The sequence below is a fragment of the Equus asinus genome, chromosome 19, assembly GCF_041296235.1.
Source record: "Equus asinus isolate D_3611 breed Donkey chromosome 19, EquAss-T2T_v2, whole genome shotgun sequence".
In the NCBI taxonomy this organism is placed as follows: Eukaryota; Metazoa; Chordata; class Mammalia; order Perissodactyla; family Equidae; genus Equus; species Equus asinus.
Window position 1 is genome coordinate 875449 of NC_091808.1, and position 243793 is coordinate 1119241.

At 53.9% G+C, this 243793-nt stretch overlaps 9 protein-coding genes and 1 long non-coding RNA gene across 27 annotated transcripts; 3 read left to right on the forward strand and 7 right to left on the reverse strand.

The window, feature by feature from the left end:
- Window positions 1–13250: 13250 nt before the first annotated feature.
- On the reverse strand, window positions 13251–17457 carry RTP5 (receptor transporter protein 5 (putative)). Its single transcript, XM_014862647.3, has 2 exons — window positions 16963–17457; window positions 13251–15075 (listed from the first exon to the last, which is right to left on the reverse strand). The coding sequence occupies exons 1-2, from the start codon at window positions 17181–17183 to the stop codon at window positions 13545–13547; spliced, it is 1752 nt and encodes a 583-aa protein (XP_014718133.3). The 5' UTR covers window positions 17184–17457; the 3' UTR covers window positions 13251–13544.
- Window positions 17458–28334: 10877 nt separating this feature from the next.
- Window positions 28335–47367, forward strand: PDCD1 (programmed cell death 1). Of its 5 annotated transcripts, none has more exons than XM_044751530.2 (5): window positions 28335–28489; window positions 36417–36776; window positions 37134–37295; window positions 38696–38727; window positions 47046–47367. In XM_044751530.2, exons 1-5 carry the CDS (start codon window positions 28414–28416, stop codon window positions 47163–47165), a joined length of 750 nt encoding a protein of 249 aa, XP_044607465.1. In that variant the 5' UTR covers window positions 28335–28413; the 3' UTR covers window positions 47166–47367. The 5 variants fall into 5 exon arrangements, with proteins under 5 accessions (XP_044607465.1, XP_014718130.1, XP_014718131.1 ...); XM_014862644.3 differs by lacking the exon at window positions 47046–47367 and adding an exon at window positions 38977–40204; XM_014862645.3 differs by lacking the exon at window positions 47046–47367 and adding an exon at window positions 38980–40204.
- Window positions 47368–50796: 3429 nt separating this feature from the next.
- Window positions 50797–57174, reverse strand: NEU4 (neuraminidase 4). Of its 3 annotated transcripts, XM_070489160.1 has the most exons (5): window positions 56733–56796; window positions 54411–54515; window positions 53930–54124; window positions 53514–53769; window positions 50797–52705 (listed from the first exon to the last, which is right to left on the reverse strand). In XM_070489160.1, the coding sequence occupies exons 3-5, from the start codon at window positions 54119–54121 to the stop codon at window positions 51726–51728; spliced, it is 1428 nt and encodes a 475-aa protein (XP_070345261.1). In that variant the 5' UTR covers window positions 54122–54124; window positions 54411–54515; window positions 56733–56796; the 3' UTR covers window positions 50797–51725. The 3 variants fall into 3 exon arrangements, with proteins under 3 accessions (XP_070345261.1, XP_044607480.2, XP_070345262.1); XM_044751545.2 differs by lacking the exon at window positions 54411–54515 and having other exon boundaries at window positions 56733–57174; XM_070489161.1 differs by lacking the exon at window positions 56733–56796 and having other exon boundaries at window positions 54411–56714.
- A 777-nt stretch (window positions 57175–57951) lies between these two features.
- On the reverse strand, window positions 57952–76408 carry GAL3ST2 (galactose-3-O-sulfotransferase 2). Its single transcript, XM_070489165.1, has 4 exons — window positions 76015–76408; window positions 63487–63570; window positions 61666–61936; window positions 57952–60957 (listed from the first exon to the last, which is right to left on the reverse strand). Exons 1-4 carry the CDS (start codon window positions 76041–76043, stop codon window positions 60139–60141), a joined length of 1203 nt encoding a protein of 400 aa, XP_070345266.1. The 5' UTR covers window positions 76044–76408; the 3' UTR covers window positions 57952–60138.
- Window positions 76409–76681: 273 nt separating this feature from the next.
- D2HGDH (D-2-hydroxyglutarate dehydrogenase) lies at window positions 76682–114172 on the reverse strand. Of its 6 annotated transcripts, none has more exons than XM_044751523.2 (10): window positions 114056–114172; window positions 110506–110873; window positions 101899–101956; window positions 100394–100524; window positions 99537–99730; window positions 97820–97988; window positions 97094–97237; window positions 94611–94753; window positions 92570–92735; window positions 76682–85232 (listed from the first exon to the last, which is right to left on the reverse strand). In XM_044751523.2, the coding sequence occupies exons 2-10, from the start codon at window positions 110861–110863 to the stop codon at window positions 84973–84975; spliced, it is 1623 nt and encodes a 540-aa protein (XP_044607458.1). In that variant the 5' UTR covers window positions 110864–110873; window positions 114056–114172; the 3' UTR covers window positions 76682–84972. The 6 variants fall into 6 exon arrangements, with proteins under 6 accessions (XP_044607458.1, XP_070345265.1, XP_014718125.1 ...); XM_070489164.1 differs by having other exon boundaries at window positions 92634–92735; window positions 100385–100524; window positions 114056–114170; XM_014862639.3 differs by having other exon boundaries at window positions 100385–100524; window positions 114056–114164.
- A 2466-nt stretch (window positions 114173–116638) lies between these two features.
- Window positions 116639–140594, reverse strand: ING5 (inhibitor of growth family member 5). 2 transcript variants are annotated; one of them, XR_006515946.2, is made up of 9 exons: window positions 140464–140594; window positions 138118–138189; window positions 135047–135213; window positions 133434–133545; window positions 133175–133268; window positions 122952–123087; window positions 122707–122768; window positions 120492–120613; window positions 120058–120184 (listed from the first exon to the last, which is right to left on the reverse strand). XR_006515946.2 is itself a non-coding variant. In XM_044751526.2 (8 exons), exons 1-8 carry the CDS (start codon window positions 140498–140500, stop codon window positions 120142–120144), a joined length of 723 nt encoding a protein of 240 aa, XP_044607461.1. In that variant the 5' UTR covers window positions 140501–140593; the 3' UTR covers window positions 116639–120141. The 2 variants fall into 2 exon arrangements, 1 of the variants encoding a protein (XP_044607461.1); XM_044751526.2 differs by lacking the exon at window positions 120492–120613 and having other exon boundaries at window positions 116639–120184; window positions 140464–140593.
- A 2992-nt stretch (window positions 140595–143586) lies between these two features.
- LOC139041021 (uncharacterized) lies at window positions 143587–151262 on the reverse strand. 2 transcript variants are annotated; one of them, XR_011495465.1, is made up of 4 exons: window positions 150993–151262; window positions 148084–148232; window positions 146899–147053; window positions 143587–143839 (listed from the first exon to the last, which is right to left on the reverse strand). It is a non-coding gene; the product is annotated as an uncharacterized lncRNA (long non-coding RNA). The 2 variants fall into 2 exon arrangements; XR_011495467.1 differs by having other exon boundaries at window positions 143589–143839; window positions 150853–151207.
- Window positions 151263–151470: 208 nt separating this feature from the next.
- On the forward strand, window positions 151471–163358 carry DTYMK (deoxythymidylate kinase). The gene is made up of 5 exons (XM_014862637.3): window positions 151471–151665; window positions 152730–152838; window positions 156390–156480; window positions 158860–159057; window positions 162882–163358. The coding sequence occupies exons 1-5, from the start codon at window positions 151536–151538 to the stop codon at window positions 162990–162992; spliced, it is 639 nt and encodes a 212-aa protein (XP_014718123.1). The 5' UTR covers window positions 151471–151535; the 3' UTR covers window positions 162993–163358.
- Window positions 163359–166713: 3355 nt separating this feature from the next.
- ATG4B (autophagy related 4B cysteine peptidase) lies at window positions 166714–193878 on the reverse strand. Its single transcript, XM_014862633.3, has 13 exons — window positions 193503–193878; window positions 185887–185988; window positions 185676–185747; window positions 183658–183756; window positions 183153–183254; window positions 182415–182487; window positions 179366–179445; window positions 173839–174032; window positions 173135–173213; window positions 172653–172798; window positions 170987–171043; window positions 170363–170456; window positions 166714–168424 (listed from the first exon to the last, which is right to left on the reverse strand). The coding sequence occupies exons 1-13, from the start codon at window positions 193876–193878 to the stop codon at window positions 168351–168353; spliced, it is 1548 nt and encodes a 515-aa protein (XP_014718119.1). The 3' UTR covers window positions 166714–168350.
- Window positions 193879–193992: 114 nt separating this feature from the next.
- THAP4 (THAP domain containing 4) lies at window positions 193993–239074 on the forward strand. Of its 5 annotated transcripts, none has more exons than XM_044751544.2 (6): window positions 193993–194258; window positions 196532–197691; window positions 228591–228750; window positions 230779–230888; window positions 231791–231894; window positions 238822–239074. In XM_044751544.2, exons 1-6 carry the CDS (start codon window positions 194182–194184, stop codon window positions 238939–238941), a joined length of 1731 nt encoding a protein of 576 aa, XP_044607479.1. In that variant the 5' UTR covers window positions 193993–194181; the 3' UTR covers window positions 238942–239074. The 5 variants fall into 5 exon arrangements, with proteins under 5 accessions (XP_044607479.1, XP_014718120.1, XP_014718121.2 ...); XM_014862634.3 differs by lacking the exon at window positions 193993–194258 and adding an exon at window positions 194315–194867; XM_070489167.1 differs by lacking the exons at window positions 193993–194258; window positions 196532–197691 and adding exons at window positions 217889–218001; window positions 218313–218599.
- Window positions 239075–243793: the final 4719 nt, after the last annotated feature.

Below are 243793 nucleotides of genomic sequence, written 5' to 3' on the forward strand. Positions count from 1 at the left end.
TGGACGGGCAGGAGGGCAGAGCACACAGCAGAGGCCAGGCCACCGGAGGACTTGGGGCCTGTCTCAGCTACCAATGGGGACCAGGACTCAGCTGGTGCCATCCCAACTCCACAGCCCATGTGCTCACTTGAGCATGCCCTGCGGTAATCCACTGTGTCCCGTCCTTGGTGACACAGACACTGCCGGTTTGGGGGCTGGTATCCAGCTTGTGGCCCCTCTGGAATCTTGCATCATCTCTCCAGGCTTAACTGCTTACTGGTTTTGGGCTCTGTTTTGTTTTGACCGTCCAATCAAGTTGGCCCGGAGAGGGAATGAGCGCAGCTTCACTGGCTGTGGGCGGCTCTCCAGGGAGTTAACCAGAGAAAAAAATGGTGATGCCGATAGCCAAGTGGTGTTCTGTGCCCAACGCAGACTCTTCATGGGGCATTTCCAGAGCTCACCACTCGGACTGGGGAAAGGCCCGGAACCTGCACAGAGCATGGCTGTGGGGCTTGCCAAATGAACGAGTGGAGAAAAGCCAGACGCCCCTTTAGACCGACCATAAACACAAGTTCCCTTGGTCCTCTGCCCCGGGGTGTGTGTCATCGCCCGTGACTCAGGAGATTCCATTGATAAACACCCTGAGGAACTAATAGCCCTAAAAATAGCTGGAGAATAGAAGTCACTCGCTAATACTCGCAAAGCCCCAGGCTGCCGGAGGGTAATTTTACCTGACGACATACTTAGTACATTGTTACCGTCAACACCAATAAACTGAGGCCCTGGGTCAGACAGTTTGGGGTGAAAGGGCACATTCAGGCAGCAGTCCCATTGTGAGGCTATGCAGAACCTTCCAGAACAGCCACACCCTCCTTGCTGCCTGTCACGATCTCATTATTCTCCAATGACCCATTCGCCATCCCAGTAACGGCAGAAGCCAAAATCGCATGAACACCAGGCAATTTGCAGACCACAGCTTTGCCGTCTTTATCATCCATCTCTCCTGGGGCAAAGCTGAGCTGGACTCCGAGGTTGGAAGGCGCTCAGCGAGGAGGAGAGAATGGGAAGAAGACAGGCTGGCCTCGCAGGAGGTGAGCAGGGCCCCAGCCCCAAGGGCCGCACAAGCAGCCAGGACTGAGCCCCAAGCCCTCCCCTCACACCAGGCCCTCTTGTAATTTGCCATGGGTGGAGAGGGTGTTTCTGAAATCTCAGCTCCGGGGGCTGAATTAGCTATTCCTTCTCTTAGGGAGGAGGAAACTGAGACACAGAGAAATGAGGACGTGCCTCAGACCATTGCTCTCTCATGGGACCTGGAGTAGGTAAGGGAGCGGCAAGTGAAGGAGGAAGGGTAGGGATGCGGCCGCGGGGTCCCTGGGCGCTGCCCGGACACAGGGACAGAGCCCTGAGAGCAAGACAGAGCTCTCCCCTCGCCCGGGGCCATTTCTGCCCTTTGTGCCGGGCACAAAAGCCTGTTCACACCAGGTCTGTGCCGTGCGCCTCCCGTGGGTCACTGAGCGCCAGCCACACTAGTTCTCCTGCGGAGAGAGGCGTGATAAATCAATGGCAAGCAATAGGATATATTAGAGTATACGAGGCAGCCGTGTGGTATAAAACTAATTCGGCCTGACCTTGTGTTTCCCAAAAGGGCCTGAATGGCAGTTGAGCATGCATTGTACATCCACTTCAACTATTTACTATGCCTCAAAGACAAGAACAGTGCCCTCTAAAACAAAGAAAGACATAACTTCCCCCACATCAGCCTTTCCTTAAGGATGAGCCTCTCTCCCCAGACTAGGAATTGATTGCTGACCTGCTGTGACCACCCAGCTCGAGACCACAGACCTGCTAACCGCTGTGTCCATCAATTTCTGTGTGAATCGCTGTGCTGACAGGGCAACCTCATGACTGTTGTGAAAGGGACATTCCAATCATATGTGACACATCCTCTTTGAGGGTATATAACCACCCTATACGCCCCCACCTCTGTGGAGCGCTCCGTTCCTTTGTGGAAGAAGTCTGCCAGCTGTATGGTGCTCAAGTCTGGCTTATAATCCACTCCCCCCAATTTTGATTTATAGACTGGTTATGGATTATTTGCATCAACAGGCGCCTTGCCGGACTGAGATTACGGGTACCTGTGATCCATCTACTGGGCTTGCTGACGCTTCTCTACAACAGTCTTGCTGCTCAGGTCTGATGTTTATTTTCAAACAACAGGATGATGCCAGCTTGCTAGTTCGTTTCTGTCCTGCTGAATGGTTGAATGGTTTTCCATACCTCGCACCAAATTTTGGCAAATTGAATATGGTTGACTAGAACGATATACCTCTGAATATTAAAAGTAACTCTGAAGTTGTGGCTCCTTGTTTTTCATAACTGAGACAGTGTTGGGAAGTTAGGACAACACACCCTGGAGGCAAACTGCCCAGATGACCACTCAGGGCTGCGTGGCCGGGGCCTCTCCTCAGCCCACTGTGCCTTGGTTTCCTCATCAGTAAGAAGAACAGAGGACCACAACCCCTTATTCAGATGTACTTGGGACTCAGAATATCTCCACTTCTGGAAGGTACCACAGAGCACATCCCAGAAGTTCCCTAACACCTGTCATCAGGCATCCCAGTGTTTCTGATGGGAAAACGCATGGGAGGTTCCTCCCGCTGGTACATGAGAATGTCTTGCTGCCAAGGGAGCTACAAAAAAAGCTTCCAGTTTTCAGGACAATTTGGACTTGGGAGTTACAGAAGAGGGCCTGGGGAGCTGTGGTGGGGAAAAGCAGGGCAGCCGGCTCACATCCCGAGGCGCCGGCCTATGGCTCTCTGCAGCGCAGGCCTCGGGCGACGCGGGTCATCGCAGGCGGTACCCATGACAGTTCGCGGGAGAGCAGAGCTGGCGGCACCCGCTGCTCCCTGTGGAGGCCTGTCTGGTGTTGGGGTCTGAGTTCCACTCCAAGGTGCAGAAAGGAAAACTCAATCAAGAACAGAGCAGCTTAAATGTGGACAGCGTCCCTAGACATCGCCGGCTGTGTCCTGTCTCCTTTTTTTCAGTGCGTCTTTTCAAAATGAGAGCCTTTCCCTGCCTAGTCAAAATTAAATTACCATACTTGACAATACGTAAAGATTCCTTCACATCAGCCAAGATTGAGCCCATCTTCAAAGGTCCCCAGTTGCCCAAAAGTTCCTGTGACAACAGGTTTGTCCGAACAAGACCATGCAGGGAACCTGGTGACGTCCCGGACTGACTCGAGGAGACTGCTGTCCCGCGGATGCCCCGCTTCTGACCTGGGGGTGCTGCCTTGTGCTGTGTTTGCTCCTCTATCCTCTCTCGTTCCTTAAGAATGGAAATTCACTCTGAAGGCTGGACATGTTCAAGATGGACACTGGGCTGGGCCACCTCTCACAGAGGACCCGCACGTGGGCTCCGCCGTGAGGCCGGGTGTGATGTCTGTGCAGATCCACCGGCCTCCCTCTCTCTCTGAAACCAGACGAGTATCCGGGTCCCCACAGGCCCTCATCTGACGGTCTCAACACAGATTCTATCCTTGGCCTCATCAATCTTCTCAACAGGGATTGACAAGGATGGTTTTCTAATGCTGTCACTCCTCCCTCATTATCAGCCAACATTCCTTTTTAAAGTGGGTCTTTCCTCACAACCAGAGTGCCCTGGTTCTGCCGACATTCGGTGCCTAGCAGGAAGCAGGAAGCAGGATAATGCTTAAATGTTCCCTTTGGCCAACAATATTCAACAGGAAGAGCTGGTTTAATGTCCGACTTTCTCTCGTGTGAGAGCGATTATGGAATAGTGGATTTACACAGGTCAGATGTAGTCAGTCAACCCTGAGCAACATTCTTTTTGATGCTCAAATTGTCACAGATTTGACCAGTGGGACCTTTTTCAAATTGGCCTGTTGTCTTTTTGACAGAACTCCATTAATCCTTGAAAGCTCTCTTGCTGTCTGGAACAACAAACTGTTCTGAGCTCATTGTGTGCTCATTATGCGCAGAAGAGAAAATGAATAAACAAACTGTGGTATATTTGATAGTAAAATAATATTCAGAAATAAAAAGTAGCAAACTGCTGATACATGCGACCATGTGGCTGAGCCTCAGACCCCAGCCTGCACACCCGCCAGGCTAGAGAACCATCCTTGGTTTTCTCTGCTCAGGCTCCTCCCCACCTTCACACATGGTGTTATCTCTCTCCAGTCATCATTGTCCCACATCAGCCACCAATCCTACTGTCCCCATATTCATTTTCCCTCCTCTCCCCTGGTCTGTTGCCCACCAACACCCCTGCCCGGATCCCAGCCCATGGTGAACAGTTGTAGGGTCCCCTTGTCCTGGGATGGAAATGCCCAGCAGGGATGGGTCCTGGTTGCCAGCCAGGCGGTGGGATTTCAGGGGGCAGACAGGAGGCCATGTCAGAGCACAGTGCAGGGCACTTTTGGGGGGCACTCTTGGGGCCAAGTGGAAGACGTGAGGCAGGCAGGACTGGGCAGAGAGAGAAGTGGGGCTGTGGTCAGTCCCCTCAGGGACCCAGCAAGCCCTGTGAACAGGGCCCTGCAGACGCATCCAGGTGAGCAAAGGGCCGGGGGCCTTTCCTCCTGAGCAAAGGGCAAAATCCAGCCCAGGGCAGTTGTCTGAGAGGGATGACGGCAGAGGGACAGCCCTGGAGAACGGGTCCTCAAAGGGGACCTGGGAGCACAGCCTGGCAGTCACTACAGTCCCTTCACCATCGCTAGAGTAGAAGGCAGGCATGGTCTCAGGAAGGGCATGCATAGAGGAAGAAGGCAGAAGCAATATAAAGATGCACCCATTCCGCATGGTTCCATCCAGGTGACATCCTGGAAACGATAAATCTGAATCCAGTCCAGGACTAAACTGAGGGCCATAAATAGACTTTTCTCGACCCAGGAAAGACAAAAATTTGTTGCAGAATTCAGTGTTTTGTGAGATGCTAGTTGTTCTGGGCTAGCTGATCTGTACTGCAGTGGGCAGAATAGTACCACTCCCCACCCCCGCGCCTGCCATAGATATCCAGGTCCTGATCCCCAGACCCTGTGAGTATGTGACCTTCATAGCAAAGCGACCTCACAGATGTGATTAAGTTACAGATCTTGCAATGGAGGATTACCCTGGGTTATCCAGGTGGGCCCGATGTCATCACAAGTGTCCTTATAAGAGGGAGGGAGGTCACAGAGAGATATGTGCACTCCCGTGTTTATTGCAGCATCATCCACAACAGCCAAGACAGAGAAACAATCTAAGTGTCTGTAGACGGATGAAAGGATAAAGAAAGATATATATATAATGTAACACTATTCAGCCTTGAGTAAGAAGGAAATCCTGCCATTTGCAACAACAAGGATGGACTTTGAAGGTATTATGCTAAGTGAAATAAGCCAGACGCAGAAAGATAAATTCTGTGTGATCTCACTTATATGTGTAATCTGAAAAAAACTAATTGATAGAAACAGCAAGGCGAACGGTGGTTGCAGGGGCTGGGGGAGGGGAAACAGGGAGATGCTGGTCAGTGGGTACAAACTTCCAGTAGAAGAGGAATGAGTTCTGGGCGTGTAAGGTACAGCACGGTGACTATAGTTAATTGTTAATACTGTAACGTGTGCTTGCAAGTTACTAAGAGAATAAATCTTAAATGTTATCTTCACACACAAAAAAATGGTAACTATGTGAGATGATGGAGGTGTTACCTAACCTTATCATGGAATCATTTTGCAACAACACATGTATCAAATCAGTACACTGTACCCCTTGAACTACACAATGTTATGTGTCAACTCTATCTCACTAACACTGGGGAAAAGGAGGGAGGCAGAAGGGTGGGAGTCAGGGAAGATACAGGACAGAAGCAGAGACTGGAGGGGCCCTGAGCCAAGGGGTGCAGCAGAACCTCGCAGCTGGAAAAGGCACGAAAAGGATTCTCGCTGGAGGTCCCGAAGGAACCCCGCTGACACCCTGGTTTAGCCAGTGAGCCCATTTCACACCTCGTGCTCCAGAACCGGAGACAATAAATGTGCTCTTTTAAACCGCCACGTTTGTGGTGATTTGTTATAGTGGCATAAAAACTAAAACCTATAACAACTGGTGCACTTCATCTGTACTGTCCCCTAGGTGGGGAAACGAGTTAAAATCCACCAGATGGAGAGAATTTAAATAATGCGGCTGTGTAAAAAGAGAAGAAAAAATGGCCTTGAGAGAGCAAAGAAAGTGGAAACGAATTCTGCCACCCTTCTAGGCTCAGATCTGAAACAGGAACCAGAGAAAATAAACTGGATCTGCGAAATGTCACTCAGAAGATGGCCAACATGTGGCTGAGTGGGGAGGCTGTGCTGCTAGCTGCAGAGGTCTGGATGCTGATAACAGACACCAAAGTAGCCATGGGGACAGGAGGAGGCGCCGCTGGCCATGATTCTGGGATGTCCCTGTCTCTGGAAGATGCTCCATGGCCAGTGTGTTTGTGCTCAGTAAAGCCCATTTGTTACACACAAGCTGGCATGGCTCATAATTCAGGGGGAATAGAAGCAGAAGCACATTTGCAGAAAACCCATCAACACAAGCAACTCTTCTTGTGCACAGAGGGAAGAAAACACAATGGCCATTTTTCATAGTTCCGTGAGTGTGACAGCCAAGCCTCATGAGACGTGCTCACCCCAAGGATTAAGTCTGACTCCCGCCTTCGCCAACAACAGCAAACCTTGTATTTCTTCCCTACAAACTCACCACAGTTTTCCTTTTTTCATCTGAAATGCAAGACTCAGGCCAAGTTGGCCAGGAGCTCCCTGGATTCCTCAATGCCACTGTGCTGGCCTTCTTCTCTTTTCTCCACCGTGCAGATCTGCCGTCTCCACCCAGCCTCACCCCCAAGAGGAGATCTGATAGACTTATTCACGATGAGACATCAGGACAAGATGCTGTGGAAGAACACAAAAGCTGGGGCTTGAACTGTATCCGGCGCCCACTGGAGTTAAGAGATGAATCGACAGTGTAGGGCCTTGTGGTTCCCAGAGCCAGATGTGCAAGGCTGCTGTGGAGCAGCCCCCACGAACACACAGGGCCACTTCCTGTGTGCAGACCACAGAAAAGAGCTCCATTCCCCACCCCCACCCCCCAGCCCCCGGGAGCTTTCTCAAGTCAATTCCAGTTCAGAGGTGCCCTGACTTCTGATTCATGGGGTTGTCAGGGGTATCACACAGGAGCAAGCGCATGAGAGAGAGAACCCCCAGGTGTGAATGCCCCCAGGTATGAATGCCCCCAGGAGAGCCAGCAGGTGTGAATGCCCCCAGGGGAACCAGCAGGTGTGAATGCCCCCGCCCCTGGGGCAACTGGATCTGTGGAACCAGGAGTCAGAACACAGTGTGGACAAGATAATGGACCGGTGACCTAAGTTAGGACCTTCTGGGAGTATCTGGTCATTGAGTGAGTCACTGCTCTTCACAGGATACCTGGGAAGGCTTGATTTCTGTTACCTGCCCCGGGTACAGGTTTATCTCATCTCTCTGAGGTCTCTTCATTAAAGATCAGCCTGCGGGAAGCCACCAGCACAGCTCCTCCATGGCCTGCGGCCCCTTCTGCCCCAGGACGCCTGTCACGGACAAGCTCCACCTGCAGCTGTGAGCAGGTCAAATCCTCAAACTCCAGGTGCATGATTGCCTGCTCCACACCCAGGCTGTGCTGCTCACAGCACAGCTTTCAAAGCTGGAGAGGCCTCCGTGAAACACGCTCCGTGATCCAGTTCCTCCCAAAGCCGAGGGGGCTGCAGGAGGGAGCGCACGGAGGCGTCGTCTGCCTTCCTCTCCTGAGCTCTTTAATCAGCGGCATCTGGCGGGGTACGCTGGCCACAACACCTTGCACTCAGGGAGGGGCTGGTTGGTCTGCGTGTCCTGCAACATGCACTGCCTGTTCCCTGGTTTACAGCAATTCCAGGTTTGAATTCTGTTGTCGGTGCCCCAGCAAGTGGTAGTGTTTACTGTCCAATGCTCGGAGCAAGCGTGTCCTCTCTGCCCTGTTCCCACCTGCAGGCCCTTGGTTACCAGGTAGGACACTTCCACTTCTGGCCATGGCAGAGTGACCGGTACTAGACGTGCCCTCCTGCCACAAACAGCTATAAAATTGGACAGATACAGGGACAACTGTTTTCAGGCGTTGCATGGCAGGCAGAGCTGACTGTGAGCCACAGGCCATGTCAGCTGGCTTTCTACCTGGGGACGTTTCCCCGACCCTGGAGGTGGGGCCCAAGGTGAATCCTGATCTCTCTGAGACGCGGACACAGACCAGCGTCCAGGGTTGCAGTTGCTCCCAGAATCTGAGGGGCCACTGAGCATCCTTGTCTGAGGCTGCCTTCCACAGAGGCAGAGCAAGAGGCCTGAGGCCCAGCGAAGAGCAGAGAAGGGAGATGCTGCGTTCCGCCCCCCCTCCACCCCGATCCAAGTGGGGTCCTCCAGGGCATCACAAGCACAAGCTGAGACCCCAGAAGGCCAGGCCTTAGGAATGAGAGGAAAGGCCACAACGGGACCAAATGGAACGAAAATGGACCCAAAGCAACAGACCAGGCCTCCATACCTGCCTGCCACAGGCAAACTCAAGGGCCTGACAGAAGTTGCTCCTCAGTCCTCAATCCCGGCTGCCGCCAGGGCAGCACCAATGAGGCATACACCAGGGCACTCTGCCGGGCCCTCTAGGTACACTTCTCACACAAATCTTAGAGCAAAAGAGCAGACGTGGGAAGAAGGAAGGAAGCAGAAGAAGTGGCCGTACTCAAGACAAGAAAGACAGGTCAGGAGAAGCAGCCCCAGAGATGCCCCGTGGGCTCCAGACGAACACGTCAACGCAGCCACTGTCAACAGCGCCAGGGCCCCGAGGATGTCGTGGGGAATCTCAGTAGGGACAGAAACTCTATCAAACAACCTGATGGAAAGTCCAGAACGAGAGAACACAGTGTCTGAAAGGAGCGATTCACTGGAGGGTCTCAAGAGCAGAAAAAAGTCTCGTGAGCAAGGAGATGAATAGGAACTATCCAGCCCAGAGAAGAGGAAGACAAAACGAAAGAGGAGCAGAGCCTCAGGGCTACCTGGGCGGACATGTCAGCTGATTGTCGCACGTGGAACCCCAGAGACAAAGGAGAGGGAGCAAATGGGCAGAGAAAAAACTGCTTGACGAGGCGGAGCCGTCCCCAAGCAGCCCGACAGTGACTGAGCCTCATGTCTGACAGCTCCCTGCCTGATCCCGCCCCTCCCCTCCTTTCTCAGGTGCTGCCTCCAATAAAGTACTCGCGCTCCCAGCTCCATCTCAGCGTCTGCTTCCCAGAGAACCCATCCCGTGGCACCCAATTTCTCACAGTTAGAGAGTGTACAGCAGGCATAGAAGTGAAACACGTAACAACAGCACCAAGGACGGCGGTTACGGGAATGACAGTGTCACCAGATCCCTGCATTGTTGTGAAGTGGCCAATAGACTGCCGTAACTAACGATGCACGTTGTAATACCTAGAATAGCTTCCAAGATTAAATGACACAGAGAGGCCGAGCTAACGGGCCCACAGAGAAATTAAAATGAATACCAAAAAGATTCAGTTAACCTAAGAAAAACAAGCGTCGAGGAACAGAGACTCAAAAAAACAGGACAGTTGAAGAGCAGAGGCTGAGATGAGACCATCAGAGGACAGACCGGAAGGGGGCACCCTAGGAGACCACCGTGCGGCGGGTTATATGTAAGGTAGACAGAGGGACACCCGAACAAAAGGCAGACACTGTCAAACCGAGAAAGACCCCCAAGACCCGGCTATGCTTAAAAGAGGTTAAATGTTGAAAGGATAGGAAAAGCTATTCCATGCAACCCTGTGCATGAGAAGGGTGCCCTGGAATACAGATACCAGACCGTCGGCATGGCAGGAGACACAGAGGGGCCACCCATCAGGACAAAGGAGTCAGCAAGACAGAAAAACCCTAAATACTTGTGACCCCAGTAGCAGAGGTTCAGAATAAGAAGTGAGAACAGAACAAAGGGAACAAGACAGACCCACGTTCCCAGCTGGCGGTTTCACATGCCTCTCTCAGCAGCCGGCAGGACCAGGAGACGAAAGCCAGGAAGGATGGAGAAGATTTAGAACACTGTTGGCCCACTGGACCTCACTAACATCGCAGAGCGTTTCATCCAAAAACTGCAGAAGACACAGCATTTTCAAGGGTTCAGGGAACATTTACCAAGACCTGAGACATTCCAAAAGTGAAGGTAAACAGGTGGCCAGCAAGCCCATGGAAGGATGCTCGCCATCACGGGTCATGAAGGACACGCAGATTAAAGCCACATTGAGATGTCACCACACGTCCATTAGGTCACACTGAGGTGCCGCCACACATCTGTTAGGTCACAATGCAGTGACAAGACCCACTGGAGGCACAGAAATAGAACCATCTTGTCGTCAGAAGCACTGGCCAGATGCAGAGTCTCATAACAGAGTAATAAACTCTGCTTACTAAATAGCCATGTTTCAAATGCAGCTCAATAAGGGAAAATGAAACAGCGTCTCTCAGTCAGGCTGCAATGGTGTCCCGCCTGGACCAGGCTCCAGCCCTGTCACACGCATGGCCATCCCCTCGGCTCCTGCCCCAGGGCCCCCAGCCCAGGGTTCACACAGCCTCAGGGGAGGGGACCGTGCTCCACCCTGCACATCCCCCATCCCTGAGGCTGCACAGAGGAGGGGGAGGATGGACCAGCCAATGAGAGAGGAGCCCTGCCTAGGATCGTGGGATCGCCATTCTAACTTCTTCCATCTACTTCCCTGTTTTCCTCTTTCTCTATAGTCAGCATGTCATTTTCGGGAGTTTCTGGTGTTTACAAGCAACATCCTCTGGCTTTCCCCGGGTGCAGCCATGTGGGTCCTGGGTATCATGGGGAAGCGAAAAATCCCACACAGCTGGGGCTGGCTGACTGCAGGGCCGACGTCTGGGGGCGTCGGACAGGCTCCGCTGTTTGTTGAATGAATCTGTTACTAGTTATTTTGAGCTTTAAAGACAATACACAAAATCCCATTTTGTCATTGTCCAGCGGTAAAGATACTGCAGGATGAGGCGGAGAAGAAACTATTCAATGAGATTTAACTACTCGTGAAAACTAACGCTGCTGCTGCTGCTGATGGGTGGGGTCTGCAGGGTTTTAATGAAACCGTCTGATCAAACAGGAACAGCAGCAGGGCCGTCGCAGGGCTGCGCGACAGCCAGCGGCCACACGGGGGCGGCGCCGGACAGCGCGGGGCGGGGGTCGGGAGGGACCGCAGGGGCCGGGATCCGCTGCGGGGGCGGGCGGCATCTCGGGGCAGCCCCCTCCTGTCCCCGGCCCGCGGGGGGTGGGGCGGACCGGCCTCGCTGCCGCTCAATCAGAAAGGGCTCCAGGCTGCGGGGGTCGGGGGAGGGGCCCATATGGAGGGTCCTGGGGGCCGGGTCCCTGCAGGGGGCGGGGCGGGCTCCATCCAGAAGGTGCTGGGGGCCGGATCCCTGCCGGCTGGAGAGGGCTTGCAGGGTTCCCGACCCCGCCCCCAGGAATGGGTTCCGTAGCCAGGGGCCCCGCGACCTCGGCAGGGTCCGGAGAGAAGCCATGTCTGAGTGTGGGGCGCTGCTGCCCCCGCCCTCCCTCCCAAGACCGATTGCAGGGAGCGGGGAGCTCACCGGCCCAGGGGACCGTGACGGTGACCGGGTGCAGCCGCGGGAGAGCCTGCCCTCTGATCTGACACACCCCTCACCAGGGAGACCACCAAGTTAGGTCTTCACACGGTGTAGACAGGACGCTGAGGGTGGGAGATGGGTCCTGTCCCAAGAGGGAGGGTCTGGCCCAGTGTAGACGGGTCCCTGGAGAGTCTGGGTTTAGGTCTTCCCTGGGGCCCATGGTGTGAGTGAGGGCACTGCCCAGGCTGGCTGAGGTCTCCAGGCTGTGTGCCCTGGAGGCTTGGCCTTCATGTAGGATGGAACCTTCTGGATCCTGGTGTCTGTTTGGTCCCGGTGGGCAGGCATGCGGGGCTGGGTCATGAGTCCTGGTGCTGACATTTGAAGCCCCATCTCCACCTCCTCGATCCCACCAGCAGAGTCCCTGTGCCTTCCCACACACCCGTAGGAGCCAGGTCAGGCTGAGGGTGGAATCTTCCAGAAACGCCCTGGCCCGGCTGGACAGAGAGCCCTGGAGAAAGGTTTCCATACACCCACCCCTCCCCCCAGGGCAAGGCTTCCCCAAACCCTCTCCCCCAGCCCCGGTCACCCCGTCTCAGACCCAGGGTCTCTCCAGACAACTCCCAGCCTCCCGGGGGCCCCGGGGGCCAGGCCCTACCTGGAGAGGAGGGCTGGGTGACCCGACAGCTGTGCCCACTGTCCTGCCCCCACCTGGCTGGACCCACATGGCCCAATACCCCCTGCCCCCTGGAAATGGACACTGCAGTCTTTTGAGATTGAAATCCGAAGTTTGATTATGAGGGGCACAAGGGTTTTCTGACAGAAACACGGACCACATTTCTTAAGCCGGAACAGTGCTGTACTTGTCAATGGTCACAACAGCTGTGAACACAATCTGCCCACTGCTGGGTGGCCTCCCGCCCCCTCCCACTGCTCCTTCCCCTGTGGCTGGGCCTGCCTTCTTATCTCTGGGGTTTGACATCTTCAGTAAAGATGAATGTTGGGGGCTGGCCTCACGGCTGAGTGGTTAAGTTCATGGGCTCCACTTCGGTGGCCCTGGGTTTCACTGGTTCAGATCCTGGGCGCAGACATGGCACCGCTCATTAGGCCATGCTGAGGCGGTGTCCCACATACCACAACTAGAAGGACCTACAACTAGAATATACAACTATGTACTGGGGGGGCTTTGGGAAGAAGAAGGAAGAAAAAAGAAGATTGGCAACAGATGTTAGCTCAGGTGCCAATCTTTAAAAAAAAAAAAAAAGATGGATGTTGGGAGGGAGGGCAGGAGGGAGGGGAGAGGCTTAAAAATCTTTTTCCAGAGTGGGCGAGGAGCATGGCAAGTGACCCGTCCTGGAAAATCCCCAGAGTCCACACGGCAGGGGTGTTGATTCGAGCCACAGTGGCACAGGTTGTCCTGAGCCTCCTGTCCCATCACCACAGCCAGGAGTCAGAAGGCACCCAGGGGAAGAAGTGCCGGGCATGAGGGGCCCATGGACCACAGGGGAGAGCTGAACCAAGGGACCACCCACCAGGCCCTCCCACCTCGCGACCTTCTCTTAGGAGGCGGCTCCAGCTCAGCCCGAGAGCACCATGTGGCTTTTTTCCTTTTAACTTTTATTTTATTGGAGTGTAACACAATACAGAAAGCGCCCGGACACACAGACAGTTGGGTGAACAGTCACAGCGTGAATGTCCACGGAACCACCACTCACGTCAGGAGCAGGACACGGAAGCAGGTGGCGGAGGAGAGGGCCGGGGCGCCGACACCCAGAGGCCTCAGCTCTGGCAGGCGGGGGACTTGCTGGCAGGGGCAGGGGGGCACTTCACTCTGTCGCTTGGGCGGCCCTGCAGGAGGGGGCGACGTGGGGACCTCGAAGGGAGGCGTCACGCTTCACATTCGTGGCTGGAAGTTGTCAGGGCTGAACTTATACAGGTACATGATCCAGAGGATGCAGACGGTCATGGAAGCCCAGATCCAGACTTCTTCGTAGGGATCAAAACGTGGACGGCAGCAGCTGTCTCCACAGCAGAAGTCCTCATCCTCACTGGACCCAGAGCCGTACTTGCCGAGCCGGGGCCGTGGCAGCCTCCTGCGCTTGGAGTAGCCCCGGGCGGCAAGGCCATTGCTTTGGGGGCCACTAGCCATGTAGCCGTGGCTTATGCGTTCTATGATCCTGAAGACTGAGAAGGGAACGGTGATGGAGCCCCGGCTAATGGAGACAGGGACACGGGCAGTGGTCACCATGAGGGGCTCACGAGCAGCGGTGATGGGGCCCTTGTCACCATCTTCCTTCCCTTCACCCTTGGGGATGTCAGCGGAAGAACCCTTGCCTTTGCCCAGGTCAGTAAAGATGAAGGGGAAGCTGACGCAGCCATCAATGTCGCTGAAGGGGGCTTCACTTCGGACGATGTCGATCAAGGACAGGGGGAAGGTGATGGAGCCTTCTCCATCATCCATGAGGCCAAAGATGTAGGACACCAGCCGTGAGTTATTTTCAGCAGCGGTGGGGCCCTCGCTGCCAGACACGGGGCCCTGGCCCTCGTCGACACCAACAGGGCTGGAGAGGCGGCCCCGGCCTTTGAAAATGAACCCTTTGAGCTCGAAGGGCTTGATGCTGCTGATGAGGAGGCCTCTTCCGTGGAAGACGGGGCCCCTCATGTTCACCGGGATGCCTCTGCCCTTGGGCGTGGCTGCGGACGGGGCGGGCAGGTAGATGGAGCCCTTGCCAATGATGAGCGGCCCTCTGGGGTCGGCCGCAGCCGGGGAGCCCTCTCCGGGGCGAACACGGCCCTTGGCATCAGTGACAGGCCCCTTGTCCCTGCCCACACCCACCAGGGAGAAGGGGACAGTGACGATGTCGTCATCCTCCCTGAAGAAGTTGCTGCTCTCGGAGAGGGGGTTCCTGATGAAGTCGGACACGGAGAGGGGGATGCTGATGGAGTTGGGAGTGTAGCCCCGGGAGCGGTCCACCACAGGGCCACTGCTCAGCGTGAGCAGCTGCTTCCCAGAGGCAATGGCAGCTGTGTTGCTGCTGGTGAACAAGGTGTACCTGCCCTTGATGGTGCTGGGGCTCTTGACCTCGGGCCCCCAGGCAGGGTCTGGGGGCTTCTGGAAGAAGCAGACCCCCAGGTCGCAGGCCTCGCAGCGCTCGCCGAAGCAGATCTCGGGGCACTGGTCAGAGCTGAGGCCCTCCCGGTAGCACTCCTGCAGGATGAACAGGACCAGCTTGCTGAGGAAGAGCCTGACGTTCAGGAGGCTCACGTGGCAGTCTCCCTGCGTGCCCGGCGGGCACAGCCTGCACCGCTGGCCCCAGATACGCATCTTCACCAGCCCCAGCCGGCTGTCCTCGTCCCACCACATGTGGAAGAGGATGTGCACGTGGGCCGAGGACCAGCCCCACTGGCAGCGGCCACACTGGAGCCTGCGGAGGAGAGAGGCAGCAGTGAGCGGAAGGGGAGGGGGCCGCCCTCCTGATTCCCCGGGCCCAGCACGGCTCCATAACCCCAAGCGCCCGTCCGCCAAGGGACGGATACTGGTGCACACCCTACCTGCAACCCGTAAGCTGAAAAGCAAGCGCCTTTTCATCAGTTTGGTGCCAAAACCCACTTGGTGGCGGAGCCTGGACTGACACACTTAAGGGGTCCCTCTGTGCTTGCTGCTGCAGCCGCTGCTTTTCTGTCCCTTTGTGACTCTGGGCATAATTGCCCTGAGGAAATGTCACCAAGAGCCAAAGGTAGGCCCATGGATACCAGTAGGGGGAGGAAGAGCTACGGAGAGGATGTCGGGGGCTTGGACAGAGGAGCCCCACCCAAGGGACAGAAGGTGACAGGGGAGATGAAGTCGGGGGCTCCCTGTTGTGCAAGGCTGGGTGATGGGGAGATCTCGGGGGACAGAGAAGCAGTGAGGGGCCAGAGAGTCCACGATGACGGGGTGTGTGCATGTTGGCTTTGAACATGTGAGCGAGAAAGCCACATCCCCAGACAGAAGAGGAGCCGTGTGCCGGGTCCCTGAGGCTGAAGGTGCTGGTGTCCCCTGGGCGCCACCACTGGGCCCTCTCTCCAAGGCAAGTGACCACTCTGCACATGCACAGGTGCGTGGGGACCCGCACGCCTGGGAGGTGTCATCGAGTGTTTCCCCACGAAGCACCTCAGCCGTCAGTGGAACTTTCCCAGACGGTGGGATTGTCCTGGCTGCGCCCGGCCAGCAGCCAGCAGCCACAAGTGGCCGGGGAGCGCCTGACACGGGCAGCGCCCCGAGGAACGGGACCTCCAGCTTTATGGACATTCAGTCAAGGAGCGCTTGCCCAGGTGCATGTGGCCGGCGGCTGCTGTGTTGGAGAGCGCGGGTCTGTACCAGGTGACCAGCCACCAGCTGGTGTTTCTGTCTGTGAAAACTGAAAACCAGCTGAACATTGTGTGTGGCCCTCATCTCACCATCGCGGGCGCAGTGACATCTTTGAAGATGCTTCTCGGACACACCAAGGGCTGTTACCTCTGACCGCCTGAGAAGGCCAGGCCTCCACTGCACACCTGGTCCCAGGGATTTCGGACACAGACACCTGTGCCATCCGTGTCCAAGGGCAGCTGCCAGCGGAGTCCCTCACAGTGACCTGTCTGTGAGGCACCTCCCCCCCACAGCACCCCTCCCTGCTGGTCCCGGGGACTGGGGACGCTTGGCTGGGTGGCCCCCTGCAGCTCAGGCCTGTCCCCCCTGCATTGACACCGGCTGTCGTCATGACGACGAAGAGCAAGTCTCACGTAGTGACCCGTGGCCCCCCACTTGCCTGCAGCCCGGGCTGGGGACCACTTCCCCTCCTCTGGGGCCCTGCCCACTCTGTGCACCCCTCAGCTTCCCCTTCCCTCCGGCCCCTCTACAGCGCAGGGCTGGTGGTGACCGCAGGCACCTGCCCATCACCTGTTCCCGTCAGCCCTGCCATGGAAACCAGGAGATGTCGCAGCAAGCAAAGCGTCCGTGCGTGGGTGGCCGCGTCCCCCCTCCCCACCATGGCAGGGCCCCCACTGGGCTCAGGGTGGCCGGCACCACGGGCAGGATCTCAGCTCGCCGGGCTGAAAGGGCCTGAACAGATGCGCCCCCTTCACCCCCACTTCCCAGGAGGGAGAAGGAGCCCCAGCTCACCCACCTGTTGGGCCTAAGCCCAGGCCGACACAGGCACCCCCACTCTGCCCCCCAAGCACCGGGCCACACCCAGCCTGGCCTGGGCACTCGGGGCCAACCTAGGGCCAGCACTCAAGCAGCCTTCAGCCCCCAGCCCTCCCAGGACCCCGAAGGAGGCCCCCCACAGCCGCACCTCGAAAGCCCTCGCAGCCGGTACTGGAAACCACTGCTGTCCATGTGCCCCGAGGCCAGGTTCTCCTCAGGCAGCAGCTCCCAGGTGTCCTGGGGTTTCCTCTTGGCCATCAGCTGGGCTAAGGTGCTGGCCCACACGTCCGCCCCGTCCATGCTGGCGCTGGGCTCCGCAGTGCGGTCTGGCAGCTGCGCCGGCTCCAGGCTCCCAGGAAGCTCCCGCATCCCGTGCCGCCAGCCAATCGCTGCCTTGACAACCGTGCAGTCTCCATGACAACCGGGCTTGTCTCGCAGAAACGAGAAACAGGCCTTTTTTCGTATCCTTCTGAATGTTTTTTATTACGCAAGCAATAGGTTTTCATTTTAGGATGAGAAACAAACAGATAAATAAAAAGGAAAAAAATACAATAGATGAAATCACCCATAATCATCTTTGGCCTGCTGTCATCCATGCACTGTTCCACACACACGTATGTATAAATGTTCGTATTTATTTTTCAGAAATAGGAAACCATGTGCACATCTTATCCTATAGCCACTATTTTTTTACTGCACAGCGTGTCATGGACAGTGTTCCATCCTCACCCCTGTGACGACTGATATTCTCAGGTCTACGGCCGAGCCATCATCTGCTGGCCCTGCCTCTGTCCTTGACCTGCCCGCTGCTAATTCTTTGCCATTACAAACATGGCCGTGAGGGACTTTATTGAACATATACCATTGCAAATTTTTCTTTTGAGGAAGACTAGCCCTAAGCTAACATCTGCCACCAATCCTCCTCTTTTTGCTGAGGAATACTAGCCCTGAGCTAACATCTATGCCCGTCTTCCTCTATTTCGTATGTGGGACGCTTGCCACAGCATGGCTTGCCAAACGATGCCATGTCCGCATCCGGGATCCGAACCGCGAACCCCAGGCCACCAAAGCGGAGTGTACGAACTTAACAGCTGCGCCACCAGGCAGGCCCCTGTACCATTGCAAATTTGCCCGTGGTTTCTGGGGAGGGGTGGTTTCCAAACTTTTTATTGGCTAGAAATGTGCAACGTTTATGTAAAATGCCTAAAACATAACGCACAGCTTCACAAATTATCCTGCGGTCTTAGTTCAGCACCTGAAGGCATCCAGCCCCCCCGCAAAGCCCTCCACATGCCCCTCCCCAGCCTCAGCAGCTCCCCCCGCCCAGCTGGGGACCCCATCCACCCGTGACGCTCCCCCAAACACGATCATGTCGTTTTACTGCTTTGAGCTTTGCGTGGAAGGAATCCTGTGCCCCATGTTTTGTGCATGTGACTTCTCTCACCTTCTCGTTTTCTTGTTTGCGAGCTTCCACCACGAGGGCACATGTGGCAGCAGTGTCTCGGGGGCAACGAGAAGAAGTGGAGCGAGGAAAGAACCGGCCACTAGTCCAGCAGAGTAGGGAGGGGCCGAGCCCAGGGGGGAGGATGCAAACGGGAGACTAAGGAGAAAACCTATGGGCAGCCGTCGTCCTCAGGACAGGGGCCACATGGAGGCGTGGATCTTGCCCCTCCTATTAAAGCCCCAGGTTGCCGGATATGGTGGGCAGCGCGTCCTGTCCGATGGGCAGTGCGGCTCGGGGACCCTGACCCAGGAGCTCGCCAGCTGGCAGGCCCAGGGAGCAGGTTTCTCTGCGTGCTGTTGACAGGCAGTCGAGTAGGATGGGAGCCATGAAGCGCCCGTCAGTGTTAACGAGACAAACAGGCTCTGACCCAGCGAGACCAAGACCACCTTGGCTCCCGACACCCCTGCAGGAAGCTCAGTGCCCACAGCTGCCTGGCGGCCGCAGGGCCTCATCCCTCAGTACCTGTGTCCCTAACGGCTCTGGAGGTGCTGGGAAAGGAAGCTGTCCCCAGGTGATCACAGAGTCCGTCCCAGGAGAAAGGGGGGCCCAGCCAAGGAACGCCACCTCCCCTGATAGGGGCCCCCGCAACGTCTGCACGTCTGGGGCCAGTGGGGCCTCCACCACCCGACCCTGGGCAGATGGAAGAGCTCAAAGCCCCGCTTGGCCACGTAGAAGGCCGGCGCACTGTGTCCCCCAGCTGACGGACATGGCACGTGGTGGACAACTCATCTCCAGGTTCTAGAACCACCGCTTCCACCCCTCTGGGAACCAACTCTTCTGGGCCTTTGCTGCAGCCGCTCGTGCACCAAGTGGCCCTTTATTCAGCTCCTCAAGTCACCCCCTCGGAGCCGAGCCGCCATCCGCCCTGGCTGTTCTTTTTCTCTCTTTTCCTGCCTATTGGCGGGTTGATTCTTGCATCACTCCGTGCTGGTCCTTCTGCGACTTTCGATGCTACTCTGTTTCGACTCTTGCGTTGGGGGCCCTGCAATTCCAACGTGCAAGCTCGGCACCATCATCGTCTGAGGTGGATCAGCAGCTTCAGGACAGAACGGACGCCCGTCGCCTGTCTGAGCTCCTGGTGGAACTCCAATCGAATGAGGGCTCACCTCCCACTGCATCCTCCGCGTCCCTGTGACTCTGTCCCTCTAACCTGCATAGCAGCAATTTCTTCTCATTTTTCTACCAGTTCACTACTTTCTTCCTCGTCTTTTGTCTTGTCTACAGCCAATCAAGTGAAGTGAGTTGTTATTATCTTACTTCTCATTTCTGAAACTTCTTATTGCCTCTCTTTCGACTATGTGACATCTTTCTGCCTTGCAGCTAAGCATGACAAGGAGATACAAGAGGAAATTATTGGGCTGTGCTTCTGGGAAGGTTCCATAGTACGGACCAGATAGCTGGAGAAAGTCTCACTTTTCCCATTCTACTTTCACCTTCTTCTGTTCATCAGTGCAGAGATGATGGCTGGCACCCCTGCAGCCATCTTAGACGATGAGGTAACCTTGCTGATGGAAGCCATGTGCTGAGGAAGCAGAAAGGCAAGACCCTGGACCCTTGATGAAAATTGGAGTCACTGTACTACTTCTGGGTTGCCTGCCTCTGGATTTCTTGTTCAAGGGAGAAAGAAACTAGCTGCCACTGTATCTTAGGGCACTGTTTTCTGGGAGTTTTCTGTTGTCACCCAAACCGATCGTAGCAATTATAACTGATACTCTGGTGCAGTGCCTAAGGTCCTGGGTTTTGCTGGTTGGTCCTGGGCCGTTGTGTGTATGTGGTACCCACATGGTCCTGGTCACGTGCCCGGGCAGGAGTCTGAGGGGATGGCCGGAGCCCTGTCTCTCCACACGGCCCCTCCAGGCCCGGGGACCCTGGTGCTTCCACACCATGCTGGGTGCAGGAACTGTGCTCTGTGGGGCCACACCTCAGCCCTGCCTGCTAGGCCCCCCCCAACAGCCTCCTCCTCTGAGCTTAGGGGAGAGTCTGGGACTCACGCCTGACTACCACCACCTGAGAGTAATCTGCTGGGTGGCAATGCTGACCCTTACGACATGGAGGGGCTGGTCACCTGACTCTCCTCGCTCCAGGAACTTCCTTAAACCTACCCCAGAAGACTGTTCCAGAGGCCAGGCTGGGGGACCCCAGAGCGTCGGCCCCCACATGCCTCTATGCACCTGTCTGTTTTTCTGTCCCCCAAACCCTCAAACCAGGCCCCCCGCAAAAACTACTTACAAGGTTGGCTACGAAGTCAGTCGGCCATACCATCCCGCTCTTTACCAGTGATGGACGGGGCGCTCCATCGATTTCTGAGATGTGCCATGTGACCCTGAAGCTGTGTGTACAGCTGTGTGAATGTCCTGCCTGGAGGCAGAGGTGGGAGAAGGCGCCCTCAGACCATGCGGGTGGACACTGGTCCATCTAAGGACAGGCTCTAAGAACAAGCCTTGGAAGCAATTCCTTCTGCCCCTGCTCCACCCTCTGCCTCTGCCTTCTGCCCTCTGCCCTCTGGCCTCCACCCTCTGCCCTCTGCTCTGTGACCAGCCTCCCTGAGGCATCAGTGACTCCAGAACGGCTTGGGATGGGGATGGAGAAACCAGGACCACGTCTGGACTGTCGCCCCACCTGACGGAGACGCTCATGCCCCCCTCTCCCCGTGGACATGCTCTCTCTTCTTGGCCCTTTTCTCCACACTCTCCTCCCCACTCCCAACTTCGGAGCTCAGCTCCTGGGGGGCAGCTGGAAGGCAGGGGCAGCCCTCAGCCCTGGGAGCCCCCGGTGGAGCCTCTGAAAGCAGATCTTCCCGCAGCCCAGGGGAGCCACGAGGACAGTCTCCTGTGGGTGACAATGCTCAGAGCACCTGTCCCCCTCGTGGCCTGAGAGTGGCCTGGGCGGGGTCCCCCCCGAAGCCGCTCACTGCGGTGCTGGACCAGAGAAGTGCCAGCTTTGGGACGGGGCGGGTGGCAGAGGCAGGACAGCACAGCCAGGAAGCAGTCAAAGCTGGAGGCCCAGCCAGGGGCGGGGGTGTGTTGCAGAGTCCAATGCGAGGCCAGCTGGCTGGCGGTGGCTTTGCTTTGTCAACAGGACCCCACCTTGTGTGTCTGAGAAAAACAGAGTTGAGAGACAGACAGACAGACAAGGGGAGAAACTAGACAGAAACGATGGAGCTCAGTGTGCCCTGGGCTCGCCCCTGCCATCCTCAGCACAGGTCTGGAACACAGGCCACCTCCCACGACCCCGGGCCCTGCAGCCCACCGGCGGGCCCATCCCCAACACGCAATCCAGGTGTGTGTCAGTGGGCAGCAGGCGGGTGGGGGTCCTGGGTTCGACCCCTGGCGCAGCAGCATCTAGTTGGCGGCCCCTGTCCAGCCGGTCCTGTTCCTGAAGGCCCTTCCCAACATCCCAGAAGTTCCTCACTCCGGCATCCAGCCCAGCTGCTGCCCGGCGAGGGGCTGGTCACTCCCACCCAGCCCTGGTGTGGAGGGGTCGCCCTGGAAGGAGCAGCGAGAGCCCCCAGAAACCGCCCTCCAAGGCCAAAGGGGAGGACATGGAGGCAGGTCCAGCGGGCCCGTCTCATAAAAGCACAGCCAGCAGGCGGCCGGCGGACACTCACCCAGTGAGCGGGCGGGCTGCACGCCCAGGGCACAGGCGACCCACCCGCACCCACAGCGAGGACTCGGCCCTCCAGAGGGCAGCACCGTCCTGCGCTCACACCTGCGGGCTGCACGTCCACCCCAGGCCCATCTGGCTCCTGAGCTGGTAGGGCTGCACCTGGCCACCTAGGCAACCGCCCGGCCAGCAGGCGGCCCGAAGGATGCCCCTGTAAGAGGCAGGGGAGTGTTCACACACACACAACAGCCACACACGTGCACACACAATACATATGTACACACCCACACACACACGTCCACACACATACACACACAATACACGCTCACACACAATACACACATCCACACACGCACACACAATACACACATACACAAGCCTACACACACAATACACACACACCTATACATGCATACACACTCACACGTGCACACACATACACATGAGCACGCACATACATGCAAACATACACGCACGTGAACACATACCCATAGACACACACCACACACGTATACATGAACACATGCATATAAATGCACACACATCTTGCACACGAACACACATCCACACACCTACACACACACACACGAAGACAACACATAAACACACATACACACATATCCACACAGACACACATTTGGAAATTTAAAATATCAATTCCTCTGTAAACTCCAACGGCATTCCAGAAAGTTTAGAAACTAAGGGAGAAGAAACCTCCTGGGTCCCCCCCAGCTCCACACACGGCCCGGCTCCCTGCATCCCCCGGGATAACACAGGGTGGAAATCTTTCCCACAAATTGTTTCAGTTTAGTTCTTAACTGGGCAGACAGATCAGGCGCTCTTTTGTAACTTCTGGGAAATGCTTCAAAAACAGTGTAGAACAGAAAGTTTTTATTTGCAAACACTATTAACCATTTCCTGTTCAACCTCAGAAAGGCTGTGAATTGGAGCCTCCCTGCCGGCCGCAGCGCCCTGGGTCAGAGGTCAGACCGCCCCTCCTGGCCTCCTGGGGCAGTTTCAGGGATGATCTCTGGGCTTCCTGTGCCTCCTCGTGCCTGGAGCTTGGGGACCCCCCTCCCCACTTTGCACCCGCCCTCCCACCACGCCCTGCGTGTCACCTTTGGGCAGGTGGGCAGCACCTGGGAAACTCAGCTCCTCCTCTCAAACCAGGAGGCTGGGAGGACGCGTGGGGACCTGCTCGTGGGGACCTGCTCCAGGCCCCTGAGAACCAGACCCCCTCCAGGGAGGGTCAGGGGCCGCCTCACAGAGGACCTTCGGGGCCCCTCTGCCTCCTGGTTTTTCTTCAGTTGGTCCAGCAGGAAGCAGATGGGAAGGCAGACCTAGCAGACAGAGAAGAGCACACCGCAAGACAGACACACGGATGCCACAGCAGCAACCCCCAGCCAGGAGGGCCCGCAGCTGCCGTTCACACAGGCGCCGCATGCCAGTGTCCCCGCAGCTCGCTCACACCCGCCAAAACCTGAGCTCCCCCACAGACAGCAGCCAGGCAGACCGTGCCGTCACTCAGACCCCGCCTGAGACACACACACGACAAGTGTCCACGGGTCGCGCTGTGTGGAGGCCGTCCCACAGCCACACGCGGATCACGCCCTGTATGTGCACGTGGAGGCAACAGAGCACGGGAGCAGCGAGAGCGTGCCACCCTGACGGAGCACCGTGCATCACCCAGCGCGGGACACGGGGGCCGTCACCATGCTGAAGTGGGGCCGCACTGAACACACACACACACACACATGCACGAGTAACTAACGAGCAGGGCCCGCAGGTCGCACCCACATCAGCCACGTGGGCATCAGGTCCCCTGGCAGCTGAGCAGAACGCTGTCTGAGAGCAACGGGGCACAGTGCACGGTGCCATGGGAACATCTCACAACAGCAGAGACAGCTCCCACATCAGTGACAAGATACGACACCCTCTATGTCCCTCCCCCCAGTGTGTGATGGGGACAGTGTGTGGTGGGGACAGTGTGTGGTGGGGACAGTGTGTGTGGTGGAGACAGTGTGTGGTGGGGACAGTGTGTGTGGTGGGGACAGTGTGTGATGAGGACAGTGTGTGGTGGAGACAGTGTGTGGTGGGGACAGTGTGTGTGGTGGGGACAGTGTGTGATGAGGACAGTGTGTGGTGGAGACAGTGTGTGATGGGGACAGTGTGTGTGGTGGGGACAGTGTGTGGTGGGGACAGTGTGTGGTGGGGACAGTGTGTGGTGGGGACAGTGTGTGTGGTGGAGACAGTGTGTGGTGGGGACAGTGTGTGTGGTGGGGACAGTGTGTGATGAGGACAGTGTGTGGTGGAGACAGTGTGTGGTGGGGACAGTGTGTGTGGTGGGGACAGTGTGTGATGAGGACAGTGTGTGGTGGGGACAGTGTGTGGTGGGGACAGTGTGTGGTGGAGACAGTGTGTGGTGGGGACAGTGTGTGGTGGGGACAGTGTGTGGTGGGGACAGTGTGTGTGGTGGAGACAGTGTGTGGTGGGGACAGTGTGTGTGGTGGGGACAGTGTGTGATGAGGACAGTGTGTGGTGGAGACAGTGTGTGGTGGGGACAGTGTGTGTGGTGGGGACAGTGTGTGATGAGGACAGTGTGTGGTGGAGACAGTGTGTGATGGGGACAGTGTGTGTGGTGGGGACAGTGTGTGTGGGGACAGTGTGTGTGTGGGGACAGTGTGTGATGGGGACAGTGTGTGTGTGGGGACAGTGTGTGGTGGGGACAGTGTGTGGTGGGGACAGTGTGTGTGTGGGGACAGTGTGTGGTGGGGACAGTGTGTGATGGGGACAGTGTGTGTGTGGGGACAGTGTGTGTGGTGGGGACAGTGTGTGGTGGGGACAGTGTGTGTGGTGGAGACAGTGTGTGATGGGGACAGTGTGTGATGGGGACAGTGTGTGGTGGGGACAGTGTGTGGTGGGGACAGTGTGTGGTGGGGACAGTGTGTGGTGGGGACAGTGTGTGTGGTGGAGACAGTGTGTGATGGGGACAGTGTGTGTGTGGGGACAGTGTGTGTGGTGGGGACAGTGTGTGTGGTGGGGACAGTGTGTGGTGGGGACAGTGTGTGGTGGGGACAGTGTGTGTGTGGGGACAGTGTGTGGTGGGGACAGTGTGTGATGGGGACAGTGTGTGGTGGGGACAGTGTGTGGTGGGGACAGTGTGTGTGGTGGGGACAGTGTGTGTGGTGGGGACAGTGTGTGGTGGGGACAGTGTGTGGTGGGGACAGTGTGTGGTGGGGACAGTGTGTGTGTGGGGACAGTGTGTGGTGGGGACAGTGTGTGATGGGGACAGTGTGTGGTGGGGACAGTGTGTGGTGGGGACAGTGTGTGATGGGGACAGTGTGTGGTGGGGACAGTGTGTGATGGGGACAGTGTGTGGTGGGGACAGTGTGTGGTGGGGACAGTGTGTGATGGGGACAGTGTGTGTGTGGGGACAGTGTGTGGTGGGGACAGTGTGTGTGGTGGAGACAGTGTGTGATGGGGACAGTGTGTGTGTGGGGACAGTGTGTGGTGGGGACAGTGTGTGGTGGGGACAGTGTGTGTGTGGGGACAGTGTGTGGTGGGGACAGTGTGTGATGGGGACAGTGTGTGGTGGGGACAGTGTGTGGTGGGGACAGTGTGTGTGGTGGGGACAGTGTGTGTGATGGGGACAGTGTGTGTGTGGGGACAGTGTGTGTGGTGGGGACAGTGTGTGTGGTGGAGACAGTGTGTGGTGGGGACAGTGTGTGTGGTGGGGACAGTGTGTGGTGGGGACAGTGTGTGGTGGGGACAGTGTGTGATGGGGACAGTGTGTGGTGGGGACAGTGTGTGGTGGGGACAGTGTGTGTGTGGGGACAGTGTGTGGTGGGGACAGTGTGTGATGGGGACAGTGTGTGTGTGGGGACAGTGTGTGGTGGGGACAGTGTGTGTGGTGGGGACAGTGTGTGGTGGGGACAGTGTGTGGTGGGGACAGTGTGTGGTGGGGACAGTGTGTGTGTGGGGACAGTGTGTGGTGGGGACAGTGTGTGATGGGGACAGTGTGTGGTGGGGACAGTGTGTGGTGGGGACAGTGTGTGATGGGTACAGTGTGTGGTGGGGACAGTGTGTGGTGGGGACAGTGTGTGTGTGGGGACAGTGTGTGGTGGAGACAGTGTGTGGTGGGGACAGTGTATGTGGTGGGGACAGTGTGTGATGGGGACAGTGTGTGGTGGGGACAGTGTGTGTGGTGGGGACAGTGTGTGATGGGGACAGTGTGTGTGATGGGGACAGTGTGTGGTGGGGACAGTGTGTGGTGGGGACCCCTCCGCTCCCCCTCCTGTGGTGACCTCTCCCTGGGCTCTGGCCCCTTGAGCCTGTGGTCCTGCCCCCCAGGGCGGGGTGTGAGGCTCCCTGTCCTGTGTCCCTCCTCCCTGCCTCCACAGCCCTGTGCGCCCTCATCTACACCGGTAACTCCCCTGCAGGCCCCGACCCCCCCAGGGCCCAAGCGCCCCTTTCAGCCTGCGAGTCTCAGCCGCCCACCCAGCTCTGGCCCCAAGGGGTGTCAGTGGAATAATGGGGAAGGGGATGGGGGGAGGGGAGACCTGGAAGGGGGGATGGGAGGAAGGGAGGACTGTGAAGGGGGCAGGACAAGAGGGACGGAGGAGCAGGGAGGGACAGGGCACCCAGCTGGAGGGAGGCACACAACCCGTCCTGGACTGTCTCCTGCAGCCCCTCTGTGGATGCGTGTCCGAGCTCTTGCAGGCAGAGCTGCAGGGGGCGCCAGGGCGGTGAGGAGACCCCCTGGAGTCTGACCGCCTCTCCCATCCCAGAGCCCCCCACACGCCCCACGGTCCCCTCCAGCCCCAGTCCTCAGGGGACAGACTGTTCCCCAGCGCAGAGCCTCAGGGTCCCACCATGAGTGTCCAGTTGCTGCCCAATGGACACGGGTCAGCCTCAAGTTCAGAGCCGCCCTGAAGTGCTGGGCGCCGGGGCCGGTTCCTGGCAGGGTCTGTGCCTTGCTGGACACCTGGCGTCCCGCCACCCAACATGACCCATCTCCCCAGCCCCAGGCTGAGCCCCCCACCCACCTCCAGAGTGCCAGTCCTCCAAGGGGAGGCCACAGGGGTGGGTGTGCCTGTCCATGTGGGGCGTCCACATGGGTGGGCCCTGGTCACATTCTCTCTCCCAGACCAGCCTCCTTAGCCAGCCGGCCAGCTTCCGGGGGCAGGGAGGGGGCGCGGACCCCAAACCAAGCCTTCTCTGCACCCCCAGAGCCCACCTGGCCGGCGAGATGCCCTCCCACGCTCCCGCCACCCACACGGCCTCGAGTGGCTGAGGCTCTGGGAGTGGCCCTTTGTTCGCAAACGCGCTTCCTCCGCTCCGCGCCTCGCCTGCCAACGCGGCTTTGATGTTCTTTTTCCACCGTTTCAGATTCTTTAATGTGTTCCCTTCTCAGCCGAGCCGGAGCGTCTCGAGCCGGGGCTGCAGCGCCAGCTGCCAGGCGGTTTCTGTCTGGTTATTTTAAGCCAATGAGCCCCACGCGGGGCATCACTAATATCAGCAGTTTCATTTTTCCTGTTTTCCATTCATTATAAGATGCTTAGAGCAAAATGCGATGACATAACAGAATCGTGTCACAGACATCCAGGGCTGTGCGGCCAGGCCAGGGCCCTGGAGACCCAGGACCACCCTCCCCCGTCCTGGGCGTGTGCTGGGGGCGGGACACAGGTTAAGCCCCCAGCACTGGAGCTGTCAGGAGGCTGCTGACAGTGGCAAGATCTGGAAAGCCGGCCGTGCTGAGCCCGGCACGAGACCCCCTGAAAGCTGGCCCCAGAAGCACCTGACATCCTTCAGCACGAGGCCAGCAAGGGGCAAAGGAAGACCACCACGGGGGAGGGGAAGGGTCTCCCGTGCGCCTGGGGCTCAGGCAGAGGGAGGCCGCCCACCTTGCAGCCCAGGAGGCAGGGGCCAGGCAGTGAGCCCCTGGGAGGGTCAGTCCGTGCTAAGCACTGCCCAGTGGCCAGAAGGGAGGGTGGGGGGCAGCCAAGGCCTGGCCAGGCACTTGCTGGCTCCGCCAGAGCCCAGAGAGTGCGACCCACCTCCTGAGGGCAGAGGATGGCTGGGGGAGGGGAGGGGGGAGAGGGCCCTGTACCCCTCCACCCTCCCATCCCCCAACAATGAATAAGAGACAAGAATTTCCCCATGGAGACCCCCACACACACCTCCTCTATCTGCCTCTGTCTCTATGTCTCCCTCCCCTCTCCCTCCCTCTCTCTCCCCCCCCCCCCCCCCCCCCGTTTCCCCCATCTCCTCTCCCTCCCATCTCCCTCTCTCTCCCCCTCTCTCTCAACCCCCCCCCCCCCCCCCCCCCCCCCCCCCCCCGCCCACATGGAGGAGGAGGAAGAGGGGGCGGGGGCTCGGGGCGTGTCCCTGCCACTTGACCCGGGAGAGTTTCCTTTCCGCTCTGTCACCTCTGCCTGAGCAGTGGAGGAGGAGGAGGAGGAGGTCGCAGGCCCAGCGGGCTGGCGCTCGGGCATGGGGACCCTGCGGGCACCCTGGCCGTTCGTCTGGGTCCTGCTGCAGCTGGGCTGGCTGCCGGCTTGGCTCCTAGGTATGTGGGTCAGGGTCGGGTGGCATGGGGTCAGGGCTTGGGAAAGACTTCCAGCCCTCAGTTCCTGGCTGGTGTGGAGGGGGCTGTGGTGGGGCCAGGCCTCCGAGGCCCAGCACTGCCCCTGCCCGGGCGCTGTGTGGCTTTGGATAGGTGAAATGCCCTCTCGGGGCCTGACTGCTCACCTGTTGGGGAGTCCCATCCTTGGTCGTAAGCAAGCAGTGCTCCGATCTGTTCCAGCTCTTCCTCAGACTCCCGCGGAACAGGTGAGCCAGTGCTCTCTCTGTGGGATGACACGGCTGGGCTGGCCAGAGCCCCAAACCACGGCCCAGCTGCCACACTTGTGTTTTCCCTCAGAACCAGCCCCACACGGGCTGACCAGCTCTGAGAGGTCACAAGCTGGACACCTGGAGCCAGTTCTCCAGTTATATCCACAGTGTAGCCGTTCCAGGAAAGACTGTCTGCCCCTCACCCGCTCATGGGTCTGGGATGCTCCTCACCGGGGTCCCGGGATGAGATTCGAAGCTGCAGAGCGCTGGGCATGGCCCAGTGTCATGGCTCTGGGGGGGGGGGGGCGGGGTCCGTGGCCCCGAGCCCCCTGTATGGGCCGTCCATTGGACAGGCCCATGGTCAATGTCTGATGGTCAGGGAGGGGGCCCCTCCTGCTGGTGGCCCTCACCCTCGGCCGCTGCATCTGGCCAGCACCACAGAGAGGGGAACGCCAGGGCCGGTGGATCCCCCATGCCTGGCCCAGGGCCTGTCCTGTCTGAACCTCACTGGGCTCCCGGCAGGGGGTGTGACGGTCCCTGGAAGGACCAAGATGAGGTGGGGGTACACTGACACCCCACTGGGGCTGCCCATCCTGGTGTCCCTCAGACATCTCTGCTCCTCCTGGCCTTCTCAGTGACAGCGGGGACACCCGGGGGCCTGCATCCCTCCTCAGCATGGCCTCTTGCTTCACGGAGCCCCACGGGCCATTCTCGGGACCTAGAGAGGAAACAGGGCTGGGGTCAGTGGCCCAAGGGCCTGCTAGCAAAGGTGCCCCGCAGGGTGCCTTGCAGGGGAGCCCATACACCAGGGTAGAGGGGTGCCTGTCATCCCAGGAGGAGAAACCAAGGCTTGAAGGGGGCCGTGACTCACCCCAGGTGGCCCTCTCCCCACCAGGGCCCCTTCCAAACCAGGGACAGATGAGAATAAGGTCTGTAGCAGACTCTCCAGTTTTGGATGCACTGGCTTGTGTCTCAAGAGAGATTTTCAAATTCAGGGTACCTAAGTTTCCCCATCTGTAACGGGGCACCAGCGGTGCCTCAGCACAGAGCGCTTTGCCTCACCAATGTCACTTGCCAGGGTCGTCCTCCTGCTATTCCACCCAGCCTCGGGCCCTCCAGGCTGCAGGGGACCTTTTGTTCCATGACACATCTTTTTTCCTTCCTAAAGTATTCACTGTATTTATTATTTTGTTCTTTCCCGTGGATAATCATCCCCCCTTTACATACCTGTTCTTCTTGCATTTTATGAGATAACTCAAACCCAACAGTGCCCCGACCCCTGTCCTAGCAATGACAGTAGATAAGAACACAGGCTTTGAAACGAGACGGCTTTCAGTTCAAATTGAAGTCTTCGTTGACGAACTGTGCAATCTTTAGCAAGTCACCTAACCTCTCTGAGCAATGGTGTTCTGCAATTTGAGGATAATAATGCCTGCCTGATGGGGTCATGAGAATTAGATCATTTACGAAAACTGTCTGGCCCAGCCCATGACTCATTTTTTTGAAGTCAGATTTGTTTCATTTTTTTTTAACTTACAATTTTGAGAAATATTTGAAACATACAGAAAAGTGACCAAAACACAGCAGTGAGCTCCCTTCACCGGAATCCCAATGGATACCACTGGCACTCTTGCCTTCTGCATTAGTTTGCTGGAGCTGCTGTGACAGATACTACACGCCAGGCGGCTTACACGACAGAAAGTTAGTGTCTCCCGGTCTGGAGGCTGGAAGCGGAGATCGCAGTGTCGGCCAGGCTGGTTCCTCCGAGCCGGTGAGGGAGAACTGCTCCAGGCCTCTGCCAGCTGCTAGGGATGTGCCAGCATCCTTGGCATCCGTGGCTGTAGACGCATCACCCCGTCTCTGCTCCATCGTCACACACTGTGCATGTCTATCAAATGTCCCTCCTTAGAAGGACACCAGGCTTGCTGGGTTGGGGACCCCGACTCCAGCACCCCTCTTAACACACTCCATCTACAGCAACCCTATTGCTACAAACAGGAAGGTCACGTTCTGAGGTTCTAGGGGTTAGGACTTCAACATGTGAACCGGGGGGCCCGGTTCGGCCCACAGCACTTTCCGTCTCTCCAGTTCATGAGATTCCAGCTGATCCACTTGCTCGCTGGTTGCAGACATCTCTCCTAAGGCTCCAGATGTCCTCCTCCCGGGACAGTAGCTCCGAGGCAGGCCTGGAGTCCAGATGCTCCCGCATCCCCAACCAGCCCTCTGGCTGAGCGTCTGTGTCTGACGGGAGCCAAGTCTAGGACAGCCAGCTTATCCGGACGTCACTGTCCTCAGCCTCCTCCGACCTAGAGCAAGCCAGCACTGTCTCTGTCTCAGCTGTTCCTGGCATTCTTTTTGTTTTTTTGTTTGTTTGTTTGTTTTTTCTTAAAGATTGGCACCCGGGCTAACAACTGTTGCCAATCTTTTTTTTTTTTTTCCTGCTTTATCTCCCCAAACTCCCCCCGTACATAGTTGTCTATCTTAGTTGCACGTCCCTCTAGTTGTGGGATGTGGGACGCTGCCTCAACGTGGCCTGACGAGCGGTGCCATGTCCACGCCCAGGATCTGAACCCTGGGCCGCCGCAGTGGAGCGTGAGAACTTAACCACTCAGCCACGGAGCCGGCCCCGCTCTTTGTTTTTAATCAAATCTCAATTTTATTCTAGATATGGAAAGCCTTAGAATTAGGAATATTTTTTATTGAGATGTAATTGACATATTATGTTAGTTTCAGGTGTACAACATGATTCCGTATTTGTATACAGTGCAAAATGGTCACCACAAGTCCGGTTAGCAGCCATCACCATACACAGCCACAAAGGTTTTTTTCCATACAGTGAGAACTTCAAGATGCAGTCTCCCAGCTACTTTCAAATACGCAGTGCAGTGTTACTGACTGTAGTCGCCATGCGGGACACGACATCCCCACTTACTCACACGACTTATTCATGGTATAACTGGACGTCTGTACCTTTCGACCCCCTTCACCCAGTTCACCCACCCACCCCCCGCCCTCTGGCAACCCCTTATCTGTTCTCTATACCCGTGAGGTCGGTTTTTATTTTGGTTTAGGTTTTGGGTTTGGGGGTTTCTTTAGGATTCTACATGTAAGTGAGATCATACGGTACTTGTCTTTCTCTGTCTGGCTTATTTCATTTAGCAAAATGGCCTCAAGGTCCATGCACATTGTCACAAATGGCAGGATTTCCTTCTTTTTTATGGCTGAATAGTATCCCATTGTGTGTGTGTGTGTGTATATATATATATATATATATATATATATATACTACAATTTCTTTATCCATTCACCCATGGATGTGCACTTAGACTGTTTCTGTATCTTGGCTATTGTGAATAATGCTGCAGTGAACACGGGAGTGCAGATATCTTTTTGAATTAGTGCTTTCATTTTCTTCAGACACCCAGAAGTGGAATAGCTGGATCACCTGGTCGTGCTAGTTTTAATTATCTGAGGAAGCTGCATACTGTTTCCTGTAGTGGCAGCACCAATTTCCATTCCCGCCAACAGTGCGCAAGGGTTCCCTTTTCTCCACATCCTCGCCAACACTTGCAGCTCTTGTCTTTTCGATAATAGCCGTTCTAAGAGTGTGTGGGGAGACCTCACTCTGGTTTTGATTTACGTTTTCCTGATGATTAGCGATGTTGAGCATCTTTTCACACACTTGTTGGCCGTCCATGTGTCTTCTTTAGAAAAATGCCTATTCAGATCATCTGCCCATTTGTTTAATCAGGTTGTTTGGTTTTTTTACTTTTAAGTCATGTGAGCTCTTTATATAGTTTGGATGTTAACCCCTTATCTGATATGTGGTTTGCAAAGATCTTCTCCCATTCCATAGGTTGCCTTTTCATTTTGTTGATGGTTTCTTTTGCTGTGTGGAGGCTTTTTCGGTTGATGTTATCCCACGTGCTGATTTTTGTTTTGTTGCTGGCCCTGGCGTTCTGGAAGGGTCCAGGCTAGGGGTACAGGCACTCACCACCCGGGTGTGTCTGACATTTGCTCGTGGAAGATCACGGATGTGTTGGTCTTCTTGGGGTACCTTTGGGGGTGTCATGACAGGGATGTTCCCTCTGGGCCCACAGACAAGGGGGTGAAGTCTCCCCTTTTCCTATGAGACGAACAAGAGACCCGTGGGGGTCACTGGGGACCCATAGTCCACCAGGCGATATTCTCAGCACCCACAGGTGGGCCTTGCCCAAATCGGGTGTTGGGTGGTGGTTGTGAAACGTGTTGTCTACAAGGCCGCCTCTGAGCCAGGCCGGGTCTCCATGAAAGCCAGGCTGGTGCCCCCTCGATGCTCACAGCCCGTCCCAGGCCACGGGCTCTGCCCTGAGGGAGTCTGCCTCCTGACCTTGCAGGGCACAGAGCTCTCTCCTCAGCCCTCTCTCCAAACAGAAAAGAGGGCCTGACACCCCATTATCAAGTACAAAGTAAAAAGACAGCAATTAAATTATTACACAAACAATGTAAGAAAAGATTCACAGATATTCATTCTGTACGGGTACAGCAGGACCCCAGTCCACTGTACTCAAAGGAGCTCTGCTATCGGCGCCGCGCCAGGAAGGCTCTGGTTGACTCAAAGGTCAGCGCCACCCTGAACCACCGTCACAGCACCCCTCTGCCTGTCCCGCCTGCTCCCAGAAAGCAGAGAGCCGTGTGCCCCAGTGAGGTCTGGCCTTGTCCTCTGGTCGGCGTCCCCACGGTGCTCCTGGCTCCTGTTCTGTGCCCCGTGTGGGCTCCCCCCACCCCGAGCTTCCCGGTGGCCCTGGCGGTAAGAGGGGCTTCTGTTTGGAGGCCTTGGCGGTCCACCAGGCGGCGGCATGGATTCCCAGAGGGGGTGGGAGAGCGACCTGGGGGCGGCGCCACCCAGACTGGGAAGTCCTGGGGGTATTGGTGAGGGGCACCTGGGTTTCTGGTCCCGACGCAGTGGGAGACTGGGAGGCGCCGGGCGGGCGATTCACAGAGCAGGGCGGGCCGACGGAACCAGCACCTCGGGTCTGGCGCTCCGAGGCCACAGCACGACTTGGCCATACTCAAGTCCGGGCAGTCCGTCACGGACAGGATGCTTTCTTTAAGTAGACTGTGAGCTTCTTGAATAAATGATAAAGAGATGCATGTCAGTGCTGCCAAGGGAAGTTCCCATGCGGCAGGCTTGGGGTGTGGGGTGAGAACACACAATTGCCAAGAGTGAAAAGGGCTTCCCAGGGGCCCCGTGGTGTTTGTCTCACCCTTGGGGAGCAGAAATGTGTGGACGCCCGGGCCCCACAGGGCAGCGGGCCTGGCTGAGAGGGGAGGACCCCACCTGTACCGGCCAACTCCCCAGTCCAAGCTGGGCCCCTTCTGGGCTCCTTGGCCTCCCTGACAGCTCCTGCCCTCCTGGCCAGTGGGACAGACCCTCTGAAGAGCCACAGAGACACGTGGGCTGCCACCCACCCTGCAGAGACCCCACCTACAAGGTCCCAGGGACCCCCAGCATGGGGGGTCCTCCTGGCCGCGGCTCACGTGAGGCACCATCCTCACGTCCAGCTGGCACCCGGCGGGTCTGCAGTGCCGACAGCCGCAGTACTGGCCATGGGCCAGGCCTGATCGCTGGTCGATGGCCAGGGGAGGTGGCAGAGCAGCAGAAATGGCCGGAGGTCCAGGCTGGCTGGGTCCAGCCTCTCCAAGCCTCAGCGTCCTAGGTATAAATGGGCGCAGGGAGGGCAGACCGCCCCGCATGTCCCTGAACTGGCCGTGGAAACATAAGGATGCTGGGACACCTCAGGACACACCCCCATCTCACCCCCTCAAGGCCTACCTGCCCTTTCTAAATATCTGATTTCTCCCCATGCAAGGCGCCCCACGGGAATGGGCAGAAGGAGTCCTCCTGGTCACACGTGCCCTGATGGGGCCCACTCGGGGGGTCCCTGTGCCCTCTGGGCTGCAGGGGCACTGGGGCCTGCACCGTCCTCTTCCTCCTGGGAGCCGCGAGTGCTCAGTGAGCAGGTCATTACAACAGCCTCAGGCCGGTCTGTCTCCGAAGTAGAGGGACTGTAGCCAGGGACCACAGCCTCGGGTCTGTCCCATAGCTCGCAGCTCGTAGCTCGTGTGTGAGGGACCACCCCCAGCAAATACCATCGCTCGGGATGGAGCTGAGTAAAACAATGAGTGTGAAGCCGGGAAGAACAGACATGAGATCAGAAATGAGAACAGAAGTGAAGAACAGACATGAATGACGTGAGGGTACCAGCCCCACAGGCTCCTCCCAGGACCGACATCCCAGGGTTAGGAGCAGGATTTGGGAATCCTGTGGTGTGCGACGTGTTGGGTGGGCGGGGGGAACGACTGCATTGGGCAGTATCTCGGGTCTGGTGGGCCCTTCCCTGGCAAGGAGGCTGCAGCTGAGGCCCGAGGAGCGAGGCAGAGAGCTGGGCAGAGAGGCCCCTGAGTCGCGGGCCGGTCACACGGCAGGGGGCCGAGGGGAGCTGGCTGCAGGCTTGGGGTTTGGTCTGGACAGAGCCGCTTGCTCCCTCCGAGCCTCAGTTTCCCCATGTCTAAATGAGGGATCATGGCACAGCCTTCCGTGGGAGCCGCCACAGGAGGGGAAGGTCCAGCTCGTGTGGGTCTGGCCATGGCTCCCACCCCGGGACCCCTGCGTCACCGTCAGAGTCCACCTCGACTTGACGTGGGGTGCTGCAGCATGTCGCCAGGGCCTCCACAGGAGGCATTCCTTCCCCTGAGTGCCAGCAAGTCAAGTATGAGCGTGCAAGGGCATGCTCATTCATGCGTGTGTGAACGTGAGTGTGAATGTGTTCCTGTGTTTCTAGGTGTGTGTGTGCACGGGTGTGAGTGTTGACGTGAGAGGCAGGCCCTTGGTGGGAAGAGCTGCAGGCCTCTGTAACATTGTGGGGCGTACCCCCAACAGGGCCCTGGCGCTCAGAGCCCCGCATCATCGGGGCCTTGCCTTCTGTGCAGACCAGAGGCGATGGCCCAGCTTGCCTCTGAGCTCCAGTCCCCAGAGTCTTGGCAGAAGACATGGAGGCCCCCACACTGCCCAGGGTAGCGGCACCCACTTGGGGGTCCTCGTGGGCTGGGACCCAGGTCCCAACCCTGAACTTGTTCTGAGATGGGGGCAAAGCCTGGACCCTGAACCTGCAAGGGGCTGGGCTCTCCTGGGAAGCGCCCTACTCATCCAGCCCAGCCCCCCATTTACCCTCCCCTTCCACCCAAGCAGGGCAGACAGGACCAGGCAGGCCCCCAGAGGGATCAGGGCTCAAGGATAGCAGAACGTGGGGGATAGGGCTGCAAGACAGGCAACCTGGAGTCACCGAGGGAGGGAGAGGAGGCCCCTACAACCACCTCTCGGGGAGAAACGGGGCCCAGGGGTCCCAGCCGGAATGCACCCCAGGCCTCAGGTCTCAGTACAGTCAAAGGACAAAGTCCCACCAGGGAGTCACCTGGTGACAGGTGAGCGCTCCATCCCTGGGGGCATGCAAGGAGAAGCTGTGAGGCTCCATGGCAGAGGTGCTGCAGAGGGGTTCCAGTGTGGGCTGGGCCTTCCAGAACCTTCCTACCAGGATGTGGGAAAGTGGGAAGGGAGGGTCTGGGTGGGCTGTCCCCACGCCCCTTCCTCACTGGCCGCTGGTTCTCTGTCCACCTCTTAGACTCCCCGGACAGGCCCTGGAGGCCCCTCACCTTCTCCCCGGCCCGGCTCATGGTGCCCGAGGGAGCGAATGCCACCTTCACCTGCAGCTTCTCCAACACGTCCGAGCACTTCGTGCTCAACTGGTACCGCATGAGCCCCAGCAACCAGACAGACAAGCTGGCCGCCTTCCCCGAGGACAGCAGCCAGCCCGGCCGGGGCGGGCGCTTCCGGGTCACACGCCTGCCCAACGGGCGAGACTTCCACATGAGCGTCCTCGCTGCCCGGCGCAATGACAGTGGCATCTACCTCTGCGGGGCCATCTCCCTGCCCCCCAAGACGCAGATCAACGAGAGCCCTCGTGCAGAGCTCACGGTGACAGGTGACCCGCGGGCAGGGGCGGCCAGCCGGAACAGCCTCGGCCTCAGGGTGCAGTGGGCAGGGACTTGCCAGGCTCCACCCCATGGCTCTGTCCCACCCCCGGGACACAGGGACCGATGGCTGGGACCTCTGTGACTAGAGGCACCCCCAGGCCCATGTGTCCTGAGGGAGGGGCAGTGGGGGCGCCTCTCGGGGGCACCTGTGCCCCGATGCGCTACCGAGGCGCAGGCCTGGGTGAGACGGGTGCCCACAGATCTAGGTGTGAGGCCCCTCGGGACGTGGAGAGGGCAGGGCAGGGCTCTGGGTCCCTGTCCCCGAGGAGTCCTGTCCCTGAGTCTCTGTCCTTGGGCCCCTCCAGAGAGAATCCCAGAGCCGCCCACAGAGCACCCCAGCCCCCCGCCCAGTCCCGCGGGCCAGTTACAGGGCCTGGTCGTGGGCATCACGAGCCTCCTGGTCGGCGTTCTGCTGGTGCTGCTGCTGGCCTGTGTCCTGACCACCACCTTCCCCAGGGCCGCTCGAGGTAACGCCCCCGCCACCATCCCCGGTCTGACCCCCCTGCCCTCCCCAGGGAGGCCTCCCCAGGGAGGGGCTGGACTGGGCCTCCCAGGGTCCGGGGTCCCCTCAGAGACGGTGGCCGTGTCCCCTCCCCGGAGCCTGCTCTCAGGAGGGGTCTGAGGGGAGGTGCAAGTGTGGAAGTCAGTTCTCTAGGTGGCACAGAAAGGAACAGCCCCCCAAAGGCTGAGCAACCTGTTCTGGCTGCGCTGAGGCCACCCCAAACCTCAGGCTGCAGGATGCTGAAACAGACAGCCGGCCGCCTGTGGTCACAGTCACAGCCACCAGGGCAATGTGTGACGTCCCACTCTAACCGCCGGGGGGATGCTGTGGGTGCCCCACTCCCCACACACACATCCTGACCACCTGGGGGGACGCTGTGAATGTCCCACCCCACACACACACATCCTAACCACCTAGGGGGATGCTGTGGACGTCCCAAGCCCACACACACACCTTGACCGAATGTGGTCCCAGGCAGCGGGTCTCACTCAATCTCTCTGACAATGGAGGGATGTCTCTGGGGCTGGAAGGAGAGGACAGAGTTGATTCTCTTGGAGCCACTGCCCCAACAGGACCCAGCCCAGGGCTCAGCCCCCTCCCAGGCCCTGCGCACCAGCGGCTCCAGGTCATGCTCTCCCAGGACAGGCCCCTGTTGGTGGGGGGAGGGGGCCAGAGAACAGGAGGCTCCACAGGGACCTGAAATCGACCTTGGGCAGCTGCCGGCCTCCAGCATCTCCCCCTGGGCAGGTCGGGGAAAGCAGCACTGAGCGGTGGGCCATTCCTGACCTGCTGCAGCCAGGCTCCTTTGGGACTCCATGTCTCAAGGGCTTCACGTTTCCCTCCTTGACACATTTTTGAGAACGTGCTGTGTGCCCCATGTGCTGGCCCCTGGTGGAGACACACATGGCATTTCTGTGCAGCATCAGTTGGAGAAACACGGGCCGTAACATCATTGATTATGGTTCTGTGTGCCTCGCTGCGCCAGCCGGCAGTTGGGGGGGTGGGGGGCTGGCACCCTGCATGGAGCGCTAGGCTGGGCCCAAGGTTGCAACCAGAGATATCAGGAGCCTGTGGCAGGAGCACTCAGACTGGAAGCCAGCGGTCCTCCATGGCCATGCGCCCGGACAGCTCACCATCCAGACGGGACCTTTGGAAGAAGGGTGGGGGCCTGGGTTGTTGCACGGGAAGTGGGGTTGGCCGGACCGTCAGGGTGGACAAGGAGGACGCTCAGCCACCCAGGACAGATGGCATGGTGCCCTGCCCAGGGCTGGCTGGCCCCCCCAAGCCCCTGGGGACAGGGACCCCCACTGAGCCCCTCTTTCCCCCCACCCCGGGGTCCCTGACTCCAAGCGCGCTTCTCCGCAGGGGCCTGTGGCAGGAGCGGGGACGAGCCCCTGGTGAGTTTGATTCCCTTTGCTGCGACCGCGAGGAAACACAGAGAGCCCTGGGGGCGGGCGGGGGCCACTCTGCCCCGGGGGGAGCAGCCGCACACGACCCCAGCCGTGTCACCGTGTTTGAACTTGGGGACACGGGCCCCAAGAAGGGTGGTGTGGGCCCTGCCCCTGCTCTGTGTGTGCACGCGTGTGTGTGCGCGCCCGAGCATCAGCCACTCGGAGGCTGCTGACTCCCCTCCCTCTCTCCCTAAGAAGGAGGGCCCCTCTGCCCCACCCACGTTCTCCGTGGACTACGGCGAGCTGGACTTCCAGTGGCGAGAGAAGACCCCGGAGCCCCCCGCCCCCTGCGTCCCGGAACAGACTGAGTACGCCACCATTGTCTTCCCGGGCAGGCCGGGTTCACAGGGCCGCAGGGCTTCCGCCGATGACCCCCAGGGGCCCCGGCCTCTGAGGCCCGAGGACGGACACTGCTCTTGGCCCCTCTGACAGGCGTCCTCTGCCGGCCGGAGTCCTTCAGACCCTGCGCCAAGAGCCAAGGGTGGCGCCCTCCCTGGAGGAGATGCAGGGGAGAGGGGCTGCCCGGTGCCGAGCCCTGTCTGGGGACCACTCCCTGCGGCTGGCTCTCACTTCAGTGCTCGTGATGACCTGGCAGGGGGTTCCACGGTCCCATGTGGGCAATGGAAGGAGAGCCTCCCAGGACCCCAGGCCCTGTCCTGGACTGCGCTGGCCAGAGCTCTGTGCCCCCTGCACACATCCTTCCTCGGGGAGCATGGGGGCCGGTGCTGTGGCCAGGATGGGGGTCTCCATGGCCCCCGCTGACTCCTGGGGGAGGCTGGTGCCTGGACACGGGGGCGCCAGGCTCCTGGCTGGAGACTGTGCCTTGGGGCGGCCCGTGAGGCAAGGCCGTAGCGAAGAGACCCAGCACACACCTTGAGGGGCTCGCAGACACGCAAGGGGCTGGCGCTCCTCCAGGGGCCCTCACGTTCCCCCAGGCCTGGACAAGAGCTCCTGGCAGTGGTGGGCGGGGCAGAGGCAGGCTGCCCGAGGGCCAACCTCTGCACGCACCCCGTCCACCCTCACGCGTTCCCGGGAAATGGGGCAATGAAGGGCGCAGGCCGAGCTGCAGTCCTCCCAGCTGAGGCCATCCTGGGGGGCCCCAGGAGTCGCCCTATTTATCCTCCTCGGGGATTCCCCTTCTTCTTGGTGCCCATTCACGGTGCTATTTAAAGAAGCCTTGCTGGGCTCTCGCCTGGGGTGTGGGGGGGTAGGTGTCTCCTCAGCCAGACACCTCCGGCCAGACCCACCGCTCCTCGCCCAGCCCGCACACTGCACATCGGCCGTCCAGGGCAGGGCGGCCTGTGGGCACGGGCGTCGGGGACTCAGGGGCACATGCTCCCTCGGGTTCCACACACACTTCAGAGCCCCTGAGCTGAGGGGACTTGGTTCTATTTTATTATAATTAAATAATGACAAAGCTCCCAGAAAGGCCTGAGTTCTCTCCTGCTCACAGTTGTGGGGGGAGACGGGAGGGAGCGCCAGTCTCTGCTGGCCAGGGCTGCGGGCGCTGGGCTGAAGATGGAGGAGGCAGCCAGCCTGGTCCTCAGCAGGCCTGGCCCTCCCCTCACTGTCCCAGAAACACACAGGCCCCAAGTCCTTCAACTCTCTGCCCCCCACGCTCACACCCACAGCCTCGGGGGCGCTAGATCCCTCTGACTTCTGGGGCCGTACAGCACCACTCCCGAGAGGCCCTTCCTCCCGGGCTCCATGCCCCAGGGTCCCACGGCACCTGCCGCCTGACCACTCAGCCCAGCACAGGGTGTCTCCTGAGTGGTTGTGCCTGTATCTGCCCTGTTCCACCCTCTACATGCCCCCATACCAGGGAGTCCCTCCCGGGCAGTGCTAGGGGGACAGGCCAGGCTGGTCAGTGGGCTGCACCACCCTGTGGGTGAGTAGGGGTCAGGGTGCCACAGACAGACTGCAGCATCTTTGGGGAAACACAGTCCCCTCCCATATGCAAAGGGGTGTTTGTTCTGTCCTCCAGGAGGGGATCCACCACCACCACAGTGTCCTTGGCCCTTGGCCCTAAGTACAGTGACAGACACCCCCAACCTTGCCCCTGCCAGTCAGCCCCGTCCAGACCTTCGGGCACCCCGACCAGCTCCCAGCCCTGCAACCTCCCATCGTGTGCTCGCCGCCCTGGGGTCCTGTCCCCGGGTGGGGCAGGAGGCAGAATCACAACATCCAGGACACTCGAGGAAGCAGTTCACTGTGGAGACACCCTACACGGTCAGGCATTAACGGGAACACCGCCGGAACCTTTGCAGATGACGCGGTTTGCGTGCCTGGAAAACCCAGTAGGTTCTGTGGAAAAACTGCCACAGCAATAGGAAAATCTCATCAAGTAGCAGATACAGAATTAACATTCAGAAATGAGTGGCTTTCATATATTCAAACAATAACCAGTCAGAAGAAAAAGTGAGAGAGAATATTCCGTCTGCAACAGCAACAGGGAAGATAAAACACTCAAGGCACGAATGTAGTGAGAACCGTGGGGACTCGACGGAGGAGAGCTGGGGTGCAGTGTGGGCTGAGCACACGGCGTCCTCGGTCAGGATGACACGGCACCCTCGAGACGTCAGCTCTTCCTGGGTTAACGTGTAAGTTTAACATGATCCCAATAAGAACCCACATTTCTGTAACTGTAAAGTTCATACGGAAAGACAAACCAGCAAGAAACAGCCAAGAAAACCATGAAAAGAAAGTGAAAGAAGACCAGCTTTATCAGATCTAAAACTAATTGTAATTAAAACAGAGGTGTTAGCTCACGAAAAGAAGGAACAGAGAGCTCCAGTCGATGGGGGAAGAGAGACTTTTTAACAAATGGCGTTGGGGCAGCATAGCGGCTCAGAAGAGAGACCAGGCCTACGCCATGAGCAACAGACGTAGGTGTACTCAAGAAACCCCACAAGATCCTGAAGAAAACAAGGGCAGATTCCTTCCCCCCAAAGGAATAGGAAGCGTCACTGCTCAAAATCAGGGCGCGGTTACAGAGGAGACTGACACAGTCAGCTCTATGAACAGGAGAAAATGAGCAAAAATCATCAAAGTAAACCAGGGGGGTTGGGGGAAGCATTTGCAATACCACCCGAGAGGCTAAAGACAGAAAGAGCTAAAAATATGGGAAAAGGAAGGTCAAAGGTACAAGGGAGAAGTGAGCAGATGTGAGCAGACAGTTCAGGCACATGCACGCGCTAAATACACACGTATCCCTCACAAGGGAAAGGATGTTCTGTTTTACTCATAATAAGAAAAACGCAGGTTACAACAGCACCAGGCAACCGGCGAGACTCGGAGCTGGACGCCACCCGGCTGGAGGACGTGGGGAAGCGGGCCCCTCGAGCACTACGAGTGGAAATGCAAACTGGAGAAGTGGAGGTGATCTAGCAGTTAGGGAAGCGTTTTGCCCTTTGACCCATGAACCCCACCTGTGAAATACCTCCCAGGGGTGACTGGCAAAAACGTGAGCTGACAGAAGCACGTGGGGTTCACCATGCTGGGTCTTGGGGCTAAGCCGGCAGTTGGCAGCTGGAGCAGGAGGGGCCTGGCTCAGACACGGGGTGGACTTGGCTCCTTGGACAGACACCTGTGCGGTCAGCGTGGGGCGTGTGCAGAGCGGATGGAGAGATCTCGCTGCCCCCAAAGGAAAGGAACCAGGCTGGGGCCCTGTCCAAAGACAAGGGAGCAATTTGAACATCGAAAATACCAAAAGTAAAAGTAAAAATCTAATGGATTACCACGCTTTGAGAATGTTTAAAAGAGCAAGAGTTCACATTGACACAAAAAAAAAAAAGACAAAAGAGCGAGCCGTGAGGAGGGAAGGAAGCGGTCGCCTGTCGAGCTGCCGGCCGTCCGAGCTGGCGGTGCAGGGCCACTCGCTGGTGGCAACGCGGCTCAGATAAGAAGTGAGAGGGACGCAGTCAGCACTTTGCATTCTGCCTTCCCGTAAGGCGGCCCCTGCAGCGGGCCGCCACTCATTTTTTCCATTCCCCTGCTCTGCCCCCATCGCATGTGTCACCAGCCCTAGCCTGAGCGTCTCACCCACTGCCACCCACACCCGCTCCAGCGGGTCCGTCCCTAGCATCTGAGCATCTCACGAAGCCGGTGTCAGGAGGGTCTGGGCGTGGCTGAGTCTCAGCCTGGGGCCTGGGCTTTCCGAATGAGGCCTGAGACCGGGGTGGGCAAGGAACCCAGAGCAGGATGTAGAATGGCTGCTCAGAAGCCTGGGGCCCACCAGTCTCCCCGTCCTGCCCCCTGAGCCCATTCTTGCAACCACTCTGGCCGGGACACACCCTCCTACCACCTGTGCCCTCAGTGGCCTGGTTTGCAGTGCTGGGGGCAGGGACTGGACGCCTCGGCTTAAAAACCCAAGGTCCTGTGGGACAGTTAGGACGGGAGTCTGCGCCCAGCCAGGAAATCCAAGGTCAGGGCCTGTGAGTGGAGTAGGGGCTGAGGCCCAGGTCTCCCCCAGGAGAGAGAAATGGATCTCAAAGAGAGCCCGCCCTGGGGTTACAGAGGCTGGGCTGGTGTTTGAGGCCTGGGGGGCTGAGGTGTGGGTCCTGCGGGAGAGCCTGGTGTGGGGGGCTCCCCACAGCCCTCGGCTCCCACTGTGTGGGGTGCCCTGGGCTCCCCACATGTCAGGGGTACCTCCCAGAGCCCCTCAAGCAGAGGGATGCACAGCCTCCCCTTTTCGTCTCTTCCCTCTGTTGTGTGATTTCCATCCCATTAGTTCTGCTCTTTATCATTCCCTGCCTTCAACTTTCTTTGGGCACAATTTGCTGTCCTTTTTCTAACGTCGTGAGCTCAATGATGTTGGCCTTCGGTCCATTTCCTGCTATCCCAGTGCCAGAGTCCCGCCCCGGCTGAGTCCAGGTTCCTGAGGGATGGACGGCGTCGGCGCAATGAGGGGAAAATAAAGAGGACGTGAGACTTGGGTTGGTGTTAGCAAGTCCGACTTTACTGTGCACAAGTGTCGTTTATATATTTTTCAGGATTAGTACAGAAATAGTTCTACAAATATTCTCAGAGAGATAAGGAAGTAAAAAAAGAGCACAAGAATATTTATTAGCATTCTATTCTATAGAGCATAAGGTTAATGGTAGTCTTCTCCGCAATTAACTAGTGTTTGTTGTCTCTAAGCTAAAAGAGATAGGTACCTAGGCATCTGTTGTAATTCATGGTAAAGTTAAATCAAAGAGAGAAGGTCCAGGCCTCCAGACAGGACAGCAGTCCGTCTGGTTACATCCTGGTGGAGCCATCCCTGCCTCCCTCAATCATTTAGGCCATTAGTGTAGATGGTTAATGGGAAAAAAAGGCGACTCCAGGGTATCTTATCCCCAGGGCTATCTGCATTCTCAGCGGGCAGTTAAACATCTTTACATTTTCGCGCCCATTAGGGGGTGAAAGCATTCCTTTGTCTTTTAGATTGTAGAGCTAACAGTCCCTTAAGCACACTGCCGGAGAAAGTATCATTTTGTTAGTAAAGTAAAGGGCTGAAAAGCTAAGCTAAACTATATATCTTCAAGAATGAAAAACAGAAATAAGTATAGACATAACCTTGCTAGAAAGCATGCATATAATTCAGAAAATATCAGGGGTGTCGGTCGGCCATTCTTCACCGAGGGGCATCCCTGCACCCCTCGGCCCTTCTTCTCATCAATTGTTTATTATTTATTGCTTTTAGGAGAAAACCTCTATAACATTTTAACAGAAAGCAGAAGATCAAGAATAATATATAGATACTTCTTGATCATCCAATTAACCAGCAAACTTAGAAGGACGATGCATATATATATTTAGACAAAGAACTGGAGGAAGAAGGAAACATTAACCAGATGGAGACCATAAACCTAACTCGACATCTTATCTGGGCAGGATTCCTTTCTGATTGTCTCAAATGGGACTGTGTGCTCCTCCATTAATTAACTGAAAAATATCTTGAAAGTTACCTGCAGGTGGTCACATTCTCTTACTATATCTAATTTTCCCGGGAGGTAGTGCCTCCCAAGCAGCCACCCAAAGGAGTGAAAACTAGAGGTTAAGAAAGGAAAAGGAATGAAGGGCAATTAGAAGCAGCACAGGTTTCAGAACTATGTGAGGGGCCGGCCAGTTATTCTTCACCAAGGGGCGACCCTGCACCCCTAGGCATTAATCGGCTGGACCCTGTCAAACAGCCGATCAAATGATGTAGCCACGGCTCCCGGCATCCCAGCTTTAGCTTCATCCCGCTAGTTTTACGTAGTGTTCGTATAATTAATTTCAAAATCCTTCCTAATTTCCACTGTGGCTTCTTCTTTGAAGCATGAGTTATCCAGAATTCTGTTTCTCAATTTTCAAACATATGAAGTTTTTTGATTATCTTCTGTTTTTGTTTCTAGCTCAATTTCACCACAATTTTCAATCCTTTGAGGTCTGTGAGGCTTGACTTTATGACCCAACATAATGTTGATGTTTATGTCTGAGTGCATGTGAAAGGACTGTACATTCCGCATTGTTTTGGGCGGTGTGCTTCATGTGCCAATATGGTCAAGCTTGTCCGGCACGTTGGCCAGATCTTGGGGGTCCCAGCTGATTTGGTTTTTGTCTGCCAGCTCCATCAGTTGCTGGGAGAGTTGTGTCTAAAACTTTCTCCTACAATTGTGGAGGATCTGTTTCCCCCCATAGATCTGTCCATTGTTGTCTCATATTTTGAGGCATAATATTAGACACAAATTTAAAATTTTTAGAATTTTCTGTTGAATCAATGTCTCCCTTTATTCCCTGTGGTGTTTTCTCCTGAAGATCTCTGCCTGACAGAAAGAAAGCTCCCCCAGCTTCCTACGAGTATATTTCCTCACAGTCAATGGTCCCTCTCCTTAACTCTCAAGCTTCGGTGTGACTGCGTCTCATACACTACAGCGTCAGTGGAATATAGTTGGGTTTTGACGGGGTTTGTTGTTGTTTTGGTTTGGTTTGGTTTTTGCCAACATGGCCATTTTTGTCTCTTAACTGAAACATTTGTCAACTTACATTAACGCAATTCCAACGTGTTGGGGTTTAAATCATCTGCCTTAATATTTACTTTCCATTTATCTTACGAATTCTACGTATATTTTCTCTCCTTTCTTGCCTTTTTGGAATTGATCATTTTCTATTTTTCTGTCTGTCATCTCTACCAGTCTGTACAATTCTGTATTCTTCTAGCGCACACACTGGAGATGACACGTGTCCCCTTGGCTGGTATAAACTGGTACTTTTACCTTTTCTCAGACAACACAGGGACCTCAGAAGACTGTCGTCCCATTACCTCCCTCTCCACTCCGGTGCTTTCATTTTACGTGTTTCAAGTGCTTGTATGGTTGAGACCCCACGAGATTTGGGGTTTTGTGCAGCGAACCTTCACTCAGATTGACCCCCCTTTATTCCTGCCAGTGCCCTTCACCTGACGCTCCACCCACAATCATCTTCTTTCCACTTAGTGTCCTTTCATATTTCCTTGAGCGTGAGTCTGCTGGTGACAAATTAGGTCATTTTTATTTATTTGAAAATGTCATTATTTTACCTTCATTCTTGAAGGATATGCTTCAGTGCATCTTGAAGAAATCGTTCCATTGTCTGGTTTCCATCGTTTTGGTCTTGAAGTCAACTTTAACCTAAATATTGCTTCTTTCAAGGTCATCCATTGCTCCGACCAATTTTAAGATTCCTCCCTATCTTTGGTTCCATTGGTCTTACTAAGATGTGGTTTTCCTTTTATTTTTTCTGCTTGGAGTTCATAGGTGACCTCAGGCATCCCGGTGCCCAAACTCCCCACACCCTGGTGTGGCTGCCACCCTCAGCTCTACCGAGGAGCGCTGTGGGGCCCCAGCACAGTCATGCAAACCATCTTGCTGCAAAAGCATCACTTGGCTCCAGCCCACCAACCTGGATGAGGGGAAGGGGCTCTAATGAGTTCCGTGGCCACACAGCTTCGACGCTGAGGTTGGAGCCTCGGACTCTGACTGCGCACCTCACGTTCATTCTCCGTCTTCATACGTGTCGGTTGAACCTCTCTGTTTAACGCGGGCATCCCAGAAGAGCTCCTGCCAGCCTCCCATAGGACCTGCTCTGTGTGGGCAGTCCTCCCTCCCTCCCATCTTCCAAACAATTCTTGATAAATGGCTCAGAGTCTGAAGACTAATGAAGACAACAACCCCACCTCATTCTGCATCTATTGACGATGTTGTCCTTGGTGCTGTCCTGAGCTGCTCACAACCCAAAGCCTAGGTTTTTCTTTTCTGTTACAGATGCTACCTGATAAGGACCCCGCCTCCCCCGGTATGGCGAGTTGCCACAGAGTGAGACCTAACAGAACTGTGTTTCCTGGAGAGGAGGAGGAAATTAGCGGACGTGAAGAGGAAGGTTAAGGCCCCACTGTTGGTCCATGAAGCTCACACTCACCTTCTCTGTGAGTCTACACCCAGGACAAGTGCAATCAAAAGCTCACAGTCTTACAGGAAATGCTCAAAAGGCCATCATTCACCCATCAAATTAGAAAAAAGTAAAAAGGTAGATAATGTGGAATGCTGCAAAAAAAATAAAAATAAAATTGCCTTCCCATATGTGACTAATAGGCTGTGAATTGCTACTCCTTTTGAGAAAATAATCTGTTACGATCCATTAAAATAAAAATTACAGAGCTCATCACTCGATCGCCCCACTTTTGGGAAGCCACCCTGCAGAAATCAAAGCTCAGTCTGTAAGGACAATGCTCCAAGATGTACACTGTGGCTGTTCGCAGTGGCCATAGTAACAATCCTAAGACCAGCACGGACCTGGATGTCCCTCAATAAGAAACTGTTGGATTGATCAGGGTCTGTCGATGCTGTAGGATGCATCAGGCAGTCACGCAGGAAGAACGAGTTAGGACGTGAGTCTCGAAAGACGCTCATGTTGTTCGTTGGGCTCCTTGGGAAACAGACCCCGGGACAGAGGTTTGCAGGCGGGAGGCCTTGGGAGCAAGGCCTGAGGGATGGAGGGAAACAGCCAAGGGTCATTAGCAGACAGCACTGGGGGGATGAGCCCTGTCTGAAGGGCGACAGGGCCTGGCCAAGCCCCCTCTCACATGGGACAGCCAGCTGTGGAATCATGACAATGCAGCCACTTTACTTTGGTAAAAGGGAGCTGTATCCATATGTATCTCCGCCCATATTCTGCTTCTGCGAGCATCAGCAAAGATGCGGGATGTTCTCACCTCAAGGGAGCAGAACGGATGGGTGAGCCTCAGGCTTCACGAGTTACAGACATGTTTGTGTCCACGGTGATTATTTAACCACACGGAGGGGAACATTTACGAGAATGGATATGGGAACATCAAACAGATCACAAGCTGGTTTCTTGAGACCCAAACGGTGAGACCATCGGGAAGTCGCTGAGCCTCAATTTCCACAACTGGAAAATGGAAATAATATCCACCTCCCAGGGGCTGGGACTCTATTAAAGGAATAAAACATAGAAAGCATGTAGCACTTGGGAAACCTATAAATGTTTGCTCACACACAAAAATGGAGCAGAAAATTAAAACAGACAGAGACACAGAGACACAGAGACAGAGGCAGAGAATGGGGGGAGAGAATAACTCCCAGCCAACTAAACACAAGAAAGAGAAAATCAGCAGATTGGAAGAAAAGTCAAGAGAAACCAACCAGAATGAAGCACAGAGAGGATGCTGGAAGATGCACAGAAGAGAGCAAGAAGCATACAGTGAGGAGGCAGAGTTTGGGGACTCACGTCCCAGGAAGACAGGAAGAGGAATCAGGATGCTACAACTCCCAGTGCCGGCTCGGTGCTCTGGCCCGAGCGCAGCCTGATCCCGCCTGGGGACAGCCCGCAGGAGTGTGGCAGGGCCCAGGGAACCGTCCAGGGCTGATCTGGCCCAACAAGTTCCAAGTGGAGGAAGGAAGGAAGAGGCTGGGAGAGGGTAGGGCCACCTCAGAGGGGCCACAGGGGGCTCAGAGCAGCCCGGGGGTGAGGCAGCGGCTGGAGGAGGGGAGCTGGGGTGTCTGGTGTCAGAGGAGCAGCTCCTGTAGGGGGGAGGCTAGGGCACACCATGAGGATCCGTGACCCCAGAGCCTGGGCACTGCCCAAGGTCTCCCAGGACCAGGGAAGCCACGGGCAGAGGCCCCAGCAAAGTTGACCTCTGAAAGCCCGCAGCTGGGTCCAGGCCCAGAGAGTTGGGGCAGGGTGTCCCAGGCACGGCTGACCCCAACTCCAGCAAGCACCAGATGTCTGAGCCCCTCGAGGACCAACCAGAGCAGGTGCAAGTGGGGGTGGGGGAGGAGGGTTCCAGGAGGGGACCCAAGCTGCCCTGAGCCCAGGAACTCTTACTCCCTCCTTCCCTGCCTGCAGGGGTCATACCAGGGGAGACCCTGCCTGGGGCCCTCAGCAGCTGCCTGAGACCACAAGGAGTCAGGGGGGCCCCGGACCCCTCCCCAAAGAGTCCATGCCATTGGCATGGGCCTACCTGAGGAGGGCCAGCTCTGGACACTCCGTAGACCTGACCCCAAGCCTGCCCCACAGGGGGTGCTCAGCTGAGGGATGTCCAGGGACCCTCCCCAGCCAGCAGGGAGCAGGGGGGCAAGGAGAAGCCCACCCAGAGATGTTGCTTGGGAGCAGGAGGCTGGCAATGTCCCTGCTGTGCCAGCCAGTACAGTGGGCCAGGACTCGAGCCCACGTCCATCTGACACCAGGCCTATCCCTTCTGGCCATGCCACACTTCCAGGCAATGACAGCCAGGAACCCCCCTGGGGACAATGCGCCTTGGGGACAGAGCCCACCCTCCCTCAGGTGGGAAAGCAGCGGTTTTGCTCAGGGACAACATCCAGGAGCTGCCTTGAGGTGCTTGTGGGTGGCCCGACAGATAGACGGACAGATGGCGAGTGGAGCAAGGTGTATCAGTTCCCAAAGTCCACAAACCGGGCGGCTTGAACACCAGGGGTTAATTCTCTCCCAGTTCTGGAGGCCGGAAGTCAGACATCACCATGTCATAGGGCCACACTCCCTCCCGAGCTCCAGGGGAGGGTCCTTCCCGCCTCTTCAGCTTCAGGAGCTCCAGGTGTCCCTTGGCTGTGGCCGCATCACTCCAGTCCCTGCCTCCGTCCCCACAGGGCCTTTTCTGTCTCTTATAAGGACTCTCTCATTGGACTTAGGACCCACCCACATTCAGGATGATCTCACCTCAACCCTTATCTTAATTACATCTGCAAAGACCTATTTCCAAATAAGTCACAATCAGGCTCTGGGTGGGCGTGAATTTGGGGGACATCGCTCACGCAGCGCAGGAGTGAGCAAGGGGACGCCGGCTGCACACACCTCTGCCTTCTGTACCTCTGGAAAGCTCCCCCACCCATCTCTGCTGGTTTCTCTGTTAGATTTGAAAACTGAAAAGCGGCCCGAGCTATTGCCCCAAGGCCCCAGGTAGGGGCTGTCCTGGCGGGGGCGGAGGTCACCGTGAGGTGGGTGGCCCCTGGGTGAACGCAGGCACACCCAAGGCTCTGAGGGACCCCAGATCTGGCTCCCCATCCCACCACTGCCTGGAACCCAGCAGTAACCCGCAAAAGGCTGTGAGCCCTGCAGAGGGCAGCTGAGAATGAAGGGGAGCACCCACAGTTCTTCCCTGCTCCCTTGGGGACTGGCCAGCCTGAGTTCCCTGGGGAGCTGTGGATCCTCGGTAGCTCAGAGGCCTCCTGGACGCCCCCACCCTTTGGGAAGGCAATGTAAGGAGGTCATGCTCTCCCGAATCCAGCCTAAGGAGGTGACTGAAACCGGGGTCACCCAGGGACACCCCAAAGATGCTCATCAAGCATGACTCATAACTGGGAAGACTGACCAGCACCAGAAGGTCACCCAGCAGGGGTCTGGTGAAGAAACTACATCACGGCACACTCGGGAGCCACTAAGCAGAGCTGACCGGGAGTGTGACAAAGAACTCGCTTGTGCTGAAATGCACTTGTATCTTTTTAAAAGAAGAAAAGAAGAAAAAGACGCCAGAGAAAAACATCAAAAGGATAATTGTAGCTGTGGTGGGGAGATTTTTATTTTTTCTTTAGTTTCCTACATTTCCCAAATTTTCTACAAGGAGTATATCTTATTTTTATAACCAGAAATGAAGACTTTAAAAAGGAGAAGAAATAAAAAGATGCTTCCATGTGGGCTGGTCATGGGAGGCGACTCCAGCTCTGCCCAGTGGGGGAGGGGCAGCTGCTTTGACACCTGCCAGAGGCGCAGAGTGGGCAGGGCAGCCATCAGCACAGCCCACACGGATCCGGGGGCTGCCGGAGAGAGGAGATCCGCTGCCCCTGTCCTTATTCTGCCCCCAGCCACTGGGGAGTGTGGCTAAGGGGGGGGCAGATCCCACAATGAAACTGGGGGGGGGGGCGGGGATGGTCAGAGCAGTGGGCTAGGGCACCGAGTACCCTCTCCCGGGCTTCAACATGGAAAGAACTTAAGAGAAACATCCCTGGACATAAATGCACCACCCCCTGATTTCTCGTTCATAAGCCAGAAAGCAGTCCGCCAAGCAAGATTAAAGAGAAAAACACTATGGAAGATGAAGCACCTCATGCTAATCTGGGGGTCCTGGTGCCCCACAAGGAGAGCTGCCTATGTCACCCGGCTCAGCTGCACCTCCACGGCCCACCTCCTGCCCCCACGGGGCTCAGAGTCCACCTCCCTCAGACTTCGGCTGCGCCAGCCCGGCTTGTTTGAAACTATTAGAACAGAACTTTTGTCTAATTCGACAGGGTCCTTCACAAAGACTCACTGTCGTCCCCACGACTCTTCAGGGAGCAGCCAAAGAGCAAAGGCGCCTCTCGAAGCCAGTGCCCCAGAGCTCTGTTCAGGCCGGGGGTCATGCTACATCCCCCTCCACCGCCCCCACCTCCCCGGCCCCTGACAGCGCCCGCAGCCTAGGCCTGCCCGAGGGCCCTTCAGGAGGGCCGGCAGTGCCCCCGAGGTTTGCCCCCAGGGCTGGGCAGCTCGGGGCTGGCCAGCACGTTCTCCAGGATCTCGGGCAGGGAGAACATGCAGAAGGAGATCTCCTCATAGGAGACCCTGGCCCCACTTTCATACAGACAGGCGAAGGCCGGGGCTCCCTGGGGGGTGGGCCCAATGGACGCCAGGTCAGAGTAGCCACTGGGGCCCTCATAGATCACCCAAGGCTCCGTCCAGCTGTGGGGGTCCAGGGGGGACCGGCTCAGGCGGATGCCCATATGGAGCCGAGCCCTGCGCCCCACCGGGTGGGAGTACAGCAGCCATGTGGGGCTCTGAGACAAAGTGGCAGGGGGCCCAGGGAGCTTCAAGGCCCCCCTGTTCCCACTGAGCCCAGGCCCTGGGCCAGGCTCCCCAGGGCTGTCCCCACATCCCTCTGTCCCACCCAGTCCCTCGCCCCCTGGGGTGTCTCCAGCGCCCTCCTCTAGGAGTTCCTGGACTCCAGGACTGAGGCGTGGAGGGTGGGGGGGGTTTCTGGCACCCACTGACCATCCCTCATCCCAGGGCTGGCTAAAGGGCGGGGCCGGGAAGCCCACAATGCTGCCCTGGCAGCCCCGGGCAGTCTCAGCCAGGGTGGGCACCAGCTCCCCGGGCAGGAAGGAGGTGCCCTCATCTGTACTGAGCGCCTGCACACGGCTGCCCAGGGGGCTCCGGGCATTACAGTAGAGGATGCCGCTGGCCTGCTCCCCGTCTACCACAGCCAACTGGCACTCGCCCGAGCGCAGGTTGGGCACGACGCCTCCGTGGTGCCAGGTGCGGCCATGGTCATCGCTGTAGAAGGCAAAGGAGTGGGGGCTGGTCCTGCAGATCTTGCCAAAGCACTCTCGCCGGTCCACACGGTAGGTGTAGGCCGGCACCAGCAGGCGGCCTGAGCGCAGCTGGATGCCATGTCCCGGGCCAACAGCGAAGGTGGCCCAGTCTGCGGAGAGGAGGGGCTGCTGGTTACCCCAGGAGGGAGACAGCCACAGCCACAGCCAGGGCCGGGCAGCGCCACCCTGGGGGGTGGGCAGGATGGATGGCAGGCCAGTGTCTGGGAGTAGGACAGCTTGTGAGCAAGCCACTGGCTGACATGCCTCCACCCTCCACTCCTCCCAGGCTAAACTAGCCTCTCTCAGCAAGAGGGGGGAGCCCAGGCAGGCCACTTGGCCAGGTCCTCAGCATGTGAGCCCGTGGACAGTCCCCAAACGCAGGCGGACAGCCACCGACAGTGCCCAGTGTGAGCGATGCCCAGACAGAGGGGCAGCCAGGGTGGAGGGGGTGTGAGGACCTTCAGGGTGGGTTCCACACTAGCAGATAGCTCTTTTCACCATTCTGTATGTCCTGTCCAGGTCTCAGAGTCTGCGGCTAGCCAGGGTGGGGGTGACCCCTGAGGGCAATGGGTGACCCGGCCACCAGGGAGAGGGCAGCGGAGTGGAGAGAAAGCTCTGGGGTCAGACCACCTGGCTGCCCCCCCCTCCCCCCCACGCGCGGTGAGAAGGAGGAGAAGAAAGTGGTAAAGGAGGCCAGCGAGGCCTCGGGGTTTGGAGGCCGAGAGACCTCAGTGCTCAGAGACAAGCTCAGGAAGATGAAAGAGCTCCTGCTCCTGCCTGTGGGCGGGGCTGAGGGTTCCGGGACCCGCAGCCGCAAAGGTGTCGGTGACCCTTAGGCTGCAGGCGTGGCCCGGAGATCCCCCCAGCCAGACCCCTCCTCACAGTGCGGACCCCCGCCACCCGCGTACGCCGGCCTACCCTGCTCGGCGCCGCCCACCGCCTCCGCCGTGAGGTCCCGCGCGCCGCCCCAGCTGCGCCCCGCGTCCCGGCTGGTCACGCAGCAGAGGCGCGCGGCGTTGGTGCCCGCGGCGATCTGCGCGGCCTCGGAGGTGCGGCCGCGCACGGCGATGAAGAAAAGGAAGACAGTGGCCGTGCGCGCGTCATGCACCGGGCACGGGTTCATGGAGCGGTGCTCCTCCAGGGCCGCCGTCCCCAACACGCGCGCGGCGTCCCACTGCCCGAAGGGGGGGAGGGAACGGCCTCAGTTTACCCGCCCTCCCCGCCCTCCTTGAGGCGCCCCACTGCCCAGAGGGAGGGGAGGGGAGGAGAGGGCGGGGGCGGCCTCAGTTTACCCTTCCGCAGGGTCCGCCCGGCACCCCCGCGGCGCCGCTCACCCGCACGGAGCCCCCGGCCAGCCGGCCAGTCCTCTGCACCAGGCGGTGGGCGTGCGCGTCGTCGGGGCTGAGCCGCTGCTCCGCGAAGGCCAGCAGGATGGGCCCGGGGGGCACGGACAGCAGCGCAGGCACACGGTACGTCAGGCCGGTCCTCTCCCTCTGGAAGAGCACGGTCCGCGCCGGCACCCCCATGCTCTGCGGGCCGCAGGGCCAGCGGTCAGCAGGTCAGCGGGCCCGGGGAGTCCGCGCCCTCCAGCCCCGCGCTCCCCCAGCCCCTCCTTTGCGTGGACATCAGGACGCCCCCGGCGCCCTGTGCCCACCTCGGAGACCGCCCTCACCCTGCCCTCCCCCCAGGCCCCGGCTGCGGCTCCCCACACGTCTCCCTCCCCCACAGCTCCGGTCCGCGCTGAGGGCAAGGTTTGAACTTGAACAGCAGAGGTGCCCCGAGCCCGACCCACAGCCACAGAAGGAGGATGCTTGCCGTCGGGTCTGAGCCCTCAGCAGCTGGGCGCCACAGGAGAGAAGCCAGTCTTCGGGGGAGGGTGTGACCGGCGGCGAGGAGGCCGATGGGCTTTCTGGAGGGGGCCTGGGCAGACAAGTTCCAGACACCAGGGGAATCCCGGTGGGAGGGAGCATCCATGGGTCAGCAAGGATAAAGGCGGCCCTCGCACGCATCCTGGCCTCCTCTCCCACAGCCCAAGCCCCGGCTGCTCCTGCCCCTGGGCCCCAGGAAGCACCCTCCCTAAACCTGGGCTGGGCCCCCTCTGGGACAGGCCAGGGCTCCTGCGGGGTGAGGCGTTTGTGATCGGACCCCTGCTTGCTATAGCTCATCCCCTCCCATGTCCTCACTCATCCCCTCCACCTGCAGGGCCCGGAGTGTGGCCTGGAACAGCCCTTCCGGGGACAGCCCTACTCCCAGGAGTATCCTCCTGAGAGAGGCTAGTAAGAGCCCGGCCTGGGGGTGGGGGTGCTTTTGGAGGGCACCTGGGGTATGCAATCCAGAGGACCCTGTGCTCCCCCAGACCTGCCCAGGGGGCCTCTTCCTCTGATTTGCAGAGGACAAAGCTGGGCTGGCCTGGCCCCCAGGGAGGGAATGAGCGAGTATGCTCAGCCCAGCACTGCAGTGGTCCGGGGACTGTAGACAGGAAAAGGAGGTGGTGCACATGCAGGACTTGGAGCAGCCAGGGCCCAGGGGCCAGGCAGGCGGAAGTAATAGAACACAGCACTGAGGGAGGGAGGGAGAGACAGCAAGACGCCCAGCGGCCGTCAGGTGTCACGCTGTGCATAGCACAGGTGGTGCACATCTGAGGACACAGTCGGGGCGGAGGGCGGGCTGAACACACACCTAAACCAGAGTGGCCTCACTCAGGTGCTGGGGAGGGTGTGCAGGCTCAGCCTCACGGCTGAGGTCCCAGAACAGACACCTCTGCCACGTTCCCCCTGCGCCCAGGACCACCAGCTCCTGCAAGGCGCTCTCTGTCGGGCAGCATGCCAGCCCCGCCCCACCACCCACTACGCCCAGCAGACCCCCTGCCTAACCCTGGTCCACCCCAAAACTGCCGCCTCTGGGCTTTGAGAGCAGCTCCCTGTGCCCTGGAAGCCCCTGCCCCCCACCCCGTCTGCATCAAAGGGCAGCTGTGCCCAAGCAGGAAGCAGGTGCGGATGCCACATGTCCCTCCAGGCTGAATGGACACAAGGGGGACATTCTCTCCATTTGGCTCACTCCCCAGGGCCTGGGACCACCGGGAGCTGGTGTCAGCAGGAGCAGGTGGCCCAGGCCCACTGTGGGCCTGGGGACACAGCAGGAGTCATGGAGGCTCCAGAGACCAGCTGGTCACTCTGCTCACTGCACAGAGCGGGACAAGGCTGCCAGGAACTCAGAGTACCCACACGCGGGCTGGGCCCAGGTTTCTACAGAGCCTCCCCTCCCATGGAGGCCCCTCAATCCACGAGGAGGAACAGGGCCTCCGGGGCGGCCAGTGCTGCCCACTGTGGCCAATTCAGGAGGTTCTGGGGGTTTGGCTTGACCAGGTGGCTGTGTCCCAATGTTAATTGGAGCCAGCATCTTTAAGCCTCAGAGCCCATCCACCCGCCCCAACGGGGCCCTCCTTAAAGATGTTGAATCACAGAAGGGGAAACTGAGGCCCAGCGAGGCGATGGGACCTCCAAGAGAACCTGGTCCCTGGCCCTGGACCCCAAGCAAGTTGCTGGGGGTCATTCTGCCTGGGCAGAGGCTTGGCCCAGACGTCCTGCCTGGAGCACTCAGCCAGCCCAGTCATCCACCCCACGCTCTCCCTGGTCAGCACATCTTTTGTCCTTCGGACCCATTGGTGCTGAGCAGGCGCAGCCTGCTGCAGGGCAGTAACATGCATGCACGTGAAGAGCAGAGGCCCTTTGCAACAAGTCAGGCACAGCAGCCCCCCGGCTCTGTCACTTCAGGGTGGGTCTCCAGTCTAACCCAACTGTCCTACGCCCTGTCCTGGGCAAGGACTCAGTTACATAACCTTCTGTCTGGCGGGGTGTCACCTACTGGCCCATCTGATTTTGCGGGCCGGGGCTGAGTCCCCGGCTTTGGGCCCCAACACCCAGTCTGCATCCATCCCATCCTCTAAATCTACCCCCGGGGCCCTGCAGGGTTGCACCCGCCACTCAGGCCAGGAAATTGTCCCATGGAGGGGATCCCTATGGAAGCACTGGCTGGAGGACTCCCGGGGTCCGTGCACCCACCGCCCTCAGCCTAAAGACGGGAGCCAGGTCCAGACCCCCAAGGGCCAGGGTACAGGTGAGCAGGGAGGGGACTCACCGGGCACTTCGGGGTGGCCGCAGAGCTGGCTGTGGGGCGGCTGCGGGAGGGAGCGCCTGCCTCTCTGACCCAGTGAATGGGACAGAGACAAGGGCCCACTCTGTGGGAGGAGCTGGGAGCTGGCATCGTGCCAGGGCCGCGTCAGGGCCCAGGACCCTCCCGCTAGCTTCGGCTTCAGTGCAGGAGAGCAGTCGCAAGGGGTGCAGATGAACATGGTGGTAGGCGGCAGTATCAGGACAGGCCGCACACGGCTTCTCTCTGCTGGTCCACTCACTCTACCCTGGGGTGCTTGGGACCTGGGGCTCACTCCTCAACAAGGCTGTGCTGGGGGCAGGCTGCTGCTAGGTGCCAAAGCTGACCTTCACGGGGGACACCGATGTCACTGCCCCAGGCCTCCTCCAGAGTCACCTCCCATGAGAACCTACGTGAGTGCTCAGACTCGCCAGGATGCTCCGAGACCCTTTATGCCTCTGCGTAGGTGCCTGCCTGCCCCTCCCTCAGCCTCCGGGATCCTTGCCCCTTTGGACCTCACTGGGCTCCAGTCCCATGTTTGTGCTCGGGAGCCCGGCTCAGAGAGGGTGGGCCAGCACCCCACCCCCGCCTCCCACCAGCTGCCTCCCCAGGGCTCCTGCCAGGCGGCCCCATTCACCCTCACTCACTCCCCTCCTGCTGTCTCTGAGGGGTGACCACTGCCCAGGCCGGTCCTCTGGGGAGGCTACAGCATCCCGGTGCTGTCAGTAACAAGGGCTCTCCAGGGGGCCCACCTCCTCAGGGGCTCCCTGGGCCCCTCCCTCCCATGTTACGGGACATCAGAGAGGAGAGGGGTGGGGCCCAGTTCCGCACCTGCACCTGCAGGGTCATCCCCACATGTGACTCCTGACCACTCGCACACCCAGCAGAGCGCAGCCCCAGGAGGGGCCAGCGGGGGATGCAGCACTCAATCTACTGAGGTGGCTCCGGTGGTACACAGCACTTCTGCCCACCCCTGGGGCAGCCCGGACGCCCCCAGCCGGCAGCCTGTGCCCAGATAAAAGCCCAGGGGCCTGTCTTGAACAAAAGGAGAAGTCGGGTGCCCCGGAACAGTTACCTCAATCTCTCCGCCTTGCGGGAGCCCCACTCAAACCCATCTCCCCCCCGGATCCCCCAAGTGGGCTTCCAAGCCCTTCGCCTGTGCAAATCCCCCCTGCGTCCGGACAGGGGCGACTAACAGGGTGCCAACCAGGGCCCCGGAAGGAGCTGGCCCCCTCACAGGCCTCGCTCCCTCTGCTCACGGGGTTAATGTTTTAGTTAGATGTCAGCTTTCTCAAACAAGGAGATTTCACATAAAAACCTGTATTCCCAGCTTCTTTTGAAACATCAGAGGGTCTGCCTCCTGGGTTCCCCCCACAGCCATGGCATCACTGGCTGGGTCGAGCATACCTCTCCTGGTCACCCACCCTGACCCCGGATCACAGAGGCCTGGAAATGCCCGTCGGGAAAGGAGTTTCAGCCAGACTCTGAACCCCTGGCTTTTATTGGCTACGTGGGGGCTTCAGCAGGGTAAATGTTCCCTTTGGATGGAGAACCTGAACACAGTGTCGCCGAAGCTCTCTATTACCGCGTGCACTGTACATTGTAATAAATACCCCCATGTTCCCCTCCCAAAAGGCAGCACCAGCCTACATTCCTGCCAACCTCAAAGGTTGATGCCACTGAACTGCCAACGCCACTCATGTTCTTGAGTTCGGCGCCACAGAGGGTGGGTCGGTGCCTGTGGACCTGACGCTGTGGTCTGAGCCTCTCTCTCCATCTCCTGAGACCAGTCTCCGTTTCTAGGAGCAGCTGCGTCTTCTCCTTATCCTGGACTCGCACGCTCGCCCTGTTAGCTGCGGCGCAGTCTAGTTTCCTTTGGGGGCTGGAGGAGCCTGCCTGATGCTCAGGGCACTGAATTTGACTCTTGTCTTTCCTCAGATCGGGACAGTTTTCCCATTCCTCGCTTGCCTGTAGGGTCTCATCAGTCGCCCTGGCTCTCCTGTCGGGACTCCTTCCTGGGCCTGATTTCCCTTCCCGCCCGCCCTCAGGGTCTCCCGCTGCGTCGTCCTGGGGGTTGTGGATGGTGATCCTCCGTACTGTCTCCTGGCTGACCCCACCTCTGTGCAGTGTCCATCCTATTCGTCACGGTCTCTATTCCATTTTTTGGAAGTCATTTTTTTTCATCAAATATTCTCTTTTATTCTCAAATTCACTGCACCATGTCCTCTACTCTCACTAAAATCGTTCTTCTCAATGTTCCCTCCACTACTGGTGTGCAAGGGAGCTGCCGCCTGCTCTGCTTGTCTCGGAGTCCCCTCCTTCTCTGAAATGCGGGCTCCCCTGAAAGGTGTGGACATGCCTGGACACAGGAGCACTCCGCAAGTGCCCGGGCCCAGCCGACGGGCTGAGGATCCTGACGGGAAGGAAGGGGACTCCCAGAGCCGGGCAGACAGGCCAGGCTGAGCTGTGACAGTGGCTCTGCTTCCTGGGTGCTCTAGGCGGCCGCTTTTCAAAGGGCACATGGCACCTGACACGGTGAGTGCATGCCACTCTCACCCCGACTCAGCCAGGGGTCACGTCCTGCCAGGCAGGGTGTCCTCAGTCCCTCCCCATGAATGACAAAGAGGGGCGCCTGGAAGCTGCCCTCCTCTGAGACTGCATCCAACGTGGTCTCCATGGCAACCAAGGGTGCAGCAGCTGCCCGAGCCTCTGGCAGGCTTTCCCTTCACTGGACACTCAGGGGGACTAAAGGGAACTTGGCCTGTGCTCTGGCTAAACCGTGGGTCTCATAAGGAGTCGGAACATCTCTCACTCTAAACCCATTGGGAATAAGCATCCCAAGTCAAATGTCCCAGACCCCGCCCCCTCGTCCCGGCTCCCGGGGCCCGTCTTCGAAGCACTGCCCATGGGTCTGTGTCTCAGTGACCAGTGCCGTGTCCCCGTGGCCGGCAAACATCAGGGAGCCACTCCGAGCTCCTTCAGGGACCCGGCCCTGCTGCCCAAGGCCCTCCAGATTCCCTGGGCTTGTGTTCTTCCGCTGGGCAGTGTGTCCACACGTGTGCTTTCTGTGGGGAGGGTGTGGACGTGTCATTAAATGTCACTCCCTTTCCTCCCTTGTAGGACTCTTCCAGGTGATGAACAGGCTCACGTCCTCGAGGAGGCATGCCTCTGGTCCCAGATTTGGGCCTTCACCAAGCAGGTTGCCTGCAGGTGGACAGAGCGGGTGGGTCTCTTCACAGGCGTCTTCACCCTCAAGAGCAGTGGTCTGGCACAGCCTGGGTCCCCGGGTGCCCCAGGAGCCCCTCTCCCAGCCTGAGGCTATGCCCATGGCCTCCCAGGGATGACAGGAGATGGGCTGGTGTCAAACAGGGACCCTCTCCCTGGTGCCAACGCTCTATGGCCCCCAGAGGGGTATGCTCTTGGGGGGCTTTTCTGGGAACTGCAGGGCGTACAAGTGGGCCGTGTACTGGAGCTCGGGGATGACCATCCTCAGACACATCTGCAGCGTCTCATTGTCCAGGCCCTGCCGGAGGTTGTAGCCCAGGATGTCGGCCTTGCCCGCCTGATAGGGGCGCAGCCGGGGGTCCGTGATCTGCGAGTCGTTCTTGGGCTCGCCGTCCTGCAGGCACAGGGCCGTGAGCTCGCGCCGCCGCGCCCGCAGCAGGGCCACCTCGGAGCGCAGCTGCCGCGGGCCCAGCTCCGCGCCCACCCTGAACCAGAAGGTGCGGTTGAAGTGCTGGTAGAGGCGCCAGTCCAGGGCGCACCAGCGTTTCACGCGCTCCTGGCTCTCGGGCGTCAGGCTGGTGATGCTGCGCTGGCTGCGTGAGTTGAGCCTGAAGGACACGACGTCGTCCAGCCGCCAGCGCAGCAGGTGCCGCAGCAGCACCATGGACTCGTCGAAGTACTCGGCAATGAGCACCAGCTGGAAGCGCTGCTCCACATCCGCCAGGCGAGCGCGCACATAGCTCTCCTCAGCCGGTGCGTTGTTGTCGAAGCCCAGGTCGAACCACATGTTGTTCCTGGCATAGACGTTCTGCAGACCGAGGCTCTCGTTGTAGTAAGCCCAGGGCGAGGCCAGAAAGACGTTCAGGCTCTTCGCGCCCTGGAAGGCGGGGACGTGGTTCTTGTAATAGATGAAGGAGGACTCCAGCTGGAAGATGGGGTTTCTGAGGATGGAAAAGTAGAAAGTGCCCTTGGGCATAACCTTCTGCACCTGTTTGGAGACAGAACAAGAAAGGCTGCTGACTCTCCGGGCTCTTTCTGGCACCCAGGAGGCAGTGGTCTCTTCTCCCCTGCACTCCACAGCACACCTGAAACTGCCCACTGCTCTCTGCTCCATCACCTCTCCCACTTGGCCTCCCTGCCTGCAGTCCAAGCCACCTTGCTCCCCTGCCCGCCACTCTCCACCGGCATCCAGAATGATCCTAAAACACCTGAGCCAGGTTATGCCCGTCCTCCCCCAACTCTCTCCCCCTGGCTAAGCTTTGGAAGGTCGAGGAAGCCCCCTGAAAGGGGTGACCACTAAGCTGAGACGTAAATGACCAGAGAAAGAGTGCAAAGAGCATCCCCACCAAAGGGGACAGCATGAGCAAAGGTCCTGGGGCGGGAAGCGCTGGACAGGTTGGGAACCAAGAAGAGGCTGGAGAAGAAGAGGGAGAGGGCAGCAGACCAGGAGGTGCCTTTGTCTGATTCCAAAAGCAACAGCAGACGACCGGCAGCCTGGAGAGGCAGTGTGGCCCATGCTGTCTGCACTGGGCCTCACCCAGCCCCCGTGCATGGCTCCTGCCAGGTCCCTGCACACACACCCAGGACCCCTCCCGGCCCATGGTCACACCACAAAGTCACAAAGTGCATTGCAGGCCTGGGGCTGAGTCCTGCCCCCATGCCCTGAGGAGGGCGCACCCCACCCCCACAGTCGCACCTCCGGCAGGTTAAACCTCAGGTGGTTGCACATGATGTTGAAGCGCTGCTGCAGGCCGGGGCCGTCCTGCTCAACCCCCTCCACGTAGCGCGCCAGGAAGAGCCAGGGGTAGCCAAGGTGGAAGCTGGAGCCAGTGGGCAGCGCCACCGACAGGTTGTGCGTCTCTGCGAAGCGGAAGAGGATGTTGAACACCGTGCTGCTGGCCGTCTTGTGCGTCTTGAGGAACATGACGTTGGTGACGGGTGGCCCCTTGGCCTCACCTGAGAGCAGGCTGGGAGGAGAACAAGGTTGCCATCAGCGAGGGAGCCCCCTGAGCCCCTAATCAACACCCCTAACCCTGAGAGACCCTAACCCAGCAACCCCCAACCCATTCCCCAACCACATGACCCCCAACCCAGCAGCCCCCCAAAACCACATGACCCCCAACCACACGGCCCCCAACCCAGCAACCCTCCAACCACATGACCGCTAACCCAGCAGCCCCCCAAACTGCATGACCCCCAACCACATGACCCCCAACCCAGCAACCCTCCAACCACATGACCCCCAACCCAGCAACCCTCCAACCACATGACCCCAACCCAGCAACCCTCCAACCACATGACCCCAACCCAGTGACCCCCTAACCTGCTCTCCCAACTGCAAGACCCCAAACCTAACAAACCACCACCGGTACCCCCGACCTGGAGACATCCCAACCCAACAACCCTACCACTCACTCCCCCAAACTGCATGACCCCCAAGCCAGCGACTCCCCAGCCTGGAGACCCGCAAACCATCTCCCATGACCATGCTCCCTCCAATCCAAGATCCCCCAACCCTCACTCCCCGTACCTGAAAACACCCCACCCTGTGCTCACCCAACCTAGAGACCCCCAATCCTGCTGCCCTGGAGCTACCCACTGGCACAGACACAACTGCTCCATAAGTGGCTGCACCATCTGCCCCCCACGTACCACAGGCTGGGCCCCCAACCTCCTGTCTGGCTCCCAGGGCACCTGGCATGGCTCTGGCCTTATGACCTGGGCCACATGTCTGGCATTTCTTGGCTGACCCTTCATGCTAGGACTGTCCAGCCTGACCACAGGGCCAGAGTGGACACTGGTGCCCACTCCTGTGATCTCATGATGATGCCCACCCAGCCTCAGACTCAAACCAGGAGCAGCAGGCACCACCGCCCCCGCCCCCCCCCCCCCCCGCCACAGCGCAGGGCCCTAATGCAGGGGAGGGGCCCTGGGTGTTGAGTAACAGGATCCAGAGGCCTGCACTGGCCCTGGGGACAATGGGGGGCCTGGTAAAGAGTCTCAGGGGGCTTTGTCACGCCCCCCTCTGCTGTGGAGATCCCATCGGGGGCAGCGGGGCCAGGGGGAAGTGGCCTGGGGCCACAAGAGGGGGCTGAAGCACTGGGCCTGGGTGGCCATCCATGTGGACCCCAGGTTTCACAGAGGACGTACCACTGGCAGGCAGGGGAGCAGGGGTCCTGACCTCCCCAGACACACCCTGGGCCCCAGCCCGGCCTCCCAGCACCCGGTTGCCCTCTGTACCCAATAGCTGTGCTCAAGACAGCCCCTGCTTGGGCCCAGAGCCCTCCCCAGAGGCCTGGGCAGCTCATTGCCCATGGGAGACACTGAGAGGGCCCCCACAAGGAAGGACCCACTCCTTCTCTTACAGAGGGGAAACTGAGGCCCAGTGGAGAGGCAGGACCAGCCATGGTCACCAGGTAGTGTTGGGTGCCACCCAGAGGTGGGCAGGCTAGGGTCCCAGGCACGGCTCTGAGAGGGGGCAGCACCCAGACTGGGGGATGCCCAATGCAGCACTCACCGTGTGTGCAGTCTAATGTCCACGTGCAGGAAGGTGGCCAGCAGGAATAGGGTCAGGGCCAGGAGGAGGATGGCCCAGAAGCACCTGTGGGCATAGGGAGCCTATCAGCCCCCGAGTCAGGGGCACGGGAGGGGCCAGCACCACCCACTCCCACCACTCCACCTCCCCATCATCCACATAAAGCTCATATTGAACACCTCTGTGTACCGGCCCATGGGGGCCCTGGGGTCCAGGATGAGACCCAGGACAGGTAGCAATCATCTGACTCCACCCCTACAGGGCCCCCCTGCTGCACCCTCCACTGCTCAGATGCCAGAAGAAGCCAGAGGCAGACTCATTCCCTTGCGGTGGGAGGGCAAGGGGGTGAGCTGACGGGCTGGAGGCCAGAGCAGGTCAGAAAACCCCCAACCCTGAGCAAGGCACCCCGGGAGGCTGTGGCTCCCCAGAGACCCCTGAGCCCACACTCCTGAGGGGCACATCATGGGAGAGGGGTGAGAGGTAGGACATCCTGGCATTCTCCCCCTGGGGGAGGGGAGGGTCCCACAAGAAGAGACCCTCCGAGGGCCTGCCTGGTTGTCAGGAACTCGGCAGGTGGGGTGCTGGCTGTGGTCCTTGGCCTGGGATGCCTAAGGGAGATGCTGTGACCAGATCAGGGAGGAGACAGGGCTCGGACAAGGGATGCCCCATGGAGTCAGGCGAGAGCCCCCACGCCTGGCAATCCCCTGGAAAAGGGAGATGCAGGGCCCCCCACCTCCAGCCTTCCATGAGCTGAGGCACTCACATTCAGGCAAGGCCCCATGGAAGGCTCTGGATGACAAATGGACAGGCCATGAGGGGCCTCCCTGCCCCTCCCCACCCCAGGACCACCTCAGACTACAGGGGGTGGGGGGCCCAGGAGAGGGAGAGGAAACCCCAGAGCGTGTCTCTGTCCATGTCACCCACATGCAGGCCACCCAAATTCACATCCCCACCCTGGGCTTGCCCATGTTTCAGTGGGGCATCTGAAGGCATCACAGTCGCCAAGATCCAGACCGTGGCTCCCCATCTGCCCCCCAAACCCACTCCCTTCCCCCTCAGCAGCTCCTCTCTGCCCTGTCGGACCCCTCTGGCCCCCACCCAAAGCGAGCATTCAGGGAACCACCGGTCCTTGCCCCCGACGCGGCTGCTGCTGCTACTCCTCTGCTTTGGGGAGGTGACTGACAGGGTTTCTTCATAAACAATCTCAAAATTTAACATAGTCCCAAAAGGAGAATTTTTAACTAATAAGTCAATTCTAAAGTTCAGACGGAAGCAAATCACACAGTAACAGACAGGAAAATTCTGAAGGATATTGGAGAGGAGCGCCGGGTCTGCCGGGTCTGCCAGATCCTAGAAGGTCCAGAAGACCAGTCTCTGAAGCTACTTGTATTAGCGCAGGACAGGACGAGCCGGGAGGAGGGGCAAGCAATGGCAAAGGAGGCTTTCCAGGGTAGGAGGGGCAGATTTCCCCCTCACCCCACTGATCAGAATGAATTCCATTTGGATCAGAGACTTAAACGAGGCGGCACAGCGTGCCCAGGGCTGTCAGCTCTGTCGCTCGTGTTCCCGTTGGTGCCACCTCTCAGAACCTCCGAGTTAAAATGCCAGCGAGGATGTGTCCAGGAATCTATCCTGTAGTCACTGTGTGTCCTTATCTCGGCACCCGATATGCTCTACTGCAGAGTCCCCTGGGCAAAGGGAGGTCACGTGCCTTGCCGGAGGCCACGCGCTTGGACATGGGGAAGACGCCTGTGGTCCAGAGCTGCATTAACCAGCAGGCCACACTGTCCCCACCCACACAGCGTTCACTGCAGCCAGTCAGGGAATACACAGAAGCCAAAGAAATGCATGGCTTTCCTTCCACATGGGGCAGCGCAGGGAAGTCACGAGGCTGGGGTTCCAGGTGGAAGACCCAGCAGTGATCGAGAGCAGAGCCACATCCAGCAGAACACGTCCAGCGAAAAGACCCAGGTCAGGACGGAGCAGTGCCATGGTGGGGCGGGAAAACCGGGCTGATGCCAGAAACCCTGAGGGTTTGCCCCGGGAAGGGAAACGGGGTGTTGGCTCAGATTTGGAGACAGGACTTTGGTATGACGCCGCCTTCCCGTGGGAAACGCCATGCCTGGATACCCAGGGTCTGTTTTCTCTTTAATCAGATTGTCAGCGCTGGAGCTATCAACACAATTTTGGCATTTTCGTTATGGAGGTCCTGTGCTTACGTTGTGTTTATTTCAATCTGCTAGTTTTTGTTGCCATTATAATGGAATATTTATCCACATTCTGTTTCTTGGTGCCTATTGCTAGAGCAGAACATTTTTTCCAGTGTACATTGTATCCAGTCACTTTACCACGTGGCCCATCACCTGTTCACTCTAGAATTCTGGCGCCCCTTGGTCTTGGCCACGTCCCTGCTGTCTGGGAGGAGAGGGTGCCCGGGCTCGTCATGTACACTTCCCGACCCAGGCCTGGAACCAGCACATCTCCATCAAGCCCTGGGTCCTATTGGTAGGAAATGGTCTTTAGGGACCATGATCTGGGGGCTGGGGGTGCTCACGGCTCTGGGAAGGTCGTGGTTTCTGGGCCTTCTCATGGGACAGAGCTAGGAACCACACACACAGATGCAGGAGCCCTCGTGAGTTCACACCAACCTGTGCAGCCCCAGCTCCAGCCCACAGCTTTTTAGGTGACCCTCTTCCTTCTCCATGTCATCTCCTTTCTTCCACAGGAGTGTGGTCTCAAAGATACAGGGGATGGTGGAATTCGAGTACCCCATAATTACTCATTTGTTTCACACAAACTTCAGAGTTAAGCCTTTTTCTGGCATGTGCTGTCCCCTCTCTCCACCACTTTCAGCTTCTCCTACATCTGCATTTCCAGACCATACAGACACTCTGTAAGCTGTCCCACTCTCACCTCCCCTTCATTCTCCATGTAATTCTCTCCTGAACGGCAGCCCCCATCCCCTCTTTATGACAACAGAGCTCCAGCTCCACCTCAGGGAGACTCGCAAGAGCCAAAGTGGGACAAGTCATGGGCCTTACTAAGCATTAGAACTACAGGACTGAAGCTCTTCACCTGGGCTTACGCCCGGGGCAGGCGCGATGGGAAAGCACGGGGGTCAGCCCGCACCAGCCAGCCAGCCTGCGCACGGACACGTTGAGATGCAGAAACAGGAGCAGCAGGTGGGACAGCAGCCAAGACAGAGGGAGACGGCAGCTGGCACGGAGTGGGGGCCCAGGGAGCAGGGCCAGTTCCAAAGGGCCCGGTCACTCGCACCAAGTGAGAAGGGAAAAGTTTTCCCAAGCCCCAAAGGGGTGAACTTTCTTGGCACAGTTGGCAGGATTTCAGAGAAACCTACCGGAGACCAACTGCAATCTACACTGAGCTGGCATTTGGTGCCAATAGGGGCCCATTGAGCCCCATCACTGCATTCTTCAGGTGACCCCAGTGAGTTCTCCCGAAACCCAGACCTCCCTATTTTAAGTCGATGGTCCAGAGTTTATATGAGCCATTTCAAGCCTTAAGGCTAAGTATCTTAAGGGGGTACCAGTACATACTCTAGGTAGGAGGAACCTAGGGGGAATTCCTGGGAAAAAGAAACCTAGGGGAAATTTCCTAGGCCAGGGGAGCCTAGGGAGAACTTGGGAGTGAATGGAGCAGACTGACCTTTTAATTGGCTTTAAATTGGAAAGAATTGTGCTTATAAATTCTGAATAAACTGCTTGATAGAGAAATGGGAATCTGAATTTATTCACCTCTGAAGAGAAGGGACACCAGCTCCTCCTGGCCAAAAGATGCTCTCAGGTGACTGAGAACCTTGTGGGTGTCAGAGGATCAATCCTTGCAATGCATAGAGCTCCCATAGGGAACTCCACCATCATTCACGTTAATTAATTACGGGCTTGTCCAGGAACGTGCATATGAGAATGGGTCCCCTCTGCACTCCAAGCCCCCACAGCAGTCTTAGACTGCTAGCGGGAGAAACTGAGGCACGTAAGACACTGTTTATAACCTTTCTTTAGGGAATAACACTCACAAGCAACACATTTCTGACCCACTACACTGTCCCTAGAAATTGTTTAGACTTTATAGTAAAACTAAACTAAAAGAAAAGTGGGAAATCGAGCTTCAAGAAGCTGACCAGTTCCCAAATGGTCAGTCTCCCCTCGGAACTCCTGCTGGCTTTGTGCTGAAACTTTCAAGTGCTTAACGAAATAGGGATAACTGTAAACAGCTGGCACAGTAACTTGGGAAAATTTAGAACTACAGTGGCCACTGTGGGGCTTCTTTTAAAGAGCCAGACAATAGAGAAATTTTTAAAGAGTCGAGCTCACCATCTTCCAGCACAATTGCTCAAAAACTAAAGGTTCAGGAAGCTGTAAATATTTACATATTTGGTCGGATGGAAATACAGGTTGCACTCCATTCTCGGCTAAGGATCCTCCCAAGCTGCTGTCAGCCTCAGGGGAACTACACTGGCCATTAGAAGTGACAAATAAAAATGGCAAGCAATAGGATATATTGGAGTATATGAGGAAGCCATTTGGTATAAACCTAATTCGGCCTGATTTTGTTTTTTCCAAAAGGGCCTGCCTGTGGCCATTGAGCATGCATTGTATATCTGCTTAGACATTTTGAGATAAAGGTGCAGCTTCCCTCCCCCTCCCAACGTTGGCATCTCCTTGAAGATTAAGCATCTTTCTTTAGGCTGGGAACTGATTGCAGCGCTCATCTGTGACCGCACAGCTTGAGGTAACAGACCTGCCAGCCTGTGGGGTTCACTGAGACAGCAGGCCTATCTGCTGTTTCCATCAATCACTGTGCTGACAGAGCAGCCTCGTGACTATTGTAAAAGGGACATTTCAATCATATGTGAAACATACTCTTTGAGGGTATATAACCATCCTGTATACCCCCACTTCTTTGGAGTGCTCTGTTCCTTTGTGGAAAGACTCTCCCGGGTTATAATCCTCAGATTTCAGCTCAGAATAAACTCATCCAAATTTTCATTTATAGATTGGTTATGGATTATTTTCGTCGACAGAAGGAATGTCTGCATTAGGTAAGATTATTTAAGAAAGTGCACTTGGAAGCAAAACCCATAGTACCTATTGGAGCACAATGCCACTGCTCCAGCACATACACGAATTAACCCATTGGGCACCTCAAAAGATCATTGTATGGGGGAAACAAGACTTTTGGAAACTCCCACTGTGGCTCATAAAGCCTATACTCACGCTATATGCCCAAAATAGAATCAAGGGAAACTATTTCATGGGTCACAAGTCCACTTTCCCCTCGTAAGGGACCCTTTGTGGTATGGCAATTGGACTTTGTTCAAATGCCACCATCTCAAGGAGAAGTATATCTTACAACAATCTGTATGTTTTCACATTGGCTTGAGGCTTTCCTCTCAGAAGAGCAACGGCTTTAGGTAAATTATTATTGGAAAGGATAATTCCTGTTTGAGGAATTCCTCCCGAGTTACACAGTGACCAGGGAACTTATTTCACCAGACAAGTAATTAAGTCTATTTGTGACATTTGGCCACTAATGCAACATTTTAACTAATAGCACAATCAAAACAATTGGCAAAGCTTTCAGAGGCCTTTAATCTCTCATGATCAAAAGCTCTTCCACTAGCGCTCCTCAGTCTTAGAGCAACACCCTTTGGTAAACATCGCCGTCCTCTTTTGAGATAACTGGACGGCTTATGCAATTAGATAAAGGGATGTATGAACCAACTTTGCTTAAAGGAGATATGTTACATTATTGTCGAGGTCTCATTGAGGCACTTAAAACAATTGAGAGGTTAGTAGCTGACTCTTTTCACAGTGAGCTCCTGGGAAGACCTTACGGATCATGGACTACAATCTGGAGATTTTTTTATTAAAAAAGACACCAGATAAAAGACTCTTTGCATCCCTGTTGGAAATGACCATACATACCAGGTACTTTTAACCAGTTCATGAGCTGCAGAATCAAAAGGCATAACTCATCGGGGCCAGCCCTGTGGCATAGTGGTTGGGTCTGGCACGTTCCACTTCCACAGCCCGGGTTCAGGGGTTCAGATCCCGGGCACCGAACTACACCACTCATCAAGCCATGCTGTGGCAGCAACCCTCATACAAAATAGAGGAAAGATGGCACAGACGTTAGCTGAGGGCAAATCTTCCTCAGGAAAAAAAAAAAAAAGGCATAGACTCATGGATTCACATTTCCTGTTTTTAATACAAAGGTTTCTCCACCTGAGTGGATTTCAGTTCCTATTTCTGATACCCAGCTTCAACTGACCTGGTGACCACTAAGCTGCTAAGCATCTTGTTACAGTAGTAAAAAGAGACATTCTTGTCATATGTGATGGATGCTCTTTGTTCCAAGACAGTACATAACCACTCTGTACAACCCACTTCTTTGGTGGGATTGTCCTCCAACCTGGGCTGTAGTCCTCAAAGTTGGCCCATAATGAACTCACTCCAATTTTGATTTACCTATTGATTATGGATTATTGGCATCGACAACTTCTAGGAGGCCATGCTGGGGTCACAGGGTCACGCACAGTGTTCCTATACTACAGTCAAGCCACTTCTGCTGAACTCACTGGACCCTCCCAGGGAAGATGGCTCATTTTCTCCTGGTACTGAGGACAAGGAAGCCCCAGTAGTTTTATAGCCCCATATAGTTGGAGTTTAACCCCTCCTGGACAAGCGTGCGTGGAACCTTAACAAGGCTGGTTTCTCCCCTCTCCATCTACTCAGGCATCACCTGTTCCACCACGTAAAACTCCCCTCTGCAAACACGGCACGTTTATGCGCCCATTACAGAGAAGTTTACTTAATTCTAGCACAAACTGACCATCTGTCTGAAATTTCTGCTTTAACATTTACAATGCCCTTTGGCCTTGAGGCAACATAGATGTGTCTTGGTTCTTCGCAGCTGCCCAACTAGGAGGACGAAGCACTGAGAGAAATGCAGGTTTCTAAAGAGACATTCGTCCTTCGCCAAAAGACCTTCTGGTCCAAACGCCTGTGGGGTAAGTAGGATGGTGGGTGTTGGAGCAGCCAGGGAAGGCATTCGCCTTGTGGGACCTGATGGTCAGCCCAGCGGGGCCGAGGCCCTTGGCTGAGCCTCGGGGCTGCGGCAGGAAGCCGCCTCCGGGGCCGCAAATGGGTAGAGTGCTCTGCTGAGATGAGGGACAGGGTGCTGAGGAGCAGCTCCCCGGCCTGCTCTATCTCGCACACGGGAGTGACTCAGCTGCTCTTTCTCTAAGGAGAGTTCAGTGGTTGCTCAACTTTAAAGGGGTGAACGGTTTGGTATGCAGAATGCATGTCAGTAAAGCTGTTTAAGAAAATAAAAATAAATTTTAAAAATATTTTTAAAGAATTCAGCTGCTAAAAAAAAATAACAATTTGAAAGCCAATAATTGTGGAAACAAATAATTAAATAGAGCTGAAAATGATAAGCCCCGTGACATACTTCCGAGTGCTCTCAGCTGAAGGGGCTTCCGACAACCCCCGGGAGCTTGCTGCTCAGACCAAGGGTCCTCTGTGGCTCCCTTTTCTTATCAAAATTTGGATAAATTCCAAAATTCCAGAAAACCTCACACTTCCTGCATCTGGAACCCTGGGGAATGTGGTGGGGGTGGGGGCTGCTGCCCTTCTAGAGAACGTCTGAGAGGTTCATTTCCCACATTGCCAGCCATCTGACCACAGCTCTGGGTCAGACCTTGCTGTCAGGGATCACAAAGTGCAGGTCCCAGCAAGTGGCACCAGCAGCAGCCCACAGCAGAGAGGCCCGGGGGCCAATCGGTCTGCCAGGTGTGGTGTTGGTCCAGTTCCGGTGAGGGCCAGTTGGGAGAGCGCCAGGGCCCCCGAGGCCAGGGCCCTGGGGAGCAGCCGGCTGACAGGCGAGTGCCTCCAGGTGGGGCCATTCCCAGGCCGTTCAGGGAATGTTCCTGGGCATCTGGGTAAGAACCAATAAAAGATCTAAAATTCTGGATAACAAAGTCTTAAGACATCCTACCTGCAGCTCAGGGAACTTGTGGTTTTGATAATCTTGTTTACTGTGAGTGAGATCCACGAGGGTTTTCATGGAAATTGGTTTTTAGATCCAGGATCCCACATGTCCCTGCAGTTCTGTTTAACCAGCTCGTTAGATATGAACATTCACCTCCGTGGGGCAGTAGAGGCCACAGAACCAGATGTCGGGCCATCAATCAGTGGTCGGCCAATTTTAGCCAGAATCTAGAAAAACAATCGTGAGCCTCATCTCAGCTTACAAAACCCAGCACTACAGGTTGAAAGTTCTAGGAGGCCTTGGGCCACACCTGATCATCCGCCCTGCCCTCTCTCTCCCCTGGGTCGTCCCGTCACCTGAGGAAAGCAGAATGCCCTGGAAAGGGCCACAGCCCCCCACACGGTGGTCAAGCGTTACAAAGCCTTCCACTTGTCCTCTGGGTTTTTTCAGAACCAATTCTCCCTCAGCTGATCCAGGGCCCCAGCCCAGGGCTCATGTGTAGGATCCGGAGTCATCAGATAAAGCCACGCCCCAAGGCGGTCACTGCTGTCTGTCCATCCATCTCCCTTCACCTGGGCTTAAGCCCCAAGTGTGCCGTAGGGCATGGGGACAAGCTGAGGGGGTGGGTGCAGTGGGAGCCTTTAATTAGCTGGGGCTGAGGACAAGACTGAGCAGTTACTCAGGGCTCCCTCCCCACAGACAAGTATTTGGCTGGAAAGGCTGAATCCTCAGGAAACCAGGAACCCCCCAGGCCCCTCAGCTCAGCGCTCTGAGAGATCAGCAAGGAGCCAGCCTCCAATGACCCACAGACAGATCAGCACGAGGCAGGGGGCAGCTCCCGGCGCTGAAGACCTCGTCCAGCGCCAGGGTGGGTGGAAGCCGTAGGCCAGCAAGTCTGGAGCACAGAGCCCCATAAAGGCCAAACCGTCCATCCAAACTCAACACCCCAAGTGATAGCAGGAAGGAGTGTGGGCCACCCACCCCTAGGGCTTCTTCTAGAAAAAGGAAAGAAGGCCAGATTGTCCCTGCCTGCAGGATGTGACACAGAGATGCCGTCCCCACAACCTCTCCCCACCTGCCACCCTCCCATCAAGATGCCAGTCCATTTCCAAGATGCTGGCCAGTTTGTCACCTCGGGTGACCACAAAGTCTGCTGGATGCCAGTGCACCCTCCGCTGCAATGGGGCTATGGGGCAAGGGGACCATGTGGCTGGTCCCTCCACTGGCCCTATAGGTGCCAGCATCCTGGACTTGAGACCTGAAGCTCTCAGTGTTGGCTCCTGCCTCAGTAGCCCAAGGAAGGTGCCACTCGTGCCCCCAGTACAGCTGAGAAAGTTCTACTGCCAAATGGGTGAGTCAGATCCTCTAGGGCCAGGCTGGAGCAGGAGGAGGAGGGTGGGCAGGGCATTCAACTCCTGGTCTCCCCTGAGCCCCAGGTTCCCTCCCCAGCACATGGGGCCACCTCGGAGCCCCAGGTGAGCCCCCAGGAGAGGCGGCATCAGGGCCCCCTTCCCCAGACCCTGCAGACCACAGCCTCCCATCCTGCCACTCAGCCCTGCCTCAACTGGGTCAACGTGAGGGTGGTGGGGTCACGCCCTGCCCTCTGGACCCCTGCAGTGTGTGCGACCACCAGGCAAAGGGAGGGTCGGTGGTCACTGCTTTTGCCGCAGAGGCCGAACATGAGGCTGGTGTCCTGACGCCTCCTCTCTCCTGGTGGGGCTGCTCCCGGCAAGAACCAGTGGCCCATGATGCTGGGAAAATGTGAGACAACTGGCAAAGTACTTTCAATTTGGCCCTCCCAGAAGGTTCCGTGGCTCTGAGAGCTGCCCCGGGGCAGATCAAGCCTGGTGCTCACAGAGACGTGCCAAGGCCAGGAGGCTAGGAACCAAGCCACTCCCAGGGCCAGAGTCAGGAAGAATGTGACCATAGGATCTTCAGACTTCCGCCTTCCTCAGTGCTGGGCAACATCCTCCTCCCGCCCTACGACAGGCCCTCAAGGCCAGGGCAGTCAGCCACAGCGGTCAGGATGGCTACGTCTCAGAGCTGCAGAGTCACCTGCCACACATAGTGCCTTCCGGAAGGCGTGGACCTGAGCCCATCCCGTGGGTGGCAGGAGCTTCTCTCTGAGCGTCTCTTTCAGCTGGTGTGTCTCTCCGTTGGTTCCTTGGCTAATGGACTAGGAAACCGCGAGGGCTGCTGTCCCCCATCAGACAGGCTCCTGAACAGCCCCCTCCCCCTGGCACAAGCCCCCCTCCCCCAGACCTGCACCAGCAAGCGGCCACACCCGGCGGGCGCCCCATCTCAGCCGGCCCACTCTGTAGACACCCGTCCAGTGCTCAGTCAGGGTGACACGCACAGACAGGCCAGCGTACTGGCCGTGTGGGGACAGACTGTCAGGCTCCAGGGTGCATTTCGGGCACAAACCAGGCTTTTCCCGAGAGCACTGGTGACTCCTGACAGCAGGAGTCACCCCGACCAAACGAGGGGCGGGGCAGGACAAGTGTCCTGGCTGCCGGGCATCAATCATCCCCAGCCAGGCCCGTGGCTCTGAGCCAGGAGGAACCGATCTGACTCTCCCTCGGGCCCTCTTTCCCACCCTCCCCATTCACCCACATGTGGCCACCACAGTCAGGCACCAGCAGACCATTGCCAGGTCCCCCTTGCCCTGTCCCCTGCCTTCCCATACTGCCCACCCACTGTTCCTCCACCCCTGGAGCTGGTCCCAGAGCCTAGAGCCAGAGTCACACAGCCACCACCACCCCCAGGTCACACAGCCCCTCACCAGCATGACTCCCCAGGGTCACACAGCACCCCCGGGTCACACAGCCCCTCATGAACACAACTACCCAGGGCTCACCACTCCAGGTTATGTTTGTGCCCCAGAAACAGAGCCGAGCCTCAAACAACCAGAGGCAGGTTTTCAGCAAACCCTGAGCAAGCCTTCCAAGGCCAGGACTTGGGGACACCTGGGTGCCCATTCCAAAAGCCTCTGTACAGTCAATGACTCCATGGCCTTGGGTGGGATCCCCGGCAGTGACAGGAGCCTGGCAGGGATGCCCCAAAAATCAGGGGTGACCTTGACCCTCACAGCAGCTGAGGAGGGGTTTGTGCCTTAATCCATCACAAGCCAGGAGCCTGTCAAGACTCCACAACCCACTGGGCCAGGAAGTCTGCTCTCAGCTCCCTGCAGCCCCTCCCACGGCCCAGAGCCCCAGACTCTCCCTGCCCAAGGTTGACCCCCTGCCCCTGGATGTGGCTGCTTCTGCCTGTCAACAAACCAAGAGTGCGGCAAGCGAGATGAGCTCCAAATGTTTGCACAATTCAAGGAAAATAAACAAGAAGCTCTGGACAGTAGTGCTGTTTGGGGTTGTGGGGACAGTGATTCAACAAGGCTGAAGGGACTCAGGGAGCCCCTTCCTTCAAGGGCTTTGAGCTAAACCCATGAGCCTGGGATGTGCAGAACGGCCGCTGCCCTGGTCTTGTGTCAGAGCGGCCATCTGTGGGACCAGCCGCGGCAAACCTGTTCCCTGTCCCGCCCAGCTCCCCCAGGGCCCCTCAGCTGCCATGTGCACAGGGGGCCAAGGGCAGCCAGAGGGACCCGGGCTTGGCCCCCAACTAATAGAGTGACCCTCCCCGCAGGCTTTGTGCCTCCTCACAGTGTGGTGTCAACCTCCACATCCCCAGGGAGGGGGACACCTAGGACCCTCCCCCTCTTGGTCAGTCCTCACCTGAGAAAGGGGAGTGGTGTCTTCAAAGAGGTTGGTCATGCTAAGCTTGGAGCCCACAGGGAGGGTGGGGATGGGCGAGAGGAGGGCACTCAGCGGCACTGGGATCTCCCAGAAGCACTCGGGGGCAGCCAGAGGAGTGAAATGCAAATCTTTTCCAGACCATACCACCTCCCTCCAAACCTAGACGGAGAGGAAAACTCTGCGGCCCTGTTCGTACAGGGGAAACAGCACCATTTGTTCCCAGAGCTGGCAGGGATGGGGCGCCCAGACCCCGTGAGGGGGAACTCGCTCTGGAAGCTCAGGACTCCCCTCTCACCCAAGCGACTGCCCTAAAATGCACACGTGGGCAACTGGCCCCGAAAAGTGTCAGGGGCTCAGCGAGGGACTGACTGACACAGGGAAGCACCGGAGGGGCCCAGCCACATGAAAGTGACCGCAGCCCGGAGGCCAGGAGGTCCCAGAGCCCCAGTAGCCACTCACTTGGCCTTCAGCCAGGACACTAAATCATCGTCTCCTCATCCCTAGGCCTTGCATCTCTCCAGAGGCTCAGACCCAGGCCCAGGCTGGGGAAGGACAGGGAGGGGTCCTTGCTATCTGAAATGAAGCCCAAGGAGGGTGATTCAAGGGAGTAATCATGAGAAAAACCCCCAAATCCAGTGACTTCTTTTGCAAGACAAACAAGACAGCTCGTTTCTGCCAGGTTCTCAGACTATCAAGGACTAAAGAAGTGTTTTGTTTCCTGCACTGACCTAGCCGCCTGGCTTACCTCTGCGTGCCGCCCAGCGTGAACAGCATGCTGGCAGGTCCAGGTCAGGCCCACTGCCCACTGCAGTCGCTGCCAGCTCGCGGCCCCTGGACACAGGCACCAGCTGGGTGCTGCGCTGCACAGAGTCTGAACCTGACTCCCAGAGCAGGTCACCTGTAGCTCAGGTGTGAAGCCACACCCTCCACCCTCACCCCTGTCAGAGGGCTTAACGTTTGAGTCTCAGGAAAAACCTGGCTTTCCCTGGGCCCTGGCTGGCGCTGGCACAGAGTCTGGGCTTCTCCACAGGCCTCCCGTCCCGGGTCGCGGCTGGAAGATCAGCCACGGTGGAGGGCTGGCCCCACCGGGCTCCCACCTGCTCACCTGCCCACCCCCAGGGGTCAGTGGGCCCAGGGTGGGCTCAGAGGGAGCTGGGGGCACCATTGAGGGCCCCTGGATCCAGAATTCAGGACCAGACGCAATTCTTCGTGTGTGAAATGACAGTTGAGCGTCAGTAGACAGCTTTGAGGATGAATAAGGGAATTATGAGACCAAATTTAAGAGCTTTTCTCCTCTCTCTTCTTGAAAGCTGGCTTTATACAATGAGAAAATTTAACTGTTTTTTACATCTGGGGCTGGGAAAGAACTTTCAAAAGAGGACACCGCAATAGAAAATAAAAATATTAGTAGATTTGACCACATGAAAATTCGTTTCTTTCTTCAGGAAATAAATATTCAAAGACAAATGCAGACTGGGAGAAATATTAGCAGCATTTTGACCAAGGGTTAAGTCCAAGAGAAAAAGACAAATATCCACATAGCACAATAGGGGGTACACATGGAGGCCTCCCCACACCAGGGCGGCCCTGGTTATCAGCGAGCCAGGAGCAGGCCAGCACCTCCCCACACACACTTGGACATTGCTGTGGCCGAGCACCAATGGTGTGTGCTTAGGCTGGGCCCATGGGCCGCCCTCCCACCAGGCCCCCTCTCTGTGCCACTCTGAGCCCTTTGGCGGCCCCACTGCCCTGGCCAGTGACTGGCACAGAGGGTGCAATAGAAATAAGGGGGATGGGCTGAGGGGCTTGGAGGAGAGAGGTGCTGTGGGAGGAGGCAGGCTCCGGACATCCCCATGCCCTTTCGGATGTAGGGGCATCTCACCCAGTGTGCGCGTTGCATCACACTCTCCCCAGGAGCTCCCAGGGGCCACGGCTTGGAGGGCAGGGGGTCCACCTCCCAGGACAATCCTCCACTAAAAGGGCGGAAGGAGGACGAGACCCCGCCTCTTGTCCCGGGGAGGTTCTGGGAGGGGCTTTGCTTTGGGGGAGTGGGAGCCAAGCACCATGCCTTTCACTTCTGTGACGGCCGGAGGGTGTTGAAAAGAGAAAAGGCGAACACGGCCAGAGAACGGCAGGAAGCAGTCCACAGACGGTACCCTCCCTCGCCAACAATCCAGGAAGCAGACCCAAATGAGGTGCCTAGACTACTGCACAGTTGAACTGTCTGCATTGTTGCTGTATTCGTCAGCAATTCCCCCACCAACGCTGCATCACAAACCACCCTGATCCTCGGTGGCTCAACAGCAAGCATGTGTCCTCATGCTTGAGGGCCGGGGGGCTGTGCCTCTGCTGACGTTCTACTTCAGTCCCTAGAAGCCATCCAGGTATGCTCCTTCCATGGAGAATCTCAGGGAGACTGAGACCACATCTCATGCTCTCTGCATTGCCGCCCCTCATATCTCACCGGCTAGTGAAGCCACATGGCCGAGCCCAAGGTCAAGGGGGAGGGCATCGGTCCACCACAAAGCCACGGCCACACGGGTGGATTGCTCTCCCACAAGGAGCCTTTCACAGGGGAGGGTATGCAAGTCCTTGTGGAACATTTCAGACACTCACTGATGTAACAGCACACAGTGTGGCCATTCCAAGAGGCCGTTGGGCCTGAGGTGCTGGCTTAGCCCTCAGACCCAGCCATGTGATATGTACTGGATGGAGACAGGGAGCGGCGACAGTGACCCTCCAGCACCCCTGGGAAGGGTTCCCACTGAGGGAGGGGCGTGGCCACAGACCCCGGGCAGTCTGTAGGCACTCCTCCCCTCTGGTCCCAGGGTCCCCCCACTATCCCGTCCTGGCCACAGTGTCCTGCTCTCTCACCCTTCTCAGTCCTCTCTCCACAGCAGGGAGCCCCAGGGGAAGGTTTGCACTGGTCATTGGGTCCAAAGGACACCTGGTCCTCCCAGCTACAAGAGCTGAGGGTTCCTCTGCTTTCTCTGGGTCGCCCCTCCCTGGGCAGGGATGCAGGTGTCTGTGCAGCTCCTCAGGGAGCCAGGGTGGAGCAGATAAGCCAGGGAAACAGCCATCATTACATTACGGCCGAGAAGTGCCATTCCTCTAAATCATCAGGGAGCACATGGGGCATGGGGCTCCCCTGTCAGGGAAAGGAGTATTCTGAATGACCAACCAAGAGTGGCCAAGTGTCCATCCATTTACAGACAGAAAGGAGCCCCCAGTGAGGGCCAGGACCCTCCAGCATGGGGGATGCCTCAGGACAGAAGTGCCAAGACCCCACTCCCCCTCCTGCTGGGGCCGTCAGATTACTTTCCTCCAAATTTATTGTTTGCTATAACCTTCACCCTAACCCAACGCTCCAGCATAGTCAGCAGCCGCATCTCACAAGATCAAGTTCTCAGGCCCTTTGACACCTGGTGATGGGGCCCAGGAGAAATAGTTGCTGTGCTGAGACCCCGAGAAGCCCCAGAGTTCCAACCTGAGGCCAGGGAATCACAGGACCACCTGCCCTGGACACTTAAGTGGGGGCCTGGCTCCGAGTCCTGGGGTATTGGCACAGATGGTGACAGGGGGCTGGGGTCAGGGCCGTGGGGCCTGTGGAGAAAGCCAAGAGCTGTAAGCCCGGTCCAGGAGCGAGGCCTGGCAGGAAGCCACAGCTGCCGCCATTAGCACGTGGTGTCCAAAGCCACCAGCCCCCAGAGGACCCTGCAGGAGCCGCCAACAGAAGAGAGAAGTGGTGAGAGGGCCTAGCCTCAGGGCTGGGAGGCTGGAGAGGAAGAGGCAGCTAAGGAGACTCAGGAGGAGGTGGGAAGGAGGAGGTGGGAGGAGAATGGGAGGATCTTAGGGGGCTTGGCTGCCAAGGGCAGCTGACAGTTGAGGAGGAAGAGGACCAAGGACTGACCACAAGGTCAGTGGGGGATGGGGAAGCCGGCAAAGGGAGGAGGGAGGTGGTGGGGGATGAGGCAGAACACACGACTCCTGACTGCTCAGTCCAGGGTTGGGGGGGCTCCAGGAGAGGAGACACGAGCGAGCACATCAGTGCCCATGGGAGCTGCCCGGACAGGGGCCCTAGGGACGCAGGGCAGAGAGGGGACACCGCCAGGGTGCAACGCGGTCCCCACAGCTGCGGGAGCTGAGCCAGCCCTGGGGACAGCGGGGACTCGGCCCTCCTTTCTCCGGAGCAAATTGGCACCCCCATGGCAACTGGAGCTAGGGAGCAGCCAGTCCTCAGTGGCCATGTGCAGCCTTGTCTGTACCAGCAAGTACTCAGCCGTCTTGGCGGCCTTGGTCCACCTCCCACCCACCTGCCTGCTGGAGGCTGTGAACACAGAAGACTGGAGGAGAAACGGGCCCTCGTTGTCCTGCTGACAACCGTGAGCTGAGCCAGGTCCCTTCACCTCAGCCCCTCTCCACACACTCACATCCCTCCTCATGTGAGTTGGGGTCTCGGGAGCCATACCGGCCCCTTCACATCCCTCCACCCCCTCACTGTCATCAAGAGTCTATCCTGGACCCCCTGAACCCTACCTCCTCCCCCTCCCACCCCTGGCTAGGGGGTCTCGGGCAGGCTCTTGATGTCCCTCCTCTGACCCTCCGAGGCCCACGGGTGGGATGAGGGTGGGACAGCACCTTGGGCAGCCTGTGCTCCAGAACAGTGAGAGGACAGGGGCTTCTTGTTCAGTCCCACAGGGGTTCCCACATGGGGTAGATGTCTCCCTGGAACCCACAGGAGCCTGTGCCTTCTGCCCTGTAGCTGGTGACCCTGCAGGCAGGACCAGGGTGGCCGCCCAGCAGCCAGAAGAGATGGCCAGCCTAGGAGGGAGGCCCACTGCCACTGCCTGCAACGCCACAGGCCCCTGGCATCTATCCTGAGAAGGGGCCTGGATGGAGGACAGCAGTGTCACCCACCAAAGACCACCCCAGGGGAGGCCGGGGGGCAGCATGGACACAGGCTCCCAGAGATGCTCAGGCCTGGCCTCACTGGCATCAGAGACCCTCAGCCAGGAAGCCGCAGCCCCCTCCCCACTCGCCTAGGGTGCCCCGCGGCCTCCACCCCTGCTTACCTCCGCCTGCAACCCCAGGTCATGGTGCGGACGGCAGGCAGTGGGCAGCTCTCCACCTGGACATTCCCTGCACCCTCCGCATTCCTCCCTCTGGGAGTCATGAGGGGCCGCCTGCTCCACCTTTGGAGGGAATGCTCCCTTCCTGCCCAGCCCCCAAAACATCCAGTACTGTCACCAGGAGTGTCTGGGAGTCCCCTCTCCCATCTCAGCACTTACAGATGATGGAGCCCAGGGGCACCGTGCTCTCAAGTTAGGGTCCCAGCTCCCCAGACCTGGGCAGGAAGAATGGGCTGAAGTGGGGGGCCCAGGGTCCCTTCCCTGCACCCCACTGCTCAGAGGAGGGCTGGGGGAGCAGAACGGGACAAAGCAACGTGACAGATGCAGTGGCAGCCCCCAACCCCAGACAGGGCCCAGGTGGGCTCAGGGCCAGAGAGAGGGGGCCACCTGTGACCCATGGGTCCAGACCCGGAGCCCCAAGAGACCAAGGTCTGGGGGGCTCCAGATCACTCACCAGCAGACCCAAGGGGCAGACGGAACACCAGGAAGATGTGAGCCAAATCTGGGGTCAGGCACGGCACAGCCATACCCTGAGGGCCCGAGGTCACCTCCATGCCTGCCAGCTTCAGGCCCACACCACCCCACCCTGGGGGCCACCTCGCATAAGGGAGTTTACCGTTTACCACGTGCTGACTGAGCTCTGCCTCCCCCAGACCAGCCCTGCTCACACTTGTGGCTCCTGTGCCAGACATGTGGCCTGGGTCCCATGGGGATGGCCGGCCTCTGGGCCAGACCCAGGCGGGAGGGGAAGCCAGGGAGGCCACGTGTTCCCTTGGCACTGCCCAGCACCCCAGGATGCGGCCGGCGCCACTGGGAAAGCAGAGGAGATGAGGGTCAGATCTCCTCTGGGTTCACATCCAGGTCTGGGTGCAGGAGGCTCCTGTCCCTGGGGCTTAGGGGAGAGGAGTTCTGCCCCAACCTGGAGGGCAGGGGGGCCGTGGGCAAGGGGCTGGCAGGGCCCTCGGGCAGGAGGGCCTCAGTCCAGAGATTCAAGGTCACATCCTGTTCGCCAGGCCCGGGCTCAGGGGAGCGAGCGCCAGGACCTCTGCCAGCTGGTCACCCAGCAGCGTCCACAGAGGGCCCCACAGGTGGCACCCCCCTGGGCCTTGGCTTTGCACCGGGCACGGGAACTTCCCCCACAAGGCCTGAGTCAGGAGCGGGGCCAGTCCCCAGGGCTGGGCACTGCCGCCCAAGCATCTCCTGCCCCAGCTCTGCTTCTAGGCCAGAGGGAGCCGAGTATACAAGTGGCCTGGCTAAACGGGTGCCACCCCTCCTTCCAGTCACACTCAGACCCATCTGCAACCCATCTCTCTCACTGTCCCAAGGGCCCATGGCCACAGAACCCAGAAGGCAGCTCTGGGCACTGCACACTCTGCCCGGAAACAAAGGGATGTCATCTGATATCTGGGCCACTGTCCCAGCTATTTGCACACCTCTGGACCAGGGCCAGCAGGGAGGAGAGGCAGGCCCAGGGCTCGGGGCACAAGAAACGGGCTTTGTCCTGCTGACATTCCTGACCCCCGGCTTCCTTTCTCCTTACGTGATGTTTTGCGTGCGTGGCCTTGAGGATCTGGACAGTGCAGAATTCATGTGCTCGGCTTTGACGTGCACTCCACCAGATTCCGTGATGTCCCATGGCTGCTAGGAACGTGTTCCCCGAAGGCAGGAGGCCACGCTGCCCGCAGCCCGAGGACCTGTGGTGCCGTCCAGACAGTCTAGGTCCTCGCAGCTTTCAGCCTGCGTCAACCTCCAGATTCGGAGAGGCCTGTCGTCTACCCAGACATGACAGGGTTTTCTCAGATTTTCCTGCCGGCTCCAACAGGTGTTTCTGGAAGTGTGAAATTTCAGGAAATCTTGTCTCTGTGAATGCACATTTTATCATCATGAACACGGGTTTGCGCCAGCAGGCTTCCTGCCCCATGCTCCACTTTGCCTGGATGTGCTGTGCTTCACGGATTCAAAGTCACCATCAACTTCAAGACGACAGAAGAAAAGTTGGGGGGGTGTCAGGAGGCCCCTGCCCCCCAGGTCGCATAATCAAGAAGTGAGCCATCACATATGCAAAGGGAAAGCAGAGAAAACAGTATGTCCCACCCTCAGCACTGTGAGCTCCAGGAACAAATGCCCAGCAGGAGGCTGGTGGGAGTGAGAAGCACCCCATCTTCATGGTGTCCACTGTCCTCGAGATCACACCAATGGAAATGCTGGCACCTATCTCCCACATCCAGTCACTGTCACTTCCTTGACCAGGCCGCTGGCTGTGGCAGCCCCAACCACCAGCCTCAAACCTGGCTTCCAGAGGGTCAGAGGCTGACCACCAGGAGCCATCTGCTGACCTCGGAAAGATGGAAAACGGGCAGAGACGAGCTGTCTAGGGCCTCGGGCAGCTCCACCATGCCGCATGTCAGGCATCCATAGCATAGTATCTGTCCTGTGCCGTGGACACCTCAGGGCTGCCCATGGGTGCCCGGCCAGGGACAGTGGAATAGTGGCCATGGCTATGGGGACAGAGCCAGCTCTCGGGGCCAGTGAGGCAGGAGGAGGCGATGGGAGCTCCAAGGCAGCCCCACAGCCAGGAGCAGCCCTGGGCATCAGGTCCAGTCAGGCCCCAAAACCAGGCGAGGCCACAAGTAGCTAGCAACCCATGGGGAGGAGTGCACTGGTTTTAAATTGTGAGAGAGAGCAGGAGGGGGTAGTTGGGGACAGAGAGGAGGCGGGCCACTCAGCCCAGTGAGGCAGTCTCAAGTGTCCTGAGATGCCCCAGCCCCTGGGCCAGCATGGGGGGCTTGAAATTGGCCCCTGACCCCTACCCTGAAATTGTAGTGGGGCCAAGACATCCCCCAAGGAGGACTTCTATCCATCCATAGCCGGAGGACCCTGGCTGAGCAGGTGGCCTCAGAGGCCAGCCATGGGCAGCAAGGGCAGGGGCCAATTGCCCCTTAGAGCAGACTGCTTGGGCTGTGACTCTCCTGGGTAACAGAGGAGGGGACCATGGATGCACCTCGCGAAGGGCTGTGCCCATGCCAGCCTCACCCGTCCAGCCTCACAGCAGCCAGCTCCCCTGGGATCTCTGAGTCAGCTGTCGCCTGCTTTGTTCAGGTTTTTAAAAGTGCACATATGCTTGACAAAATAAAAGAACCAAAAAGCATCCAAAAAATACAGAAAATAACATCTTCCTACCTCAACTCAACCTTCAGGTGCCATCCCCAAAGTGACCCCAGCTACGGTCTAGAGACACAGAACATTCTGTGCCTAACCGGCTTCCGGGAGTCGAAGTCCTTTCTCAGCAGCAGGTGGTAAGCTGCCCCCTGGCCCCTCTTCTTGCTGTCCCTCTGTCCAGGGGTCTGAGAGGAACATCCGCCTCCTTTTCTAACAAGCACACAGCCGGCCCTGACCCAGCCAGTGACTGACGCCACCTGCAGACAGCATTCCGTGCATATCCTGGGGACACGTGTGCCTGCGTGCGCCTGTGTGTACCGTGTGTGTACACATGTGTGCCCATGTGTGCGTGTGTACTGTGGGTGTATGTGCGAGGTGGATTCTATACGGCACGCCCCAGGAGCAAACTGCAAGGCCAACAGTGCGCCACTTCACATTTTGACATTTTGGGGGCCACCTCATCCTCCAGGGAAACACAGGCTCCTCCTGCCACTTGCTGCCTATGACCCCCAGGCACTGGGCCACCTTCTCGAAGCCCCACCCCTACTCCAGCAGAAAATGCCTCAAAGTTTTAAGGCTTTTAATATCTCGTGTGTTATTTTAATTCTGCAAAATAAACTCACTTAACCATAAAGCTATTATTGAAAGTCATCTTGCAACTACAAAGCCCCCTCGTTTCACATCACAAACATGAACGGACCCGCCTCTGACAAGTTAGGAGACCCACGTGAGACCAAGCCTCACAGGTCCACGGAGGCTGGGCTCCCGGCTACAGTGGGACGGGGACGGGGGACATAGCAGGGGACCAGGGGACATGGTGGTCGTCAGGAACCAGGTCTGGGGACAGGGACGGCCACCCCTGACAGGTGGTGAGGCCTGGGGCCACCGTGGGCCCCTGACGTTCTGTGCTTAGGGAACATGGCAGTTCACCATTGGCTTTTACAAGATTATTATGGGGGCTTGCACTGCATGGGGCACCCAGCGTCAGGACCACCCACGCCCCCTCTCAGGGCTGTGGCCAACAAGGCGGAACCCCCTGGGCCACAGCAAAGCGGGGTGCGGCCTGGTCTATTTCTGAGTGAGCAGAACTGTTCGCCCGCCCGACCTGCTCAAGATGTGCCAGCAAGAGGCCCTGCTCCTGACCTGCAAAGAGACGGACAGTGCCCGCCAAGAGGCCAGGCAGAGCGGCCAGGAGGAATCCTGCCCGAGAGCCATGTGTCACCCAGCTCCACAGAGCTGGCTCCTGGCCCCTCTGACCAGGTGACTGGGCCACCCCACCTGCTGCTGGCTCCATCGGATGGAGGCCTTCTGAGCCCACAGTAGCGCTGAGGGCCCATCCCAATGAGCAAAACCAAGATCGGACCAGGGTCCTGCCTGCCCCTCCCACTGACCCCAACAGGCCCCAACAGGCCCCCTCAGGCCCGGGCAGGCAGCGTCTTGTAGGGATTCAGGATGCCCTTGGGGTCCAGGAGGGCCTTGAGCTGTTGCATGAGCTGCAGGGCTGCAGGCGGCTTGCTGTAGCTGAGGACATCCTTCTTCTTGAAGCCCAGGCCGTGCTCGGCGCTGACGCTGCCCCGCTGCCCAGCCGTCCACTCGTACACGTAGGGCTCCAGGGCACCCAGCAGCGACGCACTGAAGGCCTCGGCCGTCACATTGAGATGCAGGTTGCCATCGCCTGGAGGGACAGGGACCCGTGGGTCAGGTTGAGCAATTTGTAAATACAAAATCAATCTTAAATAAAAAGTATAGTCACAGCAATGTCAAACTCAATGAACACGTTGAACAGCATATTATGCACAGGAAAGAGATGAATGAAGATAAAGTAAACAAAATAATCCAAATGCAACACAGTCAGAGACGTGGACAACGGGAAAGAGGCACGGAGACCACCTGAGCCTGGCGGAAGTTCCAGAAAGAGAGAAGAAAGGGGAGAGAGGAGAAACAATATTTGAAGAGATAACAGCAGAGCAACTTATAAAACCAAAGTCCACAGACTCCGGGCGGCACCCGCAAATGCTGGCCTAGACAGACCAGAGTGAGACCAAAGAGCCTGAAGACAAAGGGAAGATGGGAAAGGAAGCAAGAAAGAAGAGAGAGATTCCCTTCAAGGGACCAGCACTTGCACCAACAGCCAACTTTGCAACAACAGAAGTCAGAGGGCAGCAGAATGACGGCCTCGCTGCAGAGGAAAGAACTGTCAACCCAGAATTGCTGAAATTCATTGGGGGACAAAAACACTTTAAGAACCAAATCGGGGCCAGCCAGGTGGCGTAGTGGTTAAGTTCGTGAGCTCTGCTTTGGTGGCCCGGGATTGGCAGGTTTGGATCCTGGGCATGGACCTACACACCGCTCATTAGGCCATGATGCGGTGGCTTCCCACATACAAAGTAGAGGAAGACTGGTACAGATGTCAGCTCAGCGACAATCTCCCTCACCAAAAAAAAAAGAGCAAAATTAATGCACTTTAAGGCAAAGTTACCTACTCTCCCACACTAGAGGAAGATCTAAAGGCTGAGGTTCAGGCAGAGGCTGAGGCACCAGGCAGAAGAAGGACTAGAGGAGTGGGTGGGTCTAGGCAAATGTGATCGCATGGAATAACAGCAACACTGCTATCCAGGGTTAAAACAAGAGAGCACTGGAACATACTCCAAACGAAAGTGCATGAACCAGGAGGGGAGGGTGCCAGTCAAAGCTACAGGGTCGTCAGGTCCTGCCCCACATACCAGTCAGGGCCCTGCAGAGACAGAACCAACAGGACATGTACAGATACATATAGAAATAGGGAGAGGGAGAAGTGGGGAGAGAGAAAAAGAGAGAGGGACAGGGACAGAGAAGTCATGGAGGGAGACTGATTTTAAGGAGTTGGCTCACACTATGGGGCTGGCAAGTTTAAAATCTGCAGGGTACACCAGCAGGGTGGAGACCCAGGAAAGAGCTGATATTGCAGCTTGAGTCCATCCAGAGTCAGAATTCCCTCTTTCTCTGGGGAACTCAATCTTTTTTCTCTTAAGGCCTTCAACTGATTGGGTTAGGCCACTCGCACATGAAGGGTCACCTGCTTTACTCAAAGTCCACTGATTTAAATGTTCATCACATCTGAAAGCACACCTTCATGTTGGTGGGAATGCAAACTGGCACAGCCACTATGGAAAACAATATGAAGTTTCCTCAAAATTTTTTAACAATATTTTTAAAAATTAAAAATAGAACTACCATCGACCCCACTTCTGGGTACTTACCTGAAGGAGATGAAGTCACTATCTCATAGAGATATCTGCACCCTTCTATTCACTGCAGGATTACACACAATAACCAAGACGTGGAAACAACCTAGGTGTCCGTCAACAGATGAATGGATACACGAAATGTGATATATATCACATTTGTGTGTGTGTGTGTATATGTATATATACACATATATATGTACACATATATACACACATATATATTTGTATATACAAATACAATGGAATCTTATTCAGCTACAAAAAGGAAGAAAATCCTGCCACATTTGACGACACGGATGGACCTTGAGGGCATTATGCTCAGTGAAATAAGTCAGACAGAAAAAAGACTAGTATGATCTCATTTGTATGTGGAATCTAAAGAAGCTGAACTCATAGAAACAGAGAGTAGATTGGTGGTTGCTAGGGGCTTGGGAGTAAAGGAAATGAGGAGACAGTGATCAAAGGGCACAAACTTCCAGTTATAAGAGGAGTAAGTTCTGGGGATTTAATGTACAGCATGGTGACTGTAGTTAACAATATTGTATTGTATACTTGAAAGTTGCTAAGAGAGTAGATCTTAAATGTTCTCACCATAAAAACAACAAAATGGTAATCATGTGAGGTGAAGGATGTGTTAACTACCCTTATTGTAATAACCATTTCGCAACATATATGCGTATCAAGTCATCACATTGTACACCTTAAATTTACACATTGTCATATGTCAATTATATCTCAATAAAAGTGACGGGGATAAAAACCATAACTTCACAGCAACATCTAGACTGGTGTTTGATCAAACATCTGGGCACATAGCCTAGAGAAGGAGACACATAAAATCAACCATCACACATTGTTCAGGAGGAGGAGAATGATACTGATTAACTTCAAACCCTGATAAGCGAAGAATGCATGCTACAATTCTAGGGGTCCACCAAAAGAACAGCCATAGCATGTACAATTCTCTAATTAGCAAATGAAAAAAACGTAAATGAGAAATAATACCAACCAGAAGAAGGTAATAGAAAAAAAGAAACAGGGGAAATCAGAGACAAATACATGGTCCCAGGAGGATGAAAGAAACAAATCCAAGGAATTGAGTAATTACAGCAGATGTGAATGAGGAGAGTGGACACGCCACCCCAAAACAGGCCACCATGGAGGATTATTTTGAGCTGAAGGCACCTGGAGAAGAGGCAAATGGAAGAAAAGCTCTCTGCCCTGCCCCTCTTCTCCTGAGAGCAGAACACAAATTTGTGTCCATCCCCTCCCTACCCGGAAGGACAGAGATCATCACCAGGCACACCTCTGCACCCTGAGGGGCCTGGGCACCCAGGAAGAAGCCACATCATGGGCCCGCTCATCCGTTCGTCTCCCCACTTATTCATTCACCTTACCACAGTTCACCCCAAGAAGCCCAGTCTCTCCCTTTCTCTGCAACCTCTACAGATGTTCCCTCCTTTGCTGAGATGCTCCATACACCCAAGTTCCAACACCCCTTTGCCTTACTGATCCTTGTGCATGGATGATGCACGGATGGATGGACTGGCTTGGTTTCTTCTTGCAAATCTGTTTTATCAGTCTAATTTACAGGGCCCCAGCCAAGAACCTAGGAGGGTAGAGGAAAAAGTCGAGCTTTCCCTCCCCTACTTCAAGAAACCAAATGCTCTAACTTGGAGACAACAACTGTCTTTATGAATGTCCACGGCAAACTGAATGAAGGAGAATCCCCAGCTCTATGCCGTCTCCAAGAGACAAGTCTAGATCTTAGGATAGAAAACGGTCAGAAGCAACAAGAGGAAAACAGTGTGTCAGGCAAACCCTAAATAAAAGAAAGCGTGTGTTACCATAAAGTATCAAACGCAACAGGCCACAGGGCAAAAAGCAATTGGAGAGCTAAGAAGAATGAGTCCATTGTGACGAAAGATCAGTTGACCAGAAACATATGACAGTTCTAATGTTCCAGCTTCAAAACTGATGGAGCTACAAGGAGAAACAGATCAGTGTATTGTCACAGTGAGGGAATTCTGCCACCCCCCGCAGTAATGACAGCCCAGCGGATGAAGATGGTTAAACAGCACAATGCACACATTTGATCTGCTGGATCCGTGGAAACACTGGCTCCACTAAGGGCAGAGAGCACATTCTCTTCACGTACTTATTAAACGGTCATGAAAACGGACCAGACGCCAGGTCGCTGACTGACTTTCAACAACCTGGTAAAGACCAAGCTCTCTGGCTTCCGGGCAATTAGCAACAGGTCAATAATTTCAAAAATAACTGGAAAATTCTCATATGTTTGGAAATTTAAAAATCACATTTCTGCCTAACTCGTGGGTCAAAGAAGACATGACAATGGAAATTGGCAAATATTTAGAACTGAAGGATAATGAAAGTGCTACCACACAAAATTGGGGTTCTCTTGCCCGATGCCCAGAAGCAGGCCAATTAATTACGGCATCAGCCTTTGGGAAAAGAGATCAGCTTTACTCTGCGAGATGATCTGCAGGGAGACGGGGCGTGTGCCCTCAGATCTGTCTCCCCGATTCAGGATTTGGGGTGAAATTTAAGAGGTTAGGGAGAACAGGCTGGCACTCAGAAACACTGATGGGACAGGTTTTAAGTGGTGGGTTTCAAGCCTTTATGGTAAGGTTTTAAACATTTATGACAGAGTTCTAAACATTTATGCTGAGGTGGGGAAGGAATTTGAACCCTGGATCACCCTGAATGAGGGACCCCTCGCTTCTGATGAGAGTCCGACTTCTAAGTTCCGAGTCCCAGTCCTTGGGCTCCGTAGAGAGGAGGACCTGGTTCCACAGTCATTTCAGGTCATGATTTCTTCTGCTGCTCATGCTCTGCCTACATGACTCTGAAGATTTTCTGAAAGGCGATTCTTAATCACTCTTTTGATAAATGATGGGGTCAGTTGAATTGGTCCTGGAGGGCCCATGGTTATGAAAGTACCATAAAAACTCGTGGGACCTCAACAAAAACGCACAGCATGTCTGGCTGTTGACATGAGTTGCCCGTAGTGACCTCACAAGCTGGACCAAAAACCCACGAGCTCATCTGGCTGGAGGCGCCCTCCGTCCACAACTCTGAGACCAGGGCTGAGTTAGGGCTGCTCAGAAGGGAGGCACTGAAACCAAAGGGCCGGCAGCACCAAGAGGCCAGGACACTGGAGTCCTTGCACGTGGGATCAAAGCATGAGCTGCAGAGGCGTCCACACAGCCCAAAAGCAGTGCCTGGTTTATGACAACACAGGGATTCCCGGGCCAACCGTGACCTGAGCGACAGCACTGGAGCACCTTTGAGACCATGTGTTGAGTCTGCCGAGGTGACAGAGATACTATGTAGCACAACCACCTGTGGGATCCGTGGAAGGAGAACGTGGAGGGAAATTTAAAGACTTAAAAACGAAGAAAGCCTGAAAATCAGTGAGCCAGTACTTAATTGATAAAGTTAGAAACACAACAGAATGAACCTAAAAATGGAGAAGGATTGAAAGTAGTACAAGGAATAGCAGGAAAGCATGAAATAGAAAACAACACGCAACAGGAAGTATCGACAAGGCCAACGCCAATTCTCTGGGGACATTGTAAAGTGGATAAACACTCAAAAATCTGAGCAAGAGAGAAACAGAGAAGAAACAAACTAGATCAGGAAGTAAATGGGACCTCCCCCAAATGTTGGACACCATACAAGGGAAAAAAAGAACATTAGGAACAACTTTATGCCAAGATATCTGAAATTTTAGAAGAAACAAATTCCTTGGAAAAAAACTACCAAAACCAATTCAGAAGAAAAGGAAAGCCAGAATAGTCCTGTAGCTTTTGACGAGATCAGTCTGTAGTCAAATCCTGCCCCCCAAAAAAGACAAAAAAGTCTTTATGCCCAAATATCTTCATTGGCAAATTCTGGTAAACATTCAAGGAGGTGGTAACTCCAACCTTACCCAGACTCTTCCAGAGACTAGTAAGAGGGCTGTCCCCAAACCGTTCTGTGACTACGACACCAACATCCAGCATGGACAGGAGAAACACATTTATAGGACAACATCACCCAGGAAGATACCTGAGACAGTCCTACACAGGATACAAATAAATGGGCTCAAACAGGACACAAAGGGGGTTGCGGCCAAGCTGGGCTTATCCCAGGAATACAGACTCATGTGCCTCCAGAGGGTCTGGTGTAATTGGACTCACTGACTGACTAAAGAAAAGCAAGCACCAGTCATCTGGGTCCATGCAGAGAAAGCATTCAACAAATTCCACAGCCTTCTCTCCATCTCTGACCCTGACGGTTTGTGTGTCTGTGACAGAGAAAGAGTGGAGTCAGTGCCCTGAGAGGAGAAGGCCTCCCGGCCAGCGGCCCAGGCTCTCAGGTTGCGCATTCTCACTGGCAGCCTTGGCCCGCACGCCCCGGCTCTGGGTGAAGATGGCCCTCCGTGCCCTTCCTCCACTCCTGTTCAGGCATCCACCCTGTGCATTGTGCGCCCAGCTCTCGGCTGCCCGCAACAACCCTACCACATGGTGTCCTAACCACACTGCTCCTCGCCCCGGGGTTCCCCCCCAAACGCCAGATTTGCAAGTCCCCCGGCTTTGCCCGCCAACGCTCCCATTCAGGTTGTTTGACAACTGAAGTATTAACTTTCAACGCAGTCAGCTATTAATCTCTTCCTTCATACCTCATGCCTCCTGTGTCATCTTGAAGAAATCCTTCCCCAACCTCAAGGCCATGCAGATGTTCTCTGGATTTTCTTCCAAAAAGTGTCAAGTTCCACCCTTCACAGGGAGGTCGCTAACCCACATGGAATGATACTATCTGGGAGGGCTGAGTGATCTTGTTCCTAGGATAACAGTTGCCCTGGGCACTGACAGCTCTGAAAATCCCATCCCCCCTGCCAGGCCTCCATGCCAGCCTACCGCTCTCTCTCCCGCCCCAAGTCAGAGCCCAGGGAGAGGCCAGCTCAGCCCTTGCCTGCCCCCTTCACTTTGGGGGCTCTGCTTTCAATGTGGACTCTTGATTTTTGATAATGAAAGTTACCAACTGCCATAGATCAGATATACCGGATTTACCACTTGCTCCCTAGGCTGGGCAAGTCCACTGACCTCTCTGAGCCTGTTTACAGAAGCATAACAGGAAGCAAGGGCACCACCCATGGAAACGGTGTGGAGATTAGTCCCTGCACAAGGTGTTTAGCGTGGTGCCTGGGACAGGTAGGCCCTTCCCAAACAACACTCATCACGACGTGTGACAAGAAGCCAGAAGCTATACCCCGCACCCCTGCCCCCACCTCGCCTCCCCTGCACACAGGCCTCTTAGGTGCCCTGTCCCAAAGGCTGCCAAGAATTGAGAGGAATGAAATATTTCCTTCTGGCAGATTAATAACTTACAATTCAAAGCTTGATTTTTCTGCAAAAAAAAATTTATCTGGAACTGGTGTTGAAATGCTTCCAAGTGGAGAGGTGGGGCACGGGTGAGAGCTCCTTATCAGACCCTGAAAGGGCTGACACAGCCAAGGGTGGGGCTGAGCTCAGACCCAGGGTGCAGGGTCAGCGGCCTCCCACCGCCTCCCACAGAGCTCCCAGATGCCTGAGCTCTGCCGCGGAAACAGGGGCGGTCTTCTCCAAAATCTCCGAAAGAACCATGAAGACAATCAGGATTCTCTCAACGTCCAGGTTTCCCCATCACCGTCCAAAGCATGGAGCCCTACTGCACACCCACAGACCGGCCGTCAACCCACGGTCACCCCACCACCGGCCCAGAGCCAGGCCCTGCTCACCCAGGTGGCCGTAGCCCACCACGTGCTTGGCCTTCGGGCCGAGGCGGGCGCGCAGGTCGCTCACAAGGTCGTAGAGCCGCTCCACGGGCAGGGAGATGTCATACTTGTACACACAGCCATCCCGGCTCAGCGCCTCCGTGATCCTCTCCCGCAGGGCCCACAGCATCTAGGGTTGGGGGAGAGGAGGCGAGTCACCACGTCTGATGATTGGGGGGCCAAGATGGTGACAGTGAGTGGATGGCAAGGTGTGGGGTACTGGGAAGGTCACGAGGCACAGAAATGTTCTGTGTCGTGACAGGTGCAGGGCCTCAATCCAAGAGTCAGTGCTGAACAAGGTTGCCAAACACAGCCACAGGCTTGCCCTGGACAGCACCGAGGCCCCATTCCGGAAGAGGAGGGCAATCCCGGAGGATGCAGGAGCGTGTCCTGTAACTCCAGGGGATGAGAAGCAGTGACCTCGAGAAGCACGCAGCAAAGGCAGGGTCAGGGCAGAGAGAGTGTGGGCAGCACTACAGATGGAGGGGACAGGGCCGCAGGGCCCTGCGCTGCCTGAGGGACACACAGGGAGAGACAGAGGGTGCTGCTGACTGGAACAGGACAATGGGGGGCACCTGGGGATAGGGGATGGGGCTAGTTATGAGGAACGCTGCCCTTCCAGACAAACGCATCAGTGGTTTACTTGTTTGAGTTGGTCAACTTGTCACTGTGGACATTTGAACACTTGTGACTGAGCAGAGAACACAGTGCCATGCGCACTGTCCCCCTGGGCCTTGTCCCTGCTCCTGCCCTCCACATATTCCACCATGTCAGGGAGCATCATGGTGAAATTTCTACAAGGTGAGGACTCTTCCTTTGTTTTCTAACATAACCAGAGTGCCACGATCACCTCTCAAAACATAAGAATTCCTTACTGCCACGGAATATCCAGCCAGTGTCCAGGTTTCCCCAATTCTCTGGATTTTTACAGCCCCATGGGTCACTCCAGACTCCGGCCATCAGCAGCTCCCAGTGGCCAGACCCTCCACACACACCCAGAGCCCCAGGGACCCCCAGCAGGACACCGCCCTGGATGCCCCAACCGGGTCACCTGGGCAGCCAGTCACCATGCTAGTCCCAGGACATGGAGCGAGGGCAGGTCTGAGCTTATTAATTGGAGATAAACCAGGCTGCACACGGGGTGCGCCTTGACAAACAGCCTGAAGACAGGTGATTTTTGTAACTCCTCACATGTAATATTCAATAAGCAGAAAAATTAGTTGTAAAGAAAAAGGCTTAATAATAAAGTAGAGAGAGAAAGTCAATGAGGCCGATGGTTGAGAGTCAAGGAGCCTGAGATCCCGCCCCCCACCCCACAGGAGGGCCCACATCCAGAGCCAGCCTCCAACTCCCACCACCTTCCCGCCCCCTGCTGGCCACTCTCCACGCTGCAGCCGGAGGGACCATGGGGAAGATGGGGGATGGTGACTCCCACTGCCCCAGGATCCCTTGCTGTGATGGTGACGATGGCTCCCCATAGCCCCAGGCCTTTCACCTGCCCCCTCAACCAGGATGGTGATGACCCAGGTGCCCCCTGCATGATGGTGATCATGGCTCCCCAATGCCACAGGCCCCCACTCCGTGATTGTGATATGGCTCCCACAGCCCCAGGCCCCACCCCTCATGATGGTGATGATGGCCCACACTGCCACTGGCCCCCTCCCCCTCCTTTGTCCTCAGAAGCCGAGTCATTCTCTGGTGCTACCATCAATGCCTTTCCTTCGGGAAAACATCCCACCCCGCGACCAACTCAGCTTCAGCTAACCCTCCCATGACCCCTTGCAGTTCTTTTTGCGTCTGTTTTAAAGCACTGCTGAGAATGATCTAGACTCTAAGAGTATGTTTCCAAAGAGGTTATTCTACCACAGGCAGGGACACCTGCTCATGTTCAGCCAGAACCCACACTCTCCAAGGTGCTAGATGCCAGATGGCACCTTCTGGATGCCCCCGATAAGCTGGAGTGGGTGGAAGGGAGGGAGGGAGGGGGCGCCAACAGCACACACACCTTCACTCTCCTCTGATCAGTGGCCAGGGTCCCATCTGTCACGAGGCCGAAGTCCAGCACATGCTCCAGGAAGCTGCTCAGCTTCTCAGCATCATGCCCCGCTCTGGAGCCCGAGGTCTCAATCAGTACATAGAATGGACTTTCTGGAAGGGGCAAAAAGCACACTGAGCAAAGGTAGAGGTGGTGGGGCAAGAGTCAGCGCAGCCCTGGGTCAGCACAGCTGAAATATCTCTGATGGCCCTGGTGGTGCCGAGAAGGGCCCCAGGCTGGAAGAGCAGCCGCTCTCTGCTTAGGCAGAATTTCAGACAGTTTAAAAATAGGTCTTTCCCTAAAAGAGAAACCATGCTCCCCGGAAACAGAGGAACACTCCCGGGGTGATGCCGTGAAGGCCTCACATTGGTGCCTGGATGGAACGAGGGGCGCAGAGAGAGCCGGGACTGCAAGGGGCAAACCGTGGGTGGCGGGGAGTCCGTGGGCCAAGGAGAGGCCTCCAGGCCCAAGAGAGCCCGTGATGACCACAAACGCTGCCATGCTACATGCAAAAAGTGCATGCCTTTTACCACAAGCATCTCTTTTTTGACCTCTAAAAAAATGTGCATTACTAACTTATTCAGGAAAATTTTACCCTTTTTGTTTTTGAGGCTTCTGTGAATTACTCTTTACATTTATTGAAATCAATAAATGAAAAGTCACTGAATGGCACTGCTCCTTCTTTTAGCACTATGTTAAAGTTTCTTCCAGAAAAATGCTACAAGTTCACCCTATGACAAAAAGAGTGTTTTTCAGATACCGGCATTTTTCCACGCTGAAATGGAAATTCTACTCTTAAATTTATCATAGGTCCCACAGAACACCGGGAGTTTTTAAATTTTTATTGGCTCTTTTCCCCATTATAAAAGTAAAACATGCTGGGCCAGCCCTGGTTCCCTAGTGGTTAAGTTTAGCGTGCTCCACTTCAGCAGCCCGGGTTCGGTTCCCAGGCACGGGACCTACACTGCTCTCTTAGAGGCCATGCTGTGCTGGCAGCCCACATACTAAATAATAGAGGAAGACTGCCACAGATGTGAGCTCAGGGCAAACGTTCCTCAGCAACAACAACAACAAAAAAGTAAAACATGCTTATAAAAGGAGACTTGAAAAACAAAGAAAAGCAGAAATTTTTTTAAAAGTCCCAGATCACCAAATATAGCCACCGTTAATATTTCAACATAGGTCCTTCCTCTTTGCTCTACATGGTCAAGGAGATTTACATAACTGCAAACCTGCCAGAGGACAGTGGGGTGGCCTGTCCTTTGCCTTAAACATTTCATTAAGAGTAGCTTCCTCACACGTGATGCCCAACAGCCACACAGTGCTCCACCCAGGGACCCTCCATTCCCCAGGGACCCTCCATCCCCCAGGGACCCTCCATCCCCCAGGGACCCTCCATCCGCCCAGGAATCCTCTATCTTTCCAATGGTTGCATCCTGTCTTATTTCTTTTGCACTGGACATTTGGGTGGTTTCCTGTTTTATTATTCTAAAAGTAGCACCTTAGTAACAACTTAGGGCACAAAGAGCTTTCTATATTTATGATCGTGATGGACTGAATGGTGTGTCCCCCCCAACTCCCATGGTGAAGCCCTAACCCACCCCCAACATGACTAGATTTGGAGATGGGCCTTTAGGGAGGAAATTAGGGTTAAATGAGGTCATAGACTGGGACCCAGATCTTATAGGGCTGGTGCACTGGTATGAAGAGGAAGAGACCCCAGAGATCTCTCCCTACACACACAGAGGAGAGGCCACATGAGGACATGGGGAGAAGACGGCCGTCTGCAAGCCGGAAAGCCGGCCCCCACCAGAAACCAAACCTGCCGGCACCTCCATCGTGGACTTCCAGCCTCAAGACTGTGAGAAAGAAACGTCTTTTGTTTAAGCCCCAAGTCTGTGGTGTTCTGTTAGGGCAGCCTGAGCTGAAACAAGGATCATTTCTTTAGGGTAGATCTCAGAAGTGAAAACACCAAGATCTGAACATTTTTAACCTCCAGGTTCCTAATGCCAAACTGCTTTCCAAAAAGCAGCATCAATTTATAGCCAGCAGTGACTAAAAGAGCTGGGTGTGTTGAACTTCTTATTTGCTCATTCAGAGGGAACTTGCTGAGACCCAAGGGTGAGCACAGCTTGGAATGACACTTCTCCTAGTTGAGGAGACAGGTGGGCATTTCTCATGAGTGCATTTTGGTTGTTCTGAAGACTCCAGAGCTATGGCACCCCCAACCACATTCGTCTGAACTAACTCCAGGGGCATGTTCAAAACGAATGCAAAGAGAAGTCCATGCTCATCCAATGCTGGCGACACCAGAACTACGGAGATATCAACATCCTTCTTGCCGCCTCCTACTTTATGGATGGCACTAAGGCCTGACAGCCTCTGAGCCATGCCACATGTCACATGGCACAAAAGGAGCAGTGGACACTACCCTGCCAGGTGGAGGTCAGTACCTTGCACTGGGCTGATGAGACCCAGGTGGTGCCCAACCAGCTGCATGCACTCAGCATCCATGAACTCGAACGCCGACAGGATCTCACCCAGCATCCCCTTGCAGGTGCTGAAGGTCTGCAAAACCTCGGCAAAGCCTGGACAACCTGCAACAGTGCACGGCGCCTCAGGCACATGCACAACCAAGAGGCAGTAGGGTCCCCATCATGCCGCACCCACAGCCTCGCCCACAGACCACCCAAGTCCCCCTTTAAAGCAGCAATGCCAACCCAACCCCTTACGATGCAAAGATTGGTGATCCGAGTGAGAGGGAGGGATGGTGGTTGTCCTTACGGGAGCGTATTAATTACCCCATGGTATTGAACAGAACAGTGTCCTTGATCTGACACCAAACGACACCATTTCTCTCAGAATCTTACAGAATAAGCTACTGAAATAATGAACAAAATGGGGTGAAAGATGTGGGCAAAGCCCCAGTGTTGCTACAAAATAAAGTGTGTTCCGCCCAGAGATGGGAAGGCTTGACTCCAGACCCACACTCTGTGGACACCAACAAGGCCCGGTCCTGGATTCCTTCAGAGGCAGAGGGAAGCCAGGAGAAATGGGAACAACCACCCTGTGAGGGCCCCTTCCATCCCACCTTGCACCAATGACAGGACAGCAAGGAGACCTGGCTCTGACCAGTTTCCATCAGAGAGGCGGGCACTCAGCCCTGATGGCCCACCTACCGAGGAAGGCCACGTTCACGGCCCTGGGCTTGGGCGGACACAAGATGGACACGGCAGTAATGACCCCCAGGGTGCCCTCTGACCCAATGAAGAGCTGCTTCAGGTCATAGCCCGTGTTGTCCTTCCGCAGGGAGGTCAGGCAGTTCAGGACAGTGCCATCAGCGAGCACCTGGCGAGGGAGAAGAGAAAAGAGGCATTTATGCACCCGTCGATCATCCTAATAGATGCCCCCTCCTCTACCACCACACTCAAGGGAGGCTGACCCAGCCCAGGGCACTCTGAGAAAGCCAAGCCAGTCATAAGCCCCCCACTCCACCCCAGTTTGGTCCAGGAATGCAGGTGGCCCAGGGTGGCACTGGGCCTGAAGTCACTCAATCAGGCTGAAGGAAGGAGTTGTCTTCTCTGGTTGGAGCAAAGATCCCCCCACCCCCATCCCACCCCACCACCACAATCAGGAAGCTCAGGGCCCAGATTTCAAGAGAAGCTGGCCTGAAGTAGGATGCACACCTGGGGGTGGAGCAGGGTGCACACTTGAGGAGGTGGAGCAGGGCACACCTGGGGATGGGGCAGGGCACACCTGAGTGGAGCAGGGCACACCTGGGGAGGTAGAGCTGGGGAGTAGGGCAGGGCACACCTGGGGAGGTGAGCAGGGCACATCTGGGAAGGTGGAGCAGGGCACACCTGAGGAGTGGAGCAGGGTAGACCTGGGGAGTGGAGCAGGGCACACCTGGGGTAGAGGTGCACCAAGGCCCACCCACCTCTGGACTCCTCATCCATAAAGCACCACAGTCTTGCTCTGTAAGCCTGTCTGAGTCTTGTTTGCTGGCACATTTAGTCAGAAGCTACTGACACAGCTCGTAAAATATGGGAAAGCAACTTACAATAAAAATAATCTGCAGCTGGCCAGAAAACAAAGCTACTGGAACTTAGTGATTTTGGAAGTCCAACTCGCAGTTTTGTGTTCATCCCATCCCTGGGTAAACAGGACAGAGGCTCCGCGCCGTAGAAAACCATGAAGTGTGCTACACGGGCTAGGTGAGGGTTCAGGGAAATGGACTCAACAGTCCTGGAGGGACAGCTAGCAATGGTGTCACTAAAGGCTAACAGAACCTCACTCCTTCTCTGTGCAGGAAGTTGACCTGGAAGCCCCACCGGTGGAATGTCACTGGGTCAGGGGAACCTGCTGATGGTGAAGGGTCCCAGAGCTCCTCACATGGACCAGGAGGGAGCAGACGCATCATTAGTCTCTTGGGAAGCCAGAGAGCAGCCTCCCTGAGCGGCGTGCTGTGTGCAACCCCCATATCCATGGCTGGACTGGAACAAGGCCAGGGGCTGTGACACTGGGAACCAGAATCCCCAGTATGGGACATGGCCGCACCTGTCCAGGTGGCCTCACCCACCTGCGCCACCTGGGGCCCAAGCAGGCAGTCCCCACGTGGCCACTGCACCACCCAAGTGTCCATGCAATTATCCATCCTTACACAGGAAGCATGAGACCTAAAGAGACCTGCCTGAGGGCACATGGTGTAGACCTGACAGAGTCAAGCCAGGATGGGCGCCACCCAGAGACCTCGCAAGCATGCTAATCACTGGGAAAAGGCTGGAAGAGCAGGGCCACCAGAGACTGGGACAGGGGATGTGGAGGAAGCCAGGCCAGGTGTCCCGGGAAGCAGGGCCAGCGCTCAGACACGTGGCAGTGGCAGGGCCCCCAGCTCACCACTTCCAGGCCCAGGACGGTCCCGTGCAGAGAGCCATATCGCAGAAACCGGAGGCCACCCGCGTTGGTCGCCACGTTTCCCCCGATGTGGCAGCTGCCCTTTGCGCCTAAGTCCAGGGGCATGATGAAGTCCCGCTCCTCCACGTACCGGCTCAGCTCCTCCAGGATGCACCCTGCCTGGCAAACCAGAATCCCTGCCAAGCAAGCAGAGCCACCACAGTGCTCACGGCTCAGGGTGAGCGGGAACTCACCTCAGGGTCCTGCAGGTGTAGCCACCTGGAAGTAGCAACCACTGGGAACTCAGGCCAGGGAAAAGGATCATGTTCCCCTGTCCTCCCCCAGAAGTTACCTCTATGATTAACCATGAAAAAGAAGAAAAATTGATAAGGCAAAAATAGAGAAGAGAAAAACCTCACACACATGCTTAGGAGCAGCAAAGAGGATTGCTATAAGGCAGCGATACTCAACTGGGGGCCATTCCACCCCCCATGGGACATGTGACAAGTCCGGAGACATTTCTGGTTGGGGTGCTGCTGGCACGGAGCGGATGGAGGCCATCGCCCTACAGCACACTAATGCCACCGCCACAGAGAATGATCCAGCCCCAAATGTCCTGTTCGAGAGGCAAAGACCACGACGTTGCTGGGCCCTGAGCAGAAAGCCCCTTTACACTTATTTGAACCTCACATGGCCCTAGAAAAGGGGGTCAGTATAAGCCACCTAAGTGAGAGACTAAATAATACTACAGACACGTCCAGGGGCCGGGCGCGAATAGAGCTGCTCCTTTCCCGGGCCCTGGTCCCCACCCCAGCCCCAGTGGAAGACACCGACGGGCAGCGCAGGCTCACCAGACACACCGTGGAAGCTGATGACCTGGTTCATGAGGGCAGTGGACAGGATGATCTCATCGAAGACGGGGACGCTGCCCCCCACCATGCCCGTGTTGCCCCCCTGTGGGTTCACCGCCAGGTTCCTCTCGTGACAGTACCTAGGACAAGCACAGGAGGGGCATCAGCGCCCCACACCCAGGCCCACGCCACCACCCCCGCAGAACACACTCCAGCCCACCCCTGGCTGTAAGGCGCCAAACCCAGATTCCAGTTCCCACCCCTCCTGCCACCAAGCCAGGCTGCCTTCTGTCCGCAGCCTCGAAGGGGATGCCTCCTCAGCCCCCACGTGGGATGGGGGTCTGAGAAGGCCAAACTTCTATCACAAAGCTGCACGGGGCAGTGGAGGCTGACATTTCCTAGATCACGGTGTTGTGGCGGGGGTGGGGAGTGGCTCAATACCCTCAGAGGCCGCTCGCTGCTCTAAGTACAGAGGCCGCCAGCAGTAGCCCCTTCCTGTTCACCTAAAGAAACACAACTCCCCAGGACCCTCGGGCTCCCTGCACCCCCTCACCCCATGCTTCACACCCCTTAATCCCAGCTGCATCCCCATCCCTGACCACCACCCTTCAGACATGCATCAGAATCAGCAGCAGCACCTCGTCCCAACCAGGCTCCAACTTTGCAAAGACCTCAACTGAGGGCCCCGACGGGCCAGGGTTTGGAGAACGGGCGCGTCCACCCCTGAAAGGCAGTGTTCCCACATGCGTCAAACAAACCCATCCTGGAAGGCAGCAAACCTCCAGTGATGGAGTCTGACGGGGCAGGTGCGCATGCACCCAAGTTCACCTGCCAAGGCAGTTCTGAAGCATTATTTACAACAATGTAAAACTGGAGACCACTTCAAGGGGCAACTTCGGGGGACTGATACGTTGTAGAGCATTCGTGGGGTGCATACCTTTCAGGCATTAAAAATGGGGGAGAAGAATATTAGCAGCAAGAAACGGGCACAGATATTGGCAAATGGACAAAAAAAAAGACTACAAGTCAGAGACATAATGTGGTAACATTTAAAAAACACACCCCTGCAGAAAAGATACTGAGATAACACACCCAAATGTCATTAGCGGTTATCTTTGGAGGTGAAACTATTGGTTGCTGATTGCATTTGCATTTTTTTGTTTATGGTTTTCTGTTTTCCAATTTCTCTGTAATAAACATGCTAGCGTATTGATACAAAGAATCAAAGAACACATTTCTCTGGCAAAGGTCTGCTTCCTTCCCTGACATGTACCACAAGTCTGCAGCCACTCCCCATGCGGGACTCGCCTGGGCATCTCGAGATCCTGAGATTCCAGGGCCTGGCCCTGCTCGGGAGGGCCTTGGAACGCGGCACTAGAACCTTCCCTCCTGTGTCCCCAGCCCTGTCCCTGCCGGCTTTGTGGGGTCTGCGTCTCTTGTTTCTTGTGTCTTCATGAGGAAACTCCTAGACACAGAAGCAAGGGCAGGCAGGGGTCATGGCGCCTTCCCATTACCTGAGGATGTGAGACACCTCCTCTGTCGTCCGGGGCTTCAGCAGCACCTTGCTACAGCCTGCGACAGAAAAGAGTCAGCCCATCACACAATGTAGAGGGGAGAGACCCAGCTACGCTCCAGAAAAACAATGCCCTTCACAAACACTTTCTCCTTTCTCGGTGCAGGACCCGCACAACCATGGTTATCAGTAGGCCCCAAACCTCAGGAACAAGAGCAAGGGGCTGGCCCCATGGCGCAGTGGTTAAGTTCACGTGTTCTGCTTTGGCGGCCCAGGGTTCGCTGGTTCAGATCCTGGGTGCAGACATGGCACTGCTCAGCAAGCCATGCTGTGGTAGGCATCCCACATATAGAGGAAGACAGGCACACATGTTAGCTGAGGGCCAGTCTTCCTCAGCAAAAAAAAAAAAAAAAAAAAAAAGAACAAGAGCAAGGTGTCAAAGCATCCCGTCCTGCTGGAGGGAGGTGGAGGGGCCAGCAGGCGGCAGGTTGTGGGATGGAGCTGGGCCCCTGGGAGCAGTTCCAAAGCCCTGCCAGCATCCACGGCTACCAAAGCCAGTGACGGTGAGGGTGGCTCAGATCCCGTGGTTAGGGGCGCCCGCCTGGCTTCTCCACGCCAAGTTACTGTGTATCCTTGATAATCAATACGTATCTGGTGGAAGACACTTGAGACTACGCAGACATCCTCTTGCTCCTCACGTTCACGCATGAATTTTAGCATCTGCCTGAAGTGCTCCTTAGGATCTTTGCCAAATGGTGATTTTTCGGAATTCATACATCTGCCTATGTTTCATTAGTCGACTTTCTACTGTAAGGAGCAGCTTTCCCTTCTCTCTCACGTATTTATTTATTTAATCATGTCAGTATGGGCTTGTGGGCTCTTACTCTATTCACTGGGTTACCACCTTTGCTGTCGTGATTCGGTGCCCAGACGTGGTGGGTGGGAGTCCAGCAGTATCCTAAGCACTGTCTCCCGAAGACCGTCAAGTTTCTTGCTGCCCTCTTGATTTTGTTGAAAGCACTTTAAATCGGTAAGAGGAGTCTGCAGAAAGCCAGGAGGAACGCGGAGCACATGTTCTTTTTACATCACTGACTTTTTATGGAGCTTTGAGATCGGCTGTAGCTTCTACACTACTTTTTATATTCTGAAAGCCACTTCTCATTCACTTTTCATCAAATGAGCAATGTTTGCCCAGGGGGCTGGCTGTCCGCCGTCTAGGCCTTCAGAACAGCACAGTCCAGGGACCCTGGTCACCAGCAAGGTTCCTGTTGGTTTCACTCCCTCCCTACGGGGTTCCTCAACAATATTGGTGGACACACTGTGTATCCAGCCCAGAGAATAAAAACAGACAAGATCACTCTCGTAAAGTTTAGCTTTGATGGGGGAAAGGATAATAAAATGAGACAGTCACTCCAAACGGTCCAATATATTAATAACAGGAGCCCACAAAGAGAACGAGGCACAGAGGAGAGAAATCATCAGAGACAACCCGACAAACTGCCCTGGACTGGAGAATATGGGTGTCCAGATGGAAGAGCCTGGGGACTGCCCAAGCCAGTGAAGGGACACAGGTGGACAGGGTCGGGGCGTCCCCCCACGGTTGGCAGCTTTCCCCCAACTCTGAATACCCTCACGGGGCTCTAGGCAGCGGGTCCCTGCTGGTGGACTGCCCTTAGTTCCTGCACGTTCTGTGTCCTGCCCACCGCCCGCCAGCAACACCCTCTGGTTTTTGTGACAACCAGAAAGTACAACCGCCACCCCCGACGCTGCCAGGTGCCTCAGCTCCTGGAGGAGAGCCAGTGTGCCCAGCTCACTCCCGGAACTCTGCCACCGTCACTCGTCACTCGGGAGCAGCTGCTTCCCGCGATTTCTAAGCTCCCCACCACCTTCTCATTTCAGCATCTCTGCTTCCCCTGCAGCCCTCTGAGGGCAGCTGGTTCCTCACCCTCACTCAGGGTGCCACTGAGCTCAGGGTGCGGAAGGTGCCCTCTTTGCCCCACAGCCTCTTCCAGGTGCCAGATGCCCACCACTAACACATCTCGTCCCAGCATGCACGAACCCGGTAGGTGCCCTGGCTCGCCGTCTACCAGCTCCCCCTGGTGACTGCAGGACCCACCTACAGCAGGGGCCAGCAAACCACGGCCCACACCAAATCCAACCTGCTGCTCGTTTTGTAAGTAGAGTTTTATGGAAACAGTCACACTCCCTGGCTTGTGGCTGCTTTGACACGACCACAGCAGAGGCGAGGGGCTGTGACAGAAACTGTGAGGCCGACAAGGCTGAGACATCACCATCTGGCCCTCGACAGGAGCTGGCCGACCAACAGGTGAGACCCCTGACTCCCAGGCTCAGAGGCTGCGTCTCGTCTCCCAAGGGCCTGTCATCCACCCCGAGCCAGCCTCCTAACATCCCACCCCTGGGAATCTCCAGGCCAAGGGTCTCACTCCCCAGACACCATCCACGACCTTCGGGTTTGCTCCCTCAGGACGCCCTCTGCAGTCGTCCATGGCCTCCCTGGTCCTGCCTGCCTGGCCCAGAGCCAGCGGTCTTCATGCTCACCCTGGCCTGGCATCCCCTCCCCTGGGTCACAGTTTCACACCTGCCGCTCCCCCTCTTCCCTGTCCTCATCTCAGCCAACCCATTTCCTATTTCACTCAGAACAAGCCACCCCCACCTGCTCCTGCCCCCACCCACACTGCCTTTCCTCCAGCGACTGGGCACCGGTCCCTCGAGGACAAGGCTCCAGTCCCCCAATTCTGACTGCATCGTCAATTTTCCCTCTCTACCGACCATTCCTGACAGTGCAAGCCTGCTGTAACGGCCACTCACCCTAAAACCAAAATGAAAGATAACCCTCTCTCGACCCCTGTTCCTCGAAGCCCGGCCACGGCTGCCCCCTGGACAGCACAGCACCTCCTGGTCCCTTCCCCTCCTTCGAGCCCCAGGGATGGCTCGAGTGGTGCATTCATCCCTTTCCCGCATGGCCCCCCGCAATGCCCGAGGCTGTCCTGTCTCAGCCTGTCCTGGCATCTGCTCCTGACCCAGGACCCTGCCTCCCGACCTTTCTCCCTGGCCCAGCCACTCCTGCCCTTCACTCACGGCAGACCTGCAGCCCCACACCCCCCAGGCCTGAGGGCCATCTGGACGTGTCCAAACCGAAACGGACGGCTCCTCCCAGGCCTGTTCTGCCTGTCATTTTCCTCGCCTGTTCAGGCCGCCTCCCTCACACCCTCATCAGCACATCCTGGACTCTTCCTTGCAAACACCCAGAACCCAACCACATCTCCCCTGACCGCCCCTCAAAGACTCCTGCTCTCCTCCTGGCTTCCACGACTGGGCCAGGAGAGCCTCACCCCTACACAGCAGCCAGAGTCAGCCCATGACCTTCTAGGAGCTCCCCATCGGCTGGGAGGGAAACAGGACTCACATGGCCCTGGAGGCCTTGATGACCCACCTTCGACTCTCCGAGCATCCCCCTCCCCATTCACTCCAGTGGCACAGGGGTCTCCCAGCTCCTCAAACAAGCCAGGCGTAGCCCTGCTCAGACACTTTGTACTGGCTGTTCCTGCTCCAGGAACACCCTTCCAGATGGCTTCCCCAGGCTCAGAGAAAATGGCCTGTGCTAGGGAAGCCTCGTTGGCACTCTGGGCCACCTGGCATGCAGCCCACCCCCTGTCCCTGCCACTGCCCCTCAGGTGAGCCTCCTGTCCATCTCACTCCAGGACCCCCAACCTTTCACTGGGTGCAGGCACACAGGGAGGGGCTCATAAATTTTGTGGGGCTCATCCATGAGCAAATGGTCTAATTTTTGAAGGAGGAAATGTTTAATAAGTTTCCATTTCAAATAAAAGATCAGTTTTTAAGAAAAGTTGTAAGGTCCCAATCAGCTTTTACCAGCTTATATTTTCTTTATGACTCTGAGATTAAAGTTTTAAATGATCAGAAGTTTAGACAGGCTTTCTCTCCAAAAGAAAGGCACATGACCTGAAGCCATAAAACTCTTTGAAGAAAACATAAGAAGTACGCTCTTTGACATCGGTCTTGGCAGTATCTTTTTTTTTTTTTTTTTAAATTTTGGCCCCTTTTTTTTTTTTTTTTTTTAAAGATTTTATTTTTTCCTTTTTCTCCCAAAGCCCCCCAGTACATAGTTGTATATTCTTCGTTGTGGGTCCTTCTAGTTGTAGCATGTGGGACGCTGCCTCAGCGTGGTTTGATGAGCAGTGCCATGTCCGTGCCCAGGATTCGAACCAACGAAACACTGGGCCGCCTGCAGCGGAGCGCACAGACTTAACCACTCGGCCACGGGGCCAGCCCCTTGGCAGTATCTTTTTGAATGCCATGTCTCACCAGGAAAAAGGGAAACCAAAGAAAAAATAAACAAATGGAACTACATCAGACTAAAAAGCTTCTGCACAGCAAAGGAAACCATCAACAAAACAAAAAGACAACTTAACGACTGGGAGAAGATATTTGCAAACCATACATCTATAAGGCGTTAACATCCAAAAAATATAACGAACTCATACATCTCAACAACAACAAAACAACCCAATTTAAAAATGGGCAGAGGATCTGAACAGACATTTCCCTAAGGAAGATACACCAATGGCCAACAGGCACATGACAAGATGTTCAACATCACTAATTACTAGGGAAATGCAAATCAAAACTAAATAAGATATCACCTCACACCCATCAGAATGGCTGTAATTAACAAGACAAGAGATGACAAGCGTTGGAGATGATGTGGAGAAAAGGGAATCCTCATACACGGCTGGTGCAAACTGGTGCAGCCACTCTGGAAAACAGTATGGAGATATCTTAAAAAATTAAAAATAGAAATACCATATGATCCACCTATTCCACCGCTGGGTATTTATCCAAAGAACATGAAATCAACAATTCAAAGAGACTCATGCATCACTATGTTCATCGCAGCATTATTCACAGTAGCCAAGACTTGGAAGCAACCTAAATGCCCATCAGTGGATGAACGGACAAAGAAGATGTAGTATACATACACAATGGAGTACTACTCAGCCATAAAGGAAGATGAAATGTGGCCATTTGTGACAACATGGATGGACCCTGAGGGTACTATGCTAAGTGAAATAAGTCAGAGGGAGAAAGTCAAATACCGTATGATCTCACTCACAAGTGGAAGATAAAAACAACCACCACCACCAAACACACAGACACAGAGATTAGACTGGTGGCCATATTAGACCATAGAGGGAGGGAGCGGGAGGCGAAAGGGGTGACCGGGCACATGTGTATGGTGATGGATGGTGATTAGTCTTTAGGAGATGAACATGATGTATTTTACAGAGCAATCGAAATATAATGAGGTGCACCTGAAATTTATGTAATGTTATAAAACAATATTTCAATAAAAAAAGAAAAAGAAAGCCACACAAAGGGGTATTTCAACACATATTCAACAAGTCACCTCAACAGACACCCCCTGAGCAGATGCTCTGCACTGGGTCCCGTGGATTCAGAGATGAGTGTGTGACCTCTGCCCCCCAGGACCAGTTCAACTGACCACATCTTATCAACAGAGTAATTCAGAGTGGGTTTTTCAGGAACTGAGACCCCCTCGTCCAGTTCAGGCCAGTTGAGACCACCAACCCATCAACTGGGCCTGTGCGAATGCTCAGTAAGTGAACTTTTTGATGTCAAGAAGCTAAAAACTCCACCCTCAGATCACGGCAATGCCGCCATTTTGTGAACGTGGGTCCCATGGAGAGAACGAAGCTCGACTCCGCTCCTGCAGATCATGTGTTACCTCACTTCTCCTCACCTCCAGTCATCTGTCCCCACACCTCCGACCACCCTGCCCGCTGCCCAGTAAATATCCCTGAGTCCCCATTTTCAGGGAGGCGGACCTGAGATCGATCCTCCCGCCTCCCCGCCCGGCTGCCTTGTGATTAAATCCTGTCTCTGCGGAGTCGTCGTCACAGTGATTGGCATAATCGGGCGGCAGGCAAAAATGAACCCGGTTCAGTAACGAGTGAGCCCCAGCGCTGCCCTCCTGAGCTCAGGGTGGCAGGACGCCAGGAGGGCTCCTCCGTGCCAGCACACAGACACGGGGTGGGCGACCCTGCAGCAGGGAGCTGCCACTGTGGGGCCTCCCAGGAAGGGCAGCTGACCAGAGAGAAGAGGCCGAGAAGGCAGCCAGGCCCTGCCCAGTCACAGTCTCCGCCGCTCTGGAAGCCCTGGGGACAGGAGGACCCAAGCCCTGAGCACCAAGCGTGCTGGGTTCTCACCTCTGAGGTGGGGGCCCCAGTCCCATCTTGCAGGGGTGGGAACTGAGGTCTGTCTGCCCAAGGCCACCCAGGCAGCAGCACCAATCCAGGACTGGGATCTGGCATGGCTGAGCCCAGGGTGGACACCCCACGGGAGGCTGCAGGCCCTGTGCCGGGCGGTGGGCTCTCCCCTGTGGGGGCCTTACTTAGTGGGCAGGGTGGGGCTGGAGGCCCTTCTGCTCATGGGCACTCCTGGCAGTGAAGAACAGCCATGGACTTCCAAGGTCTCCGGCTTCCTCACAGGGAAGAGCCACCTGTTACCTTGATACCGGCCCTGAAATCAGTTTCCCTACATTAAACCCAGCATATATGGGGTTAAAACCAAAACACTCCTTCTCTGCTTACTCCTTGGCTTCCTGGCTCCAAAATCCACTATCCGCCATGGAGACAAATGGCCAAGGACACCCACCTGGATTCGTCATCCAAGGAGCTACAGCCTGGTGGGGAAGCTGCTGACCAGCAAGGTCACGGCTCCCTCCTCTCTGCAGGTAGTCTCAAGGCCCAACACAGGCTGGTGGGAAAGCCCCGACCAGCAAGGCCCTATGCTCCCCCTCCCCTACCTAAAACCCCAAATAAAAACCCTTCCTTTTAGCTTTTCGGGGAGTTTGGGATTTCAGCATTAGCTGCCCTCTCTCCTTGCTCAGTGCTGTGCAGTAATAAAATTCCTCCTTTCTTCCACTACACCTGGTGTTAGAGACTGGCTTGCTGTGCAGCGGGTGAGCGAACTCAGCTCAGGTCAATCTGGTCCCACACCCAATTCCACTTGCCCCAGACTCTGCACCGTGTCCCGTGGTGGTATCTCCAGGCTGCACTCTGGTCTGGAAGCTCCCTCAGGGTTTTCCTGCAACAGCACGGCCCTCGCAGTGTCCGAGTCCCACCACAGCGCACCCCTCCCCTGCTCTCCCTCCGTCCCACATGCGCTGGGCCCAGGCCCAGCCTGAGGCCCGGCTGCCCCGTGTGTCCCGGCATTACAGGTTCAAATACGTCATTCTGCTGTAAACTGCTTGTCTTCTAGCTCTCCTGAAGATTATGGCAAGAACATCGGCTGGCTTTCCTAACTGTCTGAGTGGGTAGGCTGTATTACCTCTGAAACCCTTTCAGGAGAGCACAAAGGGCGTTACCAAATCTTTGTTCTCAAAAGGGCGTGCTGGCTTGAGGAGACTGAGACTCCCTCAGCTGGCGCAGGGACGCATGCCGGTGGGGCCGGGTGTGGTGGGAGGAGAGGGAGGTAGGGGGCGGCCAGACCAGCAGCCCTAGGGCGCTGCAGTGGGAAGAATGGGCCCCCCAAAAAGATACGCCCACATCCTCCCCCTCAGAACCTACAAATGTAGGGTCTTTACAGACGTGATTACGTTAAGGATCTTGAGATGAGATCGTCCTGGACTAGGGTGGGCCCGACATCCAACGCCAGGCGTCCTTATAAAAGGAGCGGGAGATCTGAGAGAGAGACGCACAAGGGGAGGCGGTCACGTGACGAGGGCGGCTGGAGAGATGCTGTCACAGCCAGGGGATGCCTGGAGCCCCCAGGCACTGGTAGAGGCCGGAAGGCCCCTCCCCTGGAGCCCCCAGAGCCCAGCCCCCACCTCGATCCCTGACTTCCGGCCCTGAGCACGAGAGAGAGAACTTCTGTTGTTTCAAGTCCCCCAGGAACCTGATACAGGAGCTGAGAGGAAGCTGGTAGCAAGTGACACACACACCACCCGCCCAGAGCAGCCAGGGGACTGTGCCATCTTTTAATTCGCAGACCTCGCGCGGCACCAATAACTTCTACAAAGTTTGTTCTCAGAACGCTTTAAAATCACCACAATACAGTAGTCTTCCCCTCATCCGTGGTTTCGTTTTCTGCGATTTCAGTTACCCATGGTCAACCAGTCCGAAAACATCAAATGGAAAATTCCAGAAATAAACTATGTTTTAACTTGCCCCGAGTTCTGGGTAACGCAACGAAATCAACACGCTGTCCTGCTCCGTCCCACCCAGGACGTGAATCATGCCTTGTCCAGCGGATCCACGCTGTCTAACCACTTAGTAGCTGACCGGGTCATCAGATCCACCCTTGCGGTTTCGGGTTGGGTGTAAGGTTCCCCACTCTCCGCGGTTTCAGGCATCCAGTGGGGGTCCTGGAACGCACGCCTCGTGGCTAAGGTGGGACCACCGCACAGCTTTTCTTCCGCATAAGAAAGGCGGACGTGAGAGTGGCCCCGTGCTCCTCGCCCAGGTTGGCCGCGGTCCTGCCTCTGCTCCCTGCCCCTTCTCAAGCCCACCCCCTCAGTGTGAGGCGCGAACAGACCCTTGCTCACCTCGCACGGTTCTCAGCCAGTCCACGTTGGACGCCTCCAGCTCCTCCGGGTCTGTGACGACCCTGCCGGGGGTGATGCGTTCGAAGGCGGCCAGGTCTTCCTCGGACACCACGGAGAAGGGCAGCCGCTGCACGGGGTAGCGCTCCCGGGTCAGCATCACCTCGGGGGCACGGGAGGACGAGGAGGAGCCGCCTCTGCGGACCAGAGGGCTGGTGCCCACGGCCCCCCGAGGGCTGCCCGGCCCGGGGGTCCTGGACGCCCCGGCCCATGCGCTCTGCGGCACGCAGGCCCCCAGAGTACAGGCCGCCCGCCACTGGAACAGGCACACGGGCCACCTGGGGACCAGATGGGGCACCATCGCTCTTGCCCTAAAAAGCAAACGATTGGGACTGTAACTCTGGAATACTGTTGAGCGGTGAAAAGCATCTGTCCGGACACAGAGCCGACCCGGCCCCAGTCCACATGAGGTCCAGAAGCAGACGGCGGCCTCCCCAGCAGGGAAGTGAGGAGAGGCAGGGGACACGAGGCGCCGGGAGGGTGGGTCTGCCCTGGTTCCTGACCCAGGTGTGGCCCCCCTGCAGGACTCACCCCTGGGGATCCACTGAGCTCTACACCCCTGGCTAGGGCAGTCCCTGGGCATTAGATTTTAACATTTGCAACAACCGTATCTCCCTTTCAGCCCCTCCTCCCTCAGAACAAAACCAGAATTTCAGGCGCTAAAAGGAAAGGGATGGTTGCCACTAAACTGAACACTTAAAAAGGGTCAACATGGTAACTTTTATGAATATGTTACAAGTTGAAGAAGTGCAGAATAAAAAAAAGAGAGGGTCAGGGCTGGCCTGGTGGTGTAGTGGTTAAGTTCGCACGTTCTGCTTTGGCAGCCCTGGGTTCACAGGTTCGGATCCCAGGTGCAGCCCTAGCACTGCTCATCAAGCCATGCTGTGGCAGCATCCCACATAAAATAGAGGAAGACAGGCACGGATGTTAGCTCAGTGACAATCTTCCTCGGCAAAAAGAGGAGGATTGGCAACAGATGTTAGCTCAGGGCCAATCTTCCTTACCAAAAAAAAAAAAAAAAGAGGGGAAGGGGTTCAGAATTGGGTGAAAGGGGTAAAGGGGCACATGTATATGGTGACTGCCCATGCCCAGCGCCCTATCAGGAACCCCCGTGTCAGTCCCTTTCCAGACTTCAGTCACGCCGCCCGCGAATTTGCAGCTGGACGCCCCTGTGAGACTCTGACGAGTGCGTATCGGGGGGTGCTGATGTCTGTTCTTCATTCTAAAAAAGTACGAGACCGCGCTGAACACCCCGCTTCTCTGGACGCTCCCTTCCTGCGTGGAACCTGCCTTCCCAGGTACCATCCTCACCCTGGCTCAGGTGGACCTCACCTGTCTCTCAGATCTACAGTGACAAGAGATTTTCCCATATTGAGGTATATGGGGTAACTATTCGAGTTCAAAGCCGATTCGGCTTGAGCTGGGAAACCTGACTTACGGCCCACCAGACACACATTGTACATCTGCTCGTCCAGTAAAGGCAGGACTCCCCCTCGAGATAAAGAATGCGTACGCCCCTCCTACGCCCTATGGGTGGCAACGCCCTGTTGCGAACGCACTATTGGCACCCAGATTAGTCCCCTTCCTGGCACCCTGGCCAGTTGACCTGCTAATTTGCAACTGAACGCCTCTTTGAAAATGCATCCTGGGCGTGTTTAATCCATCCTCTTTGTTCTAAAAAGATATAAGACTACCGAAACTCACGCTTCTCTGGAATGCCTTCTAAGGCCTTCCCGGGTTATAATCCTCACTCTGGCTCAGCATAAACTCACCCCAATTTTGATTTATAGGTTGGTTATAGATCATTTGCGTCGACGATAGAATGGTCAGGGGTCATTGTGCCTCAGCGCCTGGCACTCAGACAACCTGAGTCAGCCCCTGGGGCGGTGGTGTTGGCACGGGTTCACACCCGACCTGGGACCTCAGGCAAATGGACAGCCTCTCTGTGCCCGGACACGGCCCCTGCCTCACAGTCGGGTGAGAACTAAAGGCACCACGAACGGCGGCCCTCGCGGTTAGGGGGAACGCGGGGCAGGTGAGCGAGCTCAGGCCAGGACCCGGGCCCAGGACCCCCGACAGGGACCAGGAATTCTGGTTATGGATGTCAGGCCAGCCCACGAGGGACAAGGGTCAGCCGGGCGGGGACTACCAGGCCAGGAAGCACCCCCCAGGGAAGAAAAGGCTCTTCCGGGTCGACCTGAGGCTCCTCCAGGACCCGGAGGCACACCCCCAGCCTCCTCCCCCTGAGGATCCCCCCCAGGCTCAGACCCCTGAGGATCCCCCCCAGGCTCAGACCCCTGAGGAACCCCCCCATCTCAAACCCCTGAGGATCCCCCCCCATCTCAAACCCCTGAGGAAGCCCCCCAGGCTCAGACCCCTGAGGATCCCCCCCAGGCTCAGACCCCTGAGGAACCCCCCCATCTCAAACCCCTGAGGATCCCCCCCCATCTCAAACCCCTGAGGAAGCCCCCCAGGCTCAGACCCCTGAGGAACCCATCTCAATCCCTGAGGAACCCCCCATCTGAAACCCCTGAGGAACCCTCCATCTCAAACCCCTGAGGCGTCCCGAGGCTCAGACCCCTGAGGAAGGCCCCCCATCTCAAACCCCTGAGGAACCCCCCATCTCAAACCCCTGAGGAACCCCCCATCTCAAACCCCTGAGGCGTCCCTAGGCTCAGACCCCTGAGGCAGGCCTCCCATCTCAAACCCCTGAGGAATGCCCCCGGGCTCAGACCCCTCAGGAACGCCCATCTCAAACCCCTGAGGAAACCCCCCAGGCTCAGACCCCTGAGGAACCCCCCCGGGCTCAGACCCCTGAGGAACGCCCCCAGGCTCCACCCCTGAGGATCCCCCCATCTCAAACCCCTGAGGCGCCCCCAGGCTCAGACCCCTGAGGAACCCCCCATCTCAAACCCCTGAGGAACCCCCCATCTCAAACCCCTGAGGAACCCCCCATCTCAAACCCCTGAGGAACGCCCCATCTCAAACCCCTGAGGAACCCTCCATCTCAAACCCCTGAGGAATCCCCCCAGGCTCAGACCCCTGAGGAACCCCCTATCTCAAACCCCTGAGGAATCCCCCCAGGCTCAGACCCCTGAGGAACCCCCTATCTCAGACCCCTGAGGAACCCCCCCAGGCTCAGACCCCTGAGGCGCCCCGAGGCTCAGCCCCCTGAGGAACGCCCCCCAGGCTCGAACCGCCGAGGCGCCCCCAGGCTGGACCCTTTAGGAACCTCTCTGCCAGGCTCCACCCCTAAGGAACGCCCCAAGGCTCACTCTCCAGAGAACCCCCAGGCTCGACCCCGGGACGCTCGTCTCCGAGGACGCCGGGCGCGCGCAAGGCTTCCACGATCACGTGACGCCGCGCAGGGTCCAATCGAGAACTGCGCCTGCGCTCGCTGCCCCCCCAACCCGCTCGCGCCCGCCCGCCGCCCGGGACCCGCCACACCTGGCCCCTCAGCCTAGACCCCGGGGGGTTGCGCGCGCGCACTCACGTCCGCGTCCCCGTCCCAGCGGCCGCCGGGCCTCGCGCCGCCAGAGCCAGAGTGGGCGGGGAGGCGGGACTGAGCCTGCGCACCGGCGCCCCTCCGGCCCCGCCCCTGTGCCCTCCCGGCTCCGCCCCACGTCCTTCAGGCACCGCCCCCATGTCGCCTAGGCCACGCCCCTGCCACGCCCCCTGTGTCCTCCAGCCCCCTGCGTCCTAGTGCAGGGTTCATCTTCCACTGGGCGAGGACAGCGGCCTTGACCCGTGTCCGGCACCGCCCAGCAAGGGTCCCAGCTCCCACCCCTTCCCCAAGGGCCAGCCCCGGCGTGGTCTGCCCCGAGTGGCCTCAGAGGGTAACTCCCCACTCCCTTGTCCTGGGGTGTGGGCAAGGGTTCTCCGCCCCCCGCCCAGGGGTCTCTGGCTCCTCGGAGGGCTCTCTGGCTGCCCCCAGGGACTCAGGCTCCTCCAGGGGCGTCTGGTTCCCCCAGGGACTCTGGCTGCCCCTCCGGTCAAAGATCAGGCATTCCCTGCAGGTTGGGTACCCACTGCAGGCAGAACCCGGGGAGGCTCCGAAAGCCGCCTATCCCAGCAGCGGGAACGTTTTCCTGAACAAAACCCCGGCCTGGGACTCAAGTGCGGGGCCCTCACAGGGGCTGGGCCGGGTGACCCGGGCTGCAGGAAAGGAAGAGCCAGCCTCTCAGGACTGCTGCAGGTTCCGCCTGCAGCCCCGCAGCTCTAACGTGCCCTTTGGATTCTGCTCCGTGGGGCCCGTTAGGCTTTGCCCCCGGAGGCACCGAAGGAGACAGGCAGGGAGGAGGGAACCTGCTGGCCTGAGGACATCCCTGTGGCCACACCCCAGCAGCACTGGAATGCCCAGCCTCATCACTTTCCTCGGGGGTACCAGCAGCAGCGAGGAGCACCCTCCCCTCAGACATCTGAGTCCCAGCTCCATGGCACACCCCCTTTCCTGAGCTCCTGAGGCCCCCGGAACCAGCCAAATAACACCTGTTCCTGGGGTGGCTGAGTCCCAGCCCCGGAGGGGCGCTTGGCCTTCCTCAGAGCCCCTCCTCCAAACTGCCAAATCCAGAAACTCGCACTTCCTCGCTGTGCCACCCCCAGACTTAGGGTGGTAGGTGCTTCCTGCAATTATTCTGTTACCTCAGTGGTCCCTTTTTGCTTTTTCAGCTCTCCAATCCCCTAAACTGTTAAAATAACTAATGCGGTTTCTGTCTTCCTGATACAGTGCCTGGTACCCAGAGTAGGTTCACCTCCCACCCTCCGGCTCCTGCTGGTCTTCCTGAGGCATCGCCAGTACTTGCCTGGCTCACCCAATTCCGTATGTCATCAGCGGAGCAGACAGGAGGGACACTGTGTGGGATGCTGAGATAACGATTTGCTGTCTGGCCAGCAGAGAGCAGGAGAGTTCCCATGACCCTGAGGCAGCACTGAAGGTGTACCGAGCTGAACAGATGCATGGCGGCGATCCTGGCCAACTGGCATGGACAAGCCCGTGCCAGATCAGTACCTGCAGGTCACGTGCCAAGAGGGTGCTGACTGGCAACAGTGGTAACAATGCCATGTCTGGAACAGCAGCTGCAGCTGGGGTCATCCCCTACGTCTGCAATAAACTATATTGCCTAAGATCTGCCCAGGTTCTTCACAGGTAAATTAATGGGATGTGCTAAGTACACCACCACTACATCTTCCCAAGGATGTGTTTCACCTTTGGATTACTATCCTGGCAGGGAGAGGACGTTCCAGACACTTCTACCTGACGCTGCCTACCACAATGGCCCTTGCTCACAGGTCAATGTGGGCATTCTGCCAGTTATCAAGTGTGTCTATGTCAGTGTCACACTCAGGCACAGGGAAGATAACCACAGAGGGGTCTGTGTACCCACTCAGACAAAAGTTACTTATCACCTGATCACCATAGGCCCTCACTCTGACTAGTACCAGGGGCCTCTTGGATCCGGAGGAATCAGTATCCACGCCTCCTCCCAGGCAATCACCAGAACAAACGGCTGCAGCTTCCCTTGGAGCGCTTGGGGAAACAGTGCGTGTGGGGGCAGCATTACAGGCCCTTCGTCCAGAACCTCGGCCTCCCCTTCCAGCGAGGACCCCACATCTGTGAGTCGGTTTTCATCTGGAAAATGGGTGAGAGGCTGTGCCTCTCCATGGTAGTGACCAAGTTGGGCTTCTGGACCCTGACCATTAACACTCCTCAAGGAAATGTCCTAAGAACTATTTAGTTGCCAAAGGGGTCTTGACACCTCTGCATATCTTGGAGGGCAAACCTTCTGTTTCAGAGAAAGCACTTCATGCCTCTGTTAAGGGACCCGTAGCATTCTCATCTACACACACACCTTTCTTGTGAGCTTGGGGACCAACTTCTGATGCTACCACACAGCTGAGGCCTAGAGATGGCCACTGACTAAGGTGAGGCCCAGGATCCCACCCAGGCACATGGCCAGCAAAACAACTCTCTCCAGTTCACAGCGTGTCCCTCCAAAATTCAACATAGGAGAGCCTTACCCTCTGCAGAGACAGCACTGAAGTTTTATCATTTCCTGAAATGATGCATTCTCAAATGTTTATTCCAAAAAATACTTTATTTATTAAACAATATATCCATAATCTATAACATGATCCAAAAATACAGATATACATCTTTACATTATTTAATAAAAAGATTTACAATATTATCTTTCCTTTACAAAGGGAACATAGATAATAATTCCTTGAAAATAAAATGTAACATTCATGTTAAAGCTGCATCATCTTTTTGGATGAAATGTGGTAAAGGTGAACACCACAGGATACCTCCGTAGGGAGAAAGAAACCTCATGGAGTGCTCTCCTGAAGGAGAACGTTTTTCTTAGACTTCTTTTTAAAATTCCTCTCAGCACAAGTATGAAGACCAATCACTATTCACTAAAAGCTGAGGAAAACTTTCAATCTTCAATGCCCTAAGTGTCCGAATCCCGGATGGGGCAGACCCTGGCTGTGGCCAGATGGGGAAGCTGCTCTCTGGACAGCGTTATTGCTCGAGGCAGTCCCTGCCAAGGGCTGTGGGACGGTCAGGAGGCAGAGCGCAGCATGGCATGGGGACAGGGCTGACACAGAGCTGGCCGTCGTCCCCATGCATCCCAGCAAAACCCTGCCTGGGCAGGCTGGAAGCCACCTGGCTCCTATGGCGCTGGCCAGTATAAGCTTCAAGTCCAACTGCCTGGGGGCCCCAGCCTGCTCAGTGGGGACAGTCACACGGGCCTCGGCTCAGGGGTTGTGTCCCAGCCAACAGCTCTACCAGGGCAGCCAAGATGCAGGGGGCTCCGCTTAACAAATGGTTTCTATTAGCACAGCACATGCTCCCCCACAGGGAGACGAGAGGTTTCTCAAATTGCTGACCGCGAACAAGGAAAGTGATTCAGCTCTCAACAAGGTACTTCTTCCCTTACAAGCAGACCCCACAGCCATGGGGGGCCCTCTCTTTCGGCTCAGATAAGCTGCAAGAGTGACCCACTGGGCCCAGCCCAGAATGCCTCAACCCCAGGGATGGGGTTGGCTCCACAGCCGCCTCCAGGATCACATCTGGCACCTGGCAGGCAGGGACAGGGGATCTGGCCTGAATCACCCCCAGGACAAAGGCAGCCAGGCCCCGTGGAGCAATCCCCGGATGGTGCAAGCAGCATGGGCTCCTGCCACCCCCGCAGGGCTGGAGCCAGGCCAGGTGGCATGACATTCTTTCCCAACCAGCCACTGAGTCTCTCCCCAGTGTGCAGATGGTACTAGCGGTCAGGAAAGGCATTCGGTCACTCCAAACAACGATCCAGGGAGCCTTCCTGTTCTGCCCATGTTTTCTGCTTTCTCCAAAGCTATAAGCATATTACTTAGGGGACATTATTGTAACTGCAAAAGTAAACACTAGGAATAGATCACAGAAATGTAAACAACGGTCAACACATGGGGTGTGACAGTGACACGCAGGGCAACATCATTGAACTTAAAAGCTTAAGACGGAGAAGTCGGTCGTCTTCCCTGGGAAACGACCAAGGCCTCGGGAAACCAGAGACGATTGAAACTGAACCAGCCAGCAACCTCCATCCACAAACAGCGGTATCTTCCCGGGATGACAGCGGTGTGACGCGTTCAGAGATGAAGCACAAATATTAATTAGCTTCCACAGAATCCTCGCTAACCTACTGTACTTACCTAGCCTCTCCACAAAAACTGGTGAAAGAGCGTAGAAAAGAATATCTGCACAAGTTATTCCCCACAATCTTTACACACCTATGTTAACAAAAATCTAAGTTACTAAACACAGATGTGCTTCACGTTCCAGCTGTGGCTGAGACCGAAGGACGTGTGCTGGCCAGCACTCACGCGGATGCCTCCCCAGGCCCTTCTTTCTGAGCAGCAGGAAGGATTGGTTCTGAGAAGGCTCATCAGGCCTGGGGACCCACAGGGATGGCAGTGGCAGCTGCTGACCCTTCCCCTAACCACCCAGCCCAAGACTGAAAGGGTTGAGCCCGCAGTCATTTGGGAGCAAGTCCTGTCCCTCAGCTCACTCTAGAAAGGACAGCAGTTCCAATCCAGCCGGCGCAGCCTGAGACCCGCCGAGACCCGCCAAGACCCGCTGGCGCAGATTCCAGCCGGACCCCGACTGCCCTGACATTCGGCCTTCATTCGCCAAATATTAACTTACATTGTGGGGAGCAGCCCGTCTAGAACACAGCTTACAAGGTCCTTTCTGCTTCATTTCCTCTCCTTGGTGAAATATTAGAGGACAGGAGGACTATTAATACTCAGTACTAAGGCCATCAGGAGGAGGCAGGCGTATCCCTCCAGATGACCCTCCTCAGAAAGGGAACAGGGTTCCTCCTAAACTGGGAATCTCACATCTCGACTCTATCTCATGGATTTCTTTTTCTGGCACGAGGACAGAAACAGGTCTCCATTCTTCAGGAATCTTCTGACTTCTCTAGACGCATGCTGGAGGGTTTCAGAGCGTGCAAGGACACTCTCCGAAGTCACATTTTAGGTACCATCACAAATGGATCTCAACACACCAAATGTACGCTGTTTCCCCCAACCATGACCAAAAAGTCGGTTCAAAATCGGTTTGCTAGACGCTGACTAAACAGAAAGTACACTCTAGTTTCCTAGCTTCATTCCAGAACTGCTATTGTGGACAAGAAACTCACAAATCATATCACATAATTGTAGTCCCTCAGACAGGAGCTGCTGATCTGTGTGTAACATGGACAGGCTCAACCTCAGCTCTTGGCAGACTGGACTCACTTCATATACACAAACACCCACAATCTTCATGCTATTATGATAATTTCATCTTCACAGTAAAAACGTCAGGAATTCCCAGAGAAACGGAACATCAGCCCATCTGCCACGCCGTCTCTCATCGGTGCTGCTGCTGCTGGTAACCGACAGCCCGTTTGCTAATGAAGAGCCGTTTCCTCCAGAAGGTGAAACCCTCCCGGAGGGAACTGGGAGTCCAGACGGAAAGGCAGTGTGCAGCAAGGCAGAGACCTCCTCCTGCGGAGGACCCAGCCCTTCCCGGGCGAGTCACCGGCTAGGGGCAGTGCCAGGCAGGGAGGCTGCCGCGTCAGCCCCACACCCGCACGCCACACCGCGCGAGACAGATGTGCTCACAGTGGTGCTGCGGCCCTGGGGCAGACCCAGGAGACTGCGGGCGGCCACTCAAGGCTCACACCTCTAGCTGCAAAGGGATGGCAGTGTACCAGGTGGGAAGGTTCCCAGCGCCCCCGCACTCCGCACGCACGCGCCCATGGAAGTCCCTTGGGCTACTGGGTGTGACGGCCGTGCTCGGTGCCGGGGGGCTGTACAAACAGTCATGAGACAAAAGTCACCAGGGCGGGTCCCCGTAAGATCGCTTCTCTGTGCAAACAGGGCTCAGGTGGACTCTTGTTTGTCTTAGGAAATATCCAGAATTACAACTGGCCATTGAGTTATTAAATATCATTCAAAACAAGGTAGTTTTAAAATGAAGATAAAATATTGCAACATGAATGGAGGAGCATATTGACTCGCTCTTCTGGGCTGGCATCGGCCGCCTCCTCACTTCTTCTTCCTCCTTTCCTGGACGCACCGGGGACAGAACCTGGGACAAGAAAGGCACACCGATGAGCCGTTTGTGCGCAGAAGGCCCAGACCCTGCCTCCCCCAGTCTCCCAGGAGGGCTGGACACTGGTGGAGCAGTGCCAAACGAGAGACCCATAAGGACAGAGCGCACAGCTCCGTGGGGAAGGGTCTCCCACGCGAGCCGCTCTAACACGTCCGTTCTGAAGTTGACAGATGCCAGTCAATGAGCAAAATCGTTGACACACGAGCATCCTCTTGACCAGGTTAATCACTGTTCCTTGAGCGACACCAGGGTCACCAGTGATCAAAATGGAGATGACACTCACACTCAAGCAGGTGGACTGCAGGTGCTGACGGCCAGGTGTGAGTAGAGGATGGCCTGGCACGCTTAAGCAGGTGAGCAAAGGGTCCCAGCCTCCGTCCTGCACAGTCGAGTGGGCACTGGAATCTGCAGGATTGACAAGTGCTCCCTGGTGACCCTGGGCAAGCAAGTCCAACACAGGGAGCTGCTCTTGGGGACTCTTGGACCCTGGCAGCCACTAATGACACAAGGGGACATTTCCACACTGGTTTCCGCCTGAGCCGTCCTGAGCTCCCCAGGCAGGAGGCAGCTGATTTGCATATGAGTGAGCTCCCCAGGTCCAAAACCACCACTCATAGCATCCTGTCTGTGCCAGTGAGCGAGTGCTGAGCACGTCCCTGCCCTGGCCCAGCCCCAGAGAAGGCAACGCTCCCCAGGCAAACGTGCTCACAGCAGGCTCACGGCGCACAAACATATCAGTCAAAGAGCTTAAATCTTCCTGAACGGGGGAAGCCTGTGAACTTCCTGGGTCTCTAAAAGGACCACAGAGAAGCCAGGAGTCAGATGGCAGGGGTAGAGCCCGACCAGGCCTCCCAGGCTCCGTATGTCCTGCTACTAGACTCTTCCACCTGAAGTCCTGCAAACAACTCAAACCCACCACGTCCAAAACCAAACTCAAATCAAACCTCCCTGCCTCGTGCCCTGGCGCCAGCCAGCAGCACGTCCCCTCTGTCAGCGCAGGGGCCCCGTCCATCACAAGCCGAGCCTGCCCCAGCCACTGGCCTCCTCAGCCCAGCACGTCCCCTCTGTCAGCGCAGGGGCCCCGTCCATCACAAGCCGAGCCTGCCCCAGCCACTGGCCTCCTCAGCCCAGCACGTCCCCTCTGTCAGCGCAGGGGCCCCGTCCATCACAAGCCGAGCCTGCCGCAGCCACTGGCCTCCTCAGCCCAGCACGTCCCCTCTGTCAGCGCAGGGGCCCCGTCCATCACAAGCCGAGCCTGCCCCAGCCACTGGCCTCCTCAGCCCAGCACGTCCCCTCTGTCAGCGCAGGGGCCCCGTCCCATCACAAGCCGAGCCTGCCCCAGGCACTGGCCTCCTCAGCCCAGCACGTCCCCTCTGTCAGCGCAGGGGCCCCGTCCATCACAAGCCGAGCCTGCCCCAGCCACTGGCCTCCTCAGCCCAGCACGTCCCCTCTGTCAGCGCAGGGGCCCCGTCCATCACAAGCCGAGCCTGCCCCAGCCACTGGCCTCCTCAGCCCAGCACGTCCCCTCTGTCAGCGCAGGGGCCCCGTCCATCACAAGCCGAGCCTGCCCCAGCCACTGGCCTCCTCAGCCCAGCGAGCCACCCAGTTCTGCCAGCTCCGCCCAAGGCACCTCCTGCAGACCCCTCCTCAAGTCCTCGTCACCCACGCCACGGGGTGCTGTCCGGGCCTGCTGTGTGACTTCTCAGCCTCCCCCATGTGTCCCAGTGCCAAGGGGGCTGCCCACCAGGACCACACGTGGCTCCGAGACATGCGAGCAGCGCTGCGTCCACTGTCACTCACTGAAGACCCAGGATGACACAGTCCGTCCAGGGTTTCTATTGTCCCTCTGTCCACACATCAGCAAATCCATCCCTACAGGAAACCGGCTGCTACACACACGAACAAGGAGGGTAGTATTTCCAGGATCTCGCTTGAGAACATACGTCTGCTTTTACCACATTAAACAAAACCAGGTTTTCATTTCAATGAAATCTCAGGAACAATACAAAAGCTGCCGCTGCTGGCTGAACGCAAGGACCAAGCACGCAGCGGAAGTCCTGCTGCACGTCATCTCAAGCAGACAAGCCCTTTGCAGACAGCAAGCTCCGGCCTGCACCCAGGTCACAATTTCCTTAATGCTCTTCACGTTTGCTCAAAACGTGCCCAGGGGAAAGAACCCCTTGTTTCTCACTTTCATGTACCATCATCTTTACCTCACTCAAAATAATCAGAATGGCCATTCTTCAGGAGAACGGTAGAAATGTACGTATTATGCAAACGTAATGGGAGACTTGACCCTGGGTCAGAGGGCATAGGTGTCCCTCTGCCAGCTCAGCCCCAGGACCAAGACCGGTGCCATGACAGGGGACCAAGTTCCCAAGGCCACGCTCAGAGTGCCCCAGGCCACGGTGAGGAAAGTCCCACCAGGCCAGCCACATGGCCCAGTTCTGGAGGGAAGCAGCGCACTCAATACCCACGGGCCAGGGACACATACTGACCATTTTCCTTTGGGTTTCGTGGTCAGGTCCACACAGGCGAAGTGAAACCACTCGATGGGACACTGCAAGGCGAAGGGAAGAGGCACAGTCAGCACTCTGCATGCTGGGTGTGCCAGACACACAGAAAGACAGGAGCCGCCCCACCCCAACGAGAGAGCGGGCATCCCACAGGCGGATGCCGCAGCTTCTGGGTTTCCCACCATGCGTCCTGCAGCCATACCGCCTTGGCACGCCCTGACACTCACATCTGGATTGTCACAGCCTATCATCTCCCCGTAGGACACCTGGTGGCACAGGCAGTAGGTGGGCTCGTTTGGGTCCACAGGCATGTCCAGCACGTCAGAGGGATGCACGGATAGGATGGTGTCTGTGAACTCAGACCTGCGGGGAAACAACAGCAGTGAGCAACAGATGGTGGGGACGTATCGCCCCCCGCAAGGTGCCAGACAAGGACATGGAGGTGTGGAGGTGGCGAGATGGCATGAAGTTGGAAGAGTGCTCACCACATAGCATAGGGGTCCAGTCTAGGTCCCTCCATCTGGACAGGACCTGCTGCCTGGGCTCCCCACCCACGGCCCCAGACAGACCCTCCTGGGGGCCCTCTCCCGCCCAGAGCAGCACACATCACCACCCACCCACAGACAGGTGGCAACATGTGAGAACCCTGGCTGGGTCCCAGCCCAGACAGGTCCAGGCATCTGATCGGCCCTGCCTTCACCAGCTCTCCCAGTATCTGCACCTCCTCCCACGAGAAGGGCCAGCATGTCCCCATCACATGTTCACACGGCAGCTTCGCCCCATGGCACCCACCCGCTCCCCTCACCCTCCCTCAAGCTCTAAAGCTCAGGAGCCCACCACACCTACTCAGCTGCCCACCCACCAGTGGGCCCACCTCTGACCGCACGCCAGTGACACAGGCCTCTCGCACTCCTCCACCCCCACAGCACCCCCCGGGGCTCAAACCAGTGCCGGCCGGAATCCTGCCCTGCCCACACCGCCCTCCAAATCTGCTGCCGGCAGCCCTCTGCTGAGCGAGAAGGAGAGGGAGCACAACCTGCACCTGGGTTACAGGGAAAGGACTGGGGGGAATCTACTCTTAAGGATTTCAGCACTTTTCACATAAAGCTGCAAGCTGCAGACTACTATAGACACTATAACCCCGTTAGCACAGAAACAAAACCTGCCCTACACCCCTCTCCAAACCAAGAATACACACGCGTATCAAACACGTCTGTGACAGCGAGCAACGTGAGGACGGCGGCAGCGCAGGCCCCCAGCGTGAGCACAACCCCCGACCCGACCTCCGCCCCCCATGTGAGCACCGCCCACGAGGCGCTGGGCCAGTGTGCCTTCCCCTTCGCAGGTAATCCACTTCTGTCTCTGCGGACAGACAGGACTTTCTCTTTGTATCTGAAGTCCGGGAGTGTCACACAGACGTGCCCTGACCCACGTGCTTTCAACACTGCTTCAAGCAAGTCACAAGCAGTCCTTGAGGCTGGGACATGGTTCCCTGGCTTTCCATGGCCACCCAGAGTCCTCGCCCCAGCCTGACACTCTGCTTCTCACCGCCCCCCGGTCTCTGTCCTGCCCTCAGCGGCCCGGGTGCTTGCCGCGCATGCTCCCTGCAGAGCCTCCTGGGAGCCACCCACGGACACACTAGGGACACTCTCTTTGTGCTGCTCTCGCTTCTCTGCACTGACGTCACAGCTGTTCTGCGGTTCTGCCTGCAAAACTCAACCAAACTTTCGCACCTGGAGCTGCCACTTGACCTGCACCCGTCACCCCCAGTACAGTGGCACTGGCCAGACCCAAGCGGCAGCAGGAGAGGCTGGAAAAGTGGAGGGGACCATCTGGCAAGGATACCAGCCAGCCAGCAAGGAGGCTGGGGACTGCCCCTGCCTCAGCTCTCCAGTCTCACCAAGGGGCTCCGGGGTGGGAGGGCGGTGCGTGCTGCTGCTACCCCAGAAGGAAGCAGGCAGGAGGTCACGGGGAGCCCCCTCCCATGCCTGAACCCCACACTGTGCTTCCCAAGCACTTCAGGGAGCCCCCCAGCTGGAGCAGCTGCTCGGCCAAGCTTTGGGATTCCAGGGCCTGCAGGAGGAACTGCCCCTGCGTCCACACACAGGTCCTGCTGTGCCACAGCAGCCCTGGCCGGGCAGGTCCCTGGGACGGTGACAGTGCAGTCAGGCAGCCTCGGCCAGCAGGACTCCACAGATGGGCCAGGGTGATGTCTGTGAGGTCTGCGAACATGCCACTCAAGGAAGACCCTCCCTGCCTGTCTCAGGGGCACCCTTCAGAGTCCCCCAGTGGGGAAGACAGAACCTGCAGCAGGCAAGGTGCTCTGAAAACCACAGCAGTACCCAAAAGTGGGCTGTGAGGCCCAGAGCAGATGGGACAAAGCAGGCGTACAAGAGCTCCCAGCCTGCGTGACAGGCGCTCCCCGCCAGGCCTCAGTGCCACATCCTCGGAGACACACCACCCTACACCCACCTGCAGGCAGGCCAGGGTTAGAGTTCATCGGCCTTTTCCCAAGATGCTCTTTCTGACCCCAGCACTGCCCTCGCATCCCCCGGAGATGGCGTGCAGGGCACCCAAGCTCAGATGTCAGAGCCAGATTTCAAGGCAGGCCTTGGTGCCCCTCACTTCAGCCGGCCTCTCTGGCCAGTCCCGACAACAGAAAAACAGGACAGTGACAGCACTGCCACTCAGGGTGGCCGTGGAGAGGAAATGGATTCACACAGAAGCACCAGGTCCAGCCCAACTCGCCAAGGCGCTCCACAAACGTCACCACCTATGACATTCCCCTTCTTGTCTGTGGCTGCAGCCAGCCCAGCAGGAAGGCCGGGGGCGGGGCCGAGCCACTGGCCTCCTCAGCACTATCAGGCAGCGGTCAGCAGCGCACACACCATCACGGCCCAGTCGGGGGAAAGGCTGCATGCCCCGGCCATCTCCAATGCATCTGCAAAGATGGCTGCAAGACATGTGGGTCATCCCTGAGGTCTCTGAGGCAGGCCAGGTGCACAGCCCTCAGGGAGGTCCAGCCACACCAGGCAGCTGGAGTCTTGTTCCCTCCGAGAGGACCGGGGGTGAGGAAGACACGAATGAGAAGGCCTGCTCCTCCCCAGGAAAGACGAGGTGTGCCTTCAGGTCTGAGCAGGAAGGAGCAGGAAGACTCATAACTCTGCCAAACCCAACAAATTGCTAAAACCACATTTCAAAGACGCACAGCCACCGGTACTTCAAGAGCCAACACACACGGCAGCTGTGACCCCACAGTCCACTTACTGAACCTGAGGGCCATGCAGAGGCGGCAGAGCGACAGGAAGGCAGAGCGCGGATTCTGGCTGCGTCCTCGGGGAAGGGGCCTGCCTCCGACACAGCAGCCCCCCTCCAGGACTTCGCTGACTGTGGAAGCAGCACGAGCAGGAGGCGAGAGAAGAAAGCTAAACATCGCCCAAGCAGTGACCAGCCCCACAGGCAGTCTCTCAGGGAGCCAAAATGGACTCTCCCAGTTCTCAATCAAGAGCCGGAGAGGGCCTTGCCTCTCAGCCTTTGACACCAGAGGGGGACTGGGTCCGAGTGAATGGGCACCCAGCCTCCACCTGCTCACCCTGCCTGGACCAGAGAGGAGCGAACTCCTGCGGAAGAGCAGGAGCTTCACTCTCCATGGTCCTCTTATTCCTAAGGTCAGACAGATGATAAAAACAACTATGTGACGTGAAAGGGCAGGAAGACGTGACTCATAATCAAGAGAAGAGCTGGCTAACAGAAGCAGATGCATGGATGACCCAGATGTTAAAATCAGCAGGCTTTAAATAACTTTAAATAGTTATTATAAAGAAATTATGAAAAGATGGATGCAAATATGGAGACTTTTCAAATAGGAACTAAAATCTATTAAAAAAAAGGAATCAAATGAGTGTTCTAGAACAGAAAGCAATTAGATATGAAATTGACATTTATGATCTCATCCATCTGTAACTGACACAGCCTAAGTGTTCACACAACAATCAGGAACCAAATATCCACCATAAGGCAGATGCTTCCAGTCACCTCTGAAGTAGTCTCATGTCCCGGCAGCTCTACAGAACTTTGGCCTAAACGAGCACACACACAAGAGGATGCGTTCCCAGTCAGAGAGGAGGCTGAAGTCCCTGGAGCAAATGAGGGGGAGCACTGTCTAAATGCTCACTGAAGATGCACCATCAAGATTTTATGTCTTAACAGCAAAATCCAGACTCTGGGAAACTTTACAAGTCAAACGGTCTGGTGTTTCAAAAGGAAAATTGTGAGGAAAAGACAAGGATGGAGAAAAATTTATATATTAAAGAGACTTGAAGAACATACCTAAAAACTAAAAAAAGAAAAAGACTTCTACTTCTGACCATGACAGACTGACAGGTACTGAACCTGCCCTCCTACTGTGACCAACTAGAAACCTGGACAGAAGAGATAAACAACTGTCTTCACACACTGGACAGAAGGCAGCCCAGGACTACCACCCTGAGAGAAGGCACACAAAGAAGGCGAGACCATGGTCATCCGGGCTTTCTGCCTGGAGGTACTTTCCACGCTCCAGTCCGCGGAGAGGAAAACCGCACAGAGCATGTGTCTGGAGCAGAGGAGGGAAGGCTCAAAGTTCAGGGAGGGCGAGGCTGCTGGAAGTCTGCCAAGTAATCTCCTTGAGGTGTTTGTTTGTTTTAAAGATTTTATTTTTCCTTCTTCTCCCCAAAGCCCTCCAGTACACAGTTGTATATTTTAGTTGTGGGTCCTTCTAGTTGTGGCATGGGGGACGCCACCTCCACATGGCCTGATGAGCAGTGCTACGTCCGCGCCCAGGATCCGAACCCTGGGCTGCTGAAGCAGAGCGCACGAACTTAACCACTCGGCCACAGGTCCAGCCCCTCTCCTTGAGTTTTTAGCTAAAAACTAAGTTGCCTGTGCACAGGGTGAAAATCCACGAGGCCAGGCAGAGAAACTGGAGCCGTGAGCTGGACAAGTCCCAGAGCTCAGTGCAGGCTGGATGATGTTGGAGTTCCAGCCGAAAGGCAGAGGCCTTGTTAAACACCAAGGCACTCAGAAGAGAACCCAGAAGGTCACACCTTAGCAATAGCGCTTAACCCAGCCGGGAGCAAAGGCGGCCCTGACCCAGGGTTGGTAAAATCTAGCCTGCAGTTGGCTGCCTGTTTCTGTAAATACGGTTTTATTGAAACACAGCCACATCACTCATCTATGTATTTTCTGTGGATGCTTTTGATATAAAACAGCAGAGATGAGTGGTCACAACAGAGACAACATGGCCTGTGAGCCTAAAATATTTTCTGTCTGGCCCTTGAAGAAAAGTTTTCTACAAAGGTTAAAAACAAACTGACAGAGGATGCAGCTCACTCATGGGTGATTACTGACCAAAAGTTTAAAAATAAAAAAATTCAAAACCCATTAAATGAAGACAGCAAAATCCAGATACTCAACAACATAACATTCACACTATCTAGCATCCAATCAAAAATTATTAGATGTGTGAAGAAGCAAGAAAATGTGACATAATCAGGAGAAAAATCAGTCAATTAGAAATAATGTGCCAAATTCATGAAGTCATATACATTAAATATGTACGGCTTTTTGTATGTCAATCATACTTTAGCAAAGTGGTTTTTAAAAAAGAAAAAGAGAAACCTGGAAATAATATAGACAGAATCAGAAGAGAAGGTCTTTAAAAAAAGCTATTGTAAACACACACATTCAAAGATACAAAGGAAAATATGGATGTAATAAGAGAAATGGAAGAAACAAATAGAATTTCTTGAGAAGAAAATCTCTTAAATGAAAATTGACTAGAGGAGATTAAGATTAAACAAGAAACCAAGAAAGAAAAGACTTGAAGATAAAGTAATAGAAACTATCCATTGGGATTGGCCTGTGGCGTAGCAGTTAAGTTCGTGTGCTGTGCTTTGGTGGCCGGGGATCACAGGTTCAGATCCTGGGCACAGACCTAGCACTGCTCATCAAGCCATGCTATGGCGGCATCCCATATAAAACAGAGAAAGATTGGCACAGATGTTAGCTCAGTGACAATCTTCCCCACCAAAAAAGAAAAGAAACTATTCAAACAGAAGCATAGAAAGAAAAATGCTGACAAAAAAATAAGCAGAGCCTCAGGAATCTGTGGGAAAATTATCAAGCTAACATACATGTAACTGGAGTCCCATATTTTCCAAATTTGATGCAAACTGTAAACAACAGTTCCAAGAAGCTCAATGAGCTCCAAGCAGAATAAACATACAAAACCCACACCAGGACACATCACTTTAACATTTTGTTAAAAATCAAGTTGCTACATGGAAATTTTAGAAGCAGCAAAAATAAAGCCACTTACAACAGAAGAACAAAAATAAGAATTATCACTAACTTCGCATCAGAATCAGTACAAGATCAAACACAATGGGACATCTTTAGTGCTGAAAGAAAAAAAAAGTCAACCTAAAATTCTATATCCAACAAAAATATCCTTCAAAAATGGAGATGAAATAAACACATTTTCAGAGAAACAAAAACTGAGAAAATTCATCACCAACAGCAGACCTGCACTAGAAAAAATGTTAAAGAAAGTTCTTCCTTTAAAGAGAAATGAGGGGCCAGCCCAGTGGCACAGCAGTTAAGTGCGCACGTTCCGCTTCGGCAGCCTGGGGTTCGCCAGTTTGGATCCCGGGTGCGGTCATGGCACTGATTGCAGGTCATGCTGCGGCAGGCATCCCACATATAAAGTAGAGGAAGACGGGCATGGATGCTAGCTCAGAGCCAGTCTTCCTCAGCAAAAAGAGGAGGACTGGCAGCAGATGTTAGCTCAGGGCTAATCGTCCTCAATAAATAAATAAATAAAGAGAAATGATACCAGATGGAAATTTGCATCTACATAAAGAAATGAAGGGTACCTGAAATGGTAAATATATGGACTGACTATACAACTTTTTCTCAATTTTAAAATCTGTTTATGATAATCAATGGTTTAGACCTAAAATAGTAACAATAATATATTGTGAGGCTCATATCATATGTAGACGTAAAAGTTTTGACAATTGCACAAAGGACGGGAGGCAGGAAATGGAAGAATACTCATGTAGGTTCTTACATTAAACATGAAATAATATAATATTATTTGAAGTTCATTGAGGTAAGTTAAGGATACAGGGTGTAGACATTAGAACAGTCCTTAAAATAGAATCCTAAAAAAACATGTGATAGTCCAAAAGAAGACAGGAAAGGAAGACATGGGACAGACAACTAATAGCAAGATGCTAAATTTGAATCCAACCATATCACTAATTACGTTAAATCTGAATAGTTGGGGCTGGCCCCGTGGCCGAGTGGTTAAGTTCACGTGCTCCGCTTCAGCAGCCCAGGGGTTCGCCGGATCGGATCCTGGGTGCAGACATGGCACCACTCGTCAGGCCATGTTGAGGCGGCGTCCCACATGCCACAACTAGAAGGACCCACAACTGAAATATACAACTATGTACCAGGGGGCTTTGGGAGAAAAAGGAAAAATAAAATCTTTAAAAAAAAAAAATCTGAATAGTCTATTGCGGTGAAAATGCAGAGAACATCAGACTAGATAAAAAAGCAAGATCCAACTATTTGCTATTAATTTAGTTATTATTTTTAAAAACCTAAATGTGTATGCACCACCAAATAACAGAGCTTCAAAATACATGAAGTAAAAACTGACAGAACAGAAAGGAGAAACAGACAAATCCCTAACTAGAGTTGAAGATTTCAACACCCTTCTCTCGGTAATTTATAGAACAGGTGAACAGAATATCAATAAGGTGTAGAAGACTAAACGGCACTATCAACCCTGCGACCCACCTGACATTTACAGAACACCCCACCCAACAGCATGATGATACACACGCTTTTCAAGTGCATGTGGACCATCCATCAAGACACACCATAACCCCAACACAAGTCTTAATCAATCTCAGAGGATTTTAATTATAGAATGTTCTCTGATCATAGCAGAACTAAATTAGAAACTGAATTCAGAAAGTTACCTGGAAAATCCCAAATTATTTGGCAGCTGAAAAACATACTTCTAGACAAGCAATGGGTCAAAGAAAAGTCACAAAAGAAATTTTAAATATTTTGAATGGAACTGAAATAAAAACACAACATTTCAAAATGTGTGTGATGTAGCTAAAACAGTAATCAGAAGAAAATTTATAGCTTTAAATATTTATATTAAGAAAGAAATGGGCCAGCCCCGTGGCCTAGTGGTTAAGTTTGGTGCACTCCACTTTGGCAGCCTGGGTCCAGTTCCCAGGCATGGACCTACACCACTCGTCAGCAGCCATGCTGTGGCAGCATCCCACATACAAAACAGAAGAAGATTGGCACAGATGTTCACTCAGGGTGAATCTTCCTCAAGCAAAAAGAGGAAGATTGGCAACAGATGTTAGCTCAGGGCTAATCTTCCTCAGCAAAGAAAAAAAGAAGAAGAAAAAGAAGAAAGGTATGAAATAAAATGATCTAAACTATTTCTACCCTAAAGAGCTGGAAAAAGAAAAGCAAAGTAAATCCAAGTTTAGGAGTAGGGAATTATAATAAAGATAGTGAAAAACAAGTGAAACAGAAAACCAACAACCGAGAAAACACAAAAATCAATGAACCCAAACGCTAGTGCTCTGGAAAGATCAAGACAAAATAAGAGGAGACACAGATGACCAATATCAGTCTGAAAGAGTGGCTATCAGCACAGATGCTACAACAGCAGAAGGATAACAGTGTAATTCTATGAACAACTTCACATCAATAAAAATGACAACTTCCATGAAATAACAAATTCTTTGAAAGACGCATATTACCAAAACCGACTCAAGAAGAAACAGAAAGGTTGACTAGTTCCATAAGTAAAGAAATGGAATACAGCATCAAACTGTATACTCAAAATGAGAACATTTTATTGTATGTAAACTATCCTTAATAAAGTTAACTTGAAAGGTTAAAAAAAACCAGCAAGACTATAGTGTCCAGCAACGCACACATGAGGGACAAAACTATGAAGAAAGAACAGAAATAAACACTACCTGAGTTTGGATGGTGTTCATTTGGGGCAGAGCAAGGTGGTTATGATTCTGAGGGGCACATGCGAAGGCTTCTGGCAGCAGTGGTCACAGACTAGGCAATGGTTACAAGGCTGTGCCTCTTATGGTGATTCATTAAATCACAAGCTTGTTTCGTGTGAGATTCTGCATGTGTGTATTGCTTTCCAATACCAAAGCAGTATTTGGGCCTTTTTTTTGGTGAGGAAGATTGGCCCTTAGCTAACATCTGTTGCCAATCCTCTTTTTGTTTGAGGAAGACTGTCACTGAGCTAACATCAGTGCCAATCCTCCTCTATTTTGTATATGGGACGCCTGCCACAGCATGGCTTGATAAGCGGTGTGTAGGTGTCTGCCCGGGATCCGAACCCACAAACCCCAGGCTACTGAAGCAGAGTGAGTGAAGTTAACCACTATGCCACCGGGCTGGCCCCTGTTTGAGATTTTTTTTTAAGGTTAAAGTTTAAACACCAGGTTTAAGAACCAAAACTTTTCCCTTTTGTTTGTCAAGAACTACTCTTCTGGGGCTGGCCCCGTGGCCGAGTGGTTAAGTTCGTGCGCTCCGCTGCAGGCGGCCCAGTGTTTCGTTGGTTCGAATCCTGGGCGCGGACATGGCGCTGCTCATCAAACCACGCTGAGGCAGCATCCCACATGCCACAACTAGGACCCACAACGAAGAATATACAACTATGCACCGGGGGTCTTTGGGGAGAAAAAGGAAAAAACAAAGTCTTTAAAAAAAAAAAAAAGGACTACTCTTCTGAGCTTTCCCCATAACTGTCAGAGTCACATCCAGAGAAGCCACGTGGATTTTCCTACTTTCTCTGTAGTCTAAGTGTCACTTCTGTGAAGCAACACTACCATATCAGGTGGGAGAATGCTTTAAATGAAATATTCTCGAGTTCAAGTTAAACGACATGTGTATGTAATAAATGTAGTCACAATTTAATAATGAATATATCCCAAACACGTATTTACATAGAAAATGATCGACGGATACATATTCAGCTACTAAAGAGTGGCTTGGCTTCACCTGTCAATCAACATTATCACGTCACTCGAGAGGCAGGACACACAACGACGAAGAGAATGGGTTCTGGAGTCAGACTGTGTGGTGTGAACCCAGCTCTCCCGCACACTAGCCATAAACCTCGGGCAGGTTACTGTCCCTGGGAGCCCCCGATCCTAACGGGGCTCACCACAGGCGGCTGTGGGGATGGCGGACCTGACGCGTGTAGAGCGCAAAGAGCTACGACACCTGGCACGGGGTGAGCACTTCCTCGGGGTTAGCTGTTACTGCTGCTTCTAGATCCCAAATAAACACTAATGGTGTTCTTTGGGGAAAAAGAGAAAAGAAAAAGAGCTCTTACCCTCCTTTATGCTTCTTCTTCTTTGGAGTGTCTTCTTCTGAGGTCCTCCTGCCGCGACCCCGGGAGCCTCTTTTTTCTTTCTGACCTCGACCTTCTGAAGGACAATGAAGACCCCAGTTATTTTCAAGAATTTACTAAAGGAGGACAAGGTTTACCTAATGTGATAGTTACCATAATGTTCCTGATACATTTATCAGACAAAATTCTTCAAAACTCCATAGTTAACAGTACCAAAATAAAGAAAAATTAACAGACTTGCTTTTTAACCCTCGTCCTCCAGAGCTTTCAAAGTCACTGCCCTCCATCTTGTCCTTCAGATCCGCTTCGAAGCGCGCCAGGTCTGCATCGAGCCTTCGAATGTGCTTATCCACCTGAAAGGAAAGAGGCTCACAGGTCTCACTGAACACACAACGCCTCAGGGATCACAGACGCGCTGGAAGCCAACCAGGAAGCACTTTCTTGCGCTTTGAGGCCTCGATCAATAAAGCTCTGCTAACACGGGGCCCACTCTCTCCAAGTTTATGCAAGGGTCTTTTTCTTCCCACATATTTCGACACCTCAACAGAATAAATCCTAATCAGGAAAAGCCATGAAGGTAGGCAGTCGTGAGAAACAGAGTGTGAGATGCAACAGGATAAAGGGTGCGGGCATCTGATACTGAATCCTACTTTAAAAATCTGAAGAATGTAGGGGCTGGCCCTGTGGCCGAGTGGTTAAGTTCGCGCGCTCAGCTGCAAGTGGCCCAGTGTTTCGTTGGTTCGAATCCTGGGCGCGGACATGGCACTGCTCATCAAACCACGCTGAGGCAGCGTCCCACATGCCACAACTAGAAGGACCCACAACGAAGACCACACAACTATGTACTGGGGGGCTTTGGGGAGAAAAAGGGAAAAAATAAAATCTTTAAAAAAAAAAAAATCTGAAGAATGTATAGGTTTTTAAACTATTCAACTACTAAAGAGTGGCTTAGCTTCAACGGTCCAAAAAAAAAAAAGAAAACCGAAAACGACTCTAACACGTCAGGTGTAAGAAAGGGGAGGCAGGACAGCCAGAGCCACCAGCAGCAGTAACCGCTGTACTGCTCCTGAGAGGAGACCTTCCCACTGAGAAATTGCAAGGACTTCACAATGAATGGCCACAGCGGGTCCCTCTATCCAGCTGGCTCATGACCATCGACCAACGCTGTACGTCATGGTCCGCAAGGGAGGGGCGACGGTACCCCTCCATGTCTGGGAATGAACTACAATCTTCAACTTCCTTATGCATCAGAGAGAAACTTGTCTAAGGACAACTGATCAAACCTAACTATTTAGAAAACAGGCTGCTTACCCTAAAGGCACTGCACATTGGGGCACCGAAATCCCAAATATGAACATTAAGTTCTCCTTCTAGAGTGTTCTTCTTTGGATACAACTTAATTCAGGTTTTTAGGAAATTGTCCGTTTTACTGGGGGAGGCGCAGGGGGGAGTGAGCAGGTGGCAGCCTGCGAAGACGGCAGTGCTTCATGACCTCACAGGCGGTGTAGGACAATGGCTGTATGCCACCGCAGGGGCCCCAAGGGAAGCCTCCTTGAGAGGAAACTAGACAGAACAAATTCTAAGACTCTACCTAAAGTTGACAAGAGCACACACTAAAAAAATATATATAAAGACGAACAGCTCCCCCAAGCAAACAAACAAGTAGAAAGAGCCCCAGGTGAAGGACACCCGGATTTGTACTTTCTCTAGATGCCTCACCCTATCAAAGCCTGACCTCCGTCTCGGACACACCATTTCTGAGCAGTTTGGAGAGGCCAATGGCCCAGGCCCCCCTCAAACCTCCCAACCCGCCATCCCAGGCCTCCCCAGCCCCACCCCACATCCCCTCCTCACCATCTCATAGGTCTGCATGGCCAGCTGCACCTTGTCATCGCTGTACTCCTTGCACTTGCTGTAGGCGCTCTGGATCTTCTGCAGGTGCTCCACACGCTGGTCTGGAGAAAGAGTCTTCACCGTGGAGATATACTCAGCAGCCAGGATGTCGATCTCTGCTTTCTTATCTGATAGAGAAGTTGTTGAAAAGCTAGTCCTTGCATGAGATTCCACTACACGCTCACTAGACTGGCAACAAATAAAGCCTGAGAATACCAAGTTCTAGCAAAGAAGTGCCTGACACAAACTCTGAAACACTGCTGTCGGAGCACAGCGGGCACAGCCTTTCGCAAACACGATGTGATCCATGGACATGTGCATTACGGAGGTGCGCATCCATGGAGGTGTGCATCCATGGAGGAGAGCATCATGGAGGTGTGCATCCATGGAGGAGTGTATCACAGAGGTGTGCATCCATGGAGGTGTGCATTCATGAAGGAGTGTATCACAGAGGTGTGCATCGTGGACATGCGCACCATGGAGGTGTGCATCCATGGAGGAGTGTATCACAGAGGTGTGCATCACGGAGGTGCGCATCCATGGTGGTGTGCACCATGGAGGTATGCACCATGGAGATGTGCAGCATGGAGAAGTGCATCCATGGAAGAGCGCATCATGGAGGTGTGCACCATGGAGGTGTGCAGCATGGAGGTATGCATCCATGGAGGAGAGCATCATGGAGGTGTGCACCATGCAGATGTGCATCCATGGAGGAGTGCATCATGGAGGTGTGCACCATGGAGGTGTGCAGCATGGAGGTGTGCATCAAGGAGGAATGCATCATGGAGGTGTGCATCATGGAGGAGTGCATCATAGAGGTGTGCATCATGGAGGAGTGTATCATGGAGAAGTGTACGTGCGTCCATGGAGGAGTACGCCATGGAGGCATGCATCATGGAGGAGTGCATCATGGAGGTGTGCACCATAGAGGTGTGCAGCATGGAGATGTGCATCCATGTAGGAGTGCATCATAGAGATGTGCATCAAGGAGGACTGCATCATGGAAGTGTGCATCATGGAGGAGTGCATCATGCAGGAGTGCATGATGGAGGTGTGCATCATGGAGGAGTGCATGATGGAGGAGTGCATCATGGAGGAGTGCATCATGGAGGTGTGCATGGATAGAGGTGCGCATGATGGAGGTGTGCATGATGGAGGTGTGCATCCACAGACGGTGCATTCATGGAGATGTGCAGACATGATAACCAGGGCAATATGCCCAAGACAGTCCCACAGTAGGACTGCTGTGCCAGCTAGTACTCATTGTGCCCTCTTTGGCTCCCAAGAGTCCCTGTCTGAATAATAAATTATGTGCCCACTCTACCTATGACCTGGCATGCTACTACTAGGTACATCCTCTAAAGATTTACACACCAGGATACACACAGGAAAACCTTCCTAAGTGCAGATAACAGAAAACAACCCAAACATGCCATCTACAGTAAAACAGATAAATAAGCTGCAGCCCACTCATACAACAGAACGCCCAGCAACAAAAGGAACCAACTGCTGCCACACGGGACAACACGGAGTATCCCACAAAAGGTGACACTGAGTGAGACCAGGAAGACTCAGAGGAAAACATAGCGTATGATTCCACTGATACTAAGGGTGGAAACAGACACAACTTGTTACTCCACTGCTGCAGGTGGAATCTCAGGGGGCAGCCCCTTGTGGGAGTGGCGTCCGCTCAGGAGGGTCAAACAGGGCCCCCAGGCACCAGAGGCTCCATTTCTCCATCTGGGGAGAGGATCACCAGGTGATATTCGTTAAGCAATCTGTAAACATTTATGCTTATTTCTGAAGGTAAATGCTGTATTTCACAATAAGAGAAGTCTCGGCACCCTCTAGGCGGGACGCTACACCTTAGTGAAAAACCACGGCTATTCAATCTTGCAAAGCACGTGCCTGGCACAATGAATGAAAAGTCACCCCCACCCAAGGACATCATCATGGAGTGCAAAACCTTGGGGACAAAGAGAACAGCCCAAAACCTCCTAAGCAGGACGATAAAAATGACCACGAACAAAGGGTGAGGAATCCACAAGGTATCAGATTTCTCAAGAGCAAGAGTGGAGCAAGGAGACAACGCAGCAACACCTCCACATTCTGAGGGACACTGCCGGTCCGTCTGGAACTCTATACCCAGTCAAACTACTAACTGACTAGGAGGCTGGGAGAAACCTGTCTTGAGACGCACAATGTTATAAGAAGTTTACCTTCTCACGCACTCTTTCTCAGGAAGCTACTGGAGGAAAGGCTCCTCTGAAACAAGCGGGCAAATCAAGAAAGAGGACGCTTACAAGGGAGGAAACAGGGTCCTGCACCGAAGAGGAGAGGAGGGAGAGGCCAGGACAGCCCAGGGCAGCACCTGTGCTGCAGGCCTAGAAACAACCAGCCCAGACGGGACCGGCAGGACAGGGGGCTCCAGGAGAGCCATGTCCGTGGCAGCAGACACAGAACCTCAGAGAACCTGGTGCAGCAGACACAGAACTCCAAGAAAACCACAGTCATTCAGAAAAGGCCACGTAAGCACAGCATGTGGTGTGGCTCAGTTGTAAACTACCTACACAGCGGTCCCAGGGAAACACTATCACCAGTCCACATGGCCTCAAGTTCTAAGCCATACACCAGGAGATGGGGGCGTGAGCTGGCGGGGTGCAACGGGAAAAGTAAATCTTCATTTTCCGTAACAACTAGGTAGACAAAATCTAAAACTGAAGGAAAATAAAATAAGAAATAGCAGCAAAAACATGACTTTTAGAAATGGCAAGTTAAACATCAAGAGATCAGAAAGTGCTATCTATTTAAACTCGGCACACATAGTCAGAAAATAGAAAATTTTTTAAAGGAAAGAAAAGGTAACAAACGTTTTGACTGCAAGGAGGCGATGATGGCATAAAGATGGGACGTGAAGATGTGTGAGAATCCAAGGAGCTAAGCTTGATCTTAAAGTGTCAGCTCTCTCTCTAAGACACCTCCCAGTGCCCAGAGCCGGGCCGCAGCCCACCGTGCCGGCCCCCTGAGCCCACCTTCTGTCCTCTGGTCCAGCTCTCGCATCAGCTGGAAGTTCCTCTGAAGTTCGCAGGGAAGGTTCTCGATACCTGAAACACGGAGACATGTACTTCTCAGTGGCAGGACGACATCTGCCTTCCAGATTTAGACTTCCTAAAGTCTACAAATAGTAAGCCCACTTTGTCTTCTGTTCCTGTTAGGGTTTGCGGAGGAGAAGGATTAAGGGATCTTTGCTCAGGGACACATACCAAACACTGAGAATAGGCTGACACGCTTCAGAAGTGGTCAGAAGCTCAGGAAGTTAGAGGTGAACTTAGAAAGGAGCTGTGAGCACAGGCAGGGAAGATGGCCCGAGTGGCTCCTCCACAGGCATTCCCCCTGCAGATAACCCAGCACCGTGAGCAAGTCCAAACCCTAGGGTGCTGCCTGATCTTCCCTCCACCTGACTCTGAACTCCAGTGCATCAGGTAGTGCAGACCAGCACGTCTGGTAGAACTTGATGCAAGGATGGAAATGCTCTCTCTCTGAGCTGCCCGATACAGCGGGCACTGGCACATGGGCTACTGAGCACTGAAATGGGGCTAGGATGACAGAGGGGCTAAACTTAATTCTACTCAAGTTTAACTAATTTGAAGTTGAACAGACCACGCTGGACAGCACAGGTCGAGGACCCCACCCCACGCTGCTTTCCTGTCTGCACTGCCATCCTCCTAGTTCAGGCCAACCTCCCCACCCACCTACATGGCCACAACACGCCCGATTGGGCTCCTGCGTCCAGTCCTGACCGCCCTCCACTCTCCCCAGGTGCAGGCGATCATTGTAAGAGCTAATCCAACCTTACAAAGCTGCCACTTAAAGCCCCAGTGCGTCCCAGCTCACCCAGAGGGTAAGACGAACTCCCTCCACAGCCTCCAGGCTCCCCAGTCCCCGCCGCTCTGTCCCACTTAGGGCTCTGCAGGCCACTGCCCCCCGCTCACACCCCCGACTCTCTCATGACCTGCTGGCCTTTACAGATTCCGACTGCTCCATCTGAGAATAAGTTCCAGTAAAATGGGGATCGTGCTTGCTTTCCTGGCACACAGCAGGTGCTCAAGGAGGGAGAAAGCCTCCATTCCCAAGCCTTCACACCGGGGCCCTGAGCACGACAGAAGTCACATTTCTCAAACCCTCCTTATGGGGTGCACTGGACAGGTACCAGGATGAAGGGCAAGCCACAGTGCTCCCCAACAGACATGTGGGTGCAGGCCTCTGGCGACAGTGGCAGGGAGGAGCCTCTCCTCCACCGATAGCAGAACAAATGGCCAGGATGGGGCAGCCCCTTTGGGGATCCCCACAGTCTCCCACATAGCAGGGTCTCACTCCCAGCTCTCAGCAGCCTCAGGTGGGGCTCTGGGCAGCCAGGCCTGAGTGACCGTGAATACCCGCAGTGCAGCCCAGCGCTCTACAGACACCCAATCCAAGCCCACACCTAGGCCACCGCCCGGCCAGAGCCACATGGGCAGGGTTGAAAGGTGGGCTCCCCACTCTCCAGGGCCTGTGGCCCGCTTTCTCTCTGTAGAAATGCGAGAAAAAATCATCTGCTCAGGAGTTGTCAGGAGGGTCCAACCTACGCTACCTGTAGACGGAAGGAAGCCCGGAGGAGGAGCCTCAAGGATCTCCACACCTTAACCAGCCCTGCAGGTACCCAGGAGAGACAGGCACCCTGGGAGACCCTCCGCCAGCATCGCCTCCCCGTGGATTCCCAGGTCACAGCACGAACAGGCACAAAAGCCCTGAGCCCCGCTCCGCCGACCCAGAGTCTATGCAAGGTTGGGACTTGACCACCCGCGTGGGCAAATGGGAGACGGGCCAAGCGGGGCGGGGCAGGGGCGGGGCCTAGGCGAGGAGGGCGGGGCCCAACGGGGAGAGCGGGACGAGGCCAAGGCCTAAGGCTAAAGTGGGGAGGGCGGGGCAGGGTCGAAGAGAACGCCGGCCCAGCCAGGAGGGGCGTGGCTAGTCGATGATGGGGCGGGGCCTGGCGGGGAGGGGCGGGGCCTAGCCACTTGGGGAGGGTCATGGGTGGGTGGGGCCGCCAGGGAGGGCGGGGCTTGGTCGCGCCGGCCCCGCCCCACGCCGTCGGCCCCGCCCCGCCGTGACGCACCTGGAATTGGCGCGGCCACGACGGCGGGCCCCCGCGCCGCGCCCCCCGCGCGCACCACTCTCGCGGCCCCGCCCCGCGCGCGCCCCCGCCGCCCCCGCCGCCGCCGGCCGCCCCGCCTCCCCCACGAGCCCCGGGGTCCCCGCGCGAGGTTTGGCGCGCAGCGGGGCGCGGTGGGGAGGGCTGCGCGCGGGCGGCGGGCCCGGGGCGCGCGGGGGGCGCTTACTGTCCAGGTAGTGCTCCAAGTACATGGCGGTCGCCATCTTCGTCCGCGGCCGCGCTCTGGGTCTGCGCGGGCGGGCGGCGCCGCGAGGGGCGAAGGGCGGGGCCGGCGCGCTCACTATTCATGAGCCTCGCGCGCTGATTGGCCCTCCGGGGGCGGGGCGGTGGCCGGCCACGCCCTCCGGCTTCCGGTCGGCGGGTGGCGCGCGGCGCTGCGCGGGAGCTGGGCGGCGGGGGTCTGGCGGCGCTTCCGGGGAGGGCGGGGGGCCCGGTGGGGCCCAGTGCGCGCGGAATCAGGGCCCGCAGGCCCGGACGCCTTGCTTCTGCCCGTTACGCCAGGCCCTCGGCGCCACGTGGCCCCGGGGTCCGGCCGCCCGCTTCCCGCCAGAGGTCCGCGCCTATGTACGGGCGCCCTGGGTAGTTGGGGCACAGAGCGGGTACCCGCGAGGGGACGAACGTGGTCCGGGGACCCAGAGGGTCCGCGAGAGCGCGCGGATGCGCGCCGGAGACCGGGCGGCCAGCGGAGTCAGGGGTCAGCCTCTGCAGCCCTTGTGTCCTCCCTGGCCAGCGCGGGCCTCGGGGAAGGGGCTCCTCATGCCTCCGCCGGATCGGGGCACCAAGGAACAGCTGACGACCACACTGGGCGAGCCTGGGCCCCAGAACCCACCCATCCTTGACCTCGTGATTCAGGGTTGTCGGTCACACCAGTAGCACGCCCTGACCCATGGAGCAGTAGTTGCATTATTGAAGATGCATGTTTAGAGATATTCCCCGCTTCGTGAACTGTTCCTGAAACCCCAAATTTTAAAAGTGGAAACATATTCGTTGTTTTTGCCTAATTTACGTTCCTTATACAAATTCAAACTATACAGGAACTTAAGAGTTTCCCCCCATCCTCGGGGACAGGACTGTGATTGTCACGTTTGAATCCCTATCTTAGCAGTTTGGGTGCATCATTTCTGGCCCCATGTAATACTAGATGAGAAAACACATGCAGACACGCGTACGTAATTGCACACTACCCATCTTATTTATTGTTTTAAGTGGCTAAATTATTTTTTTAATTAACACTTTATTTTTTAGAGCAGTTTTAGGTTTGCAGAAAAATTGAGAAGAAAATAAGAGTTCCTATGTACTCTTTCCACACACACACACACAGTTTCCCCTATTATAAATCTTTTGCATTTGTGTAGTACTGATACTGGCTCAACACAAGGTTGACATAAGGGAAGCCATATTGTAGAAGAGAAACGGCATTGTAACCTTGAATGACCTCTGATTAACTAACCCAGACATACTTTATAGATTATATGGCCCCTCCCAGCAGCTATAAATTGATAACTTTGTTCTTGCGAGTTCCTTAGGAATGGGATGACCCCAGGCAGAGAGTCTATGCTGAAAGCCATCATCAGACAACTAAAAGATCAGAGTATAGGGTGTAGCTCTGGTCTCTGAGGCATGTCCAGTAAAACAAAAGACTATTGGGAACTAAGACCAGATGTCTACTCCCACCCGGAAATCAGATGGATGCCCCTACGCGGAGCCCAGCCTGCTATATAACTGGCCTGTAGTCTTTGTTCTATAAGATGGTTCTTTCAGACGTTAGTGGATCATTTTCCCCCTCACTAGCAAGCTGTAATAAAAAAGTCCTTTCTCTCCTACAGCCTTGCCTCTTGACTATTGGCATGTCTTGTGGCGGGCAGACAACCCCCACCCTTTGGGTGGTAACAGTACATTTATTACAATTGATGAAACAACACTGATACATTGTTATTAACTAATGCCCATAGTTTACCTTAGGGTTCACTCTGTTATACGATTCTATAGGTTTTGTGGGGTTTTTAAAGATTTTATTTTTCCTTTTTCTCCCCAAAACCCCCCAGTACATAGTTGTGTATTTTTATTTGTGGGTCCTTCTAGTTGTGGCATGTGGGATGCTGCCTCAGCATGGCCTGACCAGTGGTGCCGTGTCCGTGTCCAGAATTCGAACCAGCAAAACCCTGGGCCGCTGAAGCAGAGCGCGCGAACTCAGCCACTCAGCCACAGGGCCAGCTGCAGGATTCTATAGGTTTTGACAAATGTATAAACTCATGCATCCTCTATTGTAGTGTCACAGAGAATAGCCTCTCTGCTCTAAAAATCCCGAGCTCCATGTATTAAACCCTCTCCCCACCCCACACACGCCCTGGTAAGCACTGATGTTTTTACTGTCTACGGTTTTGCCTTTTCCAGAATGTTAAATAGTTGGAATCATACGGTATGTAGCCTTTTCCAATTGGCTTCTTTCACTTAGTAATATGCATTTTAAGTTTCCTCCATGCATTTTTGTGGCTTCATAGTTCGTTCCTTCTTAACAGTGAATAATAGTCCATTGTCTGGATGTACCACAGTTTATCCACTCACCTATTGAAGGACATCTTGGTTGCTTCCAAGTTTGGACAAATATGAATAAAGCAACTATAATCATTTGCGGATAAGTTTTTGTATGGACACAGTTTTCAATTCCTTTGGGTAAATACCAAGAAGTTCCCTTGCTGGATTGTAGTGTAAGATTACATTTACTTTTGTAAGAAACCACCAAAATGCCTTCCAAAGTGGCTGCATTCCCACCAGCAAGGAATGAGAGTTCTTGTTGCTCTACATCCTCGCCAGGATTTGTCGTCTGTGTTCTGGATTTTGGCCATCCTAAGAGGTGTGTAGAGGTATCTCTTTTTATTTCTGTTCCTCTGGTGACGTATGGTGTTGAGCACCTTTTCACGTGCATATTTGCCATCTGTATATCTTTACTGAGGTGTCTGTCCAGATCTTTTGCCCATTTTTTAATTGGGCTGTTTTCTTATTGGTGAGTCAAACTATCCACTTTTTTACTATTTAAATTTTTAAGTTAATACTCTTCATGAACATCTGGCCATGTTTTACTCAATTCTACCTCATTCTGTTTACTAGGTATATTTCCTTGTGTTGATGTACCATACTTTAACAAACTCCTTATCAATGCACAATCTTTTGATTGTTTCCAATTCTCCATTACCGTAAATAATGTTCTGGTGAACTTTTGTCCATTTAGCTGTTTGTATCTGTCTGTTCCAGTTATTTATTGCTGCATAATAAACTAACTGAAACCTTAGTGGTTTAAAAGAACCATTTTATTATAGCTCACAATTTTTATGAGTCAGGCCTTCCAGCAGGGCTCAGCTGGCTGATTCTTCTGTTCTTTGTGACACAATAGAGACCACTGGGGTGGCTGAAGGCTCTGTTCAACTGGCACCATGGACCAGAGCACCTACATGTGGCCTCTCCGGCACAGGGCTCCCAGGTCGTAGTCCTTCTTATGTGATCACTCAGGGCTTCCAGAGCATTCCAGGAGGCCTCAGTGGAAGCTGATGCAGGGTCGGTGAGCCGAGGAGTCGAAAGAAAGATTTCTTAGACTCTTAAGATCTGGCAGTAGTGCTCTTTTATTTAGAGAATAGTGTAGCATAGCATGGGGACAGGACCCATGGGCAGTCAGAGCTTCTGCTGCTGCCGCTTCTGCTGCCCCCACTGGCATGGGGACAGAGCCCATGGGCAGGCAGAGCTGGTGCGTGGGGACAGGACCCACGGGCAGTCAGAGCTCCTGCTGCTGCCCCGAGTTGAGGGTTAGGGCTAAATTTAAGGCATAGGTATGTGAGTCATCTCTTTATGAAGACAAAGGAAAGAACATGAAAAAAAGTTAAAATGGTTATCAGTGCAGGTGGGGTCTGGTCATTGGGTGATCCCATGACTTTTAGACAAGAATCAAATCGGATTAAGTAAAGGTCAGAAGCCACCACCCTAAATCAGTTACATGAGACTGCCAGACAGCAACCAACTTAAGTTCTTGCCTTCCCCATTAAGAGTTTCTAGGGATAAGGTCATCTCTCTTCTTCTTCCTGGTACAGAGAGGGAGGCACCTTTTACAGATAGAGTTTTACCTTACAAATGTAAATGTGTCCCAACAAGGGCAAGTTCCATTCCCCAGAGCCTCCTTCCCTGTCCCAGTTTATCGAAAGCAATCAGCCCAAAACAATCCTGATGCCAAAGAGACATATCCTGGGGTGGCCAATTTCAGGTCCCTACAAGGTTATCCCCCCTTCCTTCACAAGTGCAAATGTCTCAAAAGGGCAAGCAAAATTCCAGTCCTCGGAGCCTGCTTCTCATCTGCAGTTTTAAAAGTAACCAGCCTAAAAATCGTCATCATAAACCATTTTAAAATTAAGCAGCCTAAAAATCCTCATCAGAAGCTGCAAGACTCTTGTGAGCTCACCTTAGTTGTTCCAAGACATCACCTCACTACATTCTCTTGGTGAGGCAAGTCGTTCGGGGCAACACAGATTCAAAGGGAGGCAATTAGACCCCACCTGTCAACGGGAGGAGTAGCAATGGCTGTGGCCATCTTTAATTGACCATAATGTCTGGTTAGTTGTTTAGGATAAACTCTTTTTTTTTTAAGATTTTTGTTTTCCTTTTTCTCCCCAAAGCCCCCCAGTACATAGTTGTATATTCTTCGTTGTGGGTCCTTCTAGTTGTGGCATATGGGACGCTGCCTCAGCATGGTTTGATGAGCAGTGCCATGTCCGCGCCCAGGATCCGAACCAACGAAACACTGGGCCGCCTGCAGCAAAGTGCGCGAACTTAACCACTCGGCCACGGGGCCAGCCCCAAGGTTAAACTCTTAAAGATGGAATTGCTGGCTCAAAGGGTATTGCATGTTCTAAGTGCTGATACTTCTATTTATTCTTTTTTTTTTTTTTTTTTGGAAGATTAGCCCTGAGCTAACATCTGCTGCCAATCCTCCTCTTTTTGCAGAGGAAGACTGGCCCTGAGCTAACATCCATGCCCATCTTCCTCTACTTTATATGTGGGACGCCTACCACAGCATGGCTTTTGCCAAGTGCTGCCATGTCAACACCTGGGATCTGAACAGGCAAACCTGGGGCCAGCAAAGCAGAATGTGTGAACTTGACCGCTGCGCCACCAGGCCGGCCCCCTAAGTGCTGATATTTCTAAATGAATTGCTCAAGGGGAAGGTTACAACAACTGACATGCCACTGAGTATATTTCCACACTTTTGTCAACCCTAGATTTCGTCAGCCTTTTTTATTTATTTATTTATTTTTTGAGGAAGATTAGCCCTGAGCTAACTGCTGCCAATCCTCCTCTTTTTCCTGAGGAAGACTGGCCCTGAGCTAACATCCGTGCCCATCTTCCTCTACTTTATATGTGGGACGCCAATGTGGGGGACTGGTCTTGGCCACGCCAAAATATGCCTCTTTGGCATGATTATTTGAAGCTGGTTCATTTGCAGACAGGAAAGCAACTAAAAAGTAGAATTTACTTACCCTTTGTAAGCGACATTTACAGGGCAAAGGAACTCTCCATCTGTAAAGATATCTCTCTCTGGACCAGGAAGAAGGGGAGATGACCTTATCTCTAGAAACTCCTGATCAATGGGGAAGGCAAGGACTTAAATGTGCATTTCTTTATTGTGCTTGTCTGGTAACCTCCTGTAACTGGCTCCCCCCACCCTCAGCGTCTTCCTTTGTCTTTTGGCTGGATATGATATTTGGGGTGGTGGTTTCGGCCATTTTGGCGAGTTGCTCGGCTTGCCTGAGCCTCTCCCATCTATACATTGACAAATAGAAATGGCAAGCAATAAGGATATATTGGAGTACATGAGGAAGCCATTTGGTGTAAGCCTAATTCGGTCTGACTTTGCTATTTTTTCCAAAAGGGCCTGAGTGTGGCTGTTGAGCAGGCATTGTATATTCCCTATGGCAAGAACAAAGGCCCTTGAGATAAAGGTGCAACTTCCCTCCCCCTCCCAACTTTGGCATTTCTTTAAGGATTAAGCATCTTTCCTTAGGCTAGGAACCAATTGCTGTGCTCACCTGTGACCACCCAGCTTGAGACAATAGACTTGCCTCCTGCTACGCCCTCTGAGATAGCAGACCCACTACCTGCTGTGTCCATCAAGCGCTATACCACAGGGCAATCTTGTGACTATTGTGGGAGGGACATTTCAATCACATGTGAACACCCTGTTTGGGGGTATATCACCACTGTGTGCACCCCACTTCTTCGGCCCTTTCTTCCTTCGGGAAGAAAGGCCCCAGGCCATGGTCCTCATAGAGCTTTGTTTAATTTTCTCTTGCTATTCTGTCTCGTGAATTTAATTCGTTCTCCGGCCAGGCGAACCCACATTCGGTAGAGGAAATGTCCTCCTCCCTACATCTACTACAGCATGGCTTGCCAAGCGGTGCCATCTCTGCACCTGGGATCCGAACCCGTGAACCCCGGGCCGCCAAAGCAGAATGTGCGCACTTAACTGCTGAGCCACCGGGCCTGCCCACGTCAGCCTTTTTATTTTTGCTAACTTGATACAAAAAAAGAAATAACCAAAAAAAAAAAAAAAACAACCCACCTTCAGTGTTTTAATTTGTATTTCTTTGATTTTAACTGAGGCTAAAGATGTTTTCCATATTTGTTGTCGATTTGTAGTTCTTCTATCATTTTCTTTATGTCCTTTACCCGTTATCTATGGGGAAATCGGTCTTCATGCCTTTCATCTAAAAAAGACTAAAAAGGCTTTATTAAAAGAGTGGCTCTTCACATATCAGATATTGGAAACAACTTCTCCCAGAGAGTAATGTGTCTTCTTTCATTCACATACAAAAACTGACAGATTCTCTTACAGAGACCCTGTTTTAGAAACTACCAAAATGAGAGGTGACTCCCTCACTATCTCTTTTTACTACTGAATACTTTAGAACAGGGTTTCTCAACCTCAGAGCTTTTGACACCTTGGGCCCAATAACTCTTTTCATGGGGGGCTGTCCTGTGCCTTTTAGGATGTTTAACAGCATCCCTGGCCTCTCCCCACTAGATGCTGTTAGTAGCCCCACCCCAAGTTGTGACAATCCAAAAGTCCCCCAATCGAGAACCAGTGCTTTAGGGGAAGGCTAAGCTACCCTAACAAAGAAACCCAACCAAAATCCAGTGGCTTAGAACAGAGAGAATTGTATTTCTTATGTAACAGTCCCAATGTGAACAGCCCATGGGGTGAGCAGCCATGCTCCACAGGGTCACTCAGGGACCCACATTCCTTCTAGCACAGTGTCTGCCCCCAGAGGGCCTTGCCATTGTCCTCATAGTCAAGGCTGGGTTGCAAGGGGTGGGGGGAAGCAGAGGGAGAGTGTTCAATCAGGCATCTGAAGGAGCACACACCACTTCTGCTCACATTTCATTGGCAGTAACTTGGTCACCTGGCCACATCTAACTGCAAGGAGAGCTGGGAAAAGGAGTCCAGCAGGGCAATGATGCGCCCAGCAGACTCTATTCTTCCGGAAGCAGGTGAGTGCTATGGACTGAATATCCCCCTGAAATTCATAGGTTGAACCCCTAATCCCCAATGTGACTGTATTTGGACAAGTAGGTAAGAGGAAGAGACACAAGAGCTCTCTCTCTCCCCACAGCTTTGCTGAGGAAAGGCCGTGTGAGGACACAATGAGAACTGGACGATTCCAACTATATGATCATCTATTCGATGAGAAGGCAGCCGTCTGCAACCCAAAGGGAGAGTCTCACCAAACAACAACCCTCCTCTCACCTTGATCTTGGACATCCAGCCTCCAGACTGTGAGAAAAGAAGCCACTCCATCTGTGGCATTTTGTTATGGCAGCCTAGCTGAAACAGAAAGACTTTGCTGGATAGTAGCAATGTCTGACCCAAATCCTGGAGATGGAAGGTGTAACACACTAAGAAACAAGGAAACAGGAAAAGGTTTTTAGAGTCTTTTTACTTTAATGGAAAATCTCAAACACACAAAATTAGAGAGACCATAATAAACCCCATGTGCCCATCAGCCAATTTCAACAATTCTCAGCTTAATGACCTGTTTTACTTCACCTGTCTCCAAGCACACTCAACCCAGCATCCTATCATTTCCTCCATGGTGCCCGCTCATCAGAAGGCCTCCACGGTGGTGTGGAGAGATCCTACTCCCACTGCTCCAGGGCAGGCTGTGCTGAAGGTCAGGCCAGAGACTTGTCATTGTAGCAGAGCACACAAGAGACTGGACATCCAGATGTGAGGGCTCTCCTCTGCCCATGTGGGGCCACGAAGTCAGACTGGACACACAGAGATGCTGCAGTCACCCATGACCATGAAGGAGAAGCTAAGAGGATTGCTGAGATGTTGCCCCAACACTGGACGTCAGTGAGCAGCAGAAGCAGTCCTTGGCTGCCTAACTCTGGCTTGGCCTTATGTGAGATAATTAAATATCCTGATGGTTTAAGCCACAGTTAGGCTGGTATTCTGGTACTTAAAGTCATCCTGATAAAAAGAGGCATGACATGCTGGAAAAGGTGGAAGCAAAATTGCCTGTTGTATCCTTTCTTTTTTTTGAGGAAGATTAGCCCTGAGCTAACATCTGCTGCCAATCCTCCTCTTTTTACTGAGGAAGACTGGCCCTGAGCTAACATCCATGCCCATCTTCCTCTACTTTATATGTGGGACGCCTACAACAGCATGGCTTGCCAAGCAGTGCCATGTCCACACCGGGGATCTGAACCAGTGAACCCTGGGCCACCGAAGCGAAACGTGCGCACTTAACCGCTGCGCCATGGGGCCGGCCCCTGCCTGTTGTATCTTAAGAACAAACTTCACTATACTTGTGCCAGTTTAGCAATTCCTGCAATCCAAAGGGCACCCCACCCCCACCCAGCATACCAGGCCCCAGCAGCCATGTTCCCTCCAATTCCGTGGGTGACCAGGAAGGCTGAGCATCCACAAGCCAATGTACCGCACATGCATTCCTCCCTGTCTGCCTGGTGAGCCCATCCTCCAGATGTGGTCCGAGGCTGTCCTGGGCCTTGCCCAACCCTGGAGGGTTCTCTTCTGTACTCTAATCCCTTCATCCTTCGGAAGGCAAGGAGATGGACATTTTAGAACATGAGACATAGGTCAGACGAAGGGATGTTTTGCCTCCATGAGACGGTATTAAGCACCAGTCTTTGTAACCTCAAGCTTTCACTGCATTGTGCTGCAGTAACGAAGGATCCCCCAGTCTCAGTGACTCGGAATCACAATGGGTTATTTCTCGCTGGTGCTATCAGCTACAGTGGCTGTAGCTTGGCTGTGGCAGGATGTCTTTACTCTAGGATCCAGGATGAAAACAGCAGCTCTAATGTGCACATGCTGTTCTCACAGAGGGGCAGGAAGGGGATGGGTGAACCTGAGCACAGCCATGTCAGCTCTGATGACTTTACAGCAGCCTTATGGAAGGCATGTGGCCAAGCTCAACATCAAGGAAGGAAGCAAAGTGGGAACAAGAACATAGCCTATCACCCTTCCAGAACCCAAACCCAATCAGGCAAGGGTCAACCAGAAAAGATAAAGCTGCTCTAGGTATCTCGGGTCATAAGGTAATCTGGGCTTGTGCAACTGTGGAAAGAACTCGGGGAGGAATCAGGGAAACTGTTGCCAATGACCTCAGCCCAAGAGCAAAGCTGGTGGTCTCAACAGCTCTCAGGAAGCCACTGCCGCTCCCACTCCAGGAAACCCTCCCCAACATCTTGGTCTGCAGCAGGAAGCAGGCGGCTCCAGAGAGCTCCCTCCCAAACGGCCTTGAATTTCACCTCTGCTGCATTTCTGGCTGTGACTTCCTCCCCCAAAATCAACCTCCTCCAAATTTCCCGCGAGTGCCTCTCATTGGCAAACTCTGACGCCGCACCACACGGGGCCAACTCTTGGAAAAGTAGTTCCCAGCTGGGCACGGTCTGAATGTCCGTGTCCACCCCAAATTCAGCGTCAGAGTCCTGATCCCCAGTGTGACAATATCCTGGGATGGGCCCCTGGGAGGAGACCAGGTGATGAAGGCACCGATTGTAACGGGAGGAGAGGCCGAGACTCCCCAAGGGCGCAGTCCTGTTACCAAAACCGAAACAGGTTCCTTCCTGGAGAGCTAAATCAGACTCCAGACCAGAAGTTGTCATCACACAAAGTAGGATATATTTGCAGCAAATAGGAGGCCACCGGGAATCATTTCCAGAGTCCTGGCATCCCGGAACAAAGGGAAGCAGGGACCCTTCATTTCGCAGGGGGAATGAATATTCAAAAGGGAGGGGATGGGTATTCCCTTGCGCAGGCTCAGTTGGAAAACATGCCTCCACATACACTACAGGGATGGTAATAAGGCCTAAACTCCTCCCAAAGAGGAGATCTTTGTATTAAAAATGAGACAGAGGTCATAGGCTAGGCTCTTGTGGTGGGGCTAGGTCTGCTTCAGGGTGGCTGGTGACTGCAGCTCTTAAACAGTCAAAGGCTTCTGAACCCCACCTTGAGTTCCTAGAGGCAATTAGTGGGTGACAGGCCCACCTGAAAGCGCCCGCGCCCTCGACGTCCCTAGGACTAGGACAACAGCGACATCGCTGGGCGCTCCCTGGACGCCACGGCCATCTCCGACCCGACGAGCACCGCCCTCGGCTAAAGGGCTGCTGACCCCGCGGGGCCCGTACCTCAGAGTCAGACGCACAGATCCACCACTCCCCGCCCTCCCCGTGAGTCCGCACACGTCCTTGTCGGACTGGGACTCTCAGGCCGCTAGCGACGACGGCGACAATGCCAGCGCTCTCCAGGTAATCTCGAGAACCGAGCGCGGGGAGCCCGTCCCCACCCCGCCCGGGGACACAGTCGGACTGGCCCCGCGTCCACCTGCTGCCCGCGCCGCACTTCCGCCGTCGCGCGCGCTCCCAAGGACGGCGGCTCGCGCGGGACGCGGCGCGCCCGACTTCCGGCCTGGAAGAGGCTTGTGCGACCAAGGTGTCTCGTCCCGCCCCCCGGCCCCGTCCCAGCCAATCCGACCAACGCCGGAAAACACGGGTCAATCCCAGCGCGCGCCGCGGGAGCCGGCTCACTTCAGCCAATCCCGGCGCGCGCCGCGGGCGCCAGCCCACTCAGCCAATCCCTGCGCACGCCGCGGGCGCCCGCCCATTTCAGCCAGCGCCGGCCAATGGGAGCTCCGAGTGGCCCAGCAGCGCGGGCAAGCTGCAGATGTGGCGATGGCGGGCCGGCGTGGAGCGCTCATCGTGCTGGAGGGCGTGGACCGCGCCGGGAAGAGCACGCAGAGCCGCAGGCTGGTGGCCGCTCTGTGCGACGCCGGCCACCGCGCCGAGCTGCTCAGCTTCCCGGGTGTGTGGGGCGCGCGAGCCGGCCTGGCGGGCCTGGGCAGCCGCCGGGAGGAAAGGCCGGGCCGGGGAGACGAGGGGGACGGGGCCCGGAGTACCGGGGGGAACCAGGGGATTGGGGGACTGGGGCATGCAGGGGGTCAGGGGATCCAGAGGGCCGGAGGGCCGGAGGGCCAGGGACCGCGGGCGGGCTGGGAGCCCGCTTCTGGCTCCGCGCCCCCGCCGTGGCTCCTCCCGGAGGCAGAGTCTAGCCCGAGGGCAGCCGGGCTCGGCTCAGGCCCCGGTGGACTCTGACTTGGCGGAGAGGCTGCGTCCTGGAGCCTCTGTGCGCCGTGCTCTCACGTTGTCGTTCCTGGTCGTCGCCGGGCCCCGTCCCTCAGTCTTGGTGCAGCTGCGCTTTGATTGTGTGCAGCTCTCATGATGACAGTTGATGTACAATAAAATGCACGTGTCCAAAATGTACAAGTTGATGAGTTTTCACATTATTATCCACCCATGCAGCCACATTCACAATCAAGATGACGGCTGTATCTGTCACCCTCCAGTCTCCTGGTGCTGTGTTGTAATCCGTGTCTCGGCTTTTGGTTTTTGTCTTTTGGGGATAGCTGTTTGCCTTCTGAGTGGTTTTATGGCATATTTTTAATTTTTAAAGTAAAACATTGATCTTGAAAGTGCTTATAAAAATGTCCTCAATACTTCGATTATCAAGAGACAGCTTAAGCTTTACAAAACAGGGGTAGGGAAATGGGAGAAAGTGCTTTCTTGAATATTTATCATTCTAATCTTGAAGCCAACCAGTCTACAGATCTTGTAAATACTTCCTTTGAGTCAATGCTTTCTACCTGAGTTCTTTTTTCCTAAAGCATTTTTCATCCTGGTGTGTCTGCACACTGCTGCCCTTTCTCGGGGAAATTCCTTTGGCTTCAGGGGAGGGTCTGAACCTGTTTAGGGACATGGTAAAATAAAATTCAAAGTCAGGCTTGAGTCTAAGACCAGCAGTTCAGCCCAAACTGTATTCTAATTGAGATGAAGCCTGAACTCTTATTTTTCTCTTTTTTTTCTTTTTAGAAAGATCAACTGACATTGGCAAACTTCTAAGTTCTTATTTGGAAAAGAAAAACGAGATGGAGAATCATTCTGTGCACCTGCTTTTCTCTGCAAACCGCTGGGAGCAAGTGTAAAAACACTGCCCTTCTGCCACCCCTCCCCGGCCTCGTGAGGTTCAGTGAATGTGCCGACACTGATGCTGGAGACTGTGCCTGCAGGAGGGCCTTTTAATCACCAGTCCTGTGGATGGAGGGCCTGTGTTTCTGTAGTTCCCAACAAGCACTAATTAATGCTTTTTCTTCCTCCCGTCCCCTCCTTTCTTTAATTGATAGACTTTATTTTGTTGGGTAGTTTTAAGTATACAGAAAAGCTGATCCTAAAGTACAGAGTTCCCCCTACCCCGGCCCTCTCTCTTCCTCTCCCACTGTTTCCCTGTTATTTCTTTTTTTTGTTTTTATGTATTTATTGGGTTAGTCTGTTGAATTTGTTACAGTTGATGAACACTATTAGCTGAAGCTGACAGTTTATGTTGGGGTTTACCCTCTCCCTTCCCCTTTTTTCACGTCATTTTGGTAGATTGCCTCTTCAGTCAACATTTAACTGTTCATTGAGTGCTGACAGTGTAGGCTTCCAGGTGCTTTTGTTCCCATTTGCACAAGTATGTAGATAACACATATGTCACTGGAGTTCTTTTTTTTTTTGGTGAGGAAGTTTTGCCCTGAGCTAACATCTGTTGCCAGTCTTTCTCTTTTTTCCTTGAGGAAATTGTCCCTGAATTAACATCTGTGTCAGTCTTCCTCTATTTTATATGTGGGGCGCTGCCACAGCTTGGCTTGCTGAGCAGTATGTAGGTCTGCACCTGGGATCCAAACACTTGAACCCAACCACTACGCCACTGGGCCAGTCCTCATGCAAACCTTTTTTTTTTTTTTTGAGGAAGATTAGCCCTGAGCTAACATCTGCTGCCAATCCTCTTCTTTTTTCTGAGGAAGACTGGCCCTCAGCTAACATCCATGCCCATCTTCTACATTATACGTAGGATCCCTGCCACAGCATGGCTTAACAAGCAGTGCATAGGTCCCTCCCGGGATCCAAACCTGTGAACCCCAGGCCACCGAAGCAGAACGTGCGAACTTCACCACTGCACTACCGGGCCAGCCCCTCTAAACTTATTTTGAAATAATTTCAACCAAAAGAGTTGCAAGAATAGCATCAAGAATTCCCGTATGCAGGGGCTGGCCCCGTGGCCGAGTGGTTAAGTTCGTGCGCTCCGCTGCAGGCGGCCCAGTGTTTCGTTGGTTTGACTCCTGGGCGCAGACATGGCACTGCTCATCAAACCACGCTGAAGCAGCGTCCCACATGCCACAACTAGAAGGACCCACAGTGAAGAATATACAGCTATGTACCCGGGGGCTTTGGGGAGAAAAAGGAAAAAAATAAAATCTTTAAAAAAAAAAAGAATTCCCATATGCAGTGCACCAAGCTTCACTATTATTACCATCCTGCCACATGGGCTGTATCATTTGCCCACTCTGTTTTTGAAATTATAGGCCATTTATTTTATGAACTGCTGGGTTTGTCTAATGCTTCCTCACAAGTGGATTTGGGTGTGCATCTTTGGCAGGAATGCCGTGTAAGTGACGTTGGGTCCTCCTTAGGGCATTGTGCCAGCAGGAGGCAAGGGAGCCTGGCCATCACTGGGGGTTTCCCCCGGATCACGTGTGAGGGAGTGCCAGCGAGGTTCTTCCACCAAGTGACTCTCTTTCCTGTTGTAAATAGTCAAAAGGGGAAATGTACCAAACTACATAAGTATCCCCTTCCTTTTCAAGCTTTGACCTCCTACTTTAGCATTCATTCATAATCCTGCCTGAGTCCGTTAGTATGATTTCAAATGGTGGTTTTCTAGTTCCACCATTCCTTCTACGTTTATTAGTTGGCATTCTATGTAGGGAAGAGCTTTCCTGCTGCCTCCATCCATCATCACTGTGGGCTCACAAGTTCTTTTTTACTCATGGGGTCATAGGCCACTACTGTCATTTGTTTTGATGTTCAGATCGCTCCAAATTTGGCCTGTGGAAATCTCTTGAGGCTGGCTCCTGTGTCCATTTGACATGTTCCCAGGCCTCATCTTTTGAGGACTTACTTTTTGGACAAGATGTTCAGGCGTCTCATATTTTCTGCTGCTTCAGCTGGGGAACCAGCTCTTGTTTCCCTTTAGGGGAGAATGGGGTTTAGAAACCAGTGGGGAGCTAGCTGTGCTTGCTGCTAGTGGGGTGTCCCTGCTCTAGGCCCCTGCTGCAGACACACCTACGTGCACATTTCTCTTTCCTGCATCTGTCTCTGTTACCTATTTATGTATTTACACTAACACTTGTGGGTCCATGCTCACACCTGCTGTTCCGGTCCAGTACCTCTGGGCTCTTGCAGGCTCCCGGCGTCATCATTCCTGCCGTCCACGAAGAATGGTTTTAGGATTGCTGCCCCGCACTTGTGTGAAAGCCAGCATCAAGGTTGAGGCTAGTTTGCCGCTCTGTTGTCAGAACAGGCGTAGGAAGCGCTGTGTTCAAGTCTTGGGGCGGTTCCCCTTCTCTGTTCCTCTGCGGTACAGTTGGGTTCATGTGACTTGATAGAATTTTAGGGGTTTTTTTCCCATCTTTGTTGATTTAATTTTAGTTTTTGAATACATAAAACATTAAGTAGTTCTAAAAGTCAAAACCATACAAAAAGGTCACCGCCCTGCCGATCCGCCTCTGTGCAACTCCTAGTGTCCCCTCCTGAATTTTCCTGTTTTTTTTTTTTACAAAATAAGCAGATACGTATGTGTGGTCTTAACGCATCTTCTTTCTTACACCAAAGGTAACCTACCATGTGTGCTTGTACTCAGCTTTATTAACAGCATATCAGGAGACTCTCTTATATCTGCTTATAGACATCTTTCTCATTGTTTATACAATTGCATCGTTCCCTATTCTGCATGTGCCATACTTTCTCTTCCAATTTTCTGTTTGTGAGATTGGGTTGTTTTTTCAATAGTTTGCCATTACAAATAGTGCTGTGATGAAAGTTGCATCTTACTGTGGGAAGTGTGTCTTTTCCCCTGTGCTATCCTATGAGCTTCTCAAGGTCACAGGGATCAAACATCTTTTTGTTCCTCAAAGTGCAGGTGATGCTTCTTGGTAATGTCAAGCCTTTTGTCTTTGCACATCTCCATAAGATCTTGGGGCTGGGGGGCGGTGGTGGACGTGCCATCACCTAGTTGAGCTTGTCCTCAGCATCTCATCCATCCGTGTCCTTGCATTTCTGGGTCAAGGGCACTGGCACCATTGCATTGCCTCCAGGCCGCGTCCTTAGCCCAGCCTCTCCTTTCCCGGCAGGGTAGCCCCCCCGCAGCCCTGTCCAGACAGCTGAGCAAGCCTTCCTGTGGATATCCATCTTCATCAGTTGTGTTCACTGGACTTGTCTTTTTCACGTTGGGCTTTGCTGGGAGTGCCCATGTGGCATTTTCTAAAGAGAAGATCCAGAGCTTTTTGGAATAAAAATAAGGTTACAAATTGCTGTCTCGTAATCCCTTCATTGTGTCAGTTTCAGAGTTGCTGAATTGTATCGTCAGGACAATTTAAGTGTGACAGTTCAGGGCCTGTGAAGCCAAGGCCGTGGCTCAGAAGCGTTCTCTGTTTTTAGGCCATTAATCAAGGAGAAGTTGAGCCAGGGTGTCACCCTCATCGTGGACAGATACGCGTTTTCTGGTGTCGCCTACACCAGCGCCAAGGCGGTGAGTGCCTCTTTGCCCAGTGGGATGGTGCCCGGGGTGGACTCTGTTGGCACAGAGCAGCATGCATAGGTTCCATCACTGCCTCTGGGTCCTGGCGGTCACGGGGTTAATCTGGTCTTTATCGATAGGAAGAGCAAATGTTTGTATATAGATCATTTGCACAGAGGAACTGTGTGTCTTACTTGGATGATACATTTTCAGAGATGCTGCCGCAGCAGCACTTTTTCATCCAGGGTCTTGTTTTCAGGCCAGACGGCAAGAGTGTCCAGGATACTTTGTTTTTATTTTCCTGACCTCCCTGCCCCAGGTAGCTGTTGTTTCATAAGTATGATGGCAGTGACTGCACTGCCCCATTTTTCTGCTTTTTATTTAGGAATTTTCGAGCGTGTACCAGCAGAGAAAATGTAAACCATCAGCACTGTCACCTGCCTCAGCACCGTCTGTCTCTGGGACCTGCCAGACACACCAGCAGGTCCTCCATGAGCCTTTAGTGCACATCGCCCAAATCACTTTTTTTTTTTTCTCCCGAGGAATATTAGCCCTGAGCTAACATCTGCTGCCAATCCTCCTCTTTTTGCTGAGGAAGCCTGGCCCTGAGCTAACATCGTGCCCATCTTCCTCAACTTTATATGGGGGACGCCTACCACAGCATGGCGTGCCAAGCGGTGCCATGTCCACACCCGGGATCCGAACTGGCGCACCCCAGGCCGCCGAGAAACAGAACGTGCGAACTTAACTGCTGCGCCACCAGGCCGGCCCCCCAAATCACTTTTTTTTTTTTTAATAAGATTTTATTTTTTTCCTTTTTCTCCCCAAGGCCACCTGGTACATAGTTGTGTGTTCCTCGTTGTGGGTCCTTCTAGTTGTGGCATGTAGGACGCTGCCTCAGCGTGGTTTGATGAGCAGCGCCATGTCCGCGCCCAGGATTCGAACCAACGAAACACTGGGCCGCCTGCAGCGGAGTGCGTGAACTTAACCACTCGGCCATGGGGCCAGCCCCCCAAATCACTTTTTAAAAACATAATCTCATCTCAAAAAAGTTAGCTGTCCTTCATAATGTCGTCATTCAGTGCTCAGAGTTCAAAGTTCTCTCTCGAGCTGTTTGAATCGTCTTGTGTTTGTACAGTTAGGTTGAATTGGAACCCAATTAAGGTCCATACTCTTAAATCTCTTCTAGCACATTTAAGTTCCCATATCTCTTTGTTTCCTTGCATTAGAATTTTTCTTTGTTTTTTTGTTTTGCTTAAGGAAGATTGGCCCTGAGCTAACATCTGTGCCAATCTTCCTCTATTTTGTATGTGGGATGCCACCACAGCATGGCTTGATGAGCGGTGTATAGGTCCATGCCTGGCATCCAAACCAACAAACCCCAGGCCACTGAAGCAGAGTGTATGAACTTAACTACTATGACACCAGCTGGCCCCCTAGAATTTTTTTTAATTTTATTTTTGCGAGGCTACTCCAAGGAGCACTGGGCTCTCTTATCAGGAGGCAAAGGGTGTCTGGGCATCTCTTTTTTGTGATAACAGCCCTTGATGATTAATTCTTGAGTGGTGGCAAATGATAACCTTTGAGTTCTGCCCGTCCTTCACAGGCCAGCTGGAATCCATCCTAAAGGACACTTCCCCATGAAGTACTGGTCTCTCAGATCCCGGCTGTAAAAGGATAAGACAAATGACAAATGACTCATGCTGCTGAGGAGCCGACAGGCTCGTCCCTCTCACTGTTGTCCTCAGCATGTGGCTCTGAGCTCCCAGCTGGGTTCTAACCCTAAGCCTTCCGAGCTGTGTGGCCTTGGCTCACAGCCTTGCTGGGCCTACCTTTTCCTCCAGAAATGGGGACTCTTTAGAGAGTCGATGGGATGAGCAAGAGGGAACATGCAGGAGAGATCACATGGGGCATGCTCAAGGCGGTTTCCCTCCCTCTGGAAGGGGCTGACACCCGGCAGCTGTGGGTGAAGGACATGGCTAAGAGCCCTGTGCCCGTCACTGGCCCCATCTGCTCTCTGCCCCAGGCCTCCAGTGCCCAGTGGGCCTCAAGGGTCTTTGCCACATTAACTGTGCGTTCTACCTGGCCAGAGGGTGCAGAGCTGCATCAGCATGACCACCTGAGGACCCAGCTGTGGGGGACGGACCCACAGGGCCATGGCGCATTCCGTCTGTTTTTGAACATATGCACAGAGTCAAAGAAGGTGGCATGGGAAAGCAAAACATTTGAGATCTAGAAACTAAAAAGAGAGTCACTACCGTGTAAGAATTCTCACTTCTTGCTATCTCAACAAATGATAGCTCGTTTTTTTCCCTTTTTTATGAATCTTGAAACCAAAAATTAGACCCCGTTAAGCTTGCTTTCTCTGACCGTGGAGCTCTTTGTTGCCAGGATTTTTCCCTGGATTGGTGCAAGCAGCCGGATGTGGGCCTCCCGAAACCGGACCTGGTCGTGTTCCTTCAGTTACAGTTGGCAGAGGCCGCCATGCGGGGCGAGTTCGGCCGCGAGCGGTACGAGAACAGGACTTTCCAGGAGAGTGTGTCGCAGCGCTTCCACCAGCTCATGGGAGACACGACCTTGAACTGGAAGGTGAGAGTGTCATCCACTGGCACCCCGGAATTGCAGACTAGGATCCACAGGAGAGTGGCCCAGGGTCCCCTCTGCTGAACAAGACAGCAGTGTCAGCAAGGTGGCTGCCGTTTCTGCCTCGCTCTCCCGCCTACAGAGCCGCGGGGCTGCTCCCTCGGGCTCTCGGGGCCAGCAAATTCTAATCCGTGGTGAGTTTTGCAAAACATGGGAATTTGGTGCCTTGTTGGGGAGTCTGGGGAGAGTTGGACAGACAGCAGCTCCAAGGCAGCAGCCCTGCTCGTGGGGACCGCCCGCGGGTTGCTGTCCTGCTGGGCTTCAGCCATGCTGTTGTCCAAATCATGGATCCCTGAGTTGCTCCTCACTCTGCCTTCTGTTTTTATTTTAAGAGTCATTTTGTCATTGGAGTCTGTCATTCGCTGCCCTCCTCCTGCAGCTCCAGTCCCAGGGCTGTTCCCGCCCCACTCGTGGGGGCGCACCTGTCTCCACACCGACTCCCGGGCTTAGATGGTTCTGATTCTGCAGCCTGGCCCGGGCCTCTGCCCCGGATGCTTAGCCCCACGCGTGTCCCCCATGGCCGTGCTCCACCATCTCCCTGTGCTTGTCCCCTCAGCCTTGCTCCCTCTGGTCTTGCTGCCCCTCACCCAGTGCCCTGGCCCGAGCCCCAGGAGTCAGCCTCACTCCTGCCTTCTCGCAGGACGCTCCAATGTCCTCCCAGTGGACCCCAGCGCTGCCCCCTCTCCACTCCTCCCTGCACTCACCTGATCCCCACCATCGCCCTCTCTTGAGCCGACCCTGGTTGCCTGGGCCCGCCTTTGTGCAGCGTGGCCAGAGGCCCCAGAGCCTCCAGTGGAGCCTGCAGGCACCTGGTCCCGGCGGAGGGTGCTGCTTTTTTGGACTGTTAGCAACGCCCACTGCCAGCCACAGGCAGCAGCCTGGCTGCTCTGAGGGGAAGCTCGTTGGTTTGGGTTCGTGCTTTTGGCTATCACGTCCGGTGGATGCCCCTCCCTTGACCGGCCTGTCTGGGCGGCTCCCCACTTTCCGCACTGACCGCCTGCCTCCTGTGGCGCGGGGCTCCCTCTGGGCGGCTCCTCCATGGTGTGGGCTGCGCGTGGGTTTTTAAAGCAGACCCTTGACCTTTTCATCCTCTTGTTCATGTGCTCAGGTCAATGCTGAGCCCACACTGTCTGAGGGGTGAGGACAGGCACTCCCCACCTGGAGGCTGCGTCACGGTGCCTCGGCAACTCTGCCGTTCCCCTGCTGGCTGACGGTCACATCCTCACTTCTGAAGTTCTGTCCTGTTTCTCCGCTTCTCTCTCTTCCTTAGTTCTGCACGGTTTAAATCCTTGATTTTTAACACATTTTGGCGTCTGTAAGGAACAGGACGAGCATGTATAAAACGGACTGTGAAGCGGGGCAGCAGCAGACAGAAAGTCCTGTCCCCCTGCCTCCCAGCGCGGGGCCCTCCCTGCTGGCCCTGCTTCTCTTCCCTCCTTTTACCTTTCTTACAGGGCAGCTCTCCTGGTATACATTCCCAGCTTTTGTTTAGCTGAAAATTAATTTTTTTAGCATTCTTTTTCAAACTTTTTTAGTAATAACAAACTTACAGAAAAGTTGTAAGTACTGTACAAAAAACCTTCCCCAGGACTGTTTGAGAATACGTTAGTACCTAACTCCCTCACTGCCGTATCCTCACGTAACTCCCACCTACCTCTCCAAATGGGGACAGTAACACGGTCCATTCCTACTGCCTGGTCCCCAGGCCCTGCTCAGGTTGCCCCACTGGTCCCACTAGTGTCCTTTATAACAAAGGACCCAGTCCACAGTCACGCCTCTCTGGTCTCCAGCCTGTGACTTTCATGACCTTGACATTTTTGAAGATCACAACAGTTATTTTGTAGACGAGTCTCAGACTGACTTTGCTGTTTCCTCGTGATTGGATTCGAGTCCTGCATCTTTGGCAGGGTGCTATGGACTGAATGTTTGTGTCCCCCAAATTCCTGTTGAAACCCAGTCCCGACTGTGATGGGATTAGGCGGTGTGGGCCCTTTGAGAGGTGACTAGGTCATGAGGGTGGAGCCCTCGTGAATAGGACCCCGGAGAGCTCCCTCGCCCCTTCCACCACGTGAGGACACAGCGAGCAGATGGCCACCTGGGTCCCTCACCAGACCCTGAATCTGCCGATGCCTTGATCTTGGACTTCCAGCCTCCAGAAGTGTGAGGGGGAAATCCCTGCTGTTGATGAGCCCCTGGTCTGTGTCACAGCAGCCAGGACGACTGAGACACAGGGAGGGCGCAGGAGTGCTGGCTCTCCCTGCTCCTGGTAGGTGGTGTGCAGTGGCAGTGTGTCCCATTTCTGGGGACGTTCACTTTGACACTGATTGAGGTGAGCTCTGCCAGGCTTCTCCACAGTGAAGTTACTCTGCGTCCTCGGTCACTAGTAAGGATTTTGTGAGGAGGTTCTTTGAAACATGAGAATGTCTCATTGCTCATCAGACTTGGTTTATTTCCACGCTTCTGTCTATACAGGCGCATGTTTTTCTGTTTGACTCACCAGCAGTCCGTTAGGACCACCGTTCCTTGATGCCAGGCTGCCCCGCTCTGGCCCGCGGAGCCCCTGTGGGCCCTGCAGTTGGGCACTTGTTGCTCCTGGCACATTAAGATCATCTGGGCTCAGCCTGTGCTTTCTCTGCCCCACTCTGGCATCGGCCGCTTCCCCAGGTATCCCTGGTTCCCTGTTGTAGAGAAAGATAGTCGAAATCAGTATCTGGGTGCTCGTTGCTGCTGGGGTGTCGCTGCCCCAGGCCCTCAGAGGACTAGAGGTATTCATGTGTGAGTTTATACACCGTGTGCAGTAAGCCAGCCCAGAGAGCCGTCCCGTGTACGTGTCCGGGACGGTTCTGAGCGAGAGTTCTGCGGCTGGAACAGTGACTGGAGAGGGGACTTCAGGAAGGTGGCACTCATGTGGGGTCTCGGGGTCTGTAGGAAGTCATTCTCATTCTGCATATTCAGACCTCATGAAATGGTTACACTTTTCCAAATGCGTCCACACCCCAGGAGCTTTTCCAGAGTTGCTGCTGCAAAGGCTGTCTAGAAGGCTCCCGGTCCCCCCGGCTGATGCTTGGCCTGGGCCTAGAGGAACGATGGAAGAGGGCACTCCCAGGCACACCCGCACTCTCCGTCCCACCTTCCTCCCTCTGGAGAGTGGCTCCCCTCGTGGGCTGGCTCCCTCAGGGACTGCAGGGCCTTGTGCTTTGCATGTGAGGGCGCAGCACTTACCGCCTGACTGTCCTTCCCCTTGGCGAGAGGGAGACAGCCGGCTGCATCAGGACAAACCCCGTCTTCCCTGGGAGGAGAGGATTCAGACCAAGGTTGGCTTCTCTGGAGCTCGAGCCCCGAGCAGCATCCAGGCGTGGCCACAGGAGTACAGGGCTGTGGCCTGGGGCGGGCGCTGCCCTCTGCCTCCTCAGTGTGATCTGAGCTCCACGCACGGCTCGTGGAAGGAGCTGAGGTGTGGGCGCCTCGCTGACGTGTGCCCCATGGGGTCACGAGCAGGGTGAGGGTCCATTAGGAGCGAGAGTGGGTGTTTCTCCTGCATCTGGGCTGCAGCAGGAGTCTGGGGTGGCTTTGTCCCAAGGACACAAAGCAAAGCCCACCCTCCCCAGTCAAGGCCGAGGGTCAGAGACGTGAGGGGTGAAGGACCCTAGAGCTGCCCGTGCTGTGCCTTTCCAGAACCCCACCCCCCCGACTTGAGATCTCCACGTACATGGGGAACAAGGACAAACATTAACCCTCCTCTTTTTCTCCTGTCACCCCCGTGGGGACAGATGGTCGATGCTTCCCAAAGCATTGAAGATGTCCACAAGGAAATCCGCGAGCTCTCTGAGGACACCATCCAGGCCGCCGCGCAGAGGCCGCTGGGGGAGCTGTGGAAGTAGATGTATGGCGCCCACAGGACACACTGGGGGGCTGTGGCCTCCCCTGCGGGCCTGCGAGGCTCGGTGTGCGGACCGATGGTGTTCACACTGCACCATATGGGGGCTGTGCCCGAGCCAGCGACAGGCAGAGCCGCAGGTCAGCCTCTGAGCCTGCGGGGCCCCGGGAACTCCACGCGGCCCAGCAGGACGACGGAGCAGGCTCCCTCTGCCGTCTTACCCTGAAGGTACCAGGAAAGGATGGTATTCCCTGTTGAAGTTTCGTGATAACCACATCCAAGCAGTTTCATCAAGATCATTGCCATGGCGATCATCTGAAATCTTCCTGAATTTCTTACAGGCACTAATAAAAATTCATTTGAAAATGTATTGGGGTGGCCTCGCTTTCCTCAGATGGCAGCCGCGGGCCACCCTGCTGAGGGAGTGTCCTTCGGGTGGCAGGGCCCCGCGTGGGGCCTCTGGACCTTCCTCCCCGCCCTCGTCTGGGCACTGCCCCGAGTTGACCAGTCTCTGCCATGCCAGGGCGCTGAGCGCCTTGTGCGCTGGCCTCGCTGGGCCGTGTCCAAGTGATGCGACAGTCCGTCTCATCTGAACACTTGTGATCTTAGCTTTGCCGTGCTCTCTGTTAGGATCTGGAATGTCAGGAGTGTCACTTTTCGTCCTGTTGCATGGTATGTTATTCTGAGATGGAGTGGGCTATTGGCACGTCCTAGTAGAATCCTGGCAGAGGGCTGGGTAGAGCTGGCATGCAAGGCAGGGAGGGTGCTGGGCTGCCCCGCCTGGCGTCTCGACAGTGCCCCCGGCTGTAAGGGGCGGCGCTGCGGGTCTCAGGCCTTCCTCCTGTAGCCGGGAGACTGGACTCCAGGCAGAACAAGGATGTGATGTTTGTGTCAACACCAAGTTGCAGATGGTCACAAGACGGTCTGCCCCGGGCTTGGGCAGAGCCTGTGTGTGGCCTGGGGGGTCCTGTGGAGCAGCAGCGCCCGGGTCCCCGGCCCCCTGCACAGGGCAGGGTCTGTTCTTGTCTGGGTTCCACAGGCAATGCTGCCCACCTCACCCACAGTCACTCGGCAGGTGGGTGTGGGGCCAGGATGTGCCCAGGCAGCCAGGCCCTCGGTCCTAGTCCCTGGGAGGCACCTGGAGGGGGGGTCAAAGGAAACAACAGGTGAGGACGGCCGGTGGTTGTCCATGCTTGGAGTGAGTCAACAGGAGACAGTCCTGGGGTTGCGGTTCTGTTGTCTGTTCACAGAGTTCAAGGGGCTTGCTGCAGCTCTGCTGAAGGCAACAGGTTGGCCCTCAGGCGTGTCTGACTCAAGGGTTTGGTTCCACCCACCCAGACCATACAGCACACGCTTGAGGTCACAACTCAAGGACCCATGATTGAGTGACAAAAGCAAGCATCCACACGCAGTTAGACCATTTTCATGAAAACAGAGGCCCCGGGCCACCAGCACGGATGGCCTGGCAACACTCTCGCATTAACCTGCCCTTTTGATTTTTATATAACCAAGGTTACTTACTGTGTAATGAAAACGAAACAACGGGTGGACTTCTTATTTTTTTAAAGAATTTTTTTTTAAAGATGGGCACCTAGGCTAGCAGCTGTTGCCAATCTTCCTTTTTTTTTTAAGGAGTGGCACCTGGGCTAACACTGTTGCCAAGCTTTTTTTTTTTTTTCTCTGCTTTATTTCCCAAACCCCACCCCAGTACATAATTGTATATCTTAGTTGCAGGTCCTTCTAGTTGTGGGATGTGGGACGCCACCTCAATGTGGCCTGATGAGCGGTGCCATGTCCGCGCCCAGGATCCAAACCCTGGGCCGCCGCAGCTGAGTGCACGAACTTAACCACTCGGCCACGGAGCCGGCCCCTAAAGATTTTTTTATTTTGTTTTCCTTTTTCTCCCCAAAGCCCCCCGGTACATAGTTGTATATTCTTAGTTGTGGGTCCTTCTAGTTGTGGTATGCGGGACGCCGCCTCAGCGTGGCTTGATGAGTGGTACCATGTCCATGCCCAGGATTCGAACTGACGAAACACTGGACCACCTGCAGTGGAGCGCGTGAACTTAACCACTCAGCCACGGGGCCGGGCCCCGGGTGGACTTCTTAACGAGACCTGAAACCAGCAGTTTGCCTCATCTGGCTGCCACGGGCATGCCAGGCTGGTGCACAGCAAGAGGTCACGGCTGTCGGGGATGGTCAGTGTTGGCCGTGGGTCTGGGTGAGATGACCCGGGGGAGCCAGGTGGGTCCGGGCTGTGCCCTGAGCACCCAGCACAGATCAGGAAAAGGGCTGAGCGTGGACCCCTCAGCTGGAACTGTGGAGGGCCGGAGACGGGACTGGAACTTTCTGTGGCCTGGGTCAGGATGTTGGGGGAGGCAGAGACCGCAGCACAGACCACCGTCTCCGGGTGTGGCTGTTGGTTTGGAGGTCTCCCCTGGCAGGAGCTCAGGGGAGGAGAGGCCAGAGCTGAGTGGGATCCCGCAGGCAGCCGGCAGTGGGACTAGAGTGGAGGCAGAAACAGTGCAACAGGCTTCGAATTCACAGGCCATGTCCACTTCGTGAATACAGCTCGTGTTGTAAGGCATCTTGGCAGGGTTGCAGTGGCAGGCACGGCTAAGGGGGCTACACACCCTGGAGCACCTCGTCTCCACTGGCTCTTGGTCTCTTTCTAAAGAAGCCCGTTGGGCATTGTGATGGGCAGAATCACGGCCCCCAGAAGCCCACGTCCTAATCCCTGGGACCTGTGAACAGGGCACCTGCATGGCAAGGCGGCCCTGAGATGGGAGCCCGCCCTTGACGGTTGGTGAAGGCCCTGTGTTCACATGGGTCTCTAATGGAGGCAGAGGGTCCCGGTCAGAGGAGATGATGTGGCAGGAGGAGGGGCAGAGTGATTCACCCTCACTGGCTCTGAAGGTGGAGGAAGGGGCCAGGAGCAAAGAAGACAGGTGGCTTCTAGAAGCTGGAAGAGCAAGTAAATATTCTCCCCTAGAACCTCTGGCAGGAACCAGCTCTGCTGACACCTTTGGACCTCTGCCCTCCAGGATCCTGAGAAAGTCCGTTTCCAGCCACTGAGTGTGGAGATTTTTGTTATAGTGCAGAAGCTAATACAGGCATTTTCTAGAGGCCATGGTTCCTGAGCCACCTTGCCTGGGGACCAGCAGAGTGCTTCCTGCTTTTCCTGTCTGGCTCTGGTCCCCTTGCACCTAAACTGGAAGGCGGGTGGGTGGAAGGAGGCGGGGAACCAAGCAGGTCTGGGTCACTCTGACCCACCAGGACTTCCCAGGCAGGGCAAGTGGACCTTGCTCACATCCTCCTGGGTGACCCACAGTGAGGCACCAGGTGCCTGCCCGCAGCTAGCAGTCTCCACTGGCCTGGAGGGCCTGCTCTGGTAACTCAGACTAAGGCTGACACCACCCCCGGGACGCTTCCCACCACCCCGGCTGTCGAAGGGAGCGGGCGGCCGCGTGTCTTCTGAAAACCAAGCTTCATTTGTTCCCGTTGGGACCACAAGAGGCTGAGGACAAGTGGCACAGCTCACAAAGCCAGGTCAGAAGCAGCATGGGCTCCATTTGCCCACGTCTGGGGGAAACGAGCTCGCCACGTCAGTCCACCAACCCATTACTTAATCTTCCACGTACCATCAGGAGCTTAGAAAATGTCCTTCTTGTTATTATCACATCCAACTATGATTCAAGGAAAATCAGAGACACACAGACAACAAGCTTAGTTTTCTATTGAAACTGTTATTATTTGCCATTAAGAATTGCAAACTATACTACTAGGAATGAACAACATTCTCTTCAGTAAGCCTTTTTCCAAACACACAAGACAAAGCTCCCCTTTGGTCCAGTTCTCTCCCATTTCGACCATCGCACCCACAGCAGGAGCTGCAGCGGGACCCGCCTGGCCCCAGCTGGCGGCAGCATGTTGTTAATCCAGAGAGACGCAGCACTGAAGGAATGGAGGAATGGAAACCGTCCCGACCCTCCTCCTCCCGACCCCACGCTACCTACAGGATGACAGAGGAGGAGGGAGGGAAAGGGACAAAAAGAAAAAAGGGAAATAACTTATGTCAGCAACACATGGGACGGGGTGTCCTCTGCTACCTCAGCGGGCCGGGGGGACACGCACGAGTGCCGCCACCTGGGGAGGAGGGCCTGCCCGAGCTCCCACCTGCCTTGTTGATGCTTCTGGTGGGATGAAAGCCGCTCTTCCAGGGTAGCCGGCAAGCCCTCGGGGCGGTGCCCTCCAGCTGGACGGCAGGGTTAAAGGCGCAGTGCTGACAGCCGGTGCTCAGAAGGGTCTGGCTGCATCTCCAGCTAGTGCCACGAGCGGTGGGGTGCTGATCTTGCACCACAAAGCTGAGGGTTGTACCCTCCAGCCCCAAACCTGTCTGAAGCCTCGGTGACCTGGAGGGCAGTTCTGAGGAGGACAAGCGGATGGAGGAAGGCTCCAGGTGGCAGTGTGCCGTGGACCCCCGGCCTCCACCAGCCCGGCTCGCCATGCCCCCCACGCTCTGCCAGCGGCCCGAGGGGCACAGGCCAGGGCGGCTCCTCCCAGCCTCCAACCACCCTCCACCCTGGAAAGCTGGCGCATTGAGCAAGCAGCAGCACACAGGCGAGTCACGAGGCCGGAGCCCACACAGAAACTGAGACGCACAGCTCGGGCTCCACCTGCAGCTCCAGAGAGCGGGCGTGTCTGTCCTGGCCAGCGGCACGCCCGGCGGCATCTTTGATTTCCACCACGCCCCATCCCTTTGCTGTTCTCCTCAAAGCAAGAGAAACGTTGCCCTAATTCTTTCACCCCGATCTCCCCCTGAGGTAGCCCTTGATAAACCACACCGGGCAGAGGGCAGGCGGCCCCGTCCGCGGGCATCACTCCTCTCACGCCCGCCGCCCGCAGGTCTTCCAAGAGTGACTTGGGACACGCCCAACAGAAATTCATGTCTGTGTCGAGTAACTTCAAACAGGACTTTAATCCCAAAGCAAACCCAGAACTCAGAGCCCAGGAGGAAGCAGGACAGAGGCGACGCACTAACGCAGAGCTGGCAGTGTCGCAGGGAGCGCTCTCGAAGGGTGAAGGCTCTGCTCTCAGAAGCTCTGAGCTGGCTGTGCTGGGCTTTCTGCGGGCGGCTCCTCGCTCCCGTCTTGTAGCCCTGATGAGCCGAGCGTTCTGGGCTGAGCAGTCCCGCGCCTCGCGGTAAGGCCTCCAGGACAGTGCAGTCCTCCTCCGTCTGTGGGCAGAGCAGGGCAGGCTGGATGGATGAAATGCCGCAGCGCCGGGCAACCCGAGGCGTGGCGGGGCTTTTGAAGGCACCCCCAGCAAGGGCCAGTGGAGACCGTCCCCTGACTCCGGGATTTTCAAAGCGACAGGATTTCAAAGTCTTCATCTTCTGAGTCAAAGAATCTTTCCAGTCGCTCTACATCAGAGGAATCTAAAAGAAACAGGATAAAACCTCATCAGACACGTGGCGTGGGTTATTCTGGGCTGTGGGGATGAAGAGACACCTCCTACCACACCCTGCACCTGGGTCCTCCTGCCCTGGAGCTGGTCCTGCCCCTGGGCCAGACAGGCGAGTGTGCTCACTCAGGGGCAGCCTTGGTGTGGCAGGAGGCGAGCAGACTCCAAGACTGCCCAACTGAGGCCTCCAGCCTCCCAGGCGGAAGGGTCTGGGCAGGACAGAAGGAGGGTCCAGCCCTGTGATCACGGGGTCAAAAGCCTTGACTGGTGAGGGGGTGGGAGGGCAGGAAAGAGAAGCCCAGATGCTCGTTTGAAAAGAGGAGAAGGAACAGACACACCTCTCAACAAAGCACAGAGAGAAGTGACAGGGGCCAAGAGGACAAGGGCCTCCTGTCCCAAGAGGGCATGCCCCACTCCATACCACCTGGGGACTGACAGGGCATCTGTCCTGAGTTTCCAATGCTGGCATTCCAACCTTTTTATGGTTTCTATCAGGCAGCAGGCTCTGTCATTGCCCTCCTCGGTGATCTTCATGGACATGAGGCAGCGGGCTCCATCATTGCCCTCCTCTGTGATCTTCATGGACATAAGGCAGCAGGCTCCATCATCATCCTCCTTGGTGATCTTCACCAACACGGGGTGGCAGGCTCCGTCATCGCCCTCCTCGGTGATCTTCACCGACACGGGGTGGCAGGCTCCGTCATCGCCCTCCTCGGTGATCTTCATGGACATGAGGCAGCGGGCTCCATCATCGCCCTCCTCGGTGATCTTCATGGACATGAGGCAGCGGGCTCCGTCATCGCCCTCCTCGGTGATCTTCATGGACATGAGGCAGCGGGCTCCGTCATCGCCCTCCTTGGTGATTTTCATGGACATAAGGCAGCGGGCTCTGTCATCGCCCTCCTTGGTGATCTTCATGGACATAAGGCAGCGGGCTCCGTCATCACCCTCCTCAGTGATCTTCACCGACACGGGGCGGCAGGCTCCCTCATCCTCCTCCTCAGGGTTCTTCAGAGAGAAATGAGACAGAAGGCTCCATCATCGTCCTCCTCAGTGATCTTCACAGAGATATGGGGTAGCAGGCTCCATCGTCGTCCTCCTCATGGTGATCTTTACAGTGACACAGACGGAGGCATGAACTGGACATGCTCATGGCCTCACTGCTGAGTCCCATTTTTTTTTTTTAAAGATTTTATTTTTCCTTTTCTCCCCAAAGCTCCCTGGTACATAGTTGAGGAATTTTAGTTGTGGGTCCCTCTACTTGTGGCATGTGGGATGCCACCTCACGATGGCTTGATGAGAGGTGCCACATCCGTGCCCAGGATTCAAACCGGCGAAAACTTGGGCTGCCAAAGCGGAGCACATGAACCCAACCACTCGGCCACAGGGCTGGCCCGAGTCCCTGTTTTCTATGTGCCACAAGCTCAATTCACTTCGGGAGAGTTGAGCGCTTGCACGAGGGAGGCCCCAGGCCCAGAGCCAGTGAATAGTAGGAAATGGAGGCCACCTATGGCCACGGTCTTCCAGACGAGGGCTGCCTGCCATGTGCACTGTGCAGACAGCACTGCCGCGTCATAGAAAGTCTAGCGTGTTCTGGCTCCTACAGAAGCCTGGGGACCGTGTGAGGAGTACCCCCAGCTCCATGCACATGGGGTGAGGAAGAAGGGAGCAGACTGCATGCTGAGCTCAGCATGGGGGGAGGGGGAACTCAGCAGCATCCCTGGTCCCACCAACACCACCTCCAGTGACCGCCTCTGGGCTGCACCCGATCTTACAGGTGAAAGCAATTGGAACAGGACTGGGGGGGAAGCAAAAGGGGGGCACAAAAGCATCACACAGACCACACCCCGAGCAGTTCAATAGAGGACACACTGCCTATTGTGTGTCATGGCCCTGCAGCCTCTGGACTCACCTAAGGACAGGTTCAGGACATCGGGGCAGGCCAGGTGGGAAGGCTGCTGTTCCACCAGCTCAAACATGGGCAGGGCACCTCCAAGCAGCGACAGCTGTGAGCAAGACACAGCTATTAGACATGACCCATCACGGGGTACAGCCCTAGTGCACCCCCGCACTACCCCCCGCCCCCCGCCAACAAGACCACCACTGCGAGCAGAGGGAAACGCTGACGAGAAAGCAGAGGCAGCCTCCACATAAAGGCTCTTAACCCCAAGCTAAGGCAGGAACCCAACCCGGGGCTGCCCCATGGCAACCGCGTGCAGTCAGCTCTGTCCATCATGTGGAGGCAGCATGTGCTAGGCTGACGAGCACCCTTCGGGGGCCAACTCCACTCCCCACCACCCAATCCACACGAGATGGATGAGCCAGAAATTCCACTCTAAGGTTCACATGCAATGTCTGTCCCCGTGCTCACTAATCACCATCAGAACGATGCCAGACCAACAGCCAAACAAGGGCCATGGGACACTCGACAGCCGTGCACTGAGCGCTGGTGGAGGGCGAGCGTGGGAGGCAGGACCCCACGACACGGTGAGGCCAGCCTCCAGCCCCTGCCCCTGCAGACGGGGCCGATACCCACCATTGTGACTTGCTGGCACCAGTCGTTAAAGTCGTCCTCAGTCTTACAGAAAAACCCCTGAAACGAAGACAGAGGTAAGCAGGAAGCGGCGTAAGAGCACACCCAGGCCACACCTGGACGCGCTGTGTGTGCGTAGTGAGCTGAAGAGGCCAGTTTCCAGTCCCAGCGCCCCTCCAGGGCTGGCCTCTGCCATCATCACACGTCCGACTGCCCTCACTGCTCCGGCCTCTCCCGGTCTCTGCGGGCTCTGTCCACGGCTCGCCCCTTCGCCCTCTGCCCTGACTGACCCTGGTCACGCAGGTCACGTGCATTTTTAAGGCTGGGAATAAGGTAGGTTATAACTACGCGTCGGGGCAGAGCAGAGATCTGTTTTCTCCCTGTGATCCTGGGGCGGGGCCGCTGGGTCTGAGACCCGGCCTTGACCCGCCGTCTCCTGAGCAGCTCAGCAGCAAGGGCACCAGGGCCCACAGCACCCGGCACAACTCGAAAAGCGGGCCATCTACCAAGAAGCATCTAGTTGTGGGGAGCAGTGGGGACACCTGTGCTTAGCCCCGCAGTACACAAAGCTCAACGAGTTCTAACACTGGTGGGACTAGATGCCACCAGGAACAGAAACGGACACGGAAGGAAAACAGCAGCAGGAGACGGGGGGAGAGGCTTGGACGGGCGCTGTCTCCCACTCTGAAGAGTCTACGGGTCAGGGCTCTCGTGCAAGGACACACGGGACGTTCTGCTGGAAAATGAAAGGCACGTTTCTCCCGAGGAGCCAGCGTGCACTCCTCCTCCAGGCGAGGGCGGAGTCATTCCTCCGTGTCCCCGACCCCAGACAGGCACGCTCCTTGCTGCTAGTCTCCACGTGTCCACCACCTTCGTCCATGGTGCTGGCTTCCTAGTGTGACCTTATTTTCACATGAGCATCAACCACCGTAAGTTACCGAGATGTACTTCCTGTAATAAGCGTATGTCATTTCAGTTAGACAAGTGGGTTCCTATGAGAGTGGAGCCTCTGAGCTCCAGCCCACCGTCCGAGGGCCCTCCTCGGGGCCACCAAACCCAGGGTGTGACACGAGACCCATGACAGTGCAAGCAGGAGACAGCCAGTTGCAGGACCAGGTCTGCCTCCTGGAGTCCATGACTCAGCTAATTACTCCCGGAGGGATGGAATTATTTCTAGGAATTTTTGGCCTCTTTCTCTATCAAATACATTTTTAGAACAAGCAGGTTTCCATAAATCACAACAAAAACTCCAGCCTTGTAATCAAAAGAGAGCAAGGAAGCTCATTCTTAGGGACCATCTCACAGATACGTTGTCAAAAAACCCTTCCAAGAGGTGGTGCAGAGCAGTGAGCAAACTGCCATCATGTTTAAAGGAGGGGCCCCTCGTTCACACCCCTGCTCACGCGCGTGTGCTCTCACACCCACTCACGGCCTGGACCACACCAACGCTGCGTGGCTGCACAAGGCGGACAGCACAGGGGGCTGAGCAGCTAATGGATGTTGCTAACTCTTTTGTCCTCTGAACACTAATCCATGTGAACCTAACGCTTATTCCAAAATACTGAAAAGATTACAAAGGTCTGAATGCTTTCCTTCTCTATAAGAGTAGCACTAGCACAGAAGGACACCTGCGCACAAGCTCACTCGGTTGGAGGACTGGGGGACCCACCACAGCAATGGACGGGTCGAGCTCCCCGATGCTCATCCTGCTTGGAGGGTGCTGGCAGTGGAAGCTCTCGTCCGGGATAAAGCAGCTGTCAGTGAACTCCACCGCCGGCTGCGTTGTGTGGGGGTCCAGGTAGATGAGCTCCTCACCTGGGTGAGATGACAGGGAAGTCCCATTTCAGACCCACCACACCGAAATCCCCTTGACTGGATGCACTAGGTTGGGAGAGACAGCGGGTAGAAACAGGTTGGAAACCAGGCTCTCAGGAAGGGAGGTGGCACGGAAGGCCAGGCACAGGCCAGGCAGGGTCATGGCCACCCCTCATGGAGCACGCTGCTTTTCAATTGGCAGGCCTGGGTCAAGCCCACACCTCTAGTGTGAGGGGAAGTGGAGGCAGGCGGAGTTCGGGGGGGGATGCCCTAAAGACCATGCCCTCTTCCTTGGCTTCTGGCTAACTGGGACGTCACTGCAGACCAACCACTCACCAACGTAGCCGATGAAGTAGTGGGCACTGTTGGGCTTCCCTCCAATCACCCCCAGGGACTGCGGCATCATGAAGCAGCGCTGCAGGAGAGAGGGGAAAGAGCGGCTGCTGAGCACACTGCGGGCCTGCTGCCCACGTGCGAGGAAGAGGCCCACACCTCTGGGCAGGGACAGGCGTGGACATCTGAGTGCAGCAGGTGGGCGGGAAGCGGAACACCCCCAACTCCACAGGGGACTCTGAGTGACATGAGAAGACATGGTCCCAAAGAGCTCAGTCAGGAAGGAGGACAAGAAACACACGCTGTGGCTCAGGAGCACAGAACCTGCTATCACACTCAGGAAAGCTCCCTGTAGGAGGCGTGCCCAAGGAAGGCGGAAGTGGGGGGCGCTGGGAGGAGGTGTGGACAGGGGCTCACCTGGCCCACACACAGGATAGACAGGTACACAGGGCAGAAGAAATGGAGACAGGAGGTCAGTGGGACCACCGAGTCAGCAGGAGGAGCAGAGGCCACAAGGGACAGTGGGAGGGAAGAGGGAGCTCACAGGAGTGCAGGGACCAGCGGGAGGGGTGACTGGAACATTCCAGGTCCAGACCAGGAGTCCACAGGGTGGACAGAGGTCAGGAGGAAAGGGGCAAGGTGGTGACAAGTGAAGGGCTTCAGCCCCCCTACTGGTCAGCGAGAGGCTGGCCCCGCCACAGACCCACCTTCAGCGTCTCCACGTAGGCCTCGTTGATGTCCGTGAGCCCCAAGCGCAGGGGGATGAGAAGCACCAGGGGTCTCCACGGTGCTGGCCTGTTGGTGACCTCGGCTCCAGCAGGGAACCCGTTACAGTGCCGGTCAGAATCTGCAGGAAACGCGGCAGCCCCCGCACACGGAAGGCTGCTCCTGCACAACCTTCCTGAGAGAGGGAGACGTGCTTTTATGGGCTGAAGAGGGGTAGGCAGAAGTTCACCCAAAAGAAACACGTACCTGATTATTCTGTAATAGGAAAAGAGTTTAACAAAGCCAAGTGCTTGGGAAATAAAGTATAAGACCAAATCCTGCCACCCACAGAGAAACAAGAATCAGACATTTTCTACGCACGTTCAATTTGAAATTTTTTTTTTTTTAAGGAAGATTGGCCTTGAGCTAACGTCTGCGGCCAATCCTCCTGTTTTTGCTGAGGAAGACTGGCCCTGAGCTAACATCCGTGCCCATCTTCCTCTACTTTATATGTGGAACACCTACCACAGCATGGCCTGCCAAGCGGTGCCATGTCTGCACCTGGGATCCGAACCAGCAAACCCCAGGCCACTGAAGCAGAACGTGCGCACTTAACCGCTGTGCCACGGGGCTGGCCCCTCAATTTGAAATTTTTACTGTGAAATACAGCATACACACAAAACACCTTCAAGAGCAATAAGAAAACAAGCACGCAGTCACCAGTCAGCCAGAGGCAGCACTGACCAGGCCCCCAGAATTCCTGCGGCCCCTCAGCAAAGGAGAGCAACAAGGAATCACTTTTCTCCTTCCTTTTAAATGTTTAGGCAACTTATTTGTCCCCTCTACACGCAGTGGGTAACCCTTCAACAAACACGTTAGCCAGGGGGTTTAGCAGCTGCTTCCAGGGCTGAGGCAGGGAAAGCACAAGGTGAGCCTGACTCTACTTAATGCCAGAAAGGAGTGCTGGAACAACAACAAAGACAACAGGAACACGTCAAAAGACAGGGCCAGCCTGAAGGGGTGCCCACCGGCCAAATCTGGGAGAGGAAGGACCGCAAATGGATAACACTTTAAAAAAGAACCCACCAATCCACTGACTCTAAACTTTCCCAAAGTAAATAAGGAGAGGGAAGGAGGAAGAGGGCTCTTGTAGAGAAGAACACCAAGTGATAAACACAAAGGCGTGAATGCATTAGAGAAACCACCATTTCAGACCCCTACTAATAAACAGAAACCCTCAATGCACACCAATATCATCCTCAGCTCTTTCACCAACCACAGGGAAACAGAGGCCCCGCCCTAGCCAGCTGACCTAGGAAGCACTACTGACAAAAGGGTACCTCCTGGGGCCGGGCCGGTGGCGCAGCCATTAAGTGCTCACCAGTTTGTATCCCAGATGCCGACATGGCATCGCTTGGCAAGCCATGCTGTGGCAGGCGTCCCACACATAAAGTAGAGGAAGATGGGCATGGATGTTAGCTCAGGGCCAGGCTTCCTCAGCAAAAAGAGGAGGACTGGCAGCAGATGTTAGCTCAGGGCTAATCTTCCTCGCGATGCTTTGAGGACAACAGAGCCCCTGAATAGTGCTCTTGGTTAAAATGTTTAATCCAAATCGAATAGTGAGGAAACAAACAGATGGAGCGTAGGACATCCTACCAGCCCAGCATAGGTCCTTCAAAAATGCCAGTGCCATGAAAAAACAGGAAACAAAGGGAGAACTTTGTAGATGAAAGGAGACTGAAACGGCATGGTAATGATACGTAGCGCTGACTCCTTGAGCAGGAGGTCACTAGGACACAAGTGACTGTCTCTTCTGAGGCCTGTGACATGGCGGTGGAGCAGTGAGAAAGCAAATGTGCCGGAATCCCTACCCCTGGTGAACCCAGGTGGGGCTGAAGTTCTCAAAACATACAGCTGGAAAAAGAATTAGTGAAGGGGATATTTTCACTTCTTTTTATCTCTGGCTGCTTAATCTTCCCTTGACGTTGGACTTACAGTAAGAAATGCTCGTTTGGTCTTTGTCCCACTCCCAGCACAGAGTTCCCAAAACCCTTGGAATTTCCTAAGTGTTCAGAGCCAAGATGTCTTTTGTAATGTTAATGAGGTGACTTCTGGACCACTCCTAAGGATGGGGGCTGCTTGCCAGGAGAACTCACATTTTCCTTGCTGATTAGACCCTCACCAGCAGTACAGACCCCCTCGTGTCTGAGTAACACCAGACACCAAGGATCGGCTGCAGAAATGCTGGAAGCAGCGTCTGCCTGTCACTGCTGCCCTTGCGGGACTTGCCGAGTCTGTGTGTGGCCTGCTACATCAAAAGGTCCCGATGGTAAGAAAGAATGGGTTTCCTTTTGTCCCAGGCACCTATTTGCACTTTTCCGATGCTCCTTTGACATTTTTAACATATTTCAATTCTGTTTTTCTACCTATGACAATTAAACAATATCTATGCCCTCCCCGTCCCTCGTGGCCGCAGGCCTTCCTCTCAGTTCTGAACGTCTTCCAGCGGTGCTGCTGTGGCAGGAAGACGAGATGGCAGGGCCGGCTTGGATCGCCTTTCTTCTCAAGTGGCTCATTATTATTACTACTATTTGGATGCTTATAAAAGTTCCTCTTTACTTTTACGATTTGGAGATGTCACCAGGAACCAGTATATTAACACATTCTTGATAAAAGAATCTGGAAGCCTTTAGCTCTGAAGACTCCACTCTTCCTCCAGCCCACGGCCGTTTTCTCCTGTTCCTTGCCTGTCCACCCATCCCCACCTCTGGACATTCGAATTCACACAATCACCTCGACTTCCTCGCGGATGTCTCTTTCTGCCATCAGGATCTCTGCCTCCACACTCTTCTTCTCTGATTAACTTGCATTCAGTGTTCATTCATCAGTGCCATTTGTACTCACTACCAGATCATCTTTCTCAATCTGCAATTTCTCCCCGAATTCAGGGACTTCTGCCTACTGTGCTCACGCAGTTCTACATCTATCAACATTCAACTCCGACAGAGCCTGCTGGCCCTCAGAGAACGGATGCTGGGTGGGTGGACAGGGACATCCCAAGGAGCAAGGCCCGCTCTCACGCAGCACGTTGTCCGTGCAACCTGAGGGGGAGTGTTGTAAACCGGGCTTTTACCGGGGAGGGGCTCGGGCGGGGTTTCCGACACCAGCAGTCTCTCCCTATCTGACCACCCACAAGCAGCTGAGAAGGGCCCTTGCTTGGCCAGGCATTGCTTCTCCACCTTTTGCTTTGCTGAATCCGAGATTTCCCTCCCAGGCCTGGTACCTCGGGCGACTTCGAGTAGTGGCCTGGAAAAGCAGCTGGTCTGTCTTCACTGAAGCCCTCGGTGCCTCTCTCCTGAGGCTTTTGAAGCCGAAAGCAATTAGTACAGGCCACTCAGAATTACCTCCACCTCTCCTGAACATCACCACACCCTCTGCAGGCACTGTTTTCAGCCCCAGTGCCCTTGTTGGTTGTGCTCTGATGCTATTCTTCCTGAATTGGGGCATGAGACGTCCTCTACCTGTCCCTGTGATGAGCACCTATCAATTCTGACTCAGGGGAGGGGAGGATGTCAGCGAGACAGGGCCCTGATCACAGCCAGGCAGCCACACACCTCCTACTCAGGAGCCTACAAGTACAACTCAGGCCCCTCCCGAGAACCAGACCCACATCCTCCTCGGACAAGCCTCGGGTGCACATCTCGTCACAGTTCCAGAAGTGCTGCTACAGACAACTCTGAGACCCCAGAAGAGGCTGGAGCTGGCGTCACAATCGAGTCACTTCCAGGGCCCCCACCAGCACCATACCCCTCAGAGGGACGGAGGTTCTAGAAAGCAGCTTGTCCTTTGCTCCTTCCTAGCCACCCTAGTGGCAACCAGCACCTCTAGTCTGAAGCCAGGGGTTGGACAAACGCCTGCGCTAGACCTTGAGGTGGGTAAAGGATGATGGGGCAAGCGGTCTCCCCAACAATGAGGGGAGGAAAGAAATCAAGATAAAATGGAGTATTGTGCAGCCAGGTGATAAGACAGTTACAACATTTTCATGACAGGAGCGAATGCTCATGATACTCCGAGTCTGCTTTTTTTGAAACACAGAAATAACACTGGAAGGAAGTGCGTCCAAATGTCAGTACGAGCTGTCTCCAAGGGGCAAAATCAAGCAGCTTTCCCCTTCTTTGTACATTTCCTACATTTCCAATGTTCTACAAAGATTTCAGGAAACAGACTGCAGGGACAAGGCAGGAAGCAATATACATCTTTCTGTTACAGTCGCAAGTTTACCAACTCTTCAGGGAGGGGCCTTACTAGCAGACGGGGGCTCTGGCAGAGCGTGCAGAGCTACAGAAACCAGTGCTGCCCTTCCCGTAGAGGTCCCACCCCCGGCTCCCCCCACACCACGTGGACAGTGTCCCAAGGTGAAGAACAGGAATGGCAAGGAAGCAGCACCCCTGGAAGCCGACACACACGCCCTTGGCAATGCTCCACGTGTGCAAGGCCCACTTCTAAGCGTCCACGTCAACCTGCAAATCTGCATGCTTAGAAATTATGTCGCTCAAAGTGCACTTTCTTATGTAAGGTGAGATTCAAGGCAACAGCTTACATATGGAACTGCAGTAATACTGGGGTCAAGGCAGCTTTGGCAAATTCTTTGGGCAAAAGGTGCTGCTGAGCAAAGAATTTAATAAGGCATTAAACAGGGTTTTGTCAGCTTAACTACAAATAAACTGTAAAGCAAGAATTCCACACTTATTGGAGGCTATTTGCCAAACCGAGCCCTCATCTTCCTCCCGCACTTAAACTTTACCATGCCTGGATGCCTTTGGGTTCCCAGTGGATCCTTCCAGAAAGAGGAAGAGAGCTATGCTCCTGCCTCCTTTACACCTTGGCTTGAGATGGTACAGTTAAGAAGTGGTTCTTGGGGCCGGCCCAGTGGCATGGCAGTTAGTTAAGTGCGCACGTTCCACTTCAGCAGCACGGGGTTCGCCGGTTAGGAGCCTAGGTGCAAACATGGCACCACTTGGCACGCCATGCTGGGGTAGGCATCCCACACATAAAGTAGAGGAAGATGGGCACGGATGTTAGCTCAGGGCCAGTCTTCCTCAGCAAAAAGAAGAGGATTGGCAGCAGATGTTAGCTCAGGGCTACTGTTCCTCAAAAAAAAAAAAAAGAAGAAGAAGAAATGGTTCTTGTCTTTGTATTGCATTAATGCACATAAAGGGATTGAACCAAAAAACCTCCACAAATACCACTAAACCCAGTACTCTTTCACAAATTATTTGTAATAGACACAAAAACAACAAGAGTACTAAGAAACCGAGCTCTAGGGAGCATCGAGGCCCTTCCCCTTCGCCTGTCTATACTGTGAAGAATGAGAGGGCCCCTGGCCTCTGTACAGAGTCCGACCTGCTCCAAGGGACTCCCAGTCACGACCCTCCTGTGGAGGCCCCTCTGTGGGCCAGACAGGAAAGCGTGCTCAGCAGCTGCTCCCGGGTGCCGTCGGCCACGCCTCCTGCCTTCTCTCTCACTTACTGATGTCCTCCATCACCACCGTGTTGTCCATCGCTATGTGGACGGCCAAGGCGCTCCATGTGTCGAAGACAGCGAGTTTCCTAACAGAAAGGGGAGGACACGCCAATAAACCTTCACAATTCAGACATTTCACCTCCACAGGACAACCGAGGGGAACAGCCGCTGTCACCGAGCTCCCGCCGTTTCTCGGCTGAGAAAGCCCGAGGCCCAGAGACGCCCAGCACCTAGGCTGAGCTGTTTCTCCTCACCTGGAGCTCAGTGCTCCTTTCATCACCCGAGCTGCCATTTGGGGAGAGAGTCTCCACACAGGAGCCTCTCGGGCGTCACTCTCTGATCTAGCTGCACAAAGGGGCGGGAACTAGAACGTGAGCCAGGGTCTCAGACGCTGCATGCTGTGCCAACTCTGAGGCAGGCCAGCCCCACCTTCTTCCCCAGAACCGCCCCACAACAAGTGCCGAAATGACAACCAGTCTGAGTTCTCACAGGGAACCTACGGCTGAACAATGTAAACGACAGTGACGAGGAACCGTGGTCACAGAATTCAGGTTCTGAAAAGACGAGCAGACTCTGCCATCGAAAGCATAACAGGAGGCCATGTGAGCTACTCCTGGGTGCCATGGAGGTGGGCTCGCAAGACCTAGATGAAACGAGGGGCTCCCGGGGAGAGGGAGGACCTGGTGTGTCTGGGACACAGGTGGAGGGCGGGGCGTTGGGAAGACCACACAGAGCCCCTCCCAGTGGGAAGGCCCGAGCAGACGCCAGGACATCATGCGCAAGGTGCCGCCAGCCACCTCCCTCCAACTCCCTCCTGAGCTCGTGCTCGCTGAGCACCCAGTGCTGATGACACACCGACACACGAGAGACAAAGCAGGCCCTTGAGAAGCTGACAGTGCAGCGGGGGAGGCAGACAAGACAGAGTAACCACGTCAGGTAGTGAGTGCCAAGGACAACAACAAAGCAGGGGGTGGGGAGGGGTGGACTGCAGGTGCAGGAAGGCCTGATGCCAAGGGGCGTCTGGGTAGAGGCATGGGGAGCAACCCAGGCAGATGCCAGAAGAAGAGGTTCTGGGCGAAGGGCAGAGCACGTGCAAAGGCCCTGAATGGGTGTGTCTGGAGCACAAGTGCACTGTGCCAGGAGTGAATGCAGGGTAGAGCCCGCCTGGCCTGGGCCTGCAGCTTTCCCTGGAGTCAGCTGGGAAGCCCCAGGACAGTTGTGAGTGAGGAGGGATGGATGGCTGACTTATTTTACGAAGATGACTTCTGCTACTATGTCAAAAGAGATTCTAGGATGGCAAAGAGAAGGAAGACCAACGAGGAGGCAAGAGACAGGGCTTGGACCAGGGTGGGGACAGCAAGGCAAGGAGCCCTGGTCAGAGCTGGGACATATCTGGATGGGGTGTGTTAAAGGAAAGACGGGTCTAGCATCATCTGCTTTTGGCCTGAGCTCCTGCAAGGATGGTGCTGCCATTCACTGGTCAGAGCTGGGACATATGTGGATGGGGTGTGTCAAAGGAAAGAAGGGTCTAGCATCATCTGGTTTTGGCCTGAGCTCCTGCAAGGATGGTGCTGCCATTCACTGTCAGAGAAGCAGGTGGGGCGGGGAAAGGCGCGAGCTTTGGGTTTTGATTGTTAGGTTGACGTGCCCTGTGGACATCCAAAGGGCATTGTGGAGAAAGCATCTGGACGTGAGTCTGGAGTGTGGGGACAAGTCAGCCCTGGGGATGTGACTGGGAGCTGTGTGTGCAGACAACAGCTAAAGCCAGGCGATGACAGAGAGAAGAGAAGCAGCTAAAGGCCCAAGCTGAGCCCTGCAGTGCTCATGGGTGGGGTAGGAGGGGCCAGCAATGGAGGCAGAGGTGGCCAGAGGGACAGGAGGACCAGAGAGCGTGGCTGAGTGGCCCAGGGTTTCCAAAAAGAGAAGGCAAGCACCTGCACCACGGGCCGCTTGCTGGAGAGCTGAGTAAGTTGGGGACCACAACTTGGCCCTCAGACATGAAGACAGATTGATGGTGACCCCTCCAGGGCTGCTTCAGGACAGCCGTGGGGAGGAAGGCATCAGTGAGTGGTGCAAGACAGGCAAAGCACACACGCGACCACGCATGCAGACCACGCACGCAGACCATGCACACAGATCACACAAACTGACCATGCAGAGCACACACAGACCATACACACAGACCACACAAACTGACCATGCAGAGCACACAAAGACCACATACGCAGACCACACAAACTGACCATACAGACCACTCAGAGACCACACAGGCAGACCACGTATGCAGACTACACACAGACCATGCAGGCAGACCACACTTCCAAGGCACGCAGGCTGGGCCCAGGACTCTAAAGGGCACGTGGCAGCAGCTGGATAAGGAGACAGGAAGACTGGGCATGCCTGGGGCTTGGCTAGGAGTTGGACATGGAAGAAAAGGAAGCATCCTGGAGGACCGTGAGGAACCTGACAACAGCAGCTGGGTGGAGACAGCAGCCATTCATCGTGGGGAGGAGGAGCGGGCTAGGGGACGAGGGAAGAGAAGGACGGACTCAGAAACGCCGAGCGTGGGTGCCTGTGGGGGACTGCCGTGGGGACAGGGAGCAGGCAGCAGACACACGAGGCAGGATGCTGAGGGGAAGCCTTCACTGGAGACAGAGGTTTCAAGCCAGGGAGATTAGTCAGAACAGACGTGGAGGCCGAGTGCCTGTGAGGAGGGCCGTCTGCCCCCAACACACCGTTGTCATTCCAGACCAGTCTCTACTTCCCAGACTGTCAGAAACCACTGTAATGGATGGATCCACACCATAGACAAAGAACAAAGGCCCAATCCAATGGGTGTGATCCAGATGAAGGAATTCATTTTATCAGAAAACATAAATTCTGATACACAAGACCACTTGGCATGGTCACCTCTAAGGACCCTTCTGAGGGCCCTGAAAGAAAGAGTAAGAGACCCCTCATTTCCTTTAGCCACGAAGACTCAGAAGGGTTTGAACACCCACGGTATGTTCATGCTGCCCCCAAAGAAACAAGAGAGATGAGGCTTGGTACATACTTGAGAACCTGGGCGACGGTGTTGGGCCCGTACCACTGGCCAATAGACTTGCCCTCGCCAACTCCCATTTGTGCTGCAGGAAACAAATCTGATTAATGACACACATGCCCCCCGACCCGCCCAAAAGCCCTCCCCCTGCCTCTTAGAAGAGGCTGGTCCTGGTGGCATGTGGCACTGGGAACACTTTACAGGAAGCCTGGACAGGCATGCCCCACTCTGCCTCCGGCATGAACTCCTGACAGACACCAAGATGCTTCCTCCAAAAGGGACAGGTGCCAACTCAAGATCTGTCCTTCACTACGAGCCAAGATTCCAGTCCTTCAATAAGGAGCAGGATTGAGGAAATGAAATGACTCGGGTCAATTCAGAGCTATACTCTTCCTTCTACAAAGGAGAACATGATGCTCCAAAGTTGGACTGGCTTAAGACAAAGGAGCATTCAGACTCACTGATGGGGCACAGAGAGGAAGGGACCTTCAAGATCACGGAGTCTGATTTTCACAGACACTGTGACGAGCACCACACCACTGCAGGCCACGAAGTCAGCAAGGGCAGGCAAGGCCTCAGGTCCGTGCTAGCCTGGACCAACCCCAGCAGCCCACAGTGGTTACAGGCCAGAGCGACCTACAGCCTCACACCTCACAGGCCACAATACCAGAAAAGCTCTCAGAGGAACTCAACAACGTGCTACCAGTCATTCCGAACACCCAGGAGCAGGCACACTCTGCCATCTCCCACCTATCTGGTGAATGGAGTAGTAACTGTCCTTTCTGTCGATGAATGCATTGAGGACATTGAAGTAGCTGTCCGGCTGCCTCTTCCGCTGTGTCCACCTCCAATCTATTGAAGACAGGTGCAGCAGTTCAGTTTTACCAAAATAGGAGAAAGAAACCTTCACCTTTACAAAACACTCAAGACACAGATGGCATCCAAACTTTTTGAACCTTTCTAAAAGTAAAAAGCCAAATTCCCCACAATTTCAAATATACATATCCCAACTCATCAAAACAACCCCATACAGAAACCAGAAGGTGGTTTCAGTGTTTTAAAGATAATTTCTAAAAGACAAACATTTATCAGTATTCTGTAAAGTCACTTTTTTTTAATCAATGAAAACCAGTGGGTTGTTACTCAGGAAACCCTGAATCCTAATCTGTCTTGTACAGGGATTTGCTTTACACAACCCAACCCCACAGTCCTCTCTGCTTCCTAAGAACATCATGGTCCCAGCACCGCGACTCACCTCGGCCTAAGTGCCGGCACACCAGGGCTTGGGCAAAGATCATCTGTCCACAGCGCAGCATGCAGCCCCAGCCCGTGTCCGAGGTGGGGCCGGTTCCCCCTGTCAAGGTGACAAAGAGAGAAGGACTCACCAACAGACCCAGAGTCCACTGCAGGAGGCCGTGGTCCTAACATGCTCCAGCCAGCTCCACACCACAGGCGTCAGCTCCATCTTGGGTGACACACACCATTTAGGACCTGGTCCTGCCAAGGCTGCATTTGCTGGGAAATGAACTGTTCTGATTAAAAAAACCCTCAAAATGGGCAAAATATGTAAACAGGGAAGTCACAGGGAAGTAAGAATGTCCGGAAAACATAAGACACTAAGCCTCACGAGTGACCCAGGAAACGCGAGGTCAGATAAGGAGAACCACTTTGCAACCAGCAGAAAGGCAAACCTTCAGTGGCTGGGAGTGTGGGAAGGGGCCTTGCGTGCAGTACATGCAGAAACGTAATTCAGGGGAGGGCGAGCAACAACCCTCAGCACTTAAGCACACACGCCTTGGGCTCATTCACGTCCACTTGCCAGGGCACAGAAGGACTCTGACACTGAGCACTCTGGTACCGCATACATTGTGAGAGGCCCTAACATGACAGGAAATGCCCTGACATCCTAACAGTCAGCAGGGAGAGGGGGAGAGATTCAGGGGTCAGACCACATGGGTTGCAGTCCAGCTGGCTCCACTCTTTACCCACAGCATCACCTTGGAGCGTTTGGCAGCCCCTCCCCAGCATATGGGTGGACAAAGCCAAGCTCTTGGGACAGTGATGGGATCAGAGAAGGTGCCTATCTGAGGTACTCTGCACAGAGCCTGGCACAGAAACCACCACCAACGGTACCTGCCATTATCTTCCCCCACCTCCCACACAAACAAGTCATCTCTGAGGGACCAGGCAAGGAAAGAGATGCTGCCGGCATGCGGAACCGAGGTGGTCCACCTTCTTAATGGCTTCGGCAAACGACACAGGCTCCTCTAGCCGGTCCTCCTTCTGTGCGTCCAGACACCTGACCTCTGACCTGGAGGACAGCAGTGTCCCTCCCAGCACCACAGAGCACCCCTCAACTGCATCCAGGGCCGAGTAGAGCAGCCTCAGAGCAGACATGAAAGAAGACCTTGTGGGGTGAATGACCATTCCCAGGACACGTCTGACCAACACATCAGGAACTGTTAACTGTGGTGACACCAGGCTCATGTCCCTATGTTTCGGTGTTCCCGAAAGTCAAGCATTGTGGCTCTTTTACGCCCACCTCACTTCTGGAGAACAGATGAAACCACACTGAGGAAAGGGGCCAAACTGAGACCAGCCACTGAGGAGGTGCAGCCTCCTGGTCTCGAACCTCTGGTCTTGGGTTCTCTGACTGGCACGGCCAGGGCAGGAGCTGGTCCCCATACTCTGTCCATCTCCAGGGGCACAACAATGAAGAACCACTTTTAATGGAATGTATTTTAGTGTTACATGAAAATATGTCACAAACACCCTGCTCTATAGCTCTCCCCACAACTAAGTGTGGAACATACTGGAAAAGATGACGAATACAGAACAATGGCTTCCAAACATCCTGGACCTACAGTAAGAAACACTGTAACCCATGACCCAGGACAGCATATAAACAAACTAAAGCCTCTTGCAGCATCACGCGGCCTTGCTACACACAGTAACTCACTATCTCACATTCCATTCTGTTCCACATTTTTAAACACTAGTTGTGACTCATTATCCTGATTTTAGGCTCTGGTAGTAAATTGTGACACACACTTGGAAAACCACCGCCCTCAGGAGAATCGAGAGCCCTGGATTTGGAATCTGGCTCTGCCATGAACAGGGGCGAGAGTGCAGCCAGCTTACTTCGCTAGGGCTGCTGCAAGGATCACAGCTAAGTGACAGGGATCTGGCATACTGAAGTCAACGCTGTAAACCGAAGTTTCCCTCCTTCTAAACCGTGTATATTTCGTTATGTTGTGACAATGGAGTACTTACCAATGGCAGGGAAGTTCTTCCTGTATGTAAACCAAAGTCTCGACGCCACATCAGACAAGATCTCGTCCTTTTCTAGGATTGGTTAAAAGAAGAAAAGATGCATACACTCAGCCTTCAGTTTGGAGGTCAAGTGTTACAGAAAGTTATCACCACAAAATGCTTTCTGCAGACTGAGCGCTAAGAGCCCAGCAGGCTCCAACACGGCTGATACCTGTGAAAATGCTGTATTTTCTACCCAGTATCCAAACAGGCTCTGAGGTCTCTGGGAAATCTTCAAACTCAGCAAATCGGAGAGTGTCGTAGGTCAGAGTAGCTGTTGAAGCCAAAGACACGCATTGGTCAAAATTTCGTAATCCCATGGAATACTAGCAGAGATCACGCACAGCGTTTCCGCACACAGAGCCCCCCTGGAGCTCCGCATCTCAGAGCCTCCCTACCCCAGCACCTCAGCAGAACCGCCCCACAACCACCGCTGACAAAGCAAGCACCTCCCATCCGACTTCCCAGCCTCTCAGATTCCAAGCCAGAGTCCATGTCTGGCAGACAGGACTGCGAGACAAAGCAAAAGAAAAAAACAAACCAGCAACTTGATTTAAGCACTTAACTGTTTTAGATGTAAAATGTTTAAAACCTAAAGGACAAAACCAAAATAAACTGGACCCTTTATCTTTGTATGCAAGGGAGGCCAGAGACTAAACAGACGGTAGAGAAAGCTTTTGTGGCCAAAGACTACAAAAATATAAAAAATCATCCACATTCTCACACCCAGCAATGAATCTCCTTCCAGAGGTCTCTATGCAGAGATCCATAAGTGAAACCTCACTGCACCTGTAGTTTCCTCAGCTTTAGCCTTCTCAACAATGAAACCGTCATTCTACACACAGAGTTCCACCAGGGGTCACTCCACACGGACACTGAGCTCCATCAAATGTCTCAAGGTTTCACAGCGTTCTGCTGGACGTGTGTCCACACCATAACTCACTCAAGTGCCCCGCCAGGGTGCGCCAAACGTTTCCCGCATGAGCACCCTGCAGTCACCCCTGGGAAAGGCGGGGGCAGAGCGCTGGCTCTGGTGCCTGGTGGTCAGAGTTTAAGTCTCAGCTCAGGCGCTCACAGGTTGTAGGTTCCTGGGGCCCTTACGTACCCTCTCAGTGTGGAAACTCCCTGACCCATAAAATGGGGAAAAATAACAGGATGCCCTTGCAGCACGGCTGTGAAATGTGCATGAAACCATTCCCATGAGGCACTCACACAGAGGCTGGCAGACAGAAGGGCTTCAAGGTCAGCTGGTGTCATCAACATCAAGGACAAAGAACCGCAGGCTCAAAGGCAAGCCATGTTATTACCGCAAAAGGCTTAATTGGATGTGCAGCTAATTCCCAGTCACAGGACTGGGAAAGCACGCTCACTGAACTAACAAATCCGCAGCAACAGAAGGCCCTGGATTCGCTACTTAAGGAAGTCACAGGCTGCTAGGAACCCGGATGCAGCTCTGCCTTCCTTCTTTTCACCTGAAACCCGACAGGGTCAGACCAGTCCTGTGCTTCCAGAGCCAGCTCTGCTGCCCAGAGTGCCTGGGTATGACAGCAGGCCCAGGGGGCCTCGGTCCCCAGGCCTCATCAAGGGGCTCTGCTCTGATGGCGCTCACTTGTCCAAGCTTCCACACACGCTGTCAACCAAGCTGCTTTGTGATCGAGAATAAATAGTTCAAAGTCCAAGTTTATTTTTTCCTTTTTGTTTTATATAAGATTACTTGTTTCTGCACATGATTATAAAAACCAAGTTGAGGGGTCTGGCCCCATGGCTGAGTGGTTAAGGTCGCACACTCCATTTCAGCAGCCCAGGGTTTCGCCAGCTCTAATCCTGGGCGTGGACATGTCACCGCTCACCAGGCCGTGCTGAGGCAGTGTCCCACATGTCACAACTGGAAGGACCCACAACTAAAAATACATAACTATGTACCAGGAGGCTTGGGGGAGAAAAAGGAAAAATAAAATCTTTTAAAAAAACCCCAAAAAACAAGTTGGGATGAATGAAAGTTCTATCTTTTCAAGGAGCTGAAAGGTCGTAGTGTCTCTGCTAACCTCTTGAAAGCAACCTCCATATCTTCAGGAACACCGCCTTCTTCGACCTCTAGGCTTTTACCAATATGCAGACTCAAATCCACCCAGTTCACTCTCAAGGAAAAAGGACGCAGACATCACCTGTCTAATTTGAACTGACAACACCGCAGGGCCGTCCTTCTCATCCTGCTGGGATGAGATGTTTCTACTGATGTTTGCGACCTGCCAAGGCAGCAGCTTTGAACTAAAGACGTACACATTTTCCAAAACATGTACTAGAGAGCTCAGAGCGCGTTGGGCGAGGGTCTCTTCTGTGGACTGTGTCAGAGGATGTGGCACATGTCAAGGGCAGCGACACTGTATCAGTGAGTCTGCAGGATCGGTCTGGACATCGAGACACTCCTAAGATAGCCAGCTCCCATACTGAGAAAATCATGATAATGAAGGAGACAAGTAGATAAGGAAGAAAAGGAAAAAAAGCTCATGCTCAAAGGAGGGTGACAAAGGCTGGGGCAGCTTTGAAATTGAGGGGTTTTCATCACTCGAGTGGTAAAATGCAAAGCAGGCGTATTTCTTCAGTTTACTAGCAAACTTTATAGGCAACGAAGCCAACTTCAGAGAGAAGGCAGTAAGAGCTGTTCTGCCAGTCTCAGCCGCCTGACCCATCACGTGACCCTCATGCTGGGAACCTTTCTGTGCCTCAGTTTTCTCACTGGTAAAATGGGACCAGTTGTGTTTTCCTCAAGGCTCGTGTGAGGAAGAAACAAGTCAATAAACCCGTACTGGGTGGCGATCGTAAGCACGTTTCTGGGTCGGCCCTCTGGGAGTCACTGAAATGGGTGACACAAAGACGACAGTGTAGAAGGAGACATTCTCCACGTTCTGTAACCAAACTGAGGTGCAGCCCCTCACACAATAAAAACAGGAAGTTGACCCAACATGAGTTACTTCACTAAACCTGAGTCTTAGTTTAGAGTCTCTAGTTGAAACAACCAAGGTCTTTCCTCACAAGAGACAGGCCTGCATTTAGAGAGCAGGAGCTAGCCATGCACACCCCTTCCCAGGCAGGTTCAGTGGCCTTAGGCGTTTTCCCTGGAAAGTGAGCACAGAGTCCAGGGAGCAGCAGCAATTCCGAGCAGAGGAGCAGGTGCAGGGCTGGTCATCCCTGTGCAGCCAGCACCCAGGCTTGACTGGCCGTCAGTGGCTCCACACTGTCCCTCCTGTCCTTCCCAAAGCAGGAAATGCCACAGGCCGAGGCACCCTCATGGCTCCCTTGGACAGACGCACTGCGCCCTCAGCACAGGCTGAGGGGCCTGGACCAGACTGCCAAGCTCCCTGACCTTCCAGATCTTTCTTTCTACTGGAGGAAGGAGACATTTTTCTAAATCACACTCCCTTCTAAGGTTCAGCTTTCTAATTCCTATTAAGATGTGTCTTTGGAGACAGAGAGCCCACTCTCCTGCTGAATGACATGACAGCTTCTCCCAGCCTCAGTCTGCTCACCCACGAAATGGACGGAGCTGTCGGCTCTGGCAGCAGGGGAGAGCACGGGACAGATGCAAGGCTCCAGCATGGGGTGCAGCACCCAACACTGGTTCTCAGCACTCCCTCCTCCTCTTTTTCATGATTTCAGCCCTCATTACTTACAAGATGAACCCCCCCGCCAAAGAAAACACCACTTTTATTATCAATATTAATTTAGCCAAATTTGTATTAATACTGCTGTAGAACAGAAAACATTATAGGACGCCAGTTCAAAGAACATTTCAATAGAAAAACTAATACTTTTCTAGTTTAAAACTAAAATTCAGGGGCTGGCCTGATGGCATAGTCGTTAAGTTCACACACTCTGCTTCGGTGGCCTGGGGTTTGCAGGTTCAGATCCTGGGCGCGGACCTACAAACTGCTCATCAAGCCATGCTGTGGTTGTGCCCCACATACGAAACAAAGGAAGATTAGCACAGATGTTAGCTCAGGGCCAGTCTTACAAACACACACAGCCTAACTAAAATTCACACTCACTAACGTTTGCACAGATTGACCAAACCGTTTAGCCCACTCTCCAAGGTTTATCAACTCTCTGCTCTCAGACTGACCAGGTCCACTGAGGCTTGCGGCCAGCAGCCTCTGCACTGCTCCCAGAGAGGGCTCCCTCATCTTATTCCACCGCCCTCATTGTAATTTCATCATCTTTTCACGTGATATCACATCACTTATGAAGCAGTTCCCATATCTCCTGAGTTCAAAGTAGTCAAACCTCGAAAAGAATGCCAGTCTCCAGACGCCAGGTAATGATTTTAATTTGAACTAAGACAACACGCAGGAGAAGCAAGGTGGACAGGCACCGTCCACTGGAAAAAAGAGGCCCTTTCAGAAGCCCTTTCCCCACTTGGTCACGTGGGTCCCAGTCACTTGATTTCCCACGTCTTCTTCCGTGGGATGTCCCTGATTACAGTTGGAAGAGAAAGCAGAAATACTATGTAATTCCCTTAGAAAAAAATGTTTTAATATTATTGATTGGATGGACAGAAAAGTCAGGAATTGTGCTCAACGAATGTAACCAACTTCTCTCTACTTAGTACCAATCACATGGTAATTCAACCTGGGAGAACCACAAAAAATATGCACCACTAGATTCTTCCAGAGTTTACTGCAATACATCGTGTTTCAGAAATATTTTCCCAAACATTTACATTTTCTGGGAGATTAAATTTTATAAACAAAATCAAAAGAAGGGCTCTCTGCTTCCTTTAGAAAACGTTTATGTTTAAGATTGCAAATGGCTATTTTATTTAAATCCCAAATTGTTTATATGAAGATGCTGGTGGTTCAGTTCTGAATGGAAAGAAAGAGAAAAGGAAACAAGAAAAAGAAAAGAACCCAGAATGCTGGCCACATCAGAAAACTGGAAACGCTGCTTTAGCCAACACCGGGTGGAACGTCCACATTGAACCCACTGCCCCACAGCGAGCAGCCCTCTCACGCCTTTACACCTCACACTCACACACTGGGTTTGCATCATGCAGTAACCCTAAAACAAGAGCTTACAGTACAGGAGTACGCAAGTTGTTACTCAATTTCTGCTTCTGCGATTACCAACCCCGTGCCAGACATAATGCGAGGCACTGAAGAAGCCGCCTAAGACCTGGCTCTGTCCTCAAGGAATGGACAGCGTGGCTATGTAAGTGCTGGCACGTGGCGGTTCCTTAAACCGGGTGCGTGATTTGACAGCACTGAGGGCTCCATGGAGAAGACAGCCAGCCCGTGGTCTGCCTGCCACCTTCCCACCTCCACACGCAGGCAGCCCCGGGCCCCTCCTCCCTGGCCCCTTCTCTTTCCTCCCATTCAAAGCGGCCTCCCGCACACCTCTCTCTAGTCCAGGCCTACGCCCTCAGCTCCAGGCTCAGAGACCCACAGGCTCCCTGGGCATCACAACATGGATGTCTAACAGGCATCTCACAATCAACTCGGACAAAACCAAACTCCCAACAGCTCCCCACCAAGCAGGACCGCTCCAAGTCTCCCCCTCTGAATGCCCGAGCTCAGGCCACCACCTCAGCGCTATCTTCAACTCCTCCCTCCCCAGCCCCACTCCTCACCACTCCCAGACTGTGCACACCCCTGCTGTCGCTACGTTCAAACACACCCAGAATTCACCCACCTCCCCACCCTCACCTAAGCCTCCGAGGCCTCTCTGCTGGCTTACTGCAACAGCCCGCCAACCGGCCTCCTCACTTCTGCCCTTGTCTGTCTGCAGTGCATTCTCAACAGAGCAGCCAGGGCGAGGCTGCTCAACATACATTCAGTTACGTTACTCCTCTTCTCAAAACCTTCCAAAGGGTCACTATCTCATTCAGAATAAACAGACGCCCAGTCCTCACTATGATCCAACAAGGCCCACACTCTGCCTTCAGCTCAGGTGGAATTCCGTCATCCCCACCCGCTGTACCCTGGCCACATGGGCCTACCTGCTGCTCCCAGAGCAGGCCACTTGCCCTTCCTCCTGCACTGCCTTCAGGCCTTGTTCAAAACTTACCTCTGTGGTGAGACATCTCCTGGCCACAACTCCAACCCCCTCCTGCTTGGCCCACATCACTCTCCCAAGTGAGACACACCAGTGGTGTCATGTCTACAGTGTCAGCCAGGGCACAGTTGTTGTCCGTTTCGTTCACTTCCCTAGCCCCAGGGTCTAGAACAATGCCCCACACAACACTCGCACTCAATAAGGAACGTAGTTTATTAAATGGATGACCATAAAAACAACCAGGAACTGCCTAACATTTGGGCAAGGAGGGCAGAATCTGTAAGGACTCCAGGGATCTGGGAGGCTGGTCCATTAATCATCCCTAAAAGGACGTACAGCATCATGTCAGAAAGAAAACTCCCCACCACATCCTACAAATATCATATATATTCTTATCAGCATCAACAGAGGCCTTACGCCCATTCTACTCTGAAGCAGCCTTCAGGGTCCCATTAGGGGATGATCACGTGGCTACTCCTGCCTTTAACACGATGGATGACTTTCACATTTAAGGTAACACGACTAACGTTAAACTGTGCTCTCCACCTTAACCGAGCCTCTCCTATGAATGGCTGGAGGTATGCAACCAGGAATAACTTGAAAGAAAGCAGATAAGCAAATAATTCTATTCCTTCCCCCACCTGGTGCCCCCAGCAAACAGTGTCTGAGATACTTTTCCTTTTTTAAACAAACTTCACAAAAAAACACACCTGATTAAAATGTTCCTTTGGGAGTCAGGGTTACTGTTTCCTCCAGCCACCTAACACATTTAAATGACAAGACGCCACAAATCGCTGAAATGTTGGCTGTACACGTCTACCTTTATAATTTCCAAACTGAGATTTCAATAAACTTTTGTTGCAGCCGCCAGAAAAAGCAAAGCAAAGCAAAAACAATGCCATCTAGGATGACAGGTGAAATTAAACCAGATAAAAGGCTTCCTTGACAGAGGAGGGGATACTTGAAGGCAAATCACAAGGAATGAAAGAACTAAAACTGCTGTGGGATGAAAAAGAACGCCCGGGTAAAAATGCTTTCAAGGCCACTGGACAAAGATCCAAAATATCTTGCCAGCAAATTAAGGAATTGTCCCCTCTGGAGGAGCAGCATGATAGGACTGGCCAAACACCAACACCGCCCCGCCCCAAACCCACACAGGCTCTGTATTAGGACCCCAAGAAGATAAGACATGATGAGATGCGTTCTCTCTCTTCAATCACACAAAAAGAAGCCTGAATGATCTATCGGTCACTGAAATAACAATAAAAAAAAGAAACAGATGCGCGTGCTGTGTGGACTATGTTTCTCGCCTCGGGTATACAATATAACTTCCTAAGAATTAAAGTCTCCACTTCTTAACTCCCGGCGAGGGAGGCAACGCCGTCTCAAGCACCAGCTCCGCCCGGGCCCCCGGCCCCGCCCGGGCCCCTCCCTCCCCGCAGAACGCCGCGCTGCCCCTTCTCCTCCAGCGGCCTTCAGCCTGTCGCGCGGGCCGCCCGGGCGCCACCGGCGGACAGGAAAAGGCCGAGACCCGCAAACACCGGGCTGTCAGATCCGCACGGCCTCGCCCCAGCCGCCGCCCCCGCCCGCTCCGCCCGCGGGCCCCGCTCCCCCCGCGGCCGCCCCGAGCCCAGGTCACGCCAGGCGAGTCCCTGGGCGAGAGACCAGGCGAGTCCCGGCGGCCGAGGGGCCAGGCGAGAGCCACCCCCGGGGTGGCCCCCAACCCAGCCAGGCCCTCACCTGCGTCCATCTTCCCTCTCCGGCCGCCGACTGAGGGCGGCTTCGCTCCGACGTTTCCGCAGCGCGACGCGACGCGACGGGCCGCCGCCGGGGCCAATCCCGGCAGAGCGGGCGCGGGCGGGGCCGGAAGTGCGCGACGGAAGTCCGCCGGCCGCCATCTTGGCGTACGGCGGGGCCCAGCGCGGAGGGCCAGGCTCGCGCGCTCGGCTCCCGGGCGGCCGACGTGGTTCGCTCCGAGGACCGCAGCAGCGACCCATCGGGGCAGCGGAAGCAGGCGCGAGCGGGCAGTGGGGCCCCGGAGCGGGCGCGTCAGCCCGCCGTGCGCCCAGGCCCTCGGCGCGGCCATCTTGCCGTACGTACGGACCCAGCGCGCCATGTCGCCGCACGGAGCAGCCGGCCCGAAGCGCCCCCTCCCACCCGCGACGTCGCGAGCCCCGGGCTGCGCCCCGCCGGGTGCTGGGGACCCTGGGCGCGCCAAGGGCCGAGGACCCGGGGCCGGGGGCCGGCCGGGCGGGGGGCGCGCGCCGCCATCTTGCCGTACGGCGGGGCCGCGGGGCCGGCTCCCACGTCCCGCAGCCGTGTCGCCGCGCGCCCTCCCCTCGGGGCGGTCCCGCTCGGGGCTCGGCGCGGCGAGACGACGGCCGGAGCTTGGCGGTGGCGCGGCGGCCGGAGGCCCGAGATGGTGATCTGCTGCGCGGCCGCGAACTGCTCCAACCGGCAGGGCAAGGGGGAGAAACGTGCCGTCTCCTTCCACAGGTAACCGGCCCCTCCCGGCCCGCCGCCCGCGCGGCCCGGCGGCCACGCCCCCGCCCGGCCCGGCCCGGCCCGGCCCGGCCCCGCGGGGAAACTGAGGCCGCGCGGCCCGGCCCGAGGCGCGGGGGTGCACTTTGTGCGCCGGGCCTTGGGGCCGGTCCCGCTAGTGAGTCAGCGCCGGGAGCTGTGTGACCTTGGCCCGCGCCGCCGTCTCTGGGCCGGGCGCCTCGGGCCACCGCGGCCACCCCACGGCCACCCTCCACCCACCAGGCGCCCACCCTAAGGCCCCCCGTCCGCCCACTTGGAAGCCACCTTACGGCCTCCACCACCCTCTCACCCCCACTCCGCGGCCACCCTGCGCCCCATTGATTCGGGTTGGCGCCGCCAATTTCCAGAAACAGTGTATTCTGGAAAAGCTCTTCCTTAGGTCAGTTGTCCTCTTGCATCTGCTGTGACTTTTCTGCTCTTTTGATCGCGGGGGAGCCTGCCTTGATCTCTGCGATCAGGAATGTGGCCGAGCAAAGGCAACTTGTATCCTTAACACGCGCTCCAGACGCTCTGTTACTAGAAGGGTCCTGGCAGCCCCGGGGAGAAGTGGCTCTGCGCGTGGAGGTGAGTCCTGGAGACGCGCTCCGACAGCATTCTCCGGGGAGCGGGGCCGGCCCCTTCCTCAGGCGAGGCTGACCCTGCGCGCTCGTGGAAGGGGCCCCTTCCCACTTCTTCCTGGGCTCCCGCGGAAGCTGGCCCACCGCAGGCCGAGGGGTTTGCCCTCCGCCTGGCCTGGCCTGACTCCTTTCGTGAGGGCTCCTGGAATTTAGCTATTTCAGCGAGTCCTTTTCTGCGGACTTCCACACTGGAGGTCCCAGAACAGTGAACTAAAGGGGCGACTTTAAAAGCCTCGTTGCAGATACTTCCGTTTTATGGTGCAGTGTGTTATTTAAGTTTTAAAGACCTGACTGACACTGGTTATTTATAGTCTCATTGAAAGTTACAATGGTTTGTTCTTAAGTTGTTACAATTATTTCAGAGGTCAGCCACCGTGCTTTCTTGACAGTTTCTTTCAGAGCCTGTGTCCCAGAAGTTTTGTTACTGTTTTCCAAAATGAGACAAAGCTATGTAGACAGGGCCTCTCTTGGCTTTGGTATTGGTCTAATGTGGGGGCAGAGGACGGGCAAATTGGGGGAGGGGGTCTTTGGGAAATGGGCTCACAAAGCATTGCAAGTTTAGAAGGTCATGTTGCTTAGAACTTCTGAGGAGTTAATATCCACCCTGGTCTTCAGCGGCCTCAGGTGGGTTAGATGACTTTTGGTGGAGCAGAGAGCCCTCTGGAACGACCCCCCCCCCCCCCCCCCGCCCCATGTGCACAGTTCAGTCAGTTTTCTTTTCGATTTTATTTTTTCCCCTTTTCTCCCCAAAGCCCCGCAGTACGTAGATGTGTATTCCTCGTTGAGGGTCCTTCTAGTTGTGGCATGTGGGACGCTGCCTCAGCGTGGTCTGATGAGCAGTGCCATGTCCGCGCCCAGGATTCGAACTAACGAAACACTGGGCCGCCTGCAGCCGAGCGCGCGAACTTAACCACTCAGCCACGGGGCCAGCCCCTCAGTCGGTTTTCTCAATAGAGATCTTGCTGCCTTACTGAGAAGAAATGCTCACTATCTGGTTCACTATCCTCCAGGGACTGGCTTCTTTCTGAAGGGAGCAGTTTGACTTGTGGTAGTGGAAGGGCAGTAGGAGCGCACAGCTGCAGCTCTGGAGTCTGCTCTCCTCATCTCCTTGAGCCACAGCTGGGGCCAGGCTCGGTGCCGCGTGTCTAGGATGCTCTGCTGGCGACATCTGGCCTTGTTTAGGAATAGGGCAGCCAACCCTCCCGGTTTCGGCATCCAGGTCCTGCATCCCAGGCACAGCAGGAGGGTTGGTCAGCTGTGAGCTTCTAGGAACTGTTTGCAGGGCTTCCTGCAGCCTTTCCTGTTGTCCTGATGCCGTGCTGTGCTGTGTGCCCCAGCATGTGTCTCCCTGCAGGGCACTTAGCACAGCCTGGGAGGAGAGCCTCGCTCTCCTGCCTTCTCTGTAGACGGTAAGCTCCTTAAGGGTAGACAGTGGCTCTTTCACCTTTCTGTTCTAGTGATAAATTGCAAGTAAGAGGTATTCCTTAAATCTTTACTAAATGTTAAATACAGGTGTGGGTGTTTGCAGAAACACTTGTTTTGCTTTTATAGTTGATCATTTTTGGGGGAGACGTTTGATTGTTTTTGATTACTTTGTCCTTTGTCCTGCAGATTTCCCCTCAAGGACTCAAAACGTCTGATCCAGTGGTTAAAAGCTGTTCAGAGGGATAACTGGACCCCGACCAAGTATTCTTTCCTCTGTAGCGAGCATTTCACCAAAGATAGCTTCTCCAAAAGGCTGGAGGATCAACACCGCCTGCTCAAGCCCACGGCCGTGCCCTCCATCTTTCACCTGACTGAGAAGAGGGGGGCTGGAGGCCATGGCCGCACCAGGAGAAGGGACACCAGAAAGGCCTCGGGGGGCCTGAGGCGACGTACAGCTGAAGCAGGCGGGAAGGTGGCTGCTGCGGGTTCATCGTCGTCCTCAAGTGGAAACCTCATGGCCAAGCCAGAGTCCCGCAAGTTGAAGCGAGCCGCTCTGCAGGGGGAGAGCGCGCCCAGGGCTGCCCAGGAAGCCGCCAGTCAGGAGCGGGCGCAGCAGTCTCTGGAAGGGACTGCAGGAGACGGTGTGGCAGCCACAGTGACAGGCAGCCAGGCAGAAGCAAACGCATCTGCTGTAGATGCTAGCGACAAGACCACCACCTCCCCCGCCGCGGGCCTGGTAGATAAGAGTGGCATTTCCGTGGATGACTTTACCCCCCCAGGATCTGGGGCATGCAAATTTATTGGCTCACTTCATTCTTACAGTTTCTCCTCCAAGCACACTCGAGAGAGGCCGTCTGTCCCCCGAGAGCCTGTTGACCGAAAGAGGCTGAAGAGAGACGTGGAGCCCAGCTGCAGCGGGACCAGCCTGGGGCTGGACAAGGGCTTGGCCCAGAGCCCCCCGAGCTCATCACTCACGGTGACGCCTCAGAAGCCCTCCCAGAGCCCCTCTGCCCCTCCGACCGACGTCACCCCGAAGCCAGCCGCGGAAGCTGTGCAGAGCGAGCACAGTGACGCGAGCCCCATGTCCATCAACGAGGTCATCCTGTCCGCGTCCGGGGCCTGCAAACTCATCGACTCGCTGCACTCCTACTGCTTCTCCTCCCGGCAGAACAAGAGCCAGGTGTGCTGCCTGCGGGAGCAGGTGGAGAAGAAGAACGGCGAGCTGAAGACCCTGCGGCAGAGGGTCAGCCGCTCCGACAGCCAGGTGCGCAAGCTGCAGGAGAAGCTGGATGAGCTGAGGAGAGTGAGCTTCCCCTACCTGAGCAGCCTGCTGCCCCCCAGCCGAGGTCAGTACTGGAGCCGCGGGCCTCCCCCGCTACCTGCTCCTCATCAGGGGTTTCTTGCTATGTGGCCGACAGCCCCCAAGCACTTGTGTGTGCAGCATGCGCCCTGCCGTCTTGGGAGCAGGCTCTGCTAGTAGCCATTCCTCGTGGACAGGGAACCCAGGTTGGAGAGCTTACCCCACTGGCTCCAGGGCACTCGAGGGGCATCTGTGGCTGTGGGGGTTCAGCCGGTGGGAAAGGAGGCAGTTCAGGTCAGCTGGGAAGGCCAGAACTGCTCAGTGAATGGTGCCTGGATGGTTGGTTTTCCACCTGAATGGGGAAAGGCAGCTTCTGTTGCATCCCTCACACAAACGTAAATTCCAGGTGAGCTTGGACCTGAATGTAAAATAAAATAACATAGTAAACTATTAGGAAAGTTATAGGTGACTCTTAAAGTCATGGAGAGGTTCTTTCCATTCATGCTTTAATGAGTATCCTTGAAGTTAAATATTTTGAACTTTAATAGTAATTTGTGTAAAATTTTAAGCATCTGTTCAAGTAGGATACATTCTCTTTTGTAAAAGTTAAAACAGTATAGGGGCCAGCCCCATGGCCTGGTGGTTAAGTTCAGTGTGCTACGCTTCCGTGGCCCGGGTTTGGTTCCTGGGCACAGGCTACACCCCTCTTTGGCGGCAATGCTGTGGCAGCAGCCCACATACAACAAGAGCAAGATTGGCACAGATGTTAGCTCAGGGCAAATCTTCCTCAGCAAGATGAAATAGCTAAAACGGTACAGAAATATATACACTAAGAAGTGACAATTCCCATCCCTCACCCCCCTCCTGGTGTTGTTTTCTTCCCTCCCCAAAGCCCCGGTAAGTGTACATTCCAGTCGTAGGTCCTCGTTCTTCGACGTGAGCCGCTGCCCCAGCCTGGCTGCTGACGGGTGAGTGGTGTGGTTCCTCGCCCAGAACTGAACCCGGGCCCCTGAAGAGAAGCGTGCCAAACTTCACCACTAGGCCATCAGGGCTGGCTCCGCCTCCCAACCTTTATTCTTTGTTGCTAGTAAAATTTGGTGCGTAATCTCTTAGACTATTTTCTGTGCTTTCGTGTGTGTATCTTTGTACCCATACAAATAGGTTAGATATATTTTTTTATGTGTTTGTTGGCTATACTTCTGCTTTTCCCCGTTTTACTGTTTAGTCTTTGTAAACATTAGTTTCTAGATCTTATTTACGTGTTGAGGATAGTATCTTTTGCCTCTTATATACATGTACAGGGAAAACATTTCCCTACCACGTCGTTCATTTAATCTGGATCAATGCTTGTCTTCTGGGATATAAGCAACACTTCAGGTAGGAAATGACTCTGTGTGCCAGGCTGTTCAGGACCTCCTGGACCCCAGGGCAACAACCATTAGCACAACCCAAAACAAGAAACAAAACTCATGCTGTGCGTTTCCAGATGCATCCTGGGAGAAGGACAGCTCCAGCTGAGGACCACCGGTATCCTGGTCAGAGTTGTCCACTGTGTTTTCCTGTCACATTAAAGCTGTTTTTGTAGTTTCTTATTCCCAATAGTACTGTTTGGTACCTTTATCTGTTCTTCTTGGTCACACTCCCCGAGGTTTGTCCCCATTTCAGGTCTTTCCAAGCGACCAGCCCTGACTCCGTTGATCAGGTCTACGTTGTTGCTTCTGCCTCGTGAATCCTCCCCGCTTTCCACTGTCTTCGGTTTTATTGCGTCGTTGTTCTGGCTCCTGGAGGGAAGCGCTCAGCTTCTTCGTGTACAGCTGCCATATCCTGACACCTGTCCCTTCTTCTGCCCCTGTGCCCCCAGGCCATGGATTTGCCTCGTGCTGCTCTCATTGCTGTTCATTTCTAGATAAAACAGTCTGGATTCCCTCTTTAACCTGAGAGAGTTAGAAGGGTGTGGACAGTTTTAAAGTGGATGGATTGGGGGAGGGGAGCCAAGTTTTTGTAATTATTTTTTAATTTTATTGCCTTAAGGTCCAGTAATATGGTCACATAGATATCTGCTTTCTGGAATCTTTAGTGCTTTCGTTGTGGCTTCGCACACAGTCCATTGTGGTGGCTGTTTGGTTGTGGTTTGAGGAGAAGGCATCCTCCCCACTAGCTGCTTACGTTGTCCCTCAGCTGAGGCTGGATGTAGCTTACTTGTGTTTGTCAGCAGATCTAACTTCCATATCACCTGACTGTGGACTTCTAAGAGAGGGAAGGTGGGTCTCCCTGTGATCCTGGAGGTGCCCCTTTCCTCAGGTGTGTCTGTCCAGTTTTGCTTTATGTCTCAAGACCAGGTTGTTAGGTGCATAAGTGCTTCTGACTGTTATCAACACAGAAAACCCCTTTTTGTCCCTTTTAAAGTCTTATTTCTTCATCTCCTTATTTTCAACCTTATTATATCCCTTTATTTTATACCTATGTTTTAACTCAATCTGAGAGCCTTCATCTTTTTATAGAGTAACCTTTTTTTTCCTTTTTCTCCCAAAGCCCCCCAGTACATAGTTGTGTATTTAGTTGTGGGTCCTTCCAGTTGTGGCATGTGGAACGCCACCTCAGCATGGCCTGACGAGCAGTGCCATGTCTGTGCCCAGGATTCAAACTGGTGAAACCGTGGGCCACCGAAGCAGAGCGCGTGAACGCAACCACTCAACCACGGGGCGGCCCCTATAGAGTCATTTAATCCATTTACAATTGTGATTATTGATAAGTTGGAATTTGGGCCTGCATTTTATTTAATTGCTAACTTGTTAGGCTTTCTTGTTATTTTTCTATTCTTCTGGTGGATGTCTTTCAGCTTCTGAAACAGCCGTTTCAGCCTTTCTGTAAGTGCTCAGAGGTGATCGCTTCCCGTATCCTACACTCCCAGCTCCTTACCCTCCACTCCGCAGCTCGAGACTGTCTGATCTTAGTTACATATTCTTATTTTCCCCATCAAACAGCCATGATTGGATGTAAGTACACGTTTTATGCGTTACTTTATTTACCACTATTTATTGTATCCGTATGTTTCTTCCTTTTTGGAAATACTTAGTGATATTTTTGGAACTCATACAACAGTAAAATTTTGAGAGGAATCGAGTTTGAGATTCTCCTTAGATGCTGATGCCACAGAGCCAGCCCCCGACCTCTTAAAGCTGCATCTGTGTGTCTGCAGTGTCCGGGGAGGTCGGAGATGTTTAAAGCCATGGAATCGGATGGAGTTTCCTGGAGAAACTGTGTAGCTAGAGAAGGGCCGGCGCCCAGCCTGGGAGCGGGCAGTGTTGGTAGAGGTGCCGCTGAAGAGGCTCCAGGAAAGGAGACTGAAAGTGTGGAGCGTGGACTCACAGGAGCCACGAGGGGAAAGGGCTGTTGCAGAAAGGAGGGCTGCTCCTTTCTCATCAGAATGGAGAAGAGGTGGCTGGACTTGGCCACAGGGGATCACTGGTGACAGCGGTCTCCTTGGAGCAGTGGGAAGGGAGCTGCGTCTCGAGTGGGTGAGGGGGGCATGGGAGGGAGGATCAGGGACGAGGCACTTTGCTTAAGAGGTTTAGCCGTGAAGGGAGTCGGGAAACCGGATGGTAGCCAAAGGGCAACATGGCTCAAGGGAGAGTTTTGTTTCTAAGGTGGAGATAAGCGAGCAGGTGTCTGTGCTGCAGGTGGGACCAGGTGGAGAGGAAGAGCCTGAGGGCCAGGGAAGAGCGAGCTGGGCCCTGAGGAGGTGCAGGGCTGGGCTCCGCCGCCCAGGATGGGGCAGAGAGCAAGGGGACAGATGCTGCGCTGGCAGAAAGGGTGCCCTGCACCTCTGCTCCTTGTTCCCGGAGTGTGAGGGGCACTGGCTGGGAGTGGAGGGCGATGCGGAGGATTAGGTGAGTGGCACGGGGAGAGGGGAAGGGAGAGAGGCACCCTGGCTTGGTCTCCACGGCCCGCCCGGGCCCTTCCCGGATCCCTGGTCACCAGCTGCTGTCTCTCTTTGATGTCTTCCCCAGAAGGTCCGCTTTCTTGATGGTTCCCAGGGCAGGGCTGTCATGAACCTGTTCATCAGTGACGGAATCTTTGGGTCATTTTTTAGGGACTTTATGTCGCAGGGGCTCTACCATGCTTATTCAGTCCATTATCTTTACCCAATCCCTTTGTTTTGGGACAGATTCCCTGTAGCAGAGCAGCTGGGCCAGTGGCCTCAGGTGCCAGGGCTCAGAGGTTTGCCCTCTGGACAGCCGGTGCTGACGGCATTCTCACAGGGCGCAGCGCTCCATCCCTGAGCCCACTCCAACTCGGGGTGTCTTGACGTTGTAAAACCTGGGGCACTTCCGTCAGAGTCTGTCATTGGCCTTTCTGTGCCCAGTGAGGGTGAACATTCTTCCATGTCGAGTATCTCTGTCACTCCCCTGCCGTGCCGTCGCCCACCTTGCTTGCTGGGCTCCGAACCTTCCAGGTGGAGCCAGCTCGTTCACGCTCTGTCCGGTGTGATGGCACCTTCCTCAGTGTGCCCCTTGAGGACTTGCTTCAAAAATACTTGTTTTCCTCCTGTTCCTTGATTCCTTGTACACATAATCTAGAATCAATCTAGAGTTGTAAAACCATTTTATTGTGGAAAATCTTGAACACATACAAATTAAGCAGAAAAGTATAATAGCTCCCCATGTCCCTGTCAGCTTCCACGTTCATCGGTATTCTGCTATTCCTGTTTCATCTGTATTTCTGCCCACTGCCCACCTTCCACTGATTATTTTTTAATTAATAGATTGTTTCTTGGGAAAGTTTTAGTTGGACAGAAAAATTTAGCAGATAGTACAGAGCGTCTCTCCCCCGTCCCCACATTTTCCCCTGCTGCTAACATCTTGCGTGACCTCCGGTTAGTGTGGTTCATTCCTGACAGGTGAGGAGCCAATATTGATAGAGTGTTGGTAACTAAGTCCACAGTTTACGTTGACGGTCACTGTCTCACTGTCATGTAGTTGGATTTTGACAAATGCGTCATCTCGTGTACCCACCGTGGCAGTATCCTACAGAGGAGGTGGGTTGCCCTGCAAGCCCTGTGCTCCATCTGCCTCTTCATCCCTTGCGTCCTAACCCCTGGCAACCCCTGATCTTTACACTGTTTCTATGGTTTTGCCTTTTCTAGGGTGTCACAGAGTTGGCGTACATGGAAACCATGGAATAGAGTGTGAAGCCTTTTCTGGTGGGCTTCTTTCACTTAGCGGTGTCCGTATAAGGTTCCTCTCTGTCTTGTTGTGGCTTGAGAGCTCATTTCTTCTTTTTTTTTGTCTTTTTTATATTGAGTTAAAATACATGTAACAAAAAATTTACCATCTTAACTGTTTTCAAATGTAAACGTCAGTGGCATTAAATACATTCACGTTGTCAGGCTCCGTCACCACCATCCATCCCCATAACTCTTGTAAATCTGAAGCTCTGTACCTGTTAAACAATAACTCCCACTGCCCCCCTCGCCCCTCAGCCCCCAGCCTTGGCAGCCACCATTCCGCTTTCTGTCTCTATGATTTTGACTACTCTAAGCGCTTCATATGAGTGGAATTATACTGTATTTGTCTTTTTGTGACTGGCTTATTTCACTTAGCACAATGTCCTCAACGTTCATCCACGTTGTAGCATCTTGCAGAATTTCCTTCCTTTTTAAGGGTGAATATTATTCCATTGTGTGGATATACTACATTTCGTTTATCCATTCATTCATTGATGGACACTTGGGTTGCTTCCACGTTTTAGCTAATGTGAATAATGCCGCTGTGAACATGGGTGTGCAAATATCTTTTTGAGACCCTGCTTTTGCTTTTTTGTCTGTCTACTCAGAAGCGAGATTGCTGGTTCATATGGTAATTCTATGTTTAACTTTTTGAGGAACTTGCATACTGTTTTCCATTGTGGCTGCCCCATTTTCCATTCCTATCAACAGTGTACACAGGTTCCAATTTCTTTGCATCTTCACTTGTTTTCTGCTTTTTGCTAGTAGCCATCCTAATGGGTGTGAGAGGGTATCTCATTGTAGTTTTGATTTTCATTTTCCTCGTGATTAGTGATGTTGAGCATCTTTTCATGGCTTATTGGGCGTTCATATATCTTCTGTGGAGAAATGTCTATTCAGGTCCTTTGCCCATTTTTGAATTGAGTTGTTTGGTTTTTTGTTGTTGAGCTTTAGTTCTCCTCTGTATATTCCGGATATCAATCTCATCAGAAATATGATTGGCAAATATTTTCTCCCATTCTGTGGGTTGACTTTTTTACTCTGTGCATGGTGCCTTTTGATATACAAATTTTTAAGTTTCAGAAAGTCCACTGTCTATTTGTTTTTCTTTTGTTACCTGTGCCTTTGGTCTCGTATCCAAGAAATTGCTGCCAAGTTCAGTGTCGTGAAGCTTTAGTACTGTGTTTTCTTCTAAGAATTTTATTGTTTTAACTCTTACATTTAGGTCTTCGATCCATTTTGAGTTAATTTTTATATATGGTGTTAAATGTACACAGACTTGAATGAAGTTGGGTCCAACTTCGTTCTTTTGCATGTGGATGTCCAGTTTTCCCAGCACCATTTGTTGAAAAGACTTTCTTTCCCCATTGAATGGTCTTGGCACCCTTGTCAAAAATCATTGACCATATGTGTGAGGGTTTGTTTCTGGGCTCGCTATTCTGTTCCGTTGGTCCGTCTGTCCGTCTTTATGCCATTACCACACTTGATTGCTATAGCTTTGTAGTAAGTTTCAAAATCGAGTGTCAGTCCTCCAGTTTTGCTCTTCTTTTTCAGAATTGTTTTGGCTATTCTGGGTGCCTTAGGCTTCTATGTGAATTTTAGGTAGGTTTTTCTGTTTCTGCAAAAAAACATCATTGGGATTTTGTTGGGGATTGCATTGAATCTGTAAATTGCTTTGGATAATACTGACACTTTTTTTTTTATTAAGATTATGATAGTCTACAACGTTGTGAGATTTCAGTTGTACATTATGGTTAGTCGTGTTGTGGGTACACCACTTCACCCTTTGTGCCCTCCCCCCATGCCCTCCTTTCCCCTGGTAGCCACCGATCAGTTCTCTTTGTCTACATGTTTAACTTCCAGCTATGAGTGGAGTCATATAGAGTTCGTCTTTCTCTGTTTGGCTTATTTCACTCAACATAATACCCTCAAGGTCCATCCATGTTGATGCGAATGGGATGATTTTGTCCTTTTTTATGGCTGAATAGTATTCCATTGTGTATATATACCATATCTTCTTTATCCAATCATCAGCTGCTGGGCACTTAGGTTGGTTCCACATCTTGGCTATTGTAAATAATGCTGTGATGAACATAGGGGTGCATGGGGCTCTTGGAATTGCTGATTTCAGGTTCTTAGGATAGATACCCAGTAGTGGGATGGCTGGGTCATAGGGTATTTCTATTTTTAACTTTTTGAGAAATCTCCATACTGTTTTCCAATATTGACACTTTTAACAATATTAAAGCCTTCCAAAATCCATGAACACGGGATGTACTTCCATTTAATTATGTCGTCTTTAATTTCTTTCCGAGGGGCTGGCCCCGTGGCCGAGTGGTTAAGTTTGCACACTCCGCTGCAGGCGGCCCAGTGTTTCGTTGGTTCGAATCCTGGGCGCAGACATGGCACTGCTCATCAAACCACGCTGAGGCAGCGTCCCACATACCACAACTAGAAGGACCCACAGTGAAGACTATGCGGCTATGTACAGAGGGGCTTTGGGGAGAAAAAGGGGGAAAAAAAATTTCTTTCTGAAATGTTTTGTAGTTTTTATTGTGTAAGTATTTCACCTTCTTGGTTACATCCCAAGTGTTTTATTCTTTTTGATGCTGTTGTAAATGGAATTGTTTTTGTAATTTCCTTTTCAGATGGTTCATGATTTGTGTGTAGAAATGCAACTGATTTTTTTTTATAGTTGCCTGTCTTCCCTTTTTTTTTATTGAGGTCATAATAGTTTATAACATTGTGAAATTTCGGTTGTACGTTATTATTTGTCAGCCACCATATAAGTGCTCCCCTTCACCCCTGTGCCTATCCCCCAGCCCCCTTCCCCTCTGGTCACCACCAACTCTCTCTTTATCCATGTGTTAGCTTATCTTCCACACATGAGTAAAATCATACAGTTTTTCTAGTTTTTGTTTAAATCCACTATTACCTTGTTGACTTTTTGTCTAGATGATCTATCCACTGATGTGAGTGGGATGTTAAGGTCCCCTACTATTACTGTGTTGTCGTTAATATCTCCTTTTAGGTTTGTTAATACTCGCTTTATGTATGTTGGTGCTCCTGTGTCGGGTGCATACATAAGTGTTATGTCTTCTTGGTGGAGTGTGCCTTTTATCATTATATCCTGCCCCTCTTTGTCTCTAGTTGTCTTTTTTATCTTGAGGTCTACTTTGTCTGATAGAAGTATGACAACACCTGCTTTCTTTTGTTGGCCATTAGCTTGGCGTATTGTCTTCTCACCCTTCACTCTGAGCCTGTGTTTGTCTTTAGAGCTGAGATGTGTTTCCTGGAGGCAGCATATTGTTGGGTCTTGTTTTAAAATCCATCCCACCACTTGGTGTCTTTTGATTGGAGAATTCAATCCATTTACATTTAGAATCATTATTGATATATGAGGGCTTACTGCTGCCATTTTATCGCTTGTTTTCTGGTTCTTCTGCATTTCTCTTGTTTCTCATCCCATGTATTTCTGACTCCTTGTTCAGTTTGGTAGTTCTCTATGATGGTTTTCTTAGTTTGTCTTTATTTATCATTTGTGTCTCTGTTCTGATGATTTGTTTAGTGGTTGCTATGATGTTTGTATAGAAAATCTCGTAGATGACGCAGTCCGTTTTCTGATAGCCTCTTATTTCCTTAGACTAAGATAATTCCATCCCTTTCCTCTTCCCCTCCTAAGTTATTATTGTCACAACTTATTCCATCTTGTGTTGTGAGTTTGTGGTTAAAATGACAAAATTTGATATTTTCCTTTCCTTTATCTTTAATGTTATAATTGTTTGCTAACCTGTTCTGATAGAGAGCTGCAGTTCCCTGATTTTGTCTGCCTATTTATCTCCTGTCTCAAGGCTTTGTAACCCCTTTCTTTTTTTTCTTTTCAGGTATGAGGGCCTTCTTGATCATTTCATGAATGGAGGGTCTTGTGATGTTGAACTCCCTTAGCTTTTGTGTATCTGGGAAAGTTTTTATTTCTCCATCATATTTGAAGGATATTTTCATGGGGTAGAGTATTCTTGGCTTAAAGTTTTTGTCTGTCAGAATTTTGAATATATCTTTCCACTCTCTCCCGGGCTGTAAGGTTTCTGCTGAGAAATCCACTGACAACCTGATAAGGGTTCCTTTATAGGTTATTTTCTTCTGCCTTGCTGCCCTTTATTTTATTTCTTTGTCATTGACTTTTGCCAGCTTTACTACTATATGCCTTGGAGAAGGTCTTTTTACATTGGTATTATTAGGAATTCTGTTCGCCTCTTTTACTTGTATTTCCAGTTCCTTACCCAGGTTTGGGAAGTTCTCCGATGTTACTTCTTTGAACAAACTTTCTGCTCCCTTCTCCTTCTCCTTCTCTCTCTGGAGTACCTATAATCCTTATGTTGCATTTCCTAATTGAGTCGGATATTTGTCAGAGACTTTCCTCATTTCTTTTTAGTCTTAGTTCTCTCTCCTCCTCCATCTGAAGCATTTCTATATTTCTGTCCTCCAGACAGCTGATTGTCTTCTCCATAATATCAGCTCTGTCGTTCAGGGAGTCCAGATTGTTTTTATCTCATCCATTTGGTTTTTAATCTCCAACATTTCTGATTGGTTTTTCTTCATAGTTTCAATCTCTTTTGTGAAGAAGTTGCTGATTTCATTGAACTATATTTTCTTGTAACTCCTTGAGTTTTTTTATGATAGCTATTTTGAATTCTCTGTCATTTAGATTATAAATTTCTGTGCCTTCAGGATTGATTTCTGGGTGCTTGTCATTTTCCTTCTTGTGTGGAGTATTAATATTTTTTTCATACTGTTGGATGGTGTGGATTTGTGCCTCCTCATAGTGATCTGGTTGCAGATTCCACCTGCTGCCACTGGGTAGGGGGTCAAGAGCTATGTATTCTGAGCCCTCTGTGACCCCAGGTCATTCGCTCTCAGCTACTGCTTTTCTATCCTATGTGCAGGTGCTGTGGCCAACCAGCTGAGGGGAGTGCCGGTGGAGGGGAGGGGGGTGTTGCTCTTTTTTGCCTGCACAATCCTGGGGGCGTTCTCACTCTGCCCTCGCTGTCTGCTCTCCTAGAGAGCTGGCTCCTTCCACTTCCTCCGGTGGATTCAGCACCTGCACCTTAAGACGTATGGCTCTGTGTGTGTCTCAGACATCTTTTGTGTTGTGTGAATGTTCTCTGTTAGTGTATGAATGTCTTTTCATTGTATCTTAGTGGGGAGAGTCTGAGGGAAGAGCTCACTCCGCCATGATGCTGACATCACTCCTCTGAAATGTAGCTGATTTTTGTATGTTGACTTTGTATCCTGCTACTTTGCTAAATTTGTTTATTAGATCCAACAGCTTTTTTGTGGCGTCTTTAGGGTTTTCTACATATGAGATCATATCATCTGCAAACAGGGATGATTTTACTTCTTTCTTTCCATTTCGGAGGCCTTTTCTTTCTTTTTCTTGCCTAATTGCTCTGGCTAGAACTTCCAGTACTGTGTTGAATAGAAGTGGTGAGAGTTGGCATCCTTGCCTTGTTCCTGATCTTAGAGGAAGAGGCTTCAGTCTTTCAGCGAGTGCTAGGTTTGCTGTGGGCTTTTCAGATACAGCTTTTTGTTGAGGTGGTTTCCTTCTGTTCCTATTTTGTGAAGTCTTTTATCATGAAAGTGTGTTGAATTTTGTCAAATGCTTTTTCTTCATCGATTAAGATGATCATGTGGGTTTTCCCCTTTGTTTTGTTGATGTGGCATATTACATTGATCAATTTTTTTTTCTGTATGGTTTATACTTTTTTTTTTTAAAGATTTTATTGTTTTTATTTTTCCTTCTCCCCAAAGCTCCCCAGTACATTGTTTTATGTTTCAGTTGTGGGTCCTTCTAGTTGTGGCATGTGGGACGCCACCTCAGCATGGCTTGATGAGCAGTGCTGGGTCCACAGCCAGGATCCAAACCAGTGAAACCCCGGGCCACTGAAGCAGAGTGCACAAACTTAACCACTTGGCCACGGGGCCGGCCCCTGATCAATTTTTTTTCTATGTTGAACCATCCATGGATTCCAGGAGTAAATCCCACTTGGTCATGGTGCATAATTCTTTTAATACGCTGCTAAATTCAGTTTGCTGGAATTTTGATGAGGATTTTTGCATCAGTGTTTATAAGGCATATTGGTCTGTCATCCTCTTTTCTTGTAGTGTCTTTGTCTGGCTTTGGTGTCAGCATAATGCTGGCCTCAAAGAATGAGTTGGGAAGTGTTTCCTCTGCTTCAGTTTTTTGGAAAGGTATGGGAGTGATTGATATTAGTTCTTTAAATGTTTGGTAGAATTCACCAGTGAAGCCATCAGGAGTCTTTGATTACTGATTGTCACTTTAATAGTTGTAGGTCTGTTCAGATTTTCTGTTTCTTTGTGATTTAGTCTTGGTAGTTTTTGTGTTTCTCGGAATTTGTCCGTTTCATCTAGGTTATCTAATTTTTTGATGTACAGTTGTTCCAAGTACTCTTTTATAATCTTTTCTATTTTTGTGGAATTGGTATTAATGTCCCCACTTTCGTTTCTGTTTTTACTAATTTGAGTCTTCTCTCTTTTTTTCTTAGTCCATCTAGCCAAGGGTTTGTTGATTTTGCTCATCCGTTTGGAGATGTTTGGCCTATCTTTTAATTGGGTTACTTATTTTCTTATTGTTGAGTTTTAAGTGTTCATAGTGTATTTTGGATACAGGTGGTTTTTTTGTTTTAGTTCATTATGTAATAATAATATCATAGTCTGTTTTACAAGTTAAATGTATGAAACAGAAACAGTGGGAAAAAACTAAACATGGGTCAGGAACATGAGTTTTTCCAAAACTAGGGGCCAAAGGAAGATATGTTGCCTGCAGGGTCCAAGGATGAGGTAGGGCGGGTGACAGGTACAGCACTTTTTTCTTTTTTGGGGGCAGATATTTTCTCTCAGTCTTTCTCCCTGACTTGTCTTTCTTTTCTCTTTCTTTTTTTAAATTTTGTTCTCTTAACAGTGTCTTTTGCAGAACAGAAATTTTAAATTTTAATAAAGTCCAACTTATTTTTTTCTTACATGAATTGTGCTTTTGATGTATCTGAAAACTCATTGCCAAACCCAGGGTCACGTAGATTTTCTCCTGTTTCTGTAAGGAGTTTTGTACTTTCACGTTTTACATTTCAGCCTATGAGTTTGAGTTAATTTTTGTGAAAGCTGCAAGGTCTGTGGTCTGTGTCTAGATTCCTTTTTTTTTGTATCGTCATCCGGTTGTTCCAGCACCATTTGTTGAATAGACTTTGTTTTCTCCATTCTATCCTCTTTGCTCTTTCATCAAAGCCAATTGTCTCTATCTGTGTGGGTCTGTTTCTGGACTCTCTGTTGTGTTCTATTGATCTATGTATCCTTTCATCAATACCATGCTGTATTGATTATTGTAGCTTTTTAGTAAGTCTTGAAATAGGGTACTGTGAGTTCTCCAACTTTGTTCTTTTCCATGAATATCGTTGCCTCTTTTGCCTCTCCATATAAACTTTAGAATCTGTTTGTCAATATCCACAAAATGGCTTCCTGGCAGATCAAGTTGAGAAGAACTGATATCTTCACAGTATTGAATGTGGCATGTCTGCCTGTTTATTTAGATCTTTTATTTCTTTCATCAGAACTTTGTAGTTTTCTCATAAAAATCTTACACACATTTTGTTGGATTTATACCTAAATATTTCTCTCTTTTTTTGGTGCAAGTATAAATGCTCCTGTGTTTTTAATTTCAAATTCTACTTGTTTATTGCTGGTGTATATGAAGACAGTTGACTTTTGTGTGTTAGCCTTGTATCTTCCAACCTTGTTATACAGCCATACGTCACTTAACACTGGGGATACGTTCTGAGAAGTGCATCGTTAGGTGATTTTGTCATTGAGCAAACATCATAGAGTGAACTTACACAAACCCAGATGATACAGCCTACTACACACGTAGGCTAAATGGTACTGATCTTATGGGATTGTCATTGAATATGCGGTCCATCGTTGACCGAAATGTCATTATGTGGTGCCTGACGGTAATTGCTTATTAATTCCAGGAGGTTTTTTGTGGATTCTCTGGGATTTTCTACATCGACAATCATGTCATCTGCAAACAAAGACAGTTTTATTTTTTCTGTCCCAATGTATATACTTTTTATTTCCTTTTCTTCTTTTACTGTATCAAGTAGGACTTCCAGTACATTGTCGAATATGTGTGGTAAGAGGGGCATTCTTACCTTTTTCCTGATCTTAGTAGTAAAGCTTTGAGTTTCTCACCATTAAATATGACGTTAGCTGTCAGGTTGTTTTGGGGGTTTTTTTTTTAACGATTTTATTTTTCCTTATATTTCCCCAAATACCCCCAGTACATAGTTGTATATTTTAGTTGCGGGTCCTTCTAGTTGTGGTATGTGGGACACCACCTCAGTGTGGCCTGGTGAGCGGTGCCATGTCCACACCCAGGATCTGAACCAGCGAAACCCTGGGCCACCGAAGCAGAGCACAAATTTAACCACTCGGCCACAGGGCTTGCCCCAGCTGTCAGATTTTTAAGATAGGTGTTCTTACTCAAGTTGAGGAAGTTCCCCTTTGTTCCTAACTTATTGAGAGTTTTTATGAAAGGGTGTTGGATTTTGTCACATACGTTTTCTGCATCTGTCGATAGGATCATGTGATTTTTCCTCTTTAGCCTGTTGATGTGATGGATTGCATTAATTGCTTTTAGAGTACTGAACCCACCTTGCATACCTGGAATAAACCCACTTGGTCACAGGATACCTTTCTTTGTTCTACATTGTTGGATTCAATCTGCTAGTGCTTGTTGGGGATTTTTGCATCTATACTCGTGAGAGATATTTGTCCATAGTTTTCGTTTCTTGTAATGTCTTTGTCTGGCTGTGGTGTCAGGGTAATGCTGGCCTCGTGGAATGAGTTAGGAAGTGTTCCCCCTGCTTCTGCCTTCTAGAAGAGACTGTAGAGAATAGGTGTGGTTTCTTCCTTAAATGTTTGGTAGAATTCACCGATAAACTCCTCTGGGCCTGGTGCTTTCTGTTTTGGAGGGTTATTCATTATTGATTCAATTTCTTTGACAGATATAGGCCTATTCAGATTATCTATTTCTCCTTGTGTGAGTTTTGGTAGTATGTGTCTTTCAAGGAATTGATCCATTTCACCTGTTATCAAATTTGTGGGCATCGTGTTGTTCACAGTAACCCTTTACTAACCTTTTATTTTAACGTCCATGGGGTTAGTAGTGATGGCCTCTTTTATTTATGATATTTGTAATTCGTATTCTCTCTTTTTTATTTCTTGGTTAACCAGACTACAGGTTTATCAGTATTGGTCTTTTCAGGAAAACCAACCTTTGATTTTGCTGATTTTTTTTATTGTTTTCCTGTTTTCAGTTTCATTAGTTTTTGCTCTAATTTTTTTTCTTTTGCTTGTTTTCAACTTAATTGGTCTTCTTTTTTTAGAAGATTGGCACCTGAGCTAACATCTGTTGCCAATCTTCTGTTTTTTTTTCTTCTCCCCAAAGCCTCCCCCAGTACATAGTTGTATGTTCTAGTTGTGAGTGCCTCTAGTTGTGCATGTGAGACACCCCCTCAGCGTGGCTTGATGAGTGGTGCCACGTCTGCGCCCAGGATCCAAACCGGCAAAACCCTGGGCCACCGAAGTGGAGTGCGCGAACTTAACCACTCAGCCATGGGGCCAGCCCCTTAATTGGTCTTTTTCTACTTTCCTAAGGTGAAAACTTAGATTATTAATTTTAGATATTTCTTCTTTCCTAATATACATATTCAGTGCTATAAATTTCCCTCTAAACATTGCTTTTCTTGCATCCCACAAATTTTGATAAGCTGTATTTTCATTCCCATTTAGTTCAAATATTTTGTTTCTTTTGAGGTTTCCTCCTTGACCCATTTGTTATTTAGAAGTATCTTGTTTAATCTAAAAATATTTGAGCATTTTTCAACCATCTTGGTGTTCCTGATTTCTAGTTGAATTCCGTTGTGGGCTGAGAGCATATTTTGTGTGATCGCTGTTTTGTAAAATTTGTTAAGATATGTTTTCTGGCCCGGAATGGGGCCTGTCATGGTGAGCGTTCCACGTGAGCTTGAGAAGAATGTGTGTTCTGCTGTTGTTGGATGGAGCAGTTGTTAGTCAAGGTTCTTCATAGAAACAGGCCCCACAGGGGTTGTGTGTATATACAGGAGGAGATTTATGCTCGGCATTGGCTTCCGTGATTATGCACGGCAAGCTGAGAGCCAGGAAAGCTGGTAGAGTCGTTCAGTGCCTGTCTAAAGGCCCGAGAATTGGCAGGGGTGCAGGGAGCGGGGTGGCGTAAGTCCTGGTCTGAGTCTGAAGGCCCGAGGACCAGGCGTGCTGATGCATCAGGACAGAAGACGTCCCAGCCCAACAGAGAGAGCAGATACGCCCTCCTCCTCCTTTTTGTTCTGTTCAGTCCCTCACTGCCCACCCACATAGGGGAGGGCACCTGCTTTACTCAGTTCGGCAGTTCAGATGCTAATCTCTTCTGGAATCACCCTCACAGACACACCCAGAAATAATGTTTTACCCGCCATCTATGTGGTCATCCTCTTAGCCCGGTCAGGTTGACACATAAAATTAACCATCATGGTCGTCCGTAGATATCAATTACAGAGAGTTGGTTGGTGGTGCTGTTGAGTTCAACTATGTCGTCCCTGATTTTCTGCTGGCTGGGTCTGTCTGCTGCGAACAGGGTAATGCTGAAGGCTCCAGCTGCGACAGTGGATTTGTTCCCTCTCCTTGCAGTTCTGTCGGTTTTTGTCTCACGTATTTTGATGTTCTGTTGTTAGGTACATAGATATTAAGGATGATTATGTCTTCTTAGAGAATTGACACATTTTTTGTTATGTAATGCCCCTCATTATCTCTGATAATTTTTCTTGTACTGATGTCTGCTTTGTCTGAAACTAATGCAGCTGTTCCGGTTTTCTTTTGATCTGCGTTAGCATGATATATCTTTCTTTATCCCATTACTTGTAATCTATGTCTTTATATTGAAAGTGGGTTTCTTTTTTTAAGATTGGCACCTGAGCTAACAACTGTTGCCAGTCTTCTTTTCTTTTTTTTCTTCTTCTCCCCAAAGCCCCCAGTACCTAGTTGTGAATTCTAGTTGTGAGTGCCTCTGGTTGTGCTATGTGGGATGCCACCTCAGCCTGGCCTGATGAGCGGTGCCATGTCCTCACCCAGGATCCAAACAGGTGAAACCCTGGGCCGCCGAAGTGGAGCATGCAAACTTAACCACTGGCCACGGGGCTGGCATCAAAAGTGGGTTTCTTATAGATAACATAGAGTTGCCTCTTTTTTTTCAATCTTCTCTGACAGTGTTTATCTTTTAATTGGTGTCCTTAGACCATGCACATTTAAAGTGATTATTGCTACAGCTGGATTACTACCTATCATGTTTGTAAATACTTTCTATTTGCTTCTTTTGTTCCCCTCCTTTTCTGCCTTCTCTGGTTTTAGTTGAGTATTTTATTTGGTCTCGTTTTCTCTCCTTTCGTAGCATATCATCTACAGTCCTCCTTCTTTTTTTTTTCTGGGAAAGATTCACCCTGAGCTAACATCGGTTGCCAATCTTCCTTTTTTTTCCCCTCCCCAAAGCCCCAGTGCATGGTTGTATGTTCTAGTTGCAAGTCCTTCTAGTTCTTGTGTGCACTGCCGCCACAGCACGGCTACTGGCAGACGAGTGGTGTGGTCCACGCCTGGGAACCGAACGCAGGCTTCGAAGAGGAGCACGCCGAACTTTACCCACTGGGCATCGGGGCTGCCTCCTGTACTTCTTTTTAAAACTTTTTAGTGATTGTCCTAGAATTATTGCTGTACATTTACCACGAATCTAAGTCTGCTTTCAAATAATGCTGCTGCTTCCACACAGCAGAGGATTCTCACGTCCTCCCTCTTGTCTCTTAAAAGTTGCTGTCATTCGTTTAACTTACACATATGCTGGAATCACACTGTTACTGTTATTCATTTGAACAAACGTTTATCTATTAGGGCAGTTGAGACAAAGAAAATTATTTTACTTTCGTTTATTCCTTCTCCATTGCTCTTTGCTTTATATAGATTTCAGTTTCTGAACTGTATCATTTTCCTTATCCCTGAAGAACTTCCTTTAATATTTCTTGCAGGGCATGTCTCCTGGCAATGAATTTCCTCAGCTTTTGTTTGGCAAGGTCTTTTCTTTACTTTTGAAGGATCGTTCCACAGGATGTAGAATTCTCTTTTCTTGCTTGCACGTCTTCTAATGAGAAGATGACTGTAATTCTTATCATTTTTGCTCTCTGTATAGAGTGTTTTTTGTCTTTGGTTGCTGCCGTTTGAATATGATTTGCCTAGACATAGATTTTTTGGTATTTATTGTGCTTGGTGTTCTCTAAGCTTCCTGGATCTGTGAGTTGGTGCCTGTTATTAATTTTGAAAGATTCTCTGCTATTATTACCTCACATATTTTTTCTCCTTTGTCTCTTTTTTGTCTTCCTGTTATTTCCATTATGCTTATGTATCACTTTTGTAATTGTCCAGAAATTCTCCGATATCCTGTTCTTTTTTTTCCATTTGCGTTTCAGTCTGGGAAGTTTCTGTTGACGTATCTTCAGATTCACTGATTCCTTCCTCAGCTTGTCCATCAAGGGCATTCTTCATTTCTGTCCCAGTGTTTTGATGGGTACCATTTCCTTTTGGTTCTTTCTTAGCCTTTCCTCTCTCTTCTGACATTATTCATGTGTTCTTGCATATTGTCCACTTTTTCCTTTAGAGCTCTTAGCCTATTAATCATAGTTATTGTAAATGCCAACTCTGACAATTGGAACATCTCTGCCATGCCTGCGGCAGGTCCTGATGCATGCTCTGTCTCTTCACACTGTGTTCTTTCTCGCCCTGTAGCGTGATTTGTAGTGTTTTTAAAGGAGGCCCTGATGTATCAGATGCTAGGAGCTGAGGTGCCGAGGCCTTTAGGCTGAGGTGTTCTGTTCACCTGGCCAGCGTTTGGGCTCTGTCTAATCCCTGCCGGGGCTCTGGATGCCAGGGCCCCGCATTCCTCTAACGTCCTGAGTTTTTGTCTCCCCATTGTCTTGGGTTTCTCTAGGAACCTTTCTCGTGGAGTCTGCACCCTGGGGCTTTTTCTGCTGTGATCCATGTTATTGTGCAGGAGGGGAAGTGTTCTATAACCTGCTGATTGAATTTCAGCCTTTTGTGGCCTGTGTTCCTGGGCTGTGACTTCACAAGTGTTTCTTCCCTCTTTCCCCCGCCCTGGGTGAGACAGGAAGGCTCCGGGGGCTGGTTGGGGGACATGCCCTTCCTCCAGGTGACAGAAAGCTCTGCTAAAGCCTTTTTCACTGCAGAGCAGGCCTTTGTTTTGGACAATGCTCTAGGCTTATTTCAAAATGTTTCCCTTCCTCTCTCCCCCTGCCAGAGACAGGAGATTTTTTTCTTGTGTTCTCATGGTGAGAACTTGGTGAGGTTCCTGGAAATAAAACCCATGAAAGTTGAGGGCCCCCTAGGACTGCAGCCTCCACGAGATTCTCACTCTCATGCTTGTCTACGTTCAGCATTTTATCCAAATTACCATCTAGAGTTCCTGCCAGGGGCCGGCCCCATGGCCAACTGGTTAAGTTCACGTGCTCTGCTTCGGCGGCCCAGGGTTTCACTGATTCGGATCCTGAGCGCGGACCCAGCACCGCTCATCAGACCATGCTGAGGCAGCATCGTCCCACATGCCACAACTAGAAGGACCCACAACTAAAATATACAACTGTGTAGTGGGGGGCTTTGGGGAAAAGAAGGGAAAATAATAAAAGAGTTCCTGCCAGTCGGTGTCTCCAGTCGTTTCTGCTCCAGGTCAGCGGTTCTCAGCTGTGACTCTGTGTTAGCACGTCGCTCCAGACTTGGGGAGGACATCTGTGACCTCACTTCTCTGATGGGTCCAAGAAAAGTTACTGATATTTGGTTTACTCAGTGTTTTTCTTGTAGAAACAGAAGTTAGGACTTCTGAGCTCTTTCCATGTCAGAGTTGAAACTGGAAGCCCCTCCCTGTGATTTAATTTGGTTATTGCTAACATGTGGGAGAGTTGCCAATGTTTATAACCAACCATCTTATCAGATTCACTTATTAGTTCTAACAGTTTCTCTGTTGAGAGTTTTGGATTAACTAGGTAATCAGCCATAACATCTACAAGTAGTAATTTTTTGGTCTCCTTTTCTGTCTTTTTGTATTTTATAGAAATATTTGCTCTATTTTTTGTCCATCATTTCTTTTTTCCCCCATGTTTGCACGCACACCTTTCCATTTCATGGGTGATAAAAAGAGGGCCTTGCTATCATTTTAAAAGAACAGCTTCCCCTGGTGTGCCATGCCAGTGGGACACAAATGATCACCAATGCCAGGTTAGTGTCTTCCTCACCTGGGACAGCCAGCACTGGCTGGGCGGTGGGTGGCCTTGGCTCCCTTTATGCTGTTGTGCTGTGTACTTAGTGTCGGAAACACTTTGTCACTAACACAAAGCAGTGTGAGGGTGGGAGGCGCCAGGAAGGAGTCCGTCCCTAGGTCATGGTGAGTGTGTCTGCTCGTTTCCTGTCATTGGGTCCTGGACCCATCGGCTGGCACATTTGCCAGAAGACAGCGCAGTCTCTGAGCTTCCACTTTTCAAGCCAAGATAAGTGGGCAGCCAGCCCACCAGGAGACAGGTAGAACAGGCTACGTTAGGAGTTTCCAGAGTGACTGTTCCACAAAGAAACAGCGTTTGCTGTGTGCCTGGCTCCGAGCTGGCTCCACTGTGGCCGGCAGTTGAGCCCCACTCCTTGCCCTGCACTGGACATGTAACCTCTCCAGCCTGTGTGACCTTCGTAAACTTCGACTTGATCCCCAGAGCTCCTCCCAGCTCTAAGACTCCGTCATTTCCAGGTTTGTCTGTGGCTTCCACTTTTTCTGAAGACTCGTCTTTTATAGTGGAACTACAGTTCCCAGAATGCATTCTTCAAGTTTGGCATTCACTTCCTGCCAAGCTGCTAACAGCCAGGTGCAAACATTTCCCGGCAATTGGCAGAAAACAACCTTGAAGAACCTTGACGGCTTCCGGAGTTTAGAAAACTTAGGGATGGGTAAGCCTGCTTTCACTGTCTTGGGCCAAAAAATGAAAATTTAAATTTCCTGGAGAAAATTTAAATTTTTGTTGTTGTGTTTTGGTTGAGATTTTAATAAAAGAAAAATGAAATCAGAAAAAACATAGAAAAACCTGTCTGATTTACTTGAAGAGGTTGAAAGTGGCAAATAAGCTAGATCCCTCATTTATTATACTTTTTGTTTGACTTTTAAATTCATTTTATTTTTTTTCTAATGAAGGGTATAATTTACATACAGTAAAATACACAAATCTTAAGGATATAGTTTGATGGATTTGACATTTATACAGGTTCCTGTAACCTGACGTTTGGATTTGAGAATTGTCTTGTGGTTGATCTCCCGCCTGCGACGCTTCAGTGAAAACAAGGAGAGAGACAGTGGCCGAGGGGCTGGCAGCTGTTCCACGGGCAGTAGTGCAGCCCCGCAGAGGAACCGGGGTGACTCCCAGTGCTGGCCAGTGTCTGCGGGCGCTGCCGAGCGAGGGGCAGTGTAGCCAGGAAGCGTGGGATCCACCGCCCGCCACTGACTGTTTACTGCCTGCCCTGCTGTCCTCGTCCAGTTTACACTGGATTACAAGTAAGAGCAAATAACAGCCAGCAGGAGGACTAAATCTGCAGTGTTTCCCAGAACAAGAAGATACTCCATTGCAGAATCAGGTGTCCCAGGGTGTCCGACCTTCATTGATGTGACAACACGTTGCTCAGTAAACCTTGGGCAGCACGAAGGGTCTCCTGACGCTGCTTTAACGGCACCTGCCTTCATTTCCAGTCCAGTGTGACTTTTTCGACTCCAGATGTTTCTTCTGACTTTCAGAAGAAAAGTCACTTTAGAATTTTCTGGTCTTTTTAATATACTGCCAAGTAAACACACCGCTTCCCCTTTCACTTTCCTTAGTGTGATGCGTTAGAGTATTTGTCTGGAGAATGCATCAACTGTGGGCTCAGAATGAGCTGACGTCTAAATGAGTTGTTTCGTGTCCAGAAGGACTTGCTGAACTTGGGCTCCACATGACCGAGTGCCCACTTTCCGCCATTGCAAAGTCTATTTACAAGTGCACATGTGATTGAATGGGTTTCAGACAGAATTTGTTAGAGGCAGGAAATTAGGCCCCCAGCAGTCTCTCCCCACCTGCTCTTCCAGGAACGCCCACCCACCCTCTGTTTGGGTGCTCATGACCGTGCTGAGTCCACCTCTCTTGGGTGGTTCTAACCTGTCCTGGGGGCAGTGTCTACCCTTGGCTCCTGTGGCCCGCACGTTCACCCTGATGTTGCCGATGCCCCTCCAGGCTGCCAGTCTGGACGCTGGCTGCTGCTGGACTTCTCCCCTACACCTTCTTTCTGTCCTCAGCTGCCCCCCTAACCCATATTGCATCTTAAGCCTTGCTTCCATGTTCTGGTTCTGGTGACTCCGTTCACTGGGCCTCCAGGCTTCTAACTTCCGGCTCTTGGCCACCTCCCTGGTCCCCATCCCCAGGACTGGTCAGTTCCTCCATTCCACTTTGCCCGGCTGTGGTTTGCACACCCCAGCTCCTCCCCTCCAGTCCTCCGAGCCCCGCACAGTGCAGTGCTTGTTGGGCGAGCCTTTGCTCACACTTGGCCCGGGGCCATTGTCATGGAGCAAAGAAGGGACAGGCGTGACCTGTGCTAGCAGACCACCGGCCAGCACTGCTGTCTCACTCCAAGGCCCTGCATTAGCACCCCTGAGGTGTAAAAGGCACAGACCAGCCTGCCTCGGGCCCACCAGCCCGAATCTCCCAGGATGGGACGGCTCTGCATTTGTCTGCAGGCCCCACTCCATCCCTGACCTTGTCCTGCCCATTCTCCAAGCGCAGCTGGGCTCTTGTCCCTTAAGGAGATGTCCTGGAGCACCTTCTCCATCTCTGTGCTCCTCCTCTCTTATCCGTGACCCCTTGTGACATCAACTGATTGGAATTGCTTGTATAGACATCTTACCTTGCCTGCTAGCAGGCAACAGCTACGGTGGAAACCCCATGGATCCATCTTTAATCCATCTTTGATTGCTCCACGTGCACACATTCTAGATGGAGAAGTTCCAGCAAGGCCCTGGGCCCCCAGACCGGGGGCGGGAGACTCAGTCCCGCCAGACTTCCAGAAGCCCGGTTCTTACCTGGATCCTCATGACCCGTCTTAAGCGAGTTCTCACGTGCGTTTCACAGCAGGTTCTGTTGCTTTGTTCTGCCTGCTCTCTGTGAGCTAGTGACTGCACATTAACTTCAGTGGGCCAGCCTCCCATCTGTACGCAGGCAGCTTCCCTGCCGTGGCCAGCGCACACGCAGAACTCGCAGGTGTTCCGTGAGTCTGGAACCGGCTCCCTGTGCAGCTCAAATGAAACAAGACTGCTCACTTATGAACAGCTGTGGCCAGCTAAGATCGTGCTTGATGTTCCTGAGGCATTGGTTCAGGACTCAAGGGGCTGTGTGGGTGGCCACCCGCCTCTCACTCCTAGCTGGAAGAGGAAAGGCATAAGGAAGGAGCGAGGAGGGAAGGCGCAGGCCCCGACCTGGGAAGGGCCAGGAGTGCACTGGGCCGCGCCCCACAGGCTCGCCCAGCCCTCGCCAGGCCTCCCGTGCCCTGTGTGTGAGACCAAGGCTGTGGCCAGCTGGTGGACAGTGGACAGCACAGCCAGGGACCAGGGTGTATGACTCACACTCCAGCCTGTTGGTTTAATTTGAGCACATCTTTAGAAATTGGGATATTTTACTCCTAAATCAGTATTTCTGGATTTTCTTAAAATAACAGAAGATCTGCAACAGCAGACCTTGTCCCTGGGAGCTAGGCTGCTCCCTGACGTGCCGACTCTGAGGCCGGTATCACCTGGCTGCCCACAACCCTGTGCTGTTACAACATAGTAAATGGGTCCAGGGAAAGGGCATTTCAGTTTCTGATTTTTTTGGATGTTTGTTTTCTGGAATTTTCACCTCTTAACGTTTTATCGAGGTATAATTTACAAAAGTGAAACAGCTCTAGGTGTTCCCATAGGTGAGTTTTGACAGGTGCAGACACCAGTGTCCCCACACCCGTGATCAAGCATTCCCGAGCTCTCGTACCTTCCGCCCAGCCCCGACCCCGGCCCCGTTCTGGTCCTCTCACCATAGAGCCAGTTACCTCTTCTAGAACTTCATACAAACGGAAACATAAAATATATGTACGTTTTTGTGTCTGGCTTCTCTTTCATAGCATAATGTCTTCAAGGGCTGTCTCATAGTGTTTTAATTTCTAGTCTCACTGCGTTGTGATCACACGGTGTGGTGGAAATTGCTTCTGCTTTTTGACACTTACAGAGTCTCTGACCATTTGTAACATCAGTTTTCATGAGTTTTCTGGAGGAACTTGAAAAGGAGTATTCTCTAGTTTTAAGCTCTAAAGTGTATCAATCAGGACTACCTTAATATGTCATGTAGGTATTCTGTTTCATTATTTGTATTTTATTCACTTGGACGTAGACATGAATTGTGGTATCCTTTAGTTTCTTTCTATCAACATCTGTGCATCTTTAATAATTTCTGCCTTACGGAGGTTGCTGCTGTGTTTGGTGCATGAGTATTCGTAACCGTGATACTGCCGTTGGGACTTGCACCCTTCACGTCCTAAAGAGCCACTCTTGGGGCTGGCCTGGTGGCGCAGTGGTTAACTGCGCACGTTCCGCTTCAGCAGCCCGGGGTTCGCCAGTTGAGATCCCAAGTGCGGACATGGCACTGCTTGGCACACCATGCTGTGGTAGGCGTCCCACATATAAAGTCAAGGAAGATGGGCATGGATGTGAGCTCAGGGCCAGTCTTCCTCAGCCAAAAGAGGAGGATTGGCAGCAGTTAGCTCAGGGCTAATCTTCCTCAAAAAGAAAAAAAAGCCACTCTTTGTCAAGTTCAGTACATTTTGGCTGGGACTTCATTTTACCTGATAGGAAGATCATGACGCCTGCTTTCTCACTGCTTGCATTTGCCCAGCTTTCTGAGATGCCTTTCTCGATTACTTTAGTTTAGTTACAGCAAGAGTTGAGGGTCTTGCTCTGTGATCCAATCTGAAGAGCCTTTTCTTATTTATTTATTTATTTTTTGAGGAAGATTAGCCCTGAGCTAATATCTGCTGCCAATCCTCCTCTTTTTTTTGCTGAGGAAGACTGGCCCTGAGCCAACATCTGTGCCCATCTTCTTCCACTTTACATGTGGGATGCCTACCACAGCTTGGCTTGCCAAGCGGTGTTGTGTCTGAACCCAGCATCCGAGCCGGCGAACCTCAGGCCGCTGAAGTGGAATGTGTACACTTAACCGCTGCACCACCGGGCCAGCCCCTTAAAAGCCTTTTCTTTTGGTATGTGAGTTCAGATGTGTTTGGTCTTAGTTCTGTCCTATTATTTTATAGTGTTCCTGCTGTCTTTTGTTTTTAAAGTAAAATCTTCCCCTGCATGGTCTATTCCTTGGTTTGTCAGCCTCAGGGCCATCGACTCTCAGTGATGGACAGCGGGCCTGCTCTGCTCCCCTGGCTCGTCTCGAGGTGTCTCTGCGTCGTGTCACGCCTGCACGGTCAGGGCATCTGCCACCTGTGACTGGTGCCTGTATTTGTTTTCCCGTGGAATGTGTTTGGTACTCACTGTCATTCCTTTTGCCCTCATTTCCCCGTCGTCTCTCAGTGAATTCTGTCTTCCAGTAACATCCTCAGGGAGAATTTGTGGGACAGTGTTCCCTGAGTGCTGAAAACTGTCCATTCCAGCGCCATCCAACAGGAACATAACCTGTGCTCACGTGTCAGTTAAGATTTTCTAAGAGCCACATTAAAAAGGTAAAGAGAAGGGCCGGCCCAGTGGTGCAGCGGTTAAGTGCGCACATTCAGCTTCAGTGGCCTGGGGTCCGCCAGTTTGGATCCTGGGTGCGGACACAGCACCGCTTGGCAAGCCATGCCATGGCAGGCGTCCCATGTATAAAGTAGAGGAAGATGGGCACAAACATTAGCTCAGGGCCAGCCTTCCTCAGCAAAAAGAGGAGGATTGGCAGCAAATGTTAGCCCAGGGCTTATCTTCCTCAGGAAAAAAAAAGGTAAAGAGAAACAGGTGACATTAATTTCAATAATATATTTTATTTAATCCAGTGTTACCTAAAACATTATCATTTCAGCACATAACTACCGGTACTTAAAAATTACTGAAATACTTGAAGTTTTCTTTCTTTGGACTGAGTTTTTGAAATCCAGTGTGTGCCTTACTCTTAAAGCACGTTTCAGTGGAGCAGCCACATTTCACAAGCTGGCGTGTGGCCTCCAGCTCCCGTGTCGGACAGCTCAGGTCTGTCTCCTGTGTGTCAAAGGAAGTTGTGTGGCTGTGAAGTCCTGCGCACTCACTCTTCCCCCGTGTGTGGCTCTGGTCTCTTCCACCACGGAATCTTGCTGTGGGGAAACCGCTGCCCTGCTCTGGCTCTGTGGACTCGCCTTTGCTGACATTTGGTATAAACGGCGTCATACAGTATGTGACATTTATTGTGTGCTCAAAGTTCATGCACGTTGCATGTGTCAGGGCTTCATTCCTTTTTATGGCCCAGTCATAGTCCAGCGTCGGGCTGTGCCACATTTTGCTTACCCATTCGTCAGTTGAAGGGCATGTGGGTCGTTTGCACGCTTAGGCTGTTGTGAATAATGCTGCCGTGAACACTCTCGTCCAGTGGTGTGGACTGGTATTTCCGTCCCTTGGGTGGATCCCTGGGTTGGACCGCTGCCAGCGCAGTGCCCCACGCCCACCCTGTGAGCAGAGGCCGCACTCTACGTTCCCACCCGCAGCATGCGAGGGTCTCCAGGCCTTTTGAACTGGTTTCCGGGTCTGTATTTTCCTCTCCTCTCCTCTCCGACTTATCGCTGCCCTCCGTGTCCCACCGTGCGCCCTCTCCCACTGCAGCCTCCTCCTGCTGGTGGTTTGATTGGTGTTTCTTCTGCTCCTTTCCCGACTTCTGCCAGCTCAGGGTGCACCTTCTCCTGTTTTCCTGCCACTTCTTTCCCTGGTCACTGCTCTTCTAGTCTGTGGTCTGTCTTCGTGGAGGCGAGTGCTTCGCTGGGTTTCTAGAGAGTACGGTGAAATGTCTGGTCGGTTCCACCTGGGTCCTGGCAATATTTGCTCTCTTTCCTACACTTTGTGTTCTACCGCATTTTTCATCCATTTTCAGACACATTTTCTACATCTCTGACCTCTGGCGGTTCTTACAGTCAATCTGAGGGAAAAGCAGAGCACCCCTTTGGTTGGCAGTATTCTTGCCTTTCTGCGTGGCACGTGATGTCAGGGGTGTCCTGCAGTTGGGGCATTTTCCATGGTGCCAGGAGCTTCCCTCACACCGGCCTGGGCCTGGCCATTTTCCTGCTCCTTGTGAGGGCTCCCCACTCTCTGCTGCCTTGTGGGCAGGCTGCTCCTGTAAACAGGGCCGTGGCGAGCGGCTCCATGGCCCTGCCGCCTCGCCCCTCTGTGCCTGGCCGGCCGAGCCCTCTGCCCAGGCCTCTCCTCGGATAGCTCGCCCACTCCCCTCCACGGAGGTCCCTGCCTGTTCCCTGCCCACTTCTGTCCTTGAGTGAGGCTCTGACATCCCATCCCAGCCGCTTTCAGGGCCCTCATGCATATTTTGCTGGCTGTGTGGGTTGTCTCTATGACCTATTTTCCCTGAAAATCAAGTTCGGGGAAGGTTTTTTTTGTGTGTTGTTTTTTTATTTTCTGGAAGAGGTGATAATGCTCACTTACCAGATCATGTTCCCTCAGAGAGATCGCCAGAGAGATTTTGGGGGATGAAAGAACAAGACCTCTCCCTCTCTGTTTCTCTCCGCCCGGCCCCCCCCCCCGTCTCCCTCTCTGTCTCTCTCTCCCTCCCTCTCTCTCTGTTTCTCCTTCTCTGTTTCTGTCCCTCTTTCTCTCCTTTTCTCTGTCCCTCTCTCTGTCCCCGTCTCTGTCTCTCTCCCTCTCTCTCTCCCTATTTCTCTTTCTCTCCCTCCCTCCCTATTTCTTTCTCTTTCTCTCCCTCCCCCCTCTCTCTCCCTGTCTCTCTCTCTCTCTCTCTTCCTCTCTCTGTCCCTCTCTGTCTCCATCTGTCTCTCCCTCTCTCTGTCTCTCTCACCCCAAGTTTGAGGAGCTCCTCGTCTCAGGTCCCTCTGAGGAGCAGATTTGATGAGGACAGGCTCCCCCCCTCAGGGTCTCCCCAGTGGGGCAGATGAGAGGGAAGGGCCAGGGCGGCACGTCAGAGGAAGGGGCCTCGTTCGGTCTTGGGGTGCAAGGTGTCAACCGGATGGATGAATGGGGCCAGCAGAGAAGCCCTGGGAGGAGGACAGCCTGGGCAGAGACGGGCCAGGACTGAGCACAGCCCCGCAGGAGGGGGAGCAGGTGCCCCTGGGGTGCACAGGGCGGCCATGGGGGGTGGTGAGGTGCCCCGGGGGAGAGGGGAAGCGGCGGCCTGCGGAGGGCCCAGTCGGAGTCCCCAGGCAGAGGCCTCTTGATCCTGGTGGTCTGGGGAGGGGCTGGTGTCATGCCCACCACTGCCTTCCTGTGAGGAGGCTGCCTCTTCAGGAGCGTGCAGAGCACATGGGGCAGCGAGAAGTGAGTGCATGGTCCCTCCCCTCAGCGTCACCTCAGCTCTGGCTGCTGAGAAGGTGTGTGTCCCTTTCCTGAAGACCCAGTTCCCAGCCCTGCCTCCCTCTGGGGTCTGCGCTGCAATGGCGTGACTCCACGCTAGGGGGCGGGCTCGGCTCAGCCACGGGGCTCGGCGCTTGGGCCAGCAGAGGACTAGTTGCTCAGAGACCCTCCTTGAGAGAAGGGAAGTACGTGGTTTGGCGTGGCGCGCATCTTCACAGGACTGACTTTTTGCATCAGCAGCCTGGCACTTTTGAAAGTATGTTTCCATTTCATGCAGACTGGTCACAAACTAGGCCGCGCGCGGGGTGTGGCTCCGAGGATCCAGACGTGGAGAGAGCCAGAGTGGGCTGTGACCATGGGCGGCGACCCCTACCCTGTGCTGCACTTGACGTGGGCGGGCCTGAGAACCCACCAGAAAGCCTGAGATTTGCAGAGAACGTTTTTTCAGTGCTGCAACTGAGCATGATAAAAATGCTACCAGACTGAGAGTCTCTGAGGCCATAGCTGTCTGTCTGAAAAATAATGATTTCTGTTTGTATGAAATGGTAGGACTTGCACTTTCTGAGCTGACTGATTTTTGCCACAGAGTCTCACACTTCAAGCCACCCAAGCTCTTCCTCTGAGTCTGGCACCTCAGTTGGTGGCAACTTCTCAATTGTTCAGGCCATAAACCTCGGAGTGACCTCCCTCTCTCATGTCCACATCCCAGCCATCAGTAAATCCGGTTGTCTCTACCTTCAGATCAGATCCAGAATCTGGCCCTCTCCCGCCTCCACCACTGCCGCTGGGCCCAGGCCACCCTCCACCGCCCGCTCTGCACAGCCAGAGATCTCGGCCCTCCCACTCACACCTTTCCGTGGCCCCCCAAAGTCGAGGCCAGAGCCCTTCCAGGGGCTGAGGCTGTCCTGGCCCAGCCGTCCCCAGCCACACTGGCCACCTGCTCCTCCCCAGCAAGACCGGCATGTCTGCTTGGCCCACTCTTCTCCACAGGAGCCGAGGGCCCCACATGCCCTCTTGGTCTCTGCACATTGCTCAGGAGGCCGTCGTTCCTCCTCTTAGTTAAGATCTCAAAATGCCCAGCAGCCCCCGTCTCCCTTTCCGGCTTATCACCTAGTGTACATTAATTGCGGCATCTTTTCCTCGTTTCTCGGTCTTGCCGTCTCCCCTCGCCACCACGCGAGCACCACAGGGGTGGGCAGGGTGGTCGTCTTCCTTCCACCGACAGTATGCTGCTCCCTGGAAGAGCGCCGGGCACACTGCGAGAAGGAAGGAGTTGGCTCACGTGTCATAGATGACAAGCAGCTCATCGGCTGTCATCGGCGTCAGCAGCAGCAGCTTCTCACCCAGACTTTTCATTCTGAAGCTTTTATTCCGTATGTCCGTCAAAGATTGTAACTAAAATCCTGACTTAAATTTCCTTTGTTGTCTGATTACAAAAGTTTTATCACTTTCTGACTTTCCACGGGTGATTTGAAAAGGAAATCCTGAGAGAGATAGCAAGCTTGGAAAAGGAGTGGGTTTTCACACCCCTCCTCGTTCTGCTGCCCGTTTTTGCCGCACGGGGGCTCAGAAGTCAGGGGCGCAGTTCCCTGTCCCCCACCCAGTGTCCTCACCCCGTGCCCCAGGCTGGCCGCGCCCGGCCCTCCTCCTCCCTTCCCGCTGCTCTCAGACGCCCAGAGCCCTGGCCCTCCCTTCCTCCTGGGTATTGTTCTCCCAGACTGCTTTCAATTTCTAGTCCCAGCTTGTGTGATTTCAGAGGCCAAGATGCTTCCGGAACTCCTGTCCCGTCCGTGGGTCTTCTGCTCGGGCAGGCCTGAAGGAAGCTGCTGGGTTATCAGCTCTGACAAGGAAGGGGCCCCTTTGCTTTGGCATGTGTGGGCCCACTGGTAAAACCTGCCCTGCAGCAGTCTAGCCTCGGCACCATCAGCCAGCATTCCGCTCTCCTCTCCTGCTTTTTTTGTTCAGATTGAAGAGCTTAGCTCTGAGGCTGTCAAGGGGCGGGGAACAGGGCGTGGCCAGGACAGTTCGGGCTCTATCTGGGGATCAGACCTCCTGTTACAGCACCCTCCCTCTGCGGCCGGAGGGGGCAAGTCCCGCCTTCCTATGGTCTCAGGAGCCCTTCAGCTGCTCCCTCCACAGCTTCTCCTTGACATGTGGATAAGGATGCTTCACACAGTGACGTGAGGATCAAGCTAGCTGACCTCTGAAAAACCGCTCACCAGCTCGTGGTCCGTAACCAGTGTTTGATTCCGATTGCTTGGCCAAGCAGGACTTGGGGCAGGGGGCTTGTGGCCTGGGGGGATGGCGAACGCAGCCACTCTGCCCTCCCCCACGCTCCTGTCGCTAGACCCCTTCCACCTGACACGTCTCAATCCAAGGCCTGCGTTTGTCTCTCACACTTCACTGACAGTGGGTTCTTTTGTGGAGTGAGAGAGAAACCGTGCCCTCTGGGTGACAGTCTGCAGGGGGCTGCTGTCAGATCCAGACGCCTTCTCACGGAAACCTAAGGCGGCCTTTCACGTGCTGTCAGATCCACACGCCTTCTCGTGGGAATCTCAGGCGGCCGTTCACGTGCAAGTCTTGCCTCTGGAGTGGGCTCCTCACGTTCTGCCTGCTCTGAAACCCTCTTTCCCCTGGTCATGCTCTTCCCTCTGCCCTTGATCTCCATCACTGATCCCGCCCCAGGGCACCCTGACCCTAGGCCCGCGCCCTCTTTCCAGTACAGGACAGAGAGTTCTGAAGCTGGATCTGGCAAGGTGATGTTCGCTGAGTGCTTGGCCTTTTTCTCCCCCTCTCGACAGGTGGCCAGTGGCATGTTCATGGTCCCGCAGGATTAGCTGTACTCACGAGGGCGTGCTCCATGACAGAGTGTGCGTTTCCACCCACAGCTCAGCAGGGCACGGTCAGAAGGAGACCAGGGGATGCAGAGCCGCTGACTGACTCTTCCTTTTGTCCGCAGAGCCCCCCAAGATGAACCCAGTGGTGGAGCCGCTGTCCTGGATGCTGGGCACCTGGCTGTCAGACCCGCCGGGAGCTGGGACCTTCCCAACGCTGCAGCCCTTCCAGTACCTAGAGGAGGTGCACATCTCCCACGTGGGCCAGCCCATGCTGAACTTCTCGTAAGTGCACCCACCGGAGTCTCTGTGGGAACACCCAGCCCATAAGAGACAGGCGAACGCCAGGTGGAAGGTGCAGAAGGAAGCTGGTGATCGTATTTCAGAAAGGCACCCCCTCCCTGGCCTTAACCTGGCACCTGAGACACCCACTGCATAAACATGGTACTTTCTGGTTCTCTTATGTGTTTGAAGATGCTATGCTGACCACAAAAACTCAGGCTTCTTAATCCAGATGTAAAAATAAGTGCCTGTGGGGCTGGCCCCGTGGCCTAGTGGTCAAGTGCTGTGCACTCCGCTTTTGTGGCCTGGGTTCGGTTCCCAGGCACAGACCTACACAGCGTTCAGCGGCAGCCACGCTGTGGCAGCATCCCACATACAAAGAGGAAGACTGGCAGCCATGTTAGCTCAGGGACAGTCTTCCTCAGCAAAAAGTAAAAATGAAAAAATAACACTTGTGCTCAGTGAAACCCCTCGTCTCATGTGCCTTGCTGGATGGAAATCAGTCACCCCAAGGTTTCCGAAAGCGAGAGGGTGCGGCTTTCGTTTAGACTCGCCCCTGAGCTGTTTGAGGTCTCAGAGAAGCTGTTAGTGTTGTGTACAACAGAGCAGAAGTCCTCTGGGCTCCTCTCGCTGGCGCCTCCACCTCGCCCACACAGGCAGGCGCACAGCGGGGAGCCGTGCTGCCTTGAGGGAGCCTGGTCCCAAGGCAGGTGGGGCTGGGGAGCGGGCTGAGGACACTTATTTACAGGAGTCGTATGCACTTTTTTTAAAGTTTAAACAGTAGATAAGTATATAAAATACAAAGTAAAACTCTGTCCCCCCAACTCCACTGTATGCTTAGTTTTACATTAAGAATCCTATTGAATTAACTTGGTACTACTCATATGATGCCTGGCAATTTCAAAAGGACTTAGAAAATCTTATCTTATTGTTTTAAGAAATATTACCTCATACCTTTTTGCATTATTCTTGGTTGAATGAATGATGGCAAAGTAATATTCTGCACCTAAACCCAAATGTGAAAATTCTGGATAACACAGAATAACTCACAACAATATAAAGCAGTGTTTTTAAACTATGGGTACAATCCATTAGAGAATTTTGTGACTAACATTAATTAATTTTCTTTTAATGCCAGTCACTCAGTTTTTTGAGTAGCATTAAAAGAAAAGTTAACGAGAATAGACTAGAAAATGTATATTTTGTTAAATATAATGGTATGTTTGTGTGAGCAGTAGCTGATGGTATAAAGTGTATTTCTTCTTGGTGGTTGTGGTGGAGAGAGGGCGTTGCCCGCCTAGTAAGCTGTAGCCACCAGCACCAACGCATCAGAAGCTTGTCTGTTGTGGCCATTGATCCTGCAGCAGCTCGGATGCTGCTGGAGGTATGAGAGTTGGCTTTTCGTTGTGGGTTAGTGCTCCCAGTTCAAGATGCAGCCGTCTCTCACTGCCCACCATCAGCTCAGCATAGTGACACAGGCTGACGAGAAACTACCTCCTGACTCAGCGCCTGCTCTGATTCTTGCCACATGCATCCATTGGACTCCTAAGCAAGATAATGCTCAAGAGGGGACAGGCCTGGTGTCTGGGTGGCATTTCACTGCATTTGCGGAGCGTCCACAAATATGGAAGGTGCTGGCGCTGAGAGGGCCCTGGGGGAAGGGTATACCCCAGCTTATAAAGAACAGCTTCCTGTCTTCAGGGTCGAGGTCGGTCATGGTCAGTCAGGCAGACAGGCCCCCAGAAATGCACAAGGAAGTGGAGGGGGTGGGGCAGGCAGAGGGGCTGCTTCTAGGTCGGAGGTAGAAAGTCCTGGTGCCCCTGGCAGCCCGAGCCTGCACACGTTGTGTCCTGTCTCCCGTCCTGTGTGCTTTATACATCTCTGTGTTTCTACATGAACAAGAAACACGTTACTTTATATTCGGTGGGTGGGGGTGCTTTAGACAGTGAGAGGAGAGCCGTCCACAGAGCCCGGCGCTCTCTGGTGGGCATCGAGTAGCTGGGGCTTCACCTATCCTGCTTGCCCGTCCAGGTTTAACGCCTTCCACCCAGACACACGGAAGCCCATGCACAGGGAGTGTGGCTTCATCCGCCTCCAGCCTGACACCAACAAGGTGGCCTTCGTCAGCGCCCAGAACACAGGTACTCCTCGCTCGCCGGACTGCCCCAGCCTGCCTCTGCCCCTGGCCCTCGCTCTCGCTCCATGAGTGCTGGCCGGGTGGTGGCCAGCAGGAGGGGCGGCATCTGCCTCCTGCTTTCTTAGTGACTCTGAGCGTGTGGGTGCTCACAGAGATGCCGACGTGGGGGCCTTTCAGGGTGGGAAGTGTCAGGCCTTTGGACAGGCTGAGGGCTGACAGGAGAGGGGCTGGCAGGTGGGGGCCCCAGGCCTTGTCCTCAGTCTCTGGACCCAGGGGTCCACAGGAGGTAGGTGGGGCCATAGGAGGGTCTGTGAGGACAGTTTGATCTTTTCTCCTTAGTCTTTTCAGTACCAGCACCCTATGGGCTTCCTCCTGGCTGCAGCCCTGCACACAGGTGTTTCCTATGGGCTGGGCTCTGGGCAGGACTAGAACCGGGCGCCTCCCTGTCCAGCTGAGGTTCTCTGTCTGGAAGTCTGCTTTGCCCCCAGTAGGAGGTCCTCCTAAAATAGTTAACCAGGTTCACGAGTTAGAAATTACTCAACGCCCACCTGCCTGACTTTTACCTTGCTCACAGGCTCAGGTGAGTCTTGCTTCTGGAAGCAGATGGACGGTCAAGACTGGGTCGGCCTGGCGTGGAGCTGCCTGGGGCATTGGTGGGTTGGAAGTCCTTGGGCAGGCAGAGGAGCTTCCATTACACTGGAGAGGGCTGCCCTCGGAGCTCATCGCCCCGTCAGAGTTGTAAATCTCCTCCCTCTTCATACTCGGGGCTGCACTGCAGGCACCTTGTTGCCTCGGTGGCTGCAAAGTTCAGCCCCGCTGAATGCTTGTTTGCGAGAGCTGCTGGTAGGAGCTGCGGCCGCCGAGAACCCTGGCAGGCTGCTGTGGACTGACGGCCCTCCCTTGCAGGCATCGTGGAGGTGGAGGAGGGCGAGGTGAACGGGCATGAGCTGTGCATCGCATCCCACTCCATCGCCAGGATCTCCTTCGCCAAGGAGCCCCACGTGGAGCAGGTGAGCCCCGCCAGCCAGCCAGCCAGCCTCTCGATGTCGCTCTCATGACGCACGTTTAATTGCACGAGGGGTTACACGGCAGCCCCTGACGTAGATTTCGCCCTACTCTTTATCTCCGAGACCGGGCTGTCTCCACCGTCTCGTCATCCCTTCTCCCTCCCCACCGTGCCAGGCCCGGTGTGCTGTGATTCAGTTGTTTCGGCCCTGACTGCTGGGCAGTTAGGCGTTCTCAGGTTTCTTGTTGTTTTCCACTTCTGCAGATATATCCATATCAACTGGATAAATTTCTCCCAGTTGAATTGCTGGATCAAAGGACAAGTCCATTATGAATTTTGAGAGATGCTGTTAAATGGCTTTTCTTAACAACTGCATTCCCCCAGCATCGCGTGCGGGCGCCTGCTTCCCTGCTCCTCCACCAACAAGGCATATTTTCAGACTTTTTGATCCTTTCTAATCTGATGAGCAAAAGATGCTATCTGTTCCTGTTTTAAATGTAACCTATGAGTGCGAGGGAGCTCTCGCTTCTGTTTTTACATTTAGACCTTTAGTCTCTCTCAGGTTTGTTTTTTACATGATGCAGTGCACAGTTCTGACTTCCCAGATGGGTGACCAGTGACCCCACAGATTTGAAATGTCATGCCTGTCTTAAGCCACATCCCCATAAATAGGGGGCAGGAATCTGTTTCTTTTTTCTTGTCTGTCTCCTTCTTCACCAATTGTAATTTAAAATCATCTAATAATTTAAGATGATCGTGGCTTTATATTTTAATATCTAGGGAAAGTTCTCGATATTCTTTTCTCTAAATTTTTTTAGGAAAAAACACTGCTTTTGATCTCCCAACAGCCTGAACAAGCGCCACTTTGAATTTTAAAGGCTAACAGTTGCTTCCAACCCCCTGTATTTAAATGAGGGTCAGTCTGGCTCAGATGGTTCTGTATCCTAATGACGCTGTAGCTGTCAGGGCCGACCCGGGATGACCACAGAATTATTAGTGAACTCACCAGATTGCTCATTGTCACCAGAGGCTGTAGGCACCAAAAGAGGTCTGTTGTTGAGCTGAGCGATGCAGTGCCTCAGCTTTAAGCCTTTCCAAATAACTTCCATTTGAAGAGGAAAATAGCAGGGGAAATTCCATCCAAGGGGCAGCAACGCCCCAGGAGCCTGACAGTGCCTCTTGGGGAGCTTGTGCACTGACCGCCATCGCTGGCTTTGGCGCTGAGCGAGCCACTGTGACAGCCGATCGTCATCTCTGAGATGGGGGGGACAGAACTCTGGAAGTCACAACCCATGATGGGAGTTATCCAACCATGGGGCGGTGGGCACAGGGCAGCCCCTCACTTGCTCTTCCCAGAGCACCCTCCCTCCTGGCACCTGGGGAGAGGTGGCCTCAACGTCTGTCAGTCATGGCATCTGCCCCCAGGCCTGTCTCCCTTCTCTTGCTTGCCTGCTTCTTGCCAGTAAGTTGCTTACTCTGGAGCAAGGTGGCTGTCAGGAGGTGTTCACAGATTTTGGCACAAAGAGGCAGAGCTGAAGGCTGAGTGAGAGGCCACACTCAGATCACTGTGCAGCGAGATGGGGTGAGTCCACGTGGCACGGCCAGAAGCCGCTCCAGCTCTCGTCCTTGGAAAGGCTCACGAGGGGGGTGCCCCGCCTGAATGGCACTGGCCAGGTGCTCCCTTTGCCCCACCTGTGCTCCGTCTGCACAGCATGGAGCTGGGCGTCCAGCCTGAGGGCGAGGAGCCAGCAGACACTGTCAGACCACGTGCCACCTGCCGTGTGTCTCCACGTCAGAGGCAAGGCTGTCCAGGGAGCAGAGCCCACTGCAGGCCACGGGCTCTGAGGGTTGGCAGCCACCATCCTGCAGAAGCTGGAACGCGTCGGGGCGTGGGGACATGTGCTTCATTTCTCTCCACTCTACTTCTGTTTCCTTTGAAAAGTGGTTTCAAGAGAAAGGAATATTCAATATTCAAAAGAAAGTGAAATTCCAGAATAAATAATGCAGAATTGAAGAAGCTACTGCAGTGTGAGGACGTTTCCCTCGTACAAGCAGGTGGAGCCCCTGCCTGTGCATTTCCTGTCAGTCCTGCGTGTGCTGGGCTCCCTGCTCCCTCCTCCTGCCTTCGTGAATTATTCCGCTTCCCTCTCTGTTGGCTTGTTTGCTGTGCATTCTTCTACTGTCCTTCCAGTGATTGCCACAGGAGTGCCACGTGTATTGGTGCATCGATGTTGAATCGTACCTGGGCTCCTTCAGGACTACGGCGGGAGCCCTGGACAGTGCTGCTCAGACTACATGTGTGTGGGAGTCTCCTGGGACTCTTACTAGAATGTCAGTGCCGACCCCTGGGCCTGGGCGGAGTCAGACTCTGCATTTCCAGCAACGCCCTAAGTGCTACTGGTGCCGCCGGGGCTCAGAGCACACCTGGGGCAGCAGACTCAGAGCGCCACCTCCATGCGTCCTCCTCCCGCCTCGTCTGTGTGTGCCGGCACACACCGACCCCCACGAGGCATCATGGCCCCCGTGTCTGTGGTCTGTACGCACTGAGAGGGGCGCACGTGTTTTCTCCGTTTGTTCCTGCACCCCCATGCTTCTACCAGGGATCATTTTCCTCAAAACCTGAAGAACATCCTCTGGTATTTTCTTTAAGGGAGTGGGGAGTCCTGCTCATGGTGAACTCTATAGGTTTTTTTGGTCTAAAAATGCCTTCATTTTTTAAGAGTATTTTCACTGCAACTAGAATGCTAGGTGACAGTTTTATTGTTACTTTGAAGATATTGTCCCATTATCTTCTGGCCTCCATCTTTTCTGTGGAGAGGGCAGTTGTCAATCCCATCATTCCTGTGAAGATAGCGTCGCCCCCACCCTGGCTGCTTCCATCCTTTCTGTGGAGAGGGCAGTTGTCAATCCCGTCATTCCTGTGAAGATAATGTGCCCCCCAGCCCGGCTGCTTCCATCCTTTCTGTGGAGAGGGCAGTTGTCAAGCCCGTCCTTCCTGTGAAAATAGCGTCGCCCCCACCCTGGCTGCTTCCATCCTTTCTGTGGAGAGGGCAGTTGTCAATCCCGTCATTCCTGTGAAGATAATGTGCCCCCCACCCCGGCTGCTTCCATCCTTTCTGTGGAGAGGGCAGTTGTCAAGCCCGTCATTCCTGTGAAGATAATGTGCCCCCCACCCCGGCTGCTTCCATCCTTTCTGTGGAGAGGGCAGTTGTCAAGCTAGTATCCCGCCAACCCCAGCTGCTTCCAGGCTCTGTCTTCTTGTCTTTGGTGATCAACCAGTGTTCTCTGAGATGTAGTTTGAACCTGTGGCTTGCATAGCTTTAGTTCATCTTAGGAAATTGGCCATAGTCCCTTCGCATATTGCCTGTATTCCATGCTCTTTCCTGTCTTCCTCTGGGACTCTGATTGCCCATCTGTTAGGATTCAGTTTCCAGTGTGTTTCTTACACTTGCTTTTGTCCATATTTTCCATCCATCCATCTCTCCCAGTTTCACTTTGGATATTTTCTACTGACCATTTTTCAGTTTGCCAGTCCTCTCTTCAGCTGTGTCTAATCTGCTAATTCCATTTTGGGGGCCTCAATTTGAGTTGTTGTATTTTGCAGTTACAGAATTTTCATTTTATTCTCTTTGACAGATTCTGATTCTCTGCTGAATTTCTCCATACAGTTTTCTAATCACTCCAGTGTTGGCATCCCCATCCTTCACCCCAGGGGAGGGCGTCCATTCCAACTCCTCTTGCTCTTTCGCTCTTACCTCCTGTAGGCTAAGTAGGTTTTTTTTTTTCCTTTTCTTTCCTGAATTCTAAATGTCATGTCTGAAAAACTGTAGGTGACTTGAGAACAGGTGTCACGCCCTGGTTGACAGCCTATGAAGGGCAGATCCTGTTAATCAGAGATGGAGCTATTTTGGAACTGGACTTCCCAGTCTATTTCTGGTTAACTCTTACTGCTGGGGTACAGCCCTTTGGGGTCTCAACCAAAAGCCTGGGGTGTTTTCCATGGCCTCTCCTTCAAGACAGGCACTGATTCCAGAGTATATTCCATGTGTCACAGCTCCAGGAATCCTAGAACGCCTGGCCCAGCTTTCCAGCCTCTCGGCTACCACTTCCCTCCTGACCCCACCCTTGTCCCCTCGGCCTGCAGGCAGCCTCTTACAACCAGCACGAGCCTCAGGGTCACTGTTGCTCCGGGTTGCGTCCCCTCAGCACTCTGTCTCTCTGGGACCTTGGTCCTTGCTGCCTTGGTGGGTCTCTGGTGCCTTTAAATGGACTCTGAGGGCAGAGACACAGCCTCTGGATCACCCGCTCAGCAGTGCGAGGGACTCGCCGTGGCGTGTCATGAGCACCGCCCAGCCTATCGTGCACCCACCTGGCCAGCCAAGTTCCCTTTGTTTCCCCCGGCTGGTCTGGGGAGGGGTCTGGGCACCACCTCAATGGCGGCTCTGCGGGACACACAGAGCAGGCCACACCCCACACCCCACACTCCAAGCAGACAGTGACCTCAGGGCACCTGCCATACTTCTGCCTCAGCCACACGGTGCAGGGCTTTGGTCTTGGCCCCGAGCATCTGGGCATCGCCACAGCTGCCTGTCCTGAACAAGTAGATAATCTTGCAGCTGATGCATCCACTGGCATATATTAGGCTTGGGCCAGTGTTGGAGGTGGAGATGTCCATAAGATGGTGGAACCCGAACTACAAGGACACAAAAATGTCCATGGAAACTGACATCATGCGTTCCTTCAAAGTGGACATCTCTGGGGAGATCCGCAGCCTGGCCATCGCTGGCTCCCTCAGACTAGAGAAGAACTTTGATTCTTTTTTTTTTTTTTGACGAAGACTGGCCCTGAGCTAACATCCATGCCCATCTTCCTCTACTTTATATGTGGGACGCCTACCACAGCATGGCTTGCCAAACGGTGCCATGTCCGTACCCGGGATCAGAACCGGTGAACCCCAGGCCACAGAGCAGAACATGCAAACTTAACCACTGTGCTGCTGGGCCGGCCCCAGAACTTTGATTCTTAATAGTCACTTATTTCAGCAATTCAAGGTGATATCACGGAAGCTAAGAAACAACTAGATTTACTGGGAACATTTGAAACTCAAAACAAACAATTTCTTCCAGGTTCTTAAAAGCAAAATAGCGAATGCCGCCACTGATGAAAAATCCCCTTATTTATACATATGAGTTTTCTCGTATTTTACTGTTCGTAACTATATAGTCTCGTCTTGGTTCTGTTTTACAGATCAGACGTGAGTTAGTCCACACAGTACAGTGTGGTTGCCGTGTTGTCCTCAGCCGTTCAGTTAAAGCCATCGTGCTGCAGTGCTGAAAGACGCATTCTGAAAGTCAGGATCCCCTTTTCTGTAGTGTATTGATTAGAATGTGCCACTGGAGACGTCTTTAGTGTCTTATACTGGAAATGACATACTGAGTGTGTGTGAGGTGGCAGGTGACTGGAACTCTCGTGGTGAAACCCCGCGTGTCTGTCCCTGGGCGGTGTGGAAGTCAGGGGTTTGATATTTATTCTGAACTAAGGGGGGATGTCCAGACTTTGTATTTGTGCTATTTTGTGCATTAATGTATTATCACAGACTTGAAGACTTGTGAAATTTCATTTTAATTAGTCATTTCCTCAGTGGGGTCAAATCATTGTTCTCTGTTCCATTTTTGTTGCCCCTGCCACAGTTCTCATGGGTCTTGACTCCCTCTGCCTGTCATTTTTTGTTTGTCTTTTAAAGCTGTAAAGTGAGTGTTTTTCGAATCTCAAGGTCCCATTTTTGTGTTGTATAACACTTCTCTCTTCTCTTTAGGAGTAGATTTCTTTTTTCCTGTAAGCAATCTTCAGTGTCAGGTTTTTTTCCGTTTAGAATATCCTACAACTGTGCACTTAGAAAAGATGGCGTCTCTATCTACCATTCCAGCCTTCACATATGAACAGTGATACGTGCATATCTGTATGGCATTTAGAACAATAGTTTAGAACCCCCAAAACTTCATCTTCCGGTTTCCTCAAAGTTTAAATGAACACATTGCAGTTCATTTACATGTACCAGTTTCTTAACACAAAATATTTGTTTTCCCCCTCAGGAAACTATTTAAGAGCCAATTAAACTGTGAAATAGAAAGTTACTTATTTTCATGTAAGGATACCTTCCTGAGCAAGTGGAAACTGTTGTAGTTGTCTACGCAGCTTGTAGCTTGTAGCTCGGGGATAAGGCATAAATAGTAAAGTTATAGTTAAATAATCTTCAAAATAAAGGCTCTGAAATCTTGCTTTTCCAGTTTTTTCTCTGGAGGGCTGGTCAATTACTAAGTAGTTGGCTGTGGCCCGAGCAGAACAACTGTTCCTGGATACCCCCGTGTTCTAGAACGCGAGGGAGTAGTGAGCAGTAGAGTCGTCTCCACAGTTGTCGCGCTCACGCTCTCTTCACGCCCGTTCCAGGAGGGTCGGGTTTTCTCACTGAGGGTGTTGCTACAGGTCTGTGTTCTTATTGGAAATCGCCGCCATAGTTTGTTCTGATGAATTACTGTTGTTCCCGAGTTCTCCAAGAGCACAGGTGACATCAGTTCAAGTTGCAGAGTGCCCACTGGAGGGGCAGCTTTTGTCTGATCAAATGTCTAATGATGGAGGCAAAAAAAAAAGATGGCTTTAAAATGAGACCAGTTCCTGTGTTGGCCTGTCGGTCTTCTGGGACAGCTGAGGGGCAGGGAGAGGGTCACCCTGATTTGGCATGCCCCGTAGTGGCTGTGGGCCGAGTGTCTGTCACCCGCTGGCGGGGACACTGCCCGGCTCACAGGCCTCTGAGGACTAAGGGGATAGGTGGCAGCCTCTGCACGAGCACTTGCCTGTGGCAGGACGGCAAGCATTTGCCGAATCTTTGGGAGAGTAAAACTAAGGTGTTTTGTATTTGTTTTGCTCTGCTCAGATTACCCGAAAATTCAGGCTGAATTCTGAAGGCAAACTTGAACAGACAGTCTCCATGGCAACCACTACCCAGCCCATGACTCAGCATCTTCACATCACCTACAAGAAGGTGACCCCGTGACCCAGAGCGGAGCCGCCTCCTGGGCGGGCCGCAGGACTCCGTGCGTTCAAGAGTGTTGCCACATGTTCCTGTAATGGCATAGAAAAACCAAATAAAAGGCCTTTATTTTTATGGCTGAGCATTTTGGATATTATCACTTGTGTAGACTACATTTCTTTCATCTGCTGGTGACTATTTGTTTTCCAGAGTCTTTTCCCTAAAAGCTTGAGAAGGGCAACTCTCATTTTCTTGCGCTCTTTTTCTTGCTGCAGTTTTGACAAGATCTAGAATATTGATAGATCTTCAGTAGAGTAGCCCATGATAAGCTGAAGACAAGTCTGGGACAGAAAGGGTTGTGGTTATTTTCCCATTACTTTTAAGGAGCCAAAGAGTCTCAGGACCCCAATTCCATGAAGAGAGGGCATTCCCAAGGTGAGGGATGGTTGTGAATTTAGCATGATTGTGTAAAGTTTATTTTATTACTTTCATATATTACTTTGATGTGTGTGTTTACTGTGAAGGTTTCCAGATGTACGCTCGCCCCTTGTGCCTGTCACCAGCTTTAACAGCCTGCCCGCATTTCCTCATACTAGGGGTTCATCTATTCTGCCCCCTTCTTTTGCTGGAGTATTTTAAGCAAATTCCAGACGTAGTGTCGTTTACCCCTAAACGCTTCAATATGCACGTAAAAACAACACACAGCCTTTTTCTTTTTCTTAACACACCACCATATCGGAAGCCACACCAGGAACGTAGAGACATGCTGTGCAAGGAGGTGGGGTCACCAGTCCCCAGGAGCTCAGAGGAGGGACAGGGCTGGTGCTGAGCCCTTGGAGGGGCACCGGCAGTGTGAGGAAGTCAGCTAGTGCCCCAAGTGCCCAGGGGGCACAGGAGGCCGGTGCTGGGCATACCACGGAGGAAATCAGGTACGGGAGAGGCTCCAGGTACAGTGCGTCCTGAGGCAAGCTCGCCTCCAGCCGTGAACCTGTGAAGCCAGGTAAGGTATGTGCTTCCAAAATGCACTGGTGGGACAGGGATGGAATGGGCACTCCCGTTCCAAAAGGGAGAGGTAAGAAAGGAGTGACAGGTCCTGAGCAAGTGCAGAACCTTAGGCTGCAGTATAATCCCCTTTGGTTCAGTGTCTGCCCTCTAGGCCCACCAGGGTGGAGGTCCAGCCCTCCAGACACACGGGGCGCTGGCCCTGCCCCCACAGCTTTGTTGAGCACAGCCCACACTCAGTTCTCATGGGTTGGGGTCACGTGCCTGTTACCGAACCATGTTTGTTTTGCCCATCGCCCAGAAAGCCAGTCACCAAAATGATGAGTTTGCAGCAGAGAAAGGGTTTATTCATAAGGCAGGCAGGTGAGGACACGGGAGAAGAAATCTCAGATCTACCTCCCAAAAGGGGGCTAAGGATAGCGATGGGGTTGGGGGCAAGGTGGTCTGAAGTGTGGGGATGGATGATTGGAGGCAAGGAGGAGTGAGGTCATTGATCCGCGCAGGTGTAGTCAAACTTCCCGCCTCTTCCTAGGACGCATGTTCACAAAATGGAGGCGCAGCATGATCTGCGGGTGGAGTGTTTTGCTCCGACATCAGGAGTTCAGCGACCCTTGAAGGCCCAGTTGGTGGGCTGGTGGTCTCGACCGGCCTGAACTGGCAGGGAGTCAACTCCTAATTCCTGAGAAACAGCTCAGACCCCCATTACCATGGTGACCAGGCGCAGGGATGTTATCTATAGGAACCTGGTGGGAGTTGGATAGCATGTCGCCTAAGCAGCACAGCTAACAATGGGCGGGCAAACAACTGAAAGCTATAATTAATAATCGCCAAAAAAAGCTTCCGTTACGAGCCAGCTAGTCATTAACGGCTAACTGTTCATGGGTCTCACCTGCAGCTCCCGATGTCTCTGTCCATCTAGGGTCACCCTAATAGGGCTCTCTGCAGCGGCCCCACCTGTATGGGGCATGGGTCTCTGCCTTGGTCGTGAGCCCAAGGCTCCAGGTCACTCCATCCTTCAAAATCCAGGTGCAGGTGGCAAGGCCCCCACGGCTCTTGCTTTCTGTGCACTGGCAGAGGTGGTACCTCCCGGACAACAGACGGCACCAATGTTTACCACCTGTACCCTCCAGAGGGGCAGCCACCTCTGCCTGTGGCACCAGAAAGCTGGGAGCAGAGGCTTGAAATCTGCCCCACAGTCTCTTGGGCCTGTGATGGGAGGGGCACCTCCATGGTCTCTGAAATGCCTTGGGGTCATTCTTCCACCCTCTGGGACAGTAGGCCCCGGCTTCTGTTTACGCGGCTGACTAATCTCCCCATTGTCCTGACAGATGGCTCCTAGCTTAGCTGGGAAGGCCTATCCACGCCAATCTCCTTATCATTTCGGCCACACCCTTCGTGCCCTCTCTGAACAGGCTTTTGCATTATTTTCAATAAGGGAAAGCTGAGAATTTTCCAAATTTTTAAGGTCTGCTTCCTTTCTGGTTACCAGTTCCATCTTTAGACCATTCCTGTCTTCTTGCGTTTTACTGGGAGTATTCAAAAGAAACCAGGCCCCTCCTTCAGCTCTTCCACTTTGCGTGGAAATTCCCTCAGCGAAGATCTGATTTCACGGCTCACAAGTCCTACCTTCTACCAAACTAGGACACGCACGCTTAATCCAGCCGGGCTGCTTTATCACAAGGATTACAACTCTTGTTATAAAGAGAGCCTGATCCTCATTTCCATCCGAGAGCTCATCAGAATGGCCTTGAGGTCCAGGTTTCGGCCAGCATTCTGTTCAGGGCCCCTTAGGCATTCTCTACGAGGACTGGGTCCTCTTCTCTCTCTGGGCTCTCTCCAGAATCCCCATCACGGTCTGTTCATGGCAATGGGGGCTTTTTCTAGCAGCCGCCGCAAAACTTGCAACCCCTGAGTTCCCGAGCTGCTTCCACATTCTTAGGTCTGTGTTACAGCAGCACCCCCACTCCTCAGTCACCATTTTCTGACTTATTCAGGCTGCTGTACCAAAAATACCATGAACGGGGTGGAGGGTGCTTATAAACAACAGAAATTAATTTCTCACAGTCCTGGAGGCTGGGAGCCCAAGATCAGGCTGCTGGCTGATTATTTCTGGCGAGAGCCGGCTCCTCACAGACGGCGTCTCTGCTGTGACCTCACATGGCAGAAGGGTGAGCTGGCTCTCTGGGGTCTCCGTTATAAGGGCACTAATCCCACCATGAGGGCAGAGCTGACACACCCTAATCACCTCCCAAGGCCACACTCTTCCGAAACCAAAGCAGTTTCCCTCCTGGCAACTTAAATCAGACTGTCCACCAGGAGCACTTGTCTCACAAAGGGAGGTATATTTGCAGCAAGTAGGAGACCACGAGGAGTCATTTCCAGAGTCCTGGCGTCCCCGAACAAAGGGAAAGGGACCTTTTATTTTGGATGGGAGATGATTGTTCAAAAGGGAGGGGTGGACATCCGCTTTCGCAGGCTCAGTTGGAAACATGCCTCCACATACACTGCAGGTGAAGGTAATAAGGCCTCAGCTCCTCCCAAAGAGAAGATTTTAGCATTAAAAATGAGGCAAAGGTCAGAGGCGAGGCTCTGGTGGTGGCGCTAGGTCCCGTTCAGGGTGGCTGGTGATTACATCTCATTAACATAACAAAAGGAAAAATAGTTAAATGCTTCCAAACCCACCCTTGAGTTCCTGTCAGTGACAACACCTCATGCCATCACTTTAGGGGTTAGGATTTCAACACGTGACTTTGCGGGAAAACAAATCTTCAGACCACACAGCACCAGGGAACCTGCAGGCTGGGTTTGGAGCTGTCCCCACTGCGGGAGTGATGAGAGAAGCTGGGAGCATCACGGAAGTGCCACCCTCTCCTGCCCAGGCTCCTCCTGCCTGCTTACAGCGAGGAGGGGGCCTGGGAGGGCAGCCCCAGAGCAGGGCATGGAAGGTGGAGCTGAAGATGAGGAGCAAATAATTGACATGGTCATCTGGTCATCTCTCCTCCTGCTGACATTGACCTCCCGGGAAGCTGGTCACTAGTCCTGGAAGGCGTCCCCCATCTGTATTCTGGATTCACCTGGGTTCCTTGTAGTATCTGACTTGTTCCTCCATGCCCTCTGTTTCCTCTAGTCTGGAAGCTGGATTGAAAGTTCCAACAGGATACACACTTCCGAAGGGCTGCCCCGTCCTTCCCGTCCCCACACACCAGGAGCCTCATGTCTGCCTGTTGCACCTCTGCTGATGCTAAAAGAATAGGCTCAGATGGCGACCACCTGGCCCCTTTATCCTCGGTTCTCCATCAACCTTTCACTGAAACGTTTTGCACCCGTAGGGGAGCGCCGCCTGAACCAGCTCCCACACCAGAGCTGTGGATTAGTCTCCTGACCCTCGTCCCTTCTGCATTCAGTGGCTGGAATTCTCTCCCAAGAACTTCCCCCATCCATGAGGCTGTTGGGTTACCCTAAATTAGGTTCATACCTGGAAGCCTGCATAAAGCTTAATTCTTTGCCTTCAGTTGTCAGTTGTCAGAGTAAGAATGTCCTGGAACCTCGGTGGTGGCCCATGGGCTGAGCTGTTTCTCACACCACCACCCCACCCTCGCTCCTCCTCAGGCTTCTGTTAGGAACCCAGGGCTCTGTGTATATGTGATGTGATTCGAGGCACGCGCAGTCTCGTTCTTCAACACACGGTGGGTGCTCAAGTGATCACATAGTTGGCCAGACGGAGCCCGCAGTCCCCTGCTGGCCTCCATGCTCCGTGCCGCCACCCTCTCCCACATGTCCTGCCCCAGAGCCTGGTTCCCTTTAGTAGCGGGTGGGAACCGAAGCCCACAGTCGGCCCTGATGTGCTCGTCGTACCGGCTGCTCTGCTTCCAAG

Coding starts and splice junctions, on each gene's coding strand:
- RTP5 (XM_014862647.3), bottom strand. CDS start 17,183: ATGCGGGAGCTTCCTGGGAGCCTGGAGCCGGCGCAGCTGCCAGACCGC. Junction 15,076..16,962: donor CGGCTGCGAGGGCTTTCGAG/GTGCGGCTGTGG, acceptor TCTCCTCCGCAG/GCTCCAGTGTGGCCGCTGCC.
- PDCD1 (XM_070489159.1), top strand. CDS start 28,414: ATGGGGACCCTGCGGGCACCCTGGCCGTTCGTCTGGGTCCTGCTGCAG. Junction 28,490..36,416: donor GCTGCCGGCTTGGCTCCTAG/GTATGTGGGTCA, acceptor TCCACCTCTTAG/ACTCCCCGGACAGGCCCTGG. Junction 37,246..38,873: donor CTGGTCGGCGTTCTGCTGGT/GCTGCTGCTGGC, acceptor GGCCCCAAGAAG/GGTGGTGTGGGCCCTGCCCC.
- NEU4 (XM_070489161.1), bottom strand. CDS start 54,569: ATGGATGCTCCCTCCCACCGGGATTCCCCTGGTGTCTGGAACTTGTCT. Junction 54,125..54,410: donor CTGAGGGCTCAGACCCGACG/GCAAGCATCCTC, acceptor TGCGGCCCGCAG/AGCATGGGGGTGCCGGCGCG. Junction 53,770..53,929: donor TGGCCGGGGGCTCCGTGCGG/GTGAGCGGCGCC, acceptor CCCTTCGGGCAG/TGGGACGCCGCGCGCGTGTT.
- GAL3ST2 (XM_070489165.1), bottom strand. CDS start 76,043: ATGCTGTTCACGCTGGGCGGCACGCAGAG. Junction 63,571..76,014: donor ACGCTGGGCGGCACGCAGAG/GTAAGCCAGGCG, acceptor CTATGCCCACAG/GTGCTTCTGGGCCATCCTCC. Junction 60,958..61,665: donor TGAGGTTTAACCTGCCGGAG/GTGCGACTGTGG, acceptor GTCTCCAAACAG/GTGCAGAAGGTTATGCCCAA.
- D2HGDH (XM_014862639.3), bottom strand. CDS start 110,863: ATGGTGCCCCATCTGGTCCCCAGGTGGCCCGTGTGCCTGTTCCAGTGG. Junction 99,731..100,384: donor CAGCTTCCACGGTGTGTCTG/GTGAGCCTGCGC, acceptor CTTGCTTGGCAG/GGATTCTGGTTTGCCAGGCA. Junction 94,754..97,093: donor TCTCATCAGCCCAGTGCAAG/GTACTGACCTCC, acceptor TGCCCCTTCCAG/AAAGTCCATTCTATGTACTG.
- ING5 (XM_044751526.2), bottom strand. CDS start 140,500: ATGGCGACCGCCATGTACTTGGAGCACTACCTGGACA. Junction 138,190..140,463: donor CTTGGAGCACTACCTGGACA/GTAAGCGCCCCC, acceptor TCCGTGTTTCAG/GTATCGAGAACCTTCCCTGC. Junction 123,088..133,174: donor AAGAAGAAGCATAAAGGAGG/GTAAGAGCTCTT, acceptor GTTTCCCCGCAG/GTCTGAGTTCACAGACACCA.
- DTYMK (XM_014862637.3), top strand. CDS start 151,536: ATGGCGGGCCGGCGTGGAGCGCTCATCGTGCTGGAGGGCGTGGACCGC. Junction 151,666..152,729: donor CGAGCTGCTCAGCTTCCCGG/GTGTGTGGGGCG, acceptor TTTTCTTTTTAG/AAAGATCAACTGACATTGGC. Junction 156,481..158,859: donor CCTACACCAGCGCCAAGGCG/GTGAGTGCCTCT, acceptor CTTTGTTGCCAG/GATTTTTCCCTGGATTGGTG.
- ATG4B (XM_014862633.3), bottom strand. CDS start 193,878: ATGGCGCGCTGGGTCCGTACGTACGGCAAGATGGCCGCGCCGAGGGCC. Junction 185,748..185,886: donor AAAATACAGCATTTTCACAG/GTATCAGCCGTG, acceptor AACCAATCCTAG/AAAAGGACGAGATCTTGTCT. Junction 173,214..173,838: donor CCTACGTGGAGACGCTGAAG/GTGGGTCTGTGG, acceptor TCTCTCCTGCAG/CGCTGCTTCATGATGCCGCA.
- THAP4 (XM_044751544.2), top strand. CDS start 194,182: ATGGTGATCTGCTGCGCGGCCGCGAACTGCTCCAACCGGCAGGGCAAG. Junction 194,259..196,531: donor CGTGCCGTCTCCTTCCACAG/GTAACCGGCCCC, acceptor TTTGTCCTGCAG/ATTTCCCCTCAAGGACTCAA. Junction 197,692..228,590: donor CCTGCTGCCCCCCAGCCGAG/GTCAGTACTGGA, acceptor TTTTGTCCGCAG/AGCCCCCCAAGATGAACCCA.